General features: G+C 35.8%; 10 protein-coding genes, 3 long non-coding RNA genes and 3 pseudogenes across 20 annotated transcripts in view; 11 read left to right on the top strand and 5 right to left on the bottom strand.

Annotated features, from left to right (window-relative positions):
- LOC115957911 (ribonuclease 3-like protein 2) overlaps window positions 1-766 on the top strand; it is a 4,295-nt gene extending 3,529 nt beyond the window's left edge. The window contains exons 3-4 of the mRNA XM_031076250.1: window positions 1-123; window positions 355-766. The exon at window positions 1-123 is cut by the window's left edge and continues 257 nt beyond it. Coding sequence (XP_030932110.1) covers window positions 1-123; window positions 355-550 — 319 coding nt within the window. The 3' untranslated portion in view covers window positions 551-766. The remainder of the gene's footprint in view (window positions 124-354) is intronic.
- Window positions 767-35,202: 34,436 nt separating this feature from the next.
- Window positions 35,203-46,181, top strand: LOC115958049 (ribonuclease 3-like protein 2). Its single transcript, XM_031076410.1, has 5 exons — window positions 35,203-35,386; window positions 37,224-37,611; window positions 44,863-45,012; window positions 45,294-45,670; window positions 45,921-46,181. Exons 1-5 carry the CDS (start codon window positions 35,289-35,291, stop codon window positions 46,093-46,095), a joined length of 1,188 nt encoding a protein of 395 aa, XP_030932270.1. The 5' UTR covers window positions 35,203-35,288; the 3' UTR covers window positions 46,096-46,181.
- A 17,451-nt stretch (window positions 46,182-63,632) lies between these two features.
- On the top strand, window positions 63,633-85,914 carry LOC115954724 (protein ENHANCED DOWNY MILDEW 2). The gene is made up of 19 exons (XM_031072646.1): window positions 63,633-63,838; window positions 64,752-65,193; window positions 65,288-65,384; window positions 66,058-66,111; window positions 66,227-66,363; window positions 69,484-69,580; window positions 69,671-69,769; window positions 71,921-72,168; window positions 72,295-72,384; window positions 72,466-73,032; window positions 73,830-73,977; window positions 74,075-74,176; window positions 76,116-76,208; window positions 76,751-76,792; window positions 79,150-79,260; window positions 83,786-83,857; window positions 83,947-84,065; window positions 84,225-84,288; window positions 84,393-85,914. Exons 2-19 carry the CDS (start codon window positions 64,784-64,786, stop codon window positions 85,755-85,757), a joined length of 3,915 nt encoding a protein of 1,304 aa, XP_030928506.1. The 5' UTR covers window positions 63,633-63,838; window positions 64,752-64,783; the 3' UTR covers window positions 85,758-85,914.
- Window positions 85,915-86,509: 595 nt separating this feature from the next.
- On the top strand, window positions 86,510-88,419 carry LOC115956270 (annotated as a pseudogene).
- Window positions 88,420-88,494: 75 nt separating this feature from the next.
- Window positions 88,495-89,424, bottom strand: LOC115956269. Its single transcript, XM_031074696.1, has one exon. The coding sequence runs from the start codon at window positions 89,422-89,424 to the stop codon at window positions 88,495-88,497; it is 930 nt and encodes a 309-aa protein (XP_030930556.1).
- Window positions 89,425-96,503: 7,079 nt separating this feature from the next.
- Window positions 96,504-109,538, top strand: LOC115958183. Of its 6 annotated transcripts, none has more exons than XR_004084472.1 (8): window positions 96,504-96,613; window positions 98,016-98,105; window positions 100,046-101,085; window positions 102,222-102,493; window positions 102,634-103,120; window positions 103,197-103,671; window positions 104,276-108,927; window positions 109,290-109,538. It is a non-coding gene; the product is annotated as an uncharacterized LOC115958183 (long non-coding RNA). The 6 variants fall into 6 exon arrangements; XR_004084473.1 differs by having other exon boundaries at window positions 102,634-103,671; window positions 104,276-106,314; window positions 108,776-108,927; XR_004084476.1 differs by having other exon boundaries at window positions 102,225-102,493; window positions 102,634-103,671.
- Window positions 109,539-113,370: 3,832 nt separating this feature from the next.
- LOC115957724 (long-chain-alcohol O-fatty-acyltransferase-like) lies at window positions 113,371-114,841 on the top strand. The gene has a single exon (XM_031076036.1). The coding sequence runs from the start codon at window positions 113,625-113,627 to the stop codon at window positions 114,708-114,710; it is 1,086 nt and encodes a 361-aa protein (XP_030931896.1). The 5' UTR covers window positions 113,371-113,624; the 3' UTR covers window positions 114,711-114,841.
- Window positions 114,842-121,070: 6,229 nt separating this feature from the next.
- Window positions 121,071-122,498, top strand: LOC115958436 (annotated as a pseudogene).
- An 18,180-nt stretch (window positions 122,499-140,678) lies between these two features.
- On the top strand, window positions 140,679-141,736 carry LOC115956267 (annotated as a pseudogene).
- An 11,584-nt stretch (window positions 141,737-153,320) lies between these two features.
- Window positions 153,321-166,217, top strand: LOC115958370 (DNA topoisomerase 1 alpha-like). Of its 3 annotated transcripts, none has more exons than XM_031076784.1 (16): window positions 153,321-153,461; window positions 155,288-156,738; window positions 156,950-157,144; window positions 158,310-158,390; window positions 159,675-159,734; window positions 159,892-159,986; window positions 160,185-160,341; window positions 160,517-160,642; window positions 161,205-161,285; window positions 161,385-161,475; window positions 161,572-161,705; window positions 162,081-162,149; window positions 162,245-162,334; window positions 164,825-164,928; window positions 165,020-165,188; window positions 165,803-166,217. In XM_031076784.1, the coding sequence occupies exons 2-16, from the start codon at window positions 155,314-155,316 to the stop codon at window positions 165,869-165,871; spliced, it is 2,946 nt and encodes a 981-aa protein (XP_030932644.1). In that variant the 5' UTR covers window positions 153,321-153,461; window positions 155,288-155,313; the 3' UTR covers window positions 165,872-166,217. The 3 variants fall into 3 exon arrangements, with proteins under 3 accessions (XP_030932644.1, XP_030932643.1, XP_030932645.1); XM_031076783.1 differs by having other exon boundaries at window positions 155,285-156,738; XM_031076785.1 differs by lacking the exon at window positions 153,321-153,461 and adding an exon at window positions 153,468-153,614 and having other exon boundaries at window positions 155,285-156,738.
- Window positions 166,218-171,056: 4,839 nt separating this feature from the next.
- On the bottom strand, window positions 171,057-173,756 carry LOC115955189. Its single transcript, XR_004084064.1, has 2 exons — window positions 173,573-173,756; window positions 171,057-171,368 (listed from the first exon to the last, which is right to left on the bottom strand). It is a non-coding gene; the product is annotated as an uncharacterized LOC115955189 (long non-coding RNA).
- Window positions 173,757-183,306: 9,550 nt separating this feature from the next.
- LOC115958542 (protein catecholamines up-like) lies at window positions 183,307-184,551 on the bottom strand. Its single transcript, XM_031076958.1, has 2 exons — window positions 184,361-184,551; window positions 183,307-183,719 (listed from the first exon to the last, which is right to left on the bottom strand). Exons 1-2 carry the CDS (start codon window positions 184,449-184,451, stop codon window positions 183,478-183,480), a joined length of 333 nt encoding a protein of 110 aa, XP_030932818.1. The 5' UTR covers window positions 184,452-184,551; the 3' UTR covers window positions 183,307-183,477.
- A 12,644-nt stretch (window positions 184,552-197,195) lies between these two features.
- Window positions 197,196-198,844, top strand: LOC115954876. Its single transcript, XR_004083964.1, has 3 exons — window positions 197,196-197,255; window positions 197,426-197,486; window positions 198,604-198,844. It is a non-coding gene; the product is annotated as an uncharacterized LOC115954876 (long non-coding RNA).
- Window positions 198,845-213,981: 15,137 nt separating this feature from the next.
- On the bottom strand, window positions 213,982-215,103 carry LOC115954886 (glycine-rich protein DC7.1-like). Its single transcript, XM_031072864.1, has 2 exons — window positions 214,925-215,103; window positions 213,982-214,282 (listed from the first exon to the last, which is right to left on the bottom strand). The coding sequence occupies exons 1-2, from the start codon at window positions 215,013-215,015 to the stop codon at window positions 214,116-214,118; spliced, it is 258 nt and encodes an 85-aa protein (XP_030928724.1). The 5' UTR covers window positions 215,016-215,103; the 3' UTR covers window positions 213,982-214,115.
- A 22,737-nt stretch (window positions 215,104-237,840) lies between these two features.
- On the top strand, window positions 237,841-238,624 carry LOC115956266. The gene is made up of 2 exons (XM_031074695.1): window positions 237,841-238,200; window positions 238,514-238,624. The coding sequence occupies exons 1-2, from the start codon at window positions 237,841-237,843 to the stop codon at window positions 238,622-238,624; spliced, it is 471 nt and encodes a 156-aa protein (XP_030930555.1).
- A 45,449-nt stretch (window positions 238,625-284,073) lies between these two features.
- Window positions 284,074-285,321, bottom strand: LOC115957465 (glycine-rich protein DC7.1-like). The gene is made up of 2 exons (XM_031075709.1): window positions 285,079-285,321; window positions 284,074-284,442 (listed from the first exon to the last, which is right to left on the bottom strand). The coding sequence occupies exons 1-2, from the start codon at window positions 285,167-285,169 to the stop codon at window positions 284,282-284,284; spliced, it is 252 nt and encodes an 83-aa protein (XP_030931569.1). The 5' UTR covers window positions 285,170-285,321; the 3' UTR covers window positions 284,074-284,281.
- Window positions 285,322-288,358: the final 3,037 nt, after the last annotated feature.

Here is a 288,358-nt window from a genome sequence, read left to right as displayed (position 1 = left end):
GCCCACTAACATTGGGAGGTTAGATTTTTCTTTTGGGCTCAACAAGTCATTAGAGATTGAAGGAGCAATGCAAAAGTTGCACGAGTTTTGTCAGAAGAAAAGGTGGGCTATACCTAATTACAGGTATGAGCTTCTTTATCATAAGTCGTGAAGAATTTTATATATATATATATATATATATATATGTTATACACTTTCTCACACAAACACACTACACAGAGAAATCATGACTTTAAGTCATGATTTTTATGTAGTTTGAGTATGTGTAATAAACAACATCCTTTTTTAAATTCTCACTTTCTTATCTATCTGGTAAGATATTGAATTGAAATGTACATTTGCTATAATTGGCAGCATTGCGAAGGCAGAGGGTCCACCACACGCAAAGAAATATGTATGCTTGGTTCAAATAGAAAATGTAGATGGTGGCTTGTCTATGGAGGGAGACGAAAAGTCAAAAGTAAAGGAAGCAAAAAATTCTGCAGCTTCATGTATTATTCGTGCCTTATTAGAGTCTAATCCGATCCGACATAATATAATAAAATATTAAAGTAGAAGCCTCACCGAAACTTCTACTATATGTCATGATTGTCGAACTTATAAAGATTGATACGTGTTGTATTTATTCAGATGATTTGGACAAACAAAACCACATGGAGCACAATAATTTGTCCATGTCAATTTTATCTATTACATGTCTATCAGGTGTCAATAATAAATGGATATTTATAAATTCCTAAATAAATATGTGCTTAAAATTGTGTCAGTTGTCATCGTTGGTTCAGCTTGTATGTTGGCTTTACACAAAAGACTCCGTTTGTCTAGCTAGCATTGGTTTCTAAACTTCTTTATGTGGATGAAAACATATTGCTTTGATGCTCACTACTTTCCCTTCTAATTGGTAATATTTGAGAATTTGCTATCTTTCTTAGTAGTATGCAAGTCAAGGAATTTAAGAGTTGGGACTGCAAGTGGAAATGCCCTCCTAAAGAACCCATTCAATATTAACTAACATGTAATTTATCCACCATTTTCTAAATAAACTCTCCCAAATAAACACTCAATCTCAAATCTTTTCTGCCTTCTTAACTCTCAAGACGCTAACAAATTTGATACACACCCTTACCACCAAAAAAATAGAGGCTAACCCCTTTCTCCTACACCCACTCGGTGCACACCTATTGATTTTTTAGTGAAAATTAGCACCATTCATAGGTGATTTGTATTTTAGACGAAAATGATATAACATTTAAACATGTTCTATTAAAAAATAAATTGAAACAGTAGTAATTTATCAAAGTTTTAATGGGTCCATTGCTTGAAAGTTGAATCATGTTTGCTTTGGAACTAAAAGTTCAAGATTTGATTTCTTTTATCTCAGAAAAAGTGCAACAAAATAGATATTGAGTAAGGAACATTATTAGAACTAGCCACGAACTCATGCATTGCGCGTGATAATTATTTTTATGGTGATTTTAATAAATTTTTTTTACGATTTAAACTAATTTAATAATGAGTAATGTATTTCATAATCATATTTTTATTTATTATAGGAATAATCATAAATGTAATATAGAAAAAATCATAAATTATAAATATAAATTTTGTTGTACCAAAATGAAAATAACACAATTTTTCTCAAAAATTCAAAAGACAAATTAACGAAAATATTTATTTTTCAATAAAAGTTATTTATAACATTTTTTGAATCATTAAAAAGAATAGAAAATTTGGAAATTATTCTTTTAACTTTAAACAAACTTTCTCAAACCTTGTTTTTTTCTACCTACAATCCAAAACACCGAAAAAAATAACTAAAAAAAATTAATAAAACTTAATAATAATTAATTGGACCAATTAGGAAAACAATTTGGTTTTGATAATCTATAAAGGTTTTTTTTGTTTTTTTGTTTTTTCTTTTGTAGAAATTGTAATTTCGTCCACCCAAAACATATTATCAAATAAACAATTATTTGCAAAATCTAAGAATTAAATTTCTATATATGTATTGTTATAAAATAATTGTGGGGCCCAATAATCTATGGGCTAGGCCCATTTGCTCGTGGAGAGTCCGAAGGCCCAAGCCGAGGAGAGCTATGACCCAAGTCGAGGAGAGCTATGGCCCAAGCCCGATAACATAGAGCACAATACTGTTTTGGAATACAGCCGAGGACAGTTCAGTCCTCGGCAGATCCAAAATCTCATCGGAATAAAGGGGTAAAACTGGTATAGGACTAAGCTTGAAAAGAGACCTAAAATATCTTAGGAAAGTTACCCTTATGACCCTTCCCAGATAAGACTCTGCACCTAGCAGAGCCGTATTCTTCAGCCTTATCAATCATCCCCAACAATTCTGGGATTAGACTGATGGAACAAATATCAGTCTTGTAAAGGTTGACCCTACACGTGGACAAAGGACAGTTAACGCAGACGAGTATAAAAGAAGAAAGTAAGTAAATCTAAAAGGGGACCCCCATCTGACCTCCAGAAAAAAGGACTACAGGGGTGAAAACACCTCAACAACACCTGAAATCACAGAAAAAACCCATCGTTGGGTAACCGGGGTGAGACCTTAATGGTCCTCGGATCAAGTCCGAGGAGTCCAACCCCATAGGATGCGACGCCGTAGGGCTTAAATGTTCAGGCCCAACTCCTTTTTCAACATGAATTCCTCCAAAATCAAGACTGGAATATCGCCCCGTGCCCAACGGCTAGCTTTTCAAGCCCACTCTCTACAAATCATATTGTGAGAGATCTTTCACGTGCGAGCCCAACATCATTATTGAGCCGCAAAAGAATCGTGTCCTTACAATTGGCGCCGTCTGTGGGGAGGGCTTGCGCGTTGGCGCGGGTGGCGGTGGAGTCAACTCTCTAGCAAGCAGAGGTTCGTGAGGTTTCTTACGTCTCCGGCAACACACAGCGGTTGCTCCGACATAAACTTCTGCTAGGGGCTATGCCTTGCGGTGCCAACGGCGCGGGCAGCTCTAGGGGCTTTTGGCCACAAGCCAACTCCCCCCGCCCTAGTATAGGGGCTTACGGTCAAAAAATAGATAAGTACATAAAAGAAATCTTATAAGTTTTGGACAGAACCAAGGCCTTGCATGGTCCTCGGACTCAAGCTTATGGGGAAACCAAGTACAAAAAAGAAAGAATCATAAGTTTTGGACAGAACCAAGGCCTTGCATGGTCCTCGAACTCAAACCTATGGGGAAACCAAGTACAAAAAAGAAAGAATCATAAGTTTTGGACAGAACCAAGGCCTTGCATGGTCCTCGGACTCAAGCCTATGGGGAAACCAAGTACAAAAAAGAAAGAAATCTTACGAGTTTTGGACAAAACCAAGGCCTTGCATGGTCCTCGGACTCAAACCTATGGGGAAACCAAGTACAAAAAAGAAAGAATCATAAGTTTTGGACAGAACCAAGGCCTTGCATGGTCCTCGGACTCAAGCCTATGGGGAAACCAAGTACAAAAAAGAAAGAAATCTTACAAGTTTTGGACAGAACCAAGGCCTTGCATGGTCCTCGGACTCAAGCCTATGGGGAAACCAAGTACAAAAAAGAAAGAATCATAAGTTTTGGACAGAACCAAGGCCTTGCATGGTCCTCGGACTCAAGCCTATGGGGAAACCAAGTACAAAAAAGAAAAAATCACAAGTTTTGGACAGAACCAAGGCCTTGCATGGTCCTCGAACTCAAGCCTATGGGGAAACCAAGTACAAAAAAGAAAAATCCACAAGTTTTGGACAGAACCAAGGCCTTGCATGGTCCTCGGACTCAAGCCTATGGGGAAACCAAGTACAAAAAATGAAAATCCACAAGTTTTGGACAGAACCAAGGCCTTGCATGGTCCTTGGACTCAAGCCTATGGGGAAACCAAGTACAAAAAAGAAAATCCACAAGTTTTGGCCAGAACCAAGGCCTTGTGTGGTTCTCGGACTCAAGCCTATGGGGAAACCAAGTACATAAAAGAAAAACTGTTACTTGAACATTAAAATCCATCCGAGGAGAACTCCCCGTTAACAGTTGGGTTGATCCCTAAAACTGCATGGATCCCCCAGTCTACCCTCGGATCCCCAGCACCAAAGGGATAGATGTGATATAGTGCAATATATTACCTAAAAACACAATCAAAGTCCCTCGCTACTCGGCCACCCTCTCGGACGAATTATTTCGAGTTTATCGTTCTCAGACATTGGTCTAGCATACATCGCGCAGCACTCAGCGGTTATTCCGGTTAGTTCCAAGAGTTTAATTTATTAAGGCTTACCCTTGTTATACTTGATAATATTTGTGAGTTTAAACTGGTAGGAATCTGCGTTAAGACATTTTTCTGCCCGGAATATCATTAAGGGCAAGTTTACATTTAATATTCATGCACAAAGTAGTTGTTGCAGAGAAGAAAAGTATGTATAAAGAAATAAACTTATATTTTATTAAGACAAAAGAACAGTACAGTGTACAATGAAAAGCTGAAACAAGCTTACATTAAAGCTAACTACGTAAGTAAAGAAAAATACAAGAGAGTGAAGATAAAGCCGAGGAGGTAGCACAGAGGAGAGGTTGGCTACTGCTTCGAGACCTTATTCCTCCTCAATGCTTTTGCACGCCCGTAACTCAGGCAGCAAAAGAACCCAACTTGAGCCTCACACCTCTGAAGGGAAGATGCGGGGAGCCGGAAGCTGAGGAGCCTTCACCAAAAGTTTGCCTGCGACAAGGCAGAGGCGCTGGTGGCGGAGAATCTTTCTTCTGACACACCAAAATTCTGGCATGAACAGAACCTGCTTCGGATTTTGACTAAAAGAGGGAGAAACACCATTTCCCCTCTATCGAACTGGAATATTCTCTTGAATTTATGCCTCCTTTGCCCGTACATCACTCTTTTGAGTCTCAGGAGGACACGGCGCCTCTGTGGCGGAGAGAGTTCCTTTTCCCCAACCCTCGCCTCAAACATGATGTGCTAAGGGAGGAAGCTGAAGGATTTGTGCGTAGGTAAAGCAACTTTCTCTCTTATTTATTTAAAAAGATGAGGTGGTGGCATTTAATTCACGCAGCGTCCCAAGGAACGCTACAGACAAAATGTCTCTGGCTCGATTTCCAACGTCGTCTGCAACCCTGAGGTTAAAGGAGTCTCGAGAAGGCGCACCTCGAACACTGGGACGCCAGAAAGTACCGCGTGATCAAAGACTACGGAAATACCTCTTAATTTGTGGACCCAGTAAATTCGCGGCCCAGGCCCGTTCAGCATATGGGCCCAGGGACAGAACCCAGGCCTTACATGGTCCTCGGACTCAAGCCTATAAAAATAAAAAATAAAAAATAAAATAAAATAAAATAAAATAAAAAAAGAAGAAAAAAAAAATCATCACAAGTTTTGGACAGAACCCAGGCCTTGCATGGTCCTCGGACTCAAGCCTATGGGGAAACCAAGTACAAAAAAAAGAAAAAATCACAAGTTTTGGACAGAACCAAGACCTTGCATGGTCCTCGGACTCAAGCCTATGGGGAAACCAAGTAAAAAAAAAAAAAATCACAAGTTTTGGACAGAACCAAGGCCTTGCATGGTCCTCGGACTCAAGCCTATAGGGAAACCGAGTAAAAAAAAAAAATTAATTACAAGTTTTATACAAAACCAAGGCCTTGCATGGTCCTCGGACTCAAGCCTATGGAGAAACCAACTGCTCGGATGGGAAAGTCCCCGGTTCAAATACTGTAAAATGTTAAGGCCGATAAAAGTGTTAGGATGATGGTGGGACACTCCACTATTCGGTAGCCTAAGGGGGCTGTTCATTTTGGCGGATGATATGTCTTTGAATGATTACTTCCTACACCGCATAGAGCATCCAGTTCTGATCCCAGCATTGTTTCGGGCAAGTATCGTTATTCACAAATACGCATTGCTATGTCAAGCAACTCTGTTAAAGTTATGGTGACATCTTTTTATCAGCGAGTATTTTGGCCTTATTTGTCATCGATTCAAATGCTATATTATTGTGCCGAACAGCGTTTGCAAATTTAAAAAAAAAAAACATAGAGACAGAACATGCGAAATAAAATAACAACAATTTTTATTAATACGAAAAATTATTACAACGTACAAAGAGGGACTCAAACAAGCCTATACAAAATGTGAACTGCCTAAGCAACGATAACATCCGCAGTACAGATAAGTAAACAATCAGGCGTCTTTTAAACTCGTCTTCAAAGTCTCTCCAATCTCTGCCTCAATACTGCTCATATTACGATAAGAACCTTCTTTGGAAAAAGATGAAGGAGAAGGAAATAGTAAGGAAGAAATCAATGAAGAAGATGGAGGACATGAGTAAAGAAGGAGGAGAAGAAGAGAGAAGAGATGAAAAGAAAGAAAAGGAGCAAAAGAGGGAGAAGAGAAAGCACCAGAATGGATCTGGTGCTGGGAAGACTAAGAAAGGGAAGCGGAGAGGGCCACCAGTGAACGAAGAGAGGAAGAAGTAGAGACACTTAGTCCCTACCTCGGTCCTGACTCCTAACACGCTGGGGCCATATTAGGTGAGCTCATAAGAGAGCAGTTGGTTATGATGATGGGAGTTCTCGACTCAGTCACGCCGAAAGTTGGACGTGATGAATCCCTGCTTCGGATTTTGGCTGAAGGGAAGGTGAGACGAATCTTAAGTCTCCGCCACCCTTGCCCTGACCGAGCCATTTCGAGCTTTATTAGAACACGGTGCTTTGAGGAGGAGTATGGTTCCTTCATCACTCGTTATGGTAAACGTATTCTGACTGGGTGTATAACAATTGGGTTAAGTGAACGCTAAGAAAGGATGAGGGTTTCAGATCTCAGAAAGATGGAGGGGTGTCTGCACAAAAGTGATGGCTTCCTACTTGCCTTCTTATAGGAAGGGCAAAACGAAAGGTATTAAATTCATTCAGGTTTCCAAAAGAATCTGAAGAATAAAGATGTGTCCGTTCCACTTCCCCACCTCATCAGATGAGCCGTCGGACGTAAATAAGTCTCGTAAAGGGAATGTCATTAAAGGCGCGTCTTGGACAGCCAAACGGCAGGAACGAGTCACGAGCAAATTAAAGGGAGCGCCTTGTAAGCCGATATATCTTCTGGGCAGGTGGAGAAACCGTCAGCATTAATGGAGGGCTAAATTAAAGGAGCAGTAATAAAGGCTCGGCATTGCCAAAACCCCCCTTTCCAACCGGGAGGTTGGACAGCCGGGTTTTGAGGGGCTATTGTGGGGCCCAATAATCTATGGGCCAGGCCCATTTGCTCGTGGAGAGTCCGAAGGCCCAAGCCGAGGAGAGCTATGGCCCAAGTTGAGGAGAGCTATGGCCCAAGCCCGATAACATAGAGCACAAGACTGTTTTGGAATACAGCCGAGGACAGTTCAGTCCTCGGTAGATCCAAAATCCCACCAGAATAAAGGGGTAAAACTGGTATAGGACTAAACTTGAAAAGAAACCTAAAATATCTTGGGAAAGTTACCCTTATGACCCTTCCCAGATAAGACTCTGCACCTAGCAGAGCCGTATTCTTCAGCCTTATCAATCATCCCCAACAATTCTGGGATTAGACTGATGGGACAAATATCAGTCTTATAAAGGTTGACCCTACACGTGGACGAAGGACAGTTAACGCAGACGAGTATAAAAGAAGAAAGTAAGTAAATCTAAAAGGGGACCCCCATCTGACCTCCAGAAAAAAGGACTACAGGGGTGAAAACACCTCAACAACACCTGAAATCACAGAAAAAACCCATCGTTGGGTAACCGGGGTGAGACCTTAATGGTCCTCGGATCAAGTCCGAGGAGTCCAACCCCATAGGATGCGACGCCGTAGGGCTTAAATGTTCAGGCCCAACTCCTTTTTCAACATGAATTCCTCCAAAATCAAGACTGGAATATCGCCCCGTGCCCAACGGCTAGTTTTTCAAGCCCACTCTCTACAAATCATATTGTGAGGGATCTTTCACGTGCGAGCCCAACATCATTATTGGGCCGCAAAAGAATCGTGTCCTTACAATAATAATAATAATAATTAAAATAAAATTACAAAAGCTAAAATTTGTCGCCCATCCGATTAAATGGCATTATAAAGTACCTCTAATACAACTATTAAGAGTACTTTGTCCACCACAAAGGATTAAAAAATAAATATGGATGCCCGAGGACCGAGGATGGAGTTGAAGAGTTGCAGTACTGATATGGGGATATCACGTGCCCGAAGAGGAAATTTGCCCGAGGAGAGGAGGGGATGAGACAAATGACTCTAAAGTGCTTCAGGTGGGAAGAATAGTCTGAAGAGAGATAGAATCAATGAGAGTAGGGGAAGTTTCTAGTTTGGAGTAACCTATTACCTCCGCATTAAATGGTGAGCAATAGCTTTATCAGTTGCATTGATGAGGAAGTAACTTGAATAGTGTAATTCACAGCTAAGCAAACTCCTTCTACCACCTTCTTCAGATGTTTAAAGAGACAAGTGTCACGAACAAAAATTTGTTAAGTAAAGATTGGAGGTCAAGATGTGAAAGAGGAAGAAGTATATAAGAAAAAAGATGGTTTTCAAAGAAAATGATCCAGATAGAAGTATCAAAAAAAGAGAAAAGAAACAAGAAGAACATTGAGAGAAGAAAGTGAACAGTGCAATTTTCTGTGTAACATTGGCCTCCTCAGGCAAGCTTGTACTGAGACATTAGCTCATCCATTCTATAATATTAGCCCTTTCTTCCTTATTTTCACCCTCGGGCAAAGCCCTCTCTTGTTGTTCGTTTCCCTCTCTTACAAATTTATTAATTTGGGCTAAGGTTGAACTGTACAACTTACTGTTCTAAGTGGACTTGAGCCGCCTGATTTTTTGGTCCTTACAATAAACAAAAATTAGTAAAGTCTTATAGTTTAACATCTAAATTGAGCATTATAAAAAATCATGCTATGTAATAGAATAAATATCAAATTACAATAAATACCAAATTATTCAAATCATACTATGTAATAGAATAATATTATATTTTTATATGCTATATTTAATTCTTTATAATGCAATAGGATAACATTTAACAACCAAAGAGAACCAAAAAAAAAAGAAGAAAAAACAACAACAACAACAATCTAGAAAACAAAACTAAATCGCATTAATCCAAAGTGGAGTTTTTAAGAATATAAAAATTTATCAACCTAAAGCAGAGATGCAAGAAAAAAAAATTAAAAAAAAAATAATTTGAGAGAGAGAGAGAGAGAGAGAGAGAGCCTTTTTTTTTTGTAAGGGGAAACTATGCATAGAATGGAAAAGATAGTGACAAATTTATAGTAAGAGGGTATGAATAAAAAGAGACAAAATTAAAGGAAGATGAAGGGAAAAAAGAAGAATGATATTAATGTAGAAAGTAGTGGGAAGATGAAAAGATAAAGGATGGAGAAAGATTAGAGAAGTAGTGGGGAAATGAAAATGTAAGGGAGGAAGAAAGGTTGGAGAAGTGTAAATATTAAAAGAAATGGATGTTAAAAATAATTATAGGAAAATTTGAAAGAAAAAAGATAATGATGTGGACGTTGATGTAGCTCAACTGGAGCGTAGCAATAATAAATGTTATGCTTCAGTTTATATATATATATATATATATATAGGGTTGTGTGGGGCCCGGCCCAGAAATAGTGGGCTATTCCAAATTCAGGCCCGTCCGAGGAGCGTCCTGTCCGAAGAGAAACCACATATGAAGCATTACCCAATCCCAATAAACGCCAAGGAAACCTGTCCGAGGAGTAACTCCTCCTCGGACATCACGAAGCCCAGACGAGGAACTCTCCCCAGCCATTTCAGTTCATCCTCCCAACATATAAAATGAATAAAATCCAAAATATCTTATGGAGAGCTATCACCACATTAATTGCGCCCCAACCACCCTCTTGGCCGCATTAATGAGGAAAAGACCCCTGAACAGTACCGCCTTGGCCTCTGCAACTCACAAAGGGAGAGATGAGAGCGTCTGATGGGACAGTTACTCAAGTAGATGCTTAGATGATCAACAAGTGTAAGGTTGAGATGAGAGGAGGGGAACTATATAATGTAGTGGAGTCCCTCAAAGAAGGGGACGGAGAAACTGTATTAGGAACGGAAGAAATAGAATCATACGTGAGAGATCCATTCTTGTGTCTTTATTTTCTGCAACCATACTGTCCATGCATCAGACCGAATAAGCTCACTGAGGCCAAATTCTTTGACCCATCCTCTACAAATAATATATTGTAGGTTGCGCTTTGAGTCAAGGCCTGATCAATAGAATTTGGGCCAGGAAAATCGTGCAACTACAATTGGCGCCGTCTGTGGGGAGAACTAGGGCATCAGCTAGCACGACGGTCAAGCATGGCAGAACTAGGTCCACACCAGGAGAATCCTCACCAGGCTAACTCCCAACAGACACAACCCGCCGAGTCCCAGAGGCAAAATAACCCCGTCAACCCAGGCCACAGGGGAAATCGTGAGGGAAGTGTGCATACTATCCGAACAAGCCAGAGTCACACTCAGATAGGTAGTCACGTGTCCCAGACGGAAATAGTCACCAGGCCATGCAGCGAGAGATAGATGATCTGAAGAGGAAGCTACGACGGGCACAGCGAAGATGATCTCCTTCAGACTCAGACGAGTCTTCTAATGCGGAGGATGTGAGTTACCGACGGAGGTCAAGGACCCCCCCCAAGTGAAACCTTTTCCTACGAAAAGGAATTACGCCCTATGCGGAAGTATGAGAACACATCCAGCAAAGGTTCAGGGAACGACGCCATGAAGAAGGCGTTGGACCAGGTTTCAAGGTCCCCCTTCACGTATAGAATTGAAGGGGCTAAGCTGCCTCGACGTTTCAACCAACCGGCATTCAACATCTATAACGGTCGAGCAGACCCGGTAGAGCATGTGAGTCAATTTAACCAAAAGATGGCGATCTACTCGCAAAATGAAGCCCTTATGTGTAAAATCTTCCCGTCCAGCTTGGGATCAATGGCGATGAGGTAGTTTAACGGCCTGAAGACAAATTTCGTAAGCTCATACAAGCAGCTCACTTGGGATTTTTGCTCCCGCTTTATCACCAACACCAGAGTCCCCAGGCCCCTCGGTTCGCTATTGTCCTTATCCATGCACGAGGGAGAGACTCTGAAAGCATACTCAGATAGGTACTGGGAAGTGTATAACGACCTGGATGACAACCATGATGCTGTCGCTATCAGCACATTCAAAAGCGGGCTCCCCACCGACCATGGCTTAAGGAAATCCCTCACTGGTAAACCGGTTGCCAACATTGATCAGTTGAGGGATAGGATCGACAAGTACAAAAGAGTGGAGGAAGATCAGCTGCAGGGGAGGGGAAAGGAGAAGGTTATCCCCCCCAAAGCAAATGATTTCAGGACGGAACGACACAACCCTGGTCAGCCGAGGAGAGATTTTTCGCGGCAGGCTGGGCAGAGCAGCCCGCAAACAGTAAATGCCGTATTCAGAGAGCCAGTACAACAGGTACTGGAGAAAGTAAGGGATGAGCCCTATTTCAGATGGCCGGAAAAGATGGCTGGAGACCTTTCCAAACGTAACCAGAACCTGTACTGCCACTATCATCAGGACCATGGGCATACTACTGAGGACTGCAAGAATCTACGGAATCACTTAGATCAGTTGGTCCGAGAAGGAAAGTTACGTCAGCTACTGCACCCATCGAGTGGCCATCCCGGCCAAGCAACACAAGAGCCTCGAAAGGACGTGTCCTTAAGACCCCCCACTGGGACGATACATGTCATCCTCGCTGCACCAGGAAGAACGGGGCCGCCCATCCCCAGGGTGTTAGCTGTTGATCGGCTCCCCTCCGAAGGTAGGCAAAGGGAACCCAAAAGGTCAAAAAAGGGAAGCTCTTTGATACTGGGATTCTCGGATGAGGATAAGAGAGGAACTATTCAACCTCACGATGATGCCTTGGTGGTCACGCTAAGGATTGGGGGCTTCGACGTGAAAAGGGTGATGGTGGATTCGGGAAGTGCAGTAGAGATAATGTATCCTAATCTATACAAGGGGCTGAACCTGAAGCCAGAAGATTTGGCAGCTTATGACTCCCCCCTTCTCAGCTTCGAGGGAAGGATGGTTACGCCAAAGGGGCAAATCCGACTACCCGTACAGACTGGGGCGGAGGTGATGGAGGTGAATTTTATCGTGGTTGACGCTTATTCACCCTACACCGCAATAGTTGCAAGGCCATGGATCCATGTCCTAGAGGTCGTGACCTCCACACTTCACCAAAAAGTAAAATACCCATCCAGAGGACGAGTAGAAGAGATCCGAGGAGATCAGGCCGTATCCAGGCAGTGTATGGTGGCCGCCGTCTTACATCGGCCCCATGCCGAGTCCTTGGCTCCTGAAAGTTTATAGCAATCAGCCGCCTCGGCAGAGCAAGACGATGGGCTGGCCGAGGAGATAAGGTGTGAAAGTTTAGATCGGATCGATGTGAACGACGACCCAGAGAAGTTCTTTCAGGTCGGCTCTGAATTACCTTCTCAGGAAAAAGAGGAGCTGGTCAGATTTCTCAGAGAAAATGTCGACGTGTTCGCATGGGACGCCTACGACGCCCTGGGAGTTGATCCCAGTCTTATTTGTCACCACCTGAACGTCAACCCCTCTTCAGCTCCGAAGAAACAGCCACCCCGACGTCCTTCGAAGGAACACGCTAGTGCCGTAAGAGACGAAGTGGCGAAATTGAAAAGGGCAGGGGCTATCAAAGAGGTCTTCTATCCCGAATGGTTGGCAAACACGGTGGTGGTAAGAAAGAAGACAGGGAAGTGGAGGGTCTGCGTGGACTTCACAGACCTAAACAAGGCGTGCCCGAAGGACCCATTCCCCCTACCCCGAATCGACCGATTGGTGGATGCAACCGTGGGCCACCCTCGAATGAGCTTCCTGGACGCCTTCCAGGGCTATCATCAGATACCCCTTGCGCTGGATGACCAAGAGAAAACGGCTTTCATGACGCCCATCAGAAACTATCATTATAAGGTGATGCCGTTTGGGCTGAAGAACGCAGGCTCAACTTACCAAAGGATGATGACTCGGATGTTCGAGCCACAGCTGGGCAAGATCATTGAGGTTTATATAGACGATATGGTTATAAAGAGCAAAAGGGTTTCCAAGCACGTGAATGACCTCAGAGTAGTCTTCGCTATCTTAAGAGAGCACCGGTTGCGGCTGAATGCTTCCAAATGTTCATTCGGGGTCGGGTCTGGGAAATTCCTGGGGTACATGGCCACCCACAGGGGAATAGAAGTAAGCCCCGACCAAATCAAAGCCATTAACAGCCTACAGGTTCCTCGGAATCCGAAGGAAGTGCAGAAGCTCACTGGTATAATTGTAGCGTTAAACCGGTTCATATCGCGATCAGCGGACCGATGTCGACCTTTTTACCTCCTGATAAACAAATGGAAAGGGTTTGAATGGTCGGAGGATTGCGTTCGGGCTTTCCAGCAGCTTAAGGAATACTTGTCACGACCACCCATCATGTCCAGCCCTGAGGCAGACGAGGTGCTGTTTGCGTACATCGCTGTAGCTCCCCATGCTGTGAGCCTGGTACTGGTACGGGATGATAATGGGGTGCAGCGACCGGTTTACTATGTGAGCAAATCCTTGCATGAGGCTAAGGTGAGATACCTACCTCTAGAAAAGGCAATTCTGGCGATAGTGCACGCAACCCGAAAGCTTCCTCATTACTTTCAGGCGCATACGGTCATCGTTCTAACTCAGCTTCCCCTTCGAGCAGTACTTCGAAGCGCTGACTATACAGGAAGATCGCCATGTGGAGTGCGCTCTTGGGAGCCTTTGATATTAAATATATGCCCAGATCCTCCGTCAAAGGACAGGTCCTCGCAGACTTGGTGGCGGAGTTTGCTGAGCCCTCCATAGAAACAATAACCGAGAAGAAAGACGGGGATGGAAAATCGGTTGGTGCGGTTTCAGCAGTTGGGACCATGCAATGGAAGATCTACGTGGATGGCGCAGCTAACCAGAGAGGGTCAGGAGTGGGGATAGTTTTAACATCCCCGGACGGTGCTGTCATTGAAAAATCATTGAGGCTCGGGTTTTCGGCCACGAACAATGAAGCCGAATACGAAGCCTTACTTCAAGGGATGACGATGGTTCAAAGATTGGGCGGTAGAATAATAGAAGCGTTCTCGGACTCCAGACTGGTGGTCGGACAAGTGATGGGTGATCTGGAAGCTCGAGACACCAGGATGCAAGAGTATCTGGGACAAGTCAAGCGGCTACAGGCGAATTTTGAATCCTTCAATCTGACACACATCTCCAGGAATGCAAACACCCATGCAGACTCGCTGGCCACTCTCGCCACGTCCTCGGCGCATAATCTGTCGCGAATGATCCTGGTTGAAGATCTAGCCCAGGCAAGCCCCATCAGCAGAAGCCCGGCCAGAGTCCATCAGATCAGAAAGAGTCACAGCTGGATGGACCCCATAAAGAACTTCCTTCAAAACGACGTCTTGCCGGAGGAAAAATTGGAAGCCGAGAAGATACGAAGGAATGCTCCTCGGTTCTGGCTATCAGAGGACCACAAACTATATCGACGTTCTTACTCTGGACCGTACCTACTCTGCGTACATCCAGAAGAATCCGAATCTCTACTTGAGGAGTTACACGAGGGGATTTGTGGAAGTCATACCGGAGGAAGGTCGCTGGCACACAGGGCACTCACCCAAGGGTATTGGTGGCCGAAAATGCAAAGAGAGGCCCAAGAATACGCTAAGAAGTGCGACCAGTGCCAAAGATTCGCCCCGAATATCCACCAACCCGGAGGGGTTCTCAACCCCCTCTCTAGCCCATGGCTGTTCGCACAATGGGGCCTTGATATAGTTGGACCTTTCCCCAAAGCTGCGGAGAACAAACGATACATAATAGTCGGAACTGATTACTTCACTAAATGGGTGGAAGCTGAACCCTTGGCCAACATTAGGGATGTGGATGCCCAAAAATTCATCTGGAAGAACATCATCACCAGCTTCGGGACTCCGCGTACACTAGTTTCCGACAATGGTCTGCAGTTCGACAGTAAGAACTTTAGGGAGTATTGCCGCGAGCTTGGGATCATTAACCGATATTCCACCCCTGCCTATCCCCAAGGAAATGGGCAGGTTGAGGCCGTGAACAAGGTCATAGTAAACGGACTGAAGAAAAGGCTGGATGAGGCAAAGGGGAGATGGGTAGAAGAGCTCCCACACGTTCTATGGACCTATCGGACAACGCCACGGCGGTTAACCGGTGAGACCCCCTTTTCATTGACTTATGGGGCAGAGGCCGTGCTCCCAATCGAGAACAACTTTCCCACGCTAAGATCTATCTCGTTTACCCCAGACGGTAACGATGAGTTGTTGGGAAGAAGTCTAGACTTAGCCGAGGAAAGAAGGGAAAAAGCAACAATTCATATGGCCTATTATCACCAGAAGCTGAGGCAGGGATATGATACCAATGTTAAACTACGACCCCTCGGTCCAGGTGATCTCGTGATGAGGAAGGTTCTCGGCAGCGCAAAGAACCCCTCTTGGGGCAAGTTGGGGCCCAATTGGGAAGGACCGTACCGTATAACGTCCGTAGCCGGGTTAGGCGCCTACTATCTAGAAGATTTGGATGAAAAAGTCGTACCTCGACCATGGAATGTAAATAACCTCAGAAGATATTATTATTAATGAAAATGGCTTCGCCCACATTTTGTTTCGTGACTATCCACTGCTTGCTGGTCTACATGACAATTTTTATAAATTTTAAACAGAACCTAAGTCCTGCATGGCTCCTCGGACCACAGACTTAGGGGAAATTAATACTTAAGGCAACTATTCATAGTTTTAAACAGAACCTAAGTCCTGCATGGCTCTTCGGACCACAGACTTAGGGGAAATTATTACTCATGACAATTTTTATAAGTTTTAAACAGAACCTAAGTCCTGCATGGCTCCTCGGACCACAGACTTAGGGGAAATTAATACTTAAGGCAACTATTCATAGTTTTAAACAGAACCTAAATCCTGCATGGCTCCTCGGACCACAGACTTAGGGGAAATTAATACTTAAGGCAACTATTCATAGTTTTAAACAGAACCTAAGTCCTGCATGGCTCCTCGGACCACAGACTTAGGGGAAATTATCACTTAAGGCAACTATTCATAATTTTAAACAGAACCTAAGTCCTGCATGGCTCCTCGGACCACAGACTTAGGGGAAATTATTACTCATGACAATTTTTATAAGTTTTAAACAGAATCTAAGTCCTGCATGGCTCCTCGAACCACAGACTTAGGGGAAATTATCACTTAAGGCAACTATTCATAGTTTTAAACAGAACCTAAGTCCTGCATGGTTCCTCGGACCACAGACTTAGGGGAAATTATTACTCATGACAATTTTTATAAGTTTTAAACAGAACCTAAGTCCTGCATGGCTCCTCGGACCACAGACTTAGGGGAAATTATCACTTAAGGCAACTATTCATAGTTTTAAACAGAACCTAAGTCCTGCATGGCTCCTCGGACCACAGACTTAGGGGAAATTATTACTCATGACAATTTTTATAAGTTTTAAACAGAACCTAAGTCCTGCATGGCTCCTCGGACCACAGACTTAGGGGAAATTATCACTTAAGGCAACTATTCATAATTTTAAACAGAACCTAAGTCCTGCATGACTCCTCAGACCACAGACTTAGGGAAAATTATTACTTATGATAGATTGGGAGATTATTACTTAAAAGAAATCATTTTAATGCATGCGCGCAGTCTGGCACCATCGCAAACCTCAAATGCGCAGCCCAAAAACCCATTTTATTTTGACCGTTTATCTGTATCTACATCGTTGCAAATGTTTAAAGAAGAGCGCTACTGACATGCATCCATAGTAGGCAAAACGAACATTTTATATTAATATTCCGAGTACATTAGAAAGAGATGTTTTTACAAAAGAATGGAAAAATAGGACAACTCTCAGTCAAAAAAAAAAAAAAAGGGAAAGAGTACAAAGATCAAAAGCCTAGCAGGCTAAGCCTTAGCAGGAGGATCTTCTTTCTGCTCGGGCTGAGGAGGAGGAACTTCGATGGTAGAGTCTGCGACGGGATCCTTCGCCATATCAGGCACAAGGACAGCATCAGGCACCGCCAGGTCCTGCTCTAAAGCCACTTGGGCGTCATCAGGCTTCTCTCGGATCTCCTGAGGATAGAAGATGTTCTCGGGCAGTCTTAGTGCCGAATCCGCAGGAACTCCTACAGCATCGAGAGCATGAGCCCATGAAATACTGCAGTAATCCCTGCACACCTCGGGGATCTCCTCGGATAGCCTGGCCTCCGTCTCTTCGGCCCCGAGCTGGCGAGCAGCATTCTTCTCAGCCTCTGTAGCCTCTTGGATCAGCTGGGCCTCCTCTTTGACCAGCCGCAGCTCATCCTCGACTTTTTGCAGAGCAGCCTTGAGATCTTGCACTGCCTGCCTCTCGGTGGCGAGGTTAATCTGTGTCGAGTACAGCTCTTTGCGCTGGTCCTCCGCCTACGTCTCGGCACTCTTAAAACCAGCCTCTGCACTTTTGCGCCGTTTCTCCGACTCCTTGAACTCATCCGTAAGTTTAAGGTGATCGTGCTGGAGGGACCCCAAGGTTTTCTCCATCTCCGTCCGAGCCTGGGTCTCGGCCTCAGCCCGATTACGGTTACCTCGGTAGAATTCCTCAGCCACGAATACCTGCTAAGTAATCTACAGGCGAAACGAGAGTGCTTTAAAAAAAAATCTAACAAGGTCAAATAAATTAATGAAACAGTAGAAGGATTACTTACCATCGCGAGATCCCTTTTAAGGGATAGGAAGATCTCGGGCTGAGAAAATCGCCTATAAGCCTCCATGTCCCGAGGAAGGAGTAGGGGTTGCTCTAAGGCCTCGGCCACGTACCCTGCCCGGCCTCGGTTGTACTCTCGGATCGAAGCATTGTAAGGGATGGCAACCCCATCCAGCTCCAACTTGGGGCTCCATACGCGCGGGGTAGCACGTACCTCCGCAAGGCTCTCCTCGTCCCGACTCTCCAAGGAGTTGCCCCTTCTGCTCCTTGGTGCCCGAGTAGTCTTTTGCTGCTTGGTCGGCTGCGCAACCACCTCACCCTCCTCAGGGGTGTCAACCGGCCTCTTCTTCTTCAGGTCCGGATTAGCCTTAAGGCCAGGTTCCGAAATGCCCTGAGGGACCACAGGAGGAAGGGTTTTGACTTGTGATGGAGGTGGTCCCTTCGATGACTGACCTTTCCCTCGGGAGGCCATCAGCTCCTTTAGAGATTTTCCCTTTCCTGCCATGTGCTCTGTCTCTTCGTCCGAAGTATCGTCTGAGCAGATAACGATGGAAGGAACGCCAACTGCAGAATGTCGGTCCCGCTCTCCTTCAGGATCGGAAAGTCCCACCAAAGGGGCTTGCTGAACTTCCTCCTCAAAATAAAACTCGTCTATCTCTTCTTCAAGGGAAAGACGAGATGATTCGACTTCCTCTTCAACCTGAACGGCAACACCAGGTTCGTTTGGCGGAGGTAGCTGCTCTGCTAAGTAGGGATTTCTAACACCGGGCAACACAACTGGTGGCAGATCGTGTTCAGCTAGGAACCCGCCTTGGACACGTCAATCCTAGCCAACCTCGAACTGCCCGCCCTTATAGCGTGACCGATAGCCTGGAAAGAGCTGCTCAGGGGTTGATAGCCCAGAACGAGATGGGCCGCACGCAACTGTCCGTCATCGGAAACGTAAATCTCCGACCTAAGAAGGTAGTTCAACGCTGGCACGTTCACAAAGTTTAGCCGAGGAGCGACGTGAACTTTATCTGCAAACAATCAAGGAAAGTGGGGTTAGTTCACAAAATTTTCCAATTACAAAGAAAGCAAGAAAAATAAACCCTCAATACTAAATCCTTTCCCAAAAAGGACCGATCCTAAAAACGCCGCACCTGGGTTTCCTGCCCGAGTTGGACAATGAATACCGTCGAACCACTCCCCAGAAGCAATAAGGAAGTCATTCTTCATGGTCTTATTGGATATTGGGAGACAAGAGATCAACCTAACGTCCTCGTTCCGGGATTTAAGATAATACCCATCATCCCCGAGGCGGTGACATTCGTACAGATAAGCCACATCATGCCAAGTAAGGCCTAGGTTCATCCGCTCGTCTAAGACATCTACACAGCCTAGTATCTTGAACATATTCGGGGCACACTGATACGGCGTCAACCTATGGTTGAACAAGTATTCTCTTGTGATCCTACGCATAGGAAGTGTCATCCCTCCCTCTATGAAAGCAATCATGGGGATAACGACTTCTCCTTCACCTCTATCTGTCAATACTCCTTCAAGAGGACAGTACTGCAGCCCAACCCCCGGGGGAATGTGGTATTTAGCCCTAAAGGCCTCCATGGCGGCTGGAGTTTTTACTAATTTCTCAAATCTACCCATCTAAACTGAACTGAGGAAGCGAAAGTAAAGACTGAGAAGAAAAGTAGAGTCCGATGAGGAAATTGAAACAGCGAGATGAACGAAATGTACTGGTACCTTCACAAAACGTTCAATGAGACGCCTGGGAATCTCTCGTGGACGAAACGCTTCACAAAAACGGCTACGGTGGCGTAACGGACGCAAGTGTTCGTATATCTCTGGGGTTCGATGGAGTTCTCTAGAAGCCTCTGAGGTTTATGAAATGCAGATAAAAAGAAGAAATTGAACCCCTATGACGTCTTATATAGCCAGGAGGAGAGAGAAAAGATCACCCCTGCCTAAAAATACGAGAAAAAACGATAGCCGTTCGATCTACGCCACACCATTGGATGAGGGAACATAACGCCTCCAGAAGTTAATGGTCGCGCCTCGTAAATTGTAGCGCGTCAAAAGTAACGGTCCGCATGCGCGCCGCATGCTCTCTTTATTTCCATCCTCTCCTAAACATCAAAACCCCGTTTTTCTCCTCGGAAAGAGATAGAAACCGGAGTTTTGAGGGGCTATTGTGGGGCCCGGCCCAGAAATAGTGGGCTATTCCAAATTCAGGCCCGTCCGAGGAGCGTCCTGTCCGAAGAGAAACCACATATGAAGCATTACCCAATCCCAATAAACGCCAAGGAAACCTGTCCGAGGAGTAACTCCTCCTCGAACATCACGAAGCCCAGACGAGGAACTCTCCCCAGCCATTTCAGTTCATCCTCTTAACATATAAAATGAATAAAATCCAAAATATCTTATGGAGAGCTACCACCACATTAATTGCGCCCCAACCACCCTCTTGGCCGCATTAATGAGGAAAAGACCCCTGAACAGTACCGCCTTGGCCTCTGCAACTCACAAAGGGAGAGATGAGGGCATCTGATGGGACAGGTACTCAAGTAGATGCTTAGATGATCAACAAGTGTAAAGTTGAGATGAGAGGAGGGGAACTATATAATGTAGTGGAGTCCCTCAAAGAAGGGGACGGAGAAATGGTATTAGGAACGGAAGAAATAGAATCATACGTGAGAGATCCATTCTTGTGTCGTTATTTTCTGCAACCATACTGTCCATGCATCAAACCGAATAGGCTCACTGAGGCCAAGTTCTTTGACCCATCCTCTACAAATAATATATTGTGGGTTGCGCTTTGGGCCAAGGCCTGATCAATAGAATTTGGGCCAGGAAAATCGTGCAACTACAGGTTGGGTTCAAGTTACACCCCTCAATATTTTTTAATTGGATGTGAATATTAACAAATCCACCGTTAAATTACATTATCTTCATATATTCTCCATACTTGCAAAATTTCAAAATGATTAAAGATTAATAGTCATGTCATCAATCAATTGTTAAAATTCAAATTTTTGTAGTTTAAAATAATGCATAAAAGATGAGTTTATGCATCAAATTTTAAATAACATCCAATTGATATGAAAATTGGCATGCATGTTAAGAACATATAGAATATGTAATTCAACGGTTGGATTTTCAAAATATTAATTCAATAACAAGTTATTGGGTGGTGTAACATTGCTTAAAGTTACATCATGTGTAACTTGAACCCAACTCATATATATATATATATATATATATATTACTAAATGATTGCAATTGGTTTAGAATCTTTAGATGGAGTTTTCAAAATACACTTGCATGCATAAGCTCCCACTTTGATAGTCTAATAGCAAAATATTTCCCATATTGTGATGTTCTACGAGCAAAGATGGGGAATAACCCCTTCTATGCTTGGTGGACTATTCACAAGAGGACTTAATGATCTCAGTAATAAGGTGACCAGTGAACTTGCACAATATACCAGAAGTAGTGAGGAGAAGAAGAACTGGTTGGGAGTAGATTCTATTAGCGTATGAAAGACAACAAAATATGTTGTACTTGCACCTCTTAATTCATGCTCTACTTGATTAAGTTGTTGTTCTTTACTTATCTTTTTTGAAGAAGAAATACACAAATTGATTGATAAATTATTTTAAAAAAAAATAGAGTAATTATTGTCGAGTTATATTAAAAATGAATGATGTAGAAAATTTTATTTTTAGTCCTCAAAACATTATAAATGTATCAAATTAGTCCTTTAACATTAATAAAATTTGCTTATATAGCATATTAAGATGAACTCATAGAATTATTTTAAAAAATTATCTCACAAATAAACGGTAAAAAAATTTATAATTTTAACACTTGTATGGCTTACCAGCAGCTAGCACCACAAAAGCAAAAAGATTGAAGGCACCCCCGTGGGTCCACATGACTCTCTTTTTACAAAAAGTAGTGTGTAGCCGTGAAAGTTAAGCAATTACTTTTCTATTCTTTTCTTCTTCTTTTTCTTCATTTGACTTTTCACACATCAATTATCATATGTAGTATGCTTATTTCGATATATCATATAACATTATAAAATATAAATGTAGCTAATTAATTAAAGTATACTACTTTTTATTTTTTAATTATAGATAAAATAATATAACATGTATTTTTTTTATAGTTTATTAGATTATTTTTTGATGCATTGAAATTTGAATGGTTGTTTGTCCTTTTTTTTTATATAACAGAAAAGTTTTATTAAAGACCAAAGCAGGCCAAAACAAAACAGCAAAGAGGCTGCCCACAAAATTACTGACATGCCTCTTTCAAGATTACATTTACAAAAGCAAAAGGACTATTCCCTAAATCAAAAGATCCAAAAACGGAATTAAGCATAGGCCATCTAACTAAAGAGTGTGCTGCTCTGTTTACTTCACAGTTAACCCAACTAAAACTAGCATTTGCGAATCTTCCAAATTGCAATCTCACATCAGCAACAAAGTTCTTAATTCTCCAAGGAACTGCAGCACCACCATCCCTTAAAGCCTCAATGCAGCTTTTGCAATTTCCTTCAAAAATCACATTACCAAATTTTCTTGGGAAGCTAACTTCACTACCCACAGTATTGCCTCGGCTTTTGCTTGGATAGGGTTGTTGGTGTCTACTTTTCTTGAGATTGCAAACACCAGCAACCCTCTCCAATCTCTGACAATGACTGCTATAACAAAGCTTGAATCCCCAATAGCCGCATCACAGTTCAACTTGATGGCATTTTTTGGTGGCTTTGTCCAGCTTAAATCTCTTCTAACTAGATGGTTATTAGAGCTTAACTTAGTTACAACCCAATGCTCATGAAAGATTCTGATCAAATTTTTGCAAACTTGTTCATAAACCACAGATTTGTTTTCAAAAACAACTTGGTTTCTACACTTCCATACCCACTCAATTACCAAAGCACCAAAAATTAAAAATCAAAAAAAATTTTAGTGTTGTTTCCATCACTCAAAACTCAAAAAATTGAGTTTGAATGATGAAAACTAAAAACAAATTTTTTATGTTTTCAAATTATGGAATATGAGTTATAGTGGCAAATTTGTACAAAAATCAAATTTGTAGGACCCATTTTCTTGACTTGTCACTATCAAGTCATTCATACCACTTTGCTTTTTCTCTTCTTCTTCTTTCTTTCTTTCTTTCTTTCTTTCTTTCTTCTTTAGACCACTCCACCACCAATGGCCTTTTTCTTCTTCTTCTTCTTCTTCTTCTTCTTCTTTCTTTCTTTCTTTTTTGTTTTTTAATTTATTTCTTTCTTTCTTTCTTCTTCAGACCCACTCCACCACCAACGGTTTTTTTTTCTCTCTCTTCTTCTTGCTAGTTTTTTCTTTCTTTCTCTTCATCTTCTTTCTTTCTTTCTTTCTTCTTCAAACCCACTCCACCATTTTCATCCAATGTTAAGTCAAACCAATGTCTCAAACCCATAAACACATGGGTACTAATCAAACACATAAGCACAAACCCACAACCATGGCTCCGAATCTTTCTATTCCCTTTGAAACCCGATTCGTCTCAACAATCGGGCCGATTCTTGACAACTTGACCAAGTCCAAGGATTGGTTTTTGAATGCGTTGAATGGGCTGGTTTGCTTAACAAAGGGTTTCAGACCCGTCTTCGGTGAATTGCTTGTTGGGTTTGGACAATGATGGTGTTGTTAGCGGCGTGGGAAGGGAGAAGACGAAAGTGGGAGGGGATTTTTGGCTTATGGGTTTCGGTCTGGGTTTTGTGATAGGCATGGCAAAGCAGAAAAATGTGTGGCCATGTTATTGTTCTATGCAGTGACGGTGGTGGGCTCCACCATTTTGCCAAAAATTAGAGTTAAAGAATTAGAGTTAAAGAGTGAGAGATATAACTCAATTTTGGAACCAAACACAAATTTTAGAGAGATTTGAGTTATTGTGGGAATATAGATATGAGTTATGGGTTATGAGTTTGAGTTATGGGTTTTGGGATATGAGTTTTGAGATATGGGCTATGAGCAATCCAAACAGACCCTAAGTTATTATACTTAATGGGTGATAATTTAATTTGAAAAAATCAAGGTTCATGGGCAAATTTAGAACTATTGACTCATTCTTCAAAAAAAGGAAGATGGTAATCCAAAAAATAGCTGTCTAATTTTATGTTCCCCCCCGCCCCCCCAAAAAAAAAAAATTATACCAAAAGGAAAAATTACAGTAAACCCACTTGGTAGTTTGGCCCATTTGCACTTTACTTACCCATGATTTAACATTTTGCCCACTTGAGATTACCTCTATTAGGGCTCCGTTACCCACCTCTGTTAAAAGTAAGGGTAAGTATATAATTTTGCTCTCTTTTTATATCTCTCTCCTCTCAAAATAAAAAATTATACTAAAAAACAAGAGAAAAAATATCTAATAGTTAGGGTTTTGTTGTAAAAACTTTGGCCCAGACATAACTCTTTCTCAATATCTCAAAATCAAATGTTTGCAAATCATTTTGAAACTTCTTCTTTTATGACAAGATGTAAAGCTTCAAATTCAAAAGAAAATAATTGCATTAAAAAAAATTAAGAAGAGAATGTCATTGGCGAGGAAATTAATAACAATGATAGTGTCATGAGCAACCTTGATATGCACATCCAATCTTTGCTTTTCCTCCATTTTTTTTGCTTAATTTCTTTCTTCATTGCATCGCTTGCTTTTCTTCAAATTTTGTCAAACCTTCGAGAGTGTTGCTAAGAGCCAGAGACGTCTTATTGTTATTTTTTTTTAAATGGTTATCTCTACTTTCTTTAGTATACTTCGACTTCCTAGATTAAGCATTCCATTAAATATAAAGCAATCAATCCATCCACCAAAATTGTTCCAAAGAATTGCAATCCAAAACAGAAATTGAAATCTCATATTAAGAATTGGACAAAGATAAACAATTATAAAAAGAAAACAAATTATACCTAGCAAAAGCTTTACCAATCAATCCCACTCACAAACCCTTTTCCAAATCAATTTCGCACACTACCTTCGCCAAAATCTCTTAACCGTGAAAAGAATCTAACTAAGGTTGAAAAGATTCTACAATGGTGTTCACACTATGAAACACTCTGTAAGAAGCAGTGAAAGAACAGAGAGCAAAAGAGAGAAAGTTTAGAGAGAGAGACAAAGAGAGAAAAGAGATTTCTGGAAGAAAATAAATGCTTCACTATGCATTACATTTGATTTACAATATATATAGATTACAGAGACTCAATAACTCCCAGATCAGATCCCTAAAATCACGGAACTGGTCTGTATAATGTGGAGGCAAATCAGGAACTAACTAACTACCACTAACTGCTCAACAAACTGATCTAATGATGTACAAAACGCAGCGTTTCAACTAATAACATAAGTCCTAAATGCTGCGTATCATTAAATAAATTTACACCACAGTATTAAGTAGAACGACACCGTTGCATATTTAGACTAGCCATTAAGAAACTAGCCGTTGGGCATTCCAATGGACATTTGAACCATTTGATCAAAACACTGATTGTTCTGGTTGTTTTTGTGTGTACTCTTAACATCCCCCCTCAAACTCGAGGCAGTGTCAGCCAAGAGTTTGCTACGTAAAACCAGAAAATGAGGGCCAAGTAAAGGTTTGGTGAAAATATCTGCAAAATTATCACGGCCAGAGATGAATTTGACCCCCAAAGTGCTACGAAGAACACAACCCCTCACATAGTAGAATGAAAGATTGGATTAAAGGCCAAAGCTATAACAAAATTGTTATCACACCACAAAATGGGGATGTGTGGAAGAAACAGCCTAAGTTCCTTAAACAGAGTGCGTAGCCAAGCTAGTTCAACTGCTGTGGAAGCCAAGGCACAATATTCTACCTCTGTGGAGGAACGGGAACCAGTTGATTGTTTCTTGGAAGACCAAGAAATTGGGTTTGAACCAAGAAAAACCAGCATTCCAGTAGTGGATTTCCTGTCAATGGGCTTTCCAACCCAATCTGCATCAGAGAAGGCAGAGAAGGTGAGTGGACTAGGAGCAAGATGAATCCCAAAGTGTAAAGTGCCCCTCTCATAATGAAGAACACGTTTGGCTACCTCCAATGAGAAGAAGTGGGATTCTGCATAAACTGGCAGAGTTGATGAACACTAAAGGCCAAATCTGGACGTGTGTAGATTAAGTACTAGAGAGCACCCACCATGCTTCTATACTCAGTGGGATCAAGTAAAACAAAGCCTTCAAAAGGAGTAAGACAGACATTTGGGCAACAAGGGGTCTTTGTAGACTTAGAGTTCTCCATCTTGAATCTATGAAGCACATCTAAAGCATACTTGGATTGACACAGAGTAAGACCAAATCTGGAAGGCACAATTTGAATGCCTAAGAAATAAGAGAGAGCACCCAGATCCTTGAGCTCAAAAGCCTTGCTGAGGGTAGTGACAAGATGAGAAACTTGTGAAGAAGAGTTGCCTGTGATGATAATATCATCAACATACACCAGCAGATAAATGATGGTCTGATGAGAGTCAAACACAAATAAGGAAGAATTTGCCATGGAAGCTTCAAATCCAAGATGCAATAGCTGAGATGTAAATCAATCAAACTAGGCCCTTGGGGCCTGTTTTAACCCATACAAGGATTTATGCAATTTGCAAATGTAATGAGGGAATTATTGATCCACATAGCCTAGAGGTTGTTCCATAAACACCTCCTCCTTTAGAAAACCATAGAGGAAGGCATTGGAGACATCTAATTGTCTGAGAGGCCATTTACAACTGACTGCAATGGAGAGCACAAGCCTTACTGTAGCTAGTTTCACTACTGGACTAAAGGTTTCAAAGTAATCCACACCTGCCTGTTGATGAAAGCCTTTGGCAACCAACCTTGCTTTGTAACGAGCAATGGTTCCATCACTATGCAATTTTAGCTTGTACACCCACATACAACCCACCAGATTAATACCAGGAGCAGCAAGAACAAGAGTCTAAGTTTTCTGTCTTTGTAAAGCAGAAATTCCTCATCCATGGCCTTAACCCATTGAGGAAATTTACAAGCATTTTTGTATGATGGGGGCTCAGTGTGAGTATAGTCAACCACAGCCTTGTAACACAATTTTAGCTTGGAGATCCCATTCTTTGACCTGGTGGTCATAGGATGTATGTTCACAGGGGCAATGACAGAAGTAATGGCTATAGGAAGGGAAGGTGTAGTGACAATAGGAAGGGAAGGTGCAGTGACAGCAAGAGTAGGTATTGATGAAATTTGAGGAGATGAAGGTGTGGAGTGAGTGGTATTAACAGATGGAGATGAAGTGGTAGGAATAGAAACAGATGGTTGACAGGTTTAGGAAGTGTCTAATAAGGGAATTTGACAAGAAGTGTGAGATGTAAGAGGAGGATTAGAATTTGTGGGATGAGATGTAGAAGTAGAATATGGCCCTAGAATGGAAGGCTGATTAGAAGAGTGTAAATAGAGAAGATTAGAAAGCCAGACATTAGGATTAGGAGGATGAGAGGATGAAGTAGGAGAAGGTGTAGAGGGAAAGGGAAATTTGGCTTCATTGAACAAAACATGTCTACAAGTGTATAGAGTATGAGTGAGTAGGTCAAGACACAAGTAACCTTTAGAGATGGTAGAATAGCCCAAGAAAAGACACTCTTTAGTACTATGATTCAACTTGTGTTTTGTGTATGGTCTAAGAAATGGGTAGCAAGCACAGCCAAAGATTTTAAGTGAAGAGATATCAGGTTGTTGACTATGGAGCTTATACTAAGGAGAACTAAAACCTAATGTAGCAGTAGGAAGTAAGTTGATAAGTGTCACAGTTGATTGAACAACAAAGGACCAGTAGGAAGAAGGTAAGGAAGCTTGTGATAAAAGGGTAATTGTAGTTTCAATTGGGTGTCTATGCTTGCTTTCAACTAAGCCATTTTGTTGAGGAGTATAGGGGCAAGAGATTTGATGATTAATCCCATTGGAAGTGAGGAAGGATTCAAAGGATTTAGAGGTGTATTCACCCCCACCATCTGATCTAAGAGTTTTAATATTAGTTGAGAACTGTGTTTTAGCCATAGCATGAAACATGACAAATTTGGAGTAAACTTCAAATTTAGTAGAAAGTAAGTACAGCCATGTGAAACAAGTGAAATGATCAACAAAAATGACATAATATTTGTAGCCATTTATTGAATTAAGAGGTGCAGGACCCCCACAAATCAGTATGTACAAGCTCAAAAGGGGAATTAGCTACAAATCTTGAACTAGGAAAAGGAAGTTTGTGCATTTTGCCATGAAAACAGTGAATACAAGAATTGACAAAATTAGCACTATTATTACAAGACAAACCATTATTTTGTAACAAAAGCTTAAGAATTTAAGAGTTGGGATGGCCAAGTCTGCTGTGCCACAGATGCCAACTAGAAGAAGTGAGTTGAACAGAATTGCACAATTTATTAGGAAGCAAAAGGTCAGTGGCCTTGTGAGGATAGATGGAGTACACTCCCCCTTCATTCTTGCCCTTGTAAAGAGTTTTCCCCATGGCCAAGGCTTGAATGAGCAAGGTGTTTTCATCAAAGTAACACCAACAGTTATTATCATGACAAATTTTGTGAACTGAAACAAGATTAGAAGCAATAAAGGGAACCCTAAGAACATTTCTAAGTTGAATAGGAGTATTTGAAGCAGGGATTAGAGAGTTACCTATGTAAGTAATAGGCAAATTCTGACCATTACCAACTGTGAGGTGTTCCTGACCTGTGTGAGGCTTAGGGAAGCTCAAATGATTCAGGCTTAAGGTAACATGGTTTGTAGCTGCACTGTCTACCAACCAAGGTTGCTCCTGAGTTATCATTGAGTTGGAGGAAGTTGCCATTGCAGCTAGCTTTGTGGGTGGATGCTTGCCTTGATAGGCATAATCTATCCTATGGTAACAATCTAAGGCAAGATGACATGCCTTACCACAAATCTGGCAGATTGGCCTTTCTGGTCTAGTATAAGATCCTTAAGATTGTGAGAATTGAGATGATGAAAACTAATTGAAGTGATTAGGTGATGGACCTCTACCTCTACTTCTTCCATTGTTATTTCTTCCTCTCCCTCTATTATGAGACTGGTTGTGAGTATTATAACCACCTATATTGTTAAACCTTGGTGCAGTGTTAACTGCCATTGCAAAAGTGGAGTCTTTGATCTCTATTCCTTCATTCAATGATTCTTCTTCTGCATTTAACAGAGTTGCTAGTTCATCAAAGCTTAATTTGGTGCTTCTGGTTCTGATTGCAGACCTGAATGCACTGAATTCTTTTGGAAGACCTTTGATTGCTACATGAAGTAGCTCTTCATCATCCAAGAGTTCACCAACTGCCATAAGCTCGTCCTTTATCACCTTAATTTTCTGCAAATATGCATCCACAAAATCCGATCCTTTCCTCACATTATGCAGCTCACCATTTAGGTTTATCACATGTGACCTTGAGATTGAGGAAAATCTATTTTCAAGCACCTTCTAGACTTCTTGTGTTGAAGAACATCCAACAGCTATGGCCAAAACTGAAGGAGTGAGGGTTGAGCTAATGAAAGTAAAAAGTGTTTTTTCCTTTGATTTCCAAATGAGATCATCTGGATTAAGAACTGAAGTAATGGTACCAGATAAGTCCTTGAGAAATTTCCCAAGAACAAGTGGAACTTCATCAAAAAGCTCGAACATGGAGTAGGTCTCTAACACCATGGAGATTTGATGCTTACAAACAATGTAGTTAGAAGAATCCAGTTTAACTATCATCATGTTTGACATATTTGAGAGTAATAGCAGAGGTTGATTTGTGAGATTGATGGAGGTAGAAGTAGAAGTTGAAGGTATGGTTGTGGAGGTTGAAGGCACAGTTGTTGAAGGTGAAGCTGAGGTGTTTTCTACCATTGTTGCTGGGATCGATTACGGCTCTGATACCATGAAAAAAATCAAACTAAGGTTGAAAAGATTCTACAATGGTGTTCACACTGTGAAACACTCTGTGAGAAGTAGTGAAAGAACAGAGAGCAAAAGAGAGAAAGTTTAGAGAGAGAGACGAAAAGAGAAAAGAGATTTCTGGAAAATAAATGCTTCACTATGTATTACATTTGATGTATAGTATATACAAATTATAGAGACTCAGCAACTCCCAGATCAGATCCCTAGAATCACGAAACTAATCCATATAATGAGGAGGGAAATCAGGAACTAACTAACTACCACTTAACTGCTCAACAGACTAATCTGATGATGTACAAAACGCGGCGTATCAATTGAACTAAATGCGTAAGGACTAAACGTAGCGTTTCAACTAATAACATAAGTCCTAAACACTGCGTATCATTAAATACATTTACACCATAGTATTAAGTAGAACGACATTGTTGCATATCTGGACTAGCCGTTGGGCATCCCATTGGACATTTGAACCATTTGATCAAAATACTGATTGTTCTGGTTGTTTATGTGTGTACTCTTAACAAACCGAACCTAAACACCTACCAATCCTGCACAAAAAAGAATTCCAATGAATAGAAAAAACTGTTGGGTATTTGTTTATGTAGCTAGACTAAGAGGTAGATAAACTTAAGGTCCGCACGATACACAACTTGAAGGACGATCTCGATCGTTGGATTCACAATCAGAACCTCACTGCTGACATCCTCAACATCCCCAACAATGAGTGGCAGAACTCTGTTGACGTTTACGACAGTTGTATGGCACAAACTCTGGCCAAAGCTAGAACTTGCACCTCCACAATTATCGTTTATCATTGCTCTTTTCACCACCACCATTGACAACCATGGTTCTCTCTCTAGTCTTTGCTGGAACTCATTTGAAACCCTTTGATTCTTCTAGCTACTTTCAATCCAAGAAGGAGGTTGGGTTTTATGTTGGGTTTGGTTTTTGGGGTTTGTTAATATTGGTGGATTTGGGTGAATTTTCCAGAGGTTTTTTTTGTGTTGGATTGTGAATTAAGTTTGGTCTGAGAAAGGGGTTTGATTGAAAGGTTAGTATGTGAAAATATGAAATGGGTTTTGGGGAGAAGATGGAAATGAGAAACTAGAATAGGTTAATGATATGAAAAAAAAATAAGTTAATGTTTGTTCATAAGTTGTACAACAAAATCCTAACTTTTAGATCTTTCTCTTGTTTTTAAGTATAATTTTTTGTTGGGAGGAGAGAGACATAAAAAAAAAGAGCAAAATTATATACTTACCTTTATTTTTAACAAAGGTGGGTAACAAAGTCCTAACAAATGTAATCTCAAGTGGGCAAAATGTTAAGTTTTAAACCACGGGTAGGTAAAGTGCAAACAAGTTAAACCACACGTGAGTTTACTGCAATTTGCCCAAAATGAAAACTAACAAATTTTTTTTTTTAATGGAGGAATTACACTTTACACACCTGTGATTTGCCCCAAATTTAACTTACCCACCCGTGGTTTCATTTTTAACACTTTAGCCACTTGTGCTTCACTTCGTTACCATTCCATTACCCACCTCATATTCTGTTATTACTCAAACAAGTTTCTTATCAAAAACACAACCCACGAAAGATCAAACACTCCTCTCTCAAAAAAACACACTCCCACACCTATAGTGCTCACCAAACGATGATCTAGAGGCTACAATGCGTCTTTCCTGAGAGATTGGACCAAGACCTAGTTGGGGTTTGATCGTGCAACTATACCGAGGAAGGACAAGGCAGAGTTTGGGTTCATCTCCATCAAATAGTATTTTTGATTTGTGGGTATCAATCCATCTCCTTATTTTTGGTGAGTTATGGGTTCATCTTCAAGTTTTGGTTTTCTTGTACTCTCATATGCATCAGAATCTTCAACGCAACCTTTGAATCCGGGATATCTCTCTCCTTCGACCCCTCATATATCCAAACTACCACCTCTCATGGCATTCACAAGTTCAAAGCCACCTTGTACATTCGAGACGAGCTAAATTGCTCTGTTTCCCATTGGTGGCATTTGTGAAGTATTAAGTTTTGGGAAGAAGATTCGGTGTTTTACATTAATGGGTATTGGTCAGAATCTTCTGAGAAGCTTTGTATGGTTGGATCGGGGAAGAATTATTCTAAGGTTATTCTTAAGCATAATTATTCAAAGAATAATACCATTTATGGTAGTTTAATCGATGGTACATTAGAGAGCTTGCATATGGAAGGTGATGATAATTACTTTGAACCGATTGTGATAATGGGTTTGTCTTAGAATCCAAATTATCAGTATCAATTGGTTGATAACGTAAATTATTTTAGTGGAGAGAGAGGTGGGAGAGATAAAAATAATATTAATATTAATTTGTCTCTAAGCAAATTGGACCGTGGTGTTTGTTTCATTTTCGATGGACAGACTAGTGTTTATTAATTGAATATTGGATTGTGGTAGTGTAAATTGCGATCCTTTAGGTGGGAGTATTGGGTATTTGCCTAATTGGATTGCTTTTCACGAGCTTCAGTGTGACCAGCACAGCAGAAAGGTACAAATGTTGATGGGTTTATCCGATTTTGGTGAGTTCTGGGTTCATCTATAGCTCTCAAACGTCAGGAACTCACCAGAAATAAGGAGATGGATCGATACCCACAAATCAAAAATACTATTTGATGGAGATGAACCCAAACTCTGCCTTATTCTTCCTTGGTGTAGTTGCATGATCAAACCCCAACTGGGTCTCGGTCCAATCTCTCAAGAAAGACGCATTGTAGCCTCTAGATCATCACCTAGTGAGCACTATAGGTGTGGGAGTGTGTTTTTCTGAGAGATGCATGTTTGATCTTTCATGGGTTGTGTTTTTATAAGAAACTTGTTTAAGTAACGGCAAAATATAAGGTGGGTAACGAAATGGTAACAGAGTAAAGCACATGTGGGTAAGGTGTCAAAAATGAAACCACGAGTGGGTAAATTAAATTTAGGGCAAACCACAGGTGGGTAAAGTGTAATTCCTCCCTTTTTTTAATCTTTCACTCTCCACTCCATCCGAAGTACTTTTGAACCCGGTTGACTATTTTAACAAACACAAACCATTTTCCCTCAAAATTTTCCATTCCTCCAATCAGGTTCAAATTCTCTCTCTCTCTCTCTCTCTCTCTCTCTCTCCAATTCATTTATCTTCCTATACATACCTAACCAAGTGAAAATGCTGGCTCACTCTTGTCATTTTGACTTTTGAGTGAGACTTCATTTGTTGGCTTTACTAGAGTTTGATCTATAAACTATGATATTGATTGAACGAATCTTATAACGATGCTCTCTCTCTCTCTCTCTCTCCAATTCATTTCTCTTCCTATACATACCTAACCAAGTGAAAATGTTGGCTCACTCTTGTCATTTTGACTTTTGAGTGAGACTTAATTTGTTGGCTTTACTAGAATTTGATCTATAAGCTATGATATTGATTGAACGAATCCTATAATGATGCTCTCTCTCTCTCTCTCTCCAATTCATTTCTCTTCCTATACATACCTAACCAAGTGAAAATGCTGGCTCACTCTTGTCATTTTGACTTTTGAGTGAGACTTCATTTGTTAGCTTTACTAGAGTTTGATCTATAAGCTATGATATTGATTGAACGAATCTTATAATGATGTGGATCGTTTTTGTGCAAAAGCCCAAAAGCTAGAACCAACCTACCTATGGTTAAATATTAAACTATAGTGAGGTTGTTGACAAAACGATGTGTTTTCATTTTTTATTTTTTGGAAATATTGTTCCGAGGATGCTGAGAGAGACATTGTTTTGAGGAAGTTTGGATTTTGGCTAAATGGAAAAGTGTTTTTTTTTTTTTTCTTTTTGTTGTATGGTTGCTAAGAAATAGTTAGGTGTAAAGATGGCTAAATATTTAATAAAAAATTTAAATTTAAAATGTTCAACTTTTTTATTAATTATTTTGGATTTTTTAATTTATTAAACTTTAAAATACCAAAATGTCCTTGTATTTTGGTGCCGTTTGGATTCAGCGTTTTCCGCTGAATCCAAGCTGCGTTTTTCCTTTTTTTTTTTGTTTTCTTTTTTTCTCACTTCACGTGTTTCAGGGACAATAAGCACTGTAGCAGTACTGTAGCAGTACTATTTATCACTGTTCACGCACTAAAAAATATTAAAAATGGGTCCCACGGTACTTTTCACACATTTAAAAATTATTTTGCTATAGTGTTTTCAGTTTTTAGTTTTCAGTTTTTAGTTTCAGTAACAATAAGCTCAATCCAAACGGACCCTTTATGTGACTAACAGAGTAGTTTGAACAAAAGGACTACCTTGACCTTGAGTAACTAATAGTAACTATTAAAGTTAGAGAATTGTATTAAATTTTAGGCAAAATTAGAATGTGTAATTTGTTCCCATTAAAAAAAAATGTAATTCCCCCTCAAAAAAAAAAAAGTGTAATTTGCAATTCAGCAATAAATTTTGAGTTTGAGAACTATTCTGCCGTCTTTGTCAAAAAAATAAGGAAAGAATTGTACCATTCAGGGAAAAAAGAGGGCGGAGAGAATTGTACTAGATAACAACAAAGGAAAATTCTTAAAAAAAAAATCAATAATAATAAAGGTGAAATGACTAGTGCACACAAGCTATTGCACACAAAATAATATGTACAATAGTTTTTTAAACTAAAATCATAATCTGAAATCATAATTTCAATTTTAAAAAATTTTACAAGTAACTTTATGTGTAACAAGAGCTCCGTGTAATAGTCATTGCTCATAATAATGTTATACTAGTATTCACATTTGATAAAAAAAAAATATATATATATATATATCTATTTTAACTTAAGAACCTTTTTTTTTTCTATTTTACACGACCAATTTTCAAAAACACCCACATCAAATTATCTTTTTTATATTATAACATTTCGTTAAAATATTATTTTGTTATCAAATTCTTATAACTCTCTCAAATCATCTCTCTTTGTGTATATGCATAGAAAAAGTATTAAAAAAATTCATCAAAAAAAAAGTATTAAAAAAAATTTACATGTGAATAATAACCATTTATATTTATATGATTATTATAACAATAATGTAAATTTACATGAGTTTACAGTAACCCACGTGGGTGATTTTTGAAGTAAGATGTGTAAAATTTGCCCCAAAAATTGCTATTATACATAAATTTACTATAGTGAGTGGCATCCTTCGATTTTTTTTTTTTTTTTTTCTTCTCTTTTTTTTGCTGAATGAGTGGCATCTTTCTTTTTAAACGTTTTCACAGCCAATCAAATATTGATTTCATAAAGTAATGTCCAGCCACTTGATTAGAAATTGCAAAGGCCTGCTGCTTTTCTGACTTTAGTGCCTTCAATTTTAATCTAACCATAAAGCTGAAGCATATATGCTGTTAAAGTTTCATGTGCCAAGACAAAATATAATAATAAAATTAAGCATCAAAACCTTCTTTACTCCCACGAATTAATTAGCAAGTTGGTCAATTAGGAATTCTGTATAAGGAATCATGGATTCTCTTTTGTCCAAGGAGGAAGAGGAGTCATCTCCTTGGAGTCCGGTGCTTAGTTTCTGTTTCTGGTTTGGCTTTGCTTTTTTCGTGATAAAGTCATGATATTGATTGAACGAATCTTATAATGATGATGCTCTCTCTCTCTCTCTCCAATTCATTTCTCTTCCTATACATACCTAACCAAGTGAAAATGCTGGCTCACTCTTGTCATTTTGACTTTTGAGTGAGACTTCATTTGTTGGCTTTACTATAGTTTGATCTATAAGCTATGATATTGATTGAACGAATCTTATAATGATGTGGATCGTTTTTGTGCAAAAGCCCAAAAGCTAGAACCAACCTACCTATAGTTAAATATTAAAACTACAGCGAGGCTGTTGACAAAACGATGTGTTTTCATTTTTTATTTTTTGGAAATATTGTTCTGAGGATGCTGAGAGAGACATTGTTTTAAGGAAGTTTGGATTTTGGCTAAATGGAAAAGTGTTTTTTTTTTTTTTCTCCTTTTCTTTTTGTTGTATGGTTGCTAAGAAGTAGTTAGGTGTAAAGATGGCTAAATATTTAATAAAAAATTTAAATTTAAAATGTTCAACTTTTTTATTAATTATTTTGGATTTTTTAATTTATTAAACTTTAAAATACCAAAATGTCCTTGTATTTTATGTGACTAACAGAGTAGTTTTAACAAAAGGACTACCTTGACCTTGAGTAACTAATAGTAACTATTAAAGTTAGAGAATTTTATTAAATTTTAGGCAAAATTAGAATGTGTAATTTGTTCCCATTAAAAAAAAATGTAATTCCCCCTCAAAAAAAAAAGAGTTTAATTTGCAATTCAGCAATAAATTTTGAGTTTGAGAACTATTCTGCCGTCTTTGTCAAAAAAATAAGGAAAGAATTGTACCATTAAGGGAAAAAAGAGGGTGGAGAGAATTGCACTAGATAACAACAAAGGAAAATTCTAAAAAAAAATCAATAATAATAAAGGTGAAATACACAAGCTATTGCACACAAAATAATATGTACAATAGTTTTTTAAACTAAAATCGTAATTTGAAATCATAATTTCAATTTTAAAAAATTTTACACGTAACTTTCTGTGTAACAAGAGCTCCGTGTAATAGTCATTACTCATAATAATGTTATACTAGTATTCACATTTGACAAAAAAAAAAAATTAAAAATTATCTATTTTAACATAAGAACCTATTTTTTTTCTATTTTATACGACCACTTTTCAAAAACATCCACATCAAATTATCTTTTTTATATTATAACATTTCATTAAAATATTATTTTGTTATCAATTTCATATAACTCTCTCAAATCATCTCTCTTTGTGTATATGCATAAAAAAAAGTATTAAAAAAATTCATCAAAAAAAAAGTATTAAAAAAAATTTACATGTGAATAATAACCATTTATATTTATATGATTATTATAACAATAATGTAAATTTACATGAGTTTACATGAACCAACGTCGGTGATTTTTGAAGTAAGATGTGTAAAATTTGTCCAAATTGCTGTTATACATAAATTTTTTTTTTTTTTTTGGTTGGATGAGTGGCATCTTTCTTTTTAAACGTCTTCACAGCCAATCAAATATTGATTTCATAAAGTAATGTCCAGCCACTTGATTAGAAATTGCAAAGGCCTGCCGCTTCTGACTTTAGTGCCTTCAATCTTAATCTAACCATAAAGCTGAAGCATATATGCTCTTAAAGTTTCATGTGCCAAGACAAAATATAATAATAAAATTAAGCATCAAAACCTTCTTTACTCCCACGAATTAATTAGCAAGTTGGTCAGTTAGGAATTCTGAATAAGGAATCATGGATTCTCTTTTGTCCATGGAGGAAGAGGAGTCATCTCCTTGGAGTCCGGCGCTTAGTTTCTGTTTCTGGGTTGGCTTTGCTTTTTTAGTGATAAAGTCATGCATTTGCAAAAGAAAAAAACCACACCAGGAAGCAAAACCCAACATGGCATCATCCACAATAAGAGAGGTGGAAAAAATACTCTCCTACAGGTTCAAGAACAAGGCGCTTCTAGAAGAGGCACTCACACACCCCTCCTACTACAACAACAACAACAACAACGGCGAGTCGTCTAGGTCGTACCAGCGGCTCGAGTTCGTAGGTGACACGGTGCTGGGACTGGCCCTGAGCGAATACTTGTACCTGGAATACCCTAGCCTAGACCCAGGACAGCTCTCGCCCCTACACCACGCCAACATCAGCAACGAGAAACTCGCGAGGGTCGCCGTCCGCCACCATCTATACAGCTACATCAGGCACAACATTAGGGACTTCCGGAGTAAGGTCTAACAAAATCATCTCACTTTATTTCTTTTTCTTTTTCTTTTTTTTTTCCTTTTACAATTATTGGTTTACATTTACTTATAGATAAGTGTGTAAAACTGTGTAATACGGTTTTTCAATAATAAACACTACTTAAAAAATATATATATATATATATATATATATATATTAGAACTAAATTTTATAAGGTAGGGCACGAGAAAAGTCTATTCTTTTTTTTGGTTAGCAATGGAGCTTTCATTAAAACTTAAAAATTAATAAGTTTATTACATCTTAGACTAGCTTTGTCAGAAGCTATTATACTTTCCACCACAAACGGAGGATTCAAAAAGATAACAAAAGAGTTAACACTACTAGCACCAAGCTTAGCCAATGCATCAGCACATTGGTTGGCCTCCCTATATATGTGAACTATCTGCTTGTTGGGGATCTCGCTCAACAGGTTCCTGCAATCAGTTAGTAATGGTTCCATTAACAAGTTGACAGTATTATTATTCATCAACAAAATAACACTCAAAGCATCCATCTCAATAATTAGATTACTAAGTCCCATCTCCTTGGCTAATAGAAGCCCATCTCTTAGGGCCCACAATTCTGCCATACAGCTATTTGAGCCCCCAAGAGGCCTTGCAAATCCTTTCAACCATTGCCCATCATGATCTCTGATGACTCCACCACCACCAGCACATCCAGTGCTCCCAATAGCAGACCCATCTGTGTTCAACTTCGCCCACCCCATTGGAGGCTTCTCCCAACCCATTTCAATTACAATTTTTGCTTTAGGCAGCTTGGCATTCCTTCCCACAGAGAAAAATTCCGCACTATCATTAATGCTCTTCTTGTAGAATGTTTGCTCCAACCTGCCTGTCCTGAAAACAAAATTATTTCTATGTAGCCATAGATTCCACACTCCTATGGGAAACAATAATTTCTAAGGAATCCCCATCCACCTAGATATGACATCTGATTTGCAATTTACTTCAAGCCATTCACCAATGGATAAGTTGAAAGTCTCCCTCAAGCAGGTCGGGAAATGAAGTTGCTGCCAATACTCCTTAGCAAACTCGCACCCCCTCAGTAAGTGATCAACAGATTCATTGCTTCGGTTACACAAACTGCAGGAAGTATCAATATTCAGGCCTCTCAACCCCAAAACCTCTCCGGTAGGAACACTGTTATGTAAACATAGCCAAAGAAAAAATTGAATCTTAGGGAGAGCTTCAATCTTCCACACCCACTCCATCGATACAGCTTCAAGCTTCAAAGGATTAAGCCCCTTTGCCAACAAATATGCAGACTTCAAAGAGAAAAATCCATTCTTAGAGTAGGCCCATTGGAGCGAGTCCTCTGCCTCACTATTACAAGACAGTGGAGAGCTTTAATGGCATTGAGTACATTTTCAAGTAAATCAAAGGATAATAAATCTACTTTCCATACATGATTATGATCAACACATTGCTTTACAGTGATGAGCTCTTCCTCGCGATACAATGGCCCTTCGATGAGAGATCTCAACGTGCCCATTGGGAGCCAAAAGTCAGTCCAGACCTTCATTGTTTCACCATTTTTTACTGACCATTTCAGTCCCTTAACATAAATTGGTCCACCTCTCTTACATGCCGCCCAACAGCTAGAGCCTGGGAGCTTTCTTCCTTCAACAGTCATTCTGCTTGCTGAAAGATACTTGGCCACAAGCATTTTTGCCCATGGAGCCTCCTTTTCACAAGCTAATCTCCAACAAAGCTTTGCAAGAATGGCATTATTTCTTTCCTTCATTTTGTGCAACCCCAACCCGCCAAGCTCTTTAGGGAGAGTTACCTTATCCCAGCAAACCAAGTGCATTCTCCTTTTTTCTTCTGTTGATCCCCACAAAAAGTCCCTTATAAGCCTATCTACTTGATCACAAACCTTAACGGGTAATGCTTGGCATTGCATGTAGTACTCTGCCACAGGAGCTACTGCTGACTTAACAAGCACAATTCTACCAGCCCTTGATAGTAAATTTGCCCTCCAGCCAGCCAGTTTGTTTTGTATTTTATTGATCACAACTTTGAATGCGCTTCCCATTCTACCTTGATGAGTAATGGGAAAACCAAGGTATTTTCCTAGGTTGGTGGTTGCGGCAATCCCAAGTCTCCTACAAATGCTCCTCCTTCTCCTACCAGCCACATTAGGGGAAAATAAAATCTTTGATTTGGTCAGATTCACCATCTGCCCAGCAAGATTGCAGAAATTATCCAACACTTCAATGATAGTTTCACAATTTTTCCTATCCGCCTTAGCAAAAAGCATCAAATCGTCAGCGAAGAAAACATGTGAGAAGCTCGGCCCACTTCTTGAAGCTTTAACCATATCCCATCTCTTTTCCTCGCACATACTAGTGATTTGGGCCCCAAGGAATTCCATGCATAGAAGAAATAAATAGGGAGATATAGGGTCTCCCTGCCTTATTCCTCTCGAAGGTTGAAAGGAATCCAGTTTACCTCCGTTGAACAAAATGGAAGTGGTAGTAGTAGACACGCAGCACATGATCAAATTTATCAGCATCTCCGGAAACCCAAAATGCTCTAGCACCATTTTGATAAATGACCACTCTAGGCGATCATACGCCTTCTCCAGATCAATCTTTATAACCATAAATCCCGTCCTTCCTTTTCTCTTCCTAAGAGAATAAATTAACTCTTGGACAATTATTATGTTGTCCGTACCCCTTCTCCCTTTGAGGAAGGCGGTCTGCATTGGGGAAATTAAGGATGGCAGCAGTGGTCGAATCCTCAGAACAATGATCTTTGAAATGACTTTGTATATCGTGTTGCATAAACTAATGGGTCTATAATGACTGACCGTCTCAGGGCCCGGTTGTTTAGGGATCAGTGCAACAAGGGTCTGATTAAGATATTCAGGAACTTTCTGCCTTGTGAATACTTCCTTAACCTCTCTCTTTACCGAATCCCCAACCACCAACCAAAACCTTTGAAAGAATCCAGCATGTAGCCCATCAATACCAGGAGCTTTGTATGGCTTCATAGTTTTTAGGGCATTCCATATTTCCCCATCCGAGGGAATGTTGGTTAAGCTACCAACTTCCTCTTGACTAAGCTTAGCACACCAATCCGAGCTCCATTGCGTAGTAATAGGACAGAAAACTTGCTCTAACTGATAAAGCTTCCTGAAGTTTGAGTTGAAAATTTCCTTAACTTCCTCTAAATTACGACACCATTCACCCTCACTGTTTTGGACACAGGTGATTCTATTCTTACTTCTCCTATTGAGCGCAGAAATATGAAAGTATGCTGTATTTCTCTCCCCCGAAATTATCCAATTGGTTCTGGATTTCATAGCCCACAACTCTTCTTCAAGCTCAAGAATTAAATTGTACTCCTCCGATAGCTGCTTTTGAAGATTGATCAAAAAACTATTAGGGCAGTGAGCTAATGCCCTTTGTGTTCCCAACAGTCTCGCCAGAATTTTCTTTTTCCTTATGAAAACATTACCAAATACCTCTCTATTCCAATTTTGTGCTTTAGTTTTGAAATTAGAAATAGCTTCAGCAAGATCACCCTCACTATCCGCCCAAGCATCCCTCACCACTGCCGGGAAATCACAATGACTCAGCCAAATAGATTGAAATCTAAATGGTCTGTCCACATTGGAGCCCAAAAAAGGATTTAAGTTCAATAACAACGGACAATGGTCTGAGTTAATTCTAGCTAAATGAGTTACATTAGCTTCCGAATAAAAATTCTTCCAACCCGGATTAACCCAGCACCTGTCAAGCCTACATTGAATTAAATTATCCAACTCCCTCTTGTTAGCCCAGGTATATATAGGACCTATATAGCCAAGGTCCATCATACTGCATTCATCCATACACTCCTTTATAGCTCTAACTCTTCTCTGGCAAATCGGGTTCCCCCATACTTCTCCTCAGCAGCCAAAACTTCATTAAAGTCACCCATAAGTGCCCAAGGCAGATCATGCATATTAGCTAAAATCTTAAGGTTATTCCACATAATGCAACATTCTTCAAATCTAGGACTAGCATATATAGCACTAATTAACCAGCTAAAAGATTGAGATCTTACACGAATTAGCGCATGAATCTCCTGCTCAGTAGCTGCTAGGACTTCAACATGCACCAAGTCAGTTCGCCAAAGCATCCAAATACCTCCAGCGAACCTAACTGTATCTGCCACCGCATACCCATCAAAAGGCAGAGTCTTTATAATCTCATCAGCCCTTGCACCACTCATTCTAGTTTCAGTGATCACCATGAGTAATGGTGAGTGCCAATCCACCAAATCCATAAATGTTTTCCTGAATAGGGGTTTCATAGCCCCTCTGCAGTTCAAAATAAAAATATTCATAATTTTTGAATAAGAAGAAACACCGGACTCAGACAAAGAAGAAGTATCTTCAGTGTCTCTGGATCTCCATAGCTCCATTAGCTCCTTCCTCAACTCCCAAATCCCCCGGAATAGAGTCACCGCATGTTTTATTATCCCCAGCTCTTCCTGAGTAGCCTTGATCAGAATCGTGCCATTCATCTCCGGTTCGGCAAATTGGATCATTTTCACCTTGTGTAGATTGCCCATCAATGAGCATTCCACCGAAGCCATTAGCAGCATCTTCCTTATTGTGACTTTTGACTCTGTCCACCCCACTTCTGCTTCCGACAGAAATTTTTCTGAGTTCTGCATGTTTGATCCTGTGACTGATGACCTTGAGCTTGTCACCGGCGGCACCGGCACTGGAGGTCGATCCATCAAGAACCTCCACCACGGGTCCAGAGTCATGATCCATGCTTCGTCTTTCATTGGCAGATACCCCAGTTGCCTGCTTCTCTCCGTCAACGGGAACATATTCTTCCACGCCACCATCAGGTCTTGCTCGAACCAGCCCCATACATCTGTTGGATCTTGCTTTATCCAACGGATTGTCTCTTTTCCCACAGGAATCACCTTTCCTTTGCAAAAAATCGCCCAATTCTCTTTGTTTTCCATCGCTGTTACCAGAGCCCTCAGCTACAGAATTTTCTTTTAAGTCATTTGGGTTAACTTTATTGCTGAACGGGCTAGAAAAGCAAAATGGGCCTGGCTCTGCCTCAGACCCAAACACAAACACTCCGTTATTCTTGCTCTGGCCCACCACTTTGGACTGCATCCCAACTATACTAGTTACTCTCTGGTTTGATTTGGCGCGTACACCCTTTTCCTTGGTACCCTTCCCTATTTTTGGTTGGCTTTGACTAGACATAGCCATCACATTTGTCCCTTTCTGCAATACAGCAGGTTGCGTGTGCAGCGCTTTTCTCTTGCCATTTCTTTCATTCTGACCCGCCACTCTAGATATGGCAGCTGTAGCAGAGGATGCTTGCGTCAGCTAGACGTCAGCCAAGTGATTCGTCTCTGCTGAATTTTGCACTGGTTTTTTTCTACTATTCATTTTCTTCCTACTGACCACCATCCATTCCCCATATTCTTCCTGTGATTTTTCCTTTTCTTTATCCTTCAACCCCTCTTCCTCCTGGGTATTTGTCTTCTCATTGTGCACTTCACATTGGTCCTTACTCTGCTCCTTGAATTGTTCCTTAACAATGTACGAGCATGCTTCAAGTTTATGCCCAATCCTACCACACGAAAAGCAGAGGGCATTGATACCCTCATAGAGCACACTTTGCTCAATCTTGCCAATAAATATCTTCCTTACCAAAGGCTTGTCCAAGTTCACTTGGACACATAGTCTAGCAAACCTACCCTGTTCCTAATTGACAGTGTGAGAATCGATTCTGAGGATTGGGCCAATGGCTCTCCCTATTTTTTTAAGAGCACTCGGTTCATAGAACTCCAAGGGCAACTCAGGTAGCCTTATCCAAACTGCTACCGATGAGAGAGTTGCCTTAGAGGCCTTGAAACCTGGCTCCCATTGTCTGATAGCAAGAAATTGTTGCCCTATAAACCAGGGACCCCCTTTAAGGATGGTATCAACATCTTCCATTAATTCAAACTTCACAAGGTAATAATCATAACCCAAATCTATGTAGTCCATGCCTCCACACGGACTCCACATTTTCCTCACCCTCTCAACAAGGAAAGAAAAAGCCATCCTCTTCCCAAAAGTTTTGATAATCAGTGCTTTTTGCCAAGGAGCTCTCATGCGCATCTTCTCATCCTTTGAAAATCCAATTCTAATATTTTCATCCTGATCGCTATCCTCTTCGTTATCAGACTCCACATCCTCTTGCATAGAGCAATCAAAGCCAAAAGCTTGCTCAAATGCTCCAGGAACTGCACCCACCAACTTATCCTTATAGCTCTCCACATTGTTTCCCTTAACATTCTCCCTCGTTCCATCCACACGATGGCTATCCTTAAACTTCTTGGTACTGCGAGCAAGAGTATCCTCCTCTTCATCTGATCGTTTCAGTCTTTCTCTCTCCATAAAGGCGTTCCTCTTCAAAAGTGTATTCTGACTTATGTGTAGAATTATAAGGAATTTATTATCAAAAAAGTCTTTTTTTTTTTTTTTGGAGAAAAAAACACACACATACAAGAGAGAAGGAAAAAGGTACTAATAAGGAATTTATTATCAAAACAAAAGAGTCTTTTGTTTGTCAATAGTTTTACTTTTTAGTGAGGTTTTTATTTAATTTTTTTATATCACAATTATAAGGAATGTATTATTTTTGGAACGTTGACACGTTGTCTCTAATTCTATGTAAATATTTTATTATGACAATGGATGCTTATATTTTTATGATAAAAAAAGCAGTGAATCAAAGGTACCCTTTGATTTGTAGATTCCAATTAGCTCAACTGATAAAGTATCTGATTATTGTATAAAAGATTTGGTAATCCCTGCTTACACCAAAAACTGATTGGTGTCTTAGTCTGATGATAAAGAGTTACCATCAGAGGCAGACGTCATAAGTTAAAACTCTCTAAAATAAAAATAAAAATAAAAAAAAGGCACCCTTTGATTTTGAATGCAAATAAACATTGCATGTTATATTATGCTTTTAAGAGTTTATAATTAGAGTTGTGCTTGTTATACACAATGTGTGTAACTACATGCACTGTGTTGTTATAATTTGAAAACGTAACTCTACAATGTGTTTTACAAGATTTTCCCTTATAATTAATTGCTCTGGTGTGGATCTGTATATTTTGGACTTGTCTTTGGTTAAAAAATTTGTTCAGAATTTGAACAAAGATCTACGCAAATGGTTTTGTGTTTGTGTTACTTCTATAGGTTCAAAAGTTTGCTGATGCAGTCAATCAGGAAGACGATATGGTTTTATACGGGTCAATTAAAGCCCCAAAGATTCTTGCTGACATTGTAGAGTCTTTAGCAGCAGCTATATATGTTGATCTCGAATTGGACCTGCAAAAATTATGGGTGGTGTGTATTTAACTTTCCTTTTCTTATTTGGCAAAAATGATTTGTCTTTTTTCTTTTCTTGTTTTGGACTTTTAGGGTGTGTTTGGTACATGTTTTCAAATAACAATTTTTAGTTTTTAAACAACATTATACGTATTTTTATATATTTTTTCACCTACACGTATTTCCACACATGTCTTCAAACAACAATTTTTAGTTTTTAAGTGCATGTACCAAACACCCCCTTAGTCTCTGTCTCTCTGTTGATATAGAATTCATCAGTGGTTGTTTTATACTTGAAGATCTTTATGGATCTCCTGAAACCTATTGTCACACCCGAAGTCTTGCAACAACAACCCCATCCTGTTACAACATTGTATGACCAGTGTCAAAAGCAGGGGAGGGAAGTTGACATTAAGAACACGAGCATTGGGGCAAAGAATATTGCTAGTGTATATGTCGATGGTGCATTTTTTGCCTCAGATTCATCTGATGATATGGACACTGCAAGGCGTAATGCAGCAGAGCTAGCTTTGCGCAAATTATCGAAATCTATGCCCACTAACCTTAGGAGGTTAGATTTTTCTTTTGGGCTCAACAAGTCATTTGAGATTGAAGGAGCAAAGCAAAAGTTACACGAGGTTTGTCAGAAGAAAAGGTGGACTATGCCTCGTTACAGGTATGAGCTTCTTTTTCATGAGTAGTGAAGAATTATGTATATTATACACATTCTGTAACACACGTACACACACAAACTGCATAAAAATCATGACTTTAAATTACGATTTTCAATTAGAAACTATGACTTCAAGTCACAATTTCTTTATAGTTTGAGTATGTTTAATAAACACCACCCTTTTTCAAATTCTCACGTTCCTATCTATCTTGTAAGATATTGAATTGAAATGTACATTTGCTATAACTTTCAGCATTGAGAAGGAAGACGGTCCATCAAACGACAAGAAATATGTATGCTCTGTTCAAATAGCAACTGAAGATGGTGGTTTGTTTATGGCAGGAGAAGAAAAGTCAAGAGTAAAGGAAGCAGAAAATTCTGCGGCTTCATGTCTTATCCGTGCCTTATTAGACTCTAATATAATATAATATGATTTTTTTTTGAGGAAAAAATATAATATATATAATAATGTATTAAAGTATGGGAGCTGCGTCATAAACTTCTTTTGTTGTTTCCTTTCAAAAAAAAAAAAACTTCTTTTGTTGTTTTTTTGGGAATCCACCGCCTGTGTTGGATAGTGTACTAGCTCATGATAAAGCTAACGTGTTTTTGTAACAGAATAGTTAATTTCTAGTTTAATGCAATTTCATGGTTTACCAAAAAAAAAAATGTATTAAAGTAGAAGCCTCACCTAATCTTCTGCCATGTGTCATGATTGTCGAGCTTATACAGATTGATACCGGTTGTATCTATTTAGATGATTTGGACAAACAAAGCCACATGGAGCACAATAATTTGTCCATGTCAATTTTATCTACCTCGTGTCTATCAGGTGTCAATAATAAATGGATATTTATAAATTCCTAAATAAATATGTGCTTAAAATTGTGTCAGTTGTATTCTTTGGTTCAACGTATTGTTTTGTTTGTTTCAACATTAATATTTTCTATAAAGTTGTTCATTTTTCAATAAACATTTTCTGGAAAATTATTTCATTTTTCGGTGTTTGGTAACGACCTTGAAAATGAGCTTGAGAATGTTTTCTGGTGTTGGGTATGCAATTATATATATATATATATATATATATATATCTTGAATAATTTAAAACATGTGTATTAGGTAAACCAACTAATGTAATCAATATAAATAAATAACCAAAGAATGAATTTGGTTTTCATACTAAAATTTTGACAATAGATACAATCAAAATTAGTTGTCAATAACTTTTAATTGTCTACTCTTTTTACTGGTACACTAATTGTTTTCTATGGTCAATCACAAGTCTTCAATATTACTCTTAATTATATATTTATATAATGTATGTTGTATTTGCATAATATTTCATCACTGCATAATATCTGCATAATGTATTTGCCAACAAATGCAACTAACCTAAATAATTATTGTTCATTATATAACAATATTATTAATTTACTGTAAAGATTGTCTCATGTAAAAGCAATTTAGAGCAATATAGGCATTGTGTTTAAAGTTTTCATCTTTTACTTCTTTCATTCTTTCTTCTTCTTATTTATTTTTTTTTTTTTTGGCACTTTTATGTGTGAAAATAAGTAACTTTTGCTTGAAATCTATCAAACCGAAAATTTCTTAGAGAAAAAAAAAAAATCAAGCTTGAAATTCAAATAAAAATATATATGATTAGAGAAAAAGTGAGAGCTTACCATGAGAGAGAAGACACCAAAAAATTATGTTTCCTACAGCTATAGAAAAATATAATATTTATAGGAGATGCAACATGTGTGAGAGAGATTGTTTCCGAAAAAAATTTTTTGGAAAACAACCTGTAGAAAATAAGGTTTATTTTTATTAGGGTTTTCCGTTGACTAGAGATTGTTTTTCATTGATTATTATTATTTTTTTTTATTTATTACCAAACAGTGGAAAATATGGAAAACTATCTTTACAGAAGGTTTTCCAAAGTAACAAACAAAGTGAGATGTTGTTTTTGCACAAAAGATTTCGTTTGTCTAGATAGCATTGGTTTTTAAACTTCTTTATGTGGATGAAAATATATTGCTTTGATGCTAACTACTTTCCCTTCTAATTGGTAATATTTGAGAATTTGCTATGTTTCTTAGTAGTATGCAAGTCAAGGAATATAAGAGTTGGGACTGTAAGTGGAAATGCCCTCCCAAAGAATGAGAAATTATAAGGTTCTCATGGTGGACAAGTGACATGTTTCACAATTCCATTAAAAGACTCTCACTTGTTTAAAATTGATAAGTTACAATTTTTTTTTAAACAAAAACTGATTACTGACTCAACAATTTTAAACAAGTGAGAGTCTTTTAGTGGAATTGTGGACAAGTGGCGTGATTTACCATGAGGACTATATAATTTCTCCTAAAGAACCCATTCAATATTAACTAACATGTAATTTATCCACCATTTTCTAAATAAACTCTCCCAAATAAACACTCCATCTCAAATCTTTTCTGCCTTCTCAACTCTCAAGACGCTAACAAATTTGATACGCACCCTTACCGAAAAAGAAAAAAAAGAAAAAAAAATGCTAACCTCTTTCTCCTACACCCACTTGGTGCACACCTATTGATTTTATAGTGAAAATTAGCACCATTCATAGGTGATTTGTATTTTAGGCAAAAATGATATAACATATGAACATGTTCTATTACAAAATAAATTGAAATAGTAGTAAGTAGTAATTTATCAAAGTTTTAATGGATCCATTGCTTGAAAGTTGAATCATGCTTGCTTTGGAACTAAAAGTTCAAGATTTGATTTCTTTTATCTCAGAAAAAGTGCAACAAAATAGATATTAAGGAACATTATTAGAATTACTAAATGATTGCAATTGGTTTAGAATCTTTAGATGGAGTTTTCAAGTTACAGATGCATGCATAAGCTCCCACTTTGATAGTGTAATAGCAAAATATTTCCCATATATATTGTGATGTTCTATGAGCAAAGATGGGGAATAACCCCTTCTATGCTTGGTGGACTATTCACAAGAGGACTCAATGATCTCAGTAATAAGGGAAAAAATTGGCTTTTGCCTTTTTTTTAAAAAAAAATCCAGCATTTTGCCCCCTTTTCCAAACTAATTAAGGAAATGCCGCTCTTTTGAAACTCGATTTTCTCAAAATCGAGTTAAACCCTATAGTGGTATTTTTAAGGAGCCTATAGTGACGTTTTAAGGACATATAGTGACATTTTGAAACTCGAGCTCCTTGAAAACGCCACTATAGGTCCTTAAAACGTTACTATAGGATCCTTAAAATGCCACTATAGGACTCCAGAATTTTTTTTTTTTTTACAACTCGATTTTGAGAAAATCAAGTTTCAAAATAAGAGCATTTCTCTAATTAGTTTGGGAAATAAAGCAAAATGCTGAATTTTTTTTTTTGAAAGGGGCATTTGCCCATTTTCTTCCAGTAATAAGGTGACCAATGAACTTGCACAATAATCAATATACCAAAAGAAGTGAGGAGACAAGGAATTGGTTAGGGGTAGAACCTGTTAGTGTATGAAAGACAACAAAATGTGTTGTACTTGTACCTCTTAAGTCACGCTCTACTTGATTAAGTTGCTGTTCATTACTTATATTTTTTTGAAGAAGAAATACACTAATTCATTGAAAAAAAATAGAGTAACTCATTTTCGAGTTATTGAAAATCAATGATGTAAAAACGTTTATTTTTAACCTTCAAACCATTATAAATGTATCAAATTAGTCATTTCACGTTAATAAGATTTGCTTACATTGCAAATTCCAACAAAGTGACGTGATATTTCATTATTGCAGCAAAGTTTTTTTTTTTAAGAAAAAAAAAAAAGCTAAACTTGTTATAACAATCTTTTGAAGTTACTTATCAAAAAAAAAATCCTTTTGGAGAGAGAGAGAGAGAGCTCATTATCACTTGTTTAAAGTAAATCCCACAATAAATTCCTATTGTAAGGATCTCAAAATCTTACAGCTCAAGCCCACTTAAAACAGTGAGATTGTACAGTTCAACTTTGACCCAAATCAATGAATTTATAAGAGAGGGGATCAAACAACAAGAGAAGGCCTCGCTCGAGGATGAGAATAAGGAAGAAAAACTTGATATGATAAAATATGTAGGTAAATGCCTTAATACAAGTACGCTCGAGGAGGCCGCTAATACAAAGAATAATGCACTGTTCATTCTCTTCTTTCAGTGTTCTTGTTCTACCTCTTCCTTTTTATGATATTTTTCTAGCTAGCCTCCTCATTTCTGGAAACTTTCTTTTTCTTATATACTCTCCCCTACTTTCATCTTAACCCCCCATCTTTACCTAACAAGGTTCTCAGTGTGACACTTGCCCCTTTAAACATCTGATGAAGGTAGTAGGAGCTGCTTAACTGTGAATTACATTGTTCAGGTCACTTCCTCATCAGCACCACCATTTAATGAGAAGGTAACACGCTACTTCTTGCTAAAAACTTCCCCTACATTCATGATTCTCTCTCCTTAGCCAGCCCTTCCCACCTAAAGCTCCTAAGAATCTTTTGTCTCTTCTCCCCTTCTCCTCGTGTGAATTCACTCCTTGGGTACGTGATGCCCTAACACCAGCGCTAACAGTTCAACAATCCCTTCCTCGATCCTTAGGCCCCCACAATAGCCCTCTAAAACTTTGCTATTAATTCTGAGATAAAAGCAAGGTTTTAGTTACATGACCGAGCCTTGTACGTGCCATATGCGTTCCCACGTGGTAAATAGGGTTGTCCACACCCACCAGTGACTCACAAAACCCATCCGATCCGGAGCTACCCGAACCAAAACAATCCGACCCGAGGAGAGAGGTGGTCGGCAGCGGGTCTTAAAGGTTCAAAACTGATGCCGACAGGTCGAATGGCGGATCTCCTTCTCCAAAAATCGAGCCACCCGATCCAACCGACTAAAGGTCAGATTTACCTCCAATCCAGCGAAAACATACTAATTTTCACTCAGATCTCCTCATTTTCACTCATATCCAGCTACGATTTACTGGGTTTCACTTAAATACAGCATAGATCTGGTGAGTTTTTCTCAAATCCAACGAAAATCTAGTAATTTTTTGCTAAGATCCACTATGTTTTCCTCAAATCCGGCAAAGATATGGTGTTATTTTGCTCAGATAGAGTGTTTTTGCTCAAATCCAGTGAAGATCCGACTAAAAAACATGCAGTTGCCGCCGATTTGAACCTCTGGCAACATATTTTCAACTTCGACCGACCCGACCGCCGACCAATTGAGTCCAATCCGACTTGACCAGTGGGTTTTTGCGGTCGGCGACGGGTCTTCTCGTCGGAAACCCAATGTCATCGGGTCAGTCGTGGGTTAGGCATAAACCCCACCCGAACCGACCTGTGGACACCTCTAGTGGTAACGTCCTTTCACCTGTCTCCACCACACTCTTGACGCTTCGATATCCATGATTTCACATTTATGGCGTCAGGCGGCTGCTTGTCCCCCCACGTTCTACAGTGCATTGAGGATCCTACAGTCCTCATTTTCTCTCATATATGAGCAGGAAAATTACTGCTCATTTTTTACCCCTATAAAAGGAGAGCTTGGGGCTGGCTGGAGCTCATTTACGCATTTGTTAATTCGAGTTCAAGCAGCTGCCCAAGGAGAGATTCTTTTACCGCTCATAGGTGTGTTCAAATCCACAGTCTTTTGCACAAGTTTGTATTTATTATACCATAAATTCCATAGGTAGATTCGCTAGATTAGTAGACAATCCCGAAGGTATGGCTGCCTTTAGGACTCAATATAGGATCCCCAACGATGTTGAACTCCAACATTATGAACTGGGTGAATGGTTGGTCATGAACAGACCTCTTGGCTTCGTAGTTATTCTGATGATCGCCTTCATAGAAGGCAGGATGGAAATCCCTATGGGAAGGGTCACGAGAGACTTCCTAATAAATTATAGGCTAACCCCGACCCAATACTCCCCAAATGTCTTTAGGGTCCTCGGGTGTGTAGACATGATAAACCAAAAAATGGGGACCAACCTCACATGGCACGATGTAAATTGGATATACAACTACCAAAAGGGAGAAAAGACTAAATACTACATTAAGTGTAGAGACCCTACCGTTAAGTTAATCTCCTGCCTACCTGACTCAAGCAAAGGTATAGACGAGGACTTCCTCATCGTCTCGGGAGACTGGCATGATGGATTGCACTATCCCATCCAAGAAGGGAAACGAGGTAGGGTTCCCACTGACCATAGATACGCATAGGACCTTTCCTAATCTTTATAAGGTTTTTCTTTTATTTGATTTATAACTCCTATTGTTTCCTCAATGACAGACGAGTACCACACCACCCTATCCAAGCATCTCATGAACTTTGCTAATATAAACCGGATCCTTGAGTCAGAGATTTTTCTGCATACAAACGGTCAATTTCAAGCGGTGCATGTCATCCTCGGATTCAAACCCCTTTCAAAACGCTTCCAAAGCTCGAAGTACGTCATCAAAGCTAAGGATGCACAACTAGCTTTAATTGACGTTGATGTCCCCGGCTTCCTACTAGCTGAGCCTCCTTCAATCGGAACCTAAGATGCTCAATATCCAACTCCACTCACACCGAAACTCCTCTACTCCCAAGAACCTCCCATTCCCTCAGACGAAGAAGCTATGGAGCCCACACTAGAACTTGTCCAGCAAGAAGTAACGGATAAAGACTTCTAGGTCTTCTACTAACAAGAAGACCCCGAGGACGCTCCTAGCACCTCATACCATCCTCTACGCCTCGCCTAAGTCAACTCCAACCAAGAGGGGACTAACATTCTAGAGGGAATGGGTTTCGAAGAGAAGACCTCGGATTTCCTTGCTTTACTAACGGCCCATACTAGGGGTTCTTTTCTAGCTATCCCTATAGTGCCCTGACCACCCACTCCTGCTCCGATGTGCGCAATTTTTATTGATGCTGCTGATAAGAAAAGGAAGAGGGGCCAAGGAGGTAAAGGCACTAAAGGTGCCGAGGAAGGAGAAGTCACCCACTCCTCCCACCAACCCCCAGCAAAGGAAGCCCGAACAACGAGGGGCTAACAGAAGAAAAGCACCTCTTTTGGGACCTCAAAAGAACTCGAGGGGGATCGACCACCCAAGCCTTCTGTTTGGAGACCCTCCTTCACTCTAAGCTTTGGCAGTCCTATGATGGATGATGCCAACTTGAGGGATCATCAGAAAGGTAGTTTAGGCCTCATGGCAGAATGTCTGGAGAAAGCTCTCTGCTTTCCTGAGGACATGCAAGAGCTCAAGTCCTTTAGAAAACGCGAAGTCTTCTTATCGCTGAAACGAGACTTGGTGAAGGTACATGATCACCTTCTCTCTTTTTTTTTTCTTTTTTTTTTAAAAAAAAAAAGTAAGATAATATATGTATGAACACTAATTGGCATTAATCTTGCAGTCTATCCAAGCTACCTTTATGGTCAAGGAATGGGTGGACCACGCTTTGGACTAGGCTAGGCAAGCTGAGGGCAAGCTAACAACAACTGAAAAGGCCCAAGCTAAGGTGGACAGAAAGCTTAAGGAAACCCTTGCCCAACTGACCGATGTTGAAAAGGCTCAGAAAAATGCTAAAGCTGCCCTAAACAACTTTGAAAAACAAGCTATAGAGTGCCTGGAGACTCGGAGGAAGGTCGAAAATAAGCTGGCACTAAACATGGTGGAGCTGAAACAGCTGCAGAAACAATTGAAGGCTAAGGATGTTAAGAAGGCTAAGGCCGAGCAAGCGGCCTATGATGTGGGCATGACTAAGATGGCAAAAAGTCTAACCGCCTAATTCAAGGATGTTGCTCAAGCCTTCTACCTAGAAGTATGGGGTCAAGCATTGAATGCAGCTAGGATTAGCATTGAGTCAGAGCTCAAGGCTCTTGACAAGGTCTACTATCCTCCAACCCTACCCTTGGCCCCCAGTCTTTCCCAGCCTTCAACTGACCTCAGCCAAGCCCCTACTTCTTCCTTGACCCAGCTTGCCACCACCCCATCTGCCACACCAGCTAAGGACAAAGAGAAAGAGCAGCCATCTCCAACAAAGGTGGATGTGGAGGCGAAGGAGACAGTTGAAGTGGCCTAGTTGAAAAGGAAAAAGAAAGAGAAGGAACAAGAAAAGAAGCCTCTACATAGCATAGCTTTAGACTTAGAAGCTAATAGCTAACTTTGTAATTGGGCTTAAATCTAGTTGATGCCCTCTTTTTCTTCCTATTGTACTTCAATTCTCAAAATTTAATGAAAAAAAGTTAAACTTTAGTTTTTGCTCGTCCATCTGTTTAACTTTTACTTGTTAGCTTGCATTTCATGTTATTTCCTTTTCCTTGTGACAGTTGCACCACACTAACTTGTGATTAACTTACTCAACACTTCTTATCCCTCTATTTAATCTGGAACGACTTATAAGACAATTACTAGACTAAGTCATAGAACTTAATAAAAATGTGAATCAAAACTTACCTTAAGTTGGACTTGGAATCCCAAAGCATACCCATTTGCACTAATCCTAAAACCCAAGGAAGTACTCAAACTTCTTAACTTCACTCTTTACTTAAGTAGCTTCTTGCAAAGACCAATTCATTCGCGATTTTTGACCCAAGGAGCCACATTAAACCTAGATCCTGGCCAACACTTAGAAGTTTTTTTTTCTAGAATTGTTAATTTACCCAAGGCTTATGACCCGAGGAGTTGAACAAGGCCGAGGTTCTATTTAACACTTAGAACTTTTCCATACAAGGTTAATTTATCCAAGGCTTGTGACCCGAGGAGTTGAATAAGGCCGAGATTTTGTTTAACACTTAGAACTTTTCCATAAATAATGATTACCTCAACAAACGCATCCATAATGAAGCGCAAATAAACCTAACATGAATAACAAAAAAGTTCATAGCATTAATAATAATAATAACGCCACAAATTATTTAAATTCTAAGGACAAGGAATTACACTTTCATCCAAGTCTTCTAAGTAATAAGCCCCAATGCCAGCCACTGAAGTTATCATGTATGGCCCCTCCCAATTAGCCCCTAACTTTCCCTAGGCAGGGTTCTTTGTTGTTCCCACCACCTTTCTCAAAACCAAATCTCTTGGAGCTAAAGGCCTTAACCTTGCTCCCTTATCATACCCCTGCTTAAGTCTTTGTTGGTAATGTGTCATTTTTACTGCGGCCACTTCTCTCATTTCCTCAGCCACATCCAAGCTGTCTAATAGCAGATGGTTATTTTCCTCAACACTAAACTGATCAGTTCTTAGGGTAAGGAACCTTGACTTAAGAGGGATTACTGCTTCTACCCCATTGGTCATTGAGAAAGGAGTTTCTCCAGTTGATCTCCAAGGTGTAGCACGATAGGTCTACAACACAGGGGGCAGTTCGTCCACCCATTTCCCTTTTGCACATCTAGCCTCTTCTTCAACCCAGACACTATGAACATATTAGTAACCTTGACCTGGCCATTTCCTTGAAGGTAAGTAGGTGTAGAATACCTGTTCCTAATCCCCAACTCCCCACAATATCTTCGAAAGGCCTTACTATCAAACTAAAGCCCATTATCTGAGATCAATGTATGTGGGACTCCAAACCTAGTGATGATATTCCTCTAAATAAACCTTTTAGCATCCACATCCCTGATATTAGCAAGTGGCTCAGCTTCTACCCACTTGGTAAAATAATCTATCCCAACGAAGAGTCACCTTCAGCTCCTTATAGCTCGGGGAAATGGTCCTACTATGTCCAAGCCCCACTAAGCAAATGGCCAAAGGCTAAAAAGTGGATTTAAGACTCCCCCTAGTTGATGAATATTTGGGACATATCTTTGACATTGGTTACACTTCCTCATATAATCCTGAGATGTTTTCTGCATGCTCGGCCAACAATATCCCTAGGTGAGGGCTCTATGGGCCAAAGATCTTCCTCCTGTGTAACTCCCACATATCCCCTCATGTAATTCTTCCAATAAGGGCTCCACTGCTTCAGGATGCACACATAATAAATACGGCCCCTAAGTAAGAGCGTTTGTACAACTTTTGTTCTTCAAATAGCCAATAACATGGAGCCTTCCTACGCACCTTTTCGGCCTTTCCATTGCCTTCGGGCAACAAACTCTATTTCAAAAAGGATACCAAAAGGTCCATCTAGCTCGCCCCAACTTGGATGCTATGCACTCCGGCCAAGGGCCTCTTCGTAAGACTAGAATTAGTTATATCTTCAATAATAACAATCCGAGGAAGACTTGACCCTAAAGAAGTTGCCATCATCGCTAAAGAGTCAGCATGGGAGTTCTGTCCCCTAGGGATTTGCTTTAAAACAAAGCTCCTAAATTGGGCCTGAGCTTGCTTTACTTTAGCAAGATATCCCTACATCCTCTCATCTCGGGCCTCAAACTCCCCATTGACCTGGCCTACCACCAACCGAGAATCAGAATATAACTTTACCACTTCTCCTCTTAGCTCACTATCCATTGTCATTCCAGGTAGCAGAGTTTCATACTCAGCCTCATTATTGGTGGCTAGGAAACCCAATCGTAATGATTTCTCCATTACCAGCTTCTCGGGAGTGATCAACACAATCCCTATTCCTGCTCCTTTTCGGTTAGCTGCACCATCAGCGTAAACTTCCCAAGGGGGAATAACCAAGGCCGAGGTGGTCATGACACCTAATGCTTTTTCTTCCTCACTTACTATACCCTCGGTGAATTCCACCACAAAGTCAGTTAGAACTTACCTTTTTGTACCAGTCCGAGGCATGTACTTGACATCATATGCACCTCGCATGGTTCCCCATTTAGCAATTCTGCTTGTATAGTCTGATTTTCATAAAAGAGATTGTAAAGGGAGTTGGGTTAGCACCACCACTGTGTGTGCCTGAAAGTAATGAGGAAGCTTCCTAGTGGCATGCATGATGGCCAAAACTACCTTCTCCATGGGGTAAATAACGTGTCTCAGCCTCCTACAAGGACTTACTGACATAATAGACAAGCTTTTGGACGCTATCCTTATTCCTAACCAAGACCAGACTGACAGCATAATTTGTAACTGCCAAATACGCATATAGCACCTCCTCCTTCTTGGGCCTAGAGAGGATTGAGGGGCTTGACAAATATTGCTTAAGCTCCTCAAAGGCCACTACACACTCTTCAGTCCAATGAAAGTCCTTCCACTTATGAAGAAGTTGGAAAAAAGGACGACACCTGTCTATCGAGCGAGAAATGAACCTATTTAAAGCCACTGCCATCCTAGTCAATTTCTGCACTTCCTTGGGGTTCCGAGGAGGATGCAAGTTGTTAATAGCCTTTATTTGATTAGGATTGACTTCAATTTCTCAGTGTGTTATCATGTAACCCAGAAATTTTCCTGAGCTAACCCCAAAAGAACATTTAGATGTGTTCAAGCATAACTTATGCTCCCTTAACACCGAGAATACTTCCCCCAAGTCTACCAAATATTTCTCAACTTACTTGCTCTTCACCACCATATCATCTATGTACACCTCCACATTCCTCCCAATTTGGGACTCAAACATCCACGTCATCATTCTTTGATAAGTGGATCCTGCATTCTTAAGGCCAAAAGGCATCACATGATAATGGTAGTTCCCATTAGGGGCACGAAAAGCAGTCTTCTCTTGATCAGACAATGATAAAGGTATTTGATAATACCTTTGGAAGGCATCAAAAAACTCATCCGAGGATGCCTCACTGTTGCATCCACCAATTGATCAATCTGAGGAATGGGATAAGGGTCCTTCAAGCAAACCTTATTCAAATCTATGAAATCTACACACACACGCCACTTTTCATTCTTTTTCTTCACTACCATAGTGTTAGGCAACCACTCAGAGTAAAAAATCTTCTTGATTGCCCTAGCTTATTTCAACTTGTTTACTTCTACCCTTACTGCCTCAACATGCTCTTTTGATGAACACCGAGGAGGTTGCTTACGTGGTGTAGCATTGGGATTCAAGTTCAATTGATAACATATAAACTCAGGATCAATCCCTGGTACATCATAAGTGCTCCAGGCAAACACATCAATGTTGACTTCTAAAAACTTCACCAATTCAGCCTTTTCCAATGGTGGTAACTAGGACCCCACTTGAAAATATCTCTCTTCCTCTTGCCTTATTACCACCCTTTCTAACTCCTCAGATAACTCTCCACACGTCTCGGCCTCCAATCTTCCTAGAGGACCCTTTAGTTGCTATGGGATTTGCTCTTTTTCCACCACAATAGGATCCACAGGATGCTGTGTGATCGCTGATACCAAACATCGCCTAGCTACCGACCAGCTCCCCCACTCTTCCTTGCATGGGATACTTGACTTTCAGATGCAGGGTTGAAGACACCATACCCATAGCATAAAGCCAGGTCTGGCCAAGATAGCCGTGTATGGGGAATAAGCTTCTACAACAATAAAGTTGACCTGCACCTCCTCATCCCTAACTTGCACGAGTAACCTTATCATTCCACGGGGGATTACCATCCTCCCATCAAAACCCACCAATGGTGAATCATACCTTTCCAGATCTTCAGATTTTAAATTTAACCCCTTATACAAATCAGGATACATGATCTCTGCTCCACTGCCTTAGTCAATTACACTCTCTTTACGTCATAGCCATCAATCCTTATGGTGACTACTAGAGCATCATCATGAGGCTGGAATGTTCCCTCCTTATCTTCTTCAAAAAAACGCAAGATAGGGGTGGCCAACACCTTAGCTTTTTTAGGAGCCTGAACCCTATCCTCTAAATCAAGGCCCTTAACCACAGACATGACCTTAGTACTCATCCCAACATCACCCCTTAGCTTGGCAAAGATCACGTTAATAGTGCCCAATGTTGGCCAAGGAGCACCATTCTTGTGAAATCCAGCTCCCGAGTGCCCCATCTGCCCTGTAGGCAGATGTAAGAACTGATTGAGCTTCCCTGCCTTCACCAATTGATTTAGATGAGCACGTAGAGTCCTGCAGTCCTTAGTCGCATGCCCTCTATATTGATGATAATGGCAATAGAGGCTCTGATTCCTCCTGGATGAATCCCCACCCATCTTATTAGGCTATTTAAAGTATAGTTCATTTTTTATTTTCTCTAGTATCTGATAAACTGGCTCTTTAAATAGCGAATTAACCACTTGAGCCCCCATGGATGGCGCCTGGTTGGGAAAATCCCTCCTGGGACGATTATTGTTATATCCTCCTCCCCGAGAATCCCTAATCTTCCTCTACTCGATTGTATTCATCTATGCGATCCATGAGCTGACGCATATTCAGAGCAGACTTCATCATTAAGGACTTCCTCAACTCATGCTCCACAGGGAGCCCAACTTTAAAGGTTCTCACTGCCACATCACAAAGTCTCCATCTATTTCATTATATGTTTCCCAATATCTATTCGAGTAAGTCTTAAGGGTCTCTCATTTCTTTATCATCATGGACAAAAGAGAATCTACAGGTTTGGGAACCCTACTACACGTTATAAATCTAGCACCAAATACCCATGTGAGCTCTTCAAAAGACCTAATTGACCCCTCCTCCAAGGTAACAAACCAACGCATGGCTATAAGTTCGAGACTGGATGGGAAAACTTTGCACATGAGGGCCTCGTTACTAGTATGAACTGCTATATTTTAATTAAAGTGACTAACGTGCTCCACAGGGTCAGTCCTTCCATTGTAAATGGTGAAGGTTGGCTGAGAAAACCGATGAGGGAGTTTGGCCTTATTAATTCTCCTAACAAAGGGTGATTTGGAAATTTGCTGAAGAGCTTTACTCATTGCATCATTCCTCATGCCATAGTGAGAAAACCCTTTCTCACGCTTGTTCCTACCATTTTCCAACTTGTCCTGACGTGAAGATGTCGAATATGATTCACTAGATGGAGTTCTGGACCTATAGTGATATAAGTGATCCCTGCTTTCCCCTGATCCATCACTTGGTGACGGTGATGGACTCCTTCTATCACGCTCCCTACGTCTCAACTTCTTACACAGGTGATCTATCTCCTGTTACAACTTCCATGTCTCTTGATCATATGAAACATGACTCCTTGTCCTTGAGTGGCTTCACTCAGTACGATCTATGTGGTAAGACTCTACCATAACACTTGGCGTACGTTGCCTGTCTCTCCTTCGCTCCAAGTTAACAAATTGGTTCTCTCTTTGTGAGCCAACCGACTCTTCCCTATCCTGGCCTACGTTAGCCATGACTACTTAGGACAAAACCACAACACTTTGATGTTTCCCACAGACGACGCCAATTGTAAGGACCTCAAAATCTTACAGCCGAAGTCCACTTAAAACAGTGGGATTGTACAGTTCAATTTTGGCCCAAATCAATGAATTTATAAGAGGAAGGATCAAACAACAAGAAAGGGCCTCACCTAAGGATGAGAATAAGGAAGAAATACTTGATATAATAAAAAATGTAGGTAAATGCCTTAATACAAGTTCGCCCAAGGAGGCTGCTAATACAAAGAATAATGCACTAGTCATTCTCTTCTTTCAGTGTTCTTGTTCTACCTCTTCCTTTTTGTGATATTTTTTAGGTTGGCTTTCTCATTTCTAGAAACTTTCTTTTTCATATATACTTTCCCCTACTTTCATCTTAACCCCTCATCTTTACCTAACAACATTCTCAGTGTGACACCTGCCCCTTTAAGCATTTGATGAAGGTAGTAGAAGGAGTTGCTTAGCTATGAATTACACTGTTTAGGTCACTTCCTCATCAATGCAACTGATAAAGCTATTGCCCACCATTTAATGCGGAGGTAACAAACTACTTCTTGCTGGAAACTTCCCCTACATTCATGATTCTCTCTCCTCAACCAGCCCTTCCCACCTAAAACTCCTAAGAATCTTTTGTCTCTTCTCCCCTTCTCCTCAGGTGAATTCACTCCTCGGGTACGTGATGCCCCAACACCAACGCTAACAGTTCAATAATCCATTCCTCCGTCCTTGGGCCCCCACACCTATAATCAAGCATTTAAATTAAAATATTACCTAAAGAGAGTATAGCTAAATTAATTATAGGTGATAAAAGTCCAACCAATAATTACATTAGAGTAAATCATTTTGCAGTTATTAAAACCTATCAATTCATTATTTATTATTAAATTACTAGCATTGGCTGCACGTGCAAGGCACGTGTTGCCTCCAGTAGTGAGAAAATTAATATAAATTTTGTGTGAAATCGTGAATTTTGGCTCACCCAATTTGATTATATTAAAAAAAAAGTCTAAGAATACAACAAAATATCACAATATTTTCACAATATCTTTATTTTTAGGATTCGAATAGATTTTTTTTATTTTTTTATTTGAGAGAAATGCTACATTCATAACATTTTTAGAACAAATTGTAAATGACAAGTTATTATTGGTTTTAAACTGATAACATTGTTATTGTTATTCTCAAAACATTTATTTTCAGTTGTGGTTGGTCACAATCTCATATTTTATTATTTTATTTCGACTTGTAAGAAATTGACACTTCAATATTTATAAAAATATTGTGAAATTTGTTGTGTCGGTATAACAATATATATGCTAGCTTACATAAATATTTAAAAGGAAAAAAAAAAACACAAACCGATTACTGGGGAAAAAAAAAGAAAAACTTTAGGCATGGTAGAAATTAATGTTAAAATGTTGTGGACTTCGCATTTTTTTTATTTGATCTATAAGAAACTGAGATCTTAACAATTGTGAAAATATTGTGATAATAATAAATGTTGTAACACTTTCTCAAAACATTTATTTTTAGTTGTGGTTAGTCGCATTCTCATATTTTATTATTTTATTTCGACTGGTAAGAAATTGGCACGTCAATAATTGTAAAAATATTGTGAAATTTATTGTGTCAGTATAACAATATATATGCCAGCTTACATAAATATTTCAAAGAAAAAAAAAACACAAACCGATTACTGAAGAAAAAAAAACAAAAAAAAAACAAAACAACTTTAGTGCTATCCATCAATAATAGCTTACCTATGATTTGTTGTGAAATTAATGTTAAAATGTTGTGGATTTAGCATTTTTTTTATTTGATATAAAGAAACTGAGATTTCAACAATTATGAAAATATTGTGACAACAATAAGTGTTGTAACATTTTTTTAAAACATTTATTTTCAGTTGTGGTTGGCTATAGTCTTATATTTTATTATTTTATTTCAACTTATAAGAAATTGACACGTCAATAATTGTGAAAATATTGTGAAATTTGTTATGTCAGTATAACAATATAAATGTCAGCTTATATCAATATTTAAAAGAAACAAAAAAAGGGGACTCACGAAACCAAAGCACGGTTGCAGCTACAGTGTTGCACAGTACCAACACTCTGGATGCACAATACTGAAGCATTGTAGCGGCACAGTCGCTTTTATTATAAAACATTTATTTCCAGTTGTGGTTGGCTACAGACTCATATTTTATTATTTTATTTTGATTTGTAAGAAATTGACACGTCAATAATTGTGAAAATACTGTAAAATTTATTATGTCAGTATAACAATATAAATGTCAGCTTACGTCAATATTTAAAAGAAAAAAAAAACACAAACCAATTATTGAAGAAAAAAAAATAATTTAGGCACTGTAGCTACAGTGCTAGTTGAATAAACGAAGAAGAAAAAAAAAAAGAAAAAAGATTCACGAAACCAAAGCACTATTGCAGCTACAGTGCGCTCATAGTGCAAAAACACTGGATGTATAGTGATATATATAAAATGGGAAAAAAGTACCCAAAAAAAAGTATCTACTGTAGCTACAGTGCCGCTTGGTACTATAACTGTTGTTCAAAACTTTTTTTAAAAAAAAAAAAAAAAAGTGGCTAACCAAAATGGAACTGTAGATGAATAGTGAAAAATGCTTATAAACAGTACAAAAATACGATAGAAAAAAAAGCACAAATCGATGACTGGGAAAAAATAAAAGATAAAAAAAAACGATGAACAATACATATTGAACAAACCAAAAGTACTATAATTTTTATATATTCACCCAACAAGTGTCACAAAATTTTCACAAAACATTTATTTTTAGTTGTAGTTAGTCACAGTTTCATATTTTATTATTTTATTTTGACTTATAAAAAATTAACACTTCAGTAATTGTGAAAATATTGTGAAATTTATTATGTCAGTATAATAATGTATATACCAGTTTACATAAATATTTAAAAGAAAATAAAAGAAAAAGAGGAAAAAAAAAAAAAGGGATTACTTTTTTTTTAAAAAAAGGCTTTAGGTACTGTAGCTACAGTACCGATTGGCGCTGTAGCTACAGTACTGCATGTGCTCACGAAACCAAAAATTACTGTAGTTACTACAGTGCTTGTACAGTACAAACACATTGAGTGTACAGTATCAAAGCACTGTAGCGGGCATAGCGGCTTTTATATATAAGAAATGAGTATTTCAAATTTTACTACATTATTAAATTATTAATAACTTGAAATATATGCTAAATAATATATTAGTCAATAATATTTATTTAAATATCAATGATGTACAAAAATTTAAATCATTCAAGAATGAATAGATTTAAAGCTTTAAAAACAAAGGTTAAATCCAATACTCTAATGTACCAGATCTTTACTGTGAAATCATTTCACAAAGTCTAGATTATTTGAAAAAAGAAAGAAAGTAAAACTATGTGTTTACTGTGTAGTCTCTAAAATTTGATTCTATTTTTGTTTTTAAAATTTGAAATTTCCTTTTCACTTCTCAAAAAATTATCAATGTATCAAATTAGAAATTTCTCAACATTTCTAAAATTTGCTTACATAACAAAATTTTAACAAAGTCACGGATATTCCATTATAAAACAAAAAATAAATCTAAAAACTAAAATAAAAGTGACCTAAATTATAGGAATTAAATATTTATTATTTAAAAAAAAAAAAAAAAAAAACTCCTCTGATCACAACCGTACATACGATCTACAAAATCAGGTGCGTGCTAGTCCACCTTTGCCCACGAACCCACCCAACCGAAAACAAAGCAACAAAAATAGCAAATATTCAGAAAAATCTTTCTCACCCCCAAAAATTAAAAAAAATCGAAGCCATATTTCACAAAAATTTGGAACCCGAACCCTTGCGAATTTGCAATCGCTTCGTCTTCACCAAAAAGCTCAAACTAAGCGTTTTCGCGGTCTGTGACTGTGGCTCTGATCAATAGGTAAACAATTATCGCTATGCAAAGTTATTGCTTATTGTAGTTTCTGAAAGGTCTTTTTTTTTTTTTTTTAGTTTTAGTTTTGGTTGTTTGCGAACCCTAGGGCTGTTGTTTGGTTACCGAGAAAACGATGGAAATTGAAGTTCAGATTTCTGGAATGCCGAAATGGCTTTTAGGCTCAATTGAGAGGCTATTGTTTTGTTTTGTTTTTTATTTTATTTTATTCTTCTTTATTTTTTTTATTGTGTTTCGAATTTGCTTTCGATTTCTGTATTTATTTTCTCGGAAACCAAACTGGGTTTTTGCTTTGCCTTATAAATTCGTTGTGAGTGACATTAATCATGTACATGTGAATAGAGAGTGGAGTGTGATTATACATATACATACACAGAGAGAGAGAGAGAGAGAGAAGTAATGTAGTATCTTGAAGCTTTAAAATTCAGTACTTTGATTTTACTTTTTATAAAGAATCAGAATTTTGAACCGGTAAGATATGGAGGCAGGGGGTTTGGGATAAGGAACGTGAAAAGATTTAATCAAGCTTTGTTAGGGAAGTGGCTGTGGAGATATGGGAATGAGAGGGAGGTTTTTATGGAGGAGGGTGAGAGAGGCGAAGTATGGGAATGAATGGGGGAGGGGGATGGTGAGCTAAAAGTATGACGGGTCCCTATGGTGCAAGTCTTTGGAAATCTATAAGATGGGGAATGGGTTGACCTTTCCTGGTTTCTTTAGTTTGATGTGGGTGATGATACTGGAGTGAAATTTTGGCTTGATGTTTGGTCTCGTAATTGCCCACTTAAGGTGGTTTTTTCGGAGCTATTGAGTATCAGTTGTGTTAAAGATTTCTCAATTTTTTAATTTTTTTTGGGTTATGATTTTAAATCTACACTATTTCTTCTTTGAATGTCATTTTTAGGTGTAAGGCAAGGGTGTGACTGAGAGAAAGTTATGGCATCATCTGATGATGAGGCTGAGAGCCTGCCCAATTGTGTTGAAAATTACTATTTTTGGGATGAAAAAAACGAACCAATTTCTTTTATTGGTTTGCCAATTCAATGGAGAGAGGGTGAGATTCTGGATGGAAAAAAACAACAAATATACCTACGTGGAGATGCTGACAAAGGGCTTCAAAAATTACATAAGCAAGTTATAGCATGGAGGTTTGATCTTTCCAATTTGAAACCCGAGATATCAGTTCTACTCAAGGGAAATCATTGGACCAAGATTGAGAGGCCAAGGAAAAGCTATGAGGATATGATTAGGACAGTCCTGGTAACAGTGCAGTACCTTCATTTCTTGAGGAAAAACCCCGAAGCATCAGGAAAATCTTGTTGGGATCACTTGTCTAAAGTCTTCAGGTAAATCTATAAACTTTTAATGAAAAAAAAAAAAATCCTTTCCTTTGTATTCCTAGTGCAGTTTTTTGACAGCTTATTCTAACTGTAATTGCAGCTTGTATGATGTCAGACCTTCTCAAAATGATCTGGTGGACCACCTGCCTTTAATTAGTGAAGCTGTTAATAGGGATGATACCTTCGCAAACTCCAAGGTTTGTCTATCTTTCTTTGGGTTATTAATTGTGATGTGCAATGCAATATGCATGTTACCATTGTCTTTTGAATTCCATAAATCATCAGTTCTTCTTAAGAAGTTGAGAAGAATCAGAATGTTTTGATGATTGTTATGAATGAGCCAATGAGCTCTAGTCAAATGGCACTTTCTCCTCTTCAAGAGCAAGGTAGAGGATGAGGTCGTGGGTTCAAGACTCACCAGGTGTGTGTGTGTGTGTGTGTAATTTATCAATAAAAAAAAGGATGGTTCTTATTCATTAAACATGCCAGTTTGGTCTTTGAGGAATCTTGTTGGAGGATTCATTCTTTTTCTTCTGGAGTATGGACTTTCTGGCTATGTTTAAGTGAACAAGGTGGAAGCAAAAGTGTACTTGGATTGATTTTGTGAGAGTTTGTTTTTACATGTTGCTAAATTATTTTTTAGCTATCACTAACATGTTTAATTCTCACTAGCTTTACTTGTTTCTTTGAGGATCGTGTATCTAATCCACTACTTTCTTGTATTGGAGGGATGCTGCATGATCCTTCTTGAGTCAGTTTTGCTTAAACCATAACCGTTTCTTGTTTAAAAGTATATACTCACAGTTTGCTGTTTGTTAGGAGGACATCATTTTACTTATGTATTACAATGACCATTTGTGATTTGAACAGCTCTTACGCACATTTCTCGAGGAGAAGCCTGGGAAGAGAAAACTACCTGATGAGGTTATACTCCTGCAGTCCTACTTGTCTGTGCTTTTTTTTTTTTTTTGTCCCATTCCTCTGTAACTTCTATTTTTTAAAATTGTTTTTTAAGCCAGTGAACTTATCTGTATTTCAGGTTGTTCAAACTACAGACATGTCTGGATTTATAGTTGATGGTGTAGATGATGATATTTTGGATGAAGAAGAAGATGAAGAAGAGGATGTGTTTGATTCTGTTTGTGCATTTTGTGATAATGGTGGTGATCTTTTGTGGTATGTACTTTTTAATTGGTTATCTGGTAATTAAATCTTTATTTTCCGGGGAAAAAAAAATTTCTGGCACTTAATATCTTATGACTTATATTGTCCATTATCATGGGTTAGACTAATTTGAGATTCACTTTACTGTACACATCATCTTTTTTCTTTTTCTTTTTTTCTTCCTGCTTGTATTGTTTTTATCATTGTCATCATCATCACTGCACAAATATATATATATATATTTTTTTTTGATAATTCCAAAAAAAAAAAAAGTTATATCATAAATTCAGTATTAAGAGCCTAGAGCCTAGAGCGGCGCAAAGAGCTTAGGAAGCCACCAGCCCCCACACCGGACTTCCTTGAAAGCAACATTTGGAGGTCCATATAGGTAGTAGGGGTGGTAGTCAGTAGGTTACTGGCATTTTTAGTGACTGAACTCATAGCATAATGGAAGGCACACGAAGATTTAGCATTGAAAGTAAATCCGTAGGGGTGGTGAGGACATAATTTGCTGGGTTCTTACCAAGAGTAAGCTGTTTGAAATCAAATCTTATTATAGGGTTCTACTGAGTGGGAATGCATTATCTTTTCCTTGGAAGTCTATTTGGAAAGTCAAAGTTCTGCCAAAGTAGCTCTCTTTACTTGTACTACTGCTTTATGGAAGATATTAACGATTGATAATCTACGAAGAAGAATAATTATCATTGTGGATTGGTGTTGTACGCGTAAGAGCATTAGTATTGGTGGTACTAAAAAGCTATATTACTATTTTTAGCACCACTAAATGCAAAAGTGAGGCTCCATTGGTGGAACAATAGTCAAAATTTTTGGCTTTTTTGCTACAGTGCACAGCCAAAGACAGTTGTGCACGGTGGCTCAAAGGTTAAAAAAAAAAAAAAAAAACACTTATTTATTCTTGCGATCACACTACTTTAATTATTTTACTGATTTCTTTTCTTTCTTTTTATCCTTATTTTTCCTCTTTCTTCTCTTTCATTTCTATTCCTCCGTCGCTCTCCTCACTTTTTCTCACCATCTCCACTCTAAGTTTCTCTCTTCCTCCATTGTTGATCTGCACGAGCCCAGTCGCCACAGACTCAAGCCGACCCACGCCGACATATATCCGACCCATCTTGCCCATTTTTCTCATTGACCCATCTCGCCCTTTCCAACCCACACACCATCACCGACTCGATTTATCATCCTCCTCGCCCATCTTCAAAGCCCAGCTCCGTTCATCCATCATCCTCACCGAAGTTCTCTGTTCAATCAGCCATCGCCAGCCCACGCAGGCCACGCCCCATCACCTTCTTTGTGTGTGTTTATTTATGTTGTTGATTCTGCTTTGGGGTTATTGAAAAGATCCTAAATTTTTTGAAGTTTCATTTGTGATTGGTGATTTTTGATGGTTTGGGTTAAGGAAAAAGATTGGGGATTTGGGTTGGAATCATGCAACCCTTTTGTTTGGTTACTGAGAAAACAGATGATATATTAATTATTTGATTGTTAATTGAAATTGGGTTTTGCTGGGTCAAATGGTATTTTTCCTGCATTTTCTGATCAGCTTGAGACTGAATTGAGGAAAATATTGTAAAGAGATAGATTGTTGTGCTTATTATTTTTTTCAGCTTGTAAATGTTTGTTTGGGAATTTTCTATGTGCAGGGAGGTTGTGGTTTTGGTGGTTGTGATGGGTGTTTATTGTAGTGGATATACATTATTTTATTGTAGTTGATATATTATTATATTGTGTTATTTATATTATTTTTTTGCGATGAAAGCTAAAATAAAATCACCAATGTTGGATGTTTTGTAAAGTGAGAAGGTAAAATAGATAAAGTAGTTTTTTGTGGTGCCAAATAGCTAAAATTATAGCTCCACCAATGTGGATGCTCTAAGCAAGCAGGGGAATTAGTGGATAACATGTTGTTCCATTGTCCATTGCCAAGAGATCTATGGTCCTTTTTTTTTGGGGGGGGGAGGGGGGGTGGTACTACAATGGGTATGCCAAAGAGGATCATGGAGCTGCTGGCTTGTTGGATGTGGCCTTAGACAATATAATGGAGATTTGGAAGGCTATTCCTCCATGTCTTATATGTGGGTTATTGGGAAGGAAATGGATAGTCGAACGTGTAAAAGCTTGGAATGGAAAGTTCAAGGCTTGCTTTGAAATCTCTTTTTCTACACCTTTTGTATGATTGCATGTCTTCTCTAAGAAGTCATTATTTCTCTAGTTTGTTGAATTTTATTGATTGCTGTACTTTTTGATACATTTTAGATTTATGATTAAATTCACAATTTCTTATAAAAAAAATAATTAAATTCACAATTTCCTAACAGCTTAAGCTTTTGGGACAATTGAATATTTAACTTAGTATCAGGGTAGGAAATATTGAGTTCAATCTTACTCTACTTTCCATTTGAAATGTTGAAAATCCCACGTGTTGGACCCCACTTATTAAGGAGGAGTTTAGGCCAACACATGAGGAGAAGTGTTAGAATTATGGTTAAATGATTAAATTCACAATTTCCTAACAACTTAAACTTTTGGGACAATTGGTTATGTAACTCTTGTAATACATCACTAGCACATATCCCATGTGTTGGGTGATATCTTTTATATAATAAATGAATTCTTACTTATCTATAAAGGGAAAAAAAAAATATATATATATATATATATATATTGTTATTGTTATCATTATTAACACATAATAGTGTACATACGTTAATAATGACAACCGAACACTATAACTGGAAGTCATAGAAAGAAAGTTTATCTCATTTGCTTATTTATAGCTTTTTGAAACCTGATTTTTTTTCTATGTAAAATTGCACTTTTACTAGCTTTCAACAGATATGTAAATAAGCTTTTCAACAAAAAGCTAATCCAAATTCGCCTGATAAACTGCTGAGATTATATTCTCAATATAGATAGTGTGGGTTTAATTTTGTCTATAATTAATGTGACATGGCTACTTACACCACTTCTTTTGATATAAATCTATTTTTTGGGGACCTCCAGATGGTCCTTAACTCCTTATTCATGGTCTGTTGTTTGGTGGATTATGCATTCTTTTGATTGACTTCATGCATTGGTTAATGGTGTGCTGTTATTTGTTTTCTAATGCAGTTGTGAGGGAAGATGCATGAGATCCTTTCATGCAACTGTAGAAGCTGGTGACGAATCTATGTGTGACTCTCTTGGGTATGCACAGGAAGAAGTGGATGTATGTTACTGCTTAGCATACCTTTGAAATTCTTATTCTCTTTTATATCTTTTTAGCATCACCATTGAATTTTTTGTTTCATACTTGCAGGAGATGCAGAACTTTTTCTGTAAAAGTTGTGAACTGAAACGGCATCAATGCTTTGTTTGTGGGAAGCTGGGATCATCTGACAAGTTTTCAGCTGCTGAGGTATAATTTTAACCAATGTTTTTGTTTGTTTGTTTGCTTTTTTCCTTTTTTTTTTTCTTCTTCAGTATGTTCATTTTGTATTATTTTCTGCCATAGCTTTTATGAACTTTCTCTAATTTTTGTTAGTGAGTCTTTAATTGTACAATGATAAGAGATCAATTTCAAAACCAAGGGATTTTTAGCTCATACGTTTCTTCTGTTTCAAAGAAGGAAGATAATGTTATCAGCTCGCTTTCCCCCTCCTGCCCACTCTTTTTCTGCATTTCTTTTTAAATCAGGCCTTCCTCATGTTTACTTGTAGCTGACAAGTTTGATGCAACAATCTTGATTAAGTGAGCTTGCTTTTCTTCTTCTTTTTATCTTGGTATGACTTGTATGATGTGCTTTAGCTTTCTGTTTCTAATTTTTGAAATACACACCCAATGTTATCTTCTTAAAGTTGTGTAATTTATTACTAGGAAACCTTGCAGAGTAAGTAGTCTTCCAATTAAATATCCTCCTGGCTCACAATCAAAGCACTTTTCCTGCTGCTCTGAAATCTCCACCTGTCATTTACTTCCTAGTTTACAAATGGTTTCACCTAGAAACTACTGCTTTATTCTATTTGCCAGTTTGTTGGGAACGGTGAATAAAGATAAATAATAAGTTGGCAAGCTTGATAACGTGCTCTTTAATAACTTAAACCTTTTCCCCTAAGATAAATACATCCTCTTCCAACCAGTTAAACGACATTCAAATTTCTCCGAAATAGGATTCCATTCCAAATTCCCATTGATTTAAGAGAAACCCCCAACAGCATGCCAAGATAAGCCATAGACAATGATCCCACCTTGGAATACAAAAGATCAGCCTGCTCATACACATTCTCCACCTCACCCACCAGCACCATCTCACTTTTTCCCAAATTAACTCGCAACCCAGTTACTGCCTCAAAACATGTCAGTAACAATCGAATGTACACAATCTGTGTAGTGTCAGCATCACAAAACAGGATGGTATCATCAGCAAATAATTAATGTGGGACAGACAACCCACCAGCATCAGAATTCCCCGCCTCAAATCCTTTAATAAGTCCTGCACCCTCCATCTTCTACTGCATTCTACTGAGAACTTCCATGAAAAAGATGAAGAGCAAAGAAGTTAATGGGCCCCCCTGCAGTAATCCCCTAGAAGAGCCAAAAAATCCACAAGGAGACCTTAACCAAAACCAAAAATTGTTCTGTGCGCTGATACAAGTATGAATTTATCCTCTCCACTTTTCACCAAACCCCATCCTCTTTAATAAATAGAGAAGAAACTCCCAATTAACATGGTCAAAAGCCTTTTCTATATCCAGCTTACAGATAATGCCAGGAATGTCACTTTTTATCCTACTATCTTCACTCATTGGCAATGAGCACCGAATCCAAAATCTGTCTTTCACCTGCGTATGCATTTTGTGATGCAGAAATAAGTTTATCCAGCACCCATTTCAATTTATTGGCCAACACCTTAGCCACAATTTTATAAATGCTACCAATCAAACTGATGGGTCTAAAATCCCATATATTGATAGCATTATGTTTCTTGGGGATTAATAATGCTATAAATGAGGCATTAGGGGATTTTTTTTTAAAAAAAATTACAGTAATGAAATTCCTCAAAAACAACAAACACATCAGCTGCAACTAACAGTGCTGGAAAAAAGTCATTGCTGCCAATTTTGGCTAGCTTTACTACACTACTCTCCTCTATTCCCCCTCCCTCCCCCTCCATCCAAACTGACCATAAAAGAAGATAATCACAAAGGAAATCCTAATTCTCTTGCTCCAGATGATAAGTTGTTTTGAATGTCACACCTAATTCTCTTGTTTTACTATCCTCTTCAGTCTGTAAACGGCTGTTGATGACTCCCTATTCATTTTTTTCATAATTTTTATTTTTAATTATAATGTTATACAATTTATATCAAAACAATGAATGTAGTTCCTGATGTCTTAATGCAACATAAAGGTAACACTGTATGGCGAGGAGAACATATCTCTGGGCATTTTTTTTTTTCATGATTTATTAGGCCCAAGATTTCAGTGAATGTTGAACATTCTTTCTGGATTTCTCTATGGCTACTTATTTGGATATGCAATTTAATGGCTCTAACCAACTGCATTTTAGGTCTTTCCTTGTGTTAATGCAACCTGTGGCTATTTCTATCATCCACGTTGTGTGTCAAAATTGCTCCATCGGGAGGATGAAGCTGCTGCAGAGGAGCTTGAGAAAAAGATTGCTGCAGGGGGGTCTTTCACATGTCCAATCCATAAATGCAGTGTTTGTAAACAAGGAGAGAATAAGAAAGATCCTCAATTGCAGTTTGCTGTGTGTCGGCGTTGTCCTAAGTCGTACCACAGGAAATGCTTGCCAAGGTACTTATTAATTGTTACTTACAAAAAAAATGTGATTTCTATTCTTGTTTTTCCAATACCAGCTATGAGAATATGCTCCTTTATAAGTAATATGTATATGCTTGATGCTTGAGTTGCTTCTATCAGGAAGATTGCTTTTGAAGATATAGAGGATGAAGGGATTATAGCAAGGGCTTGGGAAGGTCTATTACCCAACCGTATACTAATATACTGCTTGTAAGTTGTTTAAATGGGCTGCACTTTTTTCCCCTTTACTATTTGGCTGTACTTATTGAATGCTTTTGTCCAATTGACCAGAAAACATGAAATAGATGGAGAACTTGGAACTCCAATAAGAGACCACGTAAAGTTCCCTGGAGTTAAGACTACTTTTGAAAAAAAGAAGGTAACGGTGGAAGAAAATAAAAAACAAGCATCAGACTCCCTCGGAAATAAAGAAAAAGATCTGTTTAAGAAGAAAAATCTTGCCTTAGATGACTCCTTCCGAGAAAGAACTGTTGTGAAAGTAGCTAGACAGAATCAGAAGTCATCCTCAGCTGTGAAGGTGGGAAATACCAAAAATAGTGATAAAGTAATATCTGGATCAGATATCTCAAGGAAAATGAAAGTAAATAATGCATCGAGAAAGCTTTTGAATGAAAATGCAAAGTCTATCTCAATGGAGGTAGATAAGTCCTCTACTGCTGATGAAAACAAACATTCCCTAGGCTATAGGTTATTTGACCTCATGAAGTCCAATGGGAAAGTTAAGCCCAGGAAGCAGGATATGCTTAATGGTGAAGCAAATAAGACTATGACAGTTAAGCCTGCCACCAAGAAGCTGAGCAGTCCACTACCATCATTAGATGCTGATTCTGAAAGGAGGTAAATCTTCTATTTTTACTTTGAATACTTAAATCCTTTGTTTTAATGTAAATAATTAATATTAGGGCAACCTACTATTTTAGTCTTTGAAACTTCCACAAATATTTGATTTAGTTCTGTAATTTAGACTTCAAATAATTTAAAAAGTTGCAGCTAGGTCATTGCTTTAGTCAAACGTGATGGAAGATATTTACAAAGCTATTTTGACTGACATGGCATAGCCATGACTAGAGAAAAAAATTTCTTAAATCTTAAATGACTCTTAAGGACCTGAAAAGGTTGTTGGGGATTTAGTCAGTGCTATTTTGGTTGGCAGTTTTTAGGCAGAAAAGGTTGTTGGGTTAAAAAGGGGAAGAGAAACATAGAGAGAACGAAAGAAGTTCCTTTTTTTGGGGGTGGGGTGGGTTACATCTAATTAGAAACCAAAAATGAAATGCTACATGGATAAGCCATACCAACAAAGAAGTTGTTATATGATTACTTTCTTTAGGTGTGGTAAGATTGCAAATGTTTAAGTGACTTATGTTACTCACATCAATTGTCACATAAGAATTAACATGACTAGTCATCTGTTAGACTGACAGAAGAACTTAATTGTGACTTTTTATATTACTTACGGGCTTGATACAACTTTTAAATTTTATGAAATTAGATTTTTCTGTATTTTCTAAATTTTACCAAATTAGTTTTCTCTTTATATTACAAAGAAATTGTCATTGTCACATGCCATCTATTTTGAAGTTTAACTATGTATTCTTAATGGTGTCTTATTTAAAGATATATTTCTTGCAATGTAGATTGTTGGCTTTGTTGAAAGATGCCAATAAAGCAGTAACTTTAGAAGATGTTATAGAAAAGCACAAAGTTCCCTCTACTCATGCTTACTCATCAAAATATATAGTGGACAAGACCATTACTTTGGGGAAGTTGGAGGGTTCAGTGGAGGTACATGTGCCATCTTAAGTTTTCTTACTGCTGCAAATGGATGTCATCTGTAGTTATTAATGTTGTTGTTTTTGTTATTTGTATTTTTTAAATGAAGGCGGTTCGAGATGCTTTAGGGAAGCTGGAGGATGGCCGCAGTCGTGAGGATGCAGAAGCTGTGTGCGGACCTGAGGTTCTGCAACAGATATTCAAGTGGAAGGTGGTTGCCTATCCTAGAATCTTTCAGTTCTATGAGGTCCTTTTTTTTTTTTTTTTTTTTTTTGGTTATCTCAAGCTAGTAATGAAGAAAGTTCCATTTTTTTTTTGAAATTCTGTGTTGAGCGCTGCACCTAACATATCCTGTTTAGACTTGCATAGTTGTGTATTTCTAGTACTAAGGTTGTGCAGTATCAAAGATGTACATGGCGCTTGTGCCTAATATGTTCATTTTATTTTTTTAATTAGATAAAAACAGACATATTTTGGATGTTGGGGTATTTTGTGGATTTAAACCAGTGTTGATAGTTGTGACTGAATCTTTTGTATATTTTGGGCTGTGCATAAGCTTTTTATTCAAATCAAATTATTGTTACTTCTCTTCAGGGGTGGGGTTTGTTGCCCAAAGGTTTTACTAGCTAGAGGCAAGTCCAAGGGCTCTTCTTTAAAAGGCTCCCTACGTTATTTTAAAAATATATATATTTAAGATGTAAAATTTTCTGTTCTTTTTCATTTTGAGATTTCAACTCTTTTTTTTTTTTTTTTTTAATGTTTTTTCATTTTGATTGGTAGGTTATGTATGCAGTCAAACCCACGACCTCACCCTCCACTAGCTCTTACAAGGGGAGGAGGTCCTTGTGAGCTAAAGTCACTGGCTGATTTTTTTTTTTTTTTTAATAAATGTTATGGGTTTATATCGAGTCTGCCTACAGACACAACTATTTTCACATGCTAATCTAAATTATGCTCGAGTGTCAACTTGTGGTTGGATATCACATGGGACCACCATTGGTTCTTGTGAAAAAGTGGATTGGTGCACCAATCAGAAGCTGACACTTAAGCACGTTGTGGATTTGTGTCTGGAAATAATTGTCTTTAGAGTTTCCTAGTGTATATCGTATCACTTTGGAAGCTGCAGATTAGTCTCATGCAAACATTCTAGGGGTGATAGTGGTGTATGTTGTATTCGGTGATACTTCAAATGTTACTGCATATTGCAAACTTTTTTTTGTTTTATATTAGTAGGACATATGTAACTGACGATTTGAAAGAGGCATATCCTTTATTTCATGAATTTTAAAAAAGGAGGTTGATTATCCTTTTCTTGCATTGTTGACTTTGGCGCCTATGATATAGATTATAGAAAGTCTTACTCTGCCTCTTGTCTGCACCATAAATTTATTTTTTCAAACAAACAAAATTGATGAGTTAAAAAGCATGTCAATTGGGTTTGAGACCAAACAATTTGGACTCTTTTTTGTTCATGTATATGCTGGGATTGGTTATTGCAGGAAACATTATGAAATCTGTGGCCTCTGATGTTGTGTAGGTGGCTTTTTTTCAACAATTTGTGTGTGGTTGTCACTATTGAAGATTTGATAGTTAAATTGAATTTTTTTTTTGGATAAATATTATTTTATTAAATGGATATTACTTCATGTAGAAATGACACAATTAAAGAATCACAAAAAATATTGTGTACAAAAGTATTGAGACTCTAAAAACAGTGGAATAGAGTTCGCTATGTGTAAAAGCCCCTGAACAAGACCAATCAAATAAAGACCTGCGAAGGTGGCTAAAAGCTGATCTCTCGAAGAAATCAAGTTGCTCTCTTGTTCCCCTAGTTTATGGGAACTTTTATGTATTCTCAAGAAAGAGAAATAGTTTCAGAGTTCTGCTTAAAAATTTATATGAGTTCTCTATTTTTTTGTGTGGCAAAAGTTGGTTCGATAGGTTAAGATTTTGTGTTTCTGGCCCCACTTTTATTTGCTTCTGGCATATGCTCTGCAAGCTTGTCTTGTCCACATGCTCCTATTATTTATTTTGGCATGAAGGTCTATGTAACATTGCTGATATTTGTTGGATTAATTGTATTGTCACTTGATATTAGAAGGGAGGTTTTCTCTTATTCTTATTGGCTTTATTGATTTGTATTTCTACAGAGCAAGCTTAGAGTATATCTTTCACCTTTTCTTCATGGTAATCGCTACACATCCTTTGGTCGTCATTTTACAAAAGTGGAGAAACTTGAAGGGGTATAATATCTTTCTTTTTTTTTGCCTCAAGGCTATTCTAATATTGTATCATTCTTTAATATTTTATTCCGTTCTTGTATGTTATGTAATTATTTTTGTGTATTGATACATACTACACAGTTGGTTAGATCTACTACTGTTTGTTGTGCAGTCATTAGATGGCTTAAAAAATGGGGAAGAAAGAGAATAATAAACTAGATGTCTTTTGACTATTGCGATTTTGGTTTGAGTTGGGTAGAGGGGATTTGGGAAAGCAAGAAAAATGGAGGATAATCTGTTTGAGATGGTGGGGTGCATATGTGTAACTGTGTACATAATCGTGTGCAACTGGACACAGTTATGAAGTTCATGTCAAAGTTAATGTCACATCACTTTGTCACTTCATGTCTCATGTCTTCCGTGATTTTAAATTAATGACATGAGATATACTTTTGCCATTAATCATAGCATGTTTATTTTACCTCTGCTGTATATATGTTGCGCTTGTAGATATACTTCCATCAAGCCTTGGAATAGCTAAAAGCATGATTTTAAATGTGCAGATTGTTGATAAGCTTCATTGGTATGCACAAAATGGCGACATGGTAAGAATCTTTGTGCTTTGTTTATTCTAACTTCCATAGATTCTTCATGAAATATGTTTATATGTTATTTTTCATGATGGTTTAAATAGTCCTAATTATAGTGATGTAATTCTCACTTATAAAGAAATATCATCAAAATCTACAACTTCCATCCTACAAGTCAACTTAGCTAAGGAATATGCTACTTTGTAGGTTTTCATGAGAACATACTTAAAAGTATGTATTGTTATGAAGATGTTAAGTCTGACAATTCTTTTAAATAAAGCTTTACCTATGTATATGTGTTCCCTTGAAATATGTGATCAATCAAGTGATGACAGATGTAGCCCTTTGGCTTTTGGTGTTGTGAACGTGGGTCTTATTGACCAAATCACATTAATTTCTTATGTGATCAATTAAGCACGTCAATTGGACCTTGCTTGAATATCTTCACTCACATAATTTTCCTCTTGTTGGTGACTTGTAATGTAATCACCTTGTCAATCATCTTTTATTATTGGTTTTAAGTGAGAATTACATCACTATAATCCGGAATATTTCCATCATGAAAAATAAAAAATAAACGTTAGTTATTCCAATTTCTTCATGCATATTTCTAATATTACCTATGCAATTCACACTCCTCGTACTTTGCATCATATTAAAGGATTTTGTCACATCAAGTCGTGATTTGAGTTTAGCCTTCAAAAAAGTTGGGGGTTAGGTTGCCTACTAATTACCTCCTCAAACCTATAAAAATGGAAGGTTTGTGCATTGGGTACGACCTTTAATATTGTGGTGACATCTTCATAGGGGGGTTTCATGCAGATTTCTTATAAGGGAGAGTTGTCATTTATTTTTATGTGCCATTGAAGCACTAAAATTGGTTCATACCAAGTTTCTCCTTTATTGGCTAATTGTATTATCAAATATTATTACACAACTTGAGGGGAGTGTTGGAAAGTATTACACTTCCCACCAATTTAAGATGAAATCAAGGGATTGGAGCAATTGATTATATTGATATACATATAATGAATTGATGGTTGACCTATTTTCTAATTCTGTAAATTCCATTATAAATATGGATTCCCCTGTAATGTGTAATCAATCAAGTGAATGAAAGATATAGCCCTTTGGCTTTTGGTATTGTGGACAGCGGTCTTATTGACCAAACCACGTTAATCTCTTTTGTACTTCCTCTCTCAAGTTTTCTTTATCCCATAATATTTCAATTTTTTAAAATTTTGATCAAGCATTCTCCGATTAAAAACTAGGAAACATATTTTCTCACAAAAAAAACAAATTATCTTGGTCTGGAAAAGTTTATGCAGATACTGTTTGAAATTTTGTGCAACATAGACAGCTGATGGTGTGGTATTTTGCAATGTAATGGGCTGGCAGGAAGTATAAAAAAAAATACTTTTAGCAAAATATTCTCCTCTTGTAAGTGATTGCATACGGTTGGGTAGAATTTTTCCATGTAATCATATGATGTTTGAAATAGTTGATTATTGGGATTTTTTGTAATTAATAACCAATGGAATGAAAAAACAACAATATAATAAAAAGAAAGGAATTTGGAGAGCTCATAGTTTTTTAGATAATTTAGCTGATGAACGTTGTCCAGCAAAGTCTTCAGTCTAGACTCTAATCAATAATTTTATCCAATTATGGCTTTTTGTTTATTAGTAAAATTTCATTTAAAAAGCTGAAAAGGCACCACCCATGTACACAGGAGTGTACAACAGATGAACCAAAATTAAAAGTTAAAATTACATCCTCAAACAAGCAAATCAGGCAACGCAGCACAAGAAAGCACCCCCAAAGCACTTATCCACTCAAACAAAGTCACAAGGAATAAAAGCTACAAGTCATGAATTGATCTTTCATAGCCCTCAAAAGTCCTAGAATTCCTCTCCTGCCATAGACCCCACATGGCGCGATGAAGGATAATATGGTTATTTTATTGATGCATTTATCTTGGGTAAACTGAGTGAAAATGTTGGTTGGTGGGGTTAAATTCAGAGGCACATAAATCAATCACTTTTGAGACTAAGGAGACTGGTAAAACTATTAAGGTCATTTTTTCTTTGTGCTAATTGTTTCTTCTTTACTATTCTGTACAGTTGTATTGTTTGGCAACCCTTAGTCCATATTTGTAATGTTCTCTGGTTTCTTGGTAGTACCATGTTAGTAACATCATCTTTTTCAGACGGTAGAACTTGTATCTGTGCTCTATACATGGGATAATAGATTAATAGTTAAAAGATTTACTAGTAGAGTTTCATTGAGATGAATTGTCAGGTATCATTGCTAACATTGTTATTGTAATTTTTATTGTCATTCTCCTGATTACGAATTGCTCCCTTGTACAGATAGTGGACTTCTGTTGTGGTGCCAATGATTTTAGTGTCCTGATGAACAAAAAGCTGGAAGAGAAAGGCAAGAAGTGTTCATACAAAAACTTTGATATTTTTCAAGCAAAGGTATCTTTACCTTTCTAAGTTCTCATACCACTGATCTTCTGAACTAGATACTTTTTTTTTTCTATGACTTGTAAACATGGCTGTGCTAGAGATAAACCCAAGTCAACACAGACTTACTTTTTAAAGGGGTCTTTGTCCCATGTCCAGAAACATGGCAACGGGAGATGTGTTTTTAGATGTTAATGCCCTCTTATTATTATTAGGCGAAAATGATTGCAAATGGAAAGTGGCTTCTAGCTATGCTTACTAAAGAATATGGCCTTAAGATAGATATCCTAAACCCCATAATGTTATAAGCACAATAAATTTTCTGAATATGTATATATTTAAAATTCTAATTTTTTTCTTTATGAATGAGACAACTGAATAATTTAAAGGGGGACTTTCTAGGTTCTAATATTTGGTGCTTCATATGTACTACTAAAAAATGATGTTTAGTATGATGAATGAATAATGTGGAAAGTTTTTAATTTAATTTTCAATTGGTTTGAGATCGTATTGGGTTTGAAAATTAATTTGGAAAAATCTGGGTTAGTCCCTGTGGGAGCGGTTCCAAATTTTGAGCTATTAGTAGATGCTTTGGGTTGCAAGCAGGGTTCTCTTCCTACAAAATATGTAGGTCTTTCATTGGGTGCAAAATCAAACGAGAAGACACTCTAGAATCCCATCATTGAGAAGGTGGAAAGGAGGTTAGCAGGATGGAAACGGTTGTATCTTTCCAAAGTGGGTATAGTTACCTTGTTAAAAAATACTCTATCCAATTGACCAACTTATCTTCTTTCTTTTTCCCCAATTCGGGTGGATGTAGTGAGTCATATTGAACAACTCCAAAGGAATTTTCTTTGGAGTGGTTTGGGAGATGACTCAAAACTTCATTTGTTGAATTGGTCCAAGGTATGTTCTCCTATTCAATTCGGGGGTCTGGCAATTTTTTTTTTTTTAAATAATAGAATTGTATTAATCAAAAGTCCAGGTACACCAAGGGTGTACATGGATAACAATACATCAAACACATAAATTACAAAGATCAAGCATTTCTAAAAAATTAGAACAAGGAAAAAGATTAAAGGAAGAACTCCACTCCAGCAAGGTGTGAAGAAGAAGAGATTTAAATTCTGAAATAGACCATTCCTTCCCTTCAAAACATCTTGAGTTCCGTTCTCGCCAAATAATCCATAGGATACAATGTGGGACAGCCCTCCATAAATCGATGCTTCAATGCCCACCGAAGGAACCTTGCTAACTCGAAAATAAATAAGATGGCAACATAACCCATAGAAGAACAAATAGAGTCCACACCATAGACCATAATTCATAAGCAATAGGACAATGAAGAAGAAGATGATTCACCGATTCCCCACTCTTTTTACACATATAGCACCAATCTACAACGGTGACACCCTTATACCATAAATTCTCAATAGTCAAAATCTTACCTAATGTAGCAGTCCAAGAGAAGAAAGCAACCTTAGGAGGGACCTTTGAACACCACACAGGTTTCCAAGCGAAAGAAGAAATGTCAAGAGTAGAGGAAAGGGAGAGATAGTACTCACTCACTTTAAAATTCTTATTCCCTGCCGGTTTCCAACATAGTTTGTCTTGACCTTCACCATTAAGGGGCATAGAATTGATAAGATCTAGAAAAGTGTAAAATTGTTCCATTTCCCAATCTTGGGGAGCTCTAGAAAAAATATCCCAGTGAAGCCTCTGGTTAGGAAAGTGCATAACATTTGCAATAGAAGACTCCTTATTACAACTAATGTTATAGAGTTCTGGAGAAGCCTCCCAAAAAGCGCAGCTCCCCCACCACACATGATGCCAAAATTTAATTCTGTCACCAACACCAACCTCAAAGTGAATGGATTTCGAAAAGGCTGGCCAGCCTTGTCTTATGGTTCTCCAAAGACTAACACCATAAGGATTAGAGACTTCTTTTGTACACCAACCTCCCCAATCATTCCCATATTTAGTCTCACTAACCCACCTCCAAGGATGGGTTGTCTTTATTTCATATCTCCACAACCATTTCCCCAACAAAGCTTGATTGAAGGTACTCAAATTTCTAATGCCCAAACCGCCAAACTGCGAGGGAGAAACAAACCTGGGCCCATTTTACTAGACAGAATTCAGGGGACTCATCTCTCCCACTCCATAAAAAATTCCTCTGAAGCCTCAATACGAATAGCAATATCCACCTGAATAGGGAAGAGAGATAGGAAATAAGTTGGCAAACTTGAGAGAGTGCCTTTGATTAAGGTAATCTTACCACCTTTTGATGAATATAATCGCTTCCAACTTGTTAATCTTCACTCCATTCTTTCTAGAATAGAGTTCTGAATCGCTCTATCCTTGAATTTAGCACCCAAAGGCAATCCCAAGTAAGTCATTGGCAAAGATGACTGTCTACAACCCAGAAATGCTACAAGCTCCCCCATATTAGACACATTTCCAACTAGAACTAATTCTAACTTAGCCAAGTTAATGTGCAACCCTGACACCGCCTCAAAAGAGGATAAAATCTCCTGCAAATATTCAATCTGACTTGTTGAAGTATCACAGAAAATTAAAGCATCATCCACAAAGAGTAGATGGGCCACCATGAGGGTGGTATTAGACTTGGTACCAATGGTGAAACTCGAGATGTGTCCAACCAGAATCGCACCATCCAACAAGCGGCTTAACGCCTCCATAACAATAGCAAATAAGAGTAGGGAGAGAGGATCTCCTTGGCACAGCCCCCTAGAGTTCCCAAAGAAATCCTTAGGGGAGCCATTTATTAGAATTGAAAATCTCACTATGGAGATATAAAACAAAATCCACTTTCTCCATTTCTCAGAGAATCCACTACACTGCAACATATACATAAGAAAATCCCAACTAACATGATCAAAAACTTTCTCCACATCTAACTTACATAAAACCCCAGGTATCCCTGCCTTGAGCCTACCATCCAAACACTCATTAGCAATTAAGACAGAATCTAGGATTTGTCTATCCAGAACAAAAGAATTTTGAGACTTAGAGATAATCCCAATAATCACCCTTCTCAGCCTATTAGCCAGCAACTTGGAAATGACTTTATAAATACTGCCCACCAGACTAATGGGTCTAAAGTCTCTCAATTAGAAATTTGAGATGCTTTAATGAAGCGTTGTTAGGAAAATGGTTGTGGAAATTTGGGTCTGAGAGAGATGTGCTATGGAGAAGGGTGATAAGGGTTAAATATGGAAGTTCAAAGCGAGGTTGGTGCGCCAACTCTATTCCAAGCCCTTATGGGGTGAGTTTATGGAAGACCATTAGTAGTGGCTAGTCTACTTTTTCTCACTATATTAAGTTTGAGATTGGAGATGGGACTAGAGTGAAATTTTGGCATGATGTCTAGTGTGGGGATAATCCTTTGAGTGTGTGTTTTTTAGAGTTGTTCAAAATTAGTAGTGCTAAGGAGGCTTATGTGGCTGATCTCATGAAGTTCCCCAATGGGGTTCATATGGAGTTCTGGCGTGCTATTCAGGATTGAGAATTGGAATCTTTGTCTAATTTTATGGATGTTATGTATGGAGTCTCGTTGAGGGGTATTGGTGAGGATAAGATATGCTGGATAATTCGTAAGAGAAGGGGCTTTGAGGTGAGTAGCTATTATCGGACCTTATTGGGTGTACGCAACTAGTCTTTTCCTTGGAGAAGTGTTTGGAAGCCAAAGGTTCCTTCCAAAGTTGCATTCTTTGTTTGGAGTGTAGCTTTGGAGATTGTTTAGACTATTGATAATTTACGTTTGAGGAAAGTGTGGATTCTAGATTGGTGTTATATGTGCAAAAAGAATGAAGAACTGGTAGATTGTCTTTTATTACATTGTCCTGTTGTTTTTGAGTTGTGGTCTATGGAGGTCACCTTGTTTGGTATCTACTGGGTAATGCCAAAGACTTTGGTTGAGTTCCTTGCATGTCGGCAAGGTAAATTTGGCTAGCATCGTGATGGAGTTATTTGGATGGCTGTCTCTTATTGTTTGATATAGTGCATTTGGCGGGAGAGAAATAACCGGAGTTTTGAAGACTCTAAGAGGACAATGGCATATTTGAAACTACTCTTCTTTAAAACACAATCAGATTGGATGTCTATCATAGGAAGTCTTTCTATTTCTTTGGTTTATGATCTGATAAATGCTTGTAATTTGAGTTTTTGATTGTTTTGGTCCCCTGCTATATACTTCCTATATACATGGGTGACTCCTTTTTATGATATGAATAATATTTACATTACTTATCTAAAAATTTCAATTGATAATAATATAGTCTAATACCTAATCATATAGGCTACCATCCTGAGTATGAACGTTAATAAATATAAGAATCGTTGGTATTTACTTTCAGTTCTTCATTTTGATCATTTTGTAGTTTTTCTCTTTTTGGTATTGCTATATTATGTCATATTGTTGGGTGCTAGACTCTCACTCTCTTCCCAAGTGTGTGTGTGTGTGTGTGTCCATGTGCTTATATTGTTATTGGCTTGTGTTTTAAACCTTTGCCAGAATGACTTTAATTTTGAGAAGAGGGATTGGTTTACTGTCAAACCAAATGAGCTACCTACAGGGTCGAAATTGGTAAGAAATGATATCTTGTTTCCATTTAAAAATGTAAATGAATTTCTGCAGGAAAATGATTCGCTATTTGTTTCTTTCTACTTGAGCAGATCATGGGGCTAAATCCTCCTTTTGGAGTCCAAGCAGCTTTGGCAAACAAGTTCATTGATAAAGCTCTCGAGTTTAACCCCAAACTTATTATTCTCATCGTTCCATCAAACACATACAGGTACTACTTTGCAGTCCATCTCTCTCTCTCTCTCTCTCACACACACACACACACACACATGTTGACACAAGTACCTCTACAGTTCTTGCTTTTAGCCAAGGTTAGTTGAAAGGAAGTTACATTATGAATTGATTTTTCACATTTGTTGCTTTTCACCAGGTTAGATAAAAAGAAAAAATCTTATGATCTTATTTGGGAGGATGGAAAATCTTTATCAGGAAAGGTAAAGTAATGTTCTTTTTGGTTTCTCTGTGGTGGCCATATCTAAATTATTCTTTCTAGAATGGCATGGTTAATGCTGGTTTTTCTTTGTATCTCCCTTGTCAGTCATTTTATCTGCCTGGATCAGTTGATGAGAATGACAGACAAATGGATCAGTGGAATTTACATGCACCTCCACTGTCTCTTTGGAGTCGTCGTGATTGGACTGATAAACACAAAGCCATAGCTGAAGAAAATGGTCACCTCCTCAAACAAGAAGAAGAATCAGACATGAAAAAGATTCATCCTGAGAATTTAATCCATGATCATCCAGTGGACAATCAAAATCATTATGGTGATGCTTCCATGCAGACTGATGATCCCACAAAAAGTGATAGACTGGAAATATTCAGAGGTGGGTCAATTGTCATGGAAGGTAATAAAGAAAGCCCCACTTGCATCAGTGGTGATAGAGTAAACCTTGAGAGTGAGGGCCGTGGGAAGAACCAGCCCAGTGAGGCATTTGTAAGAAAGAGGAAACGTGATAAAGAACACGGAAAAGGAATGGGTGAGAAATCACCAGAGAACAAAGTGGATGGTGGCAGGACTCGCTGTTCTCCATCCAATGTAGTTGATGGAAGACCCTCACTGGAACATCTGCATTCCAAATCCCTTGAGATGCCCTCACATGCCGAGCTTGGTGAGAAGGGCCAGGAACGTAGCAGGCCTCACCGTTCTCCACCCAATGTGGTTGATGGCAGATCCTCACTTGAACGTCTACATTCCAAGTCTCTTGAGATGCCTTCACGTGCTGAGCTTTGTGAGAATGTTCAACATTTTGAGCCCAGCATATCTGGTTCTCATATGCAGTTTGCAGCAGCTTATGGTGGGAGCCCGGCTAGCAAACACAATGAGATGGGCAGCACATATAATCGGAGTGGCGATGACCCTTACTTAACTGGGACTATCCATAGAATGTCAACTGGTGTTAGTCCTGGTTCTGATTATAGGGCTAGAAGCGTGGAGGAACAGCTTCCGGGGTACACAAGGGACAGCTCAGATGGTCTTGGTTACAGATATAATATTACTCAGGTGGAAGAGAACTTCCAGAGGGACAGAGAAATAAGGACACGGCTTCGCTATTATGGACAGCTTGAGCCTGATCTGCCAAGATATAATTATCTAGCAGGTCATGATTCTGGATATGGCCGCATTGGATCAGTGTCATCTACTTATGTTCATCCAGCTCCACCAGCTGATTTGTCTTACAGGATGAATACGTCAGCAATGCAGCGATATGCACCCCGACTGGACGAGTTGAACCACACAAGGATGAATACTTTAGGATCTGAGTCACATCTGATGAATAGAAACAGCTTTTATGATCCTCGAGCACCCCCACCTGGGTATCAAGGCAGCCCAATGGGTTTTGCTCCTGGTCCTCACAGTTCCTATTCACACCAGAATTCAGCAGGTTGGCTGAATGAGTAGTTATTTCACCACATACCTTTTAGGCTTTATCCTTAGCTGTTGACTGGCTAGGCTCTTAGACTCTAATAGTTGAAGTTGTTTTGTACATCACTTCCCAAGTTCAAAGTTGCTTCTAGTTCTTCAAGTGGAAGCTTTTGCTCTTTGAAGCAATTTGTTCCTTAGATAGTTTTTTTTTATTTTTTTATACATCATTGTATTTTTTTTTCCTCCTTGCTATTTAATTGATCTCCATGGGAATTATGAAGTATACAATATTACGACGCAAAGTAGGAAGCTCATTATGAACCATCAACGCGGTTTTTCAAAGAACAGACCTTACGAGCTGATTTAAAATTGTAGTTCTGCAAAGAACAGTTAAAGCTTGCGGTTGACTTCAAATCTAGAAACTTTACACCGCTCACTGATTTAGCGCAATGTATGTGTGGTCTACATATTTAAAAATTCTGGGTCCCCACAAAAGCAAACCCAACCACTGTATATTTTTTTATTTAGAAAGTATGTTAAAGTTTAAACTCAGGCTTAAATTAATTGTAGGACTGCAATCTGAGTCATTATCTGACTGGTCCGTCATGCTAAACTACTAAATTTCTAATGCTGTAGCCCTTAAGTGATCCTATATTAAATGTAATTTTTAAATTAAGTAGATCCAGAGCCAAAGACCTGCAGTCGCCACCTCAAATCAAGAACTTCATCAAGATATAGATCATAGTCATCGCTACTTGGTCGCTGCTAGAAAGAGAGGCAAAAAAGAAATGGATTCTGAAATCAAGAACCTCATGAAGGTATGGTTCACAGTCGTCACATCTCTTTGTTATTGTTACTACATAGTTGCAAGGATCCCAAGAGGAATGATAAGGCTCCTCTTCCTCCTCCCCATCTTTTACCTCTTCACCATGCTCCCTTGTAACATCAACTCTATCAATCTTGGTGGCCCCACTGCATTCTTCCTCGGTTGGCTTGGCAACCTCAAGCTCCTTCTCTTTGTCTTCGACCAAGGCCCTTTATCACCACCCCCACAAAAACTTCTTCATTTCATATCCATAGCTTGCCTTCCCATTAAACTCAAACAAGGCCCACCTCTCAACACCAAAAACAATAAAAACCCATCTCACAAAAACATCCCAAAATCCTACAAAAGTGCCTAGATCTATCTTGTTGGTTATAAAAGCCTTGTTTCTTGCCATGATAATACGTGCCTATGACAATAGACCAATTTTACATCCATATGTTATTTTAACTCTACTGTTGCCACTTGCCACATCTACCTTGCTGTAGAAATTGTCCTAGCGTTGGCTGCTGCCCTAGTTCAAGCCATTTTTGGGTTTGAGATTGAGCCACAATTCAATGAGCCTTACCTTGCCACCTCACTACAAGACTTCTGGGGCTATAGGTGGAACATTATTAGTCATCAAATAGCCCATGACCCACAACCCGACCCAAAAACCCGACGGCCCACTAGGTTAATGGGCGGCTCGGCCCGTTGTTATTGAGGCTCATGGGTAGCCCACTAGCCCAGTGCGTCAGGTTGTGGGCTAGTTTTTATGCCCATGGGTACCCGATGGGCTAACCTAGTAGCCCAGCCCGTTAGCCCAGCCCAATAACTCATAATTCATAACAAAAATATTGAAGTGTATGAAGGATTGATCTTGAGATATTATAGAGGAATTTCTTAAGAGAACTCCCTCAACTACTAAGATACTCTAAGTAATTATGCTAAACTTAGTTTACTAAATATATATTTTTCTAGTAGTCTAGCAAATTTGAATCAACCATTTGACATTTTTTTTTATTAAAGATAAAAATAATAAACTATTTAAAGCCTTAATAAAAAAAAATTAAATAGGTTTCCATCAACAAAACAAAAAATTAAATAGATTTGATTGTAAAAAAATTTGTAATTAAGTATTAAATTCTTTAATTCTTTCCTTTAAAAAAATAGATTGATTATTCCCTTATAAAAAATTGATTCTTTCCTTATAAAAATAATAAAATAATATGCTAACACAAATCTATGGGTAACCCATTAGGCCCAACCTGATAGCCTAGCTCGCTAAAAACAAAATAGGCATTGCCCATGGACAGGGTTATGGGTTGAGGTTTTCTCTTTCGGCCCAACCCAACCTGGCCCGTTAACTAGTTAATAGTCCATTATGCCCAGCCCATTGTGCCCATGGGTCAAGTAAAAATGGGCTGGGCCGGCCCAACCCGGCCCATTGATGACCTTAATGTTACTAATATTTTACGACCTACCATTTACATTCCCATCTGTTGTTTTTTTGCTCATTTAATTGGGCCACGTTGGGTTGGTCTACCAGCCATTATTTTAGCATTCTTTTAGTGTCAGGCCTATCTCATGAAGTAATATATTTTTACTTCACACGTGTGCATCCCACGTGGGAGGTAATATGGTTCTTTGTACTACATGGCTTCTGCACGGTTATTGAGGTTGTTGTGAAGAAGGCGGTGATCGACAAGTGGCAGTTGCACTGGGTAGTTTCAGGGCCAGTGACGATTGGGTTCGTAGCAGTGACTAGTGGTTGGTTGTTCTTTCCACAAATTAATAAGGAATGGTGTGGATGTAAAGGTCATAGAGGAGTACTCCATTTTGATTGATTTTGTCAAAGTCAACCTACCATTGCAATTGCCCTTGGACAAAAGTTAGTGTCCCATTTTTTAAAGGTGCATACCACACTTTTTTGGTAAACTTCAATGTATTAAATCAAAAAGACAAACAAAATCAGGCATCTTCCTCACAAACAATAGCCAAAGAGGCTGGAAGATTGCCTGGAACAAAATAGAGAGAACCTAAACAGTTAATTGCGTACTTTGCTGTCACATGAGTAGCAGCGTTTCCACTTCTATTAATCCAACTAAAAAAACAAGAGGAAAAAGACTTAGCCAACTGACAAATATTGAAGACATTGGTAGAGATTGCCCACACGGGGAAGCCTGAAGGGTCCAAGATGGCATCAATGCTGCTTTTTGAATCACTTTGCACTGCAATATTCCTCCAATTTGCCCCATACGCAATGTTCAAAGCCCATAGGATAGTTTCGGTTTCAGCAATAAGAGGGGAGCAAAGAGGTATGCTTTTAGCCCAGACTTTAAGCACAGTACCACGTTCGTTTCTAGCAATTACTGCTAAGGCTGCCTTTGATTGGGAGATGGTTGCATTGACGTTAAGCTTGACAGTACCCGCAGGGGGAGGCGCCCACTTTACAGAGTCCTTACTTAGACGGAGAGTCTCACAAGGAGATAAAATCCGAGAGTATTCCTTGAATTTAGACTTGATCCTCAAACAGGTTGCATAAATATTAGCAGGACTTGTAAGATGAAGAACCTCATTCCTAGTGTGCCAAAGTTCTTCCAGAGTGATTGCCATATTGAGAGTAAGTCTCCAAAGGTCTTGGGATTGGCAAAGGGTTGAAGGGGGGTCTAGGATGACCTTTATAATATCACTGGTGCTAGTGAATTGACCATAATCTGGTCTGAACCCCCAGCAAGCCCCAAACCAGATAGCTTTCGCTGCTTGGCATCTAGAGAACAAGTGAATGGCAGATTCTACCTCTTGGTTACATTGTACACAACTCGGGTCGGGAATGTCCAAGCGACACATAAGGTTTTCCCTTGTGGGAAGAGCATTGACAGCTACTCTCCATAAGTACATTTTTAATCTTTCTGGGCCTCTGATTTTCCAAATTTTGGACCAATTCACATCGAAAGGAGCCTAAGTAGGGAGATCCAACATCAGTTCTTTGTATGTGGATTTCACCGAGAAACAACCTTTGGATTCAGGGATCCATATGAGCTTATCAGGTCTAGGCCTTGATGGTAATGGGATGGAAAGGATGGCGTGTGCTGAACTGGGGTTAAAGATGTCAAGCACCAATGAGGTTTTCCAAGTGTGGAGCTCATGATTGATGAGGTGGGCTACCTTCATGGGCGATTGTACCAAAGACTCCACCTTTAGAGATGGGATGAAGTTTTGAACCCAAGGCACCCAAGGATCCAACCACATATCAACGGATTCGCCTTCTCCAATAAGGAAGCGAGCACCTTTCTTGATCACCGACCTTGCTTTCTCAATTGCTTTCCACGTGGGGGAAGCATATTTAGATGCATCCGCCTGAAGCCAATCCTCTTTGACCTTGTATATGGCTCTAAGGATCCTCATACAGAGGCTATCCCTTTTGGTTGCTACCATCCAAGCTAGTTTAGCCAGCAGAGCAGAGTTGATACTTTTTGCTTTTTTGAACCCTAGGCCACCAACACTTCTAGGGCAGCAAAGATTTTCCCAGCTTCTCCAAGCTATAAATCTGCCTTCCCGCTAAGAGGGTTTCCACCAAAACCTTCTAACTAGTGCATCCAACTTGTCACAAACCTTATTGGGGATATCGAAGGTGGACATGGAGTAGATGGAGATGGTTTGTGCTACCGAGTTGATTAGAGTCTTCTCCCTGCCCAAGACAAACATTTGCTTCTCCATCCAGTAAGTTTAGCTTCGAGTTTACCTTGGAGAAAAGCAAAATCCTTAGAGGGGGCTTTAGACAAAAACATCGACACTCCAAGGTAGACCGCATCCTTTTTTAAGCTTTTAACTTGGAGAATACCCTTTATGGACCTACGGGCTTGGTTTTGGGTGTACTTGGAGAAGAAGACACCTAACTTGTTTTTATTTATGGCTTGCCCTGACCATCTACAATACTTTTCAAGAGTTTTCACTAGGCTTGCTGCATCTTTTCTAGAGGCCTTAGAGAACAAAACCACATCATCGGCATACATCACATGAGTGATGGTTGGGCCATTGATACTTGTTTTAATGCCAACAGCATTTTTTAGTTTAAACTCATGATCGATCAATCTGGATAAAACTTCCTGCCCCAAGGTAAAGAGATATGGCGAGAGTGGGTTGCCTTGCCTTAGCCCCCTACTGGGTTTAAAACACTCTGACTTACCCCCATTCACAACCACCTCAAAAGACACCGATGATATGCAGGCAATGATCTAACTTGTGAATGTTTCATTGAACCCGAAGTGAAGGACAGATTCCAAAAATTTCCAATTTACCCTGTCGTACGCCTTTTGAAGATCAAGCTTGATTGCCATGAGGCCAGGCTTGGTTTTACAAGTCTTGAAGCTATGGAGAACTTCCTAGACAATGATTTGATTTTCAGCTATCCACCTATTTGGTATAAAGGTTGATTGGGTCGAAGAGATCATTTTGTCTAACAGAGGTCTGATCTTATCCACCAGAATTTTTGAGATGATTTTGTACACCACATTACACAGACTGATTGGCCTGAAATGGTTAACTGAGGTGGGGTTAGAAATTTTTGGGATAAGCACAATTAGAGAAGCACAATTTTTGGGATAAGCACAATTAGAAATTCTCCAAGGTGCATACCACACTTGTATGTTGTATCATCATTTGTCCGCAGTCCCTACAATTACAAAGTCACATCTATCTATTCGTGTAATCAATAGCTTAGAAAAATATTCTTCACAATGGATGAAACTTTGTACTAATGAAACCAAATAAAGAAAAAAAATTGTTTTAAAAATGCAATTGAATGGTTCACACTTGTGTTTATAACTTCATTACTTGATCTTATATATTAAATGATGTCCTTTTGCTTTATTATTATTATTATTTTTTTTTTTGCTTGGTTCATTGCTTTATTATTATTTTATGATGTTCTGTAATGGGCTTCTAATGCACTTGATGATGGCGTGGTGAGCGATCAGATGTCAGAATAATTAAAAAAAAGAGTGGTCACAATGTGTTAGACAATAAAGTGGCAATATATTTTGCTTAACCTTTTATTTAATTTAATTGTGTGACGAGTAATCGATAGTACTTCCATGCACGGTGACATGAAATTCCCTCCTACCACATTTATGGGGAATTAAACAATGAATTTAATTAGTAAAATTCACCATGAATATAAATGTGAGAAAAATAAACACCATGTCACTATACTCATAAAGCACCAAATAATTATTTGTGTGTAACTATTAAGCTTTGAGTGCAAAAAAATTGAGCTCAAATTAGCAATCTTCTTATAGATGGAGGGTTTGGTATTGTATGTTACGACTCTGGAATAAAACTCAGCATCCATGTGTTGTCAAGCTTTATAAAACTTCTTAATTACTTTAAATAATAATAGGTTGCAACATTTTTGCTTCTTTTACTATGATTTGCATCTCGGGTATGCTTCTTGATCAATTTGTGATAAGTGCACCAGGTTCTTGAATATGCTTTTGCCTAGTTTCACAGCTCTAATTTGTTCGGGTGCCAATTTATCTTTTAAGTTTCACACTTCTAAGTCCCAAGCCCCCTTGATTTTGTACAATTAGAATATTATTTAAGGGATAAAACTAAAACCTAGGTACAAATGGTTAGGCATTGCATATTAGGTTCTCCAATTAAATTTAACTTGTATTGACCAATTCAATTATATGATTATAAATTTAAAAGTCATAAGAAAAGATAATATTGTTCTTGTTGCATTCATAAAAGTATGTCGATGAATTCCTTTTCTTTTTTTCTTTTTTTGAGTAAAAAAAAAGTAATGGCTAAATTTATTTAATGGTTGTTTTTCACTGGTGGCTGAAGCTTCAGCTATAAGATTGGGAATGCAAGTTGCTAGCAAAAAGAATTGGAGTAGAGTTGTATTAAAGAGCGACTCTTGAAGGAATGCATCCTCCATTTATCTCATCCAATGGAGACAACAGCATGGTCAATTGAATGGTTTATGCAAGACATATGTTCTTTATCAATTTCTTCCTCTGTTTGTTTTCTTTGGATCAGAAGAGGGGCTAATGTTACCGCTCATGCTCTTGCCATATGGGCGCTCTCTTGTAATTTTGCAAGCCCTGTTTCTTTTGCTATTTGCCCCCATTCTGTCTTCAATGTTTTGAAAGGGGGTTGTGTTGTGTGGCTTTTATGTTGTTTCAATAAAATCTTTATTTGAAGCAAAAAAAAAATCATTTAATAACTTTTTATACATTTCAAAAAAAAAATAAAAACTATGTGCAAATATTAAGAAAAGCATACAAATGACAAAAAAAAAAAAAAAAAGTTCTTACTAACAAATAAACTATTAAGAAATATTTTACACAAAACAACTTAAAGAACCTGAGTTGCTTACCCAAATACAGGGCAATAAGCAAACATTAGCAATTATTACATCACAATTCTATACAAAACTATAATGAAACACAAATTCCAACTAACCAGGCTACACTAATTTGATACAACTTATCTAGAATTAGCACTGATAGGGAATATTTTCACCAGAGCAAAGTAAGTCTAACACACGAGGGTCGCCATGTCTTCTAGTGATCATCACATATAAGAGGATTGTCAAGTACCCATGTCTGGTACCCTGCTATGCAATCCGTCCCATGCTTATTTATCCTAAACACCATAGAGACAGATAAATGTGTCCTGATGGACGATCCTTCACATTTAGTCTTCCAAGCCATTTGCATATCCTCCACTTCACTATCTTCATATGGAAAGAACTTGCACACCATGCTAATGATCCTTTTATATATTTGTATCCTCCAAGTATGGGAAGTCAAATCCAAAGAACTTAGGTAATTAACTCCACTATGCTTTCTACAAGGGAAAAGCCTAAATTCATGGGAAATTGGTCAACCTTATACCACTATATAAGTATCAAGCCCCCACCTTTCCAAGGTACATGTAATTTCCTAACTCTCATACTTTTGGAGTTATTAGGAATCATTAAGTTACTAACTTAGCCTTTGAAGGGTTTTTAGTCTACACCACACATTCTTCAGGTACCCTAACGACTGCGCATTTAGATGATTGACTCACTAACAATTCATTACATCATCAAGCACATTGTAAACCCTAGAAATTGCACCAGCAACATAGACTCAACTAGTAAACCAATCCCTACTTAACTTGGAGATACTAACTACCCTAGCAACTTTGATTGAGCTTAATTATAGCCAACGCAAAAAACTAACCGAGCATCTTTGGCTGCATCAAGCTATTATGGGCCACAATGCTAGTTTTATTCACGATATTCGTGGTATTAGGCCTAATGCACAACATGCTAATCGAGAAGACTATTGAATACAAATCTTCTGTATCATTTTTCGACACTCCATCGGTGCTCTCTGTAGGTTCTTCACATTTTATTCCTCAAATAGCTCCAATCACTACGCGTGTAATGATCAACTCACTAATAATTTTGTGCATCATCACATAGTATTATAGATCATCTATAATTTGTTCTTTTCAAATCCCAAAAATTAATTAATCTTTTCATTGACAATAATATATTTATCATTTCCTATAAATAAATAAAAAAGATAATTAGATTTTCTATTTACCTAGAGACAACATTTATTAAGAGAAAATAATTACCAATAAGATACATAATTTGGAATTGTGATTTTGAAATTTAATAATTTAAATCTAGAGTCTAGACCCACAAATTACTTAATATCTTTTTATTGGATGCAAATTTTGACAAATCTACCATTGGATTACATGTTCTTTTAATATATCTTATGCTTACTAAATTTCATGATAATCAAATATCAATAGCTATATTATCAAAATTTCAAGTTTTTGTAGCTTAAACCTATGCATCAAAAATGAGTTTAAGGATATAATAAATATTTGATTAGCATAAAATTTAACATGCATGGTAGGAATATATAGCGCATGTAATATAATGGTAGGATTTACAAAATATGAATTCAATATAAAGTAATTATATATTTATGTAATATAACATTACTTAAAATTACACTAAATGTAACTTAAACCTAACACAATTTATTAAGTGTTTAGCTTAAACCCAACCCAACCCAATTGAATAGTAAATAGTATTGGATTTGACATCAAATTTGGTACATTTGGTAAGAACATATAAAACATATAATCCTACACTGAGATTTTTTGAATTTTATTTTAATAAAAAGTTATTAAATTATATATGTTCATTTTTAAACCCCTTAAAACAAAACCAAATTAATCTAGTTAATTAGCCAAGTAATTACTTAGTCAAATTATCAGATCTAGGTTAATACAGATATATCATACTATTGTAAAGTGCGGAAAATAAAAAACACAACGATATGATAACCTAGGAAAACCAAATCGGTAAAAAACCTGGGAAGAATTTAACCTAGTTATTCTCAAGGTAAAACAAATCCAATGTGGGGACCGTTCGATTAATAGGCCCATAGGGTTCAGAATTGATTCAGGATTGTTGGGCCCGTGGCCCATCCGAGGATGTGTATCCGTCCGAGGACACCATACTCCTCAGCAATATGCGTCTGAGGACGATCGTGACGTGGTCTTACTGCGATCAGATCTCCGAATTAGGTCACCGTAAAGGATAAGAGTAACCGACTAAGGATGAAAGAGATAAGGCAAACAAATATTTGTAACTACAGCTGCCTCCGCATTAATGACCTCTCAACCAACTCTCTGGCCGCATTAATGTGGAGGTGATACCTGAACAGTAAGGAAGCAGCCTTACAGCTGTCCATAGGAAGTTCCAGGAGGTGCCAGATGGGACAGAAAAGAAATCCTCTGGACCCAACCTACACGTGTGCGGTAAGGATGGAGCGCAAATGGGAGTATATAAACTAAAAGAAAAGCATGAAGAAGGGATGAAAAACAGAAAAAGAAAGGAAAAGAACAGACATAAGAAAAAAAGAAGAAAGTAAGAGTGGAGAAGAAGAGTTGCACTGGTCACTAAAGAAAACATTCATGGTACCAACTTTAAACATTTAACGTTCTTGAGAGTGAATCTTTTTAAGAGGGACCACAGTTAACCTAGTTCTTTACACCCACGCTCTACAAATCATATTGTTTGGGCCTTTTTACGTACGAACCCAATATTGTTTAGGTTCGTTACAAAATCGTGTCCTTACATCCAATATGAAAGAATTAAAGTTTACACAATAGTGACTTGGACCACTAACATCCTATTACTACCTCGAATAGGAAACTTACTACCACGACCACGTGATAGCTCCAAGTCCATGGACTACTTCTTTCTTGGATTCCCAGCAAGTACAAGCACTCCCGCTTATATATCTTTAAGCTCTTAAATCTACAACTGAATTGATCACCAAGCTTTTGACATCAATCTATGTTTCACTAATCACATCTTGTCATATATTTATTTAATTTTCTTTATAAAATAGCCAAAGTTTAAAATGAAAAAAGATAAATACATGATAAATTATAATTTATAGAATATAAAGTGAAATGCAAAATATGGAGGGCGTTTGGATTGCGCTGAAGGTGGCTAAAATACAATGTTGCATTTTCCATTTTTTTTTTTTTTAATTTTCAGCCGCACTATTTGACCAAGTCAACTGTGAATAGTGCGTCTGTGCACTGTTTACGGACCCACAAATTCTACTTTTCAGCAACTTTTTTATTAAAAATGGGTCTCATGATACTATTCACACATTTAAAAATTATTTTGTTACAATTTTTTCAGTTTCAACAAAAATAAGCACAATCCAAACGGACCTATGGTATAAAAAATATCCCTTGAAAATAGGACAAAGAGAAAAGATTCTTTCAAATGAAAGAAAATAAAAAAAGAAAAGAATTTATTAATTTAATTAGAGCTTTACAGCTGGTTACCACAAAACTACTCTGTCCTCCACTATCGATTTAAGAAATAATAATAATAATAATAATAATAATAATAATAAAGTACTCACAAGTGGGGAATCAATGACTTGTGCCACGCTAAACACTAGATAAAGGCACTTGAGAGTTGAGAGTAGCCCAGAAAGAAAATTTCAACTGGATTTCGAGCATTGCAATCACTACTACTGCTACTGTAAGTTGTCATTTTTCACACATATTATTCATCTCTTTTATTTCCTTCCTTTCATTTTTTCCTTGAAATGGAAAAATCCATATCAAATTGTTTTCTTCTTCCTTAATTTACTTTCCTATTAGGTTTTTTTTGGTTATCTATATTATAATTCAAGATTTTTACTACTATATTTCCAACGGTTTCCATGAGAACTCAAGGAACCTCATTGTCATCATCTTCTTCCTCAACATCTCGGCCGAGTTTTAGGAATTTGTTTGTAGAACTTGTATTTGTTTTTTGGCGATGGATGGGCGTTTTGCTTTTTAGGTTTTAGGAATAATGAAGAACTTGAGAGAGCGGAATCTATTTTTCTCTAGAGCTCATAAAAGAGAAGGGGAGATTACACTTTACCCCTAAACTATACCCTTTTTACACTTATTTTTAAACTATTACTCGAGTACCACTTGTTTGTGGAGCTTAGTTGTGTTTTATCCGAATTATGATCCTACCCAATATAAAAGTGCTACAGTCTTTAATGGGATTTTTTCTGAGGCTTTGTCCATGGAGTGGAGGCTTAGGCAAATCTTTGGCCCGTTTTTAGCCCATTGGTGAATCCTGTGCGTGGGGATAGAAACTGTGGTTTGGTGTGTTGTTTTGAGATAGAAAAATGTATTGCCACATCTTGTATTTTTCCTTGCGAATAGTGAAATCCATGCAATTCTGTGGATGTAAGCAAATTTTTCAAACTACGTAAATATTGTCTTGTGTGATTGTTTTCTTTGGGGCATATTTTTTTATTATCTATTTTGCATCTCATAGATCACGGAATTTCGTGATATTACCTATGACACTTTCCCCTAAACTATTACCCATGCAACACTTTGCACCCCATCCCAGGGTTAATAGTTCAGGGAAGTAAGTGTTCTTTCTCATAGTTTAGGGTCTAGGAGGTAAGCGTAAAAGATGTCATAATTTATGTGGATAAAGTGTACGTTCTCATAGTTTAGGGGCTAAGTGTAGAAAGGGGTAAGTTTAGGGGGGTAAAATGTACATTCTTGTAGTTTAGAAAGGTAAGTGTAAAAATTTTCATAGTTTAGGGGGTAAAGTGTAATATTCCCAAAGAAAAAGAAAAATCAAGATTTTCTATCATCACCTAAAAAAAAAAACAAAACAGGCAAACAAATAAACAATGCATCTTCAACATGAATTTTTTTTTTCTCTTCAATTTAAAATTTATTAAAAATAGTTTAATATTTATAGTATATTTCAACTGTTTCCATGAGCCATGAGCTGCCAGGGAGCCTCAATGTCATCACCATATACTTGTTCAACACCTTAATGGAAATATGAGGTGTTTCTTAGTTTAAGAGGCATGGACACCTGTAGAGGTTTTCTTGACCATCTATATGCTGCTTTGCAACAGAAGGGCATTTTGACCTTTTAGGGATGATGAAGAACTTGAGAGAGGAAAACCTATTTCACCAGAGCTCTTGAAAGCAATAGAAGAATCGAGGTTTGTTATTGTTATTTTCTCAAGAAACTACACTTCTTTGACATGGTGCGTAGATGAATTTGTCCATGTTGTTAGATGCAAGAAAGAGACGAAATCAATGATTTTTCTCATTTTTTATGATGTGAATCCATGTCATGTACGGAAACATATGGGAACTTTTGGACAAGCCTTTAATGAACATGAAAAATGTTTTAAAGAGAACTTGAAGAAGGTGAAAATGTTGAGAGCTACTTTGAGAGAAGTGACCAATCTATCTAGTTGACATTTACAAGATCGGTAAATTTCCATAACAAATATATTTCTTTTTATTTTTAAATAGCTAATGTTTTCTCAAAAATCATGATGTGTGTGTGTGTATATATACAATTATTAGAATGCAACATAATATGCATGGATTGAAATATTACAACATATATTAGTTAAGATTTTTTCGTATTATTAGAAATAGCTTGTGACCTCTGCTTTACGACATAGGAAACACTGTTGCAATAATTAAAAAAGGAACTACTTGATTTAAGGACAACTTTCTATGAATTATAAATCTATTAAGATTTTCTCTTATCTTCATTATTATTATTTTTTGGGTAAATTATAATTTATGCTTTGTGGTTTTGCTATTTTACAATTTAGTTCACAAAATTTTATTTTTGGTGGAAGGCACTTGCCATGGCACCAAGTTTTGATCTCTTGACGGACTATATATTATGATGACTATAAAAATTAATTTTATGATGAAGAATCAATTATTGAGTTGCGTAATGCTTTAATTTTATGGACAAACATTCAACAATTCTCTAGCTTATAACTAAGGGAGTTAATTTCGTACCATAGGTCATTTTAGTTTGGTTGGGGAACAAAATATTTCGGTACTGGTATACCATTTCAGGATTACCACTATTTGTATACTTGCATTCTTATATATATGTTTGTATTTATTTATGTATGCATTTGTTTATATTTCTGTTTATCAACATATAATTTAAAATTCACATATTTTATAAGCCCTACTATTGGCCTAAGTACATTAACTCAATGTATTAGCTTAAATAATATATATTTTTATAATATTTTTTATTATACTAGCCGAAATATCAATACAGGCCCAAAAATTTCCTGGTACTACTAGTATAAGCCAGTATAATCCGGAATTTATGCTGTACATATCGATGCTAATTTTATAGCCAGTATGATATATACAGCCGGTATGAGTACAATATTGACTTCCTTGTTTATTACACTTTTTAGAAGTTAATGTGATGCTTCAACAACCAAAAATTACCTTTTGTCAAAGTATAGATTGGATTAAGTTTTTACATTGGGCATGTAAGTCCTTTTTTAAAAGGATTTAGTTTGGCCCAATCATTGTTATGGGTTAAATAAAATCCTTAAAGTGCGTTTTAACCATTTTATTCACAAAGAAATTGTTTACATAATTTTAAAGAAGTAGAGCTTCTAGTAGTTTATAATGATATTAGTGCCTAAATAGAAATTCAAAGAACACCTTCTCTTAAGGGGGAAAAAATCATAATTTGGGCCTTGACTAAAGAGGTAAAAACTTCCATATTTGCTGGCACTAAGGCTTAATTTTTATTATTTGTACTCAAGCAACGTAAAAATTTGATGGATCTATTTCAACTAAGTATAATGAAAAATATAGCTCTGAAATATATAACTAATATAATATACAATTCTTATATGAGTAGTTCTACTTCTATCCACATTGCATGAGCTAATGAATTCACATATGTTTGAGCAAGGAGTATTCTTGCCTAATATTTTTCTTCCTCCCCTGTGGTTTTTTAATCATGTTTGGACCATCATGTAGTTATTTTATATCTTGTTCACAAGCATGAGTCAGAATTTATCCTAAACATTGTGGAAAATGATGATTTTATAATTGGTTAGGAGCATCTCATAAATATTTCCCATCTTCTTTGCAGGCATGAGTCAGAATTTATACAACACATTGTGAAAGAGATGATGGATAAATTGAGTTCAAAATCCTCAAGCATTACCAAAAACTTTATAGGAATACAATCTACTGTGGCAAAATTGATCCCTTCGTATTTAGGTTTTGAGAATAATGTTTACATTATTGGGATTTATGGTATGGGAGGATTGGGAAAGATAACTCATGCTAGCTTTATTGCTAATGTTAGGAAGATTTTAAATAAACACAGGCTTCCTAGATTACAACAGCAGCTTCTTGCAAACATTTTGGAGGACAGAAAAATAGATATAAGGAATGTTTATGAAGGAGTTGAAATGATTATGAAAATGTTGTCATAAAAAAGTTCTACTTGTTATAGATGATGTCAACCAATTAGACCAATTAGAAAAATTGGCTAGAGAGTTTGGATTGGGGAGTTGGATCATCATAACAACTAGAGATGAACATGTGTTGGTTCAACATGGAATACTTAAAAGATATAAGCCTAACATATCAAATAATGATGATGCTTCAAAACTTTTTTGTTTGAAAGCTTTGGAAATGGAGGAACCCAAAGAAAATTATACGCAGCTCTCCCGAAAAGTTGTAGAATATGCTAGTGGCCTTCCATTAGCTCTTGTTACTTTGGGTTCCTTTTTGGTTGGAAGAACAATAGATGAATGGCAAAGTGCATTGGACAGTTTCAAAAAATATGAAAGGAGAAATATTTGATATACTTCAAATAAGTTACGATGGACTATAAGAAATGTGGAAGGAGGTATTTTTGGATATTGCATGTTTCTTTAGAGAGAAGAAGAAACATATAGGAATACAAATATTAGAGAATTGTGGTTTTGATGCAATAATTGGTATTAGTGTTCTTGCGGAAAAGTCTTTCCTAACCATAGATGACAACGAAATTTTGGGGATGCATGATCTACTAAAAGAAATGGGTGAAAAAAATTATTTCTAGAATTAGGTGGAAAGCTTGGAAAGCAGAGTAGGTTATGGCTTTTTGAGGACTTGCTTCGTGTATTGGAGAAAGATATGGTAAGAACAATAACAGCTATAATTTTATTTCAGCAAATAAGATTTAGTAGGTATAGTGACATAATTGTGTTCAATAAATTAGTTCTTTTTAAAAAATATACTCCAATAGGTAAGTGGTTACCTTAGTATTTAAGTAGCAAAATAAAGAATAAAACATTCATTTACCATGCTAAGATATTGTCAATGACGATTTATTATATTTTGAAAAAATAATACCTCTTTGTAATTGTTTATAAAATTGAACTTATTTTTCTTGACATAATCAACCAATCTTTCATTTCTTGGTTACTATCTAGAACAAAAGGCTATCTTAACATTTTTTTATATTAGTCTGTAGGCTTGATTTTCTTTTTCCATCACTGTAAAAGTAATGTTGTAATCGCCTATTTGTTCCCCTCAAAGTCTTGAATTTCCAAAAGGTAGAAGTGCACCTTTCTAGTTTTAATGTATGAGTTTTAAATAGATTAATAAGAACAACAAACTTTAAAATAAGTTGTACTACAATCTATTGGTTACTAACAGGACCTAATATGTAGTACATTTTACTATTAACATGTGATGTTGTACTATGATCTATTAGTTGCTAATGGGACTCTTAATATCCGTTTGGATTACTTTTTAGAAAATTTTAGATTAATAATAACAAAAAACTTTAAAATAAGTTGTACTACAATCTATTGGTTACTAAGAGGACCTAATATGTAGTACATTTTACTATTAACATGTGATGTTCTACTACGATCTATTAGTTGCTAATGGGACTCTTAATATCCGTTTGGATTACTTTTTTGAAAATTTTAGAAGTTGCATTTTGAAAGTGTGTTTTTTAAAATGAACTTAAGTGTTTGGTAAAATATGTTAATCGTATTGATGATATGAAAAATTGCAATATAAAAATGCAATTTTTGGGCGATTTCCAATAATTAAATTGTAATACGAGAGGAGGAATAAAAAAGTCAAATTATTTTTAGATGGACCAATAATTAAGAGGACTTTATGTGAAAAACTCAAGGAGTAGATATTTTTATCTTCTTTAAGGCTTTAACAGTGTTTAACTTGAGTAGTTCTAGACTTCTAGTACTCTTATCATTTGCTTGTGTAAATCACTGAGCTTTTGCTTTTGAAATCATATGCAGCAGAAGATATTCAAGCCATAGCCACATACGGGAAAGAGGATTTCAACTTTGAAGAATTTCCTGAAGTTTTTTCAAGGATGTCTAAACTTAGATTGCTGATTATTGATGGGCAGCGCATCCCAAATGCTCTCAATCATGTTCCTAATGACCTAAGATATCTTCCGTGGAGCTTCTGTTCTTTAAAATGTTTGCCATCCAGTTTCCAACCAAAGAAGCTTGTTCAACTTGACTTGCGGTGTAGCAAATTTGAATATCTTTGGGAAGAAGTAATGGTAAATTTTGTTCTTTTAACTGCCTTTCTATTATTTATTATTTCTCTTTTCTTTAAGTATAGAAGTGTATTTGTGCTTGTTAAATTAATTTCTATCTTTAATGAAAGATCTTTTTTTATTTTTTATTTTTTTGGTAACAGCATTCAGTCAAGCAAAAGTTCACTGATCTTGTTGTTCCAAAAGCCTTATTAGGACACCTGACTTTTCAGGTGTTCCGAGACTTGAGGGACTAAAACCTTCATGGTGCGACAGTTTGGTTGAGATCCACCCATCTATTGGACAACTCAGCAGGCTTAGGTACTTATATCTGCAAGGCTGTGAATCTCTTACTGATCTTCCCAGCATGTCTGCTGAAATGCAGTCCCTTATAATCTCAAATTTCTTCCAAGCAACATGGATGATTTGAAGTCTCTTGAAAAACTCATTCTTTGTGGATGCTCAAAACTAAAATGATTGAAAATGTTCCCATCAACTGTAAGATATATAAATGCTCAATTTTGTTTTTCCCTAAAAGCGTCACCAGCATTGGTCAAACTGAGTAGCTTGTCACAACCTCACTCCCAGACATGTCTGGATGATGAGAGCAGCAGTGAACTGGCATTTACAACATTGTACCATTACCTACAAGTAATCTCTTCTCTCTCTCTCATTGTTAAATAACAGTTACCTACAGGCTACAACAATAGTTGTGTTTTTGGCACAGGGGCTCCTTTGCTGTAAAACCGATTATGAAAGGACCAAAAGAAAAGAGGATGTAACTATAACTGAATTTCAGATAATTGTTTGTGGGTTTGAAATTCCTTCATGGTTAACTCATTAAAGTGTGGGGAATTCAATAAGCATGGAGCTACCTTTTGTTGTAATAGTAAATGGATGGGATTCGCTATATGTGCATCAGTATCAGCGGGATTTGGCATTAGAGTTCGTGTGATAGCCCTTGGTGATATGCCTCTGAACTTTTTACTATGTAGATGCATTGTGAGGACAGTATATGGTTATTTTATTTGTTTTGTGATGGTTGGTTTGCTACTGTTGGGAATGGAGAATGCAGTAAGATTAAGGTTATAATTGAGACCTATGACTCAGCCATTCATGTACGTGAATGTGGGGTCAATTTGGTATACGAGCAAGATGTGGACGAGTTCAACAAAATGCACAATGTTTGATTGAGAGCTTTGGTAATGACCATCTCAAACATCCTTTCCATTAATATTCAATCCAACTTTATCTTATTTTCTTTCTAGCTATACATCTGGGTTTGTCACTTGCAAGTAAGTCTTTTCATTTTTCTTTTTCTTCTTTTGGCTCACCATGTGCAAGCAATCCCAATCACCCTATAGTTTTTGGGTTTTTGGAAATTAACCGTAGATTTCTACATCGTCATCACTTACAAGAAGCATAATAATTAGTAAAACATTGGCAAGTAATTAAGAATATGATCTAGATAGGAAATACATTCTCAAGCTTATCCCGTTACATTTCTCTAAGGATTTTGCAAATTTAGACCATTCAATCCTAATTTGGCATCCTATTTGTAACTATCAGAGTATTATGCTATTTTGCATATTCATTTTGTGCTGGCAAATGCAATACAACTTTTCTTGATTTGAAATGTGAAAATTAGAGACTGTATAGTATTTCCTTCCCTACCATGTATATTCTTTATAGTCATTGTTGTCATGCCTTCTTAAACAAGTAAGAAGCAACTCCAATTACACTCATCAATAATGAGTGAATTATTATTGTAGTATCATACTAACTCAAGTTTTCACATATATGCAGATGGTGATGATGATGATGGTGGTGATGATAATGATGATTGAAATGACTGCAGAAGATGGTGCTCATTTTTGTTTTTTTTTTTTTTTTTGCTTTTTTCATAGGATGAATTTCAATTGAGGCTTTGGCAAGTTGACCCTTTATCCCCTTTTCTCTTTGATATTGTCATGGAGGCCTTGAGCCGTATGTTGGTTGCAGCTACTGCAGCAAGGCAGTTTTCGGGCTTCACAGTGGGGAATGTGACTGGTTCCTTGATGACGGTGTCTCACCTTTTGTTCGCGGATGACACTTGTTTTCTGTGATGCTGATAGCAATCATGTAACAGCTTTGCATGGGATTCTCTCTAGATTTGAGGAGATGTTAGGGCTAAATATTAATTTAGGAAAGTCTGAATTGGTACCAGTTGGGGATGTGCCTAATCTTCATGAGCTAGTGGAGATTTTGGGCTATAGGGAGTCCGTTCTTCCGTTGAAATATTTAGGTCTTCCGTTGGGTGCTTCTTTTAAAGATAAGACAATTTGGAATCCTATTTTGGAGAAGATGGAGCGAAGGCTAGCTGGTTGGAAGAGGTTGTATTTATCTAAGGGGGATAAGGTTACCCTTATTAAGAGTACTCTATCTAGCCTACCTACGTATTTCCTTTCTCTTTTCCCTATCCCAGGCAAGGTGGCTTAGAGGATGGAGAAATTACAAAGGGACTTCCTTTGGACTAGTATGGGGGACGAGCATAAGATTCACTTAGTAAATTGGTCTAAGATATGTAGGCCAGTGAAGTTTGGAGGGATAGGCATTAGGTGTTTGAGAAGGTTTAATTCTGCCTTATTAGCCAAATGGTTGTGGCGCTATGGTTTGGAGAATGATGCCCTTTGGAGAAGGGTCATTGGGGCGAAGTATGGGAATGAGTGGAGTGGTTGGTGCACAAAATCTATGTCTGGGGCATATAGTGTTTGTTTGTGGAAGTTCATTCGGAGTGGTTGGGGGAATTTTTCCAAGTTCATTCGGTATGAAGTGGGTGATGGAACTCGTGTGAAGTTTTGGGATGATGTGTGGTGTAGGGATCGTCCTCTTAAGGAGGCGTTTCCAGATTTATATAATATTAGTAGGACAAGGGATGCTTCGATCTCGGAGGTTATGTGCTTTGTAAATGGGAGAGTTTCTTGGGACATTCAGTTTCTTCGTTTAGTGAATGATCAAGAGTCACAATCTTTGGATTCGTTTATGGTTTTGATCTATTCCACAAAGGTGCGAGGTGTTGGTTCTGACAATCTTTGTTGGAAGCCAGCCAGCAGTCGAGGTTTCAAGGTGAGTGGGTATTATCATTCTATTTCCTCTTCTACTGGCATTTCTTTCCCTTGGGAAAATGGTGTGACAATCAAAGATTCCTCCTCGGGTAGCTTTTTTCTCTTGGACTGCGGCTCTAGGCAAGATTCTAACTATAGACAAGCTTCGGAAGAGGCATTTTGTTGTCCTTGAGTGGTGTTTTATGTGCAAAAGGTGTGGGGAATCTGTAGATCATCTCCTCTTTCACTGTCCTATAGCTTATAAGATGTGGAGTATGATCTTTTGCTTGTTTGGTATTTGTTGGGTGATGCCTTAAAGGGTAATGGATTTGTTGGATTGCTGGACATGCAATTTCAGGCGTCATCATAATATAGTTATTTGGAGGCTTGTGCTGCACTGTTTGATGTAGTGTATCTGGCAGGAACGGAATTCTAGAAGTTTTGAGGGTCGTGAATGGTCCATGATTGAGTTTAAGTCTTTCTTCTTTTTTACTCTTCTCGAATGGTGTCTTGTTTTACCATCTTTTTCTTGTTTTTCCCTTCCTGAGTTGCTAGATCTTTGTAATTTGGTTTCTTGATGTTTTTGCCTTTTTGTACATTTCCTATGTATTGGGCTGTGTATCTTAATGTTACTTCTCTTGAGATGAGATTGAGCTGGATGCCAAAGCTATTGTGGACATTTTGAACAAATTAGACTCTGTGAATAATATTATTTCTCCTATTCTGGACGACTGCAGATTGTTAACTTCCCGTATTCCTCAGGTTCGTGTTAAGCATTGCTTTCGTCAATTGAATAGATGTGTGGATAGCCTTCCTAGAATGAGTTTTAGTTTAGATTGTGTTTTTCTTCTTTTCATTGTCTGCTTGTGGACTTGTTGGATGTGTTTGAAGATGATCTCAATGGGGTGTATATTAACAGGCTGTGTCCTGTTCCTGTTGTTCCCCTTTAGTTGGTTTTAATGAATCGTCTTTCACCAAAAAAAAAATGTATTGGGCTGTGTGTTTTTTAATAAAATTTTTATGTTACTAATCATAAAAAAAAAAATTGAGGCTTTGGCAAGTAGATGTGCACATGCATTTCAATCAGGCTAACCATGTTTTAATGAAGTTGTATTTGGTTCAGTTACAATGATTTGGAAACTTGTTCAATTGGCATACCAATGCATCTTATTTTAAAATGGAAATAGAGTTGAAGATCTACTTATACAAGGGGTCTAGGTCTAGACAGATAATGAGTTAAATGGTTTTACTAATAATATTTCTTGTTGGATGAATTTCAAGTGAGTTGTGCTATTGGATTGCATACAAACCAGGTAACTTTGTCACATTTCTCTGTTCTATATGGATTTGAGTTAATGTCTATGAGACAGTGATTTGTGAATTTTGAGGCAGAACTTTAAGGTTATAAGTTTTTATCAATCTAGCCATAGTATGAAATAAACATTAATTTTAGTATTCAGTCTTGAATATTTTCCTTGCAGTTCAAAAATCGCAAGTGTCAAACAAGTTCACTTCCATTAAACTATTTGTTATTTTCTACTATGCATCAAGGGTTGTTATAGGGCGTGTCTGGCAACATTTAGGAGCCTAGTTTGCAGTCTAGTATATATATTTTTGGCATTCGTTGTACACTTGAGAGGGAAAGTCCTTTGGATCGGATTCTTGACAGGATCTATTGAACAAGTATTTCTTCTTGCTCTTGGAACAAATTTAACTAATAGGCAAAAACAGATTAATGGGCAATCTTTGGAGTTGTTCCTTTCTTTAAAGTTGCTTCCCTAACCTATCATTTCCCTCTTATTGTGCAAGTTATGTTCAATTTACTTAATGGGCACTCAAAATACAAGTGTGCTCTACATTCCAGACTTTCTTGTAGAATACATAATTTAGATCACCTGTGTAACCCCAATGCAGCATTCTGTCTAGAGTGCCTATTCTATTACTCATTACTAGCCAACAACAGAATGCACGTCTTGTAATAGCTTGAGAGAATCAGATGATTTTCCCTAGCTGATTTTTATTTTTATTTTCTTTCTACTTTCTTTAGTTTATTTTTAATGAAATTTCTTATTCATAAAAGATTTTTTTTTTCTTTTTAAATGAAGAGAGAGAGTGGAAGGGACTCTCACCAAAGTTACTCCACCTTTAGGTTCTTTACAATTAGACCAACCACTTCTTGATTATGGCTTGCCACTTATTGGACTGGATTGTTCAGACCAACCATTTGTGCTGTCAAATGGTGGCTTCAGCTTTCTTTACATTCCAATCGCTTCTGCATTTGTGCCAATGCCCTGCTTTCATCTGCGTAGATTAGAAGTCACACCTTTAGATTTACCAATCGCTAATGAAATATATGTATCCATAGTAAAGCTGCAAAATTGCTCAGTTCAATCCAGTATTGGGCTATCGAAACTTTGGTCATGTTGAAACTAGACTACTTTTGTCCTTGACTGAACCTCAGCTAGTCTGCTTAGTCTATGTTTTATGTTGGTTTGAGCTCATTCTTGTTCACAAGCCTAAGTGAACTTTATTAACTAGCCTGAAATCAACAACACAAAATCTGTTAATTTACTAATACAACTTAGCAATCCGAAAGCATAATTCTTTGTCCGAAAGCATAATTCTTTGTCACTGATGTTTGTTTTTTATATATTCGCCATTGATGTATATCATCATCACATCATAATTATAATTGTACCATAGATGTCTTCTGGTTTGAGAATCTGATATGTCAGACTAAGAGATATAATTCAGGCATCATGATAAGTGAATTTTTGTGGCTGCTAAGCAGTGTGTGGGATGGCTGGTGCATTAAGGGCTTTATACGGACAAGCCAATGGGGCAGAGCTATTCCTTCTGCATATGGGAGTTCTTTCACTTTTCTGTTCCTTCTGCTGGAATGGTTTTGTAATTCTTTTTTGTTCTTTCTGTCAAGAAAATGGTAGTCTTCATTTTTTGGCTACATGTATTAAGTCTATTCACATTTTGTTGCATGCCAATCATTATAGTAGGCTTCTAATTTCTCACTGTATGCAGCTTGGCAATTAGTTAAACGTGTTTTCTTACTCCTGAACTTGTTTATGTATGGTATACAATTGTTTTGAAAACGAATGCATCAAACACTTTGTATCACTCAAGCTTCAAATGAGTTGGGACTTGGGAGGTGGGAATCCACAAGCAGCTAAAATGACTGTCAAGATCATAATGGTTCTTGTAATTGCAGAGATGGTTATCGTAGGCATGATTCTCTTCAGTTGCTGCTATGTTTTGGGCCATGCCTTCAGCAACGAGAAGGAAGCTGTGGATCTATTGCAAATATGGTCCCCTTTATTTGTCTCTCAATAATCATGGATGGCTTACTAGCAGTGCTTTCAGGTAAACTTTCTCACATTTCTCTCATGTAAATGGGCAATTATTTGAAGCAGAACTTTTGAAGTCATAACTTATTTAATTCACGGTACACCATCAACTAAACACTCATTCATTATTCAGTTTAGAATATTTTCTTTACAATTTAGAAATTAACTAATTGTAAAATAATAATAATAATAATAAATAAAGGTATCAAACAAGTATACTCTTGAATAATCTTCTGTTTTTGGGTTATAATAGTTGTGGCCTAATGATCCAGTATCTTTCTTCAAAACAGACCAGCATATCAAAACAATGTAGAAGTTGTGAATCTTTCTTGATGCAATGCCGTTAACCCTACAAAGTTATTTTCTGCTTTGCATCAGGGGTTGCTAGAGGACGTGGCCGGTAGCATATAGGAGCTTATGACAATTTTGGGGCATGTTATCTGGTTAGGGTTCCATTAGTTGTTTTTTTGGCCTTCGTTGTACACTGAAGAGTGAAAGAAGGAAAGGCATGTGTAGACACTCGACGGTCTCTCACAGCATGTAGATTGGACTATTGACATGGTCTATTGTACAAGCATTTCTGCTTGCTCTTAAAACAAATTTCACAAATTGGCAAAAACAAGTTATTATTGCCACACACAAAAAAAAAAAAAAAAAAAAAAAAAAAAAAAAAAAAAACTTCCTTTCTTTATAATTGGTTTTTCTCACACACCAAAAACTACAATTTGTGTTCAACTTGATCATACAATATGAAAATTTGGAATCTTATAATTATTTTTTACTAGAATAACTGTCTCTTTTATAGGTTTTTAATTTGGTGGTAAGTGAAACATTTTAGGCTTATCAGACTAAACCAATTTCGAATTCTTATTTGGATTTCTGTTGATGGTTCAAGCATCAAAAGCAAGAGAAAGGATATTTGATGGTGATATTTAGTCTAGACTCCAGAGTGGATTAAGTTTAATGTACATAATATATTATTTTTTATTCTAGAGACTATAATTTGGCTAATCCTTATTGCTATCCAATCATATAGAAATGCACATTTTCACATTATGAAGGAATTCATCAAAAAACTAAACATAATAATATCATTATTCTGCCATCTGGCATAGTTTGAAGGCCAAAAACCTTTCTTTTTTTTCTTTTTTTGACTTTCCAAGGTCTTTGTGTACCACAGCACACTATTGATATGATGATCACTCCACAAATACTAATTCTTGTAGGGGAGTGAGGGGGCATGGCCTAGAGTTTAAGTCTCTAAAAATGAACTTTACACACATATATCTCAAAGCAAAAAAATAAAAAGCAAAACAAAAAGTTCTCTTTGTGGAAGATTTTGGGCTTTTGAGGAATTAGGACAGGAGATTTTTAGTAAGATAATAATATAATTTGTCAATGAGTTCTAATTAATTTAATTGATTTTTTTAGTAAGATAATAATACAATTTGTTAGTGAGTTCTAATTAATTTAATTGATAAAGTCTTTTATTGTTAAACAAGAAATATATGAGATTTGATATCTACTTATACACAATATATATATATATATATATATATATATGGGTAAGTGTCTATTAAAAAACAACTTTATGTCAAATCAGTTTGCTTTATGTCAGATTTTTCACTAATTTTATAGGATGTAGAGTCAATAAAACTAACTTTTTGAGTTTCACTTATCATTTCAGTACTATTTTCAGTCATGTTATCAATTTATACCAATTTTTTTATCAAATGCACCTTACAATAAATCATCCTTAACTGACACGTGCCCGTTAACATTTTCTTATGGTTAAATTTGATAAAATTATTTTCATCAAGCGCACTTGCTTATGGTTAAATTTCAGTTGATTCTAGGATAATATATGAGGGAGACTCTTGTAGCAGATAACGTAATACAGAGAGAATTTTATGTTTTTTATTTTTAGTTTTTTTAAATTATCCTATATTTTAGTCTATCTTTATATTAAGATAATGCCAAAATGTAATGATATTATTATGGTGCAATGTAAATGATTATTAAAAGATATTGTGAGCATTGGTCCCTTTCCCAGTGACTTGTAATGAAGCATGTATTATAGGTGATGAGCAGTCAGGATTGCAACGATTGAATGATGTGTACACTAGTAACTATAGATGCCTAAAACTGTTGTGAACTGCACAAGTTCAAGTACATTACAAAAGCTCCCTCCAAAAATGGGCTATGTTTTGGTGAACGAGTTCAAGAACACTAGCAAGGATTACTCCATCTAAAATTCTTCTCATCTGTATCTAAACTGTAACTACTGAGTCTATATAAATGAAAGTAAAGACCACACGATTATTGGTGTGGAGCACAACATTATTCAATGTATACTTGTTCTTTTAAAATCTAATTCAAGCCAGAACTATCTCAATAATAATTTAAAATTTTAAAAATAAACAACAGATTGAATTACCATTTAAATTATTAATATATATATAAAGGAAAATCTATCGGAGGCATGTTATTGGAAGCCTAACTCAAAACCAAATCAAACTCAAATAACAAAATCTAAACTAATTCAACCAAGAAAATCTATCGGAGGCATGTTATTGGAAGCCTAACTCAAAACCAAATCAAACTCAAATAACAAAATCTAAACTAATTCAACCAAGAAATCTAAACCTAAATCATATTCAAATCCCAAATTTTAAAACCAAAAAAAAAAAAAAAAAAAAAAAACAAGGAAAAAAAAAAACAAAAACAAAAACAAAAACTACACCATGTCTCTCTATGTCTTATGGACTCCATGTCTGCATGTATATGCGGTTCCAACAAAAAACATTAAATAAGATTAAAAAGTAAAAAGAAAATATCAACGCAATGTTCAATCCCATACTTATTTGAACCCAATGATTTCAAATTAGAAATGAAAGAACTAAAATTCAAATTAATATTTTAGTGATTTTTGTAATCTATTAAAAAAAATAACAAAAGCAAATATCAAAAATTGAGAAAACAAACATTTTGATAGAGAAACCCAAAAACCCAAAACAAAAACAAATCTAAACCAAAATTAAATCTAAACCTATCCAACCAAAAAACTCCAAAAAAAAAAAAGTCACGTTTCAAACCCAAATCTGAAAAATGGGGAAAATGTATCAATGCTGGTTCCGATGATCTGATGACACTCATTCATTTTGTGTTTTAATTTAGTTAAATAGTAATTTGAAACAACTTAAATCAACCAGTTGGTTAACTTAACATCCCTGAAACATTATATTTTTTTGCCATTTATCGTTATAACTCTTCATTGCATGTCTAACGGGAGTGGATATATTATGGAATTGTCTTCTACAATTATGTAATAGAAATGTCAATTTTTTTGAAATGAAGTAGATTTGTGTTTGTTTGTAAAAAAATCTTTAGCTTTTTACTTGTCTTAATTTTTTTTTTAAATGAGAAAAAAAAATCTAGCTTTTAGTTTTTAATTTTTATCACATATTTAACATAAAAGCTATCATAAATATATATTTTGTTAAATACTATACAAAAAAGCTATCGAAAATTGCAAAATACCAAACAAACACAAGTCAAAACCATAGTTTTAAAAACCAAACAAAGAATTAAAAAAGAAAAAAAAAATTGACTGGTTCTCTAGCCGATGTCCAATCATCATAAATAAATAAATTTTATAAAAAAAAAGTATAATTATATTTTTTATATGAATCCAGTTAATGTATTTATGGAGAATTGAAAAAAATGTCAAAATAATTAATCATTTTTTCAATTTTTCATAAAATAGTTTATTAATGTATGCCCTTAGAGTATACGATTGTAAAACATTTTTTATATTGCTGTTAATTTTCTATTTTATATTGGAATTGAGTCATCTTCCCCATTTTATTGTAAATTTTTATTTTTATTTTTTATTGGTGTATAAATCTAGAAGCAAATCTGTAGATTCTGTACCATCCTTACTGAGCAAAAAAGAATATTTTAAAATAGAGTCATGTTAACTAGTGTCGTACCGCATTGGTTAAAAATCCATTTTAAGAAAGTTTTGATATTATTTTTATAGAAAATAAAAAAAAAACTATCAAAATATTAATTACTTTTTTTTCTTTTTCCATATGACACTCATTAATATTTCCCGTCAAAATAAATAAAAACATTTAAGCATCTAGCGTATAGGTTGTGGACAGTGGTCACGATCTTCAAACCAGATTTTTATTTTATTTTTTATATTAGAATGATCTTCAAACCAGTTAATTTAAGCATTTAGTGGACAGTGGACGCTATCTTCAAACCAGTCAATTTCATTTTTGTATAAGAAAATATGAAAAGGTAATTTTTAATAGGATTGGACCCTTTTTAATACTACAAACTTAATTATTTAAATTATAAAAAAAAATAAAAAAATAAAAATAAAAAGCCTCGAAAAGTTAAATAGATCAGGCTAAGATTCTTATTCATTCCTTTTTGCGCTTACCAGAACCATCGATTCATTCAAAACCATAAACCATAAAACAGATGTAAACAGCTCAATACATCAAAAATAGTTGTGAACTTTTTTATTTTCTCAGTCATCTTCTGTAGCAGAGGGCAATAATCAGTCACGGTTTGCGTTCGTCCAGTCCAATTTAAATCAACGCAGTCGCGATGTTGACCAAACTTATCAAGAGCTTCATCAAGGTATAGATCATAGTCATCACAACTCAGTCATTGCTAGAAAGAGAGGCAAAAAGAGAAATGGATGCTGAAATCAAGAACTTCATAAAGGTATGGATCACAGCCATCACATCTCTTTGTTATTGTTACTACATAGTTGCAAGGATCCCAAGAGGAATGATTAGGCTGTTCTTCCTCCTCCCAATCTTTTACCTCTTCACCATGCTCCCTTGTAACCTCAACTCTTTTCATCTTGGTGCCCCCACTGCCTTCTTCCTTGGTTGGCTTGGCAACTTCAAGCTCCTCCTCTTTGCCTTTGACCAAGGCCCTTTATCACCACCCCTACCAAAACTTCTTCATTTCATATCCATTGCTTGCCTTCCCATTAAACTCAAACAAGACCCACCTCCAAACACCAAAAACAACAAAAACTCATCTCACAAAAGCACCCCAAAATCCCATAATCCTACAAAAATGACTAGATCTATGTTGCTGGTTATAAAAGCCTTGTTTCTTGCCATGATAATACGTGCATATAACCATAGGTCAAATTTACATCCATATGTTATTTTAGCTCTCTATTGTTGCCACATCTATCTTGCTGTGGAAATTGTCCTGGCCTTGGCTGCTGCCCCGGTTCAAGCCATTTTTGGGTTTGAGATTGAGCCACAATTCAACGAGCCCTACTTTGCCACCTCACTACAAGACTTTTGGGGCCATAGGTGGAACATTATGGTTACAAGTATTCTACGACCTACCGTTTACATTCCTATTCGTTGTATTTCTGCTAATGTAATTGGGTCACGTTGGGCTGCTCTACCAGCCATTATTTCGACCTTCATAGTGTCAGGCCTAGCTCATGAAGTAATATATTTTTACTTCACACGTGTGCATCCTACATGGGAGGTAACATGGTTCTTTGTCCTACATGGCATGTGCACGGCTATTGAGGTTGTGGTGAAGAAGGCAGTGGCCAACAAATGGCGGTTACACCGAGCAATTTCGGGGCCATTGACAATTGTGTTTATGGCGGTGACCGGTGGTTGGTTGTTTTTTCCACAATTAATAAGAAATGGTGTGGATATGAAGGCCATAGAGGAGTACTCAATTTTAGTTGATTTTGTCAAAGTCAACCTACCATTGCACTTGCCCTTGGGCAAAAGTTAGTGTCCCATTTTACAAAGATGTATACCGCACTTTTATGTTGTAACTTCATTTGTTCCTACCCTAGCCCCTGCCAAAGTCACATTTATTTGTTGGTTTGGTCAACAGCTTAAGATGAAAAATATTTTTCACAATGGATGAAACTTTGTATAATTTTTTTTTTTTTTTGTGAGGAAAAAACCTTGTTTAATGAAACAAAATAAAGATGACATTCTTTTAAAAAAAATGCTCTTAAATGGTTTACACGTGTTTATAACTTCATTACTTCATGACTTGATCTTATGTATTTTATTATGTTCTTTTCTTTATTATTATTATTTATGCTTGGTTAAATCACGTATTATAACATAAGTATTGTACTTGATACAAGTAACTTTCAATCTTAATTATTAAATAACAAAAGTAAAAAAAAGAAAAAATATATATAAAGGTGAAAATATGAAAATATTTTGTGAGAGGAAGAGACTAAAGAGTTACTGCATCAGATATTTCACATATTCTCAATCTAGAGCATTTGCAGCAGTGGAGCTATAATGCTATAATGCTAAAATTTAGCTCCACAAACACAAAAACTTGGTTGCAGTAGTGGAGCTAAATCTAAAAAATTTAGCTCCATTGCTACAGTGCACATCTATAAATAGATGTGCACTGTTCATACCATCTAAAATAAAAAAATATTATTTTATTAAATTTCTCTCTCCACTTCTATTAAAAAAATATTTTTTCCTTTTTCTTTATTTTCTCTCTCTCTCTCTCTCTCCGGCTTCTCTTGTTTCTTCCTCTTTCCTCCTCATTTTTTTTTCTCCCTCGTCTACTCTCTGCTTCGCCATCGCCGATCTTCATCGTCGTCGCCCAGTTGCCGTCCCATGCCGCTAACTCGTCTACTCTCTGCTTCGCCATCGCCGATCTTCATCGTTGTCGCCCAGTTGCCGTCCCACACCGCTGACCCATCTCGCCATCATCGAACTCAAGCGCGCCACGGACCCATCGAAGCTCTATGCTCGGTCAATATTTTTGGGTTCATGGGTTTGTGGGTTCACGGACCCATCGAACTCAAGCGCGTCACGGACCCATGATCGGCGACGGGAATTCTGGGTTCATGGGTTTTGGATTGCTGGGTTTGTGGGTTTTTGGGTGTTTGATTTTTTTATTTTTTGTTGGGTTTGGTTGTGATTGTGGATTGTGGTTGAAATGGAGGTTTGGTGGCTGTGTTGGTGGTGGTTTGGTAGCTGTGGTTGTGTTTGCCGTGGGCTATGTTGGTGGTGGTTTGATTTTTTTTTTTTTTTTTCTTGCCGTGGGCTATGTTGGGTTATGGTTGTGGCCGTGGGTTGTGGTGGTCACATGAAGGTTGTTGTCGTGTGCTGTGGTTGTCACATGAAGGTTGTTGCTGATGGAGTGCGTGGCTGTGATAATTGTGGGTAGTGAATATATTATTTTATTGTAGTGGGATGGATTATTTTATTGTAGTAGTTATATTATTTTATTGTGATATTTATATTATTTTATTGTGTTGAAAGCTAAAATAGATCCACTGCTGTAGCATGTGTGTAGGTAAAATACATAAAGTAACTTTTAGTGGAGCTAAAAAACTAAATTTTTAGCTCCACTGCTGTGGATGCTCTAATATATACCATTTTTTTTCCTTCAAAAAAACATATATCATTTTCAATCATTTATAGCAAGTAGGAGGAGGTTTGTAATGGGGTTTTGATGTGCTTGACTTGACGATGCTGTGGTGAGTGGTCGGATGTCAGAGCAATTAAAAAACAAAAAACAAAAAAGTGGTCACAAGACTCACAGCGTATTTGACAATAAAGTGGCTATCTTTTTGGCTTCCCCAACCTTCTATTTAATTGTGATAGGTAATTGTGAGGTGCTTCCGACGTTATGTTATTCCATTCTCTTTTATATTTGTAGCGAAACGCATAATAAATTTAATTAGTAAAATTTACCATATATGAAAATAAGAAACACTATATTATCGTGCTCTATAAACATTAAACAATTCTTACTTGTGTAACTTCATTACTTGATTTTATAATTTTTTTCCCTTTATTATATTTTGTAATTTGGGATGTTAGAAATACTGAATAAATGTATTGTATTTCTCAAATAATAAAACATACATGAATGCCTTTATATAGGAGGTAAAGTGTGTAGTACAAGTATATGTGTTATAAAAGTAAACAAGGTGGGCCTAAAGCTTACAACTTATTACACGTTAACAATCCCCCTCAAACTCAAGGTGGGTGTGAGAGACATCCCTTAGAATGTGATTTAGTAAAGATATCTGCAAGTTGATATTTAGAGGAGATTGAGAATAGCTTAAGAGCACAATGGACAAGATGATAACGGATAAAATTACAATCGATCTCGATATATTTAGTTCGTTCATGGAATACATCATTATGAGCAATATGAATGGCATTCTGGTTGTCACAATAAAGGAGAGTAACAGAGGATGTAAACACACATAAATCCTTAAGAAGCCATCATAGTCAAAGGAGCTCAAATGTGGTATCAACAAGGGCACGATATTCTGCTTCAGTATTAGAGCGAGCCACAAAAGTTTGTTTCTTACTTCGCCAAGAAATCAAAGAAGAACCAAGAAGAAAGAAATAGCCAATAGTGGACCTGTAATCAGTAGGATCTCCTGCCCAATCAGCATCAGAGAATGGATGGAGAATAAGAGGAGGTTGAGAAGAGTAGAAAGTGACATGAAAGAGAGTGTCCTTCAAGTATCGAAGAATGTACAGAACAACAGTATAGTGAGTCGATCGTGGAGAAGACAGATACTAGCTCACCTAGTGAACAACATAAGAAATGTCTGGACGAGTGACAGTGAGATAAACTAGGCTGCCAACTAAGCATTTGTAAAGAGAGGGATTAGACAGTGTTTTCCCTCCTGAGGAAGTCGGATGTGCATTAAGTTTAACTGGAATATTAACAGTCTTACTATCAGTGAGTCCAACTCAAGACAAAAGTTTAGAAATATACTTGGTTTGAGTAACATAAAGTCCATCTATAGAATGAATGATTTCAAGAACCAAGAAGTATCTAAAACGTCTAAGATCTTTCATCTTAAATTACTGACTGAGAAAATCCTTGAGTTCTTAAATGTCACTGAAGTCATCACCAATTATGATCATATCATCTACATATAGGAGAAGCAAAATAGTGCATTTGTTAGTGCGACGAAGAAATAAGGCAAAATCATAATGACTGGTAATGAAACCCAAGCGAGAGATGGTAGAAATGAACTTGGCAAACCAAGCTCGTGGAACTTGTTTAAGGCCATAAAATGTACATCGAAGGTGACAAACCTTGTTCGGTTCAATAAAGAGACTAGGAGAAAGTTGCATATAAACTTCTTCACTTAAATTCCCATTAAGGAAGACATTTTTGACATTTGAAAAATGTCCCATTTATTGGCAGCGACAACAGCTAAGAAGGCACAAACAGATGAGATTCGAGCAACTAAAGCAAATGTCTCGTCATAATCATTCTCATACTTTTGTGTAAAACCTTTTGCAACAAAACAAACTTTATATCGCTCAATGGACCCATCAAAGTGAGTCTTAATCTTGTAGATCCACTTACAACCAACCATAGATTTCCCAATGGGAAGAGTCACCAAATCTCAAGTATGGTTTTTAGATAATGTATCTAGTTCTTCTTTCATTACAATTTGCCATAAAGGGTCAGTGGAGGCATCACGATAAGTGTGAGGCTCGTGCAGTGTAACAAGGGCAGTGTAATAATGATAGTCAAGTAAATGTGCAAGAATGAATCTTACTTGAGTTGAGTGATGAGGTGGAATTTCTTGTGCAAGATCTTCAGGCAAAGCAGGAGCAGGGGACCCAAGCTCAGGGTTAGGTGGCTCCTCTTCAACTTGTTCATCTTCCACATGTTCATTAGAAGGTGATCTAAGAAAGGTATAAAAATATCTGGTGGTTGGACAGAGAAGTCTATAGGAGGACCAGGAGCAACTATAGAAGGAATATATGGCTCATCTGGAAAAAGATCTAAGACAAAGGAGGTAGATAGGAAAGCACAGAAGTGAGAGAGCTCAACAAAGGAGCAATGTTCCTAAAAGACAACATTGCGGGAGATACAAAGATGATGAGAGACTGGATCATAACACCAATACCTCTTTTGAGTTTCGCTATAGCCAAGAAAACAACAAAGTCTAGACTGAGGCTTAAGTTTGTTATGCTCATGCGACTGAAGAAGAACGAAATAGGTAAAACCGAAGGAGCAAAGGTGGTGATAATATGGAGGTGACCCAAAAAAGTGTTCATTTGGAGTTTGATTTTGAATGACAGGACTGAGAATGTGATCAATAGCATGAACAACATGAAAATTAGCTTCGCCCCAAAAAAGAGTAGGAACTTTGGGAGAGAGAAGGAGAACACGAACAGTGTCAAGAATATGACAAAATTTTCATTCAGTTCTACCATTTTGCTGAGAGGTACCTGGATAAGTTAGTTGATTAATAGTGTCATAGGAATGAAAAATAGCTTAGAAAGCATATTGAGTGTATTCAAGAGCATTATTAGATTGAAAAATTTTGATTCATTTGGAAAATTAAGTTTCAACTATTTTTGCAAAATTAGAATATACTTGCAATAATTCAGAACGGTGTTTCATATGAAAAATCCAGTTATAACAAGAATAATCATCAACAAAAACAATAGAATATCGAGATCCACTAATATTAGAGACAGATGAAGGCCCCCAAACATCAGAATGAATTAGGTCAAAGATATTAGTGGACATTGATTTACTAGTATTGAAAGGCAAAACTAGTTGTTTTCCTAATTGAAACGAAACACGGTCAAAATTTTCTATGGACACTGAACCTAACAAACTTCTAGAAGCCAAGTGTTGTACCCAAGAGGAAGATGCGTGACCAAGTTAGGCATGCCAAAGTGCAAGGGAATGAATAGAAAAAACTGCAGTAGCTGCAACAACAAAAGAAACCGGAGCAACAGGTGGAAGATGAAGGTTGTTCACGGGAAGCATACGCCCAACTCTGGGACCGGTCCCAAACTCTTGTTCCGTCCTCAGATCCTGAAAAATATATCCAAAATAATCAAAGGTAATGTGATAACCCAACTCAGCTAATTGTCCCACAGGAAATAAATTGTAAGAAAGGTTAGGAACATTAAAGACCCCAAGAATTGAGAGGTTGGAGGTTGAGATAGAATCTATATTATGACCAAACATTGCGAATTGATGTCACATGGAAATTTTTTTTTACTATTCCATTTGGTACATCAATTTTTTCTATTAAAAAAATAACGACAATTACTAAATTTACATGATACTAAAAAGATTATGGACCAAATTAACACAATTGAAAGGTTAAGAACCAAATTAACATTTAGTGTAAAAGATAGGGATCAAATTAGTAATTTATCCTTTTTATATTATTGTTAATTTTCTATTTTATTTTGAAATTGAGTCATCTACCCCATGTTATTGTAAAAAAATATTTTGTTTTATTGGTGTATAAATCTAAAAGCAAATCTGTACTGTACCATACTTAATGAGCTAAAAAGAATATTTAAAAAAATAAAAATAAAAAATAAAAACATTTAAGCATCTAGCGTAATGGTATAGGTTGTGGACAGTTGATACGATCTTCAAGCCAGTTTTTTATTATTATTTTTTTTAGAACGATCTTCAAATCAGTTAAATTTAGGATATATTTAGTTACGTTGTTTAAATAAAAGTTTACGTTGTTTAAACAAACATATATTTTTATAATACTTTTTCATACATACGTATTTTCATAACATTTAAATAATATTATTACAATAATATTATCAAACAAGTAAACATTTAGTACCCGTTTGGATTGCACTTAATTTGGCGTTTATGTATTGCGTTTACGTTTTCAATCCTTTTTTTTCTTGCCTGTGAACAATAAAATCACATGAATTTACTGTGCAAGGGACAAAAAATACTATTTATGCACTGTTTATGTACTGTTCACGGATCCCACGGTACTATTCACATATTTAAAAATTATTTTACTACAGTGTTTTCAATTTTCAGTTTCAGTAAAAATAAGTTTAATTCAAATGTACACTCAGGAGACAGTGGGTAACTGGGTGGACACGATCTTCAAACCAGCTAATTTCATTTTTGTAAAAGAAAATATAAAAAGGCAATTTTTAAAACTATAAATTTACTTATTTAAATTAAAATATAGAAAAACTCAAAAAAGTTAAATACCAGAACTATCGATTTTGCGCTTAATTATTTATTGAGCTCATTATTGCACTTAATTACCAGAACCATCGATTCATTCAAAAGTCAAAACCACAAACCATACAATAGGTGCAAACAGCTCAATAAATCAAAAATAGTTTTGAACTTTTTTCTCATTCCTCCTGTATCAGAGGACTGGACAATAGTCGGTAAAGGTTTGCGTTGTGGCCATGTTGACCAAACTTACCATAAAATAAAGGAGAGAAGGAAAAATTGGATGTTGAAATCAAGAGCTTCGTCAAAGTATAGATCATAGTCATCATCACAGCTAAGTCAGTGCTAGAAAGAGAAGCAAAAAAGAGAAATGGATGCTGAAATCAAGAACTTCATAAAGGTATGGATCACAGCCAAGCCATCACATCTCTGTTATTGTTACTACATAGTTGCAAAGATCCCAAGAGGAATGATAAGGCTCCTCTTCCTCCTCCCCATCTTTTACCTCTTTACCATGCCCCCTTGTAACCTCAACTCTTTCCATCTTGGTGGCTCTACTGCCTTCTTCCTTGGTTGGCTTGGTAACTTCAAGCTCCTCCTCTTTGCTTTTGACCAAGGCCCTTTATCACCACCCCTACCAAAACTTCTTCATTTCATATCCATTGCTTGCCTTCCCATTAAACTCAAACAAGACCCACCTCCAAACACCAAAAACAATAAAAGCCCATCTCACAAAAACACCCCAAAATCCCATAATCCTACAAAAGTGCCTAGATCTATGTTGTTGGTTATAAAAACCTTGTTTCTTGCCATGATAATATGTGCCTATGACTATAGACCAAATCTACATTCATATGTTATTTTAATTCTTTATTGTTGCAACACTTACATTGTTGGAGAAATTATCCTAGCCTTGGCTGCTGCCCCGGTTCAAGCCATTTTTGGGTTTGAGATCGAGCCATAGTTCAATGAGCCCTACCTTGCTACCTCACTACAAGACTTTTGGGGCCATAGGTGGAACCTTATGGTTACAAGTATTCTACGACCTACCATTTACATTCCCATCCGTCGTATTTCTGCAAATGTAATTGGGTCACGTTGGGCTGCTCTACCAGCCATAATTGCGACCTTCGCAGTGTCAGGCCTAGCTCATGAAGTAATATATTTTTACTTCACACGTGTGCATCCCACATGGGAGGTAACATGGTTCTTTGTCCTACATGGCATGTGCACAGCTGTTGAGGTTGTGGTGAAGAAGACGGTGACCAACAGGTGGCAGTTACATCGGGCAATTTCGGGGCCGTTGACGGTTGGGTTTGTGGCGGTGACCAGTTTTTGGTTGTTCTTTCCACAATTAGTAAGAAATGGTATGGATGAGAAGGCAATAAAAGGGTATTTAATTTTAGCTGATTTTGTCAAAGTCAACCTACCATTGCAATTGTCCTTAGACAAAAGTTAGTGTCCCATTTTTCAAAGATGCATACCACACTTTTATGTTGTAACTTCATTTTTAAAAGATGTCAATATTTTAAAAATGCTCTTAAATGGTTTACACTTGTGTTTATTATGAATTTTTTGAACAAATTTTCTTTCTGGTTTTGAGAGAAATCCTTCAGACTTTTTATATATCTTTATTTTGAATGTGAATTTTGAAAATTTAACCGTTGGATTATATGTTCTTATTATATCCTTCATTCTTGCAAAATTTCAAGAAAATCAAAGATCAATTGCTATATCACCAAACAAATGTTAAAATGTCAAATTTTTGTGATCTAAAATTGTGTGTAAAAAATAAATTTATTGATCAAATAATAAATAACATTTGATTTGAATGAGAACATAGTAAGAATATAAGATACATGAAATTCAACTGTTAAATTATCAAAATTCATACTTTAAAAAAAAAAATGAAAAGTTTGAAGAATTTCTCTACAAATTAGTTTGAAGAAAAATTTTGTTCATATTTTATGATGTTCTTTTTCTTTATTATTATTATTATTATTGCTTGGTTAAATCATGTATTATGCAATATATAAGTATTGAACTTGATGCAATACTTTTCAATGACCGAGATTGAAAGTACTAAAAAAAAATATATATATATATATATATAAAAAAAAAAAAAAAAGAGGTAACTTTCTATCTCAACTATTAAATAAATCCTTCTAAAAAAAACTTTCTCAAAAAAAAAAAACTATTAAATAAATAAAAATGTTGAAGAAGAGTAAAAATGTGAAAATGTGAAAATATTTTGTGAGATAAGAGAAAGATATTGCACCAGATATTGCACGTATTCTCAATTCTTTTTTTCTTAAAAAAAAAAAAAAAAAAAAAAAAAAAACATGTACCGTTTTTCATCATTTATAGCAAGTAAGAGGAAAAAAAAAACATGTACCGTTTTTCATCATTTATAGCAAGTAAGAGGAAGTTTTGTTTAGAGCATCAGTATTGAAGAATGTTACTCTATTCTATTTTACTATCCCAAAAAAATACTTTATCAATTATATCATACCATTTTACAATACATCCTACATCCAAAAACTCTATTATTTTACTTTTTCATTAAAATATTATTTTTTAATCTTTCTTTATTATTTCTTTCACATTATCACTTTTTTTCAGTTAAGAATCTGATTCCAACGGAAAAGAGGTGGAATAAATTTTTTTTTTTACCATAGTGCTACAGTACAATTCTAAGTTTAGAATTGTATTGTAACACTATTGCAAAAAATTTTGTAATATTGGGGTATACTATTTTTTGATGCAAAGATTTTTGAGTTATGAAATACTAAGAGCATCCACAGCCGAAAATTTCATCCTATCCTATTTTACCATCTCAAAAAGCTACTTTATCAATTATACAATACCATTTTACAATACATCCAACATCCCAACTTTTATATCCCTATTCAATACATTAAAATAATATATCCACATAATAAAATATATAGATTTGCAATAATAATCTCTCTCTTTCCTCTCGTTTCTGTCTCTCTCTCTCTCTCTCTCACACCGCCGTAAACAAACCCAAAACCCCACACAACCACCATCAAAACCCCATAACCCCACCACTGCTGCACCCACTCAACCTCTCTCTTTTATATTTTTTTTCTCAAAAACTCATGCACAGAGAGAGAGAGAGAGAGAGAGAGAGAGATAAATATAGAAATGGAATCAACAATCTTTCATAGAAACCATGAAAACCCAACTTTTCTGCCATCCCCAAACAGCCACAGCTCAAACAGTAGCACCAGTAGCAGTGGCAATGGACTCTAACAACAACAACAACAACAACAGCAACAACAACAGCAACCCACACCACCTCCAACTCCACCATCATTTCCACGCCAAGCAACAAAACCCATCACCAGATCCGAATCGGCCAACCCTTACCTGACTACCTTTGTCCAAGCAGACACTTCCTCCTTCAAACAAGTAGTCCAAATGCTCACCGAGACTGCAACCCCCACGCAACCCACCCACGGCAAACCCAAAAAAAATCCAAACAAGATGCTATTGTAGAGATGCCACGGCAACCCCAGGCCATGGTGTGGTGGCTATGGGGTTTTGAGTCTGAAGAGAGGAGAGCAGAATGAGAGAGAGAATGAAGATAGAGAAAAGAAAAGAAATAATGAGAGAGAGAGAGAGGAGAGAAAGTATGAGAGAGACAATTAAAAATTAATTTTTAAAAATACCATTATGCTACAGTAGCATCTTATTTATAAGATGCTACTGTAGCACAATTGTAAAAAATTTTACAATTTCGAATGTTTACAAGTCCGAATGTTGGTGAATTTTGGCCTTTAATGGTATATTATCTCAAGATATAGGATATGCAAGTTGGGCTGCGGATGCTCTAAGAAGGCCTTAAAAGAATGCTAATGCTCTAATGTGCTTTTAATGCACTTGATGATGCTGTGGTGAGTAGTTTTGTAATGTGCTTTTCATCATTTAATGTGAGATGTCAGAGCAATTAAAAAAAAAAAAAAAACAGAAAAGAGAGCGGCCACAAGACTCACAACGTGTTAGAATCTTTTTGGCTTCCCTACCGTTCTATTTAATTGGATAAATAAGTAATTGTCAGGTGCTTCCAAGCAAGATGCTATGATATTTCAACCTCTCGTGTTAATATTGAATCATCCAATTTTTTTTTTTTTTTAAGAGAATTTCAACTTATGACGATTATTCTTGATAATAGGTTTTTTATTATCGGATCAAAACATCAATCAGTTTTTGGTATAGGCGAGAATTAAACTCCAAATCTCTTATTCAACCAGTTGAAAGTTTCAACTTATGACGTCCATTCCAGATAATAGTTTTTTGTCATTAAACCAAGACACCAATTAGTTTTTGGTATAAGCGAAGATTAAATCTCAGATCTCTTATTCAATTATCTAAGATTTTACCAGTTAAGTTAACTGAAACCTACCACATAATGAATTTAATTAGTGAAAAATTCACCATGAATATGAAAATATGAAACACCATGTTATCGTGCTCCAAAAACATTAAACAATTCTCAACAATTCTTAGATATCTATCTTCATTACTTGACTTATGATTTTTCTTTCTTTGTTATATCTTTTTTCTTGATTAATTAAATCACGTATTATTTACACTTTTTCTTGAATAATCCCTTACATATTAAAAAAAAAAAAAAAAAACTATGTACTAATATTAATAAAAACATTGGTGTGGTGGGCCTTTTTGAGATTGTGGGCTAGGCTACCTCCTGCCACCTTACGGCCCAAAGGTTCTGGATAGGAGAGTTAGGATCAGTCCAATTGCAATTCACCTTGAATCGGCTTGTACGCAAACTAAAACCCCTTTGTTGAAACTTTGTTCACATGCCCATGGCAGATGAAACTGTTACAAAAGAGTTATGACAGGCAAGTATAATATAACATCGATAAAAGATAAGCGCTTACTGTTAGTCAAAATGAGCAAAAAATTCCCAATTAAAAAAAAGAGCAGCACAACAATAGAAAATGCATTATAAGAAGAAATGATAAAAATAATAAAAGAAAATGTAACACTGATAATCAATAAGATTAAAGGAGAAAAGGTTAGTCTGCCATCCTTAGTTGTATTACGAAACTAAGACCAAAGAGGGAACCACTTTCTTAATATGGATAACCTCACAAGAAGGTCCTGCTGTAGAAATTACCCACTTTGAGAAGATGGGCCTAAATGATTTATGCCCAAGAAATCTTTAATCCTTAATAGAGGGTAGGCTTTTAGAGGGAGAGAATGAATTAGTCTATTGGTGCATGTCTACTATTACACTCTTGCCTACTCTCTGCTTTTCTTTCTCACTGTTTTCCTTTTCTAGGTTTAGTTACTCTGCTTTTCCACTCTTTTCTTTTTATTTCTTGCTCATGTGATATTGTTTTTCTGGTGTTGTGGTGATGTGATTGTTGTCATATTGTGTTGCTGTGCACGGCGGAGTCTCCTTATATACTGTCTATCATGACTAGTTTTTACCATTTTACCCCTTAACCACTTTTGTTTAGGTGTGGGTATCCTTCCTGACCACCCACTGATCTGTCAATTGCCCAGCCACCACCACTTACATGTGCTGGCCATACCACATCTCATTACCAAACAAAGAAATCTATTTTGTTTGCTTATTTACTGTGGCATTCCCATCTGGATAAGGGTGGGCATTCTCTCTCACTATCCTTCATAGCATACACCTAGTGATTTCAACTCATTTTCCCCTCTTTTTGGTGGTATGTCCTTCCAGCAAGATATTTCCCCCAAAAGGGTTTGAGCGGGAAACCCCAGAATAGGCTCCCCCTTCTCCCTACCGCCAGACTATACCCTCTCTTACCTTTGACCCATGGCCCACCACTCCTGTATTGGCTGGATACAGGTTCATGGTGCCTGAGCCTTATGCGTGCTCCACTTCCGTGTGTGTCCAAAACTTGTCTGCTGCTCATGCGTTTGTTATGGCCTAAAGGCCCGTCTGTGCGTTCTACTGTTCATTCTTGACCTCTTGTGGTGTGAACGGGTTTCTGAGCCTTCATTCTTTATGATTCGCTTTCTTCATAGGCTGGGTCTTACTTGATTGTGGGTTTTTCTCTCTTTAACCCATTCTTTGCTCCTTTTGTAGACTTGCTAGTATTTCTGTCATGCCATTCTATTATTGATGTCGTGGTATTGCTTGGTCTATGCTTGCTAGGCCTTTTTCGAGCCTGCTGTATGCTTTCCCTTTTACTTAATTACAGTGGCTCAACATTATCATTGGGCTTGCATTTATGCTACTTCGAGCCTTCTTGACCCATTGCATTACCCATGAGCTCCTTAGCCCATTTCTTCCTCCTTGGGCATCCTCGACCCATTTCCTTTCCTCGGGCATCCTCGACTTATTCTAATTTTGCATTCCTATGGGCTTTTGCTAAGTCTTTTGAGCTTCTCCAACCCAATTACTACATCCTTTAATTTTGGGGTTAATGGGCTTAATGGTTTTTCTAACTCTTTTCTTCCCATATTGTTGTATTTCTTCCTACTATTGGGCTTTTCTACCAAAATGAGCATCAACAATTGGAAATGCTAACGGATGTCCTTAGAGTAATGATTATCTATTTAAAGAAAAATTTTATGGAAAAAGAAAAAAAAACAATTAATGTTTTGACAGATTTTTTTATTTCTCATAAAAGTAGTGTTAAATTTTTTTTTTAAATAGATTATTAATCATTACTCTAAAAACACTTGTATATATAGAATCGCAATAAATTTATGCTTTATTAACAAGTAAATTATTGATAAATATACTTACGCGACATAATGAAAAGTCAAACCTCATCTGTTCCTGGAAAAAACAGCATATTATGTTCAACGTGTTCCTCACTTCGAAAAAGCAGCATATAATGTTTAACGTGGCACCCATGTGCAATATCATCAATGCCAACTGTTATTTTGCCTATAATAATGAAATGATCAACCTATGCTCACTTCTGCAAGAAAATACGAAATGCATCTGGTGAATATTTTCTTCCTTTCACATAAAAGCAGGGGCGGAGCTATAGCATGCCTTGGGGGCCGCCCCCAAATTTTAAAAAATTATTTTATATTATGTATAAGTATTAAAACTTTAAATATTTAACTATAAAAATAGAAGTTGATCTCCCAAATATTTGAGTTAGTCCAATAATGTTTTTAAAAATTAATAGAAATTGTCAATTGGTCTAGTAGTTATAGAGACAATAGTTTTTGTTTTTTCTAATTCGTTTTTTGTACATGTTTAATATCAAACTAGACAGCTTTTGTATACTTATTGGAGTTTAAAAGATGATAAGTTCCCCTAAAAAATTATCTTGTGAATATACATATTTGAAAGTTGTTAATTATATGCAATATATTTATACATTATGACCTACTCTAGTATCAAAATATTAATGTTTATATTTGTGTATGTACGTTTACGCATATGTACGATGATTTATCTTACTCGAAACTAATATATTAATACCAAAATTTGGCCTCCTCAAACAAAAAATTCTAACTTCGACCCTGCATAAAAGCAAACCTCATGTATGTCAAGTTCACCTTCATGTAAAATGAAGAATATATGCATCGAATGTATGGTATACCTCCTCTTTTTATGCACATTTTATACAATGTATAAGTGTATAACCTCACATCTTGGTGGTGCAATGTTATCAAAGAATATTGTCTATAATAAAAAAAATTTAACAATGAAAAATGTTATTGTCCGAATTGAATATTTTAAAATGAATTGTGTAGTTTGATTTACAAATATTTTTGTTTAGCACTAGTTTCTTATAACATGTCATTGTACCCAAAAATGGCAACAAGGCAAATCAAATAGTGAAAAGACTTCTCAAAAAAAAATATATATATATATATAGCGAAAATATTAAGAGTAATGTTAAAACCACAAATTGTTTTACAGTTTTCAGATAATTATTTATTTACTATCCCATTTTTTGGTTTTAAAGGTAGTTGCTAAATTCTGAATTTAAGCTTCTTCTTTTTTAACTTCTGTAATAAATGTGTAGTAAGTGTTGGGGATATTACACAAAATAATAATAGAAGAACAAAGTCAAGACAAAAGACAAACAGAAAATAGATAACTTGAAGGCACAATATTGTTTTCCTTATACAATATTTGCCCCCATACTATAGTTACTAAAAGGGTTATGGTAAATTTGTCCCCATGATACAATCAAAATATTGGGTTCTACAGATAGCAATTCTAGAGAATGACTACAGAATTTCTTGTATTTCTCTCTAACTTACTATTTTCAAGGGAACATAAGCCTCTATTTATATGCATAAGGTTATATTTCATCAAAAGACACGTATGGAGAGTTAAAATGTTTCATGAAACCGTTCACAAGGCTTGAAACCTTTTCAACTTGTCTGAACAGTCACCAGAAAATTCTGTAGAAAATCCTAATTTTCGACTTTCAATCGGTCAAAAGTTCCTTTTGATCGATCGAGTGTTTTGTTCAATCGATCGAATAGGAATCAAACATCGATCAAGACATCCTGAGACTCTAGGATTATTTTCTTACCATTTTCGATCAATCGAGCCAAAGATTCGACCAATCGAAAATGCTAAATTTCAAATTTTCACTTAGAAAATTCCAAAACTTGAATTTTCACTTTATGAAACAATATTCTTCAAACTCAAATATCATTATTACAACATATCCATGTATATACCTATATATATAACAGTAAGTGGCTAATTTGTAAGATTAAAAACTAAATTTTAAGATTAGAGATAAGTTATTAACTACCACAAATAAATAAGAAGGATTAAAGAGATTTAGGAGTGCATAATTTTAAGGGATATGGATAACGTGAGAGAAAGAAATAGTGGGGGTTATATTATACTTTTTTTTAGAGAGTTTCAACCTATGGCGTCTACTTCTGATAATAGCTCTTTATTATCAAATCAAGACACCGATCAGTTTTTGGTGTAGGCGAGAATTGAACCTCAGATTTCTTATTTAACCATCAGAGACTTTACTAGTTAAGCTTATTAGAACCCACATATTATACTTGACTAACTTAAAAGAGAGAGATCCTCTCAAAACACTGCCGAGATCTAGGCTCTCCTCTTAATTTCCTAAATCTAGAAATTTCTAGTAGGAGTTCTAGTATTAAGATCTTGAGAAAATGGCATCGATCAAGTAGAGAGTTGCACACAATCTCATTGTAAGACATTCTGTAGAAGTGGATTTAAAGGGGAAAAAAACAAAAAGTCAAGTACAATTGGGTTTTTTTTTTTTTTAACTACTTCTTCGGCAGCATGACAAATGAAAATGGAGGTCTTCTCCGGAGAAATACAAACGGGATTTTAATTTTGCACAACTGGGTTTGTAATATAGTTTATACAATTTTCTAAAACTCATATGGGTCTCTGGAGAAATACATCATTGGAGAAACACAAATAGCTTTTGCAATTGAGAAATGCTTCTATTCCTAAAAAAAAAAAAAATAATAATAATAATAATTGAGAAGTGCTATGTCCACAGTACTTTCACAACAAATTTTAAGTGATACGTTGTTACGAGTTGTTATTGGGGAGTAAAAAAGTAATTTGAGTGATAAGTTCAAATTAGAACCGATAATAGCTAACCACTTATAATTTACTGTAAAAATGTTATAGGCGTAGCATTTTTCTTTTCAATTTTGGGGTTTTAATTTTTTAAAAATTTATAATCAAGTTTGTTAAATATGAGGTATGGTTCTTGTCGGCTGTGTTCAAGCTTACTCCGGCGGTGAAGGTGGAGAGAAGATGAAATGTTCTAGTTCGAGTTGTGTTTTCTTTTTCTTAGTTTGGGTCTTTTAAATTTTTTTGTTTTTTTAATTATAAACAAGTTTTTAATAAAATTTGATGTGTGAATTTAGTTTTTTAATAATTGATGTGGACCATACCAATTTGTCAAAAATTTGTAAAATAGTTTGTATTTCTAACATTACTGAAAGTCTGAAAGACTAAATTAATTGCTTATTAAGAGCATCCACAGCAGTGGAGCAAAAAATTTAGCTTTTTAGCTCCACCAAAAGTTACTTTATTTATTTTACATACACATATGCTGTAGCAGTGGATCTATTTTAACTTTTAACATAATAAAATAATATAAACATCACAATAAAATAATATATCTCATACAATAAAATAATATAACCCACTATCCAAAAAACATCCACGAGACCAACCACAACCACCTCTACCATCAACCACAACCACGACCACACCCACAACCACCACCACAACTCCACCACCACCACCATTCATCAACCAGAGAAACCCAGCCACCATTCATCAACCATCAACAAACCCCATTCATCAACCATCAACAAAATCAAAACCCATTCATCAAAATAGAATAGAACCCATCATCAACAATCAAATTAGCCAAAAGCCACCACGAAACTAGAGAAACCCAGCCACCATCAACAAACCCCATTCATCAACCATCAACAAAATCAAAACCCATTCATCAAAATAAAAATAGAACCCATCAACATAAAACCCAATCAGAGAGATAGCAGAGAGATAGGGGCGGAGAACGAAGAGATCAATCAGCGCTGGGCAAGGGCTTGGGTCGGTGCTGGGCAGGGGCTTGGGTCGTTGGTGCTGGGCGGGGCTTGGGTCGTTGACGCTGGGCAGGGGCTTGGGTCGTTGGTGCTGGGCGGGGGCTTAGATTGTCGGCGCTGGGTGGGGGCTTGAGAGATGAGAGAGATGAGAGCTTGACAGACGGCGTGGCTGGGATGGCGACGGCGACGGCGACGGTGTGGGCTGGGAGATGAGAGAGATGAAAGCTTGACAGATGAGAGTTTGATGAGAGAATTGACTTTGAGGGTGATGATGAGAGAGAGCACGGTGAGATTGAATAAAATAAATGAAAAAAAATAAAGTAAGTTAAGGATTATTTTAATCGGAAGTTGAATAAATTTTTTTTTAGATGTTTGCTACAGTGCACATCTATAGATAGATGTGCACTGTAGCAAATCAGCTAAAAATTATAGCTTTGCCTCCATTGCTGTAAGGCTTTTTTGGTATATTGGTGGAGCTAAAATAGCATTATAGCTTTTAGCTCCACTGCTGTAAATGCTCTAATAAGCTATAAAATCCATTCTCATTTTGCACTGTTCCCACTTACACAACATGATTGAATCCAGTCAGACTAGACCTCTCTTTTTATATTTTTATATTTTTTATTTTTTTTAAGTACTCTCAAGCCAATCAAATTAATTAGATATTATGTATCTTAAAAAAATAAAAAATAATAAAAAAAACTTCAATTATAAATTTCTTAACTTTAGCTAGGGCACCCTAGGCTGAAATTTGACAAATTTCGTGAATGAAAATGGGAAAAATTAATGAGGAAAGCTCACAAGCAAGGACATACAAACTAACCTAGAAACTCTGCAACTATAATTGATCTTAATTACAGCCAACACAGCAAACTAACCCAGCATCTTTCTTAGGCTGCATCAAGCTATTATGGGAACTAGATCACTTCTAGTCTGAATTAAGAATTTAAGATCTCAACAACCTCAAAGAAATGTGATGTAATTTGCCGAAAATAATGAGCCCTACCATGGGTCCACGCCTCTTCGCTACAAGCCTTTTAGTTTTAGGGCCATAGGTGGAACCTCGTTTCCACCACAAGTATTCTATGGTTTACCATGTATGTTAGGGCGAAAATAGCCAAATAGCATTTTTTTTTTTTTTTTTGCAAATTATGTTACAATTTACATTGTTTCGAAAATATGTAGGGATCTATCACTTTTTGGGTACTCGAGTTTGCCGAAATCGAGTTTTTCATGGTATTCGAGTTCCATGAACTCAAGTACCATGGAAAAATTTTGAAATTTTTTTATGGTTTTCGAGTTTCTTGAACTCGAGTACCATAAAAAAATTTCCGGAAAATTTGAAGTATATTTTTTCAAAGAATTCGAGTTTTTGGAACTCGAGTTTCATGGCAAACTTGAGTTTCACAAACTCTATTTTCAAAAAGGTGGTACATTCTTACATATTCCCAAAAGTGGTAGATTGCTAATTTTTTTTGCTAGATAGTGGTAATGGGCCATTTTCGCCATATATGTCATATATCTTTTTACATATGTGATTGGGCAATAATGGCAGATTGGGCCAAGACCATTAGGGAGTACTCTATTTTGGTAGAAACCTTCTACGTCTTCCTATAATTTTTTATTTTTTATTAAACATGAATTTGAAATTTTAATTATTGGATTACATGTTCTTTATATTCTTAACACGCATATAAATTTTTTTTTTTAAATTGGATATTATTTATTATTCAATTAATAAACTCTTTTTTTTTCATAATTTTAAACCACAAAAACTTGAAATTTAAAAATTTGATTAATAAAAATATGCAATCTAACGGTTATATTTTCAAAATTCACATCCAATAAAAAGATATAGGAATTTGAAAGGTTTTTCTCTAAACTAGTTTGGAGAAGAAAAAAAATCCCCTATTATTTCAAAAAATTAAGGAAAAAATTTGACTCCAATTCATTTTGGAAGAATTTTCCTACAACTCACTACGCGACAACCCACTACGTGGCATTTGAGAAGGGACAAAGTTTAGCTACAAAATAGTTTGTAGTCTAAGACTACAATCTTACTCAATAAAATAAATATTATTCCATATTTTGAAAATCTAACCGTTGAATTACATGTTTTTTACGCTCTTAATACACATGTCAAATTTTGTGTCAATCGGATATTATTAACCATATGATCTATAAGTTTATATTTTATACATAATTTTAAACTACAAAAACTTGCAATTTAAACAATTTATTGATGACATAACTATTGATCTTTAATTTTCTAGAAATTTTGCAAGCATGGAGAATATAAGAAAAAAATGTAATCCAATGATGGATTTGTCAAAAATCATCTCCAATAAAAAGATATTGAGTAAGGTTATAGCCTTAGGGTACAACCAATTTTGTAACTAAATTTTGTCATTTGAGAAGACTATCAGTGTGTAATTTTAGTCACGTGACATTTTTAATAAATCACATGACTTATTTAAATAATACACAAACATAATCTTATAAATTGCCACATAGTAGATTGGGAAAAATTCCTTCAAATTGATTTGGAGAAAAACTTTGTTCAAAAATTAATATACCATCTTTATATTAATTTTCATGTTATAATTTCATGACTCATAATGATGAAATATGTTAAACTACCAATTTTCTTACTTAAAAGTTTAAACTATTAAAATATGGTAAATTTTATTATTTACCTACATAATTCTAGCACTCTTTTTTACGCATGAGCTCAAACTCAATTTTAATAGTTAAAGCCAAACATGTGGAATTTTAAATGGAAGGCAGTGTGGATGAGACAATGATTGAACTTAGGACATCTTATTCTCATATCATATTAAATTTCCAATTTCTCAAAAAGTTTAAGATTTTAAGACAATTGATAATTTAACAAAATACAATCCGGCATGTTTCATCAGTCGGGCTACGTGTAATTGATAAGATTCCATATAGGTTGAAAGTTGAAACAGATTTACATCTTCTGGTTTTTTTTTGTTTTTTATTATTATTATTATTATGTCTCTATTTTGTTCCAAGAGCCAAATATTTAAATTTTAAACTTTTGATTCTGCCGGCCTCTTAATCCATACCAAATTGCTAAATTTCAGAACTCCCCTAACCCTTTTTGAATTTGTTGAAAAGAAACGTTTAATATCAATGAAAAAACAATTTTTTTTCCTCCAAGTACTCGTTGAATGCCCATGAATTATGCTCTCTATACCTTTCTAACAGAATCTTAACAAAATTAAAATTGAGAGACAACAATAACTCTGGATTGCATTGAATCGAAATCTACACCAATAACTCTATTTATATACACAAAGTACAGAACTAACTAACTAACTTAGTATTCTCAAAAATTAGTTCTAGCACGTGTGAACACAAGTCACGTGTATTTACATGTGTGAGATAATTAAATCACTAAAAACTACTTGTAGCTTTACTTAGACTTGTCGTTTAACTGCTGCTTTTGTCGTTTAACTCCAGACTCAATCTTCACCGCTTCTTTTCTTTGCTTCTGATCTTCTTCCTCTCTTCTCTTCTGATCTTTAGAGCTTTGACACTTTCTAAAGTTAGCAACATTAATTTTCCTTCCGTGGATTGTAAGTATGTTTATTTTGTAAGTTAATTTATCTACAATTATTTAAAATCTCATTTTTAGATATAATAGCACTTTTAAACTGGACAATATATTTAATTTATTTTTAAATAGATAATTCATTGTGCAAAATTTAATTTTTGGTAAGCAATAAATGGTTAGGGGTGACCGGTGTAGTGGCGGCACCACATTGTCTTGAGGGAGTTCAATTGAACCCCTGACTTGAGACAATTTTTTTTTATACATATATAATATTTTATAATTTTTTGGTTATGACTCTCCTAAAATAAAATTTTGAAACCCCCTAAGAGAAGCCCAATATTAAATAAATTCAACACCAACCTTTATCTTGACATTTTTAAACAAAAAGAAAAAAAAGTCAACAACAAACTTATTTGATCTGAAAAAAATAGCAAGTCCAATGACAAAAATTAGTAATTTGTTGATCTTAAATCTTATAAAAAGAAAATTAAGTGAGCAATAAAGTATAAAGTGTAAACACTAAAAGACAATTAAGTGTGAGGTAGTGAAAGTGAGGTGTGGGACAGTGGGGAGTGAAGCCAATTTCTTTTTTTTTTCCTTTTTCTTTTTTCTTTTTTTAATGATTGTATTGTTGTGTTGAATTTTTTATAGAGTAATGTAAAAGACAACAAAATTCTTCCCAATGAATTACAAAGACCAATAAGTTTGCAAAGTTGAGTTGAATTGTTAAATATATTTAAAGTTTACTTAACAACAATAAATTAAAGAATTCTTCCCATTGAATTAAAAATTGAAAAGAGTAAAAAAAAAAAAAACACTAATAAATAATAAACTAAAGTATTCTAAACAATAATAATTAAAGTTTACTTAACAACAATAATTAATAACTTTATTATGGTACTTTGTTATAGTAATGATTTCAAATATTTAATTTTAACAACAATATTTAATATTTTCATTATACTAAGAAATAATATGTCCAATGAACTTATAATTATCATTTATTAATTATCTTTTCTTTTTTTTTTGAGAATCCATTTATTAATTATCTTATTAGTATTATGGATAAAAATTTTATAAGGAAATCACATGTTTCCACAAGATTCATCTTTTACCTAAGATTTGTATTTTAAAAGAACTCGTGTTGACTTGAAAAAACTTCATTTAGATCATTAGTGACGACTTATGAGAAAAAATCTATATTATTATCCAAATGATGAAGATGAAATAAGAAAATATTATTTACAAAGAGGTCATTTTCAACCTCTTCAACAAGAATTTGAATGAACCCTTTAAAAAATATTCCTCGAGCGTACCACTGTTTCCCCACCTAGGGTCACTATAGAAGCACACTAAACACTCCTGGGCTAAAACCCCCATTATGTATGCAATACAGGAGTATAATGAGCACCAATAAGGGTTTTTTTTTTAGCAAAATGAACACCAATAAATTGCTAGTGCATGGGGGAAGCTCAAACTTACGACTTAAGTTGTGTTGGCCCAAGTGTCTTACCACTACACGTTTACACCGCAAACCCTGTTGATTTCTTTTGCTAATTATGCTTAGGAATAGCTAATTGTTGCATGGGATGGATCATGGATTTCACGTTTGGTTCCACATAGTGATACATGCCTTGCCAAAAACTTTTATTTGCTTTTGCGTGCTTTGATGGGCTATATTTTTTATTATTTTCCCCCATGGATGCATGCTCGAGGAAAAAAAAAAAAAAAAAAACTTCGTTGCTGATGAATAACAAAATCTTCTACTGAAAAAAGAAGGAACTAATCTTGAGGTAGAAGGACCAGCCAGCATAACTACCATATTATAATGGTTTCTTTGCCCAATCACATGGTATTGGTATATAGTATATACTTAAGGGCCGGTTTATATGTTCTCTTTTGAGAAGTGGTTTATATATTCATATTGCAGTGTTATACGTTGCAAACTTGCAATTTACTCAAAACTTGGGGTCACCATCCAAGATTCCAAGTTATCTGGTTTCATTTTTTCACTTATTTTAAGGACAAAAATGAAAGCCCCTGAAAGCAAAAGTACAAAACTATGGTGATCGACCATAAGATCTTTTTTTTTATAAAAATATTTATTTCCAATCAGCTTAGCTTTTTGTGCATTTAGGATTTGATCAATGACGATACATTGTTCTTACTCGTCTCCTTGTTTCCCATAAAGCATGAGATTCTGTGAATTAACTTTTGTCAGAATTTTTCTTGTTCTCTTTTCTTGGGGATATATTAATATAAAGATTAATTGTAATTGGTTGCTAACAGGGTAGTGGAATAAAAAAAAGAAAAAAGAAAATAAAGATTCCTTCTTCTTTTTCTCCTTCTCCTATTATGGACAAACACAGCATATTAATAATTAAAAGAGAAAACATATCATATTTGAATTATGAATTGTAATGGTATATATGCACGCAATCTCTACCTTTTAAGAAAAAGGTCACAAATCACAAATTACATCAAATTCCTCTTTATTATGTATTCTATACTACATTTGATACGATACTTGAATAATGCAATAAATTTAAGAGGAGTCTTTTATGTATAATTATCAATTAAATAATTTATTTAATACTAATCAAACTAATATAACTCGATGAATTAATATTAACCAGACCAAATTTAATATCATATAAAAAAATAAAATATTATGATTCAAGTATAAGATTTAACAGTTTCTAAAAAAAGTATGAAATTTAATAAAAAGAAATGATTTTTTTTAGGCGAAATTACACTATCGATCCTTAAAGTTTACCCTGTGAACGCAATTAGTCCTTCAAGTTATAAGTGAGTGTTATTACTCTCTTAAGTTTTAAAAATGAGCAGTATTAGTCCTTTATTAACTGAAGTTAGTGATATTACTTATGTGGCTAACGAAATAATGATCTGTTATATTCTGTTTAATGATGTGAAATTTTTGAATGAATAAATTTCAAAAACCAATATCAAAATACTTGATCTGAGTCATCTGACCTTTCCTTGTCAGTTTCTGAAACGCATAAGAGAGAAAAGTTGCCTGCGAGACTATTGTTGGTTTCCATGGATGTTGTAAGAGTCGCACCGATCCACCGGAATGGCACCATCTGCATTCCATTGATCTTTCCCACCATAACCATCTTTATTTGAAACTGTGCAAGACCCTTTGCTAATGACCCATAATTTAATCAATCATTTAGTTTTAAACTCAAACGGTTGACAAATACTAATGCAAAGGTTCACAAATGAGATATACTCAGTCATTAAACCACTACAATGCATAAGGATCAATGCTTTCTACGCTCCAGATTTGGTTTATTTTAGATCCAAAAAAACCCACACATCCCCCAACTTCGATGCATATCTATATATCCCAAAAACAAATGCAAGCAATGCAAACAACCATTGCAATCCACTCTTCGCTCCACGATATACAATATATGTTTGCCATGATTGAATCTCAATACCCATACGGTTTTGTCCACAATTTTAAACCCATGGATTGATTGCAACGTCATTGCGGATGGTGCCATATGGTGGATTGGTGCGACACTCGAGTCAGCCATGGAAGAACAATGCTCTCCCCTCCAAGCAAACTTGCTTTCTCATGCATTTAAGTCTATCAATATCAAATGGGGGAATGGCTAGGTCAAGTCTTTTGGGATTAAGGATTTTGACGTGTAAAATAGTTTTTGAAAATTTTCATTAAAATATGCCACAACATTTAAAAAATTGCTAAATCATTATTTTGTTAGCCACGTAAACAATACTATTAACGGTAGTTAATAAAAAGACTAATACAAAATTCATTTTAAAAACTTAAAGAATTAATATCGCTCATTTGAAACTTAAGAGATTAATTGCGCACACAGGGTAAACTTTAGGGACTAATAGTGTAGTTTTGCCTTTTTTTTTTAATTACCATAATTACATATTTAATAGTTCCTTATAAAATGACAGTCTTTATAATACCTATCAATAACTTCCATAATTATCAATTTTTTCATATTTAATATTTCATATACAAACACATCAAAATAAATTTCTATTATTTTTTCTAAAAAAATAAATTTCTATTAATAATTATCAAATTTCATATTTATATTAAAAAATAAAACAAGGAAAGAATCATTTTTTTAAAAACATATTTTATTGAAGTTTTCCCTGCATTGCAAGGGTTATTGTCTAGTATATAAAATCAAAGTTGCTTAATTTTTGGTTGACCTCATAAAATTATGCTAGATAAACTTTTGAGGGCTCACAATTTTACATGTCACTATTTTAAAATATATGTATATAATAATTAAATTTAAATTTGATTCTATATTTAAGTATCTTTGTATGTTATATTTTCTTTTTAAACAGTAGACTATATAAATCCATATATAAACACAATCATTATAAATGTTTAATTGGGGATGGCAATTTTACCCCGTCTCACTTGATCTACCCCTCCTCGCTTCGTCCCGTGCAGGTTTTCTCCACCCCGCAAAGGTGGTGGGTGGGGATGGGGAGAGATTTTAGTCCCGCACCACAGGACAGGGCGGGAATGGATTTAGACTTTTTCGACCCGCCCCACCCCGCCTTGCGTTGATAAGGGTTAAATTGTAAATTTTTCATACCTTAAAACTCTATAATTTAAACAAACATATTATCAGCTTATTATATTTTATTTAATGTGGTTCTCTGTTTTTTTTTTTTTTTTTTTCTCTCTCTCTAGCAATGTTGGAAATAAGGTACCAATTTTAACGTTTTCTTTTTGTCTTTATTAGAAACAAATTTATATACCATTGAATCATTGATTTTGTACTGTGAGATTTTTTGTTTTTATTGTGATAGTCTCTTGTTAAACAATTGGATCATATTATTCAGTATTTGCTAAAAATTAGTTTGATTTGATGGGACAAATTTATTTGTAATGTCAAGTATATTTTTATTAATGAAATAGGTTTTATTAAAAAAAAATTAATAACTTTGGGCAAATCAACAAAAACTAGAGTTTTGCGGGGTGGGGCAGGGCTTCACAGGACCCCAAGGGGCGGGGCGAGAATGGCAGAAGACAAAACCATGCGGGACAAGGGTGAAAATCCCATCCTTCGGCCCCACCCCACCCCACCCCATTGTCATCCTTGTGTCTAATACTAGAATATAATTTCATATACAAATACAATCATAATAAATATTTAATAATAATTATCATAATTACCAATTTATTATTTAAGAAAAAAAAGATAAAAACCATAAAATTTGTCAAAAAGTAAATAACTAAATATATATATATATATATATTAAATAAAAGGGAAAACGTGGCCCCCTTTGCAACCATCAAAATTTGACTTAATAAATTTGTAATGGGTCAACAAAGATGACTCAGAAATCCATATATATGGGGGAATATATTTGGTCAGGATCACAACAAATAAATCAGAAGGAATAAAACCGTTTTCTTTTTTCTTCTTCTTAGGAGGTTCATATTCTAAAAGTCAGAGAACAATTTTTTAATTAAGGCACAACTTAAGGTTGAAGTGAGCAACAAAAAGGAAAACAATTTCTAAAAAATAAATAAATAAAAACAACACAAAAAAGAGTAATTACTGAAGATGAATTCAAGAGTTTTACTAACATATACTGTGAGTGAGAAGATACATATACCCAATAGAGGGTATATTTTTCCCAATGCTACACATACTTCATTGCCCCAAAAATCCCCCAAGGAGGCAAACTCAGACTCCTCCCTCTCATCCCAAAATCTTCAAGCTCATCCTTTCTCCTTTGATATGGGCCCACTTACATCTGACCCACCAAAGTCCCTCCCAGATTTCATCTCAATTTCTTGCCTCCCCATCACATCAATATTAAGCAAAATGATAAATACCCATCTCAATAAAACCACCAAAAACACCACACAAAAAAAAAAAAAAAAAAATCATTTCCAATTTGAAAAACACCCCCTAAATTGCCTCTAAATTTTTCTACCAAAGCCTTGCTTTTTGCTCTAACAGTGGCTACCAATGATTACAAGCAACATGTGCACCCAAAGAATGTGCTAGGCCTATATTGTTGCATGGTCTATTTAACTCGTGGATATTGTTTTAAATTTGTGCAATGCTAAAGTGAGTGTCACTCTCGGAATTGAGCTAGAACCACCGTTGGATCATTGATGAGCCTTTACTTTTCAACTTCATTACAAGATTTCTGGGATAAGAGTATAAGACTTAAGAGGTGGAAAAATCTTAAAACCTTGGTAAGCAATGTTCTGCTGCGTCACATAATATATAAATTAACCTGTACGTCGGCCTTTGAAAACGTGTTATTGAGACAAGAAAAACAGAAGTGGACCCACTTTCCCGCCGTGTGGGCTGCTTTCATAGTTTCTAGAGGTCTCATGCGCGAACGAGTTGCTATTGTTCTACGTCACACGTGTGGCTCCCATGTGGGAACTGACGAACTCATGTGCTTTTTCCTGATCCATGGGGTGTGTTTGGTGGTGGAGTTTTTGGGTGAAAAAAAATGTGTTATGGGTTGGGTAAGTGGGTGTTGGTTGCATTGGGCTGTGGCTAGACCATTGACCATTGGGTTCGTGGTGGCCACAGCCTCTTGGTTGTTCTTTTCACCACTGGTGACTGGTGAGGAATGGAGTGGATGTCAAGGTTGTTGAGAAATGCAAGGTTATTGTGAAGTTTTTGAAGGGGAAGGTGTTATGGACAGAAAAGTTTATAATTGGGATAATGGTATATATAAATAAAATAAAATAAAATAAATCAAAGAGTTTAGTTTTAGTTTCAATTGAATTAATTCCAATTTTACATTAAGAATTGTGTAGCTCAATTATCACTTTATAGTGTTTTCAATATAAATATTTAAGTCCATAAAAAAAACCATAGATATTTAAGATTCAAATTCATGAAATCCTATTGTAACCATTTAAATTATTATCAATATATATATATATATATATATTAGGAGGATTTGGAAAATTAATTATTTTCTTTTTTTACTTCGAAAAATATCCATAATTTAATTAATCTATCCTTATTTCTAAAACATATGAGATGAGGTTAAAATTATAAATAGAATCTTTCTCAAAAAAATTCATAAATAGAAAAATAAATTAAAAACAAAAAACGTATTGGCTAAAAACTTCCCACAATATAGTAGACAGATATATATAAAGTTCCTACCTAACGTTTATTACAAAAAAATAAACTTCCTACTACACATGTACACAACCAAATGTTCTATTAAAAAGAATACCCCACATTGCTCTTAAAAAACAAACTACCCACATCACATAAAAAAAAAAATAATAAAAAAAAAAAACCTACATATATTGTAAATTGATAACTCTATGACAATATGTGACGCATGAACTATATGAAAAGAGTTATAACAATTTTGATTATGAATGAAAAACTTGAAAACCTTACAATTTTTTGGCTAAGAAATATATGATAAAATCTTTTCAACAAAAAAAGGAAATATATTCATGTTTTGTTTTTTTAGAAGAAAAAATACTAGAAATCATCATTAAAGGAAGACTTAGCTGTGATAAGCTAAAAGTACATTATTGAGGTGTGGATGAATCCTTCATCCACACGGATAGACCACTGACATGTTTAGCAAAGTTATAAGTTACATAATTATTACTTATTCTATGAGTATGAGAATAACTAAGAAAACATAAAGCATTTGTATAATATTTAGCTTCAACAATAAAATGAGCAAAGGATGCAAAAGATTCTTCCTCACTATTAAGGACTTTTGATACATTAAATAAGGTGTTTGATGTTAAAGGGTAATAATTATGAAAATTATGGTTCAAATCCAAGTTTTTTTTTTAAAAAAAAATTGCAATACAAGTAGAATTATAATGTTTTTCTTTCTCCCATTAATATATATATGTGTGTGTGTGTGTATTGCTTTCACATCAATGATTAGGATTGGATTTGGGGCTTGACAGGAGTTGACCTATGATATCTTTAACATTACTCCCTCAAACTCAAGATGGAAGTCTGATGAAATCTTGAGTTTAGAATGTAAGCTTGCGAAGACATTAAAGATGATCATGAGTGATTGGATTGAAATGTAGAATGTGCTACGCATAATGTTCAATAAATGATGTAAAATGTTGGTGATGGTAGTGAACAACAAAGACATGAATGATTGATGATGGCTACAAAGGCCTAATAACTGCTTGACTAGTGACCAAATAATGCTTGCTATGGTCGGAGGACGGCTGCACTAGTGGATCAAGGAATATTGGCAGAGGATGAAGTATATGTGAGCAAGTTAGTGAATTTTACACAGATGAAACCCAAAAAGAACGAGTGATAGGCCAAGTTGTATAACTAAAGAGCCTCAAATAGGAAAGTGGACCGCAAAATGAAAATCTACATGAAAATCAAAGTGGAAGGTTCCCTGTACAGAGAAAAATAGTGGCAAGAAGTGGTTAGACAAAGACAGTCAAAAACCGAGGCAAGCAATGTTTGGTGGTGAGCTGCTTGAATCTAGTATAGGCTATAGAAAGTGACTGTGAAACCGTGTTAAAAGAAAATGACGAATAATAAAATACTTAAAGAGACTAAGTGGAAGTAAGAGAAAAAAAGTGAGAGAGAGATAAGAGTCATGAAAACTAAAAACAACTTTTAAGAGTTTTCAAAAACTGAAAATTGAGTTATGGGATATGAGTGATGGGTTATGAGAGATGGTTTAACCAAACAGGTGTGGTCCAATATGACGACTTGTTTTCACAAATGAAAGCCTTTAGCGAATACATATTTACTATTACAATGTGTGTATTATTTAAGAGCATTACCATCAGGTGTGCTAAATGCCAAATATTTGGCATTTGGCACACCAAACACCAAAGACAGACCATCATAAGATGTGTCAAATGCTAAAAAATTTTGGCATTTGCTCAGTATGCTCTTATGTTTGGAACGGTATGGACAAAAATTGTAAAAGTTTTAATATTTTTTTATTCTTACTTTTCTCTCTCCTCTCTCACTTGTCTTTTCTCTCTCCCATCTACTTAAGTCTCTCTTCCTCACTCATTTTCACTCTCAGCTTCTCCTTTCTTCCTTTCTCTAGAGCACACCGCCGATCTCACCAAGTAGCAGACCTCACCAAGCCATCACCAATTTCACAAAGTAGCAAACCTCACCAAGTCGCCGCCTTGCCATGACCCACGAACCTGACCACAAACACAACCACACCGACCCATCCCAACCACCACAAGTCAACCCACCACATCCATAGCAACCCATGGCTTGATCAACAACCCATAACCCAATCGGAACTCATCCCAACCGCCACAAGCCGACCCACCACATCCATAGCAACCCATGGCCTGATCACCACACCACGCCACGCCACCCTACCATCATCATGCCACACCATGCTACCGAGCTTGCCGTGCCATCCACCACATCATTAGAGCCTCCCACCATCGGATCTCTCTCAATTGGCTTGCAGTGGTGGGTTTTGCTTTTTGGTTTGTTTGATTTGGGATGGGTTTTAAGGTTTGTAAATGTGGTGGGTTGTAGGTTAGTTGTGGCAATGGTACTGTGGTTGTGGCGGCAATTTGGTGGTTGTGGTGGTGATTATTGGGTGGTTGTGGTGGTTATTTTTTGGGTTGTTGTGGATTTTATTTTTATTTTTATTTTTTATAAGGTGATGTTGGTGGATGTGGGTTTGTGCCGGTGGTGGCTGTCGGTGTTGTTGTGGCAATGGTGGATGATGAGGAGGAGTTAATATATTATTTTAACGTGTTGTAAATATTATTTTAATATATAGAATTAAAGAATAAAACATGTGATGAATGAGATATTGTAAAATGATGTGGCAAAATAATAAAGTAAGCTTTTTGTATGTCAAAATGACATTTTTTATAGAAGAGCTAATGGGAATGCTCTAATAAACCCATAACAGTGGGTATTTATAGTAGGTTGAATTTTAAACTAATACTTTCCCAAAAAAAAAAAAAAAATCTCAAACTAAAATTGATTATAAGACTTGTAATACAACTAGGGTTTTTTTTTCTTGCACACTGAGTAGGATTGGATTAGGATTTGTTTACTTGCATACCAAATAAGATTGACTTTTTTTTTTTTTTTTTTTTTGAGAAACTAATAAGATTGAATTTGAATCTTGAGTAAGAGGTGCGCCTCAATATATCTTTAAAAATCAGAAATTGGTCAGCGTTAGATATATGGCATTTGTTTTTTTTTTTTTTTTTTTTTTTTGGAGAGTCATATGTGGCATTTACTTGGCTGTGCTAATGATGGAAAGACGAATACGGTGCCCATATACAAAAAGTTTATTTAACTTTAATCCATATGAATAACAATATAACATAACACATAACAATATCACGTCCGTGGGTTCCAGTTAGCTCAACTAGTAAAGTCTTTGATGGTTGAATAAGAGATCTGGGGTATAATCCTCGCCTACACAAAAAACTAATTGGTGTTTTGGTATCATCAAGAGCAGATGCTATAGGTTGAAACTCTTTAAAAAAAAATATCATGTCTAGGGGTGGAGGGCAGGGGGCCATGGGTCTTTCAAAAATCCTCCCTCCCTCTTGTATTTTTGAAAAAATATATAAAATTTTGGACATGAAATTTAAATAATACCTCCTAAATTTTTACTAAAAATATATAATGCATTTATATAGTTGACTAATGCATTTTCTTCCCTTTAATTACTCTTATATCACACATATATAGCTCATTAAATCAAAGTGTATTTAATGTATACCATACATAATTTAATTATGTTCTATTTTTATTTAATTGACTTTTTATGTTTTTAGTCATATCAATTTTTTGAGAGTATAAAGATAGACTTACTTGATGTTAATATTTTTTAAAAATAAGAAAATATCATATGTTAAATCAAAATTAGAAATATTCTTATTATATAAGTAATAAATAAATATAATATACTTATTATAAAAAATAAAAAAATTATAATAGATATACACACACTATTTGTGTGTTATTCTTTGGAATTATATATATATATATATATATAACTTGATCCTTTTCTATAAAAAATTTCTAGCTTCGCCACTAATCATGTTTGGAAAAAAAAAAAACTCTTAGATAGAGTATATTTGATAGCTTTTTTTTTTTTTTTTTTTTTTTTTTTTTTTTAATAAAAAGAAAGGTAAGCTGGTTGATAGCTTTTTATTTTTTTAGAAGCAAACTTATGATAGAGACGTGTTTCAATCAGAACAATCTCTCTAAATCCTCTAACAATGGTGTAAAGAGAACCAAATGTTAGTGGGGTTATTGACTTATTGTATCAATGTCCAATACTATATTTAGTTCTATATTATATGACAAATATGTTTCCTTTCCAGGGAAGTCTTTATATAGCCTTTTTTTTTTTCTTTTTCTTTTTCTTTTTCTTTTTTGATAGGAGTTATTGATTCTTTCTTGAGTCATTGTCCGGTTTTGGTACAATAGCGAACTCATTATTTACGCGGGCATTGTGAAGTTTTCAACTTTACAATATTCTGCCAAAATGCTAGTTAGTTAAAAATAATGTGAAATTAAATATAAACTAGTCGCTAACCCATGTGATGCACGGGAAATGTATTGAGTACAATATATAATTTAATCTTTGTTTATTTTACTACAACACCAAAATTGAATTTGTAAAATAAAATCATATAGTTAAAACATTTGTTAACAGCTATAAGTTTCAGACATTTATTAAACTATATTATTATTATTATTATTATTATTAACTTAACAGTATTTTAATATATGATACCAACATGCTTCAAGAAAATGTCCAATACTGAAAACAATTTCGAAAACAAACTCAACTAAACAGTTTGATGAATAAATATATTACAATCTATAATATAAGCCAAGAAATAAACTTTGAAACCAATATGAACAAAATCCACGTCAAACAAAACCACTTCGATTATTAAGAATATGACTCACTAAAGTCATGAAAAACACAGGATTCATTACAAAAAAAGAAAAAAAAAAGAAAAAGAAGAAGAAGTATCTTTAGTCTTTATAGATTTTGCCTAAATACCCAGAACATACACAACATGTACATACGCTATGAAAGTAAAAATAAGAAAAACAAAAGAGACGTAAACACGGACAATTAAAGAAAAAATATAGGAAAAAAAAGTTAGGAATAAAAATATAAGATAAATATGGGTTACCCTCAAAAAGAATAATCCATGGATATTCATTGAAATCTTATAGATAATTTCTGATAATAGAAAAAATAAAACCCAAAAGTTATGATGTTAAAACTTCCAAAAGGCCAAAAAAAAATTTTAAAAAAAAAATCAGAAGATTCAAAGCTTCAAAAGTATTGAAATAAAACAATATATATATATATATATATTTATATAATTACGCAATAGAGAAATACAATAGAAAGAAGGGAATCCATGATTATAGCTTTTCTACTATTGAAATTGGCTAGACAATTAAATGTATTGCAAAAAATGAACTTAAAAATTCATATGTAAACCAAAAAATTAGAAGATTTTGAGCCAAGAATTTATTAAAACAAAACAAAAATTATGTGACTACACAATGGAGAAATATAATAAACAAAAAAAATATGTCTATACAACATAGAAATATTAGAGAAATATGAGTTACCTTTTAAATGTTAAAATTCGAAATATTAAAACTTTTAAAAGGTTAAAAATTTTTGAAGATTTAATTAAACGATTCAGGCCCAGCAATTAAATAGACAAAACAACAATTGACAAACTTATAAAAAAAAAAGCAACAAATCTATAATTTTTATTGAACAAATCAAATAACCCTAACCTTGATGCATTGACCGAAGAAGGAGAGGAGTCCAATACATAAGTGGAATATGTGAATTGTGAAGCATGAGCCGCCCTAAAAAAAAATCTTGAAGAAAAATAAGGAGAAAATTGTGTTGCAGCAAAAGAAGATAATAGCAGATCTAATCATAAAATCTAAAATAAAAATAATTTAAAATAAAAATAATAAAAAAATAGTGGTGACCAATGGCCATACATATAAAATATAAGATATTGACCAACCTTTATAAAAAGATGTCAGTTTCAATATTCACTTTGTGGTGAGGGTCCTCAAACATCATCTTCTCCGCGAATAGTTTTTGGGGCTTAGGTTTTCTACGCAAACAATTCTTAAATAGGAGAGAGTAGAGGTGGTGGGAGAGTGTCCTTATTTGGCTAGAAGTCTAATTTGCATTGGAAAAAGAAAACAGTGATGAGGTGGAAAGTTTAATTTAATTTAAATATTGTGCTGACGTGGAAAATTGTGGGAGCTTCAAAAGTTTCAGTTTTATATATATATATATATATATAGAGATTAAAAATCATAAAAATAAAGTATGATTATAATTAAATTACCTTAATCACTTGATGAAATTAATTCATTTTTTTAATGAAAAAAAAAAGTAATTCATGTAAGCATGGGCATTTCTTGCTATAAAATATTGTGAAGATGATTAAGAAAATTTAATTGACCATTTGGTAATATGATTTTAATATGAGTAAATGATTTCAATTGAAAATATTTTTAACGAAAATACATTATAAATCACGTACCTTTTTTTTTTTTTTTTTTTTTTTTTTTTTTTTATGAAGAAAAGCTCTTGATAACCTAATATAAATAACCTATAAGATGCTAGAAAACCCACCTTTTTCTAGCCGAATTATTCTGATGGAGAAGATGTTACACCTTGTTTTCTATTATATTTTGCATCTTATGAGAACTTCTTCTTCTTCTTTTTTTTTGGAAGGGGAAAGGTAAAAGCATCTTATGAGAACTTATATGGTTCTCAATACATTTAACTTGTTTTAAGAGAATAATCCCAGTTAATGCCTAGGCATCTATCTAAGAAAAGTTTTGAATATACTAATTTTAGTTTATATACTTTTTCTTTTTGCTAGTCGGCACTTCACAAAAAACCTTGGTAAGAAGTAAGAACATAATCCAAGAGCTTCAACCATCCATCCCACATTCCAATCCCCAATCCGAAAAGAATATTGGACTCCCTATTATATGTACTTGCATTTTTAATGAAAGGATTCCAGCTCTTCCAGTTTTCAGTAAACTATCCGGTACTCTGAGGATAATGTTTTCTCATCTCCCATAATTGTAATCTCCATATTCTCAAATTAATATATATATATATATATATATATATTGTTTTGAGAAGTACTATGTCCATACTAATTTCACAACAAAATCATAGATGGTACGTTATTATTGGTTCAAATTTAAATTTACCAATAAAAGTATTATTTTTGCCCACTAATAATAACCTGTAACAACTTACCATTTATGATTTGTTGTGAAATCGTTGTCAACATAGTATTTCTTTTTTGTTTTTGATAGATTTAGGTTTCATTTTTTTAGGTATAAGACTAATTTTTTTTATAAATTATTTCAATTGAAAATATTATTAAGGAAAACTATATGTTTGTCAATGTTTGGTTTGGTTATATTATTGAAAATGCTAAAAAAAACCAATTTAGGGACCATAAAGCCTTTGGCCTTGAATTTTTTTAGGGTAAGTTGCAAATTACACCTATAAAGTTTGAGGGTATTTTGATTTTACACCTTGAAGTTTCAGAATTTGGATTTTACCTATATATAAAAAAAAAAAAAAAAAAAGAATTTGGATTTTACCTCCCTTAAGTTTGAGGATGTTTGGATTTTACACCTCAAAATTCTGAAACTTCAAAGTATAAAATCTAAACACCCTCAAACTTTATGGAGTAACCCTAAAATTTAGGGTATAAAATCTAAATTCTAAAAAGTCAAAGTGTAAAAATCTAAATACCTCCAAACTTTAGGGGTAAAATATAAATTCTAAAAATTTAGGGTATAAAATCCAAAAACCCTAAAACTTTAGGGGTGTAATTTGCAATTTGCCTTTTTTAATAATATGTATGGTTCAAAGTTTCATTTTTTATTTTTGGTTTATTGAGTAAAGTTTGAAGTTGAATTTTCAAAAGTTAAACCTAAATCCCTCTCAAAAATTATGTTGGCTGAAAGATATTCAAAAAAAAAAAAAGAAAAAAAAAAAAGCCAACTAGCCCATACTTATGGCCCCTTAAAAAAAAACATTTTTAATAAATACTTAGACTCAAGTAGAGCTATTATATTGGAGGTATCAACCATCTTAAGAAGTGTTTTCAATTACTTATGCAAAGACCATCAATACATCAAGATCCTTAATGCTACCCACAATGGCTTTCACCTCCATCCCTCCTCTCAATCTCTCTTAAGTTAGTTTCATAACAAAATAAAAATAAATATAATAGACAATCTTATTCAAAATTTTATTTTCTTGGTACCAGGTACTTAAACTTTGGGATTGAAATATATATATTTTTTCCCTTAACAGAGGCTAACAATGTTTGTATGTTTGGGTGCTAACATGGCTAAGATAATGGGAAATAAATTATTTACTTAAAATTTTTTTATATAGTTTTGGTGAGTAAAACATAACATTGAGTAGTTTTAAATATAGTTGAATTAAAATATTTATTTTTGTGTCGAATTTTTTGTTTTTTTTTTTTCAATTTCTCAAATTTTCATTTTTCTCTACTTGTTATGATCATCAATTCACCATTTTTTAGGGTTCTCAAAAAAAATTTGTTAATTTTTTGAGTTTGGAATTAGATGCTAGATATGACATAGTGACACAATTTTGTTCGTATATGAAAGTTTAGGGTATTATATAATTTATATTGCTTTAAGGTTCGTTTGGTTGGAGGATGGAAAGTGGGTGATAGAAAATATTTAGGTTATGTTTGGTAATAGTTTTTGTTTTCTATTTTTAAAAACTTGTTTTTGGGAATATAAAGAAAAAACAAATTTCTTGTATTTTTGAAATAAAAAAAATGTTTGGTTAGTTGAAATTTAAAAAATAGTTTTTTGAAGAAATAAATTAAAAAAAATACTAAAATATGTTGTTATTAGGATTTAAACTCTAATACTAACTCATTAAATGAGAGAGATTCATTAAATCAAATGCATGTTTTCTTTGATTTTTGAAAACTAAAAACTGAAATCAGTCTTTCGCATATTTTCAGTTTCCTTCACAAATTAAATTTTGAGAATAATTTTTCTTTTCTGTTTATTTTGAGTTATCAAACAAGTTTTTTAGTTTCAAAATTAATTTTTTTTTTTGAAAATAGAAAATAAGAGAAAAAAACAGTTACCAAGCATACCCTTAGTTTTTCCTAATGTGTGTTTAGTTGAGTGGATGAAAAAGTGAAATGATGAAAAACTTTTTTTTTTTATTGAAAAGAAAATTGAGAGAATAAAAAAAATGGTATTTATATAAATTTACTTTCATGCCCCTATTACATAAAATAAAAAATAGTTTAGAAGAAAAAAAATCTTATTATTTAGAAAAAAAAAAAAAAAGAATGTTTAATGTTGAAAAAGAAAAAAAGAAAACTAATGTGGAAGGGGGAGGGGCAAACGGGTAATTTCCCATCTAAGCCTACTTTCCCCCATTTTCTCCACAATTTGTGAAGAAAACAAAATCTCTCAAAATGTGGGCAAAAAGAGAAAACAAAATCACCCCACCAAAATCATCCTTTCCAATCAAATACTTCAACTATTCATTTTCTCTTCTCATTTTCCATTTCCAAAATAACCTCAGTCAAACGGACGCTGAGTCACTGAAAATTACTGCATAATTTTGTATGAAAATCAATTATAGAGGATTTTCATTATTTTAAGTTGAAATGTATTAAAAAAAATAATTATTGTATCTTTTTTTTTAAAATAAATATTTTGTTAGCACTAAATAAATGTTAGTTTTATTTTTATGTATTACTTTAGTATTGAATCTTATCATTAATTCTCATTCTTTTTTTTTTTTTTTTTTGATGCGCATTAATTCTCATTCTAAAATGCTGATGATTATTTTATTTCATACTTTAATTTCTCAAAGATTAAATCTTAGTTTCGTTCCTGTCACAAAATAAACAAAAAAATAAACTAGACTCGCTTAATTATGCTTCTGCATCGGTTCAACTAAATTTTCGTTTATTTTACATTAATAATTTATTTTTTCTATTTTACAATATTACTTTTACAAAATATTCACGTCAGAATATCTATTATATCGCTCTAACTTATTTAAATAATATTTTTTATTATTATTTTATTAATAAATATCTCTGCCATTAATATTTTTTTTTTCCACCCAAGGTCCCAACCTTGTCCGTCTCTCTCTCATTTGTTCTCATACACTTCTCTGTACCTCTCTATCGCCCTCGCCAATCTCCTCATCCCCTCTCTCTCCACCACAACCTCTTCGCTATTTCTCTCCTCCACATCGTCCGCCTTAGCTTCAGCGGCCACAACAGCGTTGGACGGAGAGGGCGTCATCGCTTTCTTGTAATACCACGGAACCCCCACCGGAGGTGATTGAGACAACGATGGAGGAGGTTGAATCTGAATCGGAACCGGAGTCGAAGTCGGCTTTCCGGTGGGTTTTTCATATGGGTTTCTGTTGGATTTTAATATGGGTTTTTCGTTGGGGTTGGATTTAGTTTTTATTGATTTTGGTTTGGGTTTGGGTTTGGGTTTGGGTTTGGGATGAGTTTTTCTTCGGTTTTGGGTTGATTATGTATGTGTTTTTTTATTATTATCAAAACGTGTAAAATGACCTCCTTTTTTTTGTATTTTGCAAAATTATGCTACCGGTTGCTCTTTTTAGATTGTTTTAAACTTTTAATGCATTCCCCTCCTATTGAAAAAAAATCTAGTTTTAAATCTAAAAAAAGAAGAAGAAGAAAATAAAAAAAAGCATGGGTTTGATAATTTGTGTGCATCCACACTTCCAAATCCAAACCTTATTTTCTCTAGCTACTCAGGCCAAAGTAACATACACAACCCAAAACGACATCGTTTATGGTATTACTATTAATCCCGACCAAAAGACACTGTAAAAAAGGCATCTATTGCTGACGTGTCTCAATCTCAGCCGTAGCTTCACTCATTATCCAATGATGAGTAGGACTGAGATGTAGACAAAAGCTTAACTCTCACACCCACTTCACAATTTCCTCAAAACCCAGTGCCACTCTTTCAATTATCCATTTTTCTCTTTTTTATTTTTTTATATATATATATATATTTAAAAATACTATACATATGATTCTCCCAAAAAAAAAAAAAAAAAAAATACTACATATATATGGTACCTCCCCCAAAAAAAAAAAAAAAGAGTAAAAAATTAAAAACCATTCTTTGAGCCACAAAGCCCACAAGGGCAAGCAATTCTCACCTAGATTAACATAACACACACGTACAAATTACAAAAACAAAGCCTTTCTCTTTCTCTGGGAGAGGTGTACCCAAAACTCTGTAAGACTCTCTTCTGTCTCTGATTTTCTTAAATTCTCAATACTTATATCCAATCTGCTCCCACAAGTTCAAAGGAACACCCATAAGTTTCAGATCAGAGAACACACACACAAAAAAAAATAAAGGAATGATTTTTCTTTTGGTTCCCAACAACTATGTGAAAAAAAATCTATCTGTTTTTTTTTAAATTTTTTTTTCTTCATTTGGGTATTGTGGGATTGATCTTAATATGCGTGTTGTTGATATTTTACTTTGCTTTTGTATCTGATTGGTGTTTGTGGATATATTGGGAAGTAAAAAGTTTGATTTTTTAGGGTTTCTGTATCAGCTTCTGTGACTTGGTTTTTATGCGGTTTTTTCTATTTTCTTTGGTGGGTTTTGTTTTTCTTAATGTGAACATTCTGTTTGGTAGCTGAGAAAGTTGAGGGAGACAAAGAGAAAACTCGGGTGAATGATGGATTGGGATTTTTTTTTTCAGTTTAATTTTTTTTTTTTTGGGGAGTTTGCGGAAAGTGGGGACATTGGATTTGGTGAGTTTGTGTAGTTTAATTAGCTTAATTGGATTGGATTTCTTTCTGGGTTCACTGTAAATTGTGTGAATTTGATTGGGGTTTTTGGGTTTCTGAGGAACTAGGCTGTGTTGAATGTTAAGGCTTTATGATTTGTTTGACTTTTTTGGTAATCAAAGGGTGTAAGAAATTGTAATCTTTGGTACAAATTATGGGTAGATGAGCTGTTTGTGGAGAGCTTGTTGCCCAGCTCGCTAGGAGTCAGTGAGAGAAGCTTAAATGTTGGATCCCAGTTTGGTTTTTTATTGGGTCTAGCTTGAGCAATGCTGGGCTTGGCTTGATTAAGTTTGTGATTGGTTACCAACCTGATAAGAATTGTCCCATGGAAAAAGAAGGCTGGTAGATTATGAGGAATTCTATTGGGTATGGGATTTGTGGCAGGTAGGAATCATTGGTGGAATATAGATGTGTACTTTGGATTGTTAGGCTAATGAAGAAGCTTAGTTAGGAGTTGTGAAAGACCTTGTGTTTGGTTGAGTTGAGCATGGGTAGGGCTATATGAGTTCAAGGAAGCAGTATTAGATGATTTAAAGACTTTAATGTGGTTTTATCTTTGTGCTTTTGGTTTTGGGTAGCTTCTATCTTGTGAGGTTCATGATTGAATTAGAAGCTTGTGTAATTTTTTTGGGGTAGGATAAGCAATGGGCTAGGATAAGTATATGTGACCCTCATTTGGATTTTTCATAAATGGGCTAAAAAAGCTAAATCATAATTGAATTAATTGTTATGGAATGAATGGAACCATGCATTGATCCTGCTTTGAGTCTTTTGACAAGAAGAATGCTATGGTGGGTGTGTGTATATTTGGTTGAATTTGTGTAGGGATTGGTCTCTAGTCGATTAAATTTATGGTATTAGGTTTTGCCACCTCTTAGAAGTTTTCTTAATTGATCTTTCCCTTTCTTAATCTTTCTATGTTATATTGAATACTCTAGCTTAAAAAAATTCATTTTAGATTTGAATTCTGTAGAAAATGGTGTTCTATTGTTTAGGTTTAGTTGTAACTTATTTTATAAATAGCTTGAATATGCTTCCATCAATGGTATTCATATACAATAGAAGTAACTGCATCTTTATCCCTGCCTCTGAAATTAGTTCTGACTGACCTTTTATTGTAATCATAATGCTATGCTTTACTTTATTCTTACATTTATTGTTTTTCTGCATCTTTATTCGAGATTAATAATAAAGCCTTGGAGTTTTGGGTCCCAACTGTCATTTCTAATCTCTTTCTCTCTTTGGTTTGGTGGCCAGAAGCTGATGCAACAGTGCATAATTGAATAATGGCTGTTCAAACGTCTGGTAAATCAGTTTATGATGACTTTGATGATGATGAGCCTCTAATTTTCAAAAGGACCAACCCAACAGCTAAGCAAAATCGAGTAAATTCAGAAGTAAAGAAGCCATCATCTCAAAGGCATGATGGACAATCTGGGAGGCAGGTTCCTGATGGGCCTTCTTCCAATGGTCAAAATTCCAGTATGCAGAAGGGGAAGATGGTTACATCCACCAAGGTATCACAAGTAAAGTATCCTCCAGCAAGCCCAAAGGCATCTACTTCATCCCTCAAGGCATCACCTGAAAAGTCATCAGTGGCAAATTCAAAAGCGTCAACTACAGTAGTTGGTCGTTCAAAAAATTCATCTGAACAGAACATGTCAACTTCTGTTAAGGAGGAAAAAAACTCTGTGAAATGTCCCCCTTTAGAAAAAAATAGTGATTCTGAGGACTCGGGAGATGATAAACCATTGAGTGCTAGACTCTTGGTGAAACCCACCGCTGTCCCCAAAAGGACGAGCAAACCTGTTTCTGACCTCAAGGCATCTTCTGAAAACTCACTGGTAGCAAATTCAAAAGCGTCGACTACATTAGATGGTCGGTCAAAGCATTCATCCCAACAGAACATGTCAACTTCTGTTAAGGAGGAAAAGAATTCTGTTAAATGTCCCGTAGAAAATAGTGATTCTGAAGATGAGAAACCACTGAGTGCTAGACTTATGACAAAACCCACCATTGTCCCCAAACCTGTTCTTGACAAATCACAGGCATCAGAATCAAAATACACTCTGAAAAAATCTTCTGCAGAATCTGATGATGAAGCTCCTTTGTCTTCAAGGTTCTCACCAAAATCCAATATGGGTATATCCAGTAGTAAACAGCAGATAGTAAGTTCTAATGAAAAGAAACCTTTGGCTTTGAAAATTCAGCAAAATGGTTCTACCTCGAGGGATAAACAACAAAAGTCTTCCATGCAAACGAGCAAGAGACCTCTAGATAAGGTGAATTCCTCAGAACAACCTTTAGTTAAAAAGGCAAAGCTCTTAGATGCATCTACACCAATGAAGATAAAGCAAACATCAGTCAAAGCTGAAGCAAAGGCAGACGACGACGACGACGATGACTTTATTCCAATTTCCCAGAGAATGAAGAAGTCATCTGCATCAGACGCTAAGTCTTCTTCCACGAAGAAAAAGGCAGTAAAAGTTGTTTCTTCTTCATTTAAGAAAACAACTAAGAAGTCCAAGAAAGTAGTGAAAAATTCAAAATATATAAGATCGACAAAAATGACACCTAGCTCTGGTGATGGGCAAAAGAAATGGACTACCTTAGTTCACAATGGTGTCATTTTTCCACCTCCATATCAGTCTCATGGAGTGAAGATGCTTTATAATGGGAAGCCAGTTGATTTGACTCCTGAACAAGAGGAGGTGAGTATCCCTCCCCCTCCTCTCTCTCTCTCTCTCTCTCTCTCTCTCACACACACACACACACACACGCACACCTGCTTTGCCTTCATCCCTAATCTTCAGTCCAGTAATCTTTCAATTATTTCTGCTCTTTCTCCTACTGACATTGCATTTACCATATACCTTATACCCACAGGGTTTCTAAAATCTATTTGATGATTTCTTTTTGCAGGTTGCCACAATGTTTGCAGTGATGAAAGATACAGATTATATGCAGAAAGATAAGTTCAAAGAGAATTTCTGGAATGATTGGCGAAAATTACTTGGTAAAAACCATGTAATTCAGGGCTTAGAGAAATGTGATTTCACCCCAATTTATGACTGGTACCAAAAGGAAAAGGATAAGAAGAAACAAATGACTACAGAAGTAAGTTGGTGGCTCTCACCTGCTTTCTGGGTTTGTTAATCAATGAATTTTACTTAATGAGCTTGATTACAAATTCAAAGCATCGTTTCATATCTTTAGTTGCTTTTACTTCTGAATTCATTGTTCTAGATCTTATCTACTCATTTTATTATAAGCAAGGCCAGTGACCAGAAACTATGGTTTCTTTGGCAATGAACTCGACATTTTCATATAAGCTTTTATCACCAGAATATACTTAGGCATGCGATTCCCGTGGAGTTTAATAATAGTTTTTATTTGGGTTCAGCTTATGACATTTTTTCTATCTTGCCCACTAATTGATAGCATATACTTGAGGTTTATTATTGTTAAGTTATACATGCACCAGTGGTTTTTGAAGCCACAACCTCAGCCTCCATCTCTCTCTCGTGTGAAGAGGACCTAGAACTCTTTGGCTTAACGGCAATTGTTGAGCTTGTTAGGGCTTTCTACTGATTTACATGAAAGCTTCGCATTAAAGATGCTGTTGCATATAAAAAGCTATTACTGTATGCTTGATCCATTAGCTTTTGACTACAACTATGCTAAGAAATTATGATATATGATTTAAAAGACATTTTGATTATTTTTATTGCAAAATGGTTGTCTTTGACCTTTATATACGTCACTCTTCCAACACGAGTGTTGTCTAAACAAAGATTACATTGGAACTTCAATTGCCAATTGTTATAAGAGCCAGAATGACATTGAAATGAATAGGCCTTCCATATCTAATGACGGCATTTACCTCTGGAGCTAGTGTTTTAAACAGTTGCTCCTTTCCTGGTATGGAAGACAACTACTCATGAAGCATGATGTGAATATGATCAATTGCTTCTCACATAATTGCTTTTGTCTGTGCTTCCACATTGCGGCTAATATGTCAATTTGCTTTACATACAGCAGCTCAGATCTAATCAAGATCTTTCTGTTGCCAATGAGCTCTAGCTTAAATGGCACCTGCTCCCCTTGTAAAAGCAAGGTGGAGGTGAGGTCTTAGGTTTCAAGATCCACTGGGTGTGTCAGTAACTTACGAATAAAAAAATCAACGTCGTTTTTTTTTAAAAAAAAATTTTATTTAATATATATTTTTAATATGGCATTCTCAGTTTCAAAACAGTTGACGTAGAAGTTTCTGTTCATTCAGGAGAAGAAGACATTGAAGGAAGAGAAATTGAAGCAGGAGGAAAAGTATATGTGGGCCATTGTTGATGGTGTTAAAGAGAAGGTTTCTTTTAGCCTTGACTTTTTCTTCTATTTTCCTCTCTTTTTTTTTTGGTTGGGGGGTTGTAATGTTTTGAAGATTTGAGGATATTCTGCCCTCTTTTCAATCCTCTAAACCTATTTTACATGTGGTTATTTTATTGTTATATTATGTTCTCTAGGCCTTTGCTGATTGATTTTTGAATTTTATATGTTGTTTGGACTATTGATTTATGTATAAATTAACAGATTCTTCTAATTAATCTACAATACGCCCAATTAGCCACTAATTTGTTATCTTTAAAAATGATTTGGTTGGTGGGTTGGACACTGCAAATTATTCTTACCTTAGGGTGTTGATTGCAAAAACTTATAGTGCAGGGTGGGTAAATACAATTTACCCTTCCCGAAGCCCTTCTATTTTGGACATTTCTAGAAACATGCTTAGGGGTAAAAAAAATATGACAATTATATCTTTTCTATACCTCAGTGTCTACTATATAATCAGTATTTTCCATGGGTTTAAAGTCAGTCACGTATCTAGTGCAACTTTTATTTATTCAGATTAAAATAGAAAAATCATGCTATTGACCATATGGTTAAGGCCTTTACTTCAAATTACTTTGAGCAAGTGTGTTGCATTTTTGCAATAGCCCTTCATGATCACTTCAACTTTTAGAAGAAATAATTCTTGCATTCTCAACTCATAGAACCAGCCCCTCCCCTCAACATCTACATATATTGTTCCATCTTATTTTAACTAATATCTTCTAGATGAAGCAATTTCACATTGACTTTGCAGAGTTTCCGATAGTGTCAAGTTGACTTTCTGGTTCTATTGGTCACCTGGGTGCATTGACTACTGTATGGTGGTTTAGAAAGATTTGAGAATTTACATTGGTAATGCATATATGGCTATGTTTCTCATTTTGTTCCGTTGTGAAGAAGTTTTTGTATGGTTGCCTTTTTTCTATTCATAACCCCCAAGAGTATTCCAAATCACATCACTGACTCACTCTTTTGTGAGGTGGATGTAAAGGATGAACAGTCCTCCGACTGGCTTTGAGTTTGTTGTGAATAGTTGTCTGTGAACTATTCCCATGCTATATAATTTGTCCTACCAAATTAATGTTGCTTATATCCCACATTCCTCTATTATTATTTATGCTGTCTATTTTGATTACGTTGATGTATTCACTAATTATGATATATTCTAGATGATAAATACACGTGTTTCCTTTTGTGGACCTCAATGCATATTGTTGTTATCTTTAATTGTGCATCTAATTTTTTATAATCTCAATCTCAGGTTGGAAACTTTAGAGTTGAACCACCCGGATTATTCCGAGGCCGTGGAGAGCATCCAAAGGTTCTATTAACATTTTTATACCTAAGATTATTTAAGAGTTGTATGTGATTGAATTCAGAGTATTAGGATTTGCTGTTGCCATAAGTGGATGTGTTTTATTTATTTCTAAAGTTTATTATCTGAATTTGTTATTGATGGTTTGCTTCTACGCTGTCAGATGGGAAAATTGAAAAAACGCATTCGTCCTAGCGACATTACTATCAATGTTGGAAAGGATGCTTCAATTCCAGAATGCCCTATCCCTGGTGAAAGGTTTTGTTCTTCACAATCTCCTTGACAAGAAATCAAGTCATTAAGACCCTTTTAAGGACTGTACTATATACACACACACACACACAATTATATATATATATATATATATATATGCAAGTGATTTTGAATAAAGTATTATATTTAAGCCAAATTTTTCTGTGACTGTTTTTAAGTTTTGGAATTTGTAATCTTTGGCAGCTGGAAGGAAGTAAGACATGACAATACTGTCACATGGTTAGCTTTTTGGAATGATCCAATCAATCCAAAGGAATTCAAGTATGTGTTCCTTGCAGCTAGTAGTACCTTGAAGGGGCAAAGTGACAAGGAAAAATATGAAAAAGCAAGGATGCTGAAGGTTCTTTTCGTGCAATAAATTACTGATCATAATGCTTAAGGATTTTTACATAAAATTTTGGTTATTAGCTTTGAAAATTGTCAAATGTTCTTTAGTACTAGCTTTTATACCCTCCCTGGGATGATATTGAAGGACCTTAGTAATATTTTGCTAAAACCTGAAATTTTGAGTGCAGGACTACATAGAAAACATCAGGACTGCATACACGAAGAATTTTACATGCAAAGATGTCTCGAAACGGCAAATTGCAGTTGCTACCTATCTTATTGATAAACTAGCGCTGAGGGCTGGCAATGAGAAGGTATATTTTGTATAAAATATTACTTGAATCAACCCCCCTTCCCCTGCATGTGCTTGCACACATTTATTTAGGTTTTTGTATGTTTGTAAATAAGCACCATGTAATCCTTAAAAAAAAGAGAAAAAAAAGCAGCACTATGTAGAGCAGAGTTACCCAAAAAAGGGTGGGGTGGGGGGAATAAGGCTTTCATGGTCAGTTGAATTCTTTATCACATGCTAGGTCATTTATCTGGCACTAGGAAAAGCAATAGAAGATGTTTAGCTTAAAAGATGACTGGCATTTTGACTGCTTAAATTAGGATTCTCCTTAATTTGGAACCATTTGGTATTCTTTTTCTTCAAGCTTTTCTTCTTTTGCTTTTGTATGTTTGTTTCTAAATAGGTATAGTGTAATTGTGTTGCTTGCATTTTACTTTTTACTTTTTAATCTGCTTTAAGAATTAAGCAGCTTAAATTCCTATTAGCAATCAGCCATTCAAGTGCTCATGGTTGCATTCATTATCCAGCAAAATTTATTGGGTTTTTTTTTTTTTTTTTTCGTATCATCGGCTGCTTTACTGCAGGATGATGATGAGGCTGATACTGTTGGTTGCTGCACATTGAAAGTAGAGAACGTAAAAGCAGTAGACCCAAACACATTGGAGGTATAATGGAATAAGTTCTAGAAAAAAACCATCCCATATAGTTCCTCGTGTACAGTTTATTGCCAGTGGTAACCAGTGAACTGTTTTTGATAAATTCAGTTTAACTTCCTTGGTAAAGATTCAATTAGATACGAAAATAAAGTTGAAGTTGAGCTTCCTGTTTACAAGGCTATTAAACAGTTCCAAACTGGTGAGTAATTTGGGTCACTGTTTAGGTTTTAGATATGAATATAGATATATAGTTTGTGATAACAGCCAATGAGTATTTATTTTCTGTTTGCTGCAGGAAAACGTGGCTCTGATGACCTCTTTGACATGTTGGACACCAATAAATTGAATGCTCATCTAAAAGAACTCATGCCTGGTCTTACAGCAAAAGTCTTTCGAACATATAATGCATCCATCACATTGGATGAGATGGTAAGAAAACATTTGGATCTCACAACTTGTCTAGTTTGTATTTTTGCCATTAATATGAATGGCGAGCAGAGGCATGAGGATCTAATCTTTGTTGTTTAGTATTAACAGTGTTGCTGAGATAGTTCCATTGCTACTTGTGAAACTTTAATGCATACTTAGTCCTATGTTTTATTTCGTTAAAATGCTCTCTTTTTTAAAGGAAGTTTTTGGTTTAATTCTTTATATAGTTTATTCCTATCTTCAAGTTGGTGTCTTTTTTATAACAGTTTAAAAAGGGATTAAAATGTTTTTTTTTCTTCAAGGGAAATTTTTGGGTTAATTTCTTGTTAGGGTTTATGCATCTCCATCTGGATTGGTTCCTTGTGTTTTTGGCAGTTAAATAGGGGAACTAAAGATGGAAATGTTGCGGAGAAAATTGTTGTTTATCAGCATGCCAACAAGGAGGTAAAAAAGTCCTCCCTGTCAAAGTGAAGTGATCTATGATTTTGTTCCTTTCAAGTTACTTGCAGAATCCAAAATTCTGGCTTTTCTGGTTGCAGGTTGCAATAATTTGTAACCATCAAAGGAGTGTTTCAAAGTCTCACAGTCAACAGATGTCAAGGTTAAATGAGAAGATTAGTGAGCTTCAGGTAATGACCATATGTCTAGTGAAAGGCATACATGGTTTGTTTTGCTTTGTGAATAAATGTCAATATCAACCATCATATTGAGGGTCCAGTGCACTAGATATCAATAGATTTATCAATATTCATGTTAATATCCAAACTCATCTGAAAAGATTATGGAAATTTAAAGTAGAAGTCAATTGAAGTTTCTATGATTTTATGCCAATGAACTCTTGCTCAAATCACATATCCTTCTCTTGTGAGAGCAAGGTGGAGGGTCATGGCTTCAAGACCCATTGAGTGTGCAACTTTTTAATGTAAAGAAGAAAAATTCTAGGATTTTATGATAAACGTTTGGTAAAGTACATTGAAAAAGCTAAAGGGCCAATGATCTTTGGATCATGACATCTTACCCCATAAACAAAGGATGGAGGTGATCTCCTTACCCTATGAACAAAATATGGAGGGTGGGGTCATGGGTGGAGTCCTAAAAGAGCTTCAGAGGCTGAAATTTGCTAGATGAGGTATTATCATCTGTAATATTCTATTGTCATAGACTATAAAATAAATTTATTAAATTTACCTTAAAATTTTCTCACCAATAGTCATTTCCCATGATTAATTATTTATAAGGATGACTAGAGAAAAAGAAATTGACTTAGTAAAGTTGAGACCTAACTTAACAAGAAAAGAAAGAGTAGAAAATATATATGCTATATAGCACATGCTTTTCCCTTTTTTATTTTTAAAATTGGATTTATATCAAAGTAATAGGATAATTTGAGATTAGAGACAGGGTTTTTAGCACCCTTGTAGAAAAAGAAAGTTTTGAATTGAGAGAAGAAAATGAAAAGCAGGAGAGAGAGAAAAGAATAAAGACAATGTGGACCAACCTAGACCCTAAAAAGAAAAATAAAACAAAAAGAAGAAATAAAGGCAAGAAGCATTAAACAAGGCAGGCTTTGACTTGACTGTTGAAGAAAGAACTGAAAAAATAATTTTACAATTATGAGTGTCAGATGGCATACATGTCAATGTTGGAGGTTTTATTGAGTTACTGCCTTGAGATTGTGATTATCTTGTGATATTTCCCCTTTTTTTTATTTTTTATTTTTAGGAGAAATTACAATAAACCCACCTGTGGTTTGGCCCGTTTTCGCTTTGCCTACCTGTGGTTTAAAACTTAATACTTTGCTCACCTGAACTTCAATCTGTTTGTTCTCCGTTACCCACCTCACCCTCAGACGTTAGAAAAACACCTTTTTAATACAATTCATAACATAACACGGATCAAAAACACAAACCCTTGAAACTGTTCCTCACGAGCCCTAGAAATTCTGAGACAACCCCAATATCACAATTGGTTTAAAGTAATTATAATCATTTTTCATATGCAAACATTCTAATGTTCCACCAATCAAACTACCATAAAGGCTATTATTTTTTGAATAATTAAACTTAAGAACAACATCTGGATATTTTGAACTAAACGAACCAACATAACTCTTCCCTGATCTGACCATACAGAGCTTCCCAGAAGATTCTGATCAATACCCATTAACCGAAAACACCGAATTGTCTTTCCAATAACTAATACTTCCCAAACGTCACCGACTGAAAACAGAGTACTTCCACGGGTCTCGAATGTAGAGGGTGGCTTTGACCTTGTGAACGCCATGAGAGGTGGTGTATTTGATATATGAGGGGTTGAAGGATAATGAGTACATTCTGGGCTTCGTTTCTTTTGTTGCATCTTGGTGGCCCTGATACCATCACTTCTTTTGCTTTTGAGGATAATGAGTTCTGGCTTAGGCACTTGGCTAGACTCATATTACAGGTTTAGGCAACTGCTTATATCTTTTATCAATCGCTTCCTAACAAGCTTTGTGTTCCCATTATCATGGTGTTTCTTGTGGGATCTATCAAGTATGTAGAGCGAACACGTGCTCTCTTTCTTGCAAGCATGAACCAGTTTGGATGTTCAGTGTTGCCAAAGCCAGACCCCGGGCCTGATTTTGAAGAAGTCATGAAGATGAGCTCTTCAATGACACTGGAACAGGTTGAAACACAAAGTATATGGACTAGTAGTTTGCATAGAGACACAAAACCCCATAACCCAAGCTCTTTCAAAAAATTCAAACCCTAACTTTTTGATTCGTGTTATGTTTTGGTGGTAAAAGTTGTTTTCTAACGGAAAAGCCAAACGTGGGTAATAGAGACCAAACGGAGCTAAACATAAGTGGGCAGAGTGTTAAGTTTTAAACTACGGGTAGGTGAAGTGAAAATGGGCCAAACCACATGTGGGTTTACTATAATTTCCCCTTGTTTTTATAAATCTCTCTAGTCACATGTTGATACTAAGAAATCCCCCTTAGTATTTCTATCGATGATGCAAGAAGTGTGTTTGTGTGTGCGCGCGCGTGCATTTGCATGTAACTAGTGCTTTGTTTGTTTTGTGACTTATGTCCACACTTATGCTGAGTCTTTTTAATTTTTATTTCATTTTTTTGTTAGGGCTTGCTGAAAGAGTTGAAGACAGATTTGGACAGGGCAAAGAAAGGAAAGCCCCCATTAAAGGATGCTGATGGAAAACAAAAGAGGAATTTGGCTCCGGAAGCGTAATACCACATGTTTGACTTTTTAAGCCAACTATTCATCCTGTTTTGATATATGTGGTTTCACAATAGTTTATGATTTTATGTTACACAGGATAGAGAAAAAGATTGCTCAAACCAATGTAAAGATTGAGAAAATGGAACTGGATATGAAGACAAAAGAAGATCTGAAAACTGTGGCATTAGGCACATCCAAAATCAATTACCTTGACCCTAGGATCACAGTTGCATGGTGCAAGCGGCATGAAGTTCCCATTGAGAAGGTGAATAGTTTCTGCATTTAGTTTTTGGGTGAATGATCTTACCAATAAGCATATTTCACTTTCACTGGAAGCAATTCTTAAACCAGTTAGTGCAATCAAGGTAGAACTGGTGTCTCGGCCTGGTGGTAAATACGTAGTAACACCATGGCTTGGATACACTAGGTTCAGTTCTGGCTATATATATGCACGTATATACATACCAACGTTAACATTTGAAAATCCCACTGGTGGACTGCATATTCTCTTTGTTCTTAATTCACATGCCAAATTTTATGCTAGTCATATATTATTTACTATTTAATTCATAATCTAATGTTTTATGTTTAATTTGAGTATGAAGAAAAATGAGATTCATACATCTTGTAGATGGAGTAGTTATTGATCTTTGATCATTTTGATGATTTGGAACCATGTAGGGTATAAGAAAACAATGTTGTAACATTGATAAATTAAACCTACCTGCATGGAGCCACCGACCCCACACATGCACCCACGCACGCGCGCGCGCACACACTCACACAAAGTATGGGTTTGAAGTAATTGCATTCATTCTGTGCATTGGTATAATTGTTTCTTATTGGTTAATTGCTTCTTACATTTCCCAAACTTCACAGATATTCAACAAGTCTCTTCTGGCGAAGTTTGCTTGGGCAATGGATGTGGATCCTGATTTCAGATTCTGATATTTTGAACTGATCCTCAGTTGGCCTCAACACCCCCTATCCCCCCACCTAAAAAAACAGAAAAAAAAAAAAAAAAAAAAACAAAGGACCATTTTGTTTTATCCTTTTCCATTAAAGATATTAACATTTTTTTAGTCTCAAGCGGAAAATTTGATGTTGTATGTACTTCTAATCTAATTATGGGCCGAGTTACCCCATTCCTCACTTTTTTTTTCCCCCGGCTAAGAAGTTGAGGCAACATTGTTTGCTTGAACTCTCAAACATCTTATTTCAATAGTTCAAATGTTCAGAGTACATGAAAATTCTAGAAAAGAAGTAAATTTCATTGGTTATATCATTTTATTTTTTCTCCAGTTTGTTTTGCTTGTTTAGTTCTTTGGCTTGGAAATTGTAATGCAAAATTTTTCCTGCTTAGTGTCTTTTTAAAATTTGGAGCATTGAAGTGGAGTCACTGAATCTGCCTGAGAACGTTCTATAAGCACATCATGGAGAACCTTACTGGCTATTTCTTAGTTTTATTTGCGTTGTATACGAAGTTATAATTTTTTCGTATTACATTGGTGTCAGCATAACACCAATATTTTAGTAGTCTTTTTTGGTTTCTTCAACATTAGAAGTAGTCCTCATTCTTGGGGTTTCTCTTTAAATTGTATAAATAACAGTGTTAAAGAGTGTAGTCTTCGACTGTTTGATGTATTCTTTCTCAGGTAAGAGATTTTTATATACAAGGTAGTTTATGCTCGAGCTAACCTGTTTTCCTTTTCCCACATTACCTGCTTAATCTATGTTCTTCTAGCACGCAATCCTTTAGGATTATGATAAATGCAGTCCCTTGAAATCAACAATTTCTCTTCATGTATAATATACTATTCAAAATAAAAAATAAAACCTTTTGCTAAAAGATCCGTTGATGGGGAAAAATGTCAAGGAACAAGCATTCTTTGTTGGATTGTTAGATTTTATTTTCTTAAAATTCAATTGTGTATATGTTATACTCATTCGGCCATCTAATTAAATTAAAGACACTTTCGTCTCATGTTAACTTTCTTCAGAGATGATCCGTAAGACAATGCAGTAACAAATGTTTTAGATAAGTGAGTATAGATTTCTTGTTTGCTTTTAGTTTCGATAGAGTATTTCTCCAGACGTTAATTTTATTAATGCTAATTTAGTAGTTTTTTGAATAAAAGATTTAGCTAATTTTTTCTCAAAAGAAAAAAAAAGCAATTATGCATTGAATGTGACTGAATGTAATTATGTCCTTTAAGGAATTTAAAGAAAATTATTGTTTTCCTCTCTAATTTCCTCTCATAAAGAGTGCATATTTCACTCTTCAATTTGTTCACACCTCACATAATAATAATAATAATAACCTTATATTTTCCGTGTTGGTTTTTAAGATTCAAATTCCCAAAATGGATGTCTAAGAAAAGAAACATGCTATGTCAACAACATTCAAGAATGAAAGAAAACTTAATAAATTACTCTCTAAAAAAAATTAAAAAGAGGAGACCCAACTTGACCTGAATGTGTGGGTTTTGGGTGAGAGGAATTTCGAGTCATATTTATTGGATTGGTTTAGACCCGATTTGACCCGACCAAGGTCGTGCTTAGCGCTAGTAGTTGTAGAATGGTCTAGGCAGTCAACAAAGAATAAGGGGTCTATCAAACATCAAGTTATCAACTAGGACATGAATTTTTTTGTTTTTTTTTTTTCATTATGGATTGTTTCCAGATTTTTAAGATAATCTATATTAGTCACTATTGGTTAAAATATAATGTTGGTCTATAAACTTTAATTCATGAGCAATTTTAACTTTAGAAGTTTAAAGTGATAAAACATGTTGATGATTAGTACATGAACTGAACTAAATAACATTTTTAAGATTAATCTTCTGGGTTTAAGTTGGCTATCGTGCCTGTGTGAGCGTGTGACTTCAATACTTTTTTTTTAATTTTTTTTTTTATAACGAATGGAGTATAGTTGTTTCATTTCCTCTTTTTTTTTGGCAGATATATCATATATGATAAACCACATGTATATTACAGAGTAAACAAGAAGAGAGAGAAATTGCAAGTGGTCTCTTGGACACAATTCCCAGCCCTTTTCTTCATAGTTAATTTCCAGTTTTAAGTAGGACACAACATCTATCTTTTAACTTCAAAAAAAAAAAAAAAAGTTGGGCACAGCATCATTGTCATGAAGCCATCTTCATTCCCATAAAAAAAAAAAAAGGATATGTAAGCTTTGAACATCTTCATTCAAATTAATATCATAAATGTGATGACATGTATTTGTTCTTTGTAATTTCTAATGTAATTGCTTGAAGGATTCTTTGGGCATAGTTGGATAAATACCATAGACCCCTAATTTCACATGTACAATACAATTTGAAATTAATTAATTGGAAATAGCCCAACACCCAAATGTTGCACATTAATTCTGCATTTAACAAACAGTATAAATGTATCAGTAAATCATAATGAGCTATAAGAAAAATTCATAGAGGTTTGGTTTGGATTATAAAGATTTCTTGAATAGCAACATTTTTTTTTTTGAAATTTCAGAATAGCAACATTGATTAAAAGGCATTCCATCAATCAAATTGCCCTGTTCTAATATCCTAAACTGAGGAAAAAAAAAAAAAAAACAGCTTTACCATGAAAACAAGAAGCTCACATGTTGAAGAGATGCCATATTGCCATCTATGGAATTTAAAGTAATGTCATTTTTTTTTTCCTGAACCTGAAAGGCTACAACCCCATAGAAGTTAGAACAGACACGTAGCTTATCAGGTGTTAATTTCATATTCAAAATACCTTTACTATTTTGTTTTGGGGTCTTCAAAATGACTGGCTCTGCATAACTTCATGCACCACGCTTAGTACCCAATTCAAAGTATGCAACTACAGTCTATTATCAAACGATGAAAGAGATACAAAGTCACATTATAGGGATTATATTTATATACCTTGTTAATTTTCAAGGCCATTCAAAAAATAAAATAACTCTGAAACCACCAAGACAGGAAACAAGGCCAAGTTCTGCTTCACCTGTATTGTGGGACACATCTTATCTGTTACCTAACCTTCCAGCCTAGGAGCGGTCGGTAGGGCATCTCACATTGGAGTTCTAAGTTTTAAGTTCTGGATTATAAAGATTTCAAGTCCACTAATTTCAGTACATTTAATTAGTGATTTTTCTACCTTCTTTTTTGTTGTTGTTGTTGCTGCTGTTGTTGTTGTTGTTGTTGAGAAAAGTGACTTTTAGTATGTTTGTTTGTTTCAATGATCAAAGCAAGGACATTGCTTGTTTTGCAAGACTTAATATGTGTGACTTATTCAGATTGGAGATTCACTAGAATTCTTAAGTACCTCTTTTGTTTTTAAAATCCTAAATTCATATCAAAATAGAGCTATTTTCCTTTTTATAATTAGAAAATAAAAAAATGGAAAATACATACTCCTGCTAAGTACTAACTTGTATGTGTTTGTTTCTCAAAAAAAAAAAAAAAAAAAAAAGGAGAAAACTACTAAGTACTCTCTCATTTAGGAGTGTTCGCGGTGCAGTTTTAGGTCATTTTTAGTACCGCACTTGTGGTTTAGCTAAAATCATAAATGCATCATATCTTATTTTTGCGGTCACATGTGTAGTGCGGTGCAGTTTAGACTTTAACCAAAACCATAACCAAACTGAATCTCAATTTTGCGGTCACATGTGCGGTGTGATGTATAAGATTCGATTTGAACAGTTTAAAGTTGGTATATTTTTCTATATAAAGAGGGTGGGTGGTTATACCATTTTGCATGCGGTTTTAGTACAATTTTTGTATTTTGTGTAGTTTAGTGAACACCTCATTCATTGCTCCCATATTACATTCATTGCTCCTTTATATATTTCAATCCAAAAAAGCAAATAAAAGCTTGGGTACTAGGAAATTTTGAAATTTGTATAAAGAATCCCACAACTTAAAAGAAGCTCAAAGCTTCGAAAACGAAAAAGAAAAAGAAAAAGAAATACTAGAAAAATGTCATTCAATTTAAAAGCACAAAATAGATAATCCCAAACTAGGCACCACCAAAGTCATACATATAAATTAGTGTAAGGACACAATTCTCTGGCGGCCCAATAAGGATGTTGGGCTCGCACATGAAAGATCCCTCACAATATAATTTGTAGAGAGTGGGCTTGAAAAGCTAGCCGTTGGTCACGGGGCGATGTTCCGGACTCGATTTTAGAGGGGTTCCAGTAAAAGAAAAGAGTTAGGTTTGACCATTTAAGCCGTGAAGCGTGGCGTCCACTGTGATTGGGCTCCTCGGACTTGGTCCGAGGACCTTTAAGGTCTTCCCAGGTTACCCGACGGCGGGTCCTTTTATGGTCTGCACATGTTATTAGGGTGTTTCCCCCTATGGAGTCTTTCTTTTTTGGAGATCGCCTCCCCCATCAGATTCATTTGCTTCTTCTTTTATACTAGCCTGCATTCGCTGTCCTTCGTCCACGTGTAGGGTCAATCTTTACAAAACTGACATTTGTCCCATCAGTCCAATCCCGGAATTGTTGGGGATGGTTGATAAAGCTGGAGAGTACGGCTCTGTTAGGGGCAGCGCATTGAATGGCAATGGGAGCAACTGTCCCGGATATTCCTTGATTCTCTTTTAAGTTTGGCCCTATACCAGTTTTACCCTTCTTCTTCTGGTGGGGTTTTGGATCTGCTATCACAAAACTGTTAGGTGCTCTGTATTGTAGAGCTTGGGCCGTAGTTCTCCTTGGCTCAGGCCTTCGGACTCTCTAAGGGCGAATGGGCCTGGCCCATAAATTATTTGGGCCCCACAATTAGGTTCTAGTTATCAATTTTGCAATGTACATTGCAAAATTGATATTGTTACACTTTTGTCTTGGGTTTGAGTCCCGGCATCAATGATTGTGAATATTTCTTTTTAAAAAAAGGATAGAAAATATTTAGAAGTTTCATAATTTCAAGAGTCAAGACATCATATCCCACTGTGACTTATTTTTTCATATGTTCAAGCATAATGTACATTAAAAGACGTAAGTATAAAGATATATATAGCTTACGCACCTGGTTAAGAGGTTGTAAGCTACACAAGGTGAAACCTTATTGGCATACAATTTTTTTTTTTCCTAAGAGATAATTTCAATTTATGAAATCTGCTACTTGATTACTTTTTATCAACAAACTAAGATATTATTTGGTTTTTTGGTACAGGCAAGAATCGAACCTCAAATATCTTATTGACATACAATCTTAAATAGGTAGCTACATATTCATATTATTAAGACAGACCCATAAAGATATCATCCTAGGACATAGAATAATCTAATCATGTTAGGTTTTAGTTTCAAGTTTCAACTACTTTCATGTATCTCGACATCTCATCATCGTGCTATTCCTGTGCCTCTGGTTTCGTAGGAAGGAACGTTCCTCGTTTCGAAGCTCTGCATTAGTGTTGGTCACCAGCGTTGCATCACTCTTATCTACAAAAATGAAAGATAAAGTTAATTACATTGACAAATTATAAGTTATAACGTCACAGTGTACTGTAAAGAAAAAAAAAAACTGTCGATTTAAGAAACATAGAGAGGTAAAGTACACTCTGGCGGCCTTACTTGTACGTAAAGGACCACCCTCACTTGTCCAAAAGAAATTTTATACATGAAAAAAAAAAAAATTTATATACATAATTATTTTAAACTAATATGTCTATGACCAACCTGACTTGATTTGAAAAAAAATGTATATACATATATATATATATATATATATACTTTAAAAAAAATTATATACTAAATTAATCTATTTTTACTACTCTAATCAAAATGTTGAACATTTTTTTCTTAAGAATCATAAGAATTCAAGTTCAATAAATATAAGAATAATGCTACCTCCATAACATTTTCACAAACTAACAATAACAAGCTAACAACTACTTGTTGCATAAAATTTGTTATGAAATTATTGTGATCATTTTATTATTCTCATATAGCATTTTCAATTTGCACTTTATCTTTTATTAGTCTATTTTTTTTTTCTTATTTTCTTTGTTAGTACAAAGAAGTTGTAATATTTCATGTATTTGCATGTGTTTTTTATGATATTGATATATTCAAATTGTCTATTTATTTTAAATTTTGTATAATTTAAGTTTTTTAACTACCACCTTAAAAAAAAAATCCTAGAACCTAGTGGCGAAGCCAAAAATTTATCTTTGGGGGGGCCATTTATAAAAATGTGTATAAAATCTAAAATAGTAATGTACAATATTTCATAACTCAATATGTGCAATAAACAACAACTAAATACATGTTACTTTTTTTTTGAAGTGCTAAATACATGTTAATAGAGTAGTATATGCGATATATTTTAATCAAACTAATTAAGTACATTTATAAATTATAATGCCATCCAGTATATAATATATTGGTTATTATAATAACAAATAATATATTATAAGGAAAAAAAAAAAAGCAAATGAAGAGTAAAGTAATAAAAAGAAAGCAAAATAAAAAGAAAAGTAACACAAGAATACTGTACATGGGTAAATAGCCTACAGAAGCTTCAAACTTGTCTTTCACTCTTTCTTGTCTAGTTTAATCACACAAAACTTTTACTTTTATATTGTAAACACAACGGGAAAATGAAAGAATTGAAAAGAAAAAAAAAATGGATTGTATGATCTATTTTATAATATTTAAAAAAAAGGTTGATATGACTAACCTTTTATTGATTTTCGTCTAGATCACCATTAATATCACTTTTTCATTTACTAATAACTACTTACCACATCAATCGTTTGTAATATTTTTTTGTAAAATAAATTATATCTCCAACATTATTCTTCTATTTAAATGAGAGTTAGGTTTATTTTTAGATTTTTTTTTTTAATACAAGATATAAATTCTATTCTAACCTAATCTAAATGTATATATGTGTGAAACTCCTTATTGGAGACTTAAATCTTGGCTCTTACCCTCACATTCCATGAGCATTTATATTTGTGAAGTGACCATCACACTAAAGATATGCGATGCTTAAACTTTCTTAAATATATAGGTATATTATCGGGTATAAGAGCCAAATGATAAAGTTCTTTTAAAAAAATTTAAACTATTTAGGATAATTCCAAAAATAAAAAAATTCATTAACTTCTTCAAAAAAATTTGGGGGGCCTCGGTCCTTGTGAAGGTCCGCTAGTAGAGCCACCACTAAAAGCACAAAATATGAAACATATAAAAATAATGCTCTAATAAAATATTGGAGTCAATCCTCACTTATCTAAAAAAAAATTAATTGATGTTTTGGTCTATCAATAAAAGACAATTATTAGATGTAGATATCATTTGGTTGAAACTAAAAAAAAAAAAAAAAAAAAGCGTGCATGGCATGGATCAGGAAAATTAAGTACTCTCTGTTTGTTTTGCTCCCCCATGTAAGACGAAATTAATGTATATTATCACTATATTTCTGTAAATGGTTATTTATAAAGAACCTCACACTTGAAATAATGCAAGTTTGGTTTATTTTCCAAAATAAGTTGGCCACATAATTTGACATTGTATGGTTTTACCTATACCAAAAACACCAATTGTGGAACAATCAAGGCATCTGAGCTATAAAAAGGAAAAAAAGAAAAAGAAATTAGCTAAGGAACATTTTTAACTCAACGAAGTAAGAAACATACAGGTTTGAGAAAGAACTTGCTCACGAGCTGATCTCTCGGATGAAATGAGAGCAACAACAGCAAAGACAAGACCAAGAAGAAGAAAAACATTTGAACTTAAGTAAGCCATTTTCCTTAACACAAGAGGATTGGAGAGAATTCACTGAGCAAACACGCACTAAGGAATTTCTCTGTACCTTTGGTGGTTGGGTAAAGACTAACGAGCAGTGTGGCTCTCCCTATTTATAGAATTTTGGGGAGAGAGAGAGATGGGGCCACAAAAAAATTGTTTGGTTTTGAAGATATTTGTGAAGTGCCAACAATCATAGCGTGAAGTACTTAAGCAATGGAGTTCAATAGTCTAGATATTTAGTTAGGTTGGGAGACGAGGATGGGACACCACATTCATGCGCGTACTTTATTTTAGCCAAAGGACATGACCATTATCGAAAAAATTAAATGTGGTTCTGTTGAATATATCATGGGATGTGACAAATAGATAGGTTTAAATTATTAGGATTAATGTCTATCTTATCCATTTGTGTTCGCTTATTATGGAAAATATTTTCATAAGAATATTCTTTCCATTTTATGTTTTAAATTAAATATTTAAAATTTAAAATTGTGTCTAATGATATAACATTTTAAATATTAAATGACATTGTAACATGTACATAGTTGTTTTTTACTATTACTATTACTATTATTATTATTATTATTATTATTATTATTTGAGTATAGCATATACATAGTTAGATATAAGAAATAAAACCTTAACTCTAAAATGTGTTCTTTCCATTTTCACTTGAAATGGATTTTTTTTAAATGAATTTTCTCAAAATTTATGTGCTAATTAAGTTAATGGCTTTAGGTGGCATAAAGTTGTGTTTAATCAATTAAACAGATGTGTTATGCTTGATTAAACTCTTAAAGATGATAAACCTTTGTTTTGATAATTTAGGTAACGCATTTGATGGATTTATGTTTAGTTTAAAAACTATTAAATATGGCCAAGGGCTTTGTACTTGAATCGGTTGGCACCTTCTTATATATTATGACATTCGGGGTTCAAATTCTCTCTCTCCCAATTATCAATTTATCCACACAAAAAAAGAAAAAAGAAAAAAGAAAAAAGAAAAAAGAAAAACCTCCTACAAGACTCTTAACATCTTAGTCAAGGAGTTACAACTTATGCAAAAACCAATTTTTAAAGGTCATATACTTAGAAACCAAGCCAAATGAATCAATTTTTAGTTGGGATTTTAATTTCGAACCTTGTTATATTATTAAATCCCTGAACGAAATATATGACTAAAATCACATGATACATAGTATTTTTATTTATTTTTTTCAAAATGATAAATAGCGTTTTAAAACTAAAATAAAGTATAATTTCCAAAATTTTAGACATATATTTTGTCCTAGATTAGGCTTGTGAGCACCCTAAGGCATCACTCGTCAATGCCATAATGGCTACCAACTGAATGACTCTCCTAGGTGTTGCTCAATGTGTGTCCATCGTAGACATAGGCTCTCGTGAATACACCACTAACTTAAAGATTATGGTGGAGAAAGAAGTTGCCACTTGATTGAAAGCGTAGAAACCAACTTAAACCTTTATGCATAGCAGCATAGGTCTAACTAAAGTAGACCTGACTTTGGAATTAGGATAATATGATTGGGCCGGGCCAATTTCCATACTAAGAGGGGTTGATTGAAATGGTAGAAATGAAGGCCAAAGCCTTGGCTAATTATGTATAGAATGTGACTGAATGTAGTTATATTATTTTTTCCTTAAACTTGTAATGAAGAGGCTAGTGATATTTATAGAAAATTATTGTATTCCCTCTCTAATTTCCTTGTCTCATAAGAGTGTATATGTTTCATCCTTTATTTCGTTCACACCTCACATAGCAATAGCAATAATAAATAATAATAATAATAAGAATAATAATAGTAGTAGTAGCAGCAGTAACAGTGTTATTTGTTGTAGTTATTGAAGGGTCTAGGCAGTCAACAGAGAATAAAAGGTCTATTAAGTATCAAGTTTTCAAGTTGGACATGATTTTTTTTTTTTCTCATTATAGATTGTTTTCAGATTTTTAAACTAATCTATATTAATCACTATTGATTAAAATATAATGTTGGTCTTTAAACTTTAATTCATGAGCAATTTTAACTTTTGAAGTTTAATGTAATCACAAAATTAATGTTGATGATTATTACATGAACTTGACTAAACAACATTTATTAGATTTATTTTCTGGGTTTTAGTTGGCTATCAAAACATGTGGGAGCGTGTGACTTTGATACTTTATAATGAATGGAGTAAAGTAGTTTTGTGGTTCCCAAACCTTTTCCAGTAGTATTTGGGCCACAATTAATTTAGATGTTGGCTTTATCACAATCTTACAAATTGATCTCTAAGCTTCACTTGGTTAGTCCAAGCTCAAACTTTTATCCCTTTTTCCCTTCCGTTTCCCTCTGTTTCGCTAGTATTGTTACCTTCTCCTCCTCAATCTCTCCCTCCCTCTCTTTTCCAACCTCCTCTATGTTGACCCCCTTCCCCTTTTTATAGTCTGTCATTAGTGGGATTATTATCATTACCATTTTCCCACTTCACACGTATTTCCACGTCCACCAGAATCCTAAGGAATTCTCACAACTTCAGATGATTCTTTTGGAACTTGTTCTAGACGTCAAATAGTGTTCGGTAGTGGATTTTCCAAAGGCATTGACAATGCTCGGTTACCGACCTTAATTTGATTGTCCCCTTGCCAACTTCCCTTTAGCTTACTAGTTAGTATTGGGCCCAACTTGGCCCGAACGCAATACAGTTTACCCCGAATGGTATCCTAAGACTCTTGCCCATTTTCTTAGTGGGCTAATCCTATCCCCACTGTGTTGGGCCTAGGCCTTGGTCACATGGGCCATTCTTGGTCTCATGGGCCCAAGCCCCTACAATAGCCCCCCATGATCCCATTTGCATGTAGTGGAGATGGGATCGGGGTTCTTCGTTTGGTGGTCAACTAGGTTTTCTTTCTCTTCTCCTTTTTCAAAAATGATGGTTACACCTCGGGAAGATCAACCGTCATTCAATTAATGCAGCGGACATGACTGTTCATCCTTTGCGCACATGTGGCAACATCTGTGACATCGGACGGTCAAGATGATCTGACGCTTTGATTACTGAGGCACACGTGAAAAGACACAACGGTAAGTATTGATTGGTTTTTTGTAGTTACATTAAATGGCATTCATCTCTATAAATATTGATACACTTCACGCCATTATCTTCTTTAATTCTTTTTCAAGTTTAGAGTTTTGTTTCTTCCTTCCTCCCAAGCCCATCCTTATCATCAAGAAATCACACAGTAAGTCTTCTTCCCTTTGTCAATCTTCTAGTGGGTTGGGTAGGAAAAGAAAATGGGGTTTTCACATCTCTTAAGAACTAGTGCAGATGTTGAGTCTTTCAAAACTAGGTTCGACATTTTCACAACAAATTTTCGATGACAAATTGTTATCGGTTTTAAACCGGGTCCATTATTGATATCACTTTTTTATTCATCAATAATACCTTACTACTTAGAATTTGTTGTGAAATTATCGTGAAAATCTTGTGAACTTAGCATTTTTTTAATATATTTTTTTTGATCTATAAGGAATCGAGATCTCAGCAATTGTAAAAATATTGTGACAACAAGAAGATGTTGTAATATTTTCACAATACATTTATTTTCCATTATGGTTGGTCTCAGTCTCATATTTTATTATTTTACTTTGAACTATAAGAAAATAACACCTCAATAATTGTGAAAATATTGTAAGAATATTTTGAGTCAGTATAGTAATATTGTGTTTGCACATATAAACATTTAAAAGAAAAAAACAAAAAGAGCACAAACTAAAACATTGGCATACTATGACCAAAAAAAAAAAAAAAAAAAAAAAAAGGCCTGCTCAAGTAAAACGATGAGTTTTGCCTCACCCAATTGAATAAACCAAAAATTAATGTAGATTGAGGCTATTGACACTTTTTATATAGTTAATATATATATATATATATATATATATATATATAGGGGTCAAAAACATAAAAACAAACGAACTACTTGAGTGTTCTTGATCTACACAATTAATTTAAGACAGGTGAGAGATGGAAATCTACAATGGGAGAACTAAACAGCTAATCAAAGATGAAAATGATTGAATCACTACTTATATATATATGGAAAGGGTTTTCCTGTGGGGGATACAATGATTCAAAGGGATGAACACTTGTGGAAAATCTTCTCACTTTCTCTCTCTAGTTCCTCTCTCAATTTTTTTGAACCCCCCACCTTGTTGCCCTTCTCCCCCTTTTATAACCCACCTCCTCCTCCAACTGTCTTGCACTTTAATTGGATTTTAGGGAGATACTTGTCCCATCAGCACCCTTTCCTGCTATTTCTTGATCATGAAGGTAGATTTTGGGGGTGTCCTTCCTGTTTAGGCCAATCAATCAACATTTAATGAGGCTAACATTAGGTAAGAGAAGTTTTAAATGCGGAGGTAACTGTTGCATTGGATTCTGCATTTTTCTCGATGTGTTCTCATGGTGATCAGATGGAGAGAGGATTCTTTGGCAACATGGATGGGCACTCCTTGGTTGGATCACACTTCCTCGAGAACATGGGCTTCTCTAATCTTCTCAGCATTGTCCTCAGAAGGCTTCTTCCCAACAGTGGGCTCCCTTTATACCTTGTTGGTATTTGGGTTGGGCCCTTACCACGGAGGGGACTTCTTGGTTTTCCTTCCTCAGGCTAAGGTCTTCAGGGTGGGCTCAGGTCCACTCTCCCACAATATCCATTTGATATTCACATAGATAACATAACATATTAAAGAATAAAAAGGAGAGATGAAAAAAGGAAAAAACACTTTAGAGTTTTGCCAAGAAGTAATGAAATGTAGATCTAACTTTGAATCTGAAGCACAACTATCAAATGAAGATATAAGGTTGAAGCAGATTGACATAAATTAGAATTATATAATAGCATTTTTGTTATTATTTAAAGAACTATTACACCAGTTCATTTTCTTATGTGAAACATATATAAACAATGAATGGGACACAAAGATAGATATTAAAAATGAATGGGACACACATTTTTGTAGGGTTCTCATCTTAAGAATAGTTGAGTAATAAGTATATTGTATTGAGATTGAAGCAGTGTCATTATTGTGGTAAACCAAAATTAAGAAAGTTCAATTGGACACTTGGTGCATTAGACTCCAATTGAAAGTCAATTTGGATTTTAATTGGATTTTCTATAAGCATTTGGCTTTATATGTGTGTGTGTGTGTGTGTGTGTGAAAGTACCACTATAATTGAACATGTCCATGCATAAATACATATCGAAAGTATATACGGATTACGGGTTAGAGCAATCGCACTAGTTAGTGCAAAATAGAAAAAAATGCAAATTTTACACATTTTTGCTCAAAATTTACCCACATCAGTCTGTCTAAAACACTGTTTATATGCAAAATTGCTACAGTAACCTTGCATATATGCACTATTACTATAGCTCTATATGTTTATTTTATTCTATTTTCTCTCTCCTCTCCCTTACCTTGTCAGACTCTTTCTCACCCACTCTTCAATGCCAAGAAGAAGAAGAAGAAGAAGAAGCCGACCACCAACATCCATCCACCATCACAACTAACCAAACACCACCACCACAACCAACCCATTACAACATCAATTTAATCCAAACACAATCAACCCAAAATTAATCAAAATCACAAACCCAACTTAAAATCAACTCAAGATAAAACACAACAGAAAACCCATTTGGCAAAATACAAATCAACCCAAAACCCAAGCTTACCGCTGCCATTAGAGAGAGTGTGTGAGTGTATTGAGCCATGGAAGCTTGGTAGGGAGAATTTTTTTTTTTTTTTTTTTTTTTTTTTTTTTTTTTTTTTTTTTCAGATTTGAAGAGAGCATCAATTTGATAGAGAAAGAGAGGAGGAGAAAGAGAAAGATTTTTTTTTTTTTTAGAAATGAAAAAGAAGAAGAAGAAAGAAAGAATAGCAAAAGAAAAAGAAGAAGAAGAAGAAGAAGAAAGAAAGAAGATGCTGAAGAAGAAAAATCATAGAAGAAGAAAGAAGGAGAAGAAAAAAGAAGAAAGGAGAGAGAGAGAGAGAGAGAGAGAGAGAGAGAGAGAGTGTTTCAGAGAAGTGATGTGTGGTAAGGTGGTAAGGCCGTGTATGGGTAAGGGAAATAAAAAAAAAATGTGAAAAAGTATTATTTTAATAAAAGAGTGTGTATTTTAGATAATCACAGACATTTTTGTAAATTGATTTTGTAAAATAGAAAAAGTAAGGTTTTATTGTAAAATAGAATGAAACTTTTGCACCTACTGATGCTAATGCTCTTATGTGGCACTTGGCACTTACTTTTAGTTTCTAGGCCATCCTCGTTTCCCTATGTGGCTAGGCCTCTCCATCATGGAAGGTGAGTAGAGTTGGCCTCCTTGGCTCCACTCATCAGAGTTTGAATGCTATTCTTAACAAAAATGAATTAAAATTAAATGGGTAACTACAGTGTTACAATGCATTTAAAATTTTTGATTTAAAAAATATAAGAACTTGAAGTACTTCACATGAAAATCCCTTATTTTTAAACAAATATAAAAGTGCATTTTCATTTTGCTTGATTAATATGTAAGGATTAGGAAAATGAAGTAGTCTCTTTCTTGGAATTTTTTTTTTTTGGTTTTCTTTGTCCCATTGTTAGTGGAGTGGAAACGTAAATATTGACCATGGTTGCAAGGATTTTTGGCAGTATATTTGCTACGTGCAGAGCCGCCTTACACTCACACATGCAACTATATATCCAAAATTTGGTGCATATATTTTCCGCAATAAGTTGGCCACGTAATTTAACAACGTTTGGTATTTAAAGGCATTAATTAGGTGGGTGCACCTAACGTAAACCTAATACACCAATTGCAGAAGTTGACAGACATTTGAGCTAATTATACATAAAATAGCAAAGGTACATACTTAGCCCAACAAAGAAAGAAACATACGGGTTTGAAAATGCTGGTCGCAAAGAAGAATATATGGGGTTCTCGTGAAGGCGGTGATTATATGGAGGAAAATTGTAGAAGGATTAGAATGGCCTAAATGTTCAAAAGACCTTTCTATTTATAGAAATATTTAGTATTTACACTGCCTCATGAGTCATAACCCTAGAAAGGGTTGTGTGCCCCTCAAGGGTCATATCTCTTTGCCAAACTATATAATTGTGTGTGAATCAAATCATCCTTTCATGGGTACAATTTAGTACATAAGGATGCATCATATTTATGGTGTAATCATCATTCTTGGTATATTTACATATTCCATTTGACCACATCATATATAATTCTCATGTGATTTGTTATAGTCAACATGATACCATGGCTTCAATATTCGCTCTCATTTCAACTCTCATTTGTGATAAAACACAGATGATGACTTCTCTATGCGTGTTCATGTCACTCCCAAAATTGACCACTTTCATTATGGATGACTTCCAATTCTCTCTCTTTCAAGAAAACAGAATTGGTTAATTACCGATGGTTATTAATAAACGGAAGAAAAATGCTAGGATCACAAAAAAGACAAAAAAGTTCATAATTTTTGTCATATAGTGAGTTATAATTGATACATGAAGGTAAAGGGGAAGGTCCACACCTTCATCAGTCACAACTCGTCATATGGTGAGTTGCAGCAAAAGTTGCTGACTTTTTTGTGGTCCTATTATTATCTAAACGGAATCATGGCCAAAAATGTAGCCCATACCCTCTACCACAACCGACAATTTCAATATCACTACTTTTGTGTGCTAACCTAGCTATATTGCAATTTACATCAAGTACGTTCTTCACTACCAAAAAAAAAAAAAAGAGTCTATGACAACATTTTTGTAGCACCGTTTTCAAAAAACATTGCTATGTTTTTAACAAACGCTGCTAAAAATCCTAAAAGTATGGGAGGTTTATAGCAGTGTTTTTAAGGGTTTTCGAAAATAGGACCTGTTACGGCATTTAGAAAGAGCTGCAATAGGTCCAACCAAAAACCCAAAAAAAAAAAAAAAAAAAAATAGAGGAGCTATTACAGCGCTTAATGTTGAGAGAACTACTAATGAGAGAGGGACTACGTCTCAGACCCAGCCCAAGTCTGAAACTTTGGAGTTCAAGGCTTCTTCAACAACAACTAAACGCTACTTATTTCATTTCTCATGAGGCTCCTCTTCATCATCAACTAATTAAGCTTACTGATTCCCAAAAGAAATGGTCCGTAAATATCATATTTCGTTTTGTTTTGTTTATTTTTAGTTTCGTTTACATAAATACTAACTTCAATCCTAAAACTTTCAGTGCCCCATCCTCCGTTGCTGATCCTAGCTATATATACAAATGCTCATCTATGATATAGGTAGACATGAATGACTATTTGAAGTTATATTTTCCAAAATAAATCATTTTTTAAAGCCCATCTTGGTAGAGGACAAGTATCTACTTTAATTTCCCGGTTTGTAGGGTTAATTTTTTTTTAATAAAAAATTTGGATATATAAATATTTGTAGGGCGCGTAGTTATAATATTTGGCATTTAAAATTTTGGATAATTTTTTTTTCTTTTTCTTTGTACATCAGTCTTACTAACTTTAAAAAAATAATAAAGAGGCCAGGGGTAAGCGGAAGGTATGGAAAAGTGATAAAGAAGTAGAACGTACATATGAGTTCATGCAAAAAGCAAAGAATATTTCAAATATGGACTCATGATACTTTGGCAAGACAAAAACAAAGGATGTAATTATACTATTCAGCTAAAGAAAAATGGATAGTGTTTATATAAAACTAATATGAAGTGCTAGGTTCTTACTATAAGTACCCATTTTGTATAAAATTTATACAAACTGAAACACATGCACTCTTTAACTCTTATATATATTTAATAAAAATAATTAAATTAAGAAGATGATGAAGAGCCCCGCAAGTGGCAAATGCAATATATCCTAACAAATGATTCGCACAAGAGTGAAGAGATGTCCAAGATAGACAAACACAGCCTTCTGATTATTTAATACATAGCAAGCCTTAGCATCCAACGGAATAAACACAAAAGGGGGTCACAAAACAGTTGCTAGTTGTTACTTACAAAGTTACAACCATCCCGGCATTGCAGACAATGATACTTCCTTTTCTAATTGTTATCACGGATTGGTGGAGTCTAAAGAATGTATTTTATGATCTCTTTTTTACCACGTGTGAATACCCACACATACAAGAGAAATGTCTTGTAAATAAAACGGTCTTATAAAATAATTTTTCTATTCATTTAATACATTTGTCTCTATGGACCTCACATGCTATGAGGAAGCAGTTGTAGTTGCATACAACTGCCCCCACAAAATAATTATCCATATCAAAGGAATTAACAAGATTTAGGTAATAATTTTTTTACCTACTTAAGTTCATTTTGAAACAGTCAATGCGTATTGCAATTGAAGTTATAGGTAGGGGTATAAGCAAAAGAAATTATAGCCATAGGTAGACGAATTGCAAGACATCCTGAATTTCACAAGTCCAAGCACATTTTTTATTACATAAAAAGCAGTTCAAAAAAAAAAAAAACAAAAAATACATAAAAAGCAGGACATACATGACAAAGAAAACAAAGATAAAGATTATACACCTACTGTGCTCGAGAGTTTTTTTATTTTGGGTAGAAACTATGGTTGAAAGTTAAACCTTATTGGCATACAAGCTTAGACAAGTAACACATATTGATAAGACACACCCATTCAGAAACCTTAGGACAAAGGATTAATCTAATTTTCGTCGGTCTCTTCAAGTTTCTCTCCAGCAGCACCATGACCTATTGACCTGGTTATCCATGGCGTCCACGGCCACCACCTCGACGTCCACGGCCACCACCACGACGTCCACGTCGGTCGGTCTCTTCAAGTTTCTTTCCAGCAGCACCATGACCTCCATCGTGATCATGGTGATCGTGATCATGGTGATCACCGTCTCCATCGTGATCATGGTGATCGTGATCATGGTGATCATGGTCTCCATCGTGATCATGGTACTTGTCCTCATTCACTGCGTCAGTTTGCTCAGTCTCCTCTACAAAAAGAAATGAAAAACGTTTACAACATGGCTAAAATATAATGTCAAAGGTGTACTGAAAAATATATAGTAAAAAAAATAGTGGATTACAAAACATAAGAGCTTAAAAGTATATACTTCCCACATGGAACTCATGAAAATGATGCTCCATTATTTTTTAAAACAAAAAGATGCAATGCTTCTTTCTTTTACTTTTTTCCTTAATCAATATGGATTAACAAAACTATGTACTATATCTTTTTTTTTTTTCCTTTGTTTATTTTATTATCATTTCTTGTCAGAGTGAATGCATATATTATCATTATAAATGAACAGTCATTTTACACTTTGATTGACTCAGAGATATTATAACCAAGTGACCAAGATTCATGGTAACCTTATGTACTTGTAAAAAAACCTAGCTCCAACCGATCGAATAGGTTTATTGGCAGTATATTTGCCACAAGGAGGGTCACTTGCAATTATGCAATTTTGGTAAATTTCACATGACAAGTTGGTATTTGAAGGCATTTGATGCATGTTGGTGAACCTCTTTCTTTGACATAAACCAATAAAACCAATTCTAGAACAAAAAAAAAAGACATTTGGGCTTAAAAAATATAGTAAAGGCATATATTTAGCTCAAGAAAGTAGCTTACGAGCTAGCTCACGAGCTAAGACCTCGGAGGAGACGAGAAGAACCACAGCAAAGACAAGACCAAGAAGAAGAAAAGTCTTTGAGTAAGCCATTTTCCTTAGCAACACAAGAGGATTGAAGACAAATGTACTAAGCAAACTCGCTCTAATAAGATTCTCTGTAGTAGTGGATGAGAAAGAGCAGTGTGGTTCTCCCAATTTATAGAACTTTGAAACAGAGAGAGAGAGAGAGAGAGAGAGAGAGAGAGAGAGATGGGACCCCAAAGTTTTGTTTGGCTTTGATGATATGTGTGAAGTGTGATGGTCAAGTGTGAAGTAAACATTGGAGTATTAGGACTTGGAGTCTAAAATTAATTATGTTGGGAGGTGAGAATGGGACCATGAAAAGTTTATTTTACTTTTTTAGCCAAAGAAAATGATCATTATCCAAAAAATATACGATCGAATTGGCACGTAGCTTTGGTGTAGATTGATTGAGTCCAACTTCGTCTAGAGTCATTAAGGGTTTGTTTGTTTAGAAGTGAAATAGGGTGGATGGAAAGTTTTGAAGAGAAAATAGTGAATAAAATATTTTAGATCGTGTTTGGTTGGGTGGGGATGAAGGAAAATGAATGGTGAGATCCAGGTATTTTTTCCTTGGATCTATCAAAAAGTTTTTTCCCCAAAATGAAGAGAAAACGGGGAAGAGAAAACTCATGAAATGAACTTCCAAAAATACTATTGGAATTCACCTCCAAGTCTCCAACATGTTGGCCTTTTTTTTTTTTTTTTTTTTTTTTTTTTTAAATTTTTTTCCCTTTGATTTTTTCTTTCTGTGTTACTAATGTGTGTTGGCTTCCTTTTTTTTTTTTTTGTCTGGACATGTTGGCTTCTTTTCTTTTTCTTTTTGGACGTATAACTTTCTTCTTCTTTATTTTATTTTTTGGGTGCTCATATGTTTATTTTCTCATTAATTTTGGTTGGTTTTTGTTTTTTTTTTTTAGAAAACAGTTTTGGGATAATTTCTTATGCTATTTTTTTTTTTTTTTTTTTTACTGAAGTGTCCATCTATATACAATTTTTTTAAAAGTATAATGTGTTACTTTTTGTTTTATTTAATAGGAACATGATTATAAATTTATACAAACTTTATTTTTAATTAAACAAAAAAGTTTTCTATCTCTCCACTTTTCTACCCTTCCGAACAAACAAAAATGAGGGAAACTAAAATTTTTTCTATCCTCCCACTTTTTCATCCTCTCTCCATTTTCTATTCTCCCACTTTTCCATCCTCCCAACCAAATGGACCCTAAGAGCATTAGCATCTGGGATGCAAAAAAAAAACCCCTATTTTGTATCCTCAAACACTACTTTATCTATTTTACTAACCTATTTTACAACTCACCCTACAATTTTTATTTTTACAGAAAACCTAATAAAATAATATAAACTACCTAATAAAATAATAAAAAGCAAAAAACACTTATTTTCACATTTAGTAATGTTTGATAAATTGTTTTGAATACATAATTTGGGTATAGAATATATCATACCCAGGTTTGGTCAGTATTTTCTATTTTTTTTTTTTAAAGTAACTTTTCTCACTTACACACATCACATCACTAAAATAAATGTAACCTTATGTCTTCACAATATTTACGAATATGCCACTATATTCGTATTCATAGAAAATGAAAACGTAAAAAAAATTATTTTCATTTTTTGTATTCAAATCCAATTTTTAGAATATTGCAAATGAAAACTGAATACAAATACTAAAATCAAATCAGATTTTTTAGTGGTAGGACCCACTGAAATTTGAAAATGAAAAAAAAAATTGTGTTTTTTTTTTTCAGCTAACCAAATAGGCCCTAAGCATCACAAGATGGATATTCATGGAAGGACGATGCAAATAGTTAGGTTCAAATCGATGGACTATGATAGTAATGCATGTCGACTCATTATAAAAAGCCTTCCTATCCTATGTGCTCAGACCTTTAGCCTTTAGTTTGTGTAAAGTAAATTCCTTTTAATCCATTATAATGGCCTAAATGGGTCATTTTGATCAGCTTAGTTCAACTATAATTGCATCTTATATATTCAAGGATTTGAGGCTTAGTTATAAACTCTTATAAGTTGGGACCGGACTAGGTGAATCAATTTCTAGTTTTGGGAATTTAAATTGCAACTTGTTTATTATGTTCTTACAATCTTTGAAATAAGAAAATGTGACTACAATCACATGAGAAACAGTCTTTTTTTATATTTATAATCAACTATGATATTCAAAACCTATCCTCAATCTATATAATATTGTTCCTAAGATTAGACTTGTACTCCACCGTTACTGACATATTTGTTGACAAAAATTATAAATAATTGTATACCACCTAATTCATTTTCTTTTGGGGTCTGAATTACCACCTAATATTCTTACTACTCTAGAGTTTGGAATATGGGTGCATCTAAGGCCGGCGGCAAAGTTTTATTGCCCATACAAACGGCAAGCCACAAGAAGGAGCCAGAATTATTGGCGTGGGAAACTGGGAATGCGTTAAATGGTGTTGGACCCTAATGTTTGTGTGTCTCAACTCTCAAGAATTTGCTTAAACAGAAGCCATTGACGATTTTGTGCTTTGTTGCTATGTTCTAACTCGTCGTTTTTATTTCATATTGTAAAGCAAATTAATGTGAAAAGACATCGCCGCAAAGAGGTTGGGGCAGGGACCAATATCTTTACCGAACTTAGTGTTATCTCACATCGCTTTAATTAGCCAAAAAAGGAAAATAAAAAAGAAAAAAACATCGCTTTAATGTAACAAATCTCTTTATCCGATGTCGTATATATGAAAAAGATTTGCAAATCTCCCCTACGAAAAATATAAATTTAGGATTTTTTTAGAATTTGCTTATTTTGTTGAAATTAAAAACTTTTTACTGAAAGTACTGTAAATAAATGTAAAAGTTAATTGAAATAGTATAGTGAAATCTATGAATAGTATCAAAAAGTGCAGTGAGACCTATAAACAGTAGCAAAAAGGAGTTGAATAGTAACAAATCTCTTTATCCGATCTCGAATGAAAAAGATTTACAAATCTCCCCATGTGAGAAAAATATAAATTTAGAATAGATCGAACGATATTAATTTTCTTTTGCTTTAGATGCGCTGTCTTTATTAAATTTTATTTTCTTTCTGGGATAAATAATTAAATTAATAACCCATGAAATCTTTTCTTTTGTATTCTGAATTTATCACCCATTGAATCATGTTTCTTTATAGACTTTTTTAACGTATTTGATGTGAACTTTAAGTTAAGAATCACGGATACGGACATGGGTACAAGTACAAACATGAATACGAGTACGATATAGTGACATGAGCAATTTCTGAATAACATAAAATTGTTAATATGACATCAGTATGACATTAGTACAACACAAATATGGCACCCTAAATATAGTATCCACGCTTCTTAGATTTTAAGTGGGTATACAAAAGATAACTATTTACCAAAATTCTTTTACGTATACATTGTGTAGAGAATGAAGTGATTGCACTCATCGTAGATCCATGTAAAAGAAAAAATTGGTATCTTATAAATCAAGAAAAATGTTTCTCATGCAGGTAAAAAATATAACTTTATATTTCATGCAAATGTATAAGAAAGCTATAAACGGAGGCCATAATTGTATAAACCCCAACGATCCTCAATAATTACTCAAATGTCTACTTCAAGTCACATAAAATTTTCTGCCTTTTTTTTTTTTTTTTTTTAAAAAGTCATATCAAATGTTGATGATCACCTTCTTTTTTTCCTTCTTTGCTGTCTGCAGGTTACGTCCGTTTTTCAACATTGGAGAAAGAGAGAGAATATTTTAAAGGAAAATCTATTTAAAAACTAGACCCTTTCAATTTTCAACTCCTTTCTTTTTCTCTTCGTTTCTTCCAAAATCGAATCAAAGTTTAACAATTCTCACAATATAATAGGTCAATTTGTATTTCTAATTTGCTCTAAAAAAAACAAGAAGCTCAATAGGTACTTAACCATACGTAAGGAAAATCTATTTAAAAACTAGACCCTTTCAATTTTCAACTCCTTTCTTTTTCTCTTCGTTTCTTTCAAAATGGAATTAAATTTTAACAATTCTCACAATATAATAGGTCAATTTGTATTTCTAATTTGCTCTAAAAAAACAAGCTCAATAGGTACTTAACCATACGCCCCTCCTTGCGTCATTGTGTCACAAAATGATAGGAAAATGTCCCAAAAGTTTGACTTTAAACCAATACAACACGGCCTTACAGTTATTCTCAAAAAAAAAAAAAAAAAAAAAAAAAAACACGGCCTTACAGCCTTACAGGACCATATTGTCCGTTAACAGCAATGAATTTGGGATTGAGTTTGGGTGGTAGTCAACCACGTGCAATTACTTCCATTTCTATCACAAAATTTTTTACTTGGCAATTCATTTTTAACTTTTTAAAATTTTTTTTTTATTCAATGATTAAGATTGAAATTCGGTCATTAAAAGCTCTTGTACATGATGCAATACTTACCTAATCAGTAATCACAATCCATGAATTTGTATCTCTAATCATTATCTCTCTTTATGGTGATATTGTTTCTTGAGCAACGAGTTCCATTACGCGCGCTACATATTCAACAATTTTTACAGTAATTTAATTAATAAATTTTTTATTGGATCTCATGAATCTCAGGTGGACTAACTAGTAACCACCAACATCATCAATAATAATAATAATTTAGGGTAAAAATATTATTTTCATCCTTAAACTTTTATAAAAGTTCGTTTTTCGTCCATGAACTTTGCAATATTTGACTTGGACCAAATTATTTTATTTGTAAAATTAGGAACACGTGGCAAAGAGTTATTGGCACACATAAATTAAATATTGAGTGAGGTGGCATTCTTACAAACTTCCTATATCTCCCATTCGTTTTCTCAGTGCCGGCTGAACAGTGGAGCAAAAAAGGCGGTCGCCTAAGACCCCAAGTAAAAAAAAGACCCCTAAATTTTAACTAATAAGGTTATTTATAATCAATAAATAAAATAATATTTTTTTACCAGATGAAAAACAAATAAAAAATAGAGAAAAATGCAACATCTATAATATTTTTTACAACACTTTTACAATTATGCTAAGTAATAGATTATTACAACTTGTTATTGATGGCAAAAAAATAATTATAGTGATATTTTCAAAGAGAAAAAAGAAAAAGAAAAAGCAACTTAAAACTTAGGATTTGTTGTAAAAAAATATTGTGAATGTTGTACTTCTAAAAAAAAATAAGAATAATAATAAGAGTTTAATTAGCAAACTTTTACTAGTTCTCATCTAAATCCATCACTAACACCATTTTTTTACTTACTATTATTAATCTACCATATAAACAAGTATGAAAAATTCTGTCAAATTTTTTCTGTTTATAAAATTTCTAAAAGAAAAAAAAATTCTACGTAATTTTTGTTAATTAGTAGTAATTTTGCATCTAAAACAAGATAATCAATTTTTGTTTTAGGTCTCCAAATATATTAAGCCGCCTCTGCGTTTTCTATATTTTGATGGTTTTTTAGGTTTGTAGCATTAGCTTCTTTTATTTTATGATTAGGTTTTGGATCTTTAGGGTGATATATGTTAATTGTGAGGCATGAACATAGACGGGATTTTCTCTATTTTTTGAGAAAACACCAGATCTTCTTGTAGCATGCCTAAGAAACCCACTACTTCTTCCTTGTCATTGTCATCATCTCCTTCTCCGTCTCTAGTGCTCTCCTTCTTTTTGCATGGTTGCGTCCCTCCTTACGTCATGGTAACAGTAGTGTCGTAGATAATGTCTTTTTTTGTCAACGAACTTCGTAAATATCCATGCATGTGCCTTTTATTTTTTTATTTTGATAAATAAATGCATGTGCCTATATTTATTTATGATAAACAATTAAGGGGTTATTTGGTATATGTGTTTAAATACATATTTTTAGTTTTTAAATAACATTATATGTATTTTTACACACATATATTTTCAAAAAAATTGAAAATTGTTACTTAAACACACGTATTAAACGGGACCTAAATATTTATGCACTGTGAAGCTTTATCTTTGATTCTTTATCATAAACTTGTAGCTGTGATTTAACATAGATGTATGAAAAATTAATGGTAGTGACCAATACCATTAAGTGTGGATAGTGTTAGCTGCATCCTATCAATTTTGGGAAGGCTACACTAGTGGCAGAGCCAAGATTTTAGGTTAGGGGGACAAGATCCAAAGAGAGTAAAATTAATTTGAAAAAGTATTAATTGATAATTTGTCGGACCGTGTGCCTTACCGATCCATCCAACGATTAATTGGAGAAAGATGAGGGGCACAAATCTTTTATAGCATTTGATCGCAGACTAAGCCCATTGGTATTGGAGCGAATTGTGAAATCCCTCATAATCCCTCCCTCACAATGCGGCTCCAACGACTCGAACCTATGACCAAGCTCTGATACCACTTGTCGGACCATATGCCTTACCGATCTATCCAACAATCAATTGGTGAAGGATGAGGGGACACAAATCTTTTATAGCATTCAATTGCAGACTAAGCCTATTAGTATTGGAACGAATTGTGAAACCCCTCACATATTTTTAACAAAATAAATAAACAACTATATGCAAATGTAATTGTCATATACAATTAAAATTTGGGTTTGTAAAAAAAAAAAAACTTGGGTTTAAGATTGAAAAATGCTGGTGAGGAAAGAAAAAATTGCTATACGTAACGGAGGTGCTATGAGTAGTTCTAAACCATAAATTATTTCACAATGTTTTTGCCAAAACTTTGATATGCTAGACTGTGAGTGATTAACAAATACTAACACATAAACTCACAATTTTTTTTTTTTAACAATCACACTCTGCCACGCAATAGTTGTGAGTCTTGTGACAAAAAATGGTGAAAAATTTTGTGGTCTTCAACTTTATTGAGGTGCTATAATGACTAGTGAGTGAAAGTAGGTTTTTTTTTTTTTTTTTTTTTTTTTTTTTTTTTTCATAATTCTATTCAAAAATAGTGGTGGAGAAGTAGGCAGTACAAGTGGTTTTATTTTACTATAATATTATTATAAACTGGGAACCATTACTTTTTAGAAAAGAGTTGCAGTGGCCCCCAATGTGAAATTGTTTTCCTACAATGAACTAATATACGGTACAAGTACAATATGTATGTAAAAAAGCTGATTGTCCTTGTGTATGCAAATAAGACCTTATACTATATATTACTTGAGAATTTTTGGGGCATTAGGGGGGCATTCTCTTCCCCCCCCCCCCGGCTATCACTACAAGAATTTTGGTCTTTTGCGACCAATGTTTTAGCGACAACTAAAAAGTCATCACTATTAGGCATACATTAGCGACGATAATAAATGGTCATCGCTAATAAATGTATTGTAGCGACAACACTAAGGTAGTCGCTAAAAAGTCGTCACTAACGCCATGGAGGGAATTTTATTTACTTTTGGAAAATGGAGGGAAACTTTTAGCAACGACAATAAATTTTGTTGCGACGACATTTACGTCGCTAAAATAAGGTTTATTTTAACAACAATATCTGTCGTTGCTAATAATCATCTTTAGTGACGACCTTATGTTTCATCACAGATATGTGGCCAAAAATATATAGTAAGTATATTATATATATGCTTTATTTATTAGCGATGACACATTAGTGGTCGCTATTAGAAGGCTATTAGCGATGACACAACATGTCGTCGCAAATATATCTACCTAAATATAATGGAGGGTAAAATTTTCACTCTCAAAAAGTGGTGGGAATTATTGGAGGGAAGCAGATTATATATTAGCAATGAATTCGGTCGTCGCTATAAGGGATCTTTTAATGAAGACAAAGATTGTCGTCACTAATATGTGGCTAAAACAATTTTGATAAAATATGATTTTTTTTTTTTTTTATCAAATCCTCCAAATGCCTCTTAAAATATTTAAAATCACATAAATTCCTTTAAAATATTTGAAATGATTAAAATACCATTAACCTCGTCAAAATGACCAAAATACCCCCAAACTTATCGAATGACCAAAATAAACTTGAAACCTCCAAAGTAACATAAAACTTTCAAATCCATTAAAATATATATATATATATATATATATATATGAGACAACGGAGGGCTTGTTGCTTCAAAATACTCTCAAATCATAATGTTACCCATTTGAAACTTGAAATCAATAAAATAATAAAAATTGAGAAAGTTCTGATTCCACTCAAAATACTGACTAATTCTCATAGTTATCAAAATGTGAATCGTATCGCGAATCAATTTTTTATTTTTCTGTATCATGTGTCATAAGAAAGGTATTAGTCTATATGAAAGGTACATTCATTATAAATTCATAATATATTCAATTAATAACCAATTCAATCATCAATTATGTAATAATATTTACCAAAAGTAAGTAAATAAATCAAATTAAAATATATTTATAACATACATATTCAAATTAATTAAAATCAGAGGTGATAATACATGATGTATGAGCGAAAATAATAAAAATTTTCATCATTTTGCCTAATCAACTTTATCTAAGTCAATGATAACATGACGTTCATCATCTTTCAAAATTATTTCTTTATTAAATTTTTCTAACAACTACTCCAATACCCAATAATCCACTGAAAACCTTCCCACTGAACCTAATTTCACAAAGTCTAGTAGTCTCGAAACCATCTATTAAGTTTGACCAGGCATGACCAACTTTGACTGTGCCTTTCTCTATTTCTAGAAGTTGGATTGTGACCATAATTTACTAGAAATAACATTTCATTACACTCTTCAAATCCAACTGTTAGATTTCAAATCTAAGTATGGTGTGAGATTGACATGTGTTGTGTATCTGTATGACTATGTTCTCTTAATCTAACCATCCAATTGGTCACAAATTTCACCAAAACCAATATGTCACCATACTTTTCAATCCCAATGATCAAGATTCGAATATGAATTTCACAAAGTCTACTGTTCTCGGTACCATCTATTAAGTTTGACTGAGTTTGACCAACTTTAACTAATCTTTGACCGCGCCTTTCCCTAAAACCGCCCATTTGATTGTGACCATAATTTACTAGAATTAACCTTTCATTACACTCTTTGAATCCAACGGTTAGATTTCAAATCTAAAGATGGTGCATGATGGATGTGTGTTGTGTACCTTTACGGCAATGTTCTCTCAATCTAACCATCCAATTGTTCTCAAATTCACCAACACCAATATGTCACCATACTTTTCAATCCCACTAATTAAGATTCAAATATGAATTTAACAAAGTCTAGTGGTCTCGGGACCATCTATTAAGTTTGACCAACATTAACAAAACTTTGACCGTGCCTTTCCCTAAATCCAACCATTTCATTGTGACCATAATTTATTGGAATTATCCTTTCGTTACACTCTTCGAATCCAATGGTTAGAATTCAAATATAAGGATGGTGCGTGATGGACATATGTTGTGTACCTTTATGGCTATGTTTACTCAATCTGATCATCCAGTTGTTCTCAAATTTCACCAATACCAATATGTCACCATACTTTTCAATCCCAATGATCAAGATTCGAATATGCATTTCACAAAGTCTAGTGGTCTCGGGACCATTTATTAAGTTTGACCGGGTTTGACCAATTTTAACTAAACTTTGACCACGCCTTTCTCTAAATCCAACCATTTGATTGTAACCATAATTTACTAGAATTAACTTTTCATTACACTCTTTGAATTCAATGGTTAGATTTCAAATCTAAGGGTGGCGCATGATGGACGTGTGTTGTATACCTTCATAGCAATGTTCTCTTAATCTGACCATCTAATTGTTCTCAAATTTCACCAACACCAATATGTCACCATACTTTTCAATCCCAATGATCCAGATTCGAATATGAATTTCATAAAATCTAGTGATCTTAGGACCATCTATTAAGTTTGACCGGGTTTGACCAATTTTAACTAAACTTTGACCGCGCCTTTTTGTAAATCCAACCATTTGATTGTAACCATAATTTACTAGAATTAACCTTTCATTACACTCTTTGAATCTAACGGTTAGATTTCAAATCTCAGGTTGGCGTATGATGGATGTGTGTTGTGTACCTTCATAGCAATGTTCTCTCAATCTGGCCATCTAATTATTCTAAAATTTCACCAACACCAATATGTCACCATACTTTTCAATCCCAATGATCCAGATTTGAATATGAATTTCATAAAATCTAGTGGTCTTAGGGCCATCTATTAAGTTTGACCGGGTTTGACCAACTTTAACTAAACTTTGACTGCACCTTTCTCTAAATCCAACCATTTGATTGTGACCATAATTTACTAGAATTAATCTTTCATTACCCTCTTGAAATCCAATGGTTAGATTTCAAATCTAAGTATGGTGTGAGATGGACATGTGTTGTGTATCTGTATGGCTATGTTCTCTCAATCTGACCATCCAATTGGTCTCAAATTTCACAAACACCAATATGTCACATACTTTTCAATCCTAGTGATCAAGATTCGAATATGAATTTCACAAAGTCTAGTGGTCTTGGGACCATCTATTAAGTTTGACCGGGTTTGACCAATTTTAACTAAACTTTAACCTCGCATTTCTCTAAATCCAACCATTTGATTGTGACCATAATTTACTAGAATTAACCTTTCTTTATACTCTTTGAATCCAACGGTTAGATTTTAAATCTAAGGATGGCATGTGATGGACGTGTGTTGTGTACCTTTATGGCAATGTTCTCTCAATCTGACCATCAATTGTTCTCAAATTTTATTAACATTTTTACAACAAATTTTAAGTAATAGGCTGTTACTGATTGTTATTGTTAGGGTAAAAAAGTAATGTTAGTGTTAGGTTCAAATTTGAACCAATAACAACAAACCACCTATGATTTGTTGCGAAAATATTGTGAATGTAACACTTGTCATAAAAAAATGTGTGTGTGTGTGTGTGTATGTTTTTTTTAATTGTCTTTGAAAACTTGAAATACATTCTAGGTTTAGAATAAATTAATTTAGTTTCTATATGTAGCACTTCTCATAATAAAAATGTGTGTTTTTATTGTCTTTGAAAACTTGAAATACATACTAGATTTAGAATAAATTAATTATTTTTCATATATTGTTGTAGCATTTCTCAATTGTGATTTCTTATTTTTTATATTATTTTTCCTTTCTTTCATCCATACGTTTCTTTTTTCTTGTTTTTTTCTTCTCCACACATGTATACCGGTGTACCATTTTAGAATTGCCACTATTTTTAAACAAAAAAAATTATATAATTATAATATTAATGAATCTAATAGTATATATATATATATATATATATTTGAATGTTTATAAATTTAATTTTTGGTAACAATCCATGTAATATGTTATGCATCTTTATAAATGATAAAAGTAACAAGTTAGTTTATATTTTGCAAAAAAAGTAACTAGTTAGTTTATATCTAACCCAACGGGCTTATAAGTTATATATATAATTTAAAAAAAAAAAAAAAAAAAAGAAGTGAAAGAAGAGACAATGAGACAAGACATGACAACATTAAAAAAGAAATGGTAAATGATACATTGATGGACACGTTGGGAGTAAAAAAATGATTAAAAAATTTAGAAATTTGTGGATGGAAATCCAAAAACTCTTTCTCTAGTTGTTTCTCCTCCACATGTTTTGGGATTCTTCCACTTCTCTCTTTATAATTTATCTATTTAGACATTTGGTTTTATTTTGGAATTATGCTAAGACCATATAAATAGGCATAATTTTGTACCACAACTTACTATATAATGAATTGTGATTGACAAAAGTGTGTCTGTAGGCCATGTGAGAACACACTTTTACTTATTCTTCATCGAGTTTAATTTATTATCCATGGCCGTTAAGGTTTAGTCAAAGAAACAAAATATTTTGGTACTAGTCAATATCAGTGTACCATTTCAAAATTACCGCTATTTAAAAAAAAATTATATATTCATAAATTTGAAAGTGTGTGTGTATATATATATATATATATACACACTTTCATATTTATAGATTTAATTATTTGATAGAAACCGTATATTTTATTATGGATCTTTACAAATACATGTTACAACACTTACAAGTTTATAAGTTAAAAATAAAAAAATAAAAAAATAAATAAAGTAAAGGACTTGTAACTTTTATTAAAAAGTTAAACAAAACCACAAAATATCAATTAAAATTAGTAAATGAGATAGTTAGTAGGGACGTTGGGATTTGCCTTGGTTAGCAAAATAGTATTAAATATATATATATATATATATATATATATATTAAACTAATTAGTCAAAGAGGGTTTCAGCAAAAAAAAAAAAAAAAAAAAAAAAACTAGTCAAAGAGGGTGATAAAACCCAAAAAATGACAACCTACTTTTACTGTTTTTTCACTTCTCCCAACCGCTTTTTAAGTTTTCCACTCAGACACGTTAATAGCTTCTCAGTTTTTACTTAGAGCAATGTTAGGGACACAAAAAATTTCACAATTTTTGTCACAATTTGTCATATGGTGAGTTATAAGTGGTGGAGGTTTGGACCCACCATTTGACCTTCACCCTTCACAATATGCCATGTGACAAATTATTATAATAATTATGAAATTTTTTTGTGTACCTAACATTTTCCTTTTACTTATTCAGTTCTTCTTTTAGTTTTTACTTATTAGGCGCGAATTGAATTTTTTTAAAGTACCCAAATTAAAAAAAAAAAAAAAAATTGTAAACAGACCCCTTATTATTGGAACTGTAAACACCCAAATATACTGTTTTTTTTTTTTTTTTTTCACGTTCTTTCTCTCCTCTCCTCATGACTCAATCTCCACAAATCGGTAAGCTCTCTCTCTCTCTCATTGTCAGTCTTTGTTTCTTCTCCATTCCCTAATTTTTATTTTCTCTCTTTCTTGTGTAGTTCTAGAATTTCATAATGAAAATTGTGATTGATTTTTTTTTTTTTTTCCAATTCTGAATGTTCATCTATAACAAAAGCTTTTCTTTTCAGTTCTAAAAGATTAATTGGATCTATACTTTCGTTGTTCCCTCTTTGCTGTTCTCTCTCAAAGGTAATTTTAGAGATTTTGATTTTGATTTTTTTTTTTAAATTTTAAATTTTCAATGATCTATACTTTCATGTTAAGAAAGCATGAACTAACCCTGTGATTAAAAGCTCTTTCTTTTCTTTATTTCAGTTTTTTTTTTTTAATTTTAATTTTGATATTGTGAGTTTTTGGGTTTGAAGCCATGGGCACAGTAAGCTATTCGTACACTCTGTTATTTGGATTTGAAAGAACATGGGCACCATAGTTTTAGTTTTTATATTGTGGGTCCTTATAATATAATATAATATTCTATATTATTATTATTATTATTATTATTATTAACATGGTGAGGAAGATGACTTCTATTGCTTATTTTATTAGATATGAATTTAGCAAAATAATGGGAAGGGAAGTGTTGTGTTCTTACGGAATCTTCGCTTCTTTAAAATAAAAGTGAGTGAAATTTTTTGCATGTCATTTAGTAGCTAGCTACAAGGCACTGCAATAGTAGGACTAATGGACTGTATGTAACAAATCATATGAAGAATCTCCAATAATGGTAGATTTTGACTTTTAAACATTCAACTTAGGGGCAGATAAGCTCTAATAGTGAAAATGGCTTTGTGAGTCAGCTTGTATACATAATTGATATATTGTGAATCTATTCTATTTCTCATAAGCTAATTGAAGCTATCCAAGTTGCAAAACTTCCATCACAAAAAAAGTTCAAGGTGCTTAGTCTGGATAACTATGTTTCTTGCATATGGTGGGAATATGTTTCGTCCCCATAGTCCACTTTTGTAGTAGTTAGTATAATCTTTTATGTAGTTATCTTTATCATTGTATAGACTTTGAATAAATTACTTTACCAAAATGTTACTGACCATAATATCATATTTTGCCTAATATCTTTTGATATGTTCCTTGTTATGACTATTAATTTGGACTTATTTCTTTTGTAGAATGAGTCTTGATGCAGATTAAGTTTTGTTAAATACATAAAGCTTTCATATCTTTTCATCTATGATATTTTTGAAAAATATAAATGTAAAAATTTTACTTGAATGTTAAAACTATTTAGTAAGTATTTTTGTCATCTATTTTAGTTGACCTTTACATTGGTTTATGCTCATTTTTTCAGGTTAAAATGTCTCGTGCCTTGGGTTACAATCTTACATATGATGTCGAGGGGAGATACATTTCATTGCAACAAGTTTTAGCTTGGCAGCATATCTTCATGAGCAATATGTTATTATTTGATTAGTATTTGAGAGAATAAATTGGAACTTAAATTATGTATATGATATTGAACTTGGGTATGTTTTCCCTTATTAGTAGTTATTGATTGAGCAATTATTATGCTTATATGAGTATTTGTGATTGAAAATTTGTGATGTGTGGGATTGTGATTTATTATTTTCCATCAGGTACCCATGTAAAATTTAAAATGTAAATTTTATAGAAAAATTCAAAAAAAAATGTAAAATGTTATTAGTGACGACATTGTCGTCGCTAATATTTTATCATATCATCAGTGACGACAAATAATATCATCGCTAACATGCAAATTTTAGTGATGACATGTTTGTGGTTAGTAATATATTATTATCTATGACGACAACAAGCGTTGTCGCTAGTAATGACATATAAGCGACAACAAAAATGTCGTTGTTAATAATAATCTACTAGCGATGACAAAAAAATTCGTCACTACTAATGAGCTAGTAGTGACGACATTTCGTCTTGGGTTCTTAAGTTATTTATGACGACAATTGTCACTATTAGCAATGACTTTGTCGTCGTTAATAGTATTGTATTTGCGACGACATTAATATCATCACTAAAAATCTTTTTTGTAACCAAATTCGTTTAACGAAAGTTAGCGACGACATTTTTCGTCGCCAATATAATTAGCGACGATATTTAAAGCATTAGCGACGACTATATGCCATCGCTAAAGACCAAATTTCTTGTAGTGTATGACTGCCAGGGACGAAGTTAGGGGTGCCAAAGGAGGCCATCGTGGCCCTAACTTTGCAAAAATTCCCTTAACATTAGGTATATTTTAGAATTTGGTCCAATATAATTGAACTCCCCCCCTCCCCCCTAGCAACATCTTTAGTCTCTTGAAAAAAAATAATAAAAATAAAAAAGCCCAAATAACATCCTAATTACAAAAATTAAACAACCGGCATATGTAAGATCAAACATTTACCAAAAATTTACCAAACCCATCAGATACATTTAGTCAAAATTGTTTCAAAATTTCAAAAAAAGAAAAGCCCTGAATTAGTGCTGGTCCGATCACTTTGAAGAGTAAATAAAGTAATTAGAGTAGAGACTAGAATAGTTAGATAAAGTTAGTTACTGGTTGCTAATGGTTGGTTGAACATTTGATTATCATTGCTTTTATCTAATAATGATTGATGACTTGCTGAATATTTGATAAAGTTAGATGAAAATTTGTCTTTAGTTTAGCATCTTTACGTTAAAGATAATAAGAACATTGTTTGACATAAGTAATTAACTTGGCAATAGTAATTAAACTTAACAACAATCTTAATCTTAGCAACAATTGACTTTGAATTTTTTATTTTCTAGTAATCTTTTTTACCTAGCAACTATATTTAATTTGAGCAACAACATAAATGTATTGTAATGCGTTAAAAAAAATTATTTTATATTTATTATTTTGTTTATATTTTATTAATACTAAATAGATGTTATTTTAGATTTTTATGAATTTCTTTTGTTCCTACTTTACCCCCTTAATTGAAAATCTGGCTTGATGGCGGCTATCCCAAGGTTCAACGGGTTAGTTCTTTACACACAATACATGTACATAGACTTTAGCTTGATTTGCATGTGATGATATATACAACTTGCATCCATACATGTGTCGTCATTTAAAGCATGAATATTTTTATGTGACTATAGCACATATAAATGGGATACAGTCATACAGCGGAGTCAGGATTTTAGTTTAGGGGAGGCAAGATTTAAATCCCTTATTAAAAATGAAATTAATCTAAAAATATTAATTGATAATAATAACAAAATTGATATGGTAAGAATGTGGTTAATGTTATTAGACAAAATAATAAAAAATTATATGAATTGATTTTTTTGTGTGATGGTGATACATCATCTTATAAGATTAATGTAATAAAATTTGTAATATTCCTAACATTATTCAACAAGAATGTGATATAAATAGTGAAAAAAAAAAAGAAAAATAAAAGAAGTAAAACAAAACAAAACACTGGTCGATGGGTTAAAACGTGGGACGAGATGTAAGCTACTTTAAAAGAATAAGTCAAGTCGGTGAAAAAGTCATAAGCTTTGATACGTGAGGCAAGTTTTTTTCCTTTTTTATATTGGTGTCAGGGCCTATTTTTCTGGATTGGGAGTTTTTTATTTTGTCTTTTCACAATGTTAGGTAACTAAAGGATTTTTGGGATGAGTCAGGGGGCAGTTCGACCCCCCCCACACCCGGCGGCGGGGCTCAGTCACTGGATACAGTCATTTGCATATAAATGGAAAGCTTCAATTTTCACTTCCAAATTAATTCTTATCAGTAACGTAGTCATGTCATTCATTTTGCTTTTTAGTTAACTGTGTGTACAGGTTAATTATTATTGAAATATATATATATATATATATATACACTGAGAGAGAGAGAGAGAGAGAGAGAGTTCTTTACTTCTTTTGGTATTTTCAGTTGTCTATATTATCTTGGACATTTAGCAATGAAGGTGAAACACAAACACGTAACTGCATGCATGCTATAAGTAATGGATATTTTTTTAAAATTTTTTTTTTTTAATTTCAAACATGTTTAGGGTTATCTTACTTTAATATGTTATGTGGCAATTAAAGAGATTATGCATATATAGTGAGCGTTTGGTTTCAGCTGAAACCAACGTTCACGTTTTCATTTCACGTTTCTGTCTTTTTTTTTTTTTTTTCAGTACATGAATAGTAAATTTATTGTGCAGAGACAAAAATTACTGTTCATGCATTGTAGCAATACTATTCACGTACTGTAGTAGCACTGTTTACACATTAAAAATATTAAAAATGGATCCCACGGTATTTTTCACACATTTAAAAATTATTTTGCTACAGTGTTTTCAGTTTTCAGTTTCAGCAACAATAAGGTCAATCCAAACGGACCCATAATTTTGATCACATGACATTTTTAATAATTACATTACTTGTTTAAATAATAAATATGGATAGTATTATAGTTTTCCTCATTATTGGTTGAAAAAATAACTCCAAATATATTTGGAGCCAATAATTAATAATGCTCTAAGAATTTTATAACACTATTGATATTATTTTTGTATTTTTAATCAAGTCATTAACGATTCAGGTTCTCCTCGACTTAAAAAAAATATTTATATATATATATATATATTTGTTTAATAAAGCTTCCGTGTTCATCGTAAAAACCTTTAAAAAATAAACAAAAACAAAACAAAGAAAATCAATGTATGCCGACATAACTTCACCGACAACATGACTGAATATCAAACTCACATAAATAGCTCGACAAGAAACGAAAAAAGTATGAACTTTTGATGTCATGTCTGACGCTGAACGTAAAAGGATATATAATATAAAATAATAATAATAATAATAATAATAATAATAATTGCAAAATATCCATGTTACCTGTGAGCCTACTGTCAATCATATATGGTATTGAATTGAATCTATTGATGCACACTGTTTATAGTTATTCTTCTTCCCTTCTAGATTTTTCATGATAAACCGTGCAGCTCAGCAGCTAATGTTGATTCTTGTTACAATATTTTAGACAACTAATGACTACGTCTATACCTACTCTCAGCCACCAAAAAAATAAAAAAAAAAGAAGAAGAAGAAAGAGACTATACCTAGTGTGAGTAGTATCACATATAAATAGTTGCATATTTTAATTTCAACAACAATCTCAATCGTGTTTAACCCTCTTTTTTTTTTTTTTTTTTTTTTTTTTTTTTTTTGTGAGAAACGTATTTAACAATTGAGAGATCACTAAAAAAATCTAATATATATTTAGTTTTAAAAATTCGAATAATCAGGATTATTTTTAACTTTTTTTAAATTGGAATTAGGAAGTTCCATGTGTATTTGAGTACAACTTGTTTAGGCTGGCTCTAAACATTTTGAGGCCTTAGACGAGAACTAAAATGAGGCATTTTTTATATTTATGTATTAATTAAATTAATATTTATTTAATATTTTTATATTATAATATATTTCATTTAAAATCTATTTTTCTTGTCTTTTAAGATGCAAATTGACTAATTAAATTTTTGTATTCAAATTCTTCTAATATCTCATTTTCAATCGATAATATAGCTAATCCACTTAATCTTTCAAGGAATATTGTTGATCTTAACTAGATATGATTTTATTAATTTTAATTTTGAAAAACTTCTTTATGTAGAATTAACAATAAAGTTATTGCTGGGCAAAAAAGTTATTTCATTAGCAAGTTTAAATTAGAACCAACAACAATTTACCACCTATGGTTTGTTATGAAAGTGTTGTGAAAAATGTTATGGATCTAGCACTTGTTTTGCACAATAACTTTATTTTTAGTTGTGGTTGGTTCCAATATGATATTTTATTAATTTATTTTGACTTATAAGAAATTAATACCTCAACAATTGTGAAAATATTGTGTCAATTTGTTGTATTAATATTTTATTATTTTGTGAAACATTGTGAATTGAACAAACCAAAAATAATATAGCAAAACTACTCTAGCTTTACGCATTAAAAAAAAAAAGGTGGCCGGTGAAACAGTGCAAGTTGAACAAATCAAAAATACTGTAGCTTCAAGGCATTTGCTCTTTTTATATATAGATAACATTATATTAAAAAAAAAAAAAACAAACAAAAAAAATTGGTGTACATGAGAAGAAAAAAAATCCATCTCACCATATTGGCCAAATGCCTTGAAAAAGTATGAAAGGTTTTTTACTAGCATTAGAATGAGTCCAAAAACTTGACTAAACCAAAACACTATTCCTAAGCCTATTGAAAATCATTTTGTGAAACATTGCGAATTGAACAAACCAAATATAATATAGCAAAACTACTGTAGCTTTATGCATTAAAAAAAAAAAGGAAAAAAAAGTAGCCAATGAAACAATGCAAGTTGAACAAATCAAAAATACTATAGTTTCAATGCATTTGCTCTTTTTATAAATAGATAATATAATATAAAACAAATTGGCATACATAAGAAGAAAAAAAATCCATCTCACCAGATTGGCTAAATGCCTTGAATAAGTATTAAAGGTTATTTAGTTGCATTAGAATGAGTCAAAAAACTTGACTAAACCAAAACATTATTCCTAAGCCTATTGAAAATCATTTTGTGAAACATTGCGAATTGAACAAACCAAAAATAATGTAGCAAAACTATTGTAGCTTTACACATTAAAAAAAAAAAAAAGTGGCTGGTGAAATAGTACAAGTTGAACAAACCAAAAATAATGTAACTTTGCTTTTTTTTTTTTTTTTTAAAATTTATTTATTTCTTTTTTTTTATATATATAGATAATATAATATAAAACAAAAACAAATTGGTGTACATGAGAAGAAAAAAAATCCATCTCACTAGATTGGCCAAATGCCTTGAATAAGTATGAAAGATTTTTTAGTAGCATTAGAACAAGTCCAAAAGCTTGACTAAACCAAAACACTATTCCTAAGCCTATTTACTCTTTTTATATAGTTAATAGAGATAAATTATATAGATTAATGAATATAATGTTTTAATTATATAAAAAAATAGTGTTTTAAATATTCAAAATAAGTGGTCAGATTTTTTTTTTTTTGGGTAAATTCCAATAAACTACCCTGAGGTTTGGGCTAATACTAACAAGATCCAAAACTTTTCAAAAATAACCAAGTTGGTCCCCTGAACACAATTTGGTTCCTAAACGGCATTTAGGCTTGTTACTCATTCTTAACCGTTCTTCTCCCTCTCCTCACTTAGAATCTCTCTTCTTTACCGAATGTTTATATTCATGCTAACATTTATGAGTTGTGAGTTCTATTAAAATGATTATACAAACATGTACACTTAGCCATATAAAACCTAAAACCCCCAAAAATCCCTGATCACAAAGCAGATATGCATATCAAAAATCATTCATACACCAACAAAAACACCATATTATAACAATTTTGAGACAAAACCCAAATTGTTTAACGGGTCTAAACGCCGTTTAGGGACCAAATTGTGTCCAGGGACCAACTAGGTCACTTTTGAAAAGTTCTGGACTTTGTTGGTATTAGCCCAAATCTCAGGGTAATTTATTGGAATTTATCATTTAAAAAAAAAAAAAAAAAAAGAACAAATTTGGTTATTCAGCAAATAAAACTACCTTCTTAGAACCTTCCCTTCAAATCATTTTTCTCATTCCCAAGCTCCCACGCAGGTGGCCAAATAAAATCTAAAATCTATTGCATATGTTAGGAGCACATCATTAATCATTATTGATTTCAATCACCCTCATATCATACGCGGTCATCATCAAGTTCTGGTTTTCATGGGTTTTGTTTTGGCCCAAATAGGTTAGATCTTTTAGCAACTTAAATTAACATCATTTGACCCATTGTCATTTGCATTCTCGGGTCAGGTCCTATTATAGCACTCAAATGGGTTTAGGTTCCTACATTGGGCCTATCAGTACAGGTCCATTGCATTGTTGCAGTTGTGTAGCCGTTGAAATTGTTAGTTATAATTGGTGAAAGTTTTTTTTTTTTTTGATAAATGTAATTGGTGAAAATTGTTGAGGCAGGATCAATTACATTCATTATTTCAATTTGTAAACTTTGTACTAGAATTTGTAATAATTTTAATATTTTTCTTACTTTAAAATGGCTCAACTACTAACACTATTTTTATGTGCACTGACGTGATATGCTAATTATTATATTAGCATGTTAATAAAGAGCAAAATATCTAAATAATTGTAAACATATTTTCACCACTTATGTAAGAAAACTAGAAATTAATAAAATATAAACAAAGAAATTAAAATTAATTTTTATAAAGTATTAAACATAATTGCATGAAGAAAAAATTAATTTCAAATTTGACATTGTAATGTGACAAAGAATAAAATAATCAAAGTATAAATTATTAATATAAAAATAAATAATAAATGACAAAGTAAAATAATATAGATACACGTATACAAAAGATACCACATATCTATACATCTGCAGATATGCCTCTAGGTCTGTATAAATAGATTTTCGTTAACAGCCTTCAAAAAAAAAGAAAAAAAAAGAATGATTTCCGTTAATGTATAAAAAATCTTATGATTGCGCTTGGAAACTTGAATTTGAATTTGAACTAAGATTTTAAATCAATATATTTTAAATGCTTTCATTTTAAATCCATTAATTTTAAATATCATTTTGAATCCAAATATTTTAAAGGGTTAAAATCCTTTGGGGATTTGTCAATCGAAATTCTTGATCTTCTAAAACTATCCAAACATGATATTTAGATTTTAATCGCTTAAATCCAAATCCACATGCGCAAATCCTGCTATCCAAATGCACCAATACTGAATATAGTTTTTGGCGTTTTCCTATATTTGATAGTATCATGAAAAAAAAAAATTCAAAGGAAAACTATCATTTGACTTTCTTTGTTTAGTTTGACATGAGTTAGAGTTATTTTTCACTAAATAGGGAAAGTCAAAAGATAATTTTCTAACTCATTTTAAAGTTGCTACTAAACACGATAAAATAGGATAGTTTTCTACAAAATGGTTTTTGGAAAGTGATTTATTTTCTAGATTTTTTTTTTTTTTTTTGAAAAAACTGCCACAAATATCCATGGTATACCATCTTCCCTACCTCTTTAATTTCTCTCCTCTGCATTTTCTTTCATAACAAACAAAAGAAAAATCAAAATATTCCTTTATATTTTCAATCCTCTCTAAAAATCACCCCCAACCAAACAAGGGGATAAGACTCATGCTAAAATTAAGCCCAACTTGGTAGTGCCGTGGGTCACCTCGGCCCAATTAAATTTGTACTTTTTGCAACCCAAATGAATTTGGGCCAAAATTTCAGAATCTGCACAATTTCATTTCCCATTCATCTAGTTCCTTCTTCTCCGTAATGCTTTTCTACGAAGTTTCAGTGCTGAGATCTCTGAAAGAAAATATTTTCCCTTTCGTTTTTTTCTCATTTTCTCGTCAACCAAACAGACCCCTTAGATTCTACATTTCGGGAGATCTCGCATTCGGTTCGTTTTTTTCTCAGTTCAATTTTTGAGCTTTATCAAAACCCTAATATCCCAATTCAAATTCCCCAAATTTGAATATTGTTTGGGTTCTCTTTACATTGTAGATCGAAGAGAAATTGACATGGGGTTCTTGGTGACAACCCTAATTTTCGTAGTGATTGGGATCATTACGTCTCTTTGCACCATAATTTGCTGCAATAAAGGCTAGGAAGCACTGATGCGACTGGGAGGGTGCCGCGTCGGAGTTTGATGCGGGGTGCGACCATCGACATCGTTGCTCGCGCATTGGTGCTACGTCTAAGTTTTTTTTTTTTTTTTTTGGATTTGCGTTGACTCGGCTTTGGTTTACGCCGAACTGGGTCGATTCGGCCAGAATCGGGTCATACCGGCCGAATCGGATTATATCGGCCGGTAGCCAAAACTAACCGAAACGGCCGAAATCGGCCTTGAATCATGCTGGAACAGCCAAAATTAGCTTTGAATGGGGCCTAAACATCCTAAATCTATCATTCCTCAATTTTATTCTGAATATTTGTTGCTTCTTTTGTGTTTTCTTTTTTGTTTTGTGTTTCTTGCCTTCTTCTTTCTTTGTTTTGTGAACCAAGGCCATAGTAATGTGTTTTTTAAGAATATTTTAATAGTAAAAATATAAAGAAAACATAAATAAAATTATTTTTAATAATTTTTTAATCTCCGCACTCACACCCTACTTTTTCAAAAATTGCCGAATCCTGTACCCGCATCCTAATTCGAAACCGCACCTGTGCTTCATAGAATAGAGGACCTTCTACTAATTTGTACATTTCTCAAAACCCAAAATTTTTTTTCATTTATTTATGTTTTTGGATCTATATGTGTGAGAATTTTATAAAATTTGCTGCATTTGTTAATTCAAGATTGTATATACTGCATAACTAAAGCTTATTTACAGTAAGTAGCTCTAGATTCCATGATATATATGGTGTTTGGCTAGGTTTCATGTGGTAATGATTGGGGCTTAAGATGCTTGGGGGATTTTGTTTTGTTGTGTCATGAAATATGATGGTTCAGTTCACTGAGTGGGAAGTACTTAACAATCTCATCATCATCTTAGATGGGAGTATTTTAACAAGTAAGGAGTTCTCACTATAGCAGAAGCCATTAATTTGAATGGCCATTACAAGTCAATATTCTTGTAGTTCAATGGCATTATTCAAATCTTCCTATTGGTTCGAACCTGAGTTCAAATCTACCCCTGCTTCCAACTTGTTAGTCCGTTGAGAATCTATAGGAAACTCCAAAATTTTGGGACTAAAGATTGTTGTTCTTGTTGTCGTAGTATGGTGATAGATTGTATATTGTCATATATTTTGAAGTTCATGAAATTCCCAATACCATTTTTGAATTTCCTTACTTATATTGGTACATTTGTTTATTAAACGACATTTAAAAGAAGAAGGGTTTACTTAGCTCAACTGACAAAGTCTCTAATGGTTGAATAAGAGATCATGAGTTTAATCCCAGCGAACGGTGTAGTTCGAATACTAAGGGCCATTAAACAGAACCTTAGTCGGTTTATATATATATATATATAGTTTATTTTTTATTTTCCCCATTAAGATTTTGTAAACCTCTGAAATGGCTGTAGATGTTAATTTTTTTTAGTTTTGTTCTTTTGGATATTGAGGAATGGGCTTGCAAACTGGCTGATTGTGTGCTAGTTTTAGTTTCTTATTTAGTCTTGGTAAAGTTTTTTTCATTTTGCATGTTCAATCTGTAAAGATAGGAAAATGAAATAGTCTCTTTCTTGGATTTTTTTTTTTTTTGGTTTTCTTTGTCCCATTGTTAGTGGAGTGGAAATGTAATATTGACCATTGTTGCAAGGATTTTTGGCAGTATATTTGCTACGTACAGAGCTGCCTCACACTCACACATGCAACTATATATCCAAAATTTGGTGCATATATTTTCCACAATATGTTGGCCACGTAATTTAACATCGTTTGGTATTTAAAGGCATTAATTAGGTGGATGCACCTAACATAAACCTAATACACCAATTGCAGAAGTTGACAGACATTTGAGCTAATTATACATAAAATAGCAAAGGCACATACTTAGCCCAACAAAGAAAGAAACATACGGGTTTGAAAATACTGGTCGCAAATTAAGAAGAATATATGGGGTTCTCGTGAAGGCGGTGATTATATGGAGGAAAATTGTAGAAGGATTAGAATGGCCTAAATGTTCAAAAAACCCTTCTATTTACAGAAATATTTAGTATTTACACCGCCTCATGAGTCATAATCCTAGAAAGGGTTATGTGTCCCTCATGGGTCATATCTCTTTGCCAGACTATATAATTGTATGTGAATCAAATCATCCTTTCATGGGTACAATTTACTACGTAAGGATGCATCATATTATGGTGTGATCATCATTCTCGATATATTTACATATTCCATTTGACCACACTATATATAATTTTGTTATAGTCAACATGATACCAAGGCTTCAATATTTGCTCTCATTCTAACTTTCATTTGTGATAAAACATAGATTGACCTCAATGGATGACTTTTCTATGTGTGTTCATGTCACTCCCAAAATTGACCACTTTCGTTATGGATGACTTCCAATTCTCTCTCTTTCAAGAATACAGAATTGGTTAATTACCAATGGTTATTAATAGACGGAAGAAAAATGCTAGGATCATACAAAAGTTCATAACTTTTGTCATGTAGAGAGTTATAATTGATACATAAAGGTATAGGGGAAGGTCTACACCTTTACCAGTCACAACTCGTTGCGTGTTGAGTTGCAGCAAAAGTTGTTGACTTTTTTGTGATCCTATTATTATCTAAATGGAATCATGGCCAAAAATGTAGCCCATACCCTCTACAGCAACCGACAATTTCAATATCACAATTTTTGTGTGCTAACTTAGCTATGCTGCAATTTACATCAAGTACGTCCTTCACTACCAAAAAAAAAACAGGTCAATAACCGCATTTTTCTAGCGCCGTTTTCAAAAAAACGTTGCTATAGGCAAACTATAACTATGTTTTTAACTAATGCCGCTTAAAATCCTGAAAGTATGGGAGGTTTATAGCAGTGTTTTTAAGGGTTTTTGAACAAAGGACCTGCTACGGCGTTCAGAAAGAGCTGCAATAGGTCCAACCAAAAACCAAAAAAAAAAAAAAAATAAATAACAAAAAACAAAAAATTAGAGGAGCTATTACAGCGCTTGATGTTGAGAGAACTACTAATGAGAGAGGGACTCTACGTTTCGGACCCAGCCCAAGTCTAAAACATTGGAGTTCAAGGCTTCTTCAATAGCCACTAAACGCTACTGATTTCATTTCTCATGAGGCTTCTCTTCATCATCAACTAATTAAGCTTACTGATTCCCAAAAGAAATGGTCTGTAAATATCATATTTCGTTTTGTTTTGTTTATTTTTGGTTTTGTTTACATAAATACTAACTTCAATCCTAAAACTTTCAGTGCCCCATCTCCCGCTGCTGATCCTAGCTTTATATACAAATGCTCATCTATGATATAGGTAGAGACATGAATGACTATTTGAAGTTGCATTTTCCAAAATAAATAATTTTTTAAAGTCCATCTTTGTAGAGGACAAGTATCTACTTTAACTTCTCAGTTTGTAGTGTTAATTTTTTTTTTTTAAATAAAAAATTTGTAGGGCGCGTCAGTTATAATATTTGGCATTTAAAATTTTGTATATTTTTTTTTTTTTCTTTTTCTTTGTACATCAATCTTAGGGTGCGTTTGGAACACATGGAAATGTGCAATCTAGTGTTTAGCTGAAATAATGGTGGTCCCGTGCACTATTCACGGGACCTACAAATACTTTTTTCAGAAAAACAACTTTAAAATTAGGTTCTACGACATTATTCACATATTTAATAATTATTTTACTACAGTATTTTTAATTTTTAGTAACAAGTGGTATTCAAATAGACCCTTACTAACTCTAAAAAATAATAAAGAGGCCAGGGGTAAGCGGAAGATATGGAAAAGTGATAAAGAAGTAGAACATATGAGTTCATGCAAAAAGCAAAGAATATTTCCAATATGGACTAATGATACTTTGGCAAGACAAAAACAAAGGATGTAATTATACTATTCAGCTAAAGAAAAATGGATAGTGTTTATATAAAACTAATATGAAGTGCTAGGTTCTTACTATAAGTTCCCATTTTGTATAAAATTTATACAAACTGAAACACATGCACTCTTTAACTCTTATATATATTCAATAAAAATAATTAAATTAAGAAGATGATGAAGTGCCCCGCAAATGGCAAATGCAATATATCCTAACAAATGATTCGCACAAGAGTCTAGAGATGTCCAAGATAGACAAACACAGCCTTCTGATTATTTAATACATAGCAAGCCTTAGCATCCAACGGAATAAACACAAAAAGGGTCACAAAACAGTTGTTGGTTATGCACAACATAGGGCTGTAATGTATAAAATTCTTAAATTTATGTACTATTACATTAACACAAAAGGGGGTTAGAAGCTTGGGAAAGAGACCGAAAGAGAAGCTTCTAAGTAGTACTATATATATATCCAAGTTCATTTGGTGAGATATATGAAAATAAAGTAGAAAATGGATATTACATAGGCTGGCTTCTCTCAATCAAAACAAAAAGGCAATAAAAAATATGGTAGTTGTTGAATTCAAGCGGTCATCGATCACAACCAACCTATGAAAAAATTCGAGTACAAGAATAGGTGGTTCTCCAAATGTCAATTTCTAAAAACTTTATTACATTAATTGTCCATAATTTATGAGATCGTGACTATTAGTATTAAATCTTATCTTGTTGCTAGTTATTACTTACAAAGTTACAACCACTCCAGCACCGTAGATAATGATACTTCCTTTTCTAATTGTCATCACGGATTGGTGGAGTCTTAAGAATGTATTTTATGAGATCTCTTTTTCACAACGTGTGAATACCCACACATATAAGAGAAATGTCTTGTAAATAAAACGGTCTTATAAAATAATTTTTCTATTCATTTAATACATTTGTTCTATGTTGGATATTTTTATAAAAAAATATTATATTTTTTTTAATACTCATTTATGTGTATCAATTATCTCTTAATGTCAGATTCGTTGATTGTTAAATTTTGAAATTCAAATATATTTCAAAATTTGAATAGCTTTTGTCAATGATTTTAATCAGGAAATTTATGAAAATTAATGTGAATTTTAATACTATATATTGCTAGCTTTTAGTATACTTTCTTTTATAAACTTTTGCTTTAAAACGTTTCTTTTAATATATTTAATAGCAACGTTATAGATAGAAAGTATCAGATATTGTACAACTATATATTTATATAATTTACTATTGATAGGTTATAGCGTTATATATTGCTTTCCGTTCTTGATTGTAATTATTGTGTATGGTCAAAGTTTCAAATGAAAGTATTAATTGATAGCTAAAAGACAGTCACGTTAGGAGCTGTAATTTTGTTTTTAATGGCATTATGACACTAAAAAACAAATTGATTTGTCTATTAACTAACCTCACCTCAATGTATATACTTTGGCAAGTGGGTTTGACCGGTTTATATATAATATATGTATAAAAAGAAAGCTATTCATCACACCTTGATTTCAACCATTTTATGACTATTTAAAGTTTTATAGTTAGCAAATGTTTTTATTTTTCTGCTAAGGATGTTGCTTTTTATATATATATATATATATATATATGGAAAGTAGACACATTTTTATTTTTGAATTAGAAAGCTATAAACTTTTCAAAAACATTTTTTTTTTCATGCCCTTTGGTTTTGTCAGGATATTTGCTCGGTGTGGGGTTCTTGCTTCACGTCTCTACCTTCTGAATTTTCCAGGGTCAGCTCGTTTTGGGATCTGCTTGAGCTGGTGTTTTGTTCCTCGTTGAACGCTGAAGTGTTTGCGATGACATGCTGGAGTATTTGGAGTCGCCGGAATATGCTGCGCCTGGGAGAGGGGGTCTGGCCGTTGAATAAAATAGCTGGTGTTGCACGGCGTCATCTGCAGGAGTTTCAACAGGTTCGGCACTGTCCCAGCAAGAAGGTTCGTGCACAGAGACCTCAGTGGAAGCCTCCTGGTGCGGGTTTGGTGAAGGTAAATTTTGATGGGGCGATCTTTGAAGATTTAAGGGCAGCAGGTATTGGAGTTGCCGTTCGGAATGAACATGGGGAAGTGGTTGCAGCTTTGGCAGAGCAGATTCCTACTCCAGATTCTGCTTTTACTCTTGAAACTTTGGCAGCTAGGCGTGCGGTTCTTTTTGCTCAAGAACTTGGTCTTCGTCATGTTGTTTTTGAGGGTGATTCGGAGTCGTCCATTCATGCTATTAGTAAAGGACTTTTATTACATTCATCGTGGTCATATTATTCATGACATTTTATTGTTTTCTCGTTCTTTTCAGAGTTTTTCTTTCGCTCATGTATGTAGGCAAGGTAATACTTTAGCGGATGTCTTGGCTAAGAGAGTTAGGTTGTCTAGTCCTTTATTGGTTTGGATGGAGTCTGTTCCTCCAGATTTGTAAAACTGTTATTTGTCGGTTTTTTCGTCTTTTAATTAAAGTAGCCTTCCTGGCTGGTTTCTCAAAAAAAAAAAAAAAAAAAAAAAACACTTATCATCTATTGCTTCTTACTACTCACAAAAATATTCTATCTTTTACAAAATTTTCTGGGAACAGAAAGTACTATAGGGAGCTTATATCCTACGGTGTAGGCTCGCAAGAATAATCAGCAAAGGTGGCTGGACTATTATATTCTGAGGACAACGACGATTTGTCTCAAGACAGTGACTTGATCCACGTCTCATCTCCGCCACCTCTTTTGATAAAATCAAATTGTGTAATTTTTAAGGAAAATTCAGGTATTATCTCTCCTTTATTTCTAACATTCTATGGACGTCACATGCTACCCCACAAAATTATTATCCATATCAAAGGAATTACCAAGATTTAGGTAATAATTTTTTTACCTACTTAAGTTCATTTTGAAACAGTCAATGCGTAATGCAATTGAAGTTATAGGTAGGGGTATAAGCAAAAGAAATTATAGGTAGACAAATTGCAAGAAATTATAGGTCCAGGCACCTTTTTTATTACATAAAAAGCAGTTCAAAAAAAAAAAAAAAACATAAAAAGCAGGACATACACGACAAAGAAAACAAAGATAAAGCTTATACACCTACTGTGGTTGAGAGTTTTTTTTTTTTTTTTGGGTAGAAACTATGGTTGAAAGTTAAACCTTATTGGCATACAAGCTTAGACAAGTAACACATATTGATAATACACACCCATTCAGAAACCGTAGGACAAAGGATTAATCTAATTTTGGTCGGTCTCTTCAAGTTTCTCTCCAGCAGCACCATGACCTGGTTTGCCATGGTGTCCATGGCCATGGCCATGTCCGTGTCCGTGTCCGTGTCCGTGTCCGTGTCCATGGTGATGACCATGCTTGTCCTCATTCACTGCGTCAGTTTGCACAGTCTCCTCTACAAAAAGAAATGAAAAATGTTTACAACATGGCTAAAATATAATGTCAAGGTGTACTGAAAAATATATAATAAAAAAAAATAATGGATTACAAAACATAAGAGCTTAAAAGTATATACTTCCCCCACATGGAACTCATGAAAATGATGCTCCATTAATTTGTAAAACGAAAGGATGCAATGCTTCTTTCTTTTACTTTTTTCCTTAATCAATATGGATTAACAAAACTATGTACTATATCTTTTTTTTTTCCTTTGTTTATTTTTATTATCGTTTCTTGTCAGAGTGAATGCATATATTATCATTATAAATGAACAGTCATTTTACACTTTGATTGACTCAGAGATATTATAACCAAGTGACCAAGATTCATGGTAACCTTATGTCCTTGTAAAAAAAACTAGCTCCAACCGATCGAATAGAATCATTCGCAGTATATTTGCTACAAGGAGGGTCTCTTTCAATTATGCAATTTTGGTAAATTTCCCATGACAAAGTTGGTATTTGAAGGCATTTGATGCATGTTGGTGAACCTCTGTCTTTGACATAAACCGAAAACACCAATTCTAGAACAAAAAAAAGACATTTGGGCTTAAAGAAAAATAGTAAAGGCATATATTTAGCTCAAGAAAGTAGCTTACGTGCTAGCTCACGAGCTGAGACCTCGGAGGAGACGAGAAGAACCACAGCAAAGACAAGACCAAGAAGAAGGAAAGTCTTTGAGTAAGCCATTTTCCTTAGCAACACAAGAGGATTGAAGACAAATGTACTAAGCAAACACACACTCTAATAAGATTCTCTGTAGTAGTGGATTAGAAAGAGCAGTGTGGTTCTCCCAATTTATAGAACTTTGAAACAGAGAGGGAGAGAGGGAGAGAGAGAGAGAGAGATGGGACCCCAAAGTTTTGTTTGGCTTTGATGATATGTGTGAAGTGTGATGGTCAAGTGTGATGGTCAAGTGTGAAGTCAACATTGGAGTATTAAGAGTCTAATTTTTTTTTTTTTTTTGAGAAACTTAAGAGTCTAAAATTAATTATGTTGGGAGGTGAAAATGGGACCACAAAAGTTTATTTTATTTTTTTAGCCAAAGAAAATGATCATTATCCAAAAAAATATGATCGAATTGGCACGTAGCTTTGGTGTAGATTGATTGAGTCCAATTTCGTCTAGAGTCATCAAGAGCCTGTTTGGTTTAAAAAATTGGTGTATCGATTTTTCATTTTCTTTATTCTATATTTAAATTCTGAATTTGAATATGAAAAAAAGCACTTATTTTTACATTTAGTAGTGTTTGGTAAGTTATTTTGAATACATAATTTGGATATAGAATATATTATACCCAAGTTTGGTTATCATTTTATTTTAAGTAACTTTTCTCACTCACACACATCACATCACTAAAATAAAAGTAATTTTGTGTCTTCACAATATTTATGAATATGCTACTATATTCGTATTCATACAAAACGAAAAAGCAGAAAAATTGTATTTATTTTTTCTATTTAAATTCAACTTTTATGATATTGAAAATGAAAACTAAATACAAATACTAAAACCAAATCAGTTTTTTTAGTGGTAGGACTCACTAAAATCTGAAAATGAAAACAAAAGACGGTGTTTTTTTTAGCTAACCAAACAGGCCTAAACATTACAAGATAGATATTCATGGAAGCACGTGGTAAATAGTTAGGTTCAAATCGATGGACTATGATGGTAATGCATGTCGACTCATCATGAAAAGCCTTCCTATCCCATGTGCTCACACGGTCACACCTTTAGCCTTTAGTTTGTGTAAAGTAAGTAGCTTTTAATCCATTAGAGCATTCGTAGCAGATGTTTCAAAAATTATACAATTTTACCACATCAAATGCCTACTTTATTATTTTACCACATCATTTTACAATATACCATTTATCAGATGTTTTATAATTTAATTCTATACATTAAAATAATATTTACTACACATTAAAATAATATTTACTACTCATCAACACAATAAACAAATAACAAACAATATACCACATCTCTTCCGTACTGTGGCAAATTTGCCACGGTACTGTCAATGTTGCAAAAAAAAAACAATATACCACATCTACTAAATGGGCTAAAATTGGGTTTGGTGTGGGATATGTGCCAAATATTTAGCATTTGGCACATATCCCACATCTAGTGTGGGTGCTCTTATAATGGCCCAAATGGGTCATTTTGATCAGCTTAGTTCAACTATAATTGCATCTTTTATATTCAAGGATTTGAGGCTTAGGGCCCGTTTGGATACAGCTGAAAACTGAAAACTGAAATTGAAAACTGAAAAACACTGTAGCGAAATAATTTTTAAATGTGTAAATAGTACCGTGGGACCCATTTGTAATAAAAAAGTTGCTGAAAAGTGAAATTTGTGGGTCCATGAACAGTACACGATGTGTACTGATTGGTCCAAAAAATTTGAAAAGTCAAAGTTTGCAGCTACTGTTCATTGAACAGTGCATGAACAGTAACCGCAACACACAAAAAGCTCAAAATGCGTGAAAAAAAAAAAAAAAAAAACCAAACAAAACGCAAACGCAAACGTTTTCCTCCCAATCCAAACGCTCTCTTAGTTTATAAACTCTTATAAGTTGGGACTGGACTAGGTGAATCAATTTCTAGTATTGGGAATTTAAATTGCAACTTGTTTATTATATTCTTACAATCTTTGAAATAAGAAAATATGACTACAATCACATGAGAAACAGTATTTTTTTATATATATTTATAATCAACTATGATATTGAAAACCTATCCTCAATCTATATAATATTGTCCTAAGATTTGTACTCCACCGTTACTGACCTATTTGTTGACAAAAATTATAAATAATTGTATACCACCTAATTCATTTTCTTTTGGGGTCTGAATTACCACCTAATATTCTTACTACTCTAGAGTTCGGAATATGGGTGCATCTAAGGCCGGTGGCAAAGTTTTATTGCCCACAAACCGCAAGCCATGCACATGGAGGAGCCAGAATTATTGGCGTGGGAATGCGTTAAATGGTGTAGGACCCCAATGTTTGTGTGTGTCTCAACTCTCAAGAATTTGCTTAAACAAAAACCATTGACGATTCAAGTTGTGCTTTGTTGCTATGTTCTAACTCGTCGTTTTTATTTCATATTGTAAAGCAAATGTGAAAAGACATTGCCGCAAAGAGGTTGGGGCAGGGACCAATACCTTTACTGAACTGTGCGTTATCTCACATCGCTTTAATTAGCCGAAAAAGAAAAAGCGACGTAACAAATCTCTTTATCCGATGTCGTATATGAAAAAGATTTACAAATCTCCCCCACGCGAGAAAAATATAAATCCAAATTTTCTGTTCTATTTTTTCTATTTCACTCTGTATTCCATTAATAAAAACTTACCACATGTTAACATAATTAATTAAATACTATTATTATTGACTTATTAATATTATCATTATTAATTAATGATAGTATTTAATTAATTAGGTGAATATGTGACAAATTTTTATTGGTGGAGTATAGAGTGGAGTAGAAAAAGTGGGACAGAAGATTTGGACTCGAAAAATATAAATTTATAGTCTGATTAGAATCGGTTTATTTTGTTAAAATTAAAAACTTTTTAGTGAAAGTGTTGTAAATAAAGGTAAGAGTAAGACTTACATACAATACTTAAATACTATTTCTTAGGTTCTCCTCTTAAGATTTAGTTATGTGAATTTTTTCTTATAAGATGAAAATGTATTTTTTAGTTAAACAGCTACATGGCTGAATTTTAAGAGAGAACCTAAGGAACATCGTCAAAGGTACTGTGCCCAAGTTTTGTTCTAAAGGTAAAAGTTAGCTGAAATAGTATAGTAGGAACCATGAATAGTATCAAAAAGTACAGTGAGACTTATAGCATCCACAACAACTGTGGCATAATTTATGCCATTTTTCCACACCAAAGACCTACTTTATTATTTTACCATATCATTTTACAACATTTCATTTATCAGATGTTTTATCATTCAATTCTATATATTAAAATAATATTTACTACACATTAAAATAATATAAACAATACAATAAAATAATATATCTAACACAATAAATAACAACCACAACACTGCTGCCGTCGCCGCCGCCACCACCACCACCACCGTGGCAGCCACAATCCATTGCAAAACAAAAAACTGAAAACAAAACCACCACCACCACAACCATCGTCATCAACAACCCACCACAAAACCCATTAAAACACACTTAACCAAACCCAGAAAACACAGCAACTCAAACCCAGAAAACACAACCAAAACCCACTAGCACCGGTAACCCAAACCCACGAAACTACTAGCACTGCCAACCTAAAGCCACGAATTCACTTGCACCGGCAACCAAAACCCACTAGCACCAGCAACCCACGATTCCGATCTCACCTCAACGTCGATGCCCACGATCGTGACGAACACTCCGATCTCACCTCAAAGTCGATGCCCATGTCGATTCCGATCCCGTGATCGTGACGAACACTCCGGCGGCGGACCTCACCCTCACGAACTTCGCTTATTGCTCGCACGCCGATCTTCATGGCTTCGCCGTCCCTGGCACCAAGCCCTACCTCGCCTCCATCGCCGATTCCTTTGTTCTTTCTGGGTTTGTGATGATTCCATTTCTGGGTTTTGTTTTGAACTGGGAATTGGAGTTTGATTTGAGGTGCAAAGAGAGAAGAAAGAAGATTTTTGGGTTTGATTTGAGGAAAGAACACCAGTTGGGAGAGAGAGACAGATTGTGAGGAAAGAGAAAAAATCAATTAAAGAAGTGAGAGGAGAGAGAAAAGTCGAATAAAAAAATAATAAATCATATGCCACATTTCGTCTGTATCGTGCCAAATTTGTGAGGGTACTGTTCACTGTTACATAATTTATGAGATTTGGAACATTTGATAAATGGGGTTTTTTTTTTTTTTTTTTTTTTTTTTTTTTTTTTTGTGTTTGATGTGCCAAATATTTGGAATTTGGCACATTTACCACATCTAGTGTGGATGCTCTTATAAATAGTAGTAAAAATAAATTGAATAGTAACAAATCTCTTTATCCGACCTCGAATGAAAAAGATTTGCAAATCTCCCCATATCTGAAAAAATATAAATTTAGAATAGATCAAACAATATTACTTTTCTTTTGCTTTAGATGCGCAATGTCATTATTAAATTTGATCTTCTTTCTGGGATAAATATATATATATATATATATATATATATATATATTTCAATTAAATTAATAACCCATAAAATCTTCTCTTTTGTTTTCTGAATTTATCACCCATTGAATCATGTTCGAGGTGAACTTTAAGTTAAGAATCACGGATACGGACATGAGTACAAGTACAGAACAGATACGAGTACGATATAGTGACATGAGCAATTTTTGAAAAATTATAATATAAAATTGTTAATACGACACCAGTATGACATCAGTACAACACAAATACGACACCTTAAATATAGTATTTATGCTTCTTAGATTTTAAGTGGGTATTCAAAACATAACTATTTACCAGAATTCTTTTACGTATACATTGTGTAGAGAATGAAGTGATTGCACTCGTGATATCGTAGATCCATATAAAAAAAAATTGGTATCTTATAAATCAAGAAAAATGTTTCTCATGCAGGTAAAAAATATAACTTTATATTTCATGCAAATGTATAAGAAAGCTGTAATCGAAGGCCATTATTGTATATATATAACTTTTATTTTTATTTTTTTAAGGTCACATCAAATGTTGATCATCTTCTATTTTTTCCTTCTTTGCTGTCTGCCGGTTACGTCGGTTTTTCAACATTGGAGAAAGAGAGAGAATATTTTAAAGGAAAATCTACTTAAAAACTAGACCCTTTCAATTTTCAACTCCTTTCTTTTACTCTTCGTTTCTTCCAAAATGGAATTAAAGTTTAACAATTCTCACTATATAATAGGTCAATTTGTATTTCTAATTTGCTCCAAAAAAAAATCTCAATAGGTACTTAACCTACATGCATACGTCCCAACACGGGCTTTAAACCATAAGTTTGACTTTAAACCAATATCAACACGGGCTTACAGCCCTTACAGGACCATATTGTCTGTAAACCACAATGAATTTGGGATTGAGTAGGGTGGTATTCAACCACGTGCAATTACTTGCATTTTTATCACAAAATTTTTTTACTTGGCAATTCATTTTTAACTTTTTAATTTTTTTATATTCAATGATTAATGAGATTGAAATTCCGTCATTAAAAGCTCTTGCATATGGTGCAATACCTACCTAAGCAGTAATCACAATCCTTGAATTTGTATCTCTAATCATTATCTCTCTGTACTTGAGCAACGTGTTACCTTACGCTACATATTCAACAATTTTTACAGTAGTTCAATTAATAAATTTTTTATTGGATCTCATGAATCTCAGGTGGACTAACTAGTAACCACCAACATCATCAATAATAATAATTTAGGGTAAAAATATTATTTTCATTCTTAAATTTTTATAAAGGTTCATTTTTCGTCCATGGACTTTGCAAAACATTCTACTTTTCATCATTTCGTTTATATTTGTTAGTTTATATCTTATGTGGCTTAACAGAATAATGATACAATATTTGACTTGAACCAGATTATTTTATTTAAAAAATTAGAAACACGTGGCAGAGAGTTATTGACACATTGAAATTAAATATTTAGTAAGGTGGCATTCTTACGAACTGATGTGCCATTTTTATAATTAAAAAAAAATCCAACTCATATTTATGTTGAGAATTTATTAGGATTTAAAATAAAAAATTTAAACACCAAAACATAATAATAAAATAAAATAAAATAAAAAACCCAATTCAAGTTGTCCTTCTCTAGCAACGTCGGACGTTAAACCAAAACTTCCCGTATCTTTCATTTGTTTTCTATGTTTTGATAGTTTTTTTTCGTTTGTAGCATTAGCTTCTTCTATTTCATGATTAGGTTTTGGATCTTTAGGGTGTTATATATTGTGAGGCATGAACATAGACGAGATTTTCTCTAATTTTTGAGAAAACACCAGATCTTCTTGTAGCATGGCTAAGAAACCCACTACTTCTTCCTTGTCATTATCATCATCTCCTTCGTCTCTAGTGCTCTCCTTCTTCTTACTATAGTGCTTGTCATCATTGCAAGATAGGATAAATGCTTGGATGGATCAAAATGTTGAGGACATGGGTGGGTGGTAGATTCCAGAGAACAGAGCTTGAATCAGTGCCGAGTGCCGACATTGAGAGATGGGAGGGGTTAAATTTGGGATTTATTTTAAATCTTGATAAAAATTTAAATTAAAATCTAAACTATTAGTTAAAAAAAAAAAAAAAATCCATGTGTACCAATGACTCTGTCATTTGTCCATAATTTTATAAATAAAATAATTTGGTCAAAGTAGATATTACGTCATCATGAATAAAGTTTCTCTCCAAACTAGTTTGGAGAGAAATCCTAGAAACTACTTACACTCTGTTTGTTTCAGCATTAACGTTTTCTAGAAAATAGTTCATTTTCCAAAGAGCATTTTCTAGAAAACTGTCTCAATTTCCAGTGTTTGGTAACGACCTTGAAAATGAGTTTAAGAATTTTTTCTGGTGTTTGGTATGCAATTTTAAAAAAATATTTCTTGTATAATTTAAAACATTTATATTATATAAACTAACTAATGTAATCATTATAAATAAAAAACCAAGAATGAATTTGGTTTTCATACTAAAATTTTGACAATAGATATAATGAAAATTAATTAGTTGTCAAATTTTCACGATCTCTACTACTCATCTTGCTCATAAAATTAATTAGTTGTCATCTACTCTTTTTGTTGGTATACTAATTGTTTACTGTGGTCAACCACAAGTTTTCAATATTACTCTAAATTATGTATTTACATAATGTACCGTATAATATATCATCACTGCATAGTATCTGTCAACAAAAAAAGTATTTGCCAACAAATGCAATTCTCCTAAACAATTATCATTCATTATATTACAATATTATTAGTCAACGGTAAAGATTGTCCCATGTAAAAGTAATTTCGAGCAATATAGGTACTATGTTTAAAATTTTCATCTTTTACTTCATTCATTTTTTCTTTCTTCTTCTTCTTCTTCTTCTTCTTCTTCTTTTGCACTTTATGTATGAAAAAGAAGTAACTTCTGCCTGAAATCCATCAAATCGAAAATTTCTTAGAGAAAAAAGAAAATCGAGCCTGAAATTCAAAGCAAAGAATTGGAATTTTGGTAGAGAGGAATGAAATAATTACCACTATAAATTTGATCTCCTTTGCAAGTCGAAGCTATTGACCAATTAGTGAAGAAAAAAAAAATCTAATTAGAGAATTGTGTTACAGAGGGAAAGAGAAACATGGAGAAAAGAGAGAGGAGGGACAATTAGAGAGAGAGAGAGAGAGAGAGAGAGAGAGAGAGATCTATGGGAAGAGGAGAGACTAGAGTTAGTGACAGTGAGGATGTGAGGAGAGAAAAAGTAAAGGGAAGAGAGAAAAAGTGAGAAAACTTAACATGAGAGAGAGAAGACGCCAAAAAATTATGTTTCCCACAGCTATAGACGAAGGCAATATTTATAGGAGATGCAATGCGTGAGAGAGAGACTGTTTTCCAAAAAAAAAAATTTTGGAAAACAACCCATAGAAAACAAGCCTTATTTTTATTAGGGTTTTTCGTTGACCAAAAATAGTTTTCCATTGACCAGTTTTTTTTTTTTTTTGGTGCTACCAAACACTGGAAAATGTGAAAAATTATCTTTACAAAAGGTTTTCCAACGAAACAAACAAAGCGTTATATATCATTATATCGAGTGTGAATTTTGAAAATCTAACCGTTAGATTACATGTTTTTCTTATATCCTTTATGCTTGTAAATTTTCAAAAAGATCAAAAATCAATTGTTACGTCATAAAAAAAAAAAAATTAAAATTTCAAGTTTTCGTAATCTAAAATTGTATATAAAAAATAAGTCTATTGATCGAATAGTAAATAAGTTTAAGAAGTATAACGCATAATGTAATAAACAAAAATATGGCAAAAGAAACTTTCATTAATAATAATACATTCGCAGGTTATTTACATTTCAAGGACGTGGTACAACATTTTCATCCAGATCTTCAAAATAATAAGCACCTATTCCAGCCACTGAAGTGGTGCGATATGATCCTTCCCAGTTGGGCCCTAACTTCCCCCATGCTGGATTTTTTGCAGTACCTAGAACTTTTATCAATACCAAGTCTCCAGGCACTAATGACCTTAACCTCATGTTGGCATCATACCCTTACTTGAGCTTATGTTGATAATACGCCAATTGAACCATGACATTTTCTCTTCGCTCTTCAATTAGATCTAAACTCTTCTCTAGCAGCCTGTCATTATTGCTCGGAGTGAAATAACTCGTTCTCAGTGTTGGGAATCTAGTCTCCAAAGGAATCACAGCTTCGGCTCCATAAGTCATTAAAAAGGGAGTCTCCCCTGTTGACCTACAAGGTGTAGTCTGATATGTCCAAAGGACGTATGACAGCTCTCCCACCCATTTTCCTTTTGCACCATTCAATCTCTTCTTGAGTCTATTCACTATGACCTTATTGACAGCCTTAGCCTGTCCATTCCCCTATGGATAAGTCGGGGTGGAATACCTATTCGTAATGCCTAGGTCACAACAATACCTCCTAAAGGCTTTGTTATCAAATTGAAGGCCATTTTCCAAGATGAAGGTATGAGGAATCCCAAACCGGGTGAAAATATTTTTCCAAACAAATTTCTTAGCATCCATATCCGTGATATTTGCCAGTGGTTCAGTTTCAACCCACTTGGTGAAGTAATCCGTGCTGACCAGCATCCATCTCTTATTCCCAGCAGTCTTAGGGAAAGGTCCTATAATATCCAAACCCCATTGAGCAAATGTCCAAAGGCTAGACAGAGGATTAAGAACTCCCCCTGGTTAATGAATGCTTGGGGCAAATCTTTGGCATTGGTCACATTTCTTCACGTACTCTTATTCTTCCTTTTGCATGTTTGGCTATCAATATCCTTGAGTGAGGGCTCTGTGAGATAAGGATTTGCCTCCTGTGTGGCTTCCATAAATCCCTTCATGTAACTTCTCCAAGAGTAGCTTTGATGTCTCAAGGTGAATGCATAACAAATATGGCCTAGAAAAAGAGCGCTTGTACAACTTTTGGTCCTCGGACAGCCAAAACCGAGAAGCCTTCCTTAGCACTTTGTCAGCCTCGGATTTCCCCTTGGACAAGATATCCTCTTTAAGGAATAGCACGATAGAGTCCATCCAACTAGGTCCCACTCAAATTTGATGAATTTGGACCTTCCCTTTCTTGATTTCAGTAGGTTTGCACAAGTCTTCAACAAGGATAACCCGAGGCAAGCTCTACGCCGAGGAGGTTGCAAGAGTGGCCAGAGAATCAGCATGGGTGTTTCCGCTTCTAGAAATGTGCAGTAAGTTGAAAGACTCAAACCTTGATTGTAAGTGCCTAACCTGATTTAAATATTCTTGCATCCTTACATCCCTAGCCTCCAACTCCCCCTTCACTTGGCCTACAACCAACCTTGAATCAAAGAATATCATCACTGCTTTTCCTCCCATTTTCTAAACTATGGTCATCCCTACCAATATAGGCTCATATTCAGCCTTATTGTTTATTGCCGAGAAACCCAATCTTAAGGACTTCTCAGTAGTTATCTTTTCAGGAGATATTAAAACTAGCCTCACTCCAAATCCTCTTTGATTCGCTGCATCATCAACATATACCCTTTAGAATAAAGGTTCTTGCAAGGAGACCATACCAACTGATTTTCCATCCATGTCTTGCTTCTCTATCTCCTCTCCTAATGGGGATTCAGCAAACTTGGCCACCAAATCTGTGAGGACCTGGCCCTTGGTAGAGGTGCGATGCATATACTTAATATTAAAAGCCCCTAGGATCGTGCCCCGCTTGGCAACCCTTCCAGTGTAATCCGCACTCCAAAATAGTGATCGAAGCGGAAGTTGGGTTAGAACAACAATTGTGTGGGATTGGAAGTAGTGAGGGAATTTACATGTAGCATGTACAATTGCCAAAATGACCTTCTCTAGTGGTAAATAACAAACTTCTGCTTCACGCAAAGACTTGCTCACATAGTAAACTGGCCTCTGCACGCCATTATCAACCCGTATCATTACCAGGCTTACAGCATGGGAAGCCACAGCAATGTAAGCAAACAAAATTTCGTCCACCTCGGGCCTAGACATAATGGGTGGCCGAGAAAGGTATTCCTTAAGCTGCTGGAATGCCAAGGCACACTCCTCGGTCCACTCAAACCTCTTCCACTTATTCAACAGCTGGAGGAAAGGTCTGCACCTGTCCGCTGATCGAGAGATAAACTTGTTCAGGGCAGCAGTCATTCCTATTAGTTTCTAGACTTCTTTGGGATTTCGAGGTGGCTGCAAACTATTAATTGCCTTAACCTGATCAGGGTTGACCTCAATTCCACAATGAGTGACCATATAGCCCAGAAATTTGCCTAATCCCATGCCAAAGGAGCACTTGGAAGCATTAAAGCGCAATTTATGTTTCCTCAATATTTCAAAGATATTCTTGAGGTCTCCCACGTGCTTGGACACCACCTTATTCTTCACCACCATATCATTTATATAAACTTCAATATTTTTGCCTAATTGAAGCTCGAACATCCTAGTCATCATCTTCTGAGTGGTAGACCCTACATTCTTCAATCCAAAAGGTATTACCTTGTAATGGAAATTTCCAATAAGAGTGACAAAAACTGTCTTTTCCAACCATCTAGAGCCAGTGGTATTTGGTGATATCCTTGGAAGGTATCCAAAAAGCTCATTTGAGAATGGCCTACAGTTGCATCCACCAGCTGATCTATCCGAGGCATGGGGAAAGGGTCCTTTGGACAGGCCTTGTTCAAATTTGTGAAGTCCACACATACTCACCACTTCCCATTCTTCTTCTTCACCACTATAGTATTGGCTAGTCACTCAGGATAAAACACCTCTTTAATAGCCCCAGCCTACTTAAGTTTGATTACCTCGATCTTGACAGCATTAGAATGGTCCTTAGATGAGTGCCGAGGTGGTTTCCTTTTATGGATGACAGACGGATTGACATTCAAATGATGGCAGATAAAGTTCAGATCCACCCTAAGAGTTTCGTAAGCACTCCATGCGAACACGTTGATATTCTTCTTAAGAAATACTATCAGTTCTTCCCTCTCCCGAGGAGGCAGCTGAGCTCCAACCTGAAAGAACTTCTCTGAATCATCATCTATAATAATCTTCTCTAACTCCTCACACTTCACCTTTTCTATTGTCTTATCTGTGGGTAACATTGGAGTTTTTGATTGCTACAAGCCCTTATTAGCAGAGGCCAAGGACCCAGTTTTAAGCTAATGCATAATTACAGCCACCAAGCACTGCCTAGCCAAGAACTAGCTCTCAACCAGCTCCTCAATCTGATCTTGGACGGATATTTCACTTTCAAGTGGAAGGTGGGAGAAATAGCCCCCAGGGCATAAAGCCAAGGTCTTGCTATAATGGCAGTGTAGGGAGAATAAGCATCCACCGCAATGAAGTCCACCTCCACCACCTTTAAACCTGCCTGCATGGGTAGTCTAATTTGGCTTTTTGGAATAACAACCTTCCCATCAAAACCCAACTGAGGTGAATCACAACCTGCCAAATCCTCAGGTTTCAAGTTTAGCCCATTGTACAAATCAAAGTACATAATTTCTGCCCTACTACCCTGATCCACCAACACTCTCTTCACATCATACCCCCCTATCTTGAGGGTGACCACTAGGGCATCATCATGTGGCTATATGATGCCAATCTTGTCCTCATCCGAGAAACTCAATTCCGGTCGGATTTCTATCATAGCCCTCTTCGACTTAAATTTGGAGTCTTTGGCAAGTGGTCGAGCTACTGACATCACCCTAGAGGGATGAGAGCCAATCCTCCCTAGAGCAGCGAGGATAACATTAATCGTGCCCAAAGGGGCTCTTGAAGAAGCATCTCTCCAAGGTCCCAATCCTGACTGATCCCCTTGTCCACTAGGCTAATGTAAAAATTGCTTTAACCTCCTTTCCCTAACCAACTGTTCCAGATGATTCTGCAAGGTTCTATAATCCTCTGTGGTGTGTCCTCTCTTTGTAATCCTTTGCAGTTGTTCCAAACGCTCGAGTGAGTTCCTTAAAAGAGTCAATAGAACTGGCTCCCAGGCCATCAAACCACCTTATTGCCACAAGCCCCAAATTGAATGGGAATACCTTGCACATCAAGGCCTCATTCTTGGAGTGCATAGCCATCCTCTGGTTAAAGTGGCACACATGCTCTACAGGGTCTGTTCGACCATTGTACATGGTGAATGTTAGCTGAGTGAACCGTCGAGGAAGTCTTTCTCCTTCAATCCTACATGTGAAAGGTGATCTGGAGATTTGGTTTAACACTCTGCTCATAGCGTCATTTTCCAAGTCTTCGCAAGATGAGCTCTTACTTCTGTGCTTGCGATAGCTATCCTTATCACAAGAGAAAGACTTACTGGGGGGGAGTTCTTGATCTAAGCCTATAGCTGCCATCCCCATCATTGTCAGAAGAAAAATCAAAATTGGAAGGGGCCTGTCTTCGTCATTCACGGCGTAACCTCCTTCTTAAACGGTCAATCTCCAGTTGCATGGACTTGGTATTCTCCTTATGAGAGATGTGGCTCCCATTTTTAGACTAGCTCCTGCTAGTATGGGTGGTATGCATGCTAACTTCCTGATCCCTTCTTCGCTTAAGATTGAGAAAATGATTTTGACGATGGGACCCTATGGATTCCTCCCGATTCAGGCCTGAACCTACCATAATTAAACGTTAAACTCACTACAACACAAGAAATTCCCACAGATGGTGCCAATTGTAAGGACACAATTTGGTTCCTAAGCCCAAAAGGTAGAAAGAATCTAGGCCCAAAAAACCCAATATAATGAATTTGTAGAGAGTGGGTTCGAAAACTAGACTCTAATGAATTAGGTAACAATTATAATGGATCCAAATTACAATAAAGCAAAGATAGACTGGTTTTATCTAAAGAAAATCGACCTCGACACAATCCGAAGAGATCAGTTCTTGTATATATTTCTTGAATTTGGTTACAAGCACAGTTCTTGTTGCTACAATGTTTTTCTCTTAATTTCCCGACCCCTTTCCCTTAGGGTCTTCTTTCTATTTTGTACTATCTTCCTTCTTTCATCTCTATCCTCCACGTGTAGATTAGATTATTGGTGTTGATCCTTGTCCTATCAGCACATTCCTGAAATCTTTGGGGAGTAGCTATGAGGTTGAAAATTACTGTTCAGGTATCACTTCCTCATTAATGCGGCCAGAGAGTTAGCTACAGAGCATTCAATGAGATGGTAGCAGCTTTCTTTTAAATATTATATGGCTTCCTTCTGTCTTGTGCTTCTAGGATGCTTGTGCTTCTAGGATGCTTGTCCTTATCAACAGAACCTCCTGGAACGTTGTCCTAGATGGCAGACCACACTGTCGGACCTTGGCATTGCTCAACCGAGGAGGCATTCATCCTCGGACCACCTTCTTGGACTCTTATGACCAAACCTCACATTTTCATTCACTAACATGAACTCCCATAACAGTGTTTTACCCGTCCTCGGACTACTTAATGTCCTCAGATTGGGCCCCCAACCCAATATATACATAGATACATACTATTGGGCCAAAATAGAGTTTTACCCATTTCTCACAAACTTTCCAACAAAATGCCTCATGTCTGAAACTATTTAACGATATGCCCCTATTTTGAAACTAAAAATCGAGTTTCAAATGTAAAACTCGATTTTTGGACAATCGAGTTACAGCGAAATTGAACCTAGAAAAAAAAAAAAAAAACTTGAATATTTTCAAGGAACTCGAGTTCCACAATTTTTTTTTTTTTTTTTTTTTTAATTTTCAGTTTGTTATAACTCGAGTTTCAAAACAAGGACATTTCTCTAAATAGCTTCAGACATGGAGCATTTTGCTGGAAAGTTTGTGAAAAATGGGCAAATCCCTATTTTGGCCGTTAAGTTTGTGAAAAAGTCATAAGCTTTGATACGTGAGGCAAGCTTTTTTCTTTTTTTTATATTGGTGCCAGGCCTGTTTTTCTGGAGTGGGAGTTTTTTTATTTTGTTTTTTCACAATGTTAGGTAGGCAACTACTTAAAACAGAAATAACTAAAGGATTTTTTGGGATGAGTCAGTAGTTCCCCCCCCCCCCCGCGGGGGCACTCCACCCCTGGATACAGTCATTTGCATATAAATGGGAAGCTTCAATTATCACTTTCGAATTACCACTGCACGCCCTTAGTGCAATGGTCACTCAATAAGTACAAGTGTTTGTGGAGTATGGGGGGTAAGGACTGGAGTTCAAGTCTCCAGGAGGGAGCTTCACACACATATATACTTAGATTAGATTATAATAGAAATTCTTTCTTGTAAAAAAAAAAAAAATTATGACTTCCAAATTAATCCTTATTAGTAACTTAGTCATGTCATTCATTTTTCTTTTTAGTTAACTGTGAGTACAGGTTAATTATTATTGATATATATATATATATATATATATATAGAGAGAGAGAGAGAGAGAGAGAGAGAGAGAGAGAGAGAGAGAGAGAGATCTTTACTTCTTTTGGTATTTTCAATTGTATATATTATCTTGGACATTAAGCAATGAAAGTGAAACACAAACCGTAACATCATACTCTAATTAATGGATATATATATATATATATATATATATATTTTTTTTTTCAAACATGTTTAGGATTACCTTACTTCAACCTGTTATATGGTAATTGAAGAGACTATTCATATGTAATTTTGATCCTATGACATTTTTTATAATTACGTAACTTATTTAAATAATAAACATGGTTAGTATTATAGTTTTCCTCATCATTGGTTGGAAAAAATAACTCCAAATATATTTGGAGCCAATAATTAATAATGCTTCAAAAATTTTGTAACTCAATTGATATATATAGATATATATCCAAGTCATTCACGATTCAAGTTTTCCTCGAGTTGGGTGTGTTTGTATTCGCGTTTGCGTTGCGTTTTACTTTCTACGTTTTCTCCTTTTTTTTTTTTTTTTTGTTCACGCGTTTTCTCCCTCACAAGCGGCTACTGTTCATATACTGTACATAAACAGTAGCCGCAACATTTGACCAGTTTTACGTGAACAGTGCATTTGTGCACTGTTCACGGACCCACAAATTTCATTTTTTATCAATTTTTTCATTAAAAATGGGTCCCACGATACTATTCACACATTTAAAAATTATTTTGCTACAGTGTTTTCAGTTTTCAGTTTCAGCAAAATAAGTTCTATCCAAACACACACTTAGGCTGGGTTTGGATCCAGCTTTTTGCGTTTGCGTTGCGTTTCTGTTTTTTTTTTTTTTTTTTTTTTTTTTCACGCGTTTTCATTTGGAGTATTGCGGTTACTGTTCAATGAACAGTAACCGCAATTGTTGACTTTCTGCTGTGAACAGTGCACATATGCACTGTTCACGGACCCACAAATTACACTTTTTATCAACTTTTTCATTAAAAATGGGTCCCACAGCACTATTTACACATTTAAAAATTATTTTGCTACAGTGTTTTCAGTTTTCAGTTTTAAGTTTCAGCAAAATAAGTTCTATCCAAACAGACCCTTAATATATGTGCTAGTTTGGATAGCACTTTTATTTGCTGTGTCTGCGTTTCCTCCTTCCTTTCTTCTTTTTTTTTTTTTTTTTTTTGCCTTTTCAGCCGCAATGGTTGACCCATTCTCTGGTGAACAGTGTATTTATACATTGTTCACGGTCCCACAAACTCCACTTTTTATCAACTTTTTCACTAAAAATGGGTCCCACAATACTATTCACACATTTAAAAATTATTTTGCTACAGTGTTTTCAGTTTTTAGTTTTCAGTTTCAGCAAAATAAGTTCTATTCAAACACACCCTATATATATATATATATATTTGTTTAATAAAGCTTCCGTGTTCATCGTAAAAACCTTTAAAAAATAAACAAAAGCAAAACAAAGAAAATCAATGTATGCCGACCTAACTTCACCGACAACATGACTGAAAATCAAACTCACATAGTTTACACCAGAAGTCAACAAGAAACGAAAGAAGTATGAACTTTTGATGTCATGTCTGACGCAGAACGTAAAAGGATAAGTGGATAATATAAAAATTTGCAAAATATCCATGTTACCTGTGAGCCTTCTGTCAATCATGAATAGTATTGAATTGAATCTATTGATGCACACTGTTTATAGTTATTCTTCTTTCCCTTCTAGATTTTTCATGAGAAACAGTGCAGCTCAGCAGCTAATGTTGATTTTTGTTACCATATTTTAGACATAATTAATGACTATGTCTATACCTATTCCAGCCACGCAAAAATAAAAAAGACCATACCTAGTTTGAGTGGTATCACACATAAATAGTTGCATATTTTAATTTCAACAACAATCTCAATTGTGTTTATTTATTTATTTATTTTTTTTTGGGAGAAACGTATTTAACAATTGAGAGTTCACTAAAAAAATCTAATATATATTTAGTTTAAAAAATTCGAACAATCTGGATTATTTTTAACTTTTTTTTAATAGAAATTAGGAAGTTTCGTGTGTATTTGAGTACAACTTGCTCAAGCTGGCTCTAAACATTTTGAGATCTTAGGCGAGAACTAAAATGAGACATTTTTTATATTTATGTATTAATTAAATCAATATTTATTTAATATTTTTATATTTTAATATATTTCATTTAAAATCTATCTTTCTTGTCTTTTAAGATGCAAATTGACTAATTAAATTTTTGTATTCAAATCTTCTAATATTTCATTTTCAATCGATAATATAACCATTCCACTTAATCTTTCTTGGAACATTGTTGATCTTAACTAGATATGATTTTATTAATTTTAATTTTGAAAAACTTCTTTATGTAAAAGCAACAATAAAGTTATTGGTGAGCAAAAAAGTTATTTCATTAGCAAGTTTAAATTAGAACCAATAACAATTTACCACCTATATGAAAGTGTTATGAAAAATATTGTGAATGTAACACTTGTTTTGCACAATAACTTTATTTTTAGTCGTGGTTGGTTTCAGTATGATATTTTATTATTTTATTTTGACCGATAAGAAATTAACACCTCAACAATTGTGAAAATATTGTGCCAATTTGCTGTGTTAATATTTTATTATTTTGTGAAACATTGCGAATTGAATAAACCAAAAATAATATAGCAAAACTACTCTAGCTTTATGCATAAAAAAAAAAAAAAAAAAAAAACAGCCAGTGAAACATTGCAAGTTGAACAAACCAAAAATACTGTAGCTTCAAGGCATTTGCTTTTTTTATATATAGATTGTGGGGACCAGTTAATTAAGAAGTATCGTTAAAGCAGTATTAACTGGGCCTATGTCCCTATCCGAGGAGGCCCAAATAAGGTCATAAGGGGAATAAAATGGAGAGAGGAGTAGAGACAATATGAGATAGGGCCCAATAATTGTCCGAAGACAAAAACCTTTTCGGCAACATGTGTCCAAGGTGAATCTGAATGCCTTATCATCACGGACTTACTTCGGAGTTACATCACAACTAAGGGTAGGACATTGGACCAGGGATAAGAATAAAAAGGTAGACAAATATCTTCAAAAGCTGCTACTTGCACATTAATTGTCTCTCAACCAACTCTCTAGCCGCATGAATGTGGAAGTGATGTCTGAATAGTGATCAAGTAGCCTTACAACTACTGGTTGATGGTTCTAGGAAGTGTTGGATGTGACAAGAAAGAATCCCCCGAATCTAACCTACACGTGTGTGGTAAGGATGACACCAAGATTGCAGTATATAACCCGGAAGAATGCACTGAGAGGGGAGATTGGAACTCTTGTATAATTTTATTTTGAAGAAAACCATATGAAACAAATTACTTAATTTGTTCCGAGGATAAATTCTCTAATCTTATTTGTGTCAAACCGTCTTGAATTGTTAAGTCTAATTTTTTTTTTCTTCTGGGATAAATCTAGTTCTTCTATCCAGGCTCTATAAATTCATTGTTTGGGCCACGGGGGTTTGAGCCTAATCCGGTTTTGGGATCAATCTAAATCCAGTCCCTACAATTGGCGCCGTCTGTGGGAAGAGCTTGATCTAGGCCAAAGGAAATTCGGTTACAATGTTCACGATGGAGGAAGTAGGTCCATACCAGGCAGCAGTAGGGCTGCACTAGATAGACGCTGATCAACACCAAGCAGAGTCGAGGGGTTCCCAATGTGGCAATCCACACCGGAGCCTCGAGGGGAGAGAGGGCCGTGAGGGAAGTGTGCGTACAACTCATACCAGCAAAAGCCAGTCTCGAGGGAAGAGTCATGTCTCCTATGCAAAGAATGACAGGGACATGCAACGTGAAATTGATGAGTTGAAAAGAGAGTTGCATCACACTCGGTGAAAATGTTCCCCGCCTAGCTTCGAACCGTCTTCCGATGAGACAGATGGTGTTAGTTATAGACGGAGGTCCAGAACTCCGCCTAGCGAGACTTTTCCTATGAAGAGGAGCACCACCACTGACGTAGGTACAAAAGTCCGCTTTGCAGAGGCTTGGGGAACAACACCATGAACAAAGCGCTAAGCCAAGTCTCCAAATCACCCTTCATAAGGAATATAGAGGATGCGAGTCTTCCTCGGCGATTTCATCAGCCTACATTCACCATATATAATGGTCGGACAGACCCGATTGAACACGTTAGCCATTTCAACCAAATGATGGCTATTTACTCCAAAGATGAGGCCTTGATGTGTAAGGTCTTTCCATCAAGCTTGGGTCCAGTGGCGATGAGATGGTTCAACGGTTTAAGGGCTAACTCTATCGATTCCTTTAGAAAACTCACCCGGGCTTTTGGCGCTTGCTTTATTACTTGCAGCAGGGTTCCTCGGCCTTTGGGATCCTTGTTGTCTATGTCCATGCGAGAGGGTGAGACTCTTAAAATTTATTCGGATAGATACTGGGAAATATTTAATGAGATAGAGGGAGAGCATGATGATGTGGCTATAAGTACTTTCAAGGCCGGTCTTCCAGCCGTGCATGATTTCAGAAAATCTCTAATTGGTAAACCTGTTACTAGTGTACACTAATTGATGGATCAGATTGACAAGTATAGAAGAGTAGAAGAAGACCAACTGCAGAGAAAAGGAAAGGCTAAGGTAATCCCTTAGGAGAGGAGGGATTTCAGGTCGGACTGGTACAACAATAACCGACCTCGGAAAGACTTTGTTGGGCAGTCAAGTTCTGCCAACACCCAGGTGGTTAATGCTATGTTTCGAGAGCCGGTGCAACAGGTACTGGAGAAGATCAAGAATGAACCATTTTTTAAATGGCCCAACAAGATGGCAGGAGAGCCTACGAGATGCAACCAGAGTCTTTATTGCCACTATCATCAAGATCATGGACACACAATTGAGGATTGTAGGAATTTATGGGACCATCTGGAACAACTAGTCCGAGAAGGGAAGTTAAAGCAACTCTTGCACCACTCCAATGGTCGGGTAAGCTGAGCAGGCTCGGAGATGCGGGGAGATGCTTCTTCAAGACTCCCCCTTGGCACAATAAACGTTATTTTTGTTGCCCCGGGGAGGACTAGATCTTGTCGTTCCAGGGTACTATCAGTATCCAGATCTCCAGCCGAGGAGTATAGCTCAATGTCTAAAAGAGCCAGGATGGACATCTCATTGGTTTTGGGCTTTTCAGATGAAGACAAGGTTGGAACCATATAGCCACATGATGATGCTCTGATGGTCACACTGAGAATTGGCGGGTACGATGTGAGAAGAGTAATGGTTGACCAGGGCAATGCTGCTAATATAATGTACCCTGACTTGTACAAGGGGCTAGGTTTGAAGCCTAAGCACTTGGTAGCCTACAGTTCCCCTCTAGTGAGTTTTGAGGGAAGAATAGTCATCCCAAAAGGTCAAATCAGGTTACCTGTGCAAACCGGTAAGGATGTGGTGGAGGTGGACTTCATCGTTGTAGATGTTTTTTCTCCATACACGGCTATTATGGGCAGACCTTGGCTTCATACCCTGGGGGCAGTCTCCTCTACTCTACACCAGAAGGTAAAGTACCCATCCGGAGGCCAAGCTTTGGAGATAGTAGGAAGTCAGGCTACAGCCCAGCAATGCTTGGTAGCGGTTATCTAACATTGGCCAGAGGCGGAGACCTCGACAACCGCCGATAATGGTTTATAGCAATCAAAAGCCCCAGCATTACCCTTAAATGGATCAGCCGATGAGGAAAAATGCGAAGATCTGGAGAGGGTAATTGTTGCTGATGATCTGAAGAAATTCTTCCAGGTTGGAGCTAAACTGCCTTCACGAGAGAAGGAGCAATTGGTGGAATCCCTCAGAGAAAATGTCGATGTGCTCGCATGGAGCCCATATGAAGCCCTGGGTATAGATCCGAGTTTCATTTGTCATCAACTCAATGTGAATCCTTCCATTATTTCGAAGAGACAACCACCTCGGCGCCCATCAAAAGAGCACGCCGAAGCTGTCAGAAGTGAGGTGGCCAAGCTCAAGCAAGCCGAGGCTATCAAGGAGTTTTTTACCCTCAATGGTTAGCCAACACAGTGGTGGTGAAAAAGAAGACTGGGAAGTGGCGGGTGTGCGTGGACTTCACGGACCTCAATAAGGCTTGTCCCAAGGATCCTTTTCCTATGCCGAGGATTGACCAGTTGGTGGATGCAACAGTTGGTCATCCTCGGATGAGTTTTTTGGATGCTTTCCAAGGATATCACCAAATACCATTAGCATTGGATGATCAAGAGAAGACAGCTTTTGTCACCCCCATTGGAAACTATCATTATAAAGTGATGCCCTTTGATTTGAAAAATGCACACACTGTAGTAGTTCTAACTCAGCTACTGCTCAAGTCTATACTTAGAAGCGTAGATTATACGGGGAGGATTGCTAAGTGGGGCACGATCTTAGGGGCTTTCGACATCAAGTACATGCCTCGCACCTCCGTGAAAGGCCAGATCCTTGCCGATCTAGTAGCCGAGTTCACTGAACTCCCAGAAGAAGCTGAGATGAAGCAACGTGACATGGATGAAAAGTCGGTTGGCCTGATCTCCACACAAGACGCCTCATCCTGGAAAGTATATATGGACGGAGCAGCAAACCAACGGGGGGCAGGAGTGGGGCTAGTTTTGCTATCTCCCGAAAAGATCGTCATTGAGAAGTCCTTGAGGCTGGGATTCTTAGCTACGAACAACGAAGCAGAATATGAAACTTTGTTGATGGGAATGAATATGGTTCAGAAAATGGGTGGAAAGGTAGTGGAAGTATTCTCGAATTCAAGATTGATAGTCGGTCAGGTGAAAGGGGAACTGGAAGCCCGAGATGCAAGAATGTAGGAATATTTGAGTCAAGTTAGGTGTGTGCAAACGAAATTTGAATCTTTTGACTTGTCACATATTCCCAGAGGTGAAAATACCCACACAGATTCCTTGGCAACCCTTGCCACCTCTTCAGCACGGAATTTGCCCTGAGTGATAATCGTTGAGGATTTGTGCACCCCCACCCCAGTAGGGAAGGACGTGTTTCAGGTTCATCAAGTCAACCCAGTGCCGAGTTGGATGGACCCCATACTGAAATTCCTCGAAAGCGACACCTTGCCTAAAGAGAAAATAGAAGCCGAGAAAATACGGAGGAAAGCTCCTCGGTTTTGGTTATTCGAGGACAAAAAGTTGTACAAACGCTATTTTTCTGGGCCGTATCTGCTTTGTATACATCCCGAGACGTCAGAGTCACTTCTAGAGGAACTGCATGAAGGAATTTGTGGAAATCACACGGGGGGAAGGTCCCTATCTCACCGGGCCATTACTCAAGGATGCTGGTGGCCAAATATGCAGAAGGAAGCGCAGGAGTATGTTAGAAAATGTGACCAATGTCAAAGATTCACTCCAAACATCCACCAGCCTGGAGGAATTCTTAATCCCCTTTCCAGCCCTTGGCCTTTTACTCAGTGGGGTTTAGATATTGTAGGTCCTTTTCCTAAAGCATTAGAAAACAAAAAGTATCTGCTGGTCGGCACGGATTATTTCACTAAGTGGGTCGAAACTGAACCTTTGGCTAACATCAAAGATGTAGATGTTAAGAGGTTTATCTGGAAGAATATCGTAACGCGGTTCGGAACTCCACACACCTTTATCTCGGATAATGGCCTTCAATTTGATAGTAAAGCCTTCAGGCAATACTGTTCTGACTTAGGGATAAAGAATAGATATTCCACTCCGGCCTATCCTCAAGGGAATGGGCAAGCTGAGTTTGTCAACAAAGTTATAGTTAACGGACTTAAAAAGAGGCTAGATGATGCAAAAGGAAAATGGGTAGAAGAATTGCCACATGTCCTTTGGACGTATCAAACAACGCCTCGACGGTCAATAGGAGAGACTCCTTTCTCAATGACATATGGAGCTGAGGTCGTCATCCCTCTGGAAACTGGTTTCCCAACATTAAGGACTAGTGCATTTACCTCAGACGGTAACGATGGGTTGTTAGCAAAAAGTTTGGACTTGATCGAAGAGCGAAGGGAGAATGCAATGGTTCAGTTGGCTTACTACCAGTATAAACTTAAGCAAGGCTATGATACTAATGTAAAGCTGAGGTCATTAGCTGTAGGAGATCTGGTGCTGAAGAAAGTTCTGGGAACCACCAAGAATCCAACTTGGGGAAAATTAGGGCCTAATTGGGAAGGACCGTATCGGATTACTTCAGTAGCAGGAATAGGAGCCTACTATCTGGAAGACTTAGATGAAAAAGCTGTACTCCATTCTTGGAATGTAAACAATCTCAAGAGGTATTATTATTAATAAAAGTAGTCTTGTTTGGGTTTATTTTAATTTAAGCCAATCATACATCATGTGTTTCCACATCTATTGAAGTATTAAACAGAAACTAAGTTATGTCAGGTTCCTCAGACCACAAACTTAGTTGAAATTAATACCCTATGACATTTATTGAAGTATCAAACAAAAACTAAGTTGTGTCAGGTTCCTCGGACCACAAACTTAGTGGAAATTGATACCCTATGACCTTTATTGGAGCATTAAACGGGTTTAATGGAAACTAATACAGTCTCTTGTTATTAAAATGCTAGTGCCACATGAACTTGGGCATTTCAAAGTAAAAAACCCTCAAGTACCATCCTCGGATCACAGGGTTCCTAATTACCTAGTGAAGATATAAATCCCAATAGGCCTGTGAGCATCATTTAATGTATAATTGAAGTGCTTTGGACTTAACTTTATCCAACTTTTGAACGCTTCCTTAAGTTTCAATTTATTAGAATGGATATATACATATCCAAAATATATCCATGTGATGTTATAGTCTCAATGGTTATCATCCATTTTAGCTGCCAACTATTAATGTGTGTAAGTTATGTTTTTTCTCTTGTATAAACAAAGGACAATCAAGATGAAACCACTTAAAACTAGAATGACAAAATGAATAACACAAAAATGAGATAAACAGCAACTCAAACGAATTCCAAAAAGTAAAAATGAATACTTCATTAGGATATGTCTAAAAAAAAAAAAAAAAAAAAAAACAAATAAACAAACAGAAACAAAGTCCCTTACAAAATTTCTAAATAAATTACAAAATAAAGCCTAATTTTTCAACTTAATTTGAAGCTTGGAAGTTTGGTTGGCTTATTTGTCTGCCTTCGACGTAGTTATTCCCTCTTTGTCTTTAGAAGCTCCCTCAACTGGCATGACTATAGAAACCAAGTCTTGCTGAAAGCCTTGAGAAGCTAACTCTACCTTCGGAATGGCTGTAGCTTTATCCAAAGAGGCTTCTTGGGAAGCGTCGGTCTCTTTTGTTGGTTCTTGTTGGCTAGGAGGAGGACGATCCTGAAGCAATACTTCTGGATTTGGATCAACAGTTATGGAAGACACTTCTTTTTGAGTGGAAGGAGGATTTGAGGCTCGGATTGCAGAAGGGTAAAACACATTCTTTGCTTTCCTCAACTCAGATGAAGCCTCAACCCCAGCTCGGTTAAGGGCTTCATCCCAAGTTTGGGTGCAGTAAATGTGGCATACCACTGGGACCTCTGCCCTAAGGTTTTCCTCGGTCTCAGCTACCCCGAGGTTATAACCCTTCTGCTCGGCCTCGTCCATTGCCTTCTCAGCCTCAACCCTTGCCTTCTCGGCCTCCTCCTTGGATTTTTTAGCTTGATCCTTTAGGTTTTGGGTTTCCTCCAACTGCTTTTTAAAGGCTGCCAGTTGTTCCTTGGTAGCATTCAATTCTTCGTTTGCCTCACATAGACACTTCCTCTGGTCCTTGGCTTGTCTCTGTGCGCATTCCAAGGCCGAATCCGCGCTACGGTGAGCCTGCTCCTTAGCAGTCAATTTTTTCCTCACCTCGGCAAGGTTATGCTCAGATATAGTCATGTCTATATGGCAGCCGTACGTCTTTTCCTTTCATCTTCCAATTGCTGGAAGCAGTTGTTGGTAATCTCTTCCAATTTGAAAGTATTTTGGATAACCTAAAAGGGAAGGATCAACACCATAGCCAATAAAAAGTACATGTCAGTAAATAATAATTGCAAGTAAAAAAAAAGAAGGGAAAAAGAGTTAGTACTATACCATTCCCAGATATCTTTTGTTGTTAAGGAAGAGTTCGTTCTTCCTTATATTCTTTAGCTCGGCCATATCTCGTGGAAGCAACAAAGCCTCCTCCACAGCCGAGGCTACGTGGCACCCAATGCCACCGTTGAAATCCCTGAGTGATGCGTCAACCCTCAGGGGCTCTCCACCGTGCATAGGTACTGGCAGCCAAGCTTATGGCTCAAGAGGCTGAGTGTTCGACCTCTCCAGGCCCCGTTGAGAAGAATGATTGACTTTTTGCTGCTTCGCAGCTCGTTGGGCCTCTTTCTCCCGGGTCGGACGAGATCTTCCAATATCCACCACGTCTTTCCCTTTCTGCTCCCTTCGCCTTTTTAAATCAGCAGCTTCAGTTCTAACCGGCTGAGATTGATGAGGAGGCTGGTGAGGAGCAGAAAGAGGTGATTTGGTGGGAGGGGGGGGGAATCTGAGACTGTGCAGATTTCCCCGGTGCACCTTTCCCAGGCTGATTTTCTATCAGCTCCATGAGACTTCTTTGGGGCTTCCTTTGTACACCCATTTCATCAAAATCGTCCTCGGAGTGTATAGTTTGATTAAAAACCTCGAATTCGTCCGAGGAGTCTGACAAGTCTACAATTTCCTTTGGATTTTCCTCTTCTTCCTCTCTTTCTTCTTCTCCCTCTTCCTCTCTTCTGTCCTCCTCTTCCCTGAGAACGAGCTGGGATGAGGATGCTCCTACTAAAGGAGTGGCAATGAAAAGTGGTTGGGTGCGGGGAGTGTCTCTAGAGAGCGGAACACCCTCTGGAACGACGAACCCTTGATAGGCAACGCTGATACGGCGGAGCCGAGGGTCGCGAGCTTTGATTACGTATTTAGGAACTTGGAAGGCAAACGACAGAGGTGTGTATCCAAGAATCAAATGGGCTGCTCGTAGTTGACCGTCAGCTTCGTTCACATATATTTCGGCTTGCAACACCCTATCCAAGCTCGCTTTGTTGACTAAGTTGAGTTTGGGTTTAGTAGAGCGCCTATCAGCGAAATCATTGAGTTAAAAGAAAGTTTCATTAGAAACAAGAATATTGAGACACAAAACAACAACAAAAATGTGTAAACCAGAGTTCATGAGTCTACGACCATCCTTCCACCTGGTTCTCCCTCCTCCATTGTACAGGGCAGACCATCGTGCCATTCTCCCGGAAAAAATAAGGAAGTCCTCCTTTAAATTCTTATTTGAGGTGGGAAGGCATTGAATTAGCCTTACGGCGGGATACCTCGACTTGAGGTAATATCCTTGCCCCTTCAAATTATGCAGAGTATACACCCAATTCACATCATGGTGGATCAGGTTGAGGTTCAATCTCTCGTTTAAGACTTCTATACTTCCTAAGACCCTAAACATGTTTGGGGCACACTGTGTAGGAGATAACCTAAAAAACCTAAGGTAATTCCTAGTAATAGTACCCATGGGAATGGTCATCCCACCTTCTATGAAGGCAATCATGGGAATGACCACCTCCCCTGTTTTTCTAGCACCAACCCACTCACCCTGGGCCGCATACCTCACACCCACTGTTGGTGGGATCCTATACTTAGCCCGGAAGCTTCTCATACCCTCCTCGGACTCAACCAGACATTGAAACTTACCCATTCTCCTAAAGGTTTACGAAGAAAATAAACAAGTTTAAGATGAAAACTAAAAAGGTTTTGAGAAGATTTACAGGTTTGAAAAATGGTCCTCGGAAAAAACTCTAGTATTTGTAGATGCACAAGGAAATGAAAAAGAAAGAGAGAGGTTCAATGTATGAGTTCTAGAATTTTGTGATTGCTGAAAGTAAGAGAGAGAATTGATTTGAAAAGCTATTTATAGTAGCGCAGAAGCTACAAGCGGGAAAGTTCTCATTAGTAAAACAAGAAAAACCCTCCACCGTACGATTTACATCTTACCATTGAACGTAGGGGACAGGGGCGTCACCAAAATTTAATGCTGGCACGCTCTGGACACCGAAGCGTCAGGAGCGTATCCAGAGCATACAAAAAGACATATAAGAGGTTAGGAATACAAAGTAAAACCAAAAACAAGATCGGATAAGGACATCAAAATCATCCTTTTCTTCCGAGGAGTCAAAAAGCAAGATTTTGAGGGGCTATTGTGGGGACCAGTTAATTAAGAAGTATCGTTAAAGCAGTATTAACTGGGTCTATGTCTCTATCCGAGGATATTAAACCATCCGAGGAGGCCCAAATAAGGTCATAAGGGGATTAAAATGGAGAGAGGAGTAGAGACAATGTGAGATAGGGCCCAATAATCGTCCGAGGACAAAAACCTTCTCGGCAACATGTGTCCGAGGTGAATCTGAATGCCTTATCATCACGGACTTACTTTGGAGTTACATCACAACTAAGGGTAGGACATTGGACCAGGGATAAGAATAAAAAGGTAGACAAATATCTTCAAAAACTGCTACCTCCGCATTAATTGCCTCTCAACCAACTCTCTGGCCGCATTAATATGGAAGTGATGCCTGAACAGTGATCAAGCAGCCTTATAGCTACTGGTTGATGGTTCTAGGAAGTGTTGGATGGGACAAGAAGGAATCCCTCGAATCTAACCTACACGTGTGTGGTAAGGATGGACCAATACCAAGCCTTAATTGATAGCACAACCTAGACCACGATGAACCAATACCACTCAGTTCATCAGTGAGCATCTTGTTGAGCGCATAAAGGTCTCATACCACTCAGTTCATTAGCCTAGATGTAGGGTGTGTCTGAAGCACTGTAAATCTTTTTGATCACTGAGTGAGCATGTTATTAGTGAGATTTTATTTCATATGCATTTTGATCCAGAGTGTTACATATTTTTGTTTTCTTTTTTTTGAATCCTTTGGTGTAAGCACTGGGTGCGAGGTGTTTATTTGTTTGTATTGGCCATTTACAATTAATTATATTCTCCATATTGTTTCATTTAAATAAGTAGACTTGTAAAAATCTCTAGCTTTGAGGGAATAGTTTATGCATAGGGAGTTTTGTGTATTTTTACCCCCTATTTTCTATATTGTTCTTCTTCCTTTTCTTTTTCTAGCTCTTTCTATTAATCTTCTTATTAATTTTGTGTTACAACCATGGATGAATGTCCACTGTCACTCCTTGCAAATTCACCTTCTATACCAAATGTACCACCCCTTCAATTCCAATGTGATTCCATGGTGATAAGTTGAGGATTGTAGAAGGGTTTTCTGATGATGTAGGAATTCAAGGTCTAGATTCCCTGAGTTTAACCAATTTAACCAACACACTAACATGAAGAATGTACATCTAACATAGGGACTCGTATTTGCATCACATGTAGTCTTCAAGGAGGCACTAAAGGAGTGGTGTATTAGAAAAGTGTAATTATTGATTCGTTTGGTGTTATTTTTGTGAAACAATATGCCAATTGTAAACACTTACTGATATTTCAATTCATGGAAAATTGGAAAATGTTCATTTTTTGGTTGGAACTTTCTTCCCTTATTGGGAGACAGACATCTTTTAGTGCTTATTGCATTTTTAAGCTTAAAATATGAATCAAAGCAATTGAATAAGGTGACATTGTTAGTGTTAGCTAAGGAGAATGATTTGATCCCCAATTTATATACTTGGTAGTGACTTAATGCAAACCACAATGACTTACGCAAGTCATATATTGGCCTCTTCCTAATAGGAGAAATTTCCACTATTTTCTTGATAATTTTTTTTAAAAATATTTCTCATGAGCATAACAAAGAATATGGATCGATACATCAGTATTTCAAGCTATAAGCTTTTTCAGGAACCCATATATTAATGAAATGCCATTAATTGCATAAGTTGAACATTACATAACTGTGAACATTTTTATATTACATTATATCACAAACCCTTCTTTCGGCAGCCTCTATTTTGAAGCTTTCTTGAAGTTCACTTGAAGAAATACCAAGGATTTTGCATCATTCAGTTTTCATTGTTGGCATAAATATAAATAGAAAACTGTGACCATATGTGTGCCATAAAAAATGGATTTGAAATAAGCTAGGATGCATGATGTCCATACTAAAACCCAATATTACGAACAAATTTCAAATAACAATAGAACAAAACTCTACAAGATACATCTATTGTTGAAGTAAACATGTAAGAAGTACAAAGTACAAGCTTAATTTGAGCATCTGCGAATAAGAATATTTGCAACTGGAGAAAGCTCTGGTATCCAATTTTTCATTGAAAGAACTTTGTTTGTCGAGAAACCGTTTGAATGATCCTTCTCTTGCTAGACCTTCAAGCATAGTTCTAGTTTTACTTGCCATAGGGATCTCCAATTTCCTCATAACTATCTTATCTTTGGATAGAATTCCACCAATCAATTACCTGTCACAATCCTTGCATTCAATTAGAAAACCTCAATTTCACCAATACCACTGTCGAAGTGAGCTAAATTTGATGAAATACAAGCAGGTGGCCTTTTTATTTTAAGTGCAAATATCAAATTTGTCCAACATGATACTTGCATAATATAAGCAAGAACCAACAAAGATTACTCACTTAACACATTTTTGTTAAAAAAACCAAGAAGGAGATTTCTCCATAGTCTCAAATTTACAGTAATTTCAAGTCTCAAATTTAATGTTTGTTTCATTTGTAATTTCCATTAACTTCTATGAAACCAGCACACAAAAACCCCAACCCAAAAATTAAATCAAACCAATAAATTCCAACTGAAAAACAGAGAGTACTTGAAAATTTGAAATAACAATACTTGCATTGGAAAGAAAGAAGGAAAAAAATACCAGGGGCGAGAGGTTGTGACAGTGGTGGGACCAAGAGGGCAAGTAGGACAAGAACGGAGAGACAACAGCCAAATAAAGAACTTGACATCGTGCTGTGGTGGCTCTAATTCTACCTCTCTCTCTCTCTCCGCTGCCAGTTAGACCTAGGTTGTTCTTCTTTCACCGTTGGTTTTTTTTTTTTTTTTTTTTTTTTTAATGGTAAGATCCGTTGGGTTTCAATTTCATGGGATGAGTTTATATTTTAAAGTTACACGTGACACTCATGTGACTATTCCGTTAGACCAGTGGAAGTATTAATTTGACAGTTGTGTAAAGTCTAAGGAGTAAATTGGCCAATATAAAAGTTAAGAGGGTGTCTTGGCCACTAGTTTAAAGTTCAGGGGGGTGTATAGGCATTTTTCCCCAGCATTTATATTGACCTCCTCCATTGAATCACTCTCATCTACAAAAATGAACGACAAGTTATAATGTCACAGTGTATTGCAAAAGAAAAAAAAATTATCGATTTAAGAAACAAAAGAGCTTAAAGTACATCCTATGAAACACACATGAACATAATGTTTTCATATATTGTGAAACAAATTAATGCATACAATGCGTGCCTGTCATAGATTAGGAAAATTAAGTACTCTCTCTGTTTGTTTTGCTTTGCTCCCCCTTGTAAGAGGAAATTAACGTATATTATTACTATATTTCTATAAATGGTGAATTTACATGTTCTTTTTGTGAGAGAGTTCCTAATAATTGCTCTTTATCATCAAGTCAAGACATTATTTAGTTTTTAGGTGTAGGTTATTGACTATGAATAGAGAGGATTATTTTTAAATAACCTCTCACAGTCACACTAGAAGTAATGCAAGTTTGGTTTATTTTGGTTTTACCTATACCAAAAACACCAGTCGTGGAACAATCAAGGCATTTGAGCTAAAAAAAGAAAAAGAAAATAGCAAAGTGACATTTTTAACTTAATGATGCTGAAAATCACCAGTTATTCGCACAGTCCTCACGTGCTCAAGGCAACACTTGCACAACACAGAATAAGAAGACCTTAGGAGAGTATCGGTGTGGTACCAGCCAAAGACTCTCTGAAGGTTAAGTTAGAAAACTTTACACAACTCTAGAGTGCTAAAGCTGGGGGGAATTATGCGTACCTTATTTCCTGAGAGCTTTAGGTTTTTATAGTGGTGTAGAGCCGACCTCTGTTTCTTGCGTAGGAAGGTGTTTCCTTAAGGGAAAAAATCATCACAAATGCGCGTATATTACGGGATCATTCTCATGTTGGGATTCTTATCATATTGGGATTCTTTTGACTAGGTTTAATCATGAGACTCAAGTTTTTTCCATTTAGGATTCCTTGGAGACCACTTAAGCCATATGGATGCCATATGGCCTTGAGATCCATCCACCTTCTGTCCGTGTATCTTGGATCCATCCATGTAAAGAAACTAACTGTCAGGTCTATTTAAATGGATCTGTCATCCCCAATTTTATACTCTTCAGTTGCCCCTTCACTCCAGGGGTCCGTTACCTCTCTTTGACGGACCCATGGAGTGACAATTCGACTCATCTTCTAAGAGGCACGCACAGACAGACAGGCTAGCCTAGGGTCATTAATGACGTAGGGACACGTGGCATTTCTTCAGTGGTTATTATTTTGGAACGAAGCTTCCCTTCGTCTTCCATGCCATTCCCTCTATATAAACTTGCTCATTTACCTCTTATTTTTCACTTTCCTTAGTGAATTTACGATAAGAGCACTACCGTCACCTTTGACAAACAAGCATACCGTCTACTTGGTGCATCCGTCCTCTACACCTTTTCTGGTGCTCATCTTCAATTGGTAAGTACTCTTCACCCATTGTTGAATTTTCATCATTTTTGACTTTGCATACCTGTCGTCTATGTAGATTCGTTAGTGTCTTAGGGTTTACCTGTCATGTGTAGGTGACAGATGTCTAGTGCGTCAAGTAACCAATTGTGTCTCCGTGAGGAGGCGTGCTACGATGAGATGTCCCCATCAGGTTAGAACGACCCTGGCACCTTAAGTGAAGAAAGGAATCCATCGGCCACCTCACCTTCCACAACGGATGAGGATTTGGACATGGGTAGGTCAAGGGATGACTTTACTGATGGACTAGTTGGTGCCAAACCCCCAATCCAATCCGTCATATGTCCTGATGGACTTAGGGAGTTTATAATACTACCCTTGTGGATGGTCAATGACTTCGTTTCTACCATCAAAGAGTCACACTTCAACATACTTAAGGAGAAATTCCAGATACCTGAGAACATACCCCTCTATCTACCCTACAAGTCAGAGAAGTGTTATTATGAGGGTGTAGAAGGAGGCAGGGCTCAGATTCCCATTGAGCGCTTTCCACGGTCGCCTTCTCCAATACTTAGGGTTGGTCATCACACAAATTTCTCCAAATTCCTGGAGGGTTTTTCTTGGCGAGGAGGTTTTATACAGGGCCATGTCCAACGGGGCACGTCAGTTAACGGTGGAAGAATTTTTCTATTGTTACCATTCGACTAAGATCGACCAGTCCAAGGGCATGTGTAGTTTTGTGCCCAGGAGCCCATTGCTGCGGCTAGTGTGTGATACCCCTGACAACAATAGGAACTAGAAGAGTCATTATTTTTTCATGGAAGGTGACGAGTGGATGTGTCACCCTGGTGACAATGAGTACATGCCCGTCGACAAGACATGGGGCATAATGCCCTCGTTTGGTATGCATCCGTCTGCATTTAGCTTCTTGATTGTTTTAACTTTTACTTGTTACTCTAACCGTCTTCTTTTGCAGCTCGAGACCGTCTACAAGCTTCACTTGAACAGTGGAGCTTTTTGGAGAAAATTTTCAAAAAAAACCAAGCTGTTAGAGAGGACGTGGGCTAAGTTAGTTAACTTAGATACTCTCTTCTGGTATTGTGATAGACCAAAACCCACAGTAGCTGCTCATCGATACGACTATTAAGTTAGTAAACGTAAGTCCGTTGCCCAATACTTTTGGTTTCTTTTTGTTTTTTCATTATCTAACCCCATACATCCGTCCATATTTGTGCAGAAATGGAAGACAGCAAGAGAAGGACCTACATCAAGTAGCAAGCTGCTTTGAAGAAAAAACAAGAGGAGAGTCAGCCCCCTAAGGGGACAGGTTTGGCCAACCCGTCTGCTAAAAGGAAGCAGTAAGAGAAGACTGATTGTCTTCCAAAGAAGCCCAAAAATGTCCCTGAGCATGTCGTGGGGTTGAAGGTTGAGACCAAGAAGATGGTCACTTCGCTTGGTCCAAGAAAAGGCAAGGGACTCATGACGGGCCCCGTCCCCGTCACTAAAAAACCACCCGTCCTCCTCCGATTCTAAGTATGCGTTGGAGCAGCTCTCGCCCATCATCATAGCTAATGACTATGAAGACTTGAGTAAGCATGCAACTGAAGCCATGAGGGAGACGGGGCACTTTAGCATTGCTCGGTAACTATATCCGTCCCCTTTCTCTTTTTTTTCCCTTTTACTTGCCTCGTTACTAACCCTTCTATTTTCAGGAAATGTTAATGATGAAGGGGTTAATGGGTCGTTGCCTAAACCACGAGACGGCGTTGGACCGTATTAGGGCGAGGGTGAGGTCGACGGAGGACAAGCTGGCTGAGCTGAAGGCTTGGAAGACAGTTCAGGAGAAGAAGCTCGCTTTGTCAGAGGAAGCTAGGGGTGAGCTTGAGAAGCAGACGGAGCTGTTGAGGTAGGTCTTGGAGGACAAGGAGAAATAAATTAGTGACACCAAGGACTGGCTTTGTCAGGCAAATGAAGAAGCGATACGCGAGTACTGTGACTCCGACGCCCTTTTAGTAGAGCTCAAAGGCTCCTTTGCTGAAGGCTTTGACGACTGCCTCCGTCAAGTCAAAACTTCTTTTCCAGACCTGGACTTATCCCTTGTCACTATTGATGCCCAAGCTCAGACCTCAATTCAAACCATCCACTCCTAGAGCACTGATGATTTATTCGCTGATGATGCCCCGGTCGACAACCTTCGTGGTGACGGAGAGACTGCTGCTGAAAGCCAAATCAAACCCGTTGTGGACAACACTCGTCATCCTGATGACATCCAATTTGTGGAAGAGAAAGATGAAAATACTCCTGTCCAGCAGTAGTTTTTTTTTTTTTTTGATCGACGGGCTTAAGTCATCCCCTTGGGATAATCCGTCTACTACATGGACTTGTCAAATGCTTTTTCAAGATAAGTCCCTCCACTTTATGGACTTCCTCGTGGTTGAACCTGTCCGTTTTATGGACTTACCATTGGCCATCCTTTAGGGATGAGACCCATTCACTTTGTGGACTCCGTCCACTTTATGGGCTTATAATAACCATTCATTACTTTAATTCGTTCACTTAACGGGATTATCATTAGTCATCGTTTGAGGATGACACCCGTCCACTTTTTTGGACTTGAATCCGTCCACTTTATGGTCATCCATAACTTGAAATCGTTCACTTCATGGACTTATTCATTAGTCATCCTTTAAGGATGAAACCTATCCACTTTGTGGATTTGGATCCGTCCACTATATTCTGATCATCCTCTTGGATGAACCCGTCCTATCATGGATGTTTGATTTGTGGTTGAACCCGTCCACTATATGGACATCATACTTTTCTAATCATCCTCTTAGATGAACCCGTCCTATTATGGACTTGATTTTAATTTGTTGTTGAACCCGTCCATTATATGGACCTTATTCTTTTCTGATCATCCTCTTGGATGAGCCCGTCCTATTATGGACTTGACTTCATTTTATGGTTGAACCCGTCCATTATATGGACCTTATACTTTTCTGATCATCCTCTTAGATGAACCCGTCCTATTATGGACTTGATTTTAATGAATATGTAGACATGTAGATATCATACACAATATTTCTGAATAACTCCTCTTATTGTGGTAAACATGCATGTAAAAATTGTTCTTAAAAAACCTGCCCTTTGGGCTTAAAAGAAACTACGAATAATAAAATCTTAAGTAGAAAGCAATAAACTGGAAATGAGGAGTATTATATTATTGTTCATGTTGTCGCCTACTGGTAGTATTTCTTCAGGTGCTCTGTGTTCCATAGGTGATGTAACTTTTGCCCGTCCAATGTCTCCAAGTGGTATGTTCCCTTCCTGTGCCATGATGCAATTTTGTATGGCCCTTCCCAATTAGGCCCCAACTTTCCCTAGGAGGCGTCCTTTGTGGCACCTGTTACCTTTCTCAAGACAAGATCTCCAATCCGGAAGTCCCTGGGTCTAACTTTGGAGTTGTAATGCTTGGCCATGAGGTTCTGGTACCTTGCTAACCTTTGCTCAACTGTTGCTCTAACATCGTCCACTAGATCAAGCTGCAGGCGCATAGTTTCGTCATTCTTGCCCTCGTTGTGGTTCCCTACTCTGTAGCTTGTAAGTCCTACTTTAGCAGGATGACCTCTTCACTTCCGTATGCCAGTCGAAACAGTGTCTCTCTTGTAGGCGTTCTCGCCGTCATCCTATATGCCCATAAAGCACTTAGTAGTTCGTCTGGCCATATACCCTTCACCCCCTCGAGCCGAGTCTTGATGATTTTCAGCAAGGATCGGTTTGTGACTTCAACTTGTCCATTAGCCTTGGGGTGAGTGGCAATGAGTAGTTGTTCTTGATCCCTAGCTGCAAGCAGAAGTCTCTGAATACGTCATTGTCGAACTGCTTTTCGTTGTTCGAGACCAGCACCTTAGGTATACCATACCTACAAATGATGTTCTTCCATAAAAAACTTCGCACATTCTTTTCAGTGATGGTGGCCAGGGCTTTTGCCTCTACCCACTTGGTGAAGTAGTCTATACCGACTACTAGGAACTTCAACTATCTAATCGCTATTAGGAAAGGACCCATGATATCTAACCCCCATTGGGTGAACGGCCATGGGGCCGTCATTGGGGTGAGCTCCTTTGTCGGTTGCCTGATGAGGTTGCCAAATCTCTGACATAAGCTTTGACGTATGCATGGGCATCCTTTTGCATGGTTGGCCAGTAATATCCTACCCTGATTAGTTTATACACCAATGATCGAGATCTAGAGTGATTTTCGCAGAATCCTTCGTGGACTTCTCTCTACTTCCTCGGAGATAAGGCACCTCAGGTATGGTCGAGAGAAGCCCCTCTTATATAGAACGTCTTTAATCAAAACGAAACGAGCTACCTAAACCTTCAACTTCCTTGCAGCCTCCTTGTCATCTGGTAGCACGCCATCCTTCAAGTAGGAGGCTATTGGTGTCGTCCAATAGTTCTCAGGATCTATCTCTTGTACACTGGTATCATCTATTAATGATGAGATTTGAATGAAGGATAATACTTGATGGGGGGCGAGCATGTATTCTGCTGAAGCAGCTTTAGCAAGTTGGTCGGCGTGCTCGTTCTCCTCCCATGGGATTTGAACAAATTTTACTCAGAGGCTTCTAATTCGATCCTTCACCTACTCGAGGTACTTTTTCATCCGTTCATTCTTGCATTCATAGTCGTCATTAACCTAACTGGTTACTACTTGGGAATCGCAATATATGACCAAATTTGCAGCTCCTATCGCCTTGGCAAGATCTAGCCTTGCTACCAAGGCTTCGTACTCTGCTTCATTATTGGTCGTAGGGAAGTCCAAACGGACCATGCATTCGATCTTATCTCCTTCCGGGTTATGGAGTATCACACTAGCTCCACTTGCTTGCTTATTGGAGGATCCATCTGTGTGGATGCTCCAATGTGGGATCTCTTCTACCCCCTGGCCTTCTCTAAGGGTGAATTTTGTGATGAAATTAGCTACTACTTGCCCTTTCATAACCGTACGTGGTCAATACTGTATGTCAAATTCACTCAACTCGAATGCCCATAATGCTATCCGTCTTGCATCTTCAGGGCTACTTATAGCTCTACGCATTGGCTTATCCGTCCGGACGATCACAGTGTGCACTTGGAAATATGGCTTAAGCTTTTGCGCCACAGTTACTAATGCGGCGAGCTTTTCCATCTGAGGCTACTGCTCTTCCGCTCCTCGAAGTGCTCAACTCGTGAAGTATACGGGCTTGTGCACCCCATCCTCTTCTCTGACCAAAGCTCCGCTGACAGTGGCTGGGGAGACAGCAAGGTATAGGAACAATTCCTCCCCTAACTTAGATGGGCTTAGTAATGGCAGAGAAGAAAGATATGCCTTCAGGTCTTCAAACGCTTGTTGTCACTCAATTGTCCATTCAAATGACTTCTTCAATGTACAGAAGAAAGGTAGGCATTTATCCGTTACTCTTGAGACGAACTTGTTCAATGCGGCTACCTTTCCATTCAGGCTCTATACCTCCTTGACCGTCTTTGGCGGAGCTAACTCCATTATAGCTTGTATCTTTTTTGGGTTGACCTTAATACCCCTTTGGGATACCATGAATCCCAGGAACTTCCCTGCCGTTACCCCGAACACACATTTGTTTAGATTTAATTTCATGTTGTACGACCGTAATGTGTCAAATGTCTCTTGGAGGTCGCTCAAGTGGTTGTCCTCCCATATGCTTTTTACCAGCATGTCATCCACGTAAACTTGCACGTTCCTTCCAATCTGATGTGAGAACATCCTGTTCATCAGCCTTTGATATGTGGCACCTGCATTCTTGAGTTCGAACGACATCACTTTGTATTAAAAGAGCCCCTGGCTAGTGACAAATGAGGTTTTTTCCTGATCAGCCTCATTCAATTTGATTTGGTTGTAACCATAGAATGCGTCCATGAAGCTTAGCAGTTGGTGTCTTGCGGTTGAGTTGACCAAGGTGTCAATTTGCGGGAGAGTATAGCTATCCTTAGGGCAAGCCCTATTTAGGTCCATGAAATCTGCGCACATCCTCCACTTTTCGTTGGCTTTCTTGACCATTACCATGTTCGCCAGCCAGTCGGGGTAGTACACCTCTCGTATGAAGTCTGCTTCCTATAATTTTTGAACCTCCTCAGCTATGGCTTTGTCTCGCTCCTGCGCAAACGCTCGCTTCTTCTGCTGGACAAGAGAGAATGAGGGCGACACGTTCAATTTGTGGACTATGATCGATGGATCAATCCCTGGCATGTCCTCATGGCTCCAGGCGAACACGTCCTGATTCTTCCTCAGGAACATTGTGAGGGCTTGACGTACTGGCTCGCTAGCCAAAGTACCTATCCTCGTTGTTCGTTCAGGCCTAGAATCATCAAGGAGTACTTCTTCCAATCCTTCAACCGGTTCTGCTACCATCTGCTGTTTGTCTATACATATAGTTTGCAAATGTTCGTCCATCTCCAGCATGGCGATGTAGCATTCACATGCTACCACTTAATCCCTTCTTACTTTTCCTACCCCGTACTCGATGGGAAACTTGATCATCAAATGGTAGGTTGAGGTCATGGCCTTCCATGAATTTAATGTAGGACGACCTAACATGGCATTATATGCGAATGAATAATCTATAACTAGGAATGTGACATCCTTGGTGATCTACTGAGGGTAATCTCTAACCGATACCAGCAGGGTGGCCGCTCCTAGGGGATGCACCCTTGTTCCTCCAAATCCTACGAGTGGCGTGTTGGTTGGAATCAACCGTTCTGTCCCTATTCTTATCTGTTGGAATGCCGGATAGTACAGGATATCGACCAAGCTCCCGTTGTCCACAAGGGCTCGATGGGTGTTGTAATCCCCTACACGTATGTTAACTACAAGTGCATCGTCATGTGGGTGATGGAGACATTAGGTATCTTCCTCCGTGAACCCAATTACGGGGTTGTCAACTCGTGCCATCTTTGGAACATACTCCATCAGCTGGACGTTTTGAACCATCTGTAGGTAGGTCTTGGGTGCCTTTTTGGAAGAACTAGTAGCCGCTTTGCCCCCTATAATCATCCTTATATCTCCCAAAGGTGGCTTAGGGTGCTCGTTTTCTCTCAAGGCGGGCTGTCCTTGTGGTTGCTCCATCCCTTCCTTACCGATGAACCTCTACAACTTCCCCTGATTGATGAGATCTTTTATCTGCTGCTTCAAGTCATAGCATCGGACGTGTCGTGACCGTGATCATGGTGGAAACGGTAGTACTTGTTTCTGGACCTCTTGCTGGGGTCTCCCTTCAACTTGCCAGGAAATGTCAGGGCCCCTTCGTCTTTGATTTGCATTAGGACTTGATAAATTAGGATGTATAGTGGGGTAAAACTTGTAAATCTTCCGGTTGGAGGCTTGGAACGTCTATCTTCCCTTCTTTCTCCTATCCTAGCCATCTTTTGCCCCTTGTCCTGCCGTGATTCCTCCTGCCTTTCTCTCTTTCTGGGCTTCTCTTCTCGAGCTAGTAGCGCATCGTCCGCGTTCATGTATTTAGTAGCCCTATAAAGCACATCCAACATGGTTTTCGGGTAATTCTTATATAAAGAAAATAGAAACTTACCCTTCCGCAGTCCGTTTGTGAACACGACAATGAGTATCTTATCGTCAGCTTCATCAATTAAGAGCACCTCCTTGTTAAAGCGGGCTATGTAAGATGTCAGTGTCTCATCCTTTCATTGCTTAATACTCATTAAGCATGTAGTAGATTTCTTATACCTATGCCCCCCGAAAAAGTGTGAGGCAAACTGGGCGCCCAACTCCTTAAAGGTACCAATGGAATTGGGCGTCAACTTGCTGAACCAAATCCTTGTGGGACCCTTCAACGCAGTGGGGAAGGCCCTGCACATAATCTCATCTGCCACTCCTTGTAGCTTGCAGGTGCATCAAAGTCTTAAAGGACTCCAGGTGATCGAGGGGGTCCTTGGAACCGTCGTAGCTTTCCACCTGAGGCATTCAAAATTTTGGTGGTAGGGGGAAGGACGAGATGGATGCAATGAATGGTGAGTCGATTCAATGGATCAAGTCGTCAAGGTCACTGGACACCCGTCCCTTAAGGGCATTCATCATGAAGTCCATTCGTTCCTTCATCGTCTGCATCTCTGCGACTATGTGAGGGGGAGCCATATCTGTGCTAGACGGACGACTGGTATCCTGTTATTCTTGTCTGCTTGGGGCATTGCTGCCTTCTGGCCCCTCTTGGTCCTTCTTTCGGTGCTGGTTCCATCCTGGTCTTCATCTTGGGTGTTCAGCGCTGCGTTCCTCTGGCACAGCTGTTCCTCTAGGTCATGATTCTGCTTGGTAAGGCATTCCACTACTACTGTGAGGGTTTGAACTTGTCTCTCCAAGGCCGTGGTGCGCGGTTCGTCACCCTAATTGTTGTGGTTATTGCCATCGAACAAGTAAGCACCATGCAACTTTTTGTCTGGGAAGTGGTAAGTATGGCTTATCTCCTGATAGTTCCCCACAGACGACGCCAACTGATGATGCCAAAAATCACTAGTTAGTCACACAGTCCTCACGTACTTAAGGCAACACTTGCACAATACAGAACAAGAAGACCTTAGGAGAGTACTGGTGTGGTACTAGCCAAAGACCCTCCGAAGGTTAAGTTAGAAAACTTTACACAACTCTAGAGTGCCAGTGCTGGGGGGAATTATGCGTACCTTATTTTCTGAGGGCTTTGGGTTTTTATAATGGTGTAGAGTTAACCTCCGTTTCTTGCGTAGGAAGGTGTTTCCTTAAGGGAAAAGATCATCACAAATGCACGTATATTACAGGATCCTTCCTATGTTGGGATTCTTTTCATATTGGGATTCTTTTGACTAGGTTTAATCATAGGATGCAAGTTCTTTCCATTTAGGATTACTTGGAGGCCACTCAAGCCATATGGATGCCACGTGGCCTTGAGATTCATCTACCTTGTGTCCATGTATCTTGGATCCATCCATGTAAAGAAACTAACCGTCAGGTCTATTTAAATGGATCTGTCATCCCCAATTTTATACTTTTCATAACTCAACAAAGTAATTAAGAAACTTTACAGGTTTGAAAAGGAACTTGCTCACGAGCTGAGCTCTCGGATGAAATGAGGGCAACAACAGCAAAGACAAGACCAAGAAGAAAAAAAGCATTTGACTTTAAGTAAGCCATTTTCCTTAACACAGGAGGATTGGAGAGAATTCACTAAGGAAATACACACTAAGACACGCTAAGGAAATTTTCTGTACCTTTGTTGGTTGAGTTAAGAGCAGAGTGGCACTCCCTTTTTATAGAATTTTGGAGATAGAGATAAAGGGAAAGTTGGGACCAAAAAAAAAAATTGTTTGGTTTTGATGTTATTTGTGAAGTGCCGACAATCAAACTGTGAAGTAATTAAGCATTGGAGTTCAATAGTCAAGATCTAGTTAGGTTGAGAGATGAGGATGGGACACCATACGCACGCTTTACTTTAGCCAAAGGACATGACCATTATCCAAAAAAATAAATGGGATTGTATGATGGCCACAATGTGGTTTTTATGCAAAGTTAATTATAAGATAATATATCATAGGATGCTGGGATTCTTTCCATTTCATATTTCAAATTAAATATTAAAAATATAAAGTTGTGTCTAATGAATGACATATCATTTTAAATTTAAATGACATTATAACATGTACATATATATATATATATATATATATAGTGGTTTATTATTATTATTATTATTTGAGTATAGCATATACATAGTTAGATATAAGAAATACAACATTAACTCTAAAATGTGTTCTTTCCATTTTCACTTGAAATGGATCTTTTTTTTTAAATGAATATTCTCAAAATTTATGTGCTAATTAAGTTAATGGCTTTAGGTAGCATAAAGTTGTGTTTAATCAATTAAACATATGTGTTATGCTTGGTTAAACTCTTAACATCTTAGTCAAAGAGTTACAACTTAGCCAAAAACTAATTTTTAAAGGTCATAAACTTAGAAATCAAGCCAAACGAATCCATTTTTAGTTGGGATTTTAATTTCTAACCTTGTTATATTATTAAATCCTTGAACAAAATATATGAATATAATCATAAGATAAATAGGTTTTTTTTTTTTTTTTTTTCCCTTTTCAAAATGATAAATGGAGTTTTAAAATAAAAATAAAAGTATGATTTCCAAAGTCTCAGACAAATATTTTGTCCTAGATTAGGCTTGTGAGAACCCTAAGGCATTAATCATCAATGCCTTAATGGCTACCAATTGATTGACTCTCTTAGGTGTTGCTCGAGATGTGTCCATTTTAGACATCGGCTTGAGAATACACCACTAACTTAGAGGTTATGGTGGAGAAAGAAGTTGTTACCCAATTATATATAATGAAGTGTAGAAACCAAATTAGACCTCTATGCATAGGTCTAACTAAAGTAGACCTAACTTTTGAAATTAGGATAATAGTTAAGAGCACTAGCAATAGTGGTGCTAAATAGCTATTTTGGGGGCCAGTTAGCCAGAAGGTACTATTAAAACTGTACGAATTGGGCCTATGGCCCAATCCGAGGATATTTACTAGTTCGAGAATGGTCAAATAAGGTTATTATGGGAGTGGTAGAAGAAGAAGAAATAAGGATTGTATATGATAGTCCAAAATATGTCCGAGGAGAAAAGTCATCTCGGAAATAGAGATCCGAGGTCAATAGAAATGCCCTATCATCCTGAACATCCTTCAAGGCTGCATCACGGTTAGAAGTCAAACATTGGATAAGAGAGGAGTAGAGGGAGGCAACAAATATCTACAAAAGCTGCTACCTCCACATTAAATGCATCCCAGTTAACTCTCTAGCCGCATTAATGTGGAGGTGATACCTGAACAGTGGTGAAGTAGCCTTATAGCTGCTAGTTGAAGGTTCTGGGAGGTGTTAGATGGGACAAGAAGGAGTTCCTAGAACCTAACCTACATATGTATGGTAGGGATGATACCAAAATTATAGTATATAGCATGGAAAGGTGGCCAAAAAAAAGAAAAGGGAAAAAACCAAGAAATCTTTGTAATAATCCTTTGAACTTTTGCAACCTTGATCATCAACTTGACATTATAACATAGCTCCTCGGATTGTGTCAAGGATAGATTTTCTCACTTTACTTGTGTTTGATTCTCTTAAATAAACAACCGTTATTGTCTTTCTTACTGAATAGAACTAGGTCTTTCATCCACGCTCTACAAATTCATTGTTTGGGCTCGTTGGGCTAAAACCTAATCCTATATTGGGTCCAATCCAAATTCAGTCCTTACAATTGGCACAGTCTGTGGGAAGAACTTGGTCTATTCTGAAAGTATTTTGGGTGCAACGTTTAAGATGGAAGAAGCAAGTCCACACCAGGCAGCGACAGGTCCACACCAGGTGGATACGAATCTACACCAAGCAGAATCAAGGGGGTCTCAACATAGCAATCCGTGTAGAAGCCTCGAATAGAGAAGAGATCGTGAGGGAAGTGTGTACGCAGCTTATACTAGTAAAAGCCAGTCTCGAGGGAAGAGCCGTGTTTCCCATGCAAAGAACGATAGAGATATGCAACGTGAAATCGATGAGTTGAAAAGGGAATTGCGCCATGCACGGCAAAGACGTTCATCGCCCAACTTCAAGCTGTCCTCTGAGGAGACAGATGGTGCTAGTTATAGATGGAGATCCAGAACTCTGCCCAACGAGTCTTTCTCCTACGACGAGGAGTACCACCATAGACGTAGATATAAGAGCCCACCACGCAAAGGCCTGGGGAATGATGCCATGAACAAGGCGTTGAGTCAAATCTCTAAATCACCCTTCACACGAAACATAGAAGGCGCGAGTCTTCCTCGACGATTCCATCAACCCACGTTCACCATTTATAATGGTCGAACAAATCCGGTGGAACATGTCAGTCACTTCAATCAAAGGATTGCTGTTCATTCCAAAGATGAGGCTTTGATGTGTAAGGTCTTTCCTTCTAGTTTGGGCCCCATGGCGATGAGGTGGTTCAATGGTTTAAGGGCGAATTCCATTGACTCCTTTAAGAAGCTCACTTGGGCCTTTGGCGCTCCCTTTATCACTTGTAGCAGGGTTCCTCGGTCTTTGGGTTCTTTATTATCTATGTCCATGCGAGAGGGGGAGACTTTGAAGACCTACTCAGATAGATACTGGGAGATGTTTAACGAAATAGATGGGGACTATGAAGATGTGGCCATTAGTACTTTTAAGGCTGGCCTCCCGGTTGAGCATGATTTGAGGAAATCTCTAACTAGTAAACCTGTTACCAGTGTGCGTCAACTTACGAATCGGATTGACAAGTACAGAATGGTAGAAGAAGACCAACTGCAGGGGAAAGGAAAGACTAAGGTGATCCCTCAGGAGAGGAGGGATTTCAGGTCGAACCGGTACAATAATAACCGACCTCAAAAAGACTTTGTTGGGCAGCCAGGATCTGCCAACACCCAGGTGGTTAATGCTGTGTTTCGAGAACCAGTATAACAAGTTCTAGAGAAGATTAAAATCGAGTCGTTCTTCAAATGGCCGAACAAGATGGCAGGAGATCCTATGAGGCGTAATCAAAACCTTTATTGCCAATATTATCAGGACAATGGACACACTACCGAGGATTGCAGAAACTTATGGGACCATGTAGACTAACTGGTCCGGGAAGGGAAATTAAAGTAACTCTTGCATCATTCCAGTGGCCGGGGGAGCCAAACGGGTTCGGAGTTTCGGGGAGATGCTTCTTCGAGACTCCCTCTAGGCACGATAAATGTCATATTTGTTGCCCCAAGGAGGATCAGATCTTGCCCCTCCAGAGTAATGTCAGTATCTCGTTACCCAGTTAAGGAATTCAATTCAATGTCGAAGAGAGTCAAGATGGGCATCCCACTGGTGTTAGGTTTTCAGATGAGGACAAACTTGGAACCATACAGCCTCACGATGATGCTTTGGTGGTTACACTTAGAATTGGTGGGTACCATGTGAAAAGGGTGATGATCGATCAGGGCAGCGGAGCTGAGATAATGTATCCTGACCTATATAAGGGGCTAAATTTGAAACCTTGAGAATTTAACAGCCTACAGTTCTCCTCTAGTGAGTTTTGAAGGTAATATGGTCATTCCGAAGGGACAGATCAAACTACCCATGCAGGCTAGCTCGGATGTGGTGGAGGTGGACTTCATTGTTGTAGATGCTTTCTCTCCATATACGGTCATTATAGGCAGACCCTAGCTTCATACCCTAGGAGCTGTCTCCTCCACTCTTCTCCAAAAGGTGAAATATCCCTCTAGAGGCTAGGTTTTGGAAATATTAGGAAGTCAGTCTACGGCCAGACAATGCCTGGTAGCGGCCAACCAACATCGGCCTAAGGCTAAAATCTTGGTCACTGCTGAGAATGGTTTATAGCAATCAGAAACTCCGGCGTTGCTCTTCAATAGACCAGCTGACAAAGCAAAATGTGAAGATCTAGAAAAGGTAATTGTTGGTGATGATCCGAAGAAGTTCTTTCAGGTTGGGGTTCAATTGCCTCTACAAGAAAGGGAGCAATTGGTTGAATTTCTTAGAAAAAACATTGATGTGTTCGCGTGGAGTGCGTACGAAGCCCCGGATGTAGATCCAAGTTTCATTCGTCATCATTTGAATGTTAACCCTTCCATCACTCCGAAGAGACAGCCACCTCGGCGTTCGTCAAAGAGCACGCCGAGGTTGTCAGAAATAAGGTAACAAAGCTCAAACAGGCAGGGGCTATCAAGGAAGTTTTCTATCCTCAGTGGCTAGCTAACACGGTGGTGATGAAAAAGAAAAATGGGAAATGGCGTGTGTGTGTGGACTTCACAGATCTCAATAAGGCTTGTCCAAAAGACCCTTTCCCTATGCCTCGGATAGATTAGTTGGTGGATGCGATGGTAAGCCATCCTCGAATGAGTTTCTTGGATGTGTTTCTTGGATGCCTTTCAAGGATATCACCAGATACCACTGGTACTGGATGATCAGGAAAAGACATCTTTTGTCACTCCCACTAGAAACTATCATTACAAAGTGATGCCCTTTGGTTTGAAAAATCCAGGGTCTACTTATCAACGGATGATGACTAAAATGTTCAAACCACAGTTGGGCAGGAGCATTGAAGTCTATATTGATGATATGGTTGTAAAGAGCAATGTGGTGTCTAAGCATGTGGGAGACCTCATAAACATTTTTGAAATTCTGAGGAAGCATAAGTTGCGTCTGAATGCTTCCAAGTGTTCGTTTGGTATAGGCTCGGGAAAGTTTTTGGGCTACATGGTGACTCACAGGGGAATTGAGGTGAACCCTGATCATATTAAGGCCATTAACAACTTGCAACCACCTCGAAATCCCAAGGAGGTCCAGAAACTGACTGGGATGACTGTTGCTTTGAATCGATTTATATCCAGGTCAGCAGATAGGTGCGACCCTTCTTCCTTTTGCTGCATAAATGGAAATTATTTGAATGGACTGAGGAGTGTGTTGTATCATTTCAACAGCTTAAAGAGTACCTATCTCGGCCGCCCATCATGTCCAGTCCTGAGGTGGATAAGGTTCTGTTTGCCTACTTGGCGGTAGCCTCTCATGTGGTAAGTTTTTTTTTGATACAAGTAGACAGTGGCATACAACAGCCATTCTATTACGTAAGAAAGTCACTTCATGAAGCCGAGGTGCGGTATTTACCATTGGGGAAGGCCATCTTGGTGGTAATGCATGCTACACGAAAACTTCCCCATTACTTCCAGGCACACACCGTGGTTGTCCAAACTCAGATTTCGCTCAAGTCAATACTTCGGAGCACGGATTACACCAGGAGGATTGCCAAAAGGGGCATGATTCTAGGAGTTTTTGATATCAAGTATATGCCTCGTACCTCTGTAAAAGGCCAGGTCCTCGCCAACCTGGTAGCCGAGTTTGCTGAACTTCCTAAAGAAGTAAATGTAAAGAACCATGGCATGGATGAAAAATCAGTTGGCCTAATCTCCACACAAGACCCCTCATCCTGGAAAGTATATGTGGATGGAGCAGCAAATTAGCGGGGATCAGGAGTGGGGTTGGTTCTAGTATCTCCTAAGAAGATCACCATTGAAAAATCATTAAGGTTGGGATTCTCGGCTACAAACAATGAAGAAGAATATGAAACTTTATTGATGGGAATGGCGATGGTCTAAAAAATGGGTGGAAAGGCAGTGGAAATGTTTTCAGATTCAAGACTGGTCGTAGGCCAGGTAAAAGGGGAATTGGAAGCCCGGGATGCAAGAATGTAGGAATATTTGGGTCAAGTTAGGTGCATACAAATAGAATTTGAATTTTTCAACTTATCTCATATCCCTAGAAGTGGAAATACCCATGCAAATTCCCTGGCTACCCTTGCCACTTCCTCAGCACAGGATTTGCCCCGAGTAATACTTGTCGAAGACCTATGCACCCCTACCCCAATAAAGAGAGACTTGCTCCAAGTCCATCAAATCAAGGTAGGGCCGAGCTGGATGGATCCTATACTGCTATTCCTTGAAAAGGACATATTGCCTGAGGAGAAGTTAAAAGCTGAGAAAGTATGAAGAAAAGCTCCTTGGTTTTGGCTGTCCAAGGAAAAAAAGTTGTACAAACGCTCTTTTTCTAGACCATATATGCTTTGTGTACATCCCGAGGCGTTGGAATTACTCTTGGAAGAACTATATGAAGGAATTTGTGGAAGTCACACAGAAGGAAGATCTTTATCTCACCGAGCCATTACTCAAGGATACTGGTGGCCAGGAATGTAAAAAGAAGCACAAGAGTATGTTAAAAAATGTGATCAATGTCAGAGATTCGCGTCAAACATTCATCAGCCTGGAGGAGTTCTTAATCCTCTTTCTAGCCTTTAGCCTTTTGCTTAGTGGGGCTTGGATATTGTAGGTCCTTTCCCTAAGGCAGTAGGAAATAAAAAGTATCTGCTGGTCGGCACAGACTATTTCACTAAATGGGTCGAAGCTGAACCTTTGGCTAATATCAGAGATGTGGATGTCAAGAGGTTTATCTAGAAGAATATCATTACTTGATTCGGGGTTCCCCATACTCTCATCTCGGACAATGGCCTTCAATTTGATAGCAAAGCTTTTAAGAAGTACTGTTGTGATCTGAGAATAAAGAATAGATATTTCACTCCAGCCTATCCATAAGGAAATGGGCAAACTGAAGCTGTCAATAAGGTTATAGTGAATAGGCTTAAAAAGAGGTTGGATGATGCAAAGGGAAAATGGGTGGAAGAATTACTACATGTCCTTTGGACGTATCGAACAACACCTCGCCAGTCAACAGAAGAAACCCCATTTTCAATGACGTATAGGGCTGAGGCTATAATTCCTCTGGAAACTGGTTTCCCAACGTTGAGAACAAATGCATTCACTTCGGACGGCAATGATGAGCTACTAGAAAAGAGTCTAGATTTGATTGAAGAACGGAGAAAGAATGCAATGGTCCAATTGGCCTACTACCAGCACAAGCTCAAACAAGGTTATGATACCAATGTAAAGCTAAGGCCGTTAGCCCCAAGAGATTTGGTATTAAGAAAAGTTTTGGGTACTACCAGGAATCCAACTTGGGGAAAGTTAGGGCCTAATTGGGAAGGACTGTATCGCATCACTTCGGTGGCAAGAATAGGTGCGTACTATTTGGAGGATCTAGATGAAAAAACTATACTCCATCCTTGGAATGTAAACAGCCTAAAAATGTATTATTATTAATAAAAACAGTCCTGTTTAGTTCCATTTTAATTCATTCCAATCATGTATCATGTGTTTCCCTATGAAAGCTCGAAAATATGTTAAAAACACAAAAGTTGTTTAGACCCCCAATTAAAATTATAGCTAGATTGCTTTTACTCTAACTTATTTAAGTGTGGAAACAAGAGTAAATGAAGTGCAATAAACCGATACTACTCTAGTGCATAAACATGAACAACAAACATTAAAAGTAAAGCACAAGAGTAAGGGAAGAGGGAATGCAAACACAAATAACACGTTGATGTGTTATCGAAGAGGAAACTGAAGAACTCAGCGAAAAACCTCTCTACCGCCCTCCAAGTGGTAATCGATCCATTAGACAATCAATTGGGATACATGGGTTAGCAAGAGACCCTCCAAGCCTAATCTACCCGCTGTACCTAAGCCCTCCAAGCTTCTACTCCAACAAGGCTTCTCGAAACCGTGTCTTGTCTAACTCTCCGGATCCTGCAACAAGCTTCATGTTGCATCTGCCAACCTTGGCATCTTCCAATGCTTCCCAGCAACACCAAAAAAACACTTACTACACTTTGAAAAGGTATGGATTGTGTTTGGGTACAAATCTCCTCTCAAGGTATGATAATGGGAGAGGGAAGGAGAAAATGCTACAATTAATTCTCACTAAGGATGAGTAGCTCTCTCTCAAAACGATGGGTGCGTGTGTTGTAGAAAACCTATTTAGGGTTTTTCTCTCTGAATGGTCTCACTTACATTTGTGGGCAATGAAGGTATATATAGTATAGGTGAAGGGTAAGGAATTCACACATAAAATCCTCTAGGCAGAATGTTTCATGATTGTCTTGTGGGAAGGCCTTACCTGCGAGACACTCGTGAAAACGACAGCCTGGCACGACTCTTCAGTTTCCAGTCATGTGCTCCTCACATGCTCTTTCGCGGCTTAGCTTCTCGCGAGCCTCTCGCGAAATCCACTGATTCCTCATTTAAGCTTGAGTCTTCACCAACTTAATACTAAACCTAATACAATAAAATTCCACAAAATACAAGGAACAAAATTAGAGCAATTACAACACTTTTTGTCATGGAATAAAGCCAACATAAAACATAGTTGTAAAATCACAACTTTACACCCTATCTATTGAAGTATTAAACAGAAACTAAGTCATGTCAAGTTCCTCGGACCACAAACTTAGTAGAAATTAATACCCTTTGACATCTATTGAAGTATTAAACAGAAACTAAGTCATGTCAGGTTCCTCAGATCACAGATTTAGTGAAAATTAATACCCTTTGACATCTATTGAAGTATTAAACAGAAACTAAGTCATGTCAGGTTCCTCAGACCACAGACTTAGTGAAAATTAATACCCTTTGACATTTATTGAAGCATTAAACAGAAACTAAGTCGTGATAGGTTCCTCGGACCACTGACTTAGTGGAAATTAATACCCCTTAACTTCTATTGAAGTATTAAACAGAAACTAAGTCATGATAGATTCTTCGGACCACAAACTTAGTGGAAATTAATACCCTTTGATATCTATTGAAGTATTAAATAGAAACTAAGTCATGTTAGGTTCCTCGGACTATAAACTCAGTGGAAATTAATACACTATGACACCTATTAAAGTGTTAGTCAAACATTAACTCAAGCATTTAAAAGAAGCAAACTCCTGATTTCCTCTCTTGGATCACAAGGTTTGTTATCACCCAGTAAAGATGTAAACCGAAGTAAGCCCATGAGCATCACTTAAAGCATTTTAGAGTGCCCTGGACTTGGCTGTTGTTTGATCAAACGTTTGAATATTTTCTTAAAATTAAAAAACTTGTTAGAATTGATAGATTCAAAGTATGTCTTAATAGTACTACAGATTTAATAGTTTTGATCCACTCCGATTACCAATTAAAAGTATGTATAAACTTTGTTTTCCCTTGTGTAAACAACTTTGCACTTTTATGGCATATGGTTATGATCAAACAAAGAACAGTCAAAATGAAAATTACATAAATGAAGAAAATAACCCATACAAATTGGAGAAAGTAAAATGCCTATTTCATTAAAACATGTCTTAGGAAAAAGAAATTTCATTATAGAAATTGTAACTACATTACAAAAATGAAGATTCATTGTTTCAATTTTATCTGAAGCTTATCCTTGGAGGTCTTGCTAGCTTGTTTAGCTATTTCAGTAGGAATCACTTTTTCTTTCTCTTTAGGGGCTTCCTCGGCAGGCATGGTAATTGAAGCTAAGGCTTGTTCAAAACCTTGGGAAGCTGCCCCATTTTGTGGAACCTCTGCAGCCTTATCCAAGGATATTTCCTTAGGAGCTTCAGGTTCTTTTGCTTGCTCCTGCTGACTGGGAGGAAGAGGATCCTAAATTTGTGTTTCTTCAGTAGGGTCAGCAACTGTAGAGGTAGCTTCACCTTGAATGGAAGGAAGGTCCGAGGCTCGGATGGCTGCTGGGTAGTAGATGTTTTCTGGTCTTCTTAGCTCAGAAGAAGCCTCAACCCCAGCTCGGTTGAGGGCTTCATCCCAAGTCTGAGCACAATAGGTTTGACACACGGCAAGGACCTTTGCCCTAAGGATTTCCTCGGTCTCGGCTACGCCGACATCTTAATCATGCTGCTCAGCCTCATCCCGAGCCTTCTCGGCCTCCATTTTTGCCTTCTCAGCCTCATCTTTCAACCTCTCGGCTTGATCTTTAAGCTTTTGGGGTTCTTCTAATTTCTTCTGGAGGGCGGCTATTTGCTCTTTAGAAGAAGCCAACTGTTCCTTGGCATCACGCAGGAGCTACCTCTGATCCTCGGCTTGCTTCTGAGCGCCCTCCAGAGCTGATTTAGCACTTTTTCTGGCCCTTTCCTCCTTAGTCAGCTTATTCCTTAAATCTTTATTGGACTGATTGGCAATGTTGAACGACTCCACAGCTGCTACACGCCTATTCCTCTCGTCGTCCAACTACCGATAGCAGGAATTGGTTATCTCCTCAACCTTGAAAGTGGCTTAGACAACCTGAAAGAAAAGGGTTAGTCACCTTACAAATAAAAATTAAAAATTAAAATTAAAAAAAAAAAAAAAAGGGATAGCATCATACCATGCCCAGATACCTTTTGAGGTTAAGGAAAACCTCATTCTTCCTGATAGACCGCAACTTAGCCATATCAGTGGGGAGTAATAAAGCCTCCTCCAAAGCCGAGGCCATATGGCACCCAGCACCTCCATGGAAATCCCTGATGGATGCATTACCCCTCAAGGGTTCACCATTAAGCATTGGAGCTGGAAGCCAAGCTTGAGGCTCAGGTAGCTGATTATCTCCCCTCTCTAAGCCTCTCTGCCATGTTTGGCCAGTCTTTTGCTGCTTTGCAGCTCGTTGGGTCTCATCTTCATGCACAGGGCAAGACCTCCTTGCCTCCACTACCTCCTTGCCTTTTTGCTCTCTCTTTCTTTTCGGGTTAGCAGGTTCAGGTTTGGATGGCAAAGACAGCTGAGGAGGAGGAAAAGGAGATTTAGGAGGAGAAGGGGGAAGTTTGGGCTGAGTGGATTTTCCCGGTGCATCTTTTTCGGGCTGGGACTCTATTAAGTCCAGCAAACTCCTTTGGGATTTCCTTTGGATACCCATTTCATCCAAGGGGATGACATCTACTTGTTGCTGGTTGTCAAGGTCAGCCGATGTACTCTCGGGAGATAGAGGTCAGTTGAATACCTCAAATTCGTCAAAGGAGTCTAACAAATCTACAATCCCCTCTAGGTTTTCTTCTTCTTCTCTTTCTTTTTCTTCCTCCTCTTCCTTAAGAACGAGTTGGGATAAGGATGCTCCTACTGAAGGGATGCCCACAAAGAGTGATTGAGTAAAGGGTGTACCCTCAGGAATTGGAATACCCTCAAGAATGATAAATCCTTCGTAGGCTACACTAATACGGGGGAGACGAGGATCATTGGCTTTATCACACACTTGGGGGCTTGACATGCAAAGGAGATGGGTGTGTACCCAAGGATTACGTGCGCTGCTCGTAATTGACCGTCGGCTTCGTTTACGAACACCTTAGACTGTAGAATTCTATCTAGGCTTTCTCTGTTGACTAAGTCGAGCCGAGGTTTGGTAGAACCTCTGTCTGCAAAATCATTAAAATGGAAGAAAATTTTGTCAGAAGTAGAGATAGTGTGAAATAAAAGAGAAATATAAGCCAAGGTGCATAAATTTACGACTGTACCCCCACCTGGTGTTCCCTCATTAGTCGGACAGGGTAGGCCATCATGCCATTCCTCAGAAAAGATTAAAAAATCCTCCTTTATCCCTTTGTTTAATGTAGGGAGGCATTGGATTAACCTTACTTCGAGATACCTTGACTTAAGGTAATATCCCTGCCCCGTCAAATGGTGTAGGTTGTATACCCAGTTCACATCAAGGTGGGTCAAATTCAAGTTCATTCTCTCATTTAGGGCTTCTATACTCCCTAATACCCTGAACATATTTGGGGCGCATTGTGTGGGAGATAGTCTAAAAAACCTAAGATAGTTCCTCGTGATATTACCCATTCCCCTTGGGCAGCGTATCTCATGCCCACTGTTGGTGGGATCCTGTACTTAGCCCTAAACCCTTCTCTATCCTCCTCGGATTCAACTAAATGCTTGAACTTACCCATTTTTTAAGAAGTTTTGAAGAGAAATTAACAAGTTTGAAATGAAAACTAAAAGGGTTCGAGGAAACTTACAGGTTTGAAAAGAATGTCCTCGGACAAATTTTTAGTATTTGTAGATGCACAAGGAAGTGAGAAAGAGTGACAGGTTCAATGTATGAGCTCTAGGACTATGTGATTGTTGAAAGTAGGAAAGGGAATTGATTTGAAAAGCTATTTATAGTGGCACAGAAGTTACAGGCGAGAAAATTCCCATTCGTAAACCCAGGAAATCCTCCACCGTTGGATTTGCATCCTACCGTTGAATGTGGAGGACAAGAGTGCCGCCAAAATTTAATGATGACACGCTCTGGACGCCGAAGCGTTAGGAGCGTGCCTTGAGCAGGTAAAAAGACATTTGGGAGTTCGGGTAGATAGGTTATAACCCTAAACGAGATGTGCTGAGGATATCAAAATCCTTCTTTCCTCTTGAGGAGTCGAAAAGCAAGATTTTGAGGGGCTATTGTGGGAGTCAGTTAGCTAGAAGGTACTATTAAAACTGTATGAATTGGGCCTATGGCCCAATCCGAGGATATTTACTAGTCCAAGAATGGTCAAATAAGGTTATTATGGGAATGGTAGAAGAAGAAGAAATAAGGATTGTATATGATAGTTCAAAATACGTCCGAGGAGAAAATTCATCTCGAAAATAAAGATTCGAGTCAATAGAAATGCCCTATCATCCTGAACATCCTTTAAGGTTGCATCACAGTTAGAATTCAGACATTGGATAAGGGAGGAGTAGAGGGAGGCAACAAATATCTACAAAAGCTGCTACCTCCATATTAAATGCATCTCAGCTAACTCTCTGGCCGCATTAATGTGGAGGTGATACCTGAACAGTGGTGAAGCAGCCTTACAGCTACTAGTTGAAGGTTCTGGGAGGTGTTGGATGTGACAAGAAGGAGTTCCTAGAACCTAACCTACACGTGTATGGTAGGGATGATACTAAAATTATAGTATATAGCATGGCAAGGTGGCCTAAAGAAAGAGGAGGGAAAAAACTAAGAAATCTTTATAATAATCCTTTGAACTCTTGTAACCTTGATCATCAACTTGACATTATAACATAGCTCCTTGGACTGTGCCGATGATAGATTTTCTCACTTTACTTGTGTTTGATTCTCTTAAATAAAAAACTGTTATTGTCTTCCTTAGCGAATAGAAATAGTTCTTTCACCCACGCTCTACAAATTCATTGTTTGGGCTCGTTGGGCTAAAACCTAATCCTATATTTGGTCCAACCCAAATTCAGTCCTTACAGCTATATAACTATTATTATCACCACTAAATATCAAAATGTACCCTATAATAATGGAGCCAAAGCTATATTTTGTGGCTCCACAGCTACAGTGCACAGCTAGCTGTGCACTGTAGCTAAAAGGTTAAAAAATTGCATTCACACTGCTTTTGTCTCTCTCCTCGCTACCTCTCCGTGTCTCTCCCAATGTCCACCATGCGTTCACACTACTTTTGGTTGTGGTTGTGTTTTGGTGGTTGAATGAAATATTATTTTATTGTAGTGTTTATATTATTTTATTGTGTTAAAAGCTAAAATAAAACCATTGTTGTTGGATGTGAGAATGTAAAATAGATAAAGTGACTTTTTGTGGTGCTAAAAAGCTAACAATTTGACTCCATTGCTGTGGATGCTCTAAGTCCACCGAATCCAAGGATCAGCCTCCATTTATATCAGTTAGGCCTTGTTCAAATAAAGATCTAACTAAACTAGATCCCTCCTAGAGCATACGTGGGGATCACAGAATCTAATTCATGCATATAGGCCACACAGATCATACACTGGGGGTTTATTGACCTAGTTCTAAGGGGCGTCTGGTTTGCCGTGATTTTATATTACACCGTAATATTACATTATTGTAATCTTACATTAATGTAATCTCAATGTAAGAATATAACATTACATTGTTTAAGAATGTGATAAGATTAAGATGATGTGATATATTTTGTAATTTTAGATTATGGTAATGTGAGAAAAAATAAAATAAACCAAAAACATTAATGTCACATCATCGTAATATGTATCACATCAAGGACATATAACAGCAAACCAAACGCTCCCTAAGTTTGAAAATTTGGATTTTTATTCAAAATGACAGGTAGTTGCGCTACAATTATTAACTCAAAAGAAAATAAAAATTGTTATAACTAGTGAACATGCATAAGCCTATAGAAGTCTGTGTGCATATTTTCAACACATTCAATTAAAATAAATAAAGAAAAAAAAAACTCAAAGATAAAACTTGAATAACACAAAAATAATTAAGTTTATAATCTGACAATTAATTTTAATATTCTACTAGTTTAATAATTAATTCCACGAAAGAAGGGAAAAAAGGGGCACATACATGTTATACATTAAACATGGAATAATGTTAAACTAGGTGCGCTTCAAATTAGATTAGATTTTTGTTGAAAACTTGTTTGTTTATTTGCTGAAAGCTAGCAAAATTATTGTTGTACTTAAAAAATGAGATTTTTTAAAAGTTTTATATAAGCAAATAAGCTAAAAAGTCAAAAGAAAAAAACTATGCAAAATCATACAATAATACAATTTTAAGAATAAAATATAAAATACTAGGTAAAAAAAAAATTATATTCTTAGTGTATATTCTTAAGCTTGTTTCTCATATACGAGATTTTTATATATCATTTAGATAACTTCTAATTTACTTAGTATTCTCAAAAAAAAAAAAAAAAAAAAGAAAAAAAGAAAAAGAAAAGTTAACTTCCAGTTTACTTGTTCTCCCACGCTTTGCATGCAAGAGAAAATTCCCTAATAGGGTGATCATCACATGGAAAACAGTGTTATAGTTTAATACGTACGAACTAGTAGTAGGTTAGTGTGATATATGGTATGGTGGTTAAAATTCATATATATAAACAGTAAAAAAATCTCAAATATTTAAAATTGAAGAATAAAATAGCTAATAAAAAAAAAAACCTTAAATTATATGATAAAAGCCTATTGCTAATTAAAACCCGACCCGATTTTTTTAATTATCAAAATTAAAGTACGGTAGACCATTAAAATATGTAATTTTTTAACATTTTAAAAATAAGATTCCAATTCAAGTAATAATTTAAACTTCTTCAAATTTAAGTATTAAAGCTTCAATTATAATAAAACTAGCTTGTAACCCATATTTACGCATGAACATGTTCAATTATAGCGGTACTATTAATGTTATATATATATATATGGGTCAAAAACATAAAAACAAACGAACTACTCGAGTGTTCTTGATCTACACAATTAATTTAAGACAGGTGAGAGATGGAAATCTACAATGGGAGAACTAAACAACTAATCAAAGATGAAAATGACTAAATAACTACTTATATATATATATATATATATATGGAAAGGGTTTTCCCTTACAATGATTCAAAGGGATGAACACTTGTGGAAACTCTTCTCACTTTCTCTCTCTAGTTCCTCTCTCAATTTTTCTGAACCCCTACCTTCTTGCCCTTCTCCCCCTTTTAAAGCCCACCTCCTTCTCCAATTGTCCGGCCCTTTAACTGGATTTTTGGGAGATACTTGTCCCATCAACACTCTTCCCTGCCATTTCTAAATCATGAAGGTAGATTTTAGGGTGCCCTCCCTGTTCAGGCCAATCAATCAACATTTAATGCAGCTGACATTAGGTAAGAGAAGTTTTAAATGTGGAGATGACTATTGCATTGGGTTCTGTATTTTTCTTGATGTGTTCCCGTGGTGATCAGATGGAGAGAGGATTCTTCAGCAACATAGGTGGGCACTCCCCAGTTGGATCGCACTTCCTCCAGAACATGGGCTTCTCGGATCTTCTCAACATTATCTTCAGAAGGCTTATTCCCAACAGTGGGCTCCTTTTGTACCTTGTTGGTATTTGGGTTGGGCCCTTACCATAGAAGGGACTTCTTAGTTTTCCTTCCTTGGGCTAAGGTCTTCAAGGTGGGCTCAAGTCCACTCCCCCACAATATCCATTTGATATTCACATAAATAACATAACATATTAAAAAATAAAAAGGAAAGAAGAGAAAAGGAAAAAATACCTTAGAGTTTTTCCAAGAAGTAATGAAATGTAGATCTAACTTTGAATCTGAAGCACAACTGTCAAATGAAGATATAAGATTTGAAGCAGATTGACATAAATTAGAAGTATATAATAGCATTTTTTGTTATTATTTAAAGAACTATTACACTAGTTCATTTTCTTATGTGACACATACATAAACAATGAATGAGACACAAAGATAGATATTAACAATGAATGGGACACACATTTTTGTAGGGTTCTCATCTTAAGAATAGTTGAGTAATAAGTATATTGTATTGAGATTGAAGCAATGTCATTATTGTGGTACACCAAAATTAAGAAAGTTCAATTGGACACTTGGTGCATTAGACTCCAATTGAAAGTCAATTTGGATTTAAATTGAATTTTCTATAAGCACTTGGCTTTATAAATATGTGTTTGTGTGTGTGTGGAAGTACCACTATAATTGAACATGTCCATGCATAAATACATATGTGAAAATACATATGGATTATGGGTTATATAGCACTTGGCACTTGGCTTGAGTTTCTAGGCCATCCTCGTTTCCCCTACGTGGCTAGGCCTCTCCATCGTTGAAGGTGAGTAGAGTTGGCCTCCTCGGCTCCACTTGTCATAGTTTGAACACTATTCTCAACAAAAATGAATTAAAATTAAATGGGTAACTACAGTGTTACAATGCATTTAAAAAATATAAGAGCTTGAAGTACTTCACATGAAAATCCCTTATTTTTTAAACAAATATAAAAGTGCATTTTCATTTTGCATGTTTAATCTGTAAGGATAGGAAAATGAAGTAGTCTCTTCTTGGATTTTTTTTTTTTTTTTTGGTTTTCTTTGTCCCATTGTTAGTGGAGTGGAAACGTAATATTGACCATGGTTGCAAGGATTTTTGGCAGTATATTTGCTACGTACAGAGCCGCCTCACACTCACACATGCAACTATATATCCAAAATTTGGTGCATATATTTTCCGCAATATGTTGGCCACGTAATTTAACATCGTTTGGTATTTAAAGACATCAATTAGGTGGATGCACCTAATGTAAACCTAATACACCAATTGCAAAAGTTGACAGACATTTGAGCTAATTATACATAAAATAGCAAAGGCACATACTTAGCCCAACAAAGAAAGAAACATGGGTTTGAAAATACTAGTCACAAATTAAGAAGAATATATGGGGTTCTCATGAAGGCGGTGATTATATGGAGGAAAATTGTAGAATGATTAGAATGGCCTAAATGTTCAAAAGACCCTTCTATTTATAGAAATATTTAGTATTTACACCGCCTCATGAGTCATAACCCTAGAAAGGGTTGTGTGTCCCTCAAAGGTCATATCTTTTCACCAAACTATATAATCGTAAGTGAATCAAATCATCCTTTCATGGGTACAATTTACTACATAAGGATGCATCATATTATAGTATAATCATCATTCTCGGTATATTTACATATTCCATTTGACCACACCATATATAATTCGCATGTGATTTGTCATAGTCAACATGATACCATGGCTTCAATATTCGCTCTCATTCTAACTCTCATTTGTGATAAAACATAGATTGACCTCAATGAATGACTTCTCTATGTGTGTTCATGTCACTCCCAAAATTGACCACTTTCGTTATGGATGACTTCCAATTCTCTCTCTTTCAAGAATACAAAATTGGTTAATTACTAATGGTTATTAATAAACGGAAGAAAAATGCTAGGATCACAAAAAAGTTCATAACTTTTGTCATGTAGCGAGTTTTAATTGATACATGAAGTTAAAGGGGAAGGTCTACACCTTCACTAGTCATAACTTGTCGCGTGTCGAGTTGCAGCAAAAGTTGCTGACTTTTTTGTGGTCCTATTATTATCTAAATGGAATTATGGCCAAAAATGTAGCCCATACCCTCTACCACAATCAACAATTTCAATATCACTACTTTTGTGTGCTAACCTAGCTATGCTGCAATTTACATCGAGTACGTCCTTCACTACCAAAAAAAAAAAAAAGTCTATAACTGCATTTTTGTAGTGCCTCTGAAGACGAAGGAGCAGAGGTGAATAGAGCGGTAGAAGCTGGAGGAGCTGCTGTCTTTGTCTGGGGCTGCCTCAAGCGAAGCTATGCAATACTTCGCTTAACGGTAATGGCGTCAATGGTACACATGAACGTGAAGTGGGGAGACTCGGGATAGGGGACAAAAATGTGGCGAAGGAGCCGCATGATAGCCAAAGGAAAAATGAGCTTATCACGGGTCGCCGTATCCTTATAGACATCTATAAGAGAAAGTATAAAATGAGAAGGGAAATCAATAGAAAGATCCTCAATGAGGGATAACAAAAACCGAGCACGAAGCTCTGTGATAGTGTTATAGTGAGACAATGGATGGAGAACAAATGTCATCACCATGTTTAGGATTCTCGGACCTTTAGCAAAGGCCGAGCATGAGGTGTTTTGACGATCACCCCAAGAAGAAGGTGTCAAAATAGAGACAAGAGTTTGTCTTTGGACATTGTCCTCAGACGCTCACTGCCAGGGTAGTCAGGATGCGCTACCCTAGAAACATGTAGTACCTCGGATACAGTACCTGAAGTAACTACCATGCATACACCTCGAACACAAAGGACAAACTGGGGTATAGAGTAATCAAATCTGTGCATATTGGAGTAGAACTCCTGTATGATCATGGAAGAGCACGTGATTGGAGCGCCACAAAGTGACTCCCAACCCCTACTGTAGATGACAGTGGGTAGGTCAGTGTCAGAGATATCTAACAGAACAACTTGGCGTTCCGAATGAATGCCATGTCATGAAAAGTTCTCCAAGAAGTCCGATTTGGCCTTCTCATCACGGAACCATACATGAGATGGAGTGGGATCAAAAGGAGAAGGAGAAGAAGATGCCTCGGAACGAAGAGGGTTCCGAGATGGAGTGGATTTATGTTTAGGTGCCATAACGCAACTAACATAAGAAAGAGAGAGAGAGAGAGAGACAATCAAAAAAGCACCAACAAGATACAATACAGCCCAATCCAAACCTACCAGCACATAACATAGCAACAAAGTAAACACACATTTAAAATGCATGAAACATTGTTATAATGCACATGTGATGCAATGCATGAAGATTTAGAAATCATTTAACCAAGACCCATCCCAAAAATTTCACAAGAACTTCATTAATTTTGAAAAATCTCAAAACTTCCAAAAATCCCAAAAGTTAGGTCATAAAATGTGAAATGCATGATGGAATGAGTGAAAAAGATCATACCAGATGAAAGAAGATGATCTTTAGGCCAAAAATCTCTTGGAAAAGAAGTTTAGAGAGAGAAAAGTGTGTTTTGGAAGTGAAAAGGCTGAAATCAGTCGAGAGAGATCGAGTAGAGGGATCTAAAATCGCGAGGAGCCTTTATATAGAAACTTCATAAAGCTCGATCGATCAATAGCTATCGAGCTTTAAAAAGGCGTGTTTTAGCTATCGAACCAGTTATCAAGGATCGAACGAGAGGTTTCCTCAATAATGAAGCTCGATGGATCGAGGCAGCTATCAAGCAACTATCAAGAAGACAGAAAGTTTCTCAATGGATCAAACTAGTTATTGAGAATGCGATAAGAAAAAGCTGAAGGGTCTCAATAGATAGCCTAGCTGTCGAGACCTATCGAAAAGCTATCGAGATTGCTTAAAAATAGTTTTCAAGGAAGAGAAAAAAACAGATATGAATGCAATCAAGCATGCTACTTGACCAAAGATCCAAACAACATTTTAAGCTCTCAAAAACATCTCTCCACACGAAAAATGTTAAGCACATAGATCCCAAAACACACACACACACACACACACACACACACACACACACTAAACAAGTCTAACCAATTTTATATTTCAAAAACAAGTTAAGATAGTTTAGTGAGTATACATTTACACAAGGATTCCTTGTGATGGCCAAATCACATTGTACTTGCACATGTATCAAAAGTAGCAAAGAATATTGCATGTTGTGTGTGAAAAAACATTGCATGATTGCATAAGTGTTTACATGTTATGACAATTTGAGATATGAGAAAATCACTTTAACTCACACACAGTCATAATTGTTTGATGGGGACTATCACCTTCGAGGTATATCCTGTAACTCCCACATCTCCTAGAATACACGCTTGCAATTATATATAAAGCATCTTGATCTTTTTGCTTTTATTTTTCTTTGCATATTTTTCTTTTAAGCAAACCATGCATGGGCATATAAGAGAGAGAAAAGAAATACCCAATGATGTTAAGCATTTGATATTCCACTTTTGCTATGCCAAAGCATACAAATGTCATTTCATGATTGGCGGGCAACAGTGGTGAGATGATTATTTATGCCTTACTCTTAGGATTTTCTAGTCCTTCCTATCAAAAAGAGTGATACGAGTTTTAAGTACAAGAGATCAATTAACCTTACTCATCACAAACACGAGCCACAAAACTCACTTGCTTGGTTGTGCATAGAAATACTCATCTAAGTTACAAAAGATACAAAGTTTAGAAAATTTTGTTTCAATAGCCATCCAAGGTACATAAATACCAAAGTACACAAACATACACTATTTTTGTATTTTTCTGATTTTTCAATTTTTTTTTAATATGAAAAAAAAATAAAGCAAAATTGAAAAATAACCAAACAAAAACATGCTAAACAAAGCAATGCATAAAACTAGACTGACTCAAAACACGAAAGCAAAACACATAAGTAATGCAAAAACAAAAACAAGAAGGGGAGAGAGAAAAAGTGACAGAATGACTTGGAGCCCTTTTTTTTCCACACCTTGGAAGAACCTTTCCATTTAGCAAATTCTTGATCCGACAGTGAGGGGGAAGAATTTAAATCGTTCAAATTTGAAAGAAACATGAGGGTTTTGAGAAAATCTCCAAGAGGAGCAAAGGAGGATGGAAACTGATTCTAGTTTCCTGACGCGATCATGCTGTTGCTCTATTGAGTGGCTAACCACTTATAGCAATTAGGTCGAGTATGTCCAACTATGCCACAGTGATGACAGAAATGTTGCTTTTTCTGTTTGGGTTTTTGAGAGTTTCCCTTCTTAGCCCTAAAGTTCTTAATTTCTTTCTTATTAAGCGTAGGGGATGCTCCTAAGATAGATTTACCCTTATCACGTTCTCACTAACTAATTCATTCTTAACATCATTGTTTTCAGTTTTAATATTATTAGTAGGAGGAACAAAAAATAGTAGTGCTAGTAGAAGCAATACTAGGAGAAGAGAAATCATACCCTAAACTGGTTCAATCGGAAGCTGATTTCTAAAGATTGAGCATCTCATCGAGCTTAGTGCTTGAAGTCCTTTCCAGCTGAGCTCTAACTTGGAACAGTTTTACCTCAAGCTTCTTGGTCTTCTCAGCCAAGAAATTATTCTCAAATCTCAGTGCTCCAATAGTCTGATTGGCTTCATCAAACTATGTAGAGATTTCTGCTCGCTCAAGCTCCATATCACTAAGTTTCTTGATGGCCAACCTACACAACTTCTCATGCTTTTCGGAGACCTTGTATAACTTTGCATAGGCTGTGTGGATATCACCTTGTTCATCAATCTTCTCAAACTTAGACTCCACCAATTCCTCTTCTTCATCCACATTTTCAACAATCCCCTTAGTAGGATTTACAGTTACAGTGAAGGTATTTAGGATTCTATCATCCTTATTATCGAAGTCATCCTCAGGCTTAATGTCGCTCAAGGTAGCAGCAAATGCCTTGCTTTTTCTGATGGTCTTGAGATAAGTAGGGTACTCTTGTTTCATATGACTGAAACCTTGACACCTAAAGCACTTTGGTCCTAAGGGAACAGTGTACTGACCGCCATCCCTAGCATCATTTTTCCCTTTATCTTGGCTCTTTAACTATGAGGAATTAGATTGCCTACGGTCCTTGTCGAAGCCCTTCCCATTGGCATTCTTCATGAACTTCTTGAATTGCCTTGTAATGTAGGACTTTATTTTAGAATCTTCATCGTCTGAAGACTCATCAGTATCACTACTCTTGGCCTTCAATGCCATGCTCTTACTTTTGCTCAATTTCCCGATCCTTGTCAAACCCAACTCATAGGTCTACAGATTGCTAACCAACTCTGTCAAAGGAATCTTGTCAATATCCTTTGATTCCTCAATCGTGGTGATCTTGGCATAAAATCTCTCGAGTAGAGATCTAAGCACCTTTCTCAAAATCTTGGGTTCAGAAATGGTTTCCCCAAGATTAAAGATTGAGTTCACTATGTCCTTGAGCTTGGCATAGAACTCATCAAATGACTCATCCTCCTCCATCTTGATCTCTTCAAAACTTGTAGCGAGTCTCTAAAACTTTGAATCGTTGATAGCCTTGGTTCCTTCATAGGTTGTCTAGAGAATAGTCCATGCTTCCTTAGCAGTTTCAGTAGAGGATATCTTTTTGAATTCCTCATTCGTGACGACATTGAATAGAGCATTCAATGCCCTGCTGTTGAAGTTTATTGCCTTGATCTTAGCATCATCCCAGTCAGCCGGTGCTTCCATAGGCTTGGTCCAGCCTATCTCCACAACTTGCCACACTTTCTCATCTAAAGATTGTAAGAAAGCTCTCGTGCGTATTTTCCAATATGCATAGTTAATTCCATCGAATAAAAAAGGTATAATAAGAGACTGTCCTCTATCCATGACAAACAGGGGTCAATGGATCACACACAAAGATTAAAACCTAATTAGAGTGTGCTTGCTCTGATACCATTTGATAAGCCAAGAATGTATTGACCCCTTATGATATATTAATTGATTAATTAGCCAAGTTTATTTATTAATCAAATTAACATGCAATATGCGTGGCAACACAAACAAATCACCAATTAAACTAAATACAGTGGAAAATAAATTGACAAGGTAATTTGTTTACGAATGGCAAAAACTTATACGGCAAAAACCCCACCAGGTGATTTTAAGGTCACCATTCCTGAGAATCCACTATTATCAAAACAAACGGTTACAAGTAAATGAATCTCAGTACCTTATACCAACCTACAGTTGAACCCTTACCCCAATACCTAATTGGACTTGTTCTGTAGTGACAATCTTTACTTTTCAATGCACGACTCCCAATACATAACTAACCAATAAATGCACGGATCCCAGTACATGACTTATTCACCAACTTGAAAAGAATTTTGGCTGCAAAGTTCTTCAGTTCATCCAGACGATGAAAATCAAGAAGTTCCTTGGTCACAAAACCCTATGATGTACAAACATAACAGCTTCTTCAAGAGAAAGATGAACTAGAGCAAATTCTGTCTCCAGTCACAATTTGCATGAACAAGACTTTGCTCTACACTTGTGCAACTATGCAACCTTTAACGACCCTTAAAATAATCCTAATATATGTTTAGGATTGTGAGAAAAGAAAGCCTAAACACATACTCACAGATTGGATGAAAAACAGTTCTGAAAAACTGAGTTTCATAAATCTCGATAGATAGCCATCTATCGAGATAGTTGTCAAGCCACGAGCTTTAGCAGCTTTTAAACCTCGATAGATGCTTGCTATCGAGTTTTAAAATCTAGTACTTTCTCACTTGATTCTTGGACAAACTTGCATGGCTTTAACACTTCAACTTGAAACTTTGTTTCTTGAAGTATTAAACACATCATAGATCTATCCAATTACAAGTAAAGTGCGTTTTGTCAAAAAATTAGCCAATTACATAAAATAGTGACATATATTCCTAACATTGAATCACATATATCCTAACAGTTTTGTTTATTTTTGGTTTCGTTTACATAAATACTAACTTCAATCCTAAAACTTTCAGTGCCCCATCCTCCGCTGCTGATCCTAAAACTTTCAGTGCCCCATCCTGATCCTAGCTATATATACAAATGCTCATCTATGATATAGGTTGACATAAATGACTATTTGAAGTTGCATTTTCCAAAATAAATCATTTTTTTAAGTCCATCTTGGTTGAGTACAAGTATATACTTTAATTTCTCAGTTTGTAATGTTAATTATTTTTTTAATAAAAAATTTGGATATATAAATTGCGTAAATTCACTTTTAGTCCTTATATTTTGACTTTTTTTTTTCATTTTAGTCCCTACATTTTATTTTTACCATTTTTAGTCCCTAAACTAATTAACACCCTTCATTTAAGTCCTTAAAATACCATTCCGTCACCAAATTAACGGAAAACTGACAGATAAATAAAATAATATTTTTTTTCCACGTTGGACAATAAAATAATAATTTTTTTTCCGTCACCAAGTACGTGTTGGCTCTTTTCTTCTTGTATTTGCTAGCCTTTGCAATCCAGATGTTGTCCATCTTGCCCGATGTCAAGCCTACAAGCACGAATCCCATGCTGAGCGCCTTGACTCAAACCATCATATATACTTATCGCATGGGTTTTGCTTACTTAGTCATGCTCTCTGTCATGTTCTTCAACCTTGGAATCTTCATAGCCGTCCTGGCTTCCATTTCTAACAGGTACCCGAAATATACAAAAGCATAAACCAAATTGTTCACCAACAAGCACATCCCAATATTTCCAATCCTCATAAAATCCTATACCTGGTAAACAACACACACACTGTGAACAAAAAATAGGGAACTGTAGGGAAAACAAATAGTTCATTTGCTGAGGGGGGGGGGGGGGGGGGGCTGAACTCCACCAAAACTCCTTTACTATTGTAGTGGTATGAGAAATGTATATCTTATCTTATATACAAAAAAAACCTTTTTAATTTTTTAATAGATAATATTGTTTTTGTAATAAAAAAATTTTCACTTCGTCGTTAACTTAAAAATAATGGTACAATAAGTATATGAATTAGTAAGAACCATTTCAACGTTGCCACATTCATCCCATTGCATGTTAACTTTGAACTGACATATGGTTTGCTCTTTAATTACTGGCATTATGAGTGTTGGATACATATTAGCTTAAACTAAATTCATTAACCTGAGAGGAATATCATCTAACAAAAACCCTCTCTCTAGTCCTCACCCTCACCTAATGAAAATATGGCTGACTTAAAAAACACTCTGTTTACTGACAAAAAAAACAGAGCATATCTCCTAACATGAAAGGCGAATAATTGGTGAGTTGCCTTGTTAGTACTCGAGTCAACTCAATGTGATGAACTTGTGAAGTGTGCATTTAATAATCAAGGATAGATGAGTTGCGAGGCAGGTTTGGTGTTTAGACTATAGGGTATAGGGTCTATAGACTAGTACTACTACGTACTGTCTTGGTTTTTTTCTTGTTTATTAAAAAGAAAGTGAGGTGGAAAAATAAGAGTTGGGATTGATGGACTTATGGTTATATCGTTTTGTTATGTTATGTTATATTTTCAGCTGCTTATATATGTTATGTTGAAAAACGAAGTGTATGCAGTATGCACTATTTTCACTCTCTCTCTCTCTCTCTCTCACATGTAAATCAGAAACGTGAAATTAGTATTTGCTCCACAAAAGAGAACATGAAGTGGAACCTCAAGCATAAAATTGAAAGCCAAATCTCATTTCTGTAGGCTGGGATTGTTTATGTATTTAGCTAATATTTCATAAATTACATAAGCAGCCAAAATTATAAAATTTAATGGCACAACTAACTAAAACTATTGTTAAAACAAGATTAAGATTCTTTCACGGGGCCAATAAGAAATGGAATACAATTGCAAACTTCGGGTACCTGTTAGAAATGGAAGCCAGGGCAGCTATGAAGATTCCAAGGTTGAAGGACATGACAGAGAGCATGACTAAGTAAGCAAAACCCATGCGACAAGTATATATGATGGTTTCAGTCAAGGCGCCCAGCATGGGATTTGTATTTGTAGGCTTGACATTGGGTAAGATGGACAACACCTAGATTGCAAAGGCTAGCAAAAACACGAAGAGAAGAGCCAACACGTACTTGGTGATGGAAAAAAAAATTATTATTTTATTGTCGAATGTGAAAAAAAATTATTATTTTATTTATACCCGTTAGTTTGGTAACGGAATGGTACTTCAAGGACTTAAATAAAGGGCGAGGATTGATTTAAGAACTAAAAACGATAAAAATAAAATGTAGAAGCTAAAATAAATAATAAAAAAATCAAAATATGAGAATTAAAAGTGCATTTACACCTATATAAATTTTTATAGACGTAGTTATAATATTTGGCATTTAAAATTTTGGATAATTTTTTTTTTCTTTTTCTTTGTACATCAGTCTTACTAACTCTAAAAAATAATAAAGAGGCCAGGGGTAAGAGGAAGATATGGAAAAGTGATAAAGAAGTAGAACATATGAGTTCATTCGAAAAGCAAAGAATATTTCCAATATGGACTCATGATACTTTGGTAAGACAAAAACAAAGGATGTAATTATTCTATTCAGATAAAGAAAAATGAATAGTGTTTACATAAAACTAATATGAAGTGCTAGGTTCTTATTATAATAAGTTCCCACTTCGTACAAAATTTATACAAACTGAAACACATGCACTCTTTAACTGAAACATTCAATAAAAATAATTAAATTAAGCAGATGATGAAGTGCTCCGCATGTGGCAAATGCAATATATCCTAACAAATGATTCGCACAAGAGTCAAGAGATGTCCAAGATAGACAAACACAGCCTTCTGATTATTTAATACATAGCAAGCCTTAGCATCCAACGGAATAAACACAAAAGGGGATCACAAAACAGTTGTTAGTTATGCACAACATAGGGCTGTAATGTATAAAACTTAAATTTGTGTACTGTATCAGACAACAAAGAAGAAAGGAGCAGAGAATAAGAAGAATGAGAAGAGGAGTAAAACGACACTACAAATAAGCTAAGCTACAAGTCTACTTAGAAGAGCAGCTAAACGGCATGTAGTCTTGGTTGATTATTTAACTCAGATTATGTCACACGTATTTTAACTAACTCTCACACGTGTTGTAACTAACTCCATTAGCTCCTTCTCCCTTTTCTGTTATTCTTTCAGTTATTCCGTTGCTCTCTGTTTTGGGTATTTGATTTCAGAGATGTATATAAGCTTGATGTATGTACAGATTCATTTAATACAAGAATTAGAGAAAGTTTCTTATCTCTTCTCTCAATTTCTCTCTCTGTTCTTCCTGTGTGTTCACACATTTGTTTCTTCCTTTATTTCTATTTTGTTACATACTGTTATTCTCAGTCCACCGGAAACAATCGGTCATATATTACATTAACACAAAAGGGGGTTAGAAGCTTGGGAAAGAGACCGAAAGGGAAGCTTCTAAGTAGTACTATATATCCAAGTTCATTTGGTGAGATATATAAAAATAAAGTAGAAAATGGATATTACGTAGGCTGGCTTCTCTCAATCAAAACAAAAAGGCAATAAAAAATATGGTAGTTGTTGAATACAAGCGGTCATCGATCACAACCAACCTATGAAAAAACTCGAGTACAAGAATAGGTGGTTCTCCAAATGTCAATTTCTAAAAACTGTATTACATTAATTGTCCATAATTTATGAGATCGTGACTATTAGTATTAAATCTTATCTTGTTGCTAGTTGTTACTTACAATGTTACAACCATCCCGGCACTGCAGACAATGATACTTCCTTTTCTAATTGTCATCACGGATTTGGTGGAATTTTAAGAATGTATCTTATGAGAGCACTCTTTCATAACGTGTGAAAACCCACACATACGAGAGAAATGTCTTATAAATGAAACGATTTTATAAAATAATTTTTCTATTCATTTAATACATTTATCACTATGGATCTCACAGATTCTATGAGGAAGCAGTTGTAGTTGCATACAACTGCCCCACAAAATAAATATCCATATTGAAAGAATTACCCAGATTTAGGTAATAATTTTTTTTATCTACTTATGTTCATTTTGAAACAGTCAATGCGTAATGCAATTGAAGTTATAGGTAGGGTATAAGCAAAGGAAATTATAGGTAGACAAATTGCAAGACATCCTGAATTTCACAAGTTCAAGCACGTTTATTAATACATAAAAAGTAGGACATACATGACAAAGAAAACAAAGATAGAGCTTATACACCTACTGTGGTTGTAAGTTAAACCTTATTGGCATACAAGCTTAGACAAGTAACACATATTGATAAGACACACCCATTCAGAAACCGTAGGACAAAGGATTAATCTAATTTTGGTCGGTCTCTTCAAGTTTCTCTCCAGCAGCACCATGACCTGGTTTGCCATGGTGTCCATGGCCATGGCCATGGCCGTGTCCGTGTCTGTGATCGTGTCCATGGTGATGACCATGCTTGTCCTTATTCACTGCGTCAGTTTGCACAGTCTCCTCTACAAAAAGAAATGAAAAATGTTTACAACATGGCTAAAATATAATGTCAAGGTGTACTGAAAAATATATAATTAAAAAAATAATGGATTACAAAACATAAGAGCTTAGAAGTATATACTTCCCACATGGAACTCATGAAAATGATGCTCCATTATTTTGTAAAACAATAAGATGCAATGCTTCTTTCTTTTACTTTTTTCCTTAATCAATATGGATTAACAAAACTATGTACTATATCTTTTTTTTTCCTTTGTTTATTTCATTATCATTTCTTGTCAGAGTGAATGCATATTATCATTATAAATGAACAGTCATTTTACACTTTGATTGACTCAGAGATATTATAACCAAGTGACCAAGATTCATGGTAACCTTATGTACTTGTAAAAAAAACTAGCTCCAACCGATCGAATAGGTTTATTGGCAGTGTATTTGCTACAAGGAGGTTCACTTGCAATTATGCAATTTTGGTAAATTTCACATGACAAGTTTGGTATTTGAAGGCATTTGATGCATGTTGGTGAACCTCTGTCTTTGACATAAACCAAAAACACCAATTCTAGAACAAAAAAAAGACATTTGGGCTTAAAAAAAAAGTAGTAAAGGCATATATTTAGCTCAAGAAAGTAGCTTACGAGCTAGCTCACGAGCTGAGACCTCGGAGGAGACGAGAAGAACCACAGCAAAGACAAGACCAAGAAGAAGGAAAGTCTTTGAGTAAGCCATTTTCCTTAGCAACACAAGAGGATTGAAGACAAATGTACTAAGCAAACACACACTCTAATAAGATTATCTGTAGTAGTGGATGAGTAAGAGCAGTGTGGTTCTCCCAATTTATAGAGTTTTCAACAGAGAGAGAGAGAGAGAGAGAGAGAGATGGGACCCACAAAGTTTTGTTTGGCTTTGATGATCATTATCCAAAAAAAATATATGTATTGGCACGTAGCTTTGGTGTAGATTGATTGAGTCCAATTTCGTCTAGAGTCATTAAGAGCCTGTTTCGTTTCAAATAAATTGTGTATCTATTTTTCATTTTCTTTATTCTATATTTAACTCTTGAATTTGAATATAGAAATTGTTTGGTAAGTTATTTTGAATACATAATTTGGGTATAGAATTATTATATCCAAGTTTGGTTAGCATTTTTTTTTTAAAGTAACTTTTCTCACTCATACACATCACATCACTAAAATAAAAGTAATTTTGTATCTTCACAATATTTACGAATATGACACTATATTCATATTTATACTAAACGAAAATGCAGAAAAATTGTATTCATTTTTGTATTCAAATTCAACCTTGACAATATTAAAAATGAAAACTGAATACAAATGCTAAAATCAAATCAGTTTTTTTAGTGATAGGACCCACTAAAATCTGAAAATAAAAACAAAAAACTGTGTTTTTTTTTTTTTCCGCTAACCAAACATGTCCTAAGCACGTGGATATTCATGGAAGCACGTGGTAAATAGTTAGGTTCAAATTGATGGATTACATGTTTTTTTTTTTATAAACACGATGGATTATATGTTGACTCATTATGAAAAGCCTTCCTATCCTATGTGCTCTCACGGTCACACCTTTAGCCTTTAGTTTGTGTAAAGTAAATTGCTTTTAATCCATTATAATGGCCTAAATGGGTCATTTTGGTCAGCTTTGTTCAACTATAATTGCATCTTATATATTCAAGGATTTGAGGCTAGTTTATCAACTCTTATGTTTAGCCAAAAAAAAAACTCTTATAAGTTGGGACTGGACTAGGTGAATCAATTTCTAGTATTGGGAATTTAAATTGCAACTTGTTTATTATATTCTTACAATCTTTGAAATAAGAAAATATGACTACAATCAAATGAGAAAGAGTCTTTTTTAATATTTATAAGCAACTATGATATTGAAAACCTATCCTCAATCTATATAATATTGTCCTAAGATTAGGCTTGTACTCCACAGTTACTGACCTATTTGTTGACAAAAATTATAAATAATTGTAAACCACCTAATTCATTTTCTTTTGAGGCCGGTTTGAATTACCTCCTAATATTCTTACTACTCTAGAGTTTGGAATATGGGTGCATCTATGGCCGGTGGCAAAGTTTTATTGCCCACAAACGGCAGGCCACACGGAGGAGCCAGAATTATTGGCGTGGCAATGCGTTAAAACTTAAATGGTGTAGGACCCCAATGTTTCTGTGTCTCAACTCTAAAGAATTTGCTTAAACAAAAACCATTGGCGATTCAAGTTGTGCTTTGTTGCTATGTTCTACTTCTAACTAGTCGTTTTTATTTCATATTGTAAAGCAAATGTTAAAAGACATTGCCGCAAAGAGGTTGGGGCAAGTGGCGAAGCCAGGAATTTATCTTTGGGGGGCCATATATATATATATATATATATTGTGTGTGTGTGTATGAAATGTAAAATAGTAATATACAATACTTCATAACTCAATTTTTTCCCTTTTATTTGTTGAGATAATTGCTAAAATACCTATATGTTCATTTCAAAGATAATGAATGTTTAATTATTGTAATTTGTTTACACATGTATTTATAGATTGTATTTTATTTAAATGAAAATTATATTTACTTTTAGACTTTCTTAAATATGTATGTATATTATTAGGTATGGGGGCCAAAATAATAAGGTTATTTGAAAATTATCAAATCATTTAAGATATTTTCAAAAAAATTAATTAATTTTTTCAAAAATTTTGGGGGGGCCCAGGCCCCCCTTGGTCATCAAGTGGCTCCGCCACTGATCGGGGCAGGGACCAATATCTTACTGAACTTTGCGTTATCTCACATGGCTTTAATTAGCCAAAAAAAAAAAGGAAAAAAGAAAAAAACATCGCTTTAACGTAACAAATCTCTTTATCCGATGTTGTATATATGAAAAAGATTTGTAAATCTCCCCCTTGTGAGAAAAATATAAATTTAGGGTCTGTTGGGAATTTGTTTATTTTGTCAAAATTGAAAACATTTTGCTGAAAGCACTGTAAATAAAGGTAAAAGTTAACTGAAATAATATCGTGAGATGCATAAATAGTATCAAAAAGTGCAATGGAACTCATAAATAGTAGAAAAATAAGCTGAATGGTAAGAAATCTCTTTATCCGATCTCGAATGAAAAAGATTTGCAAATCTCCCCATGTGAGAAAAATATAAATTTAGAATAGATTGAACAATATTACTCCTCTTTTGCTTTAGATGTGCAATGTCTTTGAAAATTATCAAATTATTTAAGATATTTTCAAAAAAATAATTAATTTTTTCAAAAATTTTGGGGGGGCCCAAGCCCCCCTTGGACATCAAGTGGCTCCGCCACTGATCGGTGCAGGGACCAATATCTTTACTGAACTTTGCGTTATCTCATATGGCTTTAATTAGCCAAAAAAGAAAAGGAAAAAAGAAAAAAACATCGCTTTAACGTAACAAATCTCTTTATCCGATGTTGTATATATGAAAAAGATTTGCAAATCTCCCCCCTGTGAGAAAAATATAAATTTATGGTCTATTGGGAATCTGTTTATTTTGTCAAAATTGAAAACATTTTACTGAAAACACTGTAAATAAAAGTAAAAGTTAACTAAACTAGTACAGTGAGATCCATAAATAGTATCAAAAAGTGTAGTGGAGTCCATAAATAGTAGAAAAATAAGTTGAATAGTAAGAAATCTCTTTATTCGATCTTGAATGAAAAAGATTTGCAAATCTCCCCATGTGAGAAAAATATAAATTTAGAATAGATTGAAGGATATTACTTCTCTTTTGCTTTAGATGTGCAATGTCTTTATTAAATTTGATCTTCTTTCTTGGATAAATAATTAAATTAATAACCCATAAAATCTTCTCTTTTGTTTTTTGAATTTCTCACCAATTGAATCATGTTTCTTTATAGACTTTTTTAACATA

Source organism: Quercus lobata, chromosome 8 (assembly GCF_001633185.2).
Source record: "Quercus lobata isolate SW786 chromosome 8, ValleyOak3.0 Primary Assembly, whole genome shotgun sequence".
Lineage (NCBI taxonomy): Eukaryota > Viridiplantae > Streptophyta > Magnoliopsida > Fagales > Fagaceae > Quercus > Quercus lobata.
This window is presented reverse-complemented; position numbering and strand designations above follow the sequence as displayed.

Excerpts from the sequence above, each read along its gene's own strand:
- LOC115954724 (XM_031072646.1), top strand. The coding sequence starts at position 64,784 with ATGGCATCATCTGATGATGAGGCTGAGAGCCTGCCCAATTGTGTTGAA. Across the intron at positions 69,770-71,920 it reads ACAAGTTTTCAGCTGCTGAG|GTCTTTCCTTGTGTTAATGC; the intron begins GTATAATTTTAA and ends ACTGCATTTTAG. Across the intron at positions 72,169-72,294 it reads CACAGGAAATGCTTGCCAAG|GAAGATTGCTTTTGAAGATA; the intron begins GTACTTATTAAT and ends TGCTTCTATCAG.
- LOC115958542 (XM_031076958.1), bottom strand. The coding sequence starts at position 184,451 with ATGGCTTACTCAAAGACTTTTCTTCTTCTTGGTCTTGTCTTTGCTGTG. Across the intron at positions 183,720-184,360 it reads CTTAGCTCGTGAGCTAGCTC|AGGAGACTGAGCAAACTGAC; the intron begins GTAAGCTACTTT and ends TTCTTTTTGTAG.
- LOC115957724 (XM_031076036.1), top strand. The coding sequence starts at position 113,625 with ATGGATGCTGAAATCAAGAACTTCATAAAGGTATGGATCACAGCCATC.
- LOC115956269 (XM_031074696.1), bottom strand. The coding sequence starts at position 89,424 with ATGTACTTATGGAGAGTAGCTGTCAATGCTCTTCCCACAAGGGAAAAC.
- LOC115958049 (XM_031076410.1), top strand. The coding sequence starts at position 35,289 with ATGGATTCTCTTTTGTCCAAGGAGGAAGAGGAGTCATCTCCTTGGAGT. Across the intron at positions 37,612-44,862 it reads TTAGGGACTTCCGGAGTAAG|GTTCAAAAGTTTGCTGATGC; the intron begins GTCTAACAAAAT and ends TTACTTCTATAG. Across the intron at positions 45,671-45,920 it reads TGGACTATGCCTCGTTACAG|CATTGAGAAGGAAGACGGTC; the intron begins GTATGAGCTTCT and ends TATAACTTTCAG.
- LOC115956266 (XM_031074695.1), top strand. The coding sequence starts at position 237,841 with ATGACATATGGAGCTGAGGTCGTCATCCCTCTGGAAACTGGTTTCCCA. Across the intron at positions 238,201-238,513 it reads AAGACTTAGATGAAAAAGCT|TCTCTTGTTATTAAAATGCT; the intron begins GTACTCCATTCT and ends AAACTAATACAG.
- LOC115957465 (XM_031075709.1), bottom strand. The coding sequence starts at position 285,169 with ATGGCTTACTCAAAGACTTTCCTTCTTCTTGGTCTTGTCTTTGCTGTG. Across the intron at positions 284,443-285,078 it reads CTCAGCTCGTGAGCTAGCTC|AGGAGACTGTGCAAACTGAC; the intron begins GTAAGCTACTTT and ends TTCTTTTTGTAG.
- LOC115954886 (XM_031072864.1), bottom strand. The coding sequence starts at position 215,015 with ATGGCTTACTCAAAGACTTTCCTTCTTCTTGGTCTTGTCTTTGCTGTG. Across the intron at positions 214,283-214,924 it reads CTCAGCTCGTGAGCTAGCAC|AGGAGACTGTGCAAACTGAC; the intron begins GTAAGCTACTTT and ends TTCTTTTTGTAG.
- LOC115958370 (XM_031076784.1), top strand. The coding sequence starts at position 155,314 with ATGGCTGTTCAAACGTCTGGTAAATCAGTTTATGATGACTTTGATGAT. Across the intron at positions 160,342-160,516 it reads AAAAAGCAAGGATGCTGAAG|GACTACATAGAAAACATCAG; the intron begins GTTCTTTTCGTG and ends TTTTGAGTGCAG. Across the intron at positions 161,286-161,384 it reads TAGACCCAAACACATTGGAG|TTTAACTTCCTTGGTAAAGA; the intron begins GTATAATGGAAT and ends TGATAAATTCAG.